The 288358-nt window shown below is 41.9% G+C and overlaps 1 protein-coding gene and 1 long non-coding RNA gene across 3 annotated transcripts; both read left to right on the top strand.

Annotated features, from left to right (window-relative positions):
- Nucleotides 1-98251: 98251 nt before the first annotated feature.
- On the top strand, nucleotides 98252-239665 carry NDST4 (N-deacetylase and N-sulfotransferase 4). Of its 2 annotated transcripts, XM_081208075.1 has the most exons (15): nucleotides 98252-98778; nucleotides 124682-124788; nucleotides 127285-128540; nucleotides 165713-165800; nucleotides 173520-173674; nucleotides 181757-181942; nucleotides 184645-184773; nucleotides 221379-221561; nucleotides 225158-225254; nucleotides 228519-228642; nucleotides 230346-230520; nucleotides 231453-231623; nucleotides 234286-234395; nucleotides 236414-236516; nucleotides 237978-239665. In XM_081208075.1, the coding sequence occupies exons 3-15, from the start codon at nucleotides 127530-127532 to the stop codon at nucleotides 238095-238097; spliced, it is 2652 nt and encodes an 883-aa protein (XP_081064201.1). In that variant the 5' UTR covers nucleotides 98252-98778; nucleotides 124682-124788; nucleotides 127285-127529; the 3' UTR covers nucleotides 238098-239665. The 2 variants fall into 2 exon arrangements, with proteins under 2 accessions (XP_081064201.1, XP_081064200.1); XM_081208074.1 differs by lacking the exon at nucleotides 124682-124788.
- On the top strand, nucleotides 128559-130266 carry LOC308594792. The gene is made up of 2 exons (XR_014011617.1): nucleotides 128559-128912; nucleotides 129045-130266. It is a non-coding gene; the product is annotated as an uncharacterized lncRNA (long non-coding RNA).
- Nucleotides 239666-288358: the final 48693 nt, after the last annotated feature.

The following is a 288358-nucleotide window of genomic DNA, read 5'->3' on the forward strand; positions in this document are numbered from 1 at the left end:
TAATTTAATTGTCTTTTGGACAAATCTCATAGTTATATCCCTAGCCCTGCTTTTTATCTGGTTAGTTAATTGGAAGAACACCCACTGAATTCAGTATGCTTGAACTTCAACATACCGGTAATTGGCATAAGTTGCATCCAGACATCACCTGCAACTTCCTGCCTATTGTGCACCATTTACATTTAACGCTTTCATTTAAAAATATGTATAATTTTAGGTGCTCTTTACTTGCCATGTGTAGCTCTTGGATATTTGGGGATCACAATCTGTTTCTGTTAATGATAATATTTTGCATTTGACAAGCACATTTGCAGAGTTCAGATACACTATTTCAGTAAACCTTACAACACTCCTGTATGGCAGGCCAATAATGTAGGTAGGAATTAGGCTGAGAGCACAGAGACCTTCCATAGGCCATAATGTTGAGTGGAACTGGAGATTTCTGTATGCACTGATTCTTACACCGCATTCCCTTACCCCACTGTGCTATATGTTTCACAGCAATTTATGTTACGGGGTTGCATGCTCCAGTTTCGCCTTATTAAGTGAAGGTGCTTGTAATCATTAACACAATATATTGTGCCACATTGAGGGCAACGTTCCAGCTGTACAAGATACAATGGTAAAACCTAGACTGGATTTTCAAGCATTCCTTTTCATCCCATTGCTCATGTGGTGTTCTTTCCTATCCTGTGTTTAGTGCAAATTGTGCATCGGAATGCATAGATGAGTTTTGCTTGACTGTAATCCTTCCAGCTTAAGCGTAACCTTGTTAAGCTCCTCTGACATTTCAGCAGCACCGGAACAGTGCAATTTTGTGCAAAATACATGCAATAGGAAATGAAGCACGCAGCTCAGATAAAGAAAAATACCATGAGACCCATTTAGAGGCTGCAGTTCTAGCCACCTAGAGGATTTCAACCCCAGACATTTTTGTTATCAGCAAGACCGAAGCAGGAAGCTTTTCGACCTCAGCATTCTCCCCATATTTATTTCCAGATGATGATCACAGATACTTTCAATAATTTTGGTGTCCCCAATGCAATTGGATACCGTTGACCTCAGTATAGTCAAGATGAATGCATCCCTGGAGATTTGGAAAACGAATTAGAACATGGTAGAAATTAAAAGTGCCTGACAGTGCAAGTCTAAGGGGTTTGTGTATGTAGGTGGAAAAGGGATACCTTTTTACCACCTTATCCAATGCCAAGGCTCTGTGTTTCCATGTCCTTTTTCAGCTTTAAATGCTCTTTTCTTACAAAAAGAAGGTGGGAGGGAAAGGCCGGAAAGATTTAGTAATGCTTGAGAGTGTGACTGATTGTGTGCCCTTATTTAGGGGGCATGGAGAACCCAGAAGGGACTTTGTATCCTTCAGATTCAAATTGTTTTCCTTTACTGGGCCTGTTGACATTGCAGCTCCACTGTTGATTGGGCTAGGGGCATCGGGGCAGCCAGCAGCAGTGCGGAAGGAACTTCCTCTCCGGTGTGGGAACTCTATCCCACTGAGGGTGTAGATCCACTTCCAATCTGCCCTATGTCCCCTGAAACACCATCCAAGAGATCAAAGCACTGCACTCGATTCCTTCCTCTGGGCCAGTTAAGCAACCTGTATAACATCAGCCAGTTTTTCATGACCTTTACGAAACTTCCCCATCTCTTACCTGCACAATGAGTGAAATCCTGTCTATAATTACCTATACTGTACTCGGCAAAGGAAGTTGTAGGAAGTCTTTTTCTAAGACAGGTGTCATCTTTCTGGGGAGCCTGAGAAGGCTGTCGAAATAATTAGCTAGAACTAATGTTCTTTTTCTTTCTTCTGCTGCATCTGGGCTTCTGGATTTTTCTGTGTGCTGATTTATACTGTGCATGTTCTGTCTTTCTGTCATCTTTAGTATCTTCACCACTCACATTTCCATCAGCTCTTCACCATCTTATGGTTCAAAACTACCCTTAGCCATTCCCCGCTGTCTTTCAAGCTCTTAATGGTTTTGGCTCCTCCACCCCTTTTTTTTGCAATTTCATACATTTCCTTCTCAGTTTCATCTATATGGATGTGTATGTTGAAGACTTCGTATTTTTGAGCAAGCAATATGAAATCGCTTTGGCACTGTTCAAGTTGCCAAAGGGATTTCAGAATCTTGGAATGATTTCAAAATGGAACTAAGGGCATCTACTCATTTCTACTTAGCACGCCCTTTGACGATTTTGGTAAAGGTGTCTTAAATGCTTTTTCACCACAAGGCAGGGTCTAATTATCCCATTGTCTTGTGTGATTAAAGTACAGATAAAATTCAATTGAAGGTTGCACTGTCCCCTACCCTTCATTAAGAAGATATATGTCAATACATGGGTTTTCTTCCCATAGTAATTATGGTATTTCAAGTGTATCTTCTAACGGATGGTCATCTTTATTTATAAATGTTTTATCAGGATCACTTCACTTTAACTACAGTCCTTTCCAGCTAAATGGACACACTAACTGCAGCAAAATGGTCTGTCATTGCTTTTACAGCTAGATTCCACTCTGCAAATTAAACTGGCAGGCTATAAGTGATAAAGTCAACATGGTGTCTGCATATACTTAGATAAGGGCAATGATCGTTTCTAGATGATATAGAGTTGTGATGTGCTTTCCTATTTACATGATGTACTTAAAAACTGCAAAGAATATTTGGTGCTTTAAAAAATCCTACCCAAAGAGCCAGTGTGGTGTAGTGGTTAGAGTGCTGGACTAGGACCTAGGAGTCAAGAGTTCAGATCCCCACTCAGCCATAAAGCTTACTGGGTGACCTGTGGGTCAGTCACTGCCTCTCATCTCATAGCCTAACTTATCTCCGATGGTTATTGCAAGGATAACAATGGAGAGGGGAAGAAATCAGGCTGGAAAGTGACAGGACCGTGAAGGCTGCACTATACGGTTAGGAAAATCCATGGCACTTATTTCCTTTGGTTGATGTTGGTCTGTTAACTTCATGAAAATTGAGAAGTTCTTGGATAGCGAAAATAAAAATTAAGAAGTAACTCTTCTTCCATTCCCCGTCCTATTCTGCATTACCACTAACAAAACAAAACAAAAAGCCCCTGTTAATTTTTTCCTGAAATCTGTTCTCACACTTTTCTTTTCTGTCATTTCAACATGTACACTGAATTTGTGACAGAGTCATCCAGCTGGTTGAGGTGATAAAAATAAGTTGCAATTTCAGAAATAATGTTACAAATATATATCATGTTCTGACAGATAAATTGAACCTATTTGAAGCAGCGGTCCATCAACTTTCCAAGGTGGAAAAGGCTGATGTATCTATTCTGGCCCTGGTGTTTCAATGACACTTGTCACCATTTAAAAGAGAGAAGGGGGGAAGCTGGCCATGTTAGCAGGGCTAGGGAAGAGGACAGCACTCCAGTGTGCAGTAGACTGGCTAACTGAAGCTCTAAAGACCACCAGCTCTGAAGGATACACTTCTGAAATTGTTGCTTAAGAAAAGCAGACATTATAATTGCATATTTTCACACGGCAGAATGAGATGTTTGAATGGCCTAGGTGTATTGCACTTTTCTTCCCTGTTTCCTTTCAAAAGAAGCTAAAATACAGAGGTCGGTCACATGCATAAAACAGTTTTCAAACCCACCATGATGCCATAGCATCAATGGTTTGGGTTGCATTCCCCCTCTCCACCTTTCCTGGTAAGATTAAAATACAAACTGCACTTAACTCCATTGAGAAGTCCCCCCCGCCCTTCATTTCTTTAAAGGAAAAGCAGACTTTAGTTGATTTTCAGTAGGGACAATCCTACTCTGTGTCCCACATGCTAGGGGGCCCACCATTAGTCGCGCCTCACCATAACGAATCAGGCAGTGATTGGCTGCTTAGCTGATTTGGAAAAAGGGCTGGATACCAGGGTTGATGGTTATTTGAACTCCCTCACTAAAAGTACCATTTTGAGACATGGTAACATGGCTTGGAATTCAGAGTGTTTCCTCCTTTGGTTGCATTTTAAAACCCAAGCAAACTACAGCTGAAAACTGCTTTGTTTGGGAGAAGCCAGCAGCAGAACAGGTCCCAGTCACCCTGGCTCAATCCAGGGCAGGAGAGAGTAGGGCAGGGCACTTTGCCTGTGGTTGTCCCATGAATGGGGGCTGCAAGTGTATGGACTTCCACCTGGAGGTCCAGGTACAAGGGTACTACTAACTGTTGCTTTAAAAAGTCTTTCAGAATAGTAGCATTATACCTTTGCAATCTTAAACAGAAGTCCAACTTTCAAGGAATAAACACAACCAGAGTGTGGACGTCAGGTGGGGGGAATGCTAGGGGAAGAGGAATAGTTTTAACAAGAGAGAATATTGTGAGGGAAAACTGTGACATACAAATATACTGAGAGACTAGTATATTGGCAATACCAAGAGAATACTGTAAAGTTCCTCATGTATATTGGAGGAAGAATGAATTCTTAGTATGGTTTGTTGGTGAAATGATACAAACCCAGAGAGCTATATAATCTATAATAAGATGGTACATCTCTTTTTATGATTCTGCTGACAGGTCTAAGAAACTCCTACTCTCCAACAGCCAGCAAAAAAAATAAAATAATTTTCCAATTCTGCTGTCCTTCCTCTCCCTGCTCCCAATTTTTTGTTTGTTTGTTATCACCTTACTTACCGGTAATTCTTCCTACTCTATTGCCCCTTTGCTGTCTATTGCTACTCTATTGCTGCTGACATATATTTTTTTTAAAAAAAGCTCACTAAGTGGTATCTGTACAGCTGCTAAAAAAATAAAGAGTAGACTGTATTTTCCTTTTCATCCAGAAATTACTTGCAAGTCATGAAGGCCCGATTAGTTCTTCAACAAGCTTGAATGGCAGCTTGAATTTTACACCCATGGTGTATCCTAGCAACAAGGCAACTGGCCTTTCAGAAATGGTAGCTTACTCCAGCAGGTATGATAGTTGAGAAAAATCTGAGGCAGCTTCTGACACTCTGAAGTCTGGCCATACTTTGCTTTTCATTACTGGCTAATGATATATCTGTCATAAAAAAAACCCCTAAGAGATTTGATGCTTTTTGGGCAGCTGAAAATTCTGGGGTTTTTTTCTGGAGCCTTCCTCACACCCCAGGAATATATTTTTTGTTATATTAATAACAAAGCTTCTGAAACCACTGTGTGGAGATTGTCCTTTGCTTAGAGCCTTTTACCCTTTCATAAGTGGGGTTTTCTCTCTCTTTTTCCCACACTTGTGAGACCAATCAGTCACATCCTGAATGGAACTTAATCCAGTATCTGACTTCAATCTGTCCTTGAGGAGTTCATCACATATTATGATACTGATAAGAGCATTATTCCTAACCTCTGAGGAAGAATGGACAATATGATGTTGTCTTGACCAAAAGATTAAATCTGGGGAGAAGTAGCACCCCAGGCCATGATTTTATGAGGTCTCAAAAGCTCTTAAGAAATTTTCCCAAGTTAGTACGTACTGGAATGAGAGCTAGGGGTGGGGGGAGAGAGAAAGAGAAAGAAATCAAGGTGCTACAAGAAGTATTACGGTGAAGAAATAGATTAGCTCTGGTCCTGAAGCAAACTTTTATTATGTCTGATAATTCAAAGAGTCTCTGTAGATTCAGCATGGTCCAGTGGGAAGAACAATAGTAAATGCTGGTTATATCTCTAGCTCATTTACACAATCTGTACAGCGAGAGTAACTTACTAACTAAACTCACAATGTAACACCTTACAGGTAAGTGAAAGTGAGTTCAATCAGGATTTCAAATGCATTTGCACATCAAATAGCATCATAAAAACAAAGAATATAGATACTACCCTTAGGTATTTATTAAAGCATTTCTAGGGCTGTATCCAGATTTAGCTGAGTCTCGAGCCATCAGGCTTATTCAGAGGGATCAGCTGAGTCAGGTTGAGACAGCCACAGGTGTTGGATGGGCCAGAGTGATCCAGGGCTGTCAGGGGACGGGAAATTATACAGGAAGGATAGGCAGGCATCAGGCAGGAAAACCCTGCACAAAGACCTACCTGACTGCTGGCTGTGTCTTCCCAAGAGTAGGTAGGAGCCCAACATGCCTGAGGCAGCACCCCATGAGACTGATGCCTCCACATAGCTGCTGTTGGGTGGAGGCATTGAACCTTTGCAAGCAGCTTTACTTTAGTGAAGCAGCACCCAAAAGAATCAGTGCTGCCTCCCAACAGTTGTTACGCCTATCAGTTGTTACAACCTATCAGAGCACACTGATTTGTCTGCATCAGTGTGCTCTGATAGGTTGTCTAACAGTGAGGGAATTTCTTGTTGATGTTTAGTTGAATATCTCTCTGCTCTCAAAAAAAGAGAAAATCCTTGTTTCTTTTTGCTCATGTTATGTACTTATAAATTTCTCTAGTTTCTTTAGTAAACTTTTGCCAGAATTCTGTCTTTGGACTCTTCTTCACATTATTCAAATGCCTCTGCTAGCAGTAACTGGAAGCTGGGCCCATTACTTTTAGAAATTCTGCATGATATATCAAGGAAGAGAGAGCAGAATGTGTGATAGGATCACAGGATTGGAGAATAGGGCAAACGGCCCCTTAATTCTTAGTCTGCTGGTAAATTTAAAGTATTAAATTGATATAGTGCATGGGGTTCCTAAATGGTGGTCCATGGACCAGCAGTGGTCTGTGAGCTGCATTCAGGTAGTCCACAGCCTGTCTTCAAAAATTCAGTTCTAAATCATACAGTACCTTTCACACACTTGCTGCAACAGACAGAAAAATCATAACGTGGTCTGCCAAGATCCTTGGCAATTTTCAAGTGGTCCTTGGGGAGAAAAGTTTGGAGGCCACAGATCTTGTATATTACACTGTTATAATCAACTGAAATAAACAGCAAGACAATGCAAACATATATATTTTTCCCGTGGTGGTTACTTTTCAGTGTTTATAGGGATGCAGACAAAAATAACACAATCCTGACAATATATGTTTCATAGTAAGATGAACTGATATCTTTTAAATTTAAGTTCAGCATGCAAGTGATTTCTACCTATTATGTATACAGCTAGCATGAAAGAAAGAAAAATTGAGCAAAAAGTCATACAAAAGAGACTCATAACAAAATAGCAAGTAAAAGAAAACAAAGGGAAGTCACAACACATTGTTGGAAAAGGTTCCAAATTCAATGTAGAGTTTGCCAGAGAGTTACTCAGTTGCCCAAGTACTCAAAGAGAGAAGAAGAATAGCTGTGGGAAGATAATTGCATGCTTACGGTTTAGTGACACCATTTGATTATCTGAGGTTCTCCCCCCATCCCAGACGGTTGCAATATAAGAACGAAAACACTTACCTAGTGTTCAAGTCTAAAGTGCTTTTCAAACATTACATGCTATATAGTTTAGAGTTTATGTAACAAAGATCTTATTGAGCTGGAAAATAGACAGAGACTTTTAGAATTTGTTCTTCAGTTATTTTCCAGTCCAGTAGCATAATCCTGTTTTGAGTCTGGAAGTCAGTTTTAAAAAGAAAAAAAAAGCAGTTGACTGTTCATGTGTTTCTATGAATATAATCTGACTGATGTGTTTGGTGAATTTTATGGAGGTCAGAAGAGAAGAAGAATGAATGACTTCCTTTGCTGCATGGGCACACTTTTCTATACATTTTAAATTATGTGTTTATGAGAAACTGAGTATTAGCTAAACCTTTCTTAATGGGGTCAATAAGTAATCATATGAAACAAGGATTTTACCATAGCTTATAGAAGAGATTTCTGGAATTGTATTGTATTCAAATATAAAAACCTTGAAGGTATGCAATGCTGTTATGTGCCCTTGATTAGGGCTTTGCACACACCCCTAATCTGCCCTGTGGCCCCAATCATGCCATTGGACCCTGGGCCAACCCAGGGATCACATGCTGCACATTGGATCTGATCCTAAATTATGAGCTAATTTTAATGTTGCTTTTTACACACACACACACACACACACACACACACACACACACAAACTTGATCTTAGCCAAAAGGCTGAGAAAATCTCCTAATGAAACATACCTAAAGGGGGAAGGAGAACATGGGTTGTTAGGAGAATCATAGTACTCGTCATGCTACTTCTGGTGTAGTTTGTCCACATTTAGTCTGCACTCTGCACTCAACTTTAATTTGTGGCTCATAGAAGCTGTCAGCGTGTAACTGTGGCCACACCCCAGAATGACTTTGACTGGCTGACTAAAGCAGAGGAGGGTAGTTGATGGGTCTCAAACCCTCAGCGAGTTAGGGACTTCCCCTGCATGTGAACATAGGCTCTGGCAGATTCAGAATACAAGAGCAATAGTGGTTCCAAGGAGATGGTTACTGCATGTACCGTAGAGGGAATTGAGGGGCAGATGGTGCTTGGGAAGGTAACCCATCTAGGAGAAGGAAAACACATATCCTAAGCCTTTGCTGCCTTGCAGCTACACTCATTCTTGAGAAAGGCTTCGGGAGTAAATCCTAAGTAAAAATCCATACCCACTGTTTTACAGGACATCTTCAGAAGAAGGAAAGGCTAAGGAATAAACCCTACACAAATCTGGAATGGAGTCCCTAAGACAGTTGGATAGCATCTTGTACACCTCCTTCTGGCAACTCCTGCAGCCAAGCTGGTGCCAAATGTATTGCTCTGTTTTCCTTTGGACCACATCAGTGAGGTCAAGATGGTGGGAGATGTCTTGTTGTAGGTCACTTCAGTGCTGCTAACACAGGAAAAACAATATAGGAGGCAGCAGTTATGAGTCACCACTCTCTGTGATTCTTCAGTGGTTTGAATTCAACCCCAGAAACATACTCCATTGTCTAATAATAATAATAATAATAATAATAATAATAATAATAATAATAATATTTTATTTATATCCCGCCCTCCTCAGCTGAAGCCGGGCTCAGAGCAGCTAACAACAGTAAAATGATACAACATTCTAAAATCAGTTCATTATAAAATCAGTTCAAATCAGATTAATAGCAACCATTGGGCTAGAGTTCAGTGAGGATTGCCAAAGGAGGGGGTCAGGCTGTGCCCTGGCCAAAGGCCTAGCGGAACAGCTCTGTCTTGCAGGCCCTGCGGAAAGATGTCAAGTCCCACAGGGCCCTAGTCTCTTGTGACAGAGCATTCCACCAGATTGGAGCCACAGCCGAAAAAGCCCTAGCTCTGGTTGAGGCCAGCCTAACCTCTCTGTGGCCTAGGACCTCCAAGATGTTTTTGTTTGAAGACCATAAGGTCCTCCATGGGACATACCAGGAGAGGCGGTACCGTAGGTGAGACAGATGGATGCTAACAAGATGGTGCCCTACAGGATCCTACATGATGCATCCTACAGTATCTATGCCTCTACTCAGCAGCTATTGTGTAGAAACACCAATCCTGCAGGGAGCTGCTTCATGGACAGGGCATCAGACAGAAAAGAGAATCAGGTGGTATCAAGCTCTGATCTTGTTACAGAAAGATGCAGTCTCAGCCTTTTCTTAGAGTTTTGTTGACCAATGCCTGCTTCTCCTTCCTCCCTGATCTGCAGTCTCCTGGTAGTCCCAGTGATCTGTGGTTGTCTCAACCTGCCATAGCTTGAATCCCTCCAAAAAGACCTGATTTGTTTTTGTTTTTTTAAGTAATATTTATTAAAGTTTCAAAAGGTACAAAAAACAAAACAGAAAAGCAAAGAAAAACACAAAAAATTCCACCTTTAAAATCTCATTTTCAATAACTTCTTTTCATGACTTCCCCACACCTCCCCTTCTTGTATTCCAAATCCAATTATTTGTTCAACAAGTTTTTATCCCCAATGTCTTAACCTTAATTTGTTAATGTGTTTATTTGTATTTGATTTTAATCCTTAATTCATTATTATATTTAGTTCAGTTTATAAATCAACTTTTAGTTTATATACCTTAATCATATATATATATATATAAACTTTTTCTAAGGTTGACCCTGTTTCCCTTCCACGAATTCCCCATACTTATAATGATAAACAACATGAAATTTAACACAGCATAAAAAAGATCAGGCCCCCTTTGGACTTCCAAACCCCACGCTTCTCTCCCCGGTTTCAGTCCCAAACCATAGTCCATTAGTCCATCTATTTACCCTGGTGACCTTACGTCCAAGGCTCTCAAATCTCTCTCAGCCTCTTTCAGCCGGCTTCTTTGAAAGTCCCTTATGATTGACACCCAAACTCGAAGGGGCACTCTCTCTATAATGTCCATGATCCTTCCAGCCAGGCCTACTTGTTTAAAGGTGGAGCTCAAGCTCTGTTTCTTAAATCCATAAATCCCAAAGATTCCAGCTTCCACCTTGGTCGAGCTTGAAGCCATCTTGACAGGCCTTCGGCTCTCGTTTACCTTCTGTGACATTTCGGCCGCCCCTCCTTTCTGCTCCTCCTGTTCAGCAAGTATCTTTTCCTCCTCTTCAGTCTTTGGTTTCTTTTCTTGTCCAGCTGCCTGTGTTTTGAACATCAAGTCCTTTTCCAGCTCAGAAGATATATTTACTGTTGACTTCGGTTTTGTAGGACTTGTAGACAAAACATGGCCTTGCTCATACATCTTTCGCAGCTTTCCCATGAGAAAGATGACCTCATCCAGATCTGCCAGAATTTTCTGACCTATTTCCATTCTTGTAGTGTCCGTGAATCCCCTCTAGAGGGATTCTGGTTACTTAGTATTCCTTTCACTTCCGATCCAAAAGTCAAATTTATTTGTATCAATCTTTCTTTAGTTTCAATACCTTGTAACGATATAACCGGCTAAACCAAAGCTTTCAGTTTTTTCCAACTTTGACAGCTAATTTGACAGCTGTCAAAATCTTCTATAAACCCTCAGCAGGCGCCTTTCACGGGTTACTCCCGGTCTCGAGAAGAGTGGCACTTAATCAAAGCAAATAAACTCTTGTCCTCCAGCACAATAACTTAGACTTTTAAATCCGTGGAATTAATAATTTTTATCCAATCAGGAAAAAAAACACAGCTCTTCTCGCAACCTTAGTTGGCAAATCCTTGCTTTAAACTGTTTACAATGGGGGGGGAGACGGACTTCCTCTTTGCACCTCCCCCGCTCGTGCCAAATCCACAAAAAAAATAATTTTAGTCCAATTTCCAAATTACTCACGGGTTGTTGTTCTGGTTTTGAGTCCAAATTTTTAAAAGGAAGAAGTCAGCGCTCTCCGACAAATGGCATGCGGCTTCACTCGGCAGGGGAAGCAGTAGACTCACAGCACCACGCCGCTCCCCGTCCCCCGTTCCGTAGCCTTTAAAAAGGCTCCTTCGCGGGTCGGGAGGGCGCTAACGGTGCCCGCCAAGTCACCATGTCCACGGGCATCCGCGCCCGTGGTTTTCAAGGGTCCCCGCGTCGCCGGCACGGCAAGACCCGGCCCCTGTCGAGCAGATTCCCTCCGGAGCTTGGAGGGAATCCGCCATTAGCCGATCGCGCTAACCCGGAAGTCCAAAAAGACCTGATTTGGCTTGGCCAACTCCAGTACACAGTCCTACCCTTTATATAGGGTGCGCCTTTTAAAAGAGGTCCCATGGAACATGTGTACTCTTAAAGGACTCACCCTGTATGTTATAGAAACAGCACAGAACCCAACCTTTCCAAATCCACCCAGTGTTTGTTCCAGATGTTCATTGTACACGGATGATCACACACAAGGCTTTGCTCATCAGAAGAATAAATCTATAGAAATATTCCTCAGTTGGAAAAGGCATAGGAAACAACACAAAGAAGGGTTTCACAGTAACAGGGGAACAACACAAATAGTGCTAATCTCTGGAGAAGACAGAAGACTCATGTTTAACTATTATAGCTGTGCTACTTCAAACACCTTCCTTGGACCTCCAGGTCATGATATTTTATCTGTATCATTCCTTCTTCCTTTTTTTTCTTTTTTAAACATGCACTATATGGGCTCATCCACACTTTCCCCTGGGAAAACCTGCACTTTAACATTGAACCGAAATAAATGGCAATCAGGTTTCCCACAAATTGCTGTTTGTTCCAATTTAGTGCTAAACTGTGGGTCTTCTGTGGTGGGGCAAAGGCAAAACTGCTCAGACCCATGCTTTCTAGGCACAGTACAAGCAAAAGTGTGTCCAAACCCTACATTAGCACCAGTAGCACCCAAACATATCTAGCTATATGGGTAGTTCTATGAGCACTGAATGATTTGCTATGGATTTATAGTATTTAAATCTTTTGGGGTTACATAATATGTAGGGCTAACATTAGGACTTGGCATATGAGATAATGCTTTGTTAAGGCTGTACATTAAGAGGAGTCAAAGGTGAACATTCTTGTGAGATTTTATTTTATTACCCATGGAAATGCACACTCACCTTTAAGAAAAAATCTGGGACACGAGGGCTAAACTGGTGCACCTTGAAAAGCAATCCTTGCTCTTCCTTTTCCTTGGATGCAAGAACAAACAGAAGGCCATTCCAAAAAAGCTGGCTTTTATTCACACTTACAATTTTGGGAACTTTTATTTCTTCCATAACACTTCAACACAATGGAAACTTTCCATACTGGAAGGGAAAATAATTGAGATGCCCTGAACAAAGCTTCAGAGCTAAGGATTTATGTGGCATGAGTCAGTGAGAATATTTATAGTAGGTGGAGAATGTAGTCTAATTTTAGTGATGATGGCTCAAAAAGTACAGCAAAGGGTGGAAAAGTTTGGAGCCATGCCTTTGTTAATGTCTTGCCTCATTGGGTTTTGTGCGCTAACATCTCAATGGAAACTTTATAAATGCCCTTTTATGTTTAACAGAACAGCATTCTTTAAAGTTATTGTTACCATCTTATCTTTGATTGAACATCCTACTCTTTTTCTTCTCCAAAGAAACAGTTTTGTCGCAATCACACGCATAAAAAATGTGAAGTTCAGTACATATAGGATATTCATTAAACTACAGGATTTCAAATTTCTTTGGATTAGCAAAGGCTGGGGAGGAAGGGATTCTTCAGATGAAACTAAATACCCCCCCCCCGGACATTTACATCTTATATGCAGTTTTGGTTTCCAGAACTTCTTTGTCAGTTGAACATTTCTTTACCTAGTTTTGACAATGCAACAAATGCTACAAAGATTTATAAACAGAATTGTTAATTACATGCAAAATGAGCACTCACACTTTACATTGTGAGTGCCCTTTGCAGGATCACGCACGGTGCGACAGTTCCCAGGGAACTTACTGGCAAACAGGGACTGGCCTGCTTCTCAGTGTTAATTTTTGGAGGTTCACGTTCAGCCTCAGTGGTCAAGCTTCATTGCTGGGAGGTGGGGCCAGCCCCATATATATAAGGAGGTGGAGCTGACAGTATCCAGGCAGTCAGCTCTGGAGATTCATCCTCCCTCCCCTCCCTTAGTTTAATGTTTTCTTGTTTGCAGGTTAACTTTTTCTTCCTGTTTAGTGGCCACTGCTACGGTCTATGGCTGGTTGCTGTTGAAGGACCGGGAAGAAATTTTCCTGCATTGGCAGGTTTTGTCTTCCGCACAGCAATTTGTTGCAACTTTGGCAGTTATGGCCTTGGGTGGAATCCTTTAGCCTTTTCTTCCCTATGGGTTGGGGTGTGAAGTGGTGACTCACCTCCCTGCAGTGGCAATTCCAGGGTCCCCTCTTAAAGGGGTGTTATATCCCTGCATGCAGGGATATGGGCTGGGCTGCCTGCTGCATTTACGTCTCACAGAGCACCCCCATATCCCATTTACCCTGATGTGCCCCAGTTCACCCGGCTGGGGGGCTGGGGGGATACATGCCCAAGGCCCTAAGCCAAGGTCTTCCTACATTCAGAAGTTTAATAAAGTTGTGGCCTAATTTTAATTTCATATAACGTTGTCAGAGTCTTTATTCCTTCCTTATGATACCTGGGAGCTGGGGCTGTCGCCACCTGGTCACGCAATGGTTGAATTTAAGGCTGAATTCCTGCTGAAGGAGCACATTGTACCCTGGATATAATCACACCAAGGCTCTGAGTTTAGGAAAATAAGAAAACTATGTTTATTACAAGAAATACATGCTTGGCAGGAAGGATCCTAGTTATATCTAACTATGGTGGAGATGCCTTGAGCCATGCTTGCTCTTGAAGGAGGAAGGAGGAACCCTAAGAGTATCAGAAAGGACAGTCTAGGGAACTTGACGTTTTCTCTCTGTCTACTCTTTCTCACATAGACATCAGTCTCTACTTCAAGCTGAGCTGACTCCCAACACTTCCAACAAAGAATACCTACAGTTTATTTCCAAATGCCAACATTATCCAATTCAAATTACTAAATACCCCCCTTATGCAACTCCTCATATCCCAGTATTACCAGAAGTAACAAACACTGGTGCAGGGGTAGTCAACATGGTACCCTCCAGATGTTGCTGACCATTCACCATGTTGGCTGAGGCTGATAGGACAGCATCTGGAGAGCAGCATGTTGGCTACCTTTGCACTGGTACCACCAAGACAGGACTTTGGAGTCGAAGTCTAGGCCCACTCAGTAGGAGTACTTTTTTAGCTCAGTAAGGAGAGCCTCTAAATGCAGGAAGGCTGGTATACTACATTTTGAAGTAAGTGAAATAGTGTGCATTACTATCTAAAGAGTGCACGCCCTTAAGACCATTAAGCCCAGAGTCTTAAAACATATAAGTGTTGTCTGGAGCTCATCCTGCTCTTAAGTAGGACCCTGGCAGAGACACATGCCCAACTGGCATGTTCCCTCCTTCCGAGTCAATCGTTCGGGAGCTTCAAAAGCTTTCTTCTGCCCGAACATCAAAGGGACAGATGCCAACAGACATCAGCACACTTAGGGATCTGCAGAGTCTTTGCAGCTTTTGTAACAGATCTCAGCTACTCAGCATTTTGGCTAATCTACTTTGTTTACATATAAACACACACAGAGCACTGCAACATGGCTCCCTCTCTCTCTAGCATCAGACAGCAAAGAAAAAAAGAACAAAGGACAATAGTCCCACAGTAACACAAACATCCTGTCTCTGTCACTTCCCACTTTGTGGATTCAAAACATATACCGTCATGTGATAGACAAAAATCCCATGACTGCAATCACAGAGCAGGAATTCTAACAAGTCTGCCAAGACTGATTATATGAAATGATCTCAGTTAGAGGAGTGAGCATGGCAGGTAATTTTGGCTATCAACATATACCTGTGCATTCAGTGCACACATACACAGCTGAAAAGGGTTCCCCGACCTTGACACAAATCAATGTGTTATCCACTCTTATTTCTGCTGATGCATGTTCTGTAAAGCAACACACACCCTGGCTCTAATTACTACGCAGATTTAAACCTTGGTAGCAGCACAACCATCATATACTTTCTGTAAGTGCAAATTCTTGCCGAAGCTAGGATAGCATAACTAATCAGGATAATGCTGTGGTCAACAAGCAGCTGAATGTCCCTCCCAGAGCATCTCCCATTGTGATGCAAATTGGCTGCTATACATTAGATTCTGGGTTTAAACAAACAAGAACTATTTTAGATTAGCATAGTGCACAGCTAAGGTGACGAGTCACACATTGATCACGAACTTGTGTACAGGGCTGCTGCTATTGCTTAAATGTCACAGTGTGAATTAGCTAACAGTCATTAACAAGCACGTTTTCTGCCTGTATGGAACAATTATATATGATACTATTAGCAGCATCAATTAAGGCAGATAAAGTAATAGTCTAATTGAATGCTTGAGGAGTTTAATGGTTTTTGCTTTCCCTGATAATGGATTGCACTCTATATTCATGGACTTTAAGCCAGGCAAAGGATCAATATTTCCTTCTGCTTAGAAAACCTTCTACCCTGGAGGATAACCAATATCTAATTTAGGAGTCTTTGTTGAGGCTTTCTTCACTTAATCAGGGAACAATACATCATGACATAGAAAAGTACTTTTTGGAGAAGCATAATTTTCTCATCATTGCCTCTTTTTTTGGTAGTGGGTGGAATTAAGTAACATTTTGTACTTGGGTTTTGCTAATGACTTAGGAAGCAATCCAGGAACTGTCCATTAAATTAACTGAGAAGTTGCATATGAGGTCCAATTTGTGCAAACTTTTATTGGGATGATACGCGGTTTCATCTCTGCTCTCCCCCCCCCCCAACATTGTACAGGCTCTATTTTGAGATACCAATTGAGCTAGACACATTTGTTCCTGCAATACCTTAAAAACTCAAAGATCACAAATGGGCAGAAGATAATAGCACCCTATATACCAAGCACTGAGAAACTGTGACTCTACAGATGTTTGACACAACAAATACCATGTGGGGACAATGGGAGTCAACATCTGGAGGGCCACAGGTTTTCCATCCATGCTGTATACTAATAACAAACTCACAAACATGCCAAAAGAAGAACAAGGCATGCAGGTCCCACTTGTAAAATAAAATTATAAATGTATAGTTTAAGGGGCAAATTAAAATATGTGAACTACGAAATATGTGACATATGTAGTGGATTTACATAGTCCACATTAACATAGACTCTATCTACAATTAAATCAATGCTGGAGGAAATGTGAAGCCACTACAGAATGTTTAAGTCAAAGTTACGTTGGTAGAAAAGGGAAGTAATCTTCCTTTTGCAATGCCGGGAAATGCACTGGTGCATCTTATCCATCATTATCATCATGTCACAGTACAAAGCACAGGAGGAAAGCTTCTGAATTGAAGGCATTTCAAATATACTTGGCAGGGGAAGCTTTGTGGAACATATATGCGAAAAATGAAAACTCAGGAATTTTATGTTCAATAGGTAACTTTGTTCTTCTGCAAGGCAGGATAGTTTTGAGGAAGGTGGTAGATGAGCTCAGCAGCAATCCAAACATTAATTCAAGCCTGGTAAAAACTTCTCCTAAGTTGCAGTGCCTCTCCTTTGCCAACTTGGGAAATAGTAGTTGAGGCTGAGCAGTGATAGCACCATATTAAAATATAGGAACATTGAATTCTGCTAAGAAAGTGCCACTTATAAAGCTAAAATTCACAACGCCAGCTCTATGCAGGACAATCACATGTGGAAGGGAGCATATAACACCCTCCTCTCCGGTCATGAGTTCAATTCTCCTATGTCCGTGCATGGCCCATATAGGTGTGGAAATGAAAACCTCAATGTGTAGATGTTTCACATGATCGTAAACTCTGCATGATGGGGCACTGCTGAGAGTACCATATGCCCAAGAGGTGTGCTTAGCTTGGCTTTTAGTTTTGTAGCTCCAGCTCTCTGGAATCAATTACCAGCTGAAAATAAACAGGTGCCTAGTGCGATGATGCTTTGGTGCCTAGTGAAGACATTCGTATTGCAAATGGGAGCTGAGATTTGTAGCAGCTATGAGAATTTTGGAACCAGCGGCTTGATACTAGTATTGAGGAACAGCTTAAAACATCTCATTGCCAGCTGGGTACTGATCATCATCGACCTACACAAATCATCAGCTGGGTACTGAAGTGGGTGCTGAGGAAGTATTTTACATTACATTCCTGATCATCTGGTTGTTTAAACCTCTGACAATAAGGACGTAAAGGACACTTGTTCTAAAACAAGTTGATGATCAGGACATAAAGGACCCTTATTCAGAAAGAATGTTGTTTCTCATTTACCAAAATGCATTTGCTTAAGGACAAGATTGAATTGGTATTTTGTCTGCATGTACTGGCAGTGCATTTTAATATCACCTGAGATTTCTGATTATACTTCCATTGCCTTGAATAGATGCCTCTCCAGCAGTTCTGAATAATCAGATCTATTGAGCAGAGTTCACCACAGTCTGTGTTACATACAGTTAAATCTTCAAGTTGGATCCTAAGAAGCAAGATCAGACTCTTCCCCAATAGCAAAGGAGACATAGTAAAAGGCTTCCAAAGCAACCAGATCTCCACCTTTTGGACTACAGAGGCAGTAAAATATCCCTCTAAATCATTTTTATTACTCTATTTTAGCTGTCTCCTTCTGACACATTGAGACTTTCCCCCGGAACTTCAATCTGAAGTTGTTAATGCAGGATAATTTGGCTGCAGGCATTGATATGGACAATTATACCATGATCTAACTTCTGCTTCTTCACGGCATAAGAGCAATAGACATAGGCACAGTGGTCAATTTTGAAGTCTGGGAACTTATCATGGCAGCCACTGTAGACTCCTCTCCAAGGAGAGTCCAAAACTACAGGCAGCAGGTTGGATCCATGTACAGTATACAAATATATACAATATGCAAATATATACAAATCAGTCAAACAATTCACCAAGCCAACCAAACCATTTGATGACCAATGCATACCATTCCAACATGCCACATCCCACATAATTCGGGGGGGGGGGGACTCACTGATGGAGGGTGGTACTGAGGACTCCCAGAATGCTGGTTTGGGGGGATTTTAACATCCATGCTGAGGTGCCTGGCTCTGGGATGGCTCAGAACTTTGTTGACCAACACATTTGGCAGGCCACACTGTGGACCTTGCTTTCTTGACTGGGCAGGAAGAGGGTGATCTGAAAGCAAGGGCTATTGTCATAGTCAAATCACTTCCTGTTGAGATTTAGGCTTTCAGGACCTTTCATCCTCTGTGGAAGCAGAGGACCTATTAGGATGATCTGCCCTCAGAAGCTGATGGGTCCAATGGCACTGGAGAATTTTCTAGCTGATATGACTTGCCCTGGCTGACCTCTGGAATATCCATGAGCACCCATGAGACCCTCTCCCGCTTTGTGTAGCCCATTTGGTTCCCTGGTATACTCCAGAGCTTAGGGTGATGAGAAAACAAACTGGGAGACACCTCGAATGTGAGTGGAGGAAAACCGCTGCTAGGTGACAGTTGTGGAAGAGCAGCAGTGATAGAATAACCCCTGCTTCCTTCCTCTCTCTCCCTCTGCTCTGCAGCACAGTGGAATTTGAAAATTTGCATTTGCTCAGAACCATGTAGTGTGTCTATTTCCAGCATGGCCTACTTTTAAAATGTTTCAATCTAAGACCTGATGTTTCATCCATAGTTTCATTTAAAGTCACACTGTGTTGTGCACCTTCAAACAGCATTCTTATACATGCATATTTCTCGCATTGTTTTTCTGCCCTCTGATTGTGAAATTCAAGAGAAATGTATTAGGGACACAGCCAACAACATTGGGTGTGTGTGTGTATTCTAGGCAAAATGGCCACTCAAGTCAGCTTATAGCTGGATTTCCCAATGTGGCACTATGGCAACGGTAGGACAAACCTGGAATACTAGTATCCGGACAAAAATCAGCAAAATGTCCAGACGTATGGCATATGTGTCATTCTTGCCGATGTTCCTTAAAAATAACTTTACCCACCCCACCCCCCACAAAAAAAACAACACCTCAATAACTTTTGTGTCTCACCGGTGGATGCCCAGGTGATTTTTTTTTTAGGGTTGCCTTTTTAACCATGGATGGTGCTGAAATGACTGGAAAGTGGCACGCGAGCATCTAGGGACACTTTGACCTTTCTCCAAAATGTCTCTAGATCCACATGGGCCCATAGGGAAGAAAGAGGGGTAAACAAGCTAGAGGCCACGAGCAACCCTCTCCCATCCAGAACTTTTTATTGCTCCTATCTGTGCTACAGGGAGCACTCTCTGAGAACTGCTTATGGCCAGATCTTCACAGGTGTTGGTCTCTGTGCAAGAACACATAATTGAGTGCAACTGTGGTGTGCGGTGGTGGCAGCCATAGCCCTTAGCTTGCCTAGTGCTGCATGCCTTTCCTGCTGCTCTCAGCGCAGCATTGCCTGTTGGCAGGTGTGTTGGGCAGTGGGCCAGGCCTCGTGGTGTAGAGTGGAGAACCTGAACGGGATTCTTTGCCCTGTGCAAGGGGTGCATGGAATTGCTAAAGAGCAGGTGAAGTCGCTGGAGGTGATCGAGGGTTAGTGAAAAAACCAAGCCTAAGGTGGATAGGATCAGGGACAGGGCTTAGCTTCCTCCCCAACCCCCACCCAAATATTTTATTCAAGTTGGCTCCCATGACTGTGGACTGTGGATATAACAGAATTACATCCATATTCTGATCAGTATTTGAATGTTTTTCTGATTGTGAGCATTACTGCTTTTCAACACTGGTCAACAATTTTAAACACCCTAAAAATCTTCGACTCCAATCTTTGACAGTAATGTATACTTTCCCTTCTCTTCCTGGAACAGGATGTTTCTTGAGTCTGATCGACTTTGCAAGACGGGTGGTGTTAACTATAGGTGTGCGGAAAGGAACTCTCAAAATTCTGCACCCTGTATTGTGAACAAGAGCTCTATCACATCTGGTATGACCCATAGAAGACAAACCTTTTAGAGGTGTGTCTATGACGGTTGCCACCAACCTTTTTAGGCTCATGGGCACCACACACACAACTAAGCACACGCCACAACCTACTTCATTGGGTACAATGGAATATTTCTTTCAAGCCTAATTTTAGCTGGAGGGAGGAAAACAAAGGGACACTGTGAGAACCAGAGAAGAGCTCAGTCTAAGGAATCTGTCATGAACTGTGTATTCTATATCTATCTATCTATCTATCTATCATAATCTATCATCTATCTATCTATCTATCATCTATCTATCTATCATCTATCTATCTATCTATCATCTATCTATCTATCTATCTATCTATCATCTATCTATCATCTATCTCTATCTCTCTCTCTATCTATCATCTATCTATCTTTCTATCTATTTTTCTATCTATCTATCTATCATCTATCTATCATCTATCTATCTATCTATCCACCTATGAGGTGAGCAAGTAAATCTACTGAGGACTGGGGGAAAGAGGGGAGGGATGTGTCCCTGAAATCTTAACCTTTGAGGCTTCAGGGCTAATGATACTAACCTAAACTCATTTATGTCAGGAAGTATGGCTTCTCAGATACAAGCAAGGAAGAGTCCTGGCTAGTAACCATCCAATTAGTCTATTATCTATGGCAAAGCATTCACTTAAGAGGCAGATAAATGGAGTTCAAGCTTGTTGGACTTAATTTCAGTAGAGTTGAAGGACAGTTGCTTGGAAGTTTGCCTGCAATAATGAAAAGCCTCACAATGTAGGAATATTTATATCTCATCTTTCTAGGAAGTTGTGTGTGGAGTATAGGTTTGGGGGTGGGAGGAAGCATTCTCAGAAGGCACTTTATAAAAACTGTGTTCTCCAAGGGAATCCTATCTACTAGAAATCCAGTGCTTCTTTACAAAGATTTTTGGCCACATGAGCAAATTTCAAATGCTGTTATTAACAGGCATGTGCCATGGTTTGTAATAAGAGTTTGCATTTGGAGGGGAATCAACTCTTTTGCCCAAAATGAGCAACTTGGGAACTACCCACAATTTGCCCCTAGGCTCAGCTCTTGATTATTCAAGAGCTTTTTACATGCAAATCCTTGTTGTTAGCAAATACTATGCTGGTATGGAAGGACAAGAAAGGAGATTCCAACTAAACATCAGGAAGAACTTTCTGACAGTAAGAGCTGTTCAACAGTGGAACAGACTTCCTCACCAGGTTGTGGACTCTCCTTCCTTGGAGGTTTTCGAGCAGAGTTTGGATGGCCATCTGTTACAGATGCCTTAGCTGAGATTCCTGCATTGCAGGGGGTTGGACTAGATGACCCTCTGAGCCCCTTCCAACTCTACAGTTCTATGATTTTATGACAGATTCCTGGAACAATAGTCGTGTTCTCAAAATCCTATTTTTCTGTACCCAAAAGAAAATCCACCCACTGATCTGGATTCCTTAAATAGAATAAAAAACAACAACATTTTTATGAAGTTGAAAATGCAAGAGTATGAAAGAGTACTTTATCATTTCTTCTCCTTAATTCACTGCTCTAGAAGATGCAGGAGGAACCTGTTTCAGCCCCAGCCTTGGCACCATGTGGGGAGGGGGTGAGTGGGCCTAGAGGCAAAAGGGAATGGAATGTAAATTTTACATTCATTGTCCTATCTGCTTTGTGCTGTGCGCTAGTTTCTGCACACACTCACACACCTCTCTCTATCCTCCATTCAGACAATCAAAAGGGATGGTCAGAGTTCAGGGGCATATTCCAGCCAGGCATAAAGGTAAAGGGACCCCTGACCGTTAGGTCCAGTCACGGACGACTCTGGGGTTGTGGTGCTCATCTCGCTTTATTGGCCAAGGGAGCCGGCCTACAGCTTCTGGGTCATGTGACCAAGCCGCTTCTGGCGAACCAGAGCAGTACACGGAAATGCCATTTACCTTCCTGCCAGAGCGCTACCTATCTATTTGCACTTTGATGTGCTTTTCGAACTGCTAGGTTGGCAGGAGCAGGGACCGAGCAATGGGAGCTCACCCCATCGCGGGGATTCGAACCGTCGACCTCCTGATCGGCAAGCCCACGTCCCACCATAGCCAAGCTCAAACACTCAAGGACAGTGTGAAACACTGTAAGTTATGGGGTATAACCTGAGGTCAGACAGTGAACCTTGGAAGGTAACATTTGGCCTCCTGGCTTGGGATTCTTCATTCCTGTTCTAGCTGATCTGGGCATGGCTCATGCTTCTTGGGCCCAGGGATTGACAGGATTTGTAAGTTTCCTAAACATTTAGGCTTTGATCCAGAGATCTCCTCTCATAAAACAAGTCTTTCCTACCTCCTTATTTATTTTATTTTTATTTCATTTCTTAAATTTCTATACCATGCTTCATCCTGCGTTCACAGGGTGCTTTATAATATAAATACACCAAAAATGCACACCACAGTAACAAACCAAAACAATATTGCAGTCCTGAGTCATTTAAGACTTTATAGGTCAAAACCAGTGCTTTGAATTGAGCTTGGAAACTAATCAGCAACCAGTATAATCGGGCCAGGATTAGTGTAATATACTCAAACTGTCCTGCCCTGTCTTCAGCAGAAGCCCCATGTATAACGTGCTGCAGTAATCTAACCTTGTGCAAAGTTTTGCAGAAGGGAGAATGCTTTACAAGGGTAGAAAATCACAAAATGCACCCTCCATTTTGGTTCAGCGCTTGTACACAGCCTCTTTCTCCCAAAGTCATTATGCTAAGCTGAAACTGAATATACATTGTTCAAGTTAATCAAAGTTCCAATGTCACAGTTTAGCATACTGTCCCTCCCACTAATCGGAGTCTTTACATTTAGCTAGGGTTGCCATAAATAGTGATTTTAAGCTTTGGAGCTGTTTCTGCTGCTTTTTCCATCACGTTGCCATACATCCGGGTTTTCCCTGGCATTTTGCCGATTCGGCAAAATTCCCCCCCAAGTCATTTTTACACCCGAAAACCAGGACATGTCAGGATTTTCCTGACATATGGCAAGCCTACATTTAGCCCTTCCAGTCCCTCCTTCCAAGGAACCTGAAATTGTTAAAGTCACTTCGTTAACAGAACAATAATCAGATAAGAGATTCATGCAGATACAGTGGAACCTCGGTTCCAGAACTCCTCCGGTGTCATACATTTTGGTTCTCAAACACTGAAAACCCGGAAGTAAATGCTTCTGTTTTTGAATGTTTCTCGAAACCCGAACATGCAATGAAGCTTCCGCTGAGTGCAAGAAGCTCTTGCAACCAATGGGAAGCCGTGCCTCAGTTTTCGAATGTTTCAGAAGCCAAACGGGCTCCTGGAACAGATTTTGCTCAAGAACTGAGGTATCACTGTAACTGGGGAAGGCTAAGACATGTTCACTTAGTTAAAGAAGGCAGCTTGATAATTTTGAAGAACTACTATGTTGCAGGCTATGAACTGCGTAACTTTCTCCCTGCTTTTTGTCACAGCCAAGAGATTTAATCAAATTGAATTCCCATTAGTTTTCTGTACTTTTACATTATTTATGTTAAGTATTGATATCCTACTTCACCGTTGAAGCATATGAGCTCTTTTGAAAAATATTACTTAAACATAAGACATTTTGCTGTCTGCTTACACCCAGCTATTTAGATAAATTGAAACATGCTTTGAATAACTAAGCCTGAACTCAGCTAACCAAGAACAACCAGGGAACAGACTCTCAGAAATAATGTTGAATGGTGGCCGGGAGAGGTGGGGTATAAACAGCTTTATCATCTCATTCCCTGAGTAATTATTCTTTTACACATTTGTGGTCGCTTTAGTTTTGCTGCAGGAGCAGTGTCTGCCTCGCTCAGTAAATAAACCCTATTAATGCTCTTAACACATTGGCACAGCTGTATAACAGTGTTTATATTCTGATAAATAGATTGTTGCACTTAATGACTGGGCTTTCTGCAGTACTTAGCAAACTACTGTAGGATTTTTGGCAGAAAGCAATTTGTGGGGAGAGTATTCCTTCTATGTATACAGCGAACTTTGGAACGGTGGTATACCCCATATTATATAATCTATGGAACTAATTAACAAAGCAGCTTGGATTTTAATGATAGGTTATTAAAACCAAGAGCAGCGTTGAAATGAAAAGCTCTCTAGAAAGACTCAAAGAAAATGGTACAAATTTGGCAGATGTTAGTGCTCTATCTGTAACAACAATCTTGTCCCATCCTGCTCCATCAGTTTCTTTCCCATCTCTTCTGTACCATTTAAACATGCTCCTAAATTGTTGCTTCTAGTGATATTTACTGCTGGTGAAATGGTCCCATTTTAAGGAAGTCCTAGAGGTAGAGGATTTCAGGAGCAGTTGTTTGGGCTTCTTGATTTGGTTTATCCAGCCAATAGAATTCTTTTTCTGGATTGTACCACTTCCAGTGGTAGCGGTGGTAACAAGTGTTTGTTTAAATGCTATGGCACAAAGACAATCCCTGTGTGTGGAAATCTAGCATATCATGGATCAAGTAACCAATTTCCATCCTGGCACATTCTTCTGCTGCAAGGTTGCATATGCCCTTCAAACTCACGTTTCCGGCATACAGGACCCAATGTAATACTGCACATAGGAAGCTGGCCTTTGAGTAGTGATACAGTGGTGCCCCGCAAGACGAATGCCTCGCAAGACGGAAAACTCACTAGACGAAAGAGTTTTCCGTTTTGGAGGTGCTTCGCAAAACGAATTTCCTATGGGCTTGCTTCACAAGACGACAATGTCTTGCGAGTTCCTGCGGGGGTTTTTTCCTTTCCCCCCCTTTTTCTAAACCGCTAAGCCGCTTATCAGCTGATCCGATCAGCAGATAAGCCGCTAAAAGCCGCTAATAGCGCTAATCTGCTAATCCGTCAATGGGCTTGCTTCGCAAGATGCAAAAACCGCTAGACGAAGAGAATCACAGAACGGATTCTTTTCCTCTTGCAAGGCACCACTGTATTTGGACTCCAATATCTGCACAGCCTTTGTCATGGAAGGCTTTGAGGACACAGCCACCAAGAAGCTAAACAATAACTTTCTGGTCTCTCCCCAGCAAGAAAGCAGCAGCCACATCTGACTTTACCTAGATATAACCAAGTCCATTTAGTGACCGTATAACTATGTAATGAGACTGTCCACAAAGCTCACTGGGTGAATTTGAGTCACTCGCAATCTCTCACCTTTAGCTGCCTCACAGGATTGTGGAAGCTGGAGGGGGAATGGGGACATCTATACATATTATTATCTGAGCTCTGTGGAAGACAGATGAAATATAAAAGTGATCAACAAATTAAAACTAGTAATTTAGTAATCATTTTAACACCCCAATGGCCAGTTGTTGTTTGCATACAAATATTGCCTGAGGAATCCTCCTATGGAGTCAACTGGTAGAGAAAGCAGTTTCAAATCACACAGCCAAGCAGAGTGGAAAAGACAAATGAGTTATTTCAGAGAATGTTTTAGTGTCTGTCTGTTGGTTTGTTTAGGATTTTTGTTTTGTGGTATTTTTTGTGGTACCATTGAAGCATATGATCCTCTCTCTTTTTACCGTTTTAATGTAACATGATGTATTTTGCTGTCTGCTTAAATTTAGCTAGAAAGAAATACAAATAACTAAGCTAGAACCCCTGTACCTGGGACTAAGCCCTCATTTAACTCAACAGGTCTTACTTCGGGGTCTAGGCTGATTGTAACAAACTTGGGATACAATCCTTAGCACTTCATTATAGGCAGATTTCTTGAGAATCCAGCTTCAGCCATCCAGCTAAAATTCACATTAACGTTAGGGAAGCACAAAATCATTCCAATTTTAAAATTTTGCAACAACTTATCTTTGGCTGAGAAGGGGGGCTGCGTATATTATTTTAAAAACTGAAAGCAATTTTGCATTGGGAGCTGAAATACATGTATAAACTGCCATATAATATTGTTTGTTGCTTTGTTGAGGGAAAAAAGGATATTTCAATTGCTGGGAGCTTAGGTCTATAAAATTAAAGCCAATATAGTAGCATTTGTGAATAGCAAAGGCAAAAGAATAAAATAAAATTGTACTTCCTCTAACTAGTTATGATTTCTCATTATACAAATGTGCCATGAAGAGTCATATTACTGCAGGGTTATTACACCCAATAACTATTGACCCCTGGGTCACAAATTAAAATCAACCATATCTACAACTCCATTTAAATTATAATACCTCTTGTTTTTTTTATGGAGGAAACTCATCAAGAAGATCATAATTGCAAATTGCTAGACACACACACACCAGACAGTAGTTGGGTTTATTTTAAATTAAAAGTAGCATTTCTTACACTCCACTTGCATAATATAAGTGTGATTACTAAAACACATTTTTAGAATACTATAATTTCAGTTCTTCCTCAATTTTACTGGGGCAGAAAAATAATTCCGTTAATTAAATTAATATTGTTGATGACAGATGTCTGTACCCCATGAAGTCCCCTAGCCTTGCATTCTGACCGTCCTTCCATCAGTCATCACTTCAACTATATGCCTCAACTGACACAGCAAGAAATGTGTTGATACAGACTTAACAATCTTATTTTGGTGTAAACATACAGAATTCCACATATACAGATATGTGATATACACTTTAACTTTAGCCACAGACAGGAAGTCCAAATATTGACTTCTGTGATTTCTGGCAAATGTAATTAGGCAGTAACTAGGACTGTGCAACCAATCTGGGTGAAGCCTAGATACCTAACTGAACTGGGCTTTGACTGGATTGGGTCACAGAATCATAGAATTGCAGAGTTGGAAGGGATCCCAAGGGTCATATAGTCCAACCCCTTGCAATACAGAATCTCAGCTAAAGCATATATGACAAATATCCAGCCTCTCTTTTAAAATCTCCAAGGAAGGAGAATCCACCACCACCTGAGGGTGTCTGTTCAACTGTCATGCAGCTCTTACCATCAGAAAGTTCTTCCTAATGTTAAGTCTGAATCTTGTTTCTTGTAACTTGAATCCATTGGTTCGAGTCCTACGCTCAGAGCAGGAGAAAACAAGCTTGATACATGTGACAGCCCTTTCATGTGACAGCCCTTTAGGTATTTAAACATGGCTATCATATCTCCTCTCAGTTTCCTCTTATCCAGGCTAAACATACCCAACTCCCTCAACTGTTCCTCATAAGGCTTGATTTTCAGACCCTTGATAATATTGGTTGCCCTCCTTTGCAAATGTTTCACCTTGTCAATATCCTTCTTAATTTGTGGCACCCAGAACTGGACACAGTATTCCAGGTGTGGTCTGACCAAGGCAGAATAGAGTGGTACTATTATTTGCCTTGATCTGGACACTATATTTCTGTTGATGCAATCTAGAATAGCATTAGTCCCCCCCCCATGCATCACGCCATTGACTCATGTTCAGTTTGTGGTCTACTAAGACCCCTAGATCCTTTCCCCACGTACTACTGACAAGCCAGGTGTCCTCCATCTTATATTTGAGCAGCTGGTTATTCCTGTCTAAATGCAGAACCTTACCTTTGTCTCCCCTGAAACTCAGTCTGTTAGTTTGGACCAAGTTCTCCAAATTGTTAAGGTCATCTTGAATCCAGATTCCTGTCTTCTGCTGCATTGGCTAAACCTCCCAGTTTGGTGTCATCTGCAGATTGAATGAACATCCCCCAGTTCCTTCATCCAAGTCATTTCTAAGACATTGAACGACAGCAGAACCAGGTCAGAACCCTATGGCACCCCACTTGTCACTTTTTTCCAGGATGATGAGGAACCGTTAGTGAGCAATCTTTGGGTTTAGTCAACCCACCTACAAATCCACGTAACAGTTACCTTGTCCAGTCCAGAATGATCTAAGGCTGTCAAAGGACATGGCAGTTGGGTGGCAGGAGACAGGAAAGACAGGCAGCCTCTGTACCCAGCTGTCAACTTACAGATTTGAAAATAAGGGACCAGCAGCCTTGAAAATAAAGGACCTGCAGCCAAAATAAGGGACCTGCAGCCTCACCTGTTCCAGGCACTCCAGTCTTCCTGTCCTCCTGCAGTCTGGTCAAACTCATGCTGGTAGCTTCGAGAACACTGTCCAACCAACTTTGTAACCAGAGGTTCAACTGAATAGAACCTGAATCACATGCACCACAAGGCCTATGCAGCCTCAACTTAAGATGGCTCCCCAGCCTGGCTTTGCACTGCAAAGTTTGCAGCAGCACGTGCAACAAAATGGCGTTCAGCATTCAAAAAACCCCTCAGCTTGCATTAAGTAGCCACACACACACAGCCTCCCCCCCTTCCACGAGATCTCCTTTCCTTTTCCCCCACCATGTGCCCCCCCCCCTCCAGACAGACCTTTTTGCCGGCAAGGGTGAGTGGGCCTTTGATGACGTATCCATCAAATTCCGATCCATGAACTCAGCACAGGTATGTTCAACTTCTTAGCCCCTTTGAGCCAAAGGCAGAAAGCCCAGCCAGCAGCCAAACGAAGCCACAAGGAAAACCACCATCACCTCTCCACTGGGAAGCACTGAGCAAAGGCGAGTCCCCAGGGAATGCAGCCGATTTGATCAGCACAAGGCATGCAAGCTCCACCCCCCAGTCGTTCTTAGACTTCTTATTGGGTGAGCAACACAGCCAAGCAACACCGTTGGAGCCTCCCTCCTCCCTGGCCAGCAGGGAGGGAGGAAGAGGAGCTGCTTCCTTTGAAATTTAAGGTACATCATTTAAGGAACATTTAAGGGACATCCATCAATAAGGGACAGCAGCGGGACAGGGCACTGAAATAAGGGACTGTCCCTTCAAATATGGGACACTTGACAGCTATGCTTGTGTAAGGTCTGTTTTGCCAATGCTTCCCAGTGGGGAATATGCTGGTGAAGCAGCACCCAGTAGGATTGAACTCTCTGCTAACCAGCTGCTCACGGGGGAATGCTGGCAAAGCAGATCTTGCAGAGGCTACTCATGATGTGGTGGCATATGAGGCACATAGATGGCATATGAGGAAGGAGTGAATCATTAAGTGAATCATCCAAGCTGTCCAGGGCAGTATCAATACCAGCACTGTGACTATGAAACAATACAAAGCTAAATTGCATATCTCCATCTCATTTTTCTCCTTATATCTGACTGCTCTAATTTTTTATGAACCTCTCACTTTCAGAGAGATATAGCGGTGGGAAAGTTTTCAACATCACAAACTCTGACATCAATAGCATGTATTTTACTTGTCATATCTTCAGTTTTCTTCTCATTCTGCAAAAAAGGACTTCTGCACCAAATGCAGTTTTTATGATGGAGCTTGGTGGTACAAGTCATACTTTGAATTTCCCCTTTGAAGAGGGAGATGGAGACAGCATCATGCTGCTCAGGTTCTTTCATTTTTACAGATTTCCTGTTCCTGTTCCCATTAAAGAGAGGGAGGAAGACCCTTCTATAGCAAATAATTCCACTGATTTATTTATTAAGTGCACCTTTTTCCAGCTGTAATGATCACAGGGAGTAATCATTACAAATATAGCTGGATTTGGTTTTCCAGTAGCCAATGGGAATAATAATAATAATAATAATAATAATAATAATAATAATAATAATAATAATATATTTATACCCCACCTATATGGCTGGGTTTCCCCCATTTACAGCATTGCCATGTGCATTTGTTGAAGCACAGCACATAAATGCATTCTGAGACTCTGAGCCATGCTGATTTGTTTCTAACCTCTGAGTCTATCCATAATTTTAATGTAAAGGCAACTCCCCATTTGCATGAGGGTTGCATTCTGGGTCATTGTACACATCAGCGTAAGCCCGCTCCACCCCCTTCCAGGGCTGAAAGTGGCATGTGCGTCTGCAGTTGCGAAGTCCTTGGTCACGTGTGAAATGCTTGTTCCCTGTATAATTTATATAAGCTGCTTAGAGGTTTAGATGATTAAATTCTACAGAAATTCTGATAAATCAATACAAATAAAAATCAATAACAGCAATGAAATAGTCCTTAACAAATAGTCAGGTGAAGAACCAGGTGTTCATATGCACTCTCACAGCCTTCCCAATTTGGAAAATGCTTAGGAATGGATCACATAAAGACAGGGAACAGTTGTATATATGCCATGCATTACCCCCCAAGATCAACAAGACATCATCAAGTCTCATTGCTCCCAAGGGGACTTGCTATATTGTATTCAAATCTTGTGATGGGAATGATCCCCATATGCTGCGAGCAGCTGGATGACCTGTTTTGAACATTCTAAAAGGCAAGATAGTTTACACTACAACAGAGGTAGTGCCACAGCCCTAGAACTGCCTTGGATCCACAGGAATATGTTTTCTGAAGTGGCCCCATGATCTGATCCAGGTCATGATCCTCCTGGATAGAATTGGGTGAGTCTGCTTTGGAATCCAAATCTGACAGATTCCTACCTCACCCCTATGACCACTGGCGGTGTGACAACCATGATGAAGAGGCTTGAAAAGTTTGCTTCTGCTGCTTCTCAGTGAACTGAGTATGTATATCTACTGCTCTGAGCAGAATATGTAATGCCACCATGGCCCAACCCTCATCCTCTGTGGTAATATTTAGCAGCTCTTAAGCTCATAGAGGACCTTATCTTGAAAGCATCTCTAGCTTGGTGATCGTGAACTGAGGACATGATGCTCACAAACTGAATATTCTACTAGGGCAGCCTTTCTCAACCTGTGGGTCCCCAGATGTTGTTGAACTACAACTCCCATCACCCCCTAGCTAGCAAGGCCAGAGCACAGGGATGACGGGAGTTGTAGTCCAAAAACATCTGGGGACCCACAGGTTGAGAACCACTGTACTAGGGGATAGAGAATTTGCATATCTTTGCAGTGATGTCCTGTTCTTTTAAGGTAGGATATACTGTATGGTGGAAGACAGGAGTGCCTGGCGTGCTCTGGTCCATGGGGTCACGAAGAGTCGGACATGACTAAACGACTAAACAACAACATACTGTATGCTAAGTATTTGGGAGTATCCAGTCCATGTTAAGTGGTCTTAACATCCCAAAGTTTCATTGCATGCTATGGTCAATCCTACCATTAGACAGAATGACATGTCAGATGCTGTGGCATCCCCCATGTTGAAGTAAGATTCAGCTTCTAGCTGGCTTTTGCACATACAATGGGAGAGGGTACAATCTTTCCTTTCCCTTAGGCAGCCAAGTTGGATCCCGGCTACTGATGGGCCATTGTATGCTTTTGTGTGCAAGAAAGTTCTGACAACCAGGTTTCCAACACAGCTACATTCAGCAGATCCCTTCAATTGAAGGCATACCTGTTTTGATTCACAAAGTTGACTGGACTAATTTGTTTCTGCTCTGAGATCTCCTCCTTGCACACATTTCCCAAGAATAATACATAACGGGCAATAAAAAGAGATGTGGTCTGCCTTACAGAAGAGTGTGATTGAGAGAGAGTTGTTTTTAGGGCATCTGAATTTTCTATTAGCACCTTAGCTGATGAAAATTGCCAGAATACACTCTTCCTTTTACTTGCAACAAGAGTGCCTTCAGCCTTGATTGCACCCTTAAAGTACACCATGGAGATATTTTGCTACATGCATAAAGGAACATGATGAAACAGCGTAAATCACAGACTCAGGGTGCTTATCCAAAAATCAGAGTGCTGGGGTGGCACCGGGAGACAGCATATCCTCAGCGAAAGTGTCACTAAAACAGAGTTATGAGTACAGTCGAGTAAAATGCTTGATAATTGCTTATAATTTTCAGTGTTTGGAAAACAATTTCCTGGCCAGATGATTTTTCATTGTGCTGGATGTTTCGCTCCCTGCCAAGTGCTGTACATTTCCTTTAGTTTATGATTCAAGGTGTTAATCATATTCAGTCTTTCAAGATGATTACCTGGTAACATTAACATACAAATGTACAGTGATTATCTCTGCTGTTCAGAATTCTTTGCATTCCACAGAAGAAAGGGGAAATAAAAGAAATAAATCAGTCTCCTTCCGTTGGCAAGGTGCCAGGCTAAAGGAACAGAAAATGAACTTCTCTTGAATTCTGATAGGAAGGAAAATTAAGTATTAATCAAAATGAAACTTCAGAAACTTTCTATCAAACTTGGTGGTGTTAACGTCTCAGCTCAGTGACTCAAAATGTGGGCTTAACTCAGGATAGGCCAAGTTACTCTGGCATGCTCAGTGCTTCTGTTTCCCTCAATAGATTTTGTTTTAAACTAAAGTATGGGATTTAAGAGCTATACTGAACAGGCAATGTGACATCCTTTTTTGGATTGGCTTTAGCTGACATAAGAGCACACTTGCTTTCACCTACTTTATTTTAGAAAATCTTTTATAGATGATCTTTCACTGTAAAATTGCAAGGCAGTTTACAATATAAAATCAATATAATCAAATAAATATATATTTAAGAGAAAGATAACAGAGATCTAGAAATTGCAGTGTAACTCTATTGAAAGCCAGTTCTCAAGAATGCACTTGCAAATAGGTATATTTCCACAAACCAGTGGAGCATGATCCCCATAGGTGCTGCCTGATCTCTAGGGGGAGTTCATTCCACAGCATGGGGAACACTGAGGAGAATCTGACAGTATACACACGTAGGGATGGGGGAGAAAGTGTTCATAAAAATGCATGTGTCTGTGAAAATAACATACAAAATACTTTAAACTGAGGGAAATTGCTTGCAAAATCGTGTTTACTAGGCAAAAGAGCATGCAAAAAATGTGTATCTTAGGAAAATACATGCTAAAATGCTGATAAATATTCATGAGAACTTTTTTTAGAAAAGTAGCCAGCCACCAACGGTTGCAGAAATGTGCCAAACCGAACTTAAGACTGGAAAAATAAGAAACTGAAATTGACAAATTCACCCATCCCTATTAACATAGCCAGCAGAAATTGGTCCAAAGAAAAGAGAGCTAGTGACTTCTCACTCTTAAGGTCAAATACTTGAACTGGTCCATTTCTATGAGTTGGCTTTTGAACTCTACTGGAGATTTGTTCTACCTGCTCCTTTTATGCCAGCATCTAACTCTTGCCAGTCCCGATGTCACTGTTATTAATCCTCCACTTGCTCCTCTGTCCCATACATTGTTTCCTCTTCTTCCACATCTAAACTGACGTTTCCACTACATACCTTGCCTATGTTTCTACTTCTTCTGTCTGGATTGATTATATGGTGACTGTTTTGGTGACGTCATTGGCTCTTCCCCGCAGAATAATGGACTCTGTAGGTGATTGTTATCACCTCACTCCTGTCCAAATCTCCCCCCTGATATCCAAACCACAAATATTTTCATGAACTGAAGGTTCCCTACAATTTCCCTGATGACAGAATTGCATTTGAAGAGTTTTATGAGAAAGGAGGAAAGGGACGCGGGTGGTGCTGTGGGTTAAACCACAGAGCCTAGGATTTGCTGATCAGAAGGTCGGCAGTTCGAATCCCCGCAACAGGGTGAGCTCCCATTGCTTGGTCCCTGCTCCTGCCAACCTAGCAGTTCGAAAGCACATCAAAGTACAAGTAGATAAATAGGTACCACTCTGGCAGGAAGGTAAACGGCGTTTCCATGCACTGCTCTGATTCGCCAGAAATGGCTTAGTAATGCTGGCCACATGACCCAGAAGCTGTACACCAGCTTCCTCGGCCAATAAAGCGAGATGAGCACCGCAACCCCAGAGCGGTCATGACTGGACCTAATGGTCAGGGGTCCCTTTATCTTTACCTGTGAGAAAGGAGAGAGAAAAGCAAGTATGGAAACTATAAACCTTAATTAGAAAATCGGAAAATCTACCTCAGTTTAGGGGGTTAAGAAGGCCCTCCCACACCATTGCATTAGAGAATTGTGGAGTTGTGCTGAATAGCTCCATTCCCACAAATAAGTCCATCCACACACATGTTGGTCAAGCATTTGACAGCTATGTGAGTGGCCCTATGAGTAAACCAATGTAAATGCATAGGCCTGGACCATTCAGGATTCTACCTTGCATGGAGAAACTATACATCTATGGTGGTAGGGTACCTTTAAAGGTAAAGGTAAAGGGACCCCTGACTATTAGATCCAGTCATGACTGACTCTGGGGTTGAGGCGCTCATCTCACTTTATTGGCCGAGGGAGCCAGTGTACAGCTTCCTGGTCATGTGGCCAGCATGACTAAGTCGCTTCTGGCAAATCAGAGCAGCACACGGAAACGCTGTTTACCTTTACATGGCACCAAATGTCCAACTATTGGAGAGTGTGGCAAGAGTGCGCCAGCAGCGGAAGCAATGCAAACCTGCAATCTCCTCACAGGTGCTATCAGTGTATGTCTATAGTAAAGTCTCAGTTCATTCCAGCTTTGTTTGATGTGCATCATAATATGATTATGATTGCTACCTTATGGATGCCTAAAAGAATCATTGTAATGGAAATCTCTTAAAAAACACATCTAGTTTTCAGATCCCATTTTAGAAACTGTGAGGAACAGCCCTGATCCTTCCTCAAGGTATTGCGACTTAGCAGAGACTGTTCTCTGTGGATTAAGCAAAGGAAGAATAAATACAAGAAACACATTGCAGTACTCACGCTTTACTCTGTTTCCCTTGTTAAATTTATAAATATCGACACTAGACAGAAACAAATAGCTCCTCTTATCAGGCAGAAACCAGGATCACCTAAATTAAAGCTTAGTATGTGTTATCCAAAAGTCTCCACTTCAAAGAACTTTTGATAGATATCATCAAAAGAAGCCAAACACAGAGCAGGTCTTGCAACTTGTTTATAAAGAAAATTTCATCCAAACTTCACTGCTCAAAATAAACATTTCTGTGGGGGTTTTTTGTCGCTGTTTAATTAGCCTTTGCTCCATTCTGGGAGAGGATGTATTTCAAAATATTTCATTCAGAATATAAGCTGTGTGCTGTGAGCTTGCATGATCTTTTCACCACATCGCCAAGCCAGTAGCAACCTATATGGAACAATTCTGAAGAATGGGGTTCTTGAAACCTACTGTATGCTTATTAGAGTTGGGGTCAAATGCCAAATTATTCGCCAACCTAATACAGTCATATCTTGGATCCCAAACACCTTGCAAGTCGAACGTTTTGGCCCCCGAATGTCGCAAACTATTCCAGTTTGCAAACTATTTTTGGAAGATGAATGTCTGGTGGGGCTTTCATAGCTTCTGATTGGCTGCAGGAGAGGCCGGAGGCCTGGGCAGGACATAGATGTCCTGACTGTGACAAAGGTGACCTATGTGCGTGCTTGCTTGCTTAACAGCTGTTGGGAACTTCAAGGTCCCTGCTTTCCCTTCTTATGGTCTTTGTACTGGACCTGGAAACTCCAATAGAGAGCATTCCATGTCAAGAAGGAGGGCAAGTGGGCACTCTATCAAATGACATGGATAAGGGCCTTTTCACTCGTGGTGCCCATTGTATGCCTCACTCTTTCCAGACCTGCTCTCTTTTGGCCTGTATTTTGGAGCTTTATAATTTAGGAAGACTTTGGAAGAACTGGTTGACAAGTCTTATCAGTTGCTGACGTATGAGAGGATTTTATTTGCTGCTATTCTGTGCTTCTGGTGCACCAGGGTTTACACCAGGATGCCAGAAGGGATACAATTTATGAGCTTTCTCCATTATCTGCACAGCAGGGGGTGTTCAGTCAACAGTGCAAAGACTGAGCTAAAGCGTTCCTTGCTGGTTACCTGCTTTCAGCAATAGGGGTCGCTGTTTGGTAGTTCCCAATTGGTTAGCTATCAGATTCTAGAGCTCCCTATTGGTGGCTCTTAGGTAATTCACAAAATACAGAGTCCATTCATAAAACACAGTGTTCATTCATAAAGCAGTAACATAAATCTCCATTGCTACATATTGGGTGTATATTTCAGCAGTTGAACGTGCAAGTTTATGGCCATGCTGTAGTGTAGTGCTTATGTAACTGTGAATAAAAGGTAGCTGGGCTCATTGTCTAGGGGTTTGGGGGGGAAGGTGACAAAACTGATTTCCAATAAGTGTCTCCCCCCTTTATTTCCATGACAAGTCAATGAGTCTGTACTCTGAATGGTGACACCAGGGACCTAGAAGGTGCAACCCCTGCACAGTCTCATCAGGGCTGACCTTGAGGCTGGCAGGAGGGCAGCAGAGTCTGGACTCGGACGCAGGCTCGGACTCCCCACCAGGTGTGCGTCTCCTGGGTGTCCAGACAAGGAATGCATTGGGAGGGGCTTCTCCCAAGCGGTGCAGGTGAAGGTGTCTGCAGAGGCGTGAATAATTGCCAGAAGCCCCCAGCTTGAGCTTGCAGACAAGCATGTAGGAGGATTTGGAAGAGTTGAAGGCAGCTCTTTCTGGACTCAAAATTTGTGGTCACTGATGGCAGTGACGTGTGTGGCGAGGTAGCCAATGCCCAGCTGCCACTGAGAGGGCCAGGAAGCGTGTCCAGAGCGCAGTGGCTAAGAAGGTTCTGATCCATCACCCGGGCATTACCTTCTGTGATGCGTCCCTTTACAGGCTTGATGGGGTTTATCTGTCTGTGATTGTGAATGATTTGTGGCTGACCGCCGTGTCAGCGGGGTTAAGGGATTGGTTACAGATGTGAGTGGTTGGCAGCGAGTGTGGGTGCTTTTGTGGCGGATAGGCACTGGTTCATGTGATAGGGATGGGAGAATGATCTCGCCATCCCTTTGTGAAAGGTATTCTGTTAAAGGAATCCAGGGACTCAACTTGGTTTGGTCAACCCAAGAGAGGGGGTTTTGCCCATGCCTGAGTCCAGGGGAGCATCTGGGGAGTGAATAGAGTCTGTTCCTGGGCTTTTCACCTACCTCAGGTGTTCACCCTTGGCTGACATATGCTGGAGCCCTGGGTCAGCGCTGCCTGCAAGGGTGCAGGGAGCTAGTCGAACCAGAGCTTATGCAACCACTCACTTTTCTGTAATCAATAAAGTTGTGGCCTAAATTCTGCCAAAAACCAAAACTAAAATTTGAGTCAAATGTGTGCTTATTTAGGGGGGAGGTCCCTGGGTCTGAACACACAAAAGGCATATATCTGTGAAAAATAACGTAAAATGTGTTGTATTAGGTGAATTTTTTTGCCAAAATGTGCATATTTTGCATAAAACATGTATATATTAAGAGATATTCACAATGAAATGCAAATGAATTTTCATACAGATTTTACAAAGGAAATTACTTATAGATGTAGAAATCTTATGGGAGCAAAACATTTGAGGAGCTTTATCATGTGTGAAATAACAGAGGTAGAGCAAACTCACCATACATTTAAAGTACATTTAACACACATTTAAAATGTATTACTTCCCCCAAGGAATCCTGGGAACTGAAGCTCTGTATGGGGAAAACTACAATTCCAAGGATTCTTTTAGAGAAGTCATGTGCTTTAAATTTGTATTAATTGTACTTTAAATATACAGCGTGTATCTGTTAATAGACACCCTGTCTGGGATTGCCAAGAATATTCTCAGGAAAAAGCAGCTTTAGGAAGAGAAGGCTTCCAAGCATCCTTCAGTAGAGATTTGTTTTACTCCTTAAATATTTATTTACGAGTCCTCTCCTTATTGGATCTTTTATTTCTTGCAATAACATCACTCCAAGTGTTATGGACCAAGTCTGCTCTTAAAACAAATTTATCTTATTAATGCAGATTGCAATGTGTCCTGTGAGCAATCTTAATAGCTTCCACGAGATTGAGCAATCATGTTCCTGCTAGTTACACACAGGTGCTGAGATGCATCAACTGGAAGATTCAGCAGGCTAAAGTTTAACAGCTTCATTGGGAAAAAGTTCAAACAGCTGGTGTCAGTTACGCCTAAGTTTGTCCGGCAAGGCAGCCTTTATGTGGGATATTCAAGGCACTGTAAGTGCAAGTTGGAACGAGCTTCTCAAATAAAGAAATAAATTGTTCTAGTCTTTGCAAGTATAAGAGTAATCAACCAGAACTACTGCAAGCCTGTGGCTATTATTTTGGACGATTTTAACACCCATTATGAGAGATGGTGTGTCACAAACCCTTCTGAACCAAACTCTCTCTGGCACACACACACACACACACACAGACAGAACAATATATACATTTTTTTCTATTCATCTATTTTATTCATTTCTACACCATGAAATACGGTATCTTCAAAATAACTTTAAGGCTGCTGCCAATAACCTCTTCATGATATCTCAAGATCTCATTTAAAATATTAAGCCCCCTATTGGGAAAGATCTGAACATTCTTCATTAGTATCATGGCTAATAGCAACTGAAGTTCTATCCTTTGTGAATGTATTCAACTTTTCTTTGAGTCAGTGGTCATCACCATCCATACCGTTGGCTCTTACCGGTCACACGTAGTTGTTAGACCAGACTTGTGTAGTAGCTCAATCCTACGCATGGTTACTCAGAACCACTGTGTTCAATGGGGCTTATTCTGGGGTAATTGTGCATAGGATGGCAGCCTTAGCTTGTCTTAAGATCAGGCAAATAGGTGCTATCCCATCATGGTTTCTCATCTTTAATATATCTCTGAGTTTTGAGGGATCGCTATGAGACAAGCCTCCAGATCACAAGCAAAACAAAACAAAAATGTTTTGTAAAATATCCCATTCAAAAAGAAGCTCTGTCATCTTCTATATATCTTTGTTGCTGCTGGCAGGCAGGCAGCTTTCTACTGTCAGAACAAAAAGAGGGTTTTCAAGCCTCTCTTCCCTTGAATGCACCTGCAGGAAGCCTATTCTATCATAGTTAAGATGTTCTGATAGGAAATCTGCAGGAGACAAAGTATTACATTTCCCCCTTTTTATGTTTCCATAACCACCTCTTTTTCATTCCCATGCCTTTTAAGGAAATGCTCCTGCTCTGCTTGGTTGTTTTTGTGTGTGTGTTTTTGTCATTTTGTCCATTATGAAACTTCAATGAAGATAATGGTGACAGAGCTGGCAGCAAAAAAATAGTCTTGCTATTGATAATAATCCTGGCAAGAGGGAGGTGCTGTGAGTGGGCAGTTCCTGAGTCTGAATAATTGGTCAATTGTCTATTATAATCCCCCTGAAGGAGCAGGTTTATGGTGCTCCTGGATCATCTCTGTTGCTAGAGGCCCAGGTAGCCTCAATTAATAGGATGGGGGGGGGCAAAGTAGAGGAGAAGGTAAGAGAGCCTTGGTCAGATTTCCTGCACTGTGTTTTAGGTCCACTGGGGAACCCAAATAATATTGGAGGTGTAGGGCTGTGAAAGGGGGTAGTAAACCTTTTATTCTATGCTTGGAATCACAGATCTCCCAGTGTCTACTGTGGCTCTCAGTATCAGGAAATCTGTCCCGCTCCCTGCCCCATTCATAGCATAGAGCTCCTGTAAGGGGAACAGAAAGGTCCCTATTAGAGGGACCTGCAGTTTATCATCTGCTTATGGTTATACTTATGGCAAAATTTCCTTTGCCTCTTTGTGAAGAGATCAACACTGAAATGATAGATCATTGTGCACATATACCTTGTGCAAGAGTCCAAACCACCTGTGTAGCCTTAGAATTTCCCACTTAAGTAAATAAACCACATGAATTGTAGATTGTAATTTTGTATCGACTTGGTGATTGTATCCTCTTCCACACCTTAAGACAAATTTTATGTATTTAACAACTCAATGTAATGCAAATCTAGAGCATGTCAATATGACTGAATAGCTTGCACATGATTTGATTATGCTTGCCAACGGGTTACATAAAATCCTTTAAGTGTTTAGTTTGCCAGTTTATCTAAGGCCTTCCATCATCAGTTGGGGAGATGCAAGGTCCAATTTCTCTTACGCTTCTCACAAGAAAATAAAGGCTTCAGGCAGTTTTGTTGTTTAAATACCACTTAAGCATTTAAGCAAACAAAGTGTGCACAAGATTGCAGCTGACAGTTTTAGAGTGGAATGCACTGAACACTGTGGAACTCTACATACATGTTCCTATTTTAATACCCTGGGTGCAAACTACTTTTGTACACTATGTAATTAGGAGGCATCAGCATGGCTGTAAGAGGCATCCAATACAGAAAGAAACCAGTTGCATATATCATACTTCCAATGTACGGCACCCCAGAACGGACCAAGTCCGTAACTAGAGGTACTACTGTATTTGGCTATATAAAGTGTTTTTTTCAAGGCTGAAGAAGAATCTTACATTTACTTCTAACACAGAGAACTGTTCAAAACAAACCTTCAGTAGCTGCAACCAGCTCAAGCAAATTTGTGTACCTGATATTGGACTATATTCTTCAGATGTGCCAGTGGAAGAATATCACTGTGTTTATTTTAGCAGCTAATCATATAACTAGCATAAGTTGTTTTGCAATTCTAAACACTATAATATTTGGGATTTAAATATCTATACTTGATTTTGTGGCAGCTAAAGTAACAAATATGTGTTTTTTGGTAGGAAGAGCAGAGGAAGGAAGTTAAAAAGCTACCTTACACTGATTCAGACCATTGGTTCATTGAGTTTAGTATTGACAACCCTAACTGGCAGAAGCTCTCCTGGGATTCTGATGGATGTCTGTTCCAGGTCTAAAAAGAAATATCCAAGAGAGATATTAGAGCATGTGCTATACCACTAAGCTCTTACCCTAGACTCTTTCCTTATCTCGTTTGTTCTTGTACCCTTGATCCAGTTCTTTTTCCAGGCATCCTGCCAAGGGGATAGTCACATTTTGAAGTGATGTTAAGCCATCCTAAATCTGTTGCCAAATGGCACCATACCGCACAAGGCTTCTTGTAGCTAATGGTTGCCTTGCACCTATAAACAGTAAGTTGTCCCATCTAGCTCTGGTACTGCACTAGTGGTGACAAGTAGTCAAAAGTCTTTCTTTTGTCCAGCTCTGCGGCTGAATTACGGGAAGTTGGAAATTGTCTGTGGTCTAGAGGGAGCCATTGTGCCTGAGTTTCATTTGTAGTTATTGACGGCAGGAGGTTTGCAAAATGTAATGAGATGGGCTTAGAGTGATGCTTTTGGCTGTAGGCTGAAGAACTCTGAGAAACAATAGGTTATGTGATGGTAGGAAAGGGGGCTCAATTTCAACATAGTGGTGAACATCATCATCAACAGCTGTGGAAAATAGGCCTAAATCGTTGCTTTAATGTGGGCTTTTATTTTGAACTTGAAAACATTTCCTTTTATTTTGAAAAGGAAGAATGCACATAATGATACAAGCAGATTGCCAGTTAAGGGGGAAATTGCTGATTGCAGTCCTCAGTGTATCACGGGTCATCTTGTGGGACAAATAGAGTAAAATGACCTAAGGAGCAGGGCTTCTCAGAGGTTCAGAGAGATCCAGGGTGCTTCCAGCTTTTTAAAAAATGGCAATTCACAAAGACAAGGAACAACTGATTTCTTCATATAATCAGCTGACTTGAGAGGACCCATTCCACTTCTAGAAAATGAGATCAATAGGATCCCACTTTTCAAAAGTTATAAAGTACTTGGCAATTGAAAAGTCACATTCTGATGAGAATAACAATCATAATTAGTAGCCGCATTTGTTAATCAAAGAGGGCCAGTTCTCATGCTGGGCTTTTTGCATGTTAAATTCACTGTAAAAGGACGTTGTTGTTGTTGTTGTTGTTTAGTCGTTTAGTTGTGTCCGACTCTTCGTGACCCCATGGACCAGAGCATGCCAGGCACTCCTGTCTTCCACTGCCTCCCGCAGTTTGGTCAAACTCATGCTGCTAGCTTCAAGAACACTGTCCAACCACCTTGTCCTCTGTCATCCCTTCTCCTTGTGCCCTCAATCTTTCCCAATATTAATGGGTCTTTCCCAGGGAGTCTTCTCTTCTCATGAGGTGGCCAAAGTATTGGAGCCTCAGCTTCACGATCTGTCCTTCCAGTGAGAACACAGGGCTGATTTCCTTAAGAATGGATACATTTGATCTTCTTGCAGTCCATGGGACTCTCAAGGACTATACACTGTCCATAACTCAGGTGTGGAGCATCTGCTTTGCATTCAGAAGCTCCCGAATTCAAGCTCTGGCATCTCCAGGTAGGGCTGGGAAATATCCCAGCTTGAAATCACCCAGTGAGTTTAGACAATACTGGGCTAGGAGGACCAGTGATTTGCCTCTGGGTAAGGCAGCTTCCTGGGATCTCCCTTTCTATATTGCCAGTTTTCCAGAATATCCCTAAAACATTAGTCTTGTGCGCCAAAGTAGGGGTGGCTAATGTGATGGCCTTCAGAGGTTGTTGTACCACAAGTGCCATTCACATCAGACAATATGGCCCAATGGTCAGGGATGATGGGAGTTGGAGTGCAGCAACATCTGAAGGGCACTACTTTGGCTATTCCTGCTCCAGTCACACAGTGAGCTTTAGAGCTGAGTGGGGATTTGACCTTTGTCCTATGTTCTAACCATTATACCATACCGGCTCCCATCTGACTGCCATAATGTCTAATAGTAGACAGGCGTTCACATTTATTTGCTCCAACATTCTCTGTGATCCCTGGTGCACCACTTGTGAGTGATCCAAGCCCCTTAATAATAATAATAATAATAATAATAATAATAATAATAATAATAATAATTAATTTTTATTTATACCCCACCCTCCCAATCCAGGGGCCGGGCTCAGGGCGGCTAACAAACAATAATAAAAACAAGTTGAATGAATACAACTTAAAAACGAGATTAAAATACAACATTGAAACATTGAAACATTAAAATGCAGCCTCATCACAGGAGGAGAAAGGGAAAAAGAAAGAGGGGGAGGGAATCAAATTGACTCCAAGCCAAAGGTCAGACGGAACAACTCTGTCTTACAGGCTCTGCGGAAAGAAATCAGATCCTGCAGGGCCCTGGTCTCATGAGACAGAGCACTCCACCAGGCCGGAGCCAGTGTCGAAAAAGCCCTGGCTCTGGTTGAGGCTAATCTAACTTCTTTAGGGTCTGGGACCTCTAGGGTGTTACTATTTATGGACCTTAAGGTCCTCCGTGGGGCATGCCGTAGTTGGAAGTAATGACCTGGCAGCTTAATGACTTGAGATTGCATCAACTTTGCAATTTCCACAGATTGTTAGAAATCACATTTTCCTTTAATTTTTTTTTTTTTTAAAAAATCTATCTGTTAGATGTGATTTCGCGGCTACACCTTTAAGAAAGAAGGCACAAAATGAGAAGGCATTCTTAAATCCCTGTTGTATACATAGCTTTTATTATAACAGTCAACCCAACAAGATGCCTGTGCGTGTGTGTCATTCCTTTGATGGCTCTGAGCTCAGCTACGTTATCCTCTCTTGATCCAAACAGAATATCAGCTCCCCTTTCCCTCCTTCTTCTGTAGCACGCACTTAGCCAAATCTATCCTCATGCTACCATAAATCTACTTCCACAGAAACAGCAGGGATTTGCACAGCCTCTGGATGCATTAATGTCCTCTCTGTGAGTGCTGTGAGCGCTCTCTCCCCACCCCCACCCTGCCACCGCCCCTAATGCTTGTGTTTGGACTCTAAATTAAACCTTTCATATGTCAGCGTCACCTACAAAATTGGAAAATCTGCAGAAGTTGTTGTGCTGTGACTTCTTTATTATCTCTGAGTAATGCAAATATACTTCAAGGGATGCAAGGCAGCCCAAAATAACTACTGTTCCTATTAGGAACTCCCCCACGAGCGCTGTTGTCATTTCTCCACCCCCAGTAGAATGAAATTAAATTGTTGGCTAAAGAACAGTCAGTCTGTTATTGCATTTTTGTAATAATCCTTTTTCATGTACTACATGTATAAGAACTCTGTCAGACCAGTAGGTCATTGTGTTGAGGTGGCTGATCATAAGTCTCTGTGTGGTGGAGGAGCAGAGATGTGCAGTTTTCCACCGCCACTAACACAACAGAACAGAACATACATTGAAGTGTGCTATGTGCTAAATAATACGTATGGAAATCTGATTTACACCATCTTTCTACTTTTATTTCTTTGCTTTTTTGGAGTGGTAAGAATGAACACCCATTGTCAGGGCATCATGGTTTCAGGGAGTAGATACCAGAATTAGCATCTGATGATGCAAAAATATGTCTTTAAAACAGGCATGGGGAACCTGTGGTCCTCCAGAAGTGGTCAGATTACAACTCCCATCAGCCCAATCCAGGACAGCCAGTGTTTAGAGATGATGTGATTTTGGAGTCTGATGACATATGGAAGGCTACAGGTTATCAATCCCTGTTATAATGTTTTGGGCCTTGGGGGAGGGGTTATTTGGGGCCCCATCTCAGCTGGCACTGCTAATCAGGCAGCCATGTGTACATGCTTCCATTTGGAGTACTGGCACTTAACTTCTGTTGTATGGGTGATGGATACGGGGAGCACTTGGTTGCTCCTTCATCACTGAGGACTGCTGTCACTTGGGTAAGTGCCTGGACTTAAGAATGTAAGTAGAGCCTTTTGGATCAGACCAATGACCCATCTAGTCTAGCAATTCTTTCTCACAGTGGCCAGCCAGTAGTCTGTAGGAAACTGAAACTACTGAATGTGGGGCTGTCCATTTGCCTCTGACAATAGGTAAAAGGAAGATAGGAAGACAAGAGAGCCCTCTTCAAAGGTGTGTGCCCTACTGAATCATGGGAACTTGGTCAGATATCCATCTGCCATAAGGTGGCATACAGTGGCAGGACTTCGTAGGCAGAAATCCAGAGCCCCACTATGCAAAATGAGCAAGGGCATAAGTGCACAAGTAGGCCTGGCTTATCACAATATGAAGTAATACCTAATACCATTCAAAGAGGAGGCCTCCATAAGACCATATAAGTCAAGAATCTGTAATTACCTAAGTGAACCAGTCTCTGCACAATACTGTCAAGCAAGGGGAGACACACACATAACAAGCTACTACATCCTGTTTTAGTAACATGCCTCCATTAAACACAACTGGCCAAACTAGTGGCAGTATGTGGACACATATTGCTAAACAGGGAACCCTCTTTGCACCTCCCTTTGTGGTCAGGAGCACCATGCAGAGAAAAAGTAAGCCCAAAGCACAGAGCTGCCTTACATGCACTGGAACTTTCTTCAAGCCTGTTATCAGAGTAATTCAGAATGTACTGAGCCTCCGATCTAGAGTCACTTTTTGTTCACCTTAAATTGACTTTTCATTTTCTCTTTTCTCCTCACTGCCATCCTAATTCTAGAGATTTAAGAAGTCATGCAGAGCTCAGTAATAGACTAGTGCTGGCCCTTTGGCTTGTACATTAAGGGAACAAATGAAGGAGTCCCTTTTATTATTTTTACTTTCTTAACCTCTCTCATCCTGCACAAGAGCAAAAACACTTGAATAATGCTAGAGAAGAAAATATGATGTGAAAACTTGCAAGCATCTCCAAAGGATAACATAGCAAAGTCAACAAGAGGCGCGGGTTTCATGCCATTATCATTCAAGTAAAGAAATGGGTGGTGTTCTCAAATGGGTACCCATAATTGTTTCTGTTCCAAAAGAAGCTATGTGATAAGGACAAATGGAAGACTTGTGCATCTGTGGAATAAGTCTGCTAGCAAAGAATTCATCCTGTTTCCTCAAAGGGGGAAAGTTCTAAAATAGGGTCTGGAAGAAAGAAGTTAAATCCACTCTTTGGAGAAGGAGCGTAGATCAGTGGCAACCCAACTGCCTTGCATGCAGAAGCTCCAGGTTCAGTTCCTGGTATCTCCAAGTAGGAAGACCACTGTCTAAAACCCTAGAGAACCACTGACAGACACAGTAGACAATACTGAGCTTGAAGGACCAATGTTCTGGCTCTGCATAAGGCAGTTTCCTATGTTCCTAGCCTTTACAAAAGAGATGCTTAGTCCATGATGTAACATTCTATTCCTTTATTGTTCTCTGGGGCTGAAATTCCATACGCACTTACTAGGAGATATGTTGGCTTTGATCAAACAGGCATTGGACTGGGTTATGGAATGCTGTGATCAGATTATGGTAGAAAAGATAGATGTGCCTAAATGAAATGAGAAAATTCAATCTCTTGGCACACCCACCCCCCAGTAGCCATGTAAAAACCGTAATTTAAGAGGCTGTCACAAAGGTCAGGCACTTGAGTCCATTTTGTCAGCCTGTAATTTGAGCACTGGGGCTATGTGAGCATTAGTTCAATGGCATTTGGAGTAATTTCTGGGTTAAAAAGAGAATCACAAATGTTTCGGATAGTACATATATGAAGCATAAGAGGTAACTATCCTAATATCCTATCTGTATCTATCTCTATCCCACTTCTAAAATTGTAGGGCATGAATGGAGGGTCCATGGGCCTTAAAATGTTATTGGATTCCAATTCCCACAATCCCTATTCAGCATAATCAGTGACAAGGCATTATGGAATTTATGCTATGGTTCTCTACCCCTGTTGGCCTCATGTATGGGCATCTTAGTTAAGTATATGAAGATAACCATAGATTGATGGGTGATTCTAGCACAGTCATGGATCATGGAAGTTGTTGCCCAACAATATCTGGAGGGCAACAGGTTCCTCATCCCACCTACTTTCATTCTTTGGCAATTCACTGAGTTTCAGGCAAGAAGGTTTGTTTTAAGCTAAGCAGCTCTCATAGCTCTGGTAGAACCGATATCAACATGGCAACAATAAAAAGAAAAGGATGAAGTGACTGAAACACCTACAGAAGATTATGAAATGCTAATCAGCTGTTTAAATTCGGTTGCCTTGGCTTCTTTTCCATGTGAAAATCCATAACAAAAAGTGGAATAGACCTGAAACTACATAGCAAGCTCCACCGCTATCAAAGTGGATTAATTAACCATTGAATCTTTTGGGAGTGTGTGTTGTTGTTGTTGTTGTTGTTTGGGGGGGTAATTATACTTGCTTTGGAGAACTTCCATATCTTTTCTTATTCCAGGGGTGAAGTGGGTCTTGTTGCAGGAATCTGCCTGCCTGCCATTCATTCCCCTATCAGGCACCTTACAAATGTGTATTGAGCTTTTACTCAGATTTTTGTGGGGGGTGGAGAAAAATAGAATGCTGACATCAAATAGAAAGTAGAAGGGCTAGTCCTAGAAACAATCAAAATGAAGTATGCAAGGTTTTAGTCTTTCCAAGGTGTTTAAAATACAGCATCAAGATTACAGTACAAAATTACTTACTGCAGAAAAGTTTCTCACTGGGGTCAGTTGAGGACCATAATGTTAATTTCCATTCATAGGTTCTTGTATTATGCAAATGTCTTCAATTCTCCCTGCATTTTGGATTAGTGGATGTTTGCTCAGAACACTGTGTGATGTGTCAGTTCTTTTGTATGAGATGTTAAATGCCAGAGACTTTTTTGTTTATTTATACCAGTTTGGAAGATCCTATTCATGTTTCATTACAATAGCAGCACTTCTCTTACATTCTTCTCTGTTTACTGTTTCCCCCCTCTTAGCTACCAACACTGTATTTGTTGCTGGCTCCATTGAAGTTGTACATTTTGCATACATCACAATTACATTTATCTGAAAACTCCAATAGCCCCAAACTGCCTTTCATTCAAAATGGGTTACCACACTTCTTAAATATGAATGATGTTGCTGTCTCAAGATGGTTCATCCGGAACTTAGCTGTATCAGAAACAGAGCAAAATCTCCCGAGTTTGGGAAATATTAAGTGTAGATTGTAATCAGCAGTGTTTGCTCTTTAGAGAAGTATAACAACTAGATTTGCCAGCAAATTTCAACTAAAGCATATCTACAAGGTGAACTTGGTGTGTGGGGGGGATTCAGTTTTTTAAAAAAAAAAAAAAAACAGCAGCAGCAGCAGCAAACAAACAAACCTGAAGGGTTTTTGAAGGACCCAAGGAGAATTTTAATAACATTTGTGAAATTCCCTAGGTGAAAATCATACATCTCTTAAGACAGGGATCAGAAACATCAGGCCAGGGGCCAAATGTGGCCCATAAGGCCTTCCATAGGCCACACCCTCTCTCCACAGGCCACACCCCTCACTGGTCCTACACTACCCCCTTTTCAAGTGCTTCTGTCTGGCAGCAATGTGTCCTTGGACAGTGATAGTTTGGCTCGCTTGGTTGGATGGGAGAATGGAGAGATTTGTGTGAATGTAAAAAACCCTGTCATTTCAGTGGGTGGAATATAGCCTACTCTACAATGGTAAGAACCACATCCATCGCTCTATCCCCTTTTGCCTCTGCTCCCCAACACCACCAGCATGTGACCCCTGGAAAGTTCCACACCCTGCCTTAGATGAACTGGCTGCGCTTTACTTTTGAGTAGACATGGGGGGGGGGCTGTACATATCAATTTACTGAAAAACAGAATATTGCTGTAAGTTTCTTTAAAGTTGTGTTGGGGTTTCAAGCAATGAAATGAAAGTAGTATATATAAGGCAGGCATGGAGCCATTTCCATAAGCAAAAATAGGAAGGAAAACCCAGTTATTAAGATTTCAGGATCTAGAACTGTATACACTCTTCCACTTCCACTAAAATATACCACCAGCTGCAAAATTTCACTACATTTGGCATGTGTTCTGGGGTACCCACTGTGAAACCATATGTCAAATGTTTGATCATAGCATCACACTTAAAGTTTAAACCTCTTCAGGAGGCCTGTGTTGATGCCTCACATGGTGCTAAGGAATCATTTCTAGCAATAATATTGATTTTTCAACTTGGATAGTGTGAAATCTCCTCTGAGAAATTTCGCTTGGTCTTCTCAGAACTATGTTGACTTCTGTCAACATTACATGGATGTTCTGGCCTGAGCAGGGAGACGGTTGGGTGGCCCACTCACCACTGACCTGAGGCCCTCAGAGGGTCAGCCAAAAGTAAATGTGGCCTTCAGGTCAAATATTTCTGTCTGCTAGTGGTTTTTATTTAAAACTAAATTCAGTATGTTCTTTAATGCTTCTTTAAACATGTTGTTTAAATTGTGGACAATGTGTCCTTCTACCATGGGACCTTTGGGTGAAGGGCAATTTTAAAAGTATTTTTAATTAATAATAAAACAACAGGCACACTTGTTCTAGCTTGCCAGCTGAAGGCTTTCTAGGTCTTCCCTGCATTCAGGAGTTAGCCATTTGGGTGTTCAGGAGAGAGCACTGCAGTACCCAGAAACTGGGACTTTCCCAAAGAAGCACATCTGGCCTCCTTGATCCTGGACCTCTAGCATGGTGTTAAAATATTTTGCTTTTCATGGGCTTTATGGATGAGGTTTTGTTTCTATCATTGTGTTTTGTCTCTCTGCTATTCCGTTGATGCTGCATTCTTCCTTCCCTGTGCCTTTTTGTGCTTTGTCCTGTTCTGGTCGCACAGAGGAACCTATCTGGTAATGCAGATCAGTTGTCACAGCACCACGGACAGCTCCTTGCAAGCAAGCTGCTCTAAGCTTGGAAATGACTGATTACTTTTGAACTTCTGTCTCCAGTACACTGTCCTAGAGAGGGATGTCTGAATGTGTGAAGAAACTAGCCTATTATACAAAATTAAAATAAACCTCCATTGCATTGTCCACGTTTCTGCCTCAATCTGAAAAAGGTTGCGCCCACACAGGGGAGCTTTGAGAACACCCTAGACCTCCCGCTTCCCCTTGTCCTACATACTACCTGCTGATTCTTCTCAAGTATTTTTGCTGCTACCTTTCTTCCTATGCAATCTTCTTCTGTTCTGTAAGTCACCATTTTCTCTTTCCTCCTCGGCGTTTTCTGATGCTTAGGAAAGGTAAATGGGCACCTCCAGCTCATTCCTGAACCCTGTCTTCATCAAGTCCACCTGGGTTTAACTGCAGCCAGTGGCTTGGCTTTAGAAACAAACTTTCTCACTGCCTCTTTCAAACTCACCACAGGTAATTTGCAAATGCTGGGCTTGCTTGAGAATTTCTGCCACTGAGATTTTCAGAGGGGGAAACACAATACTGCTTTATCAGTAATGCAGATAATATGACTTTACCATGGTTCTTGTGTGGCATCTTTCAAAATGAATGGCTTAATTAATGCAGCCGTCCTCCATGCCAAACACTGGCTACCTGTAGGGGGTGGGAGAAAGCACCATCATAATACATGGTAATGAGGGTTTGAGAGTTTGAGAATGCAGGGAGAATGGTGGCTTTTGATGTAGCATTTTCATCAAGCTTTGGCATATACCAGTCACAAGGTAAATGAAAGTTTTATTTAACATAAGGCAGGCATAGGCAAACTCGCCCCTCCAGTTGTTTTGGGACTACAACTCCCATCATCCATAGCTAACAGTGGTCAGGGATGATGGGAGTTGTAGTTCCAAAACATCTGGAGGGCCGAGTTTACCTATGCCTGATATAAAGTGTAATAGAGTTGCATATATAGGCTAACCTTCATTGTCTTACAAGGATAAGTCCTGAATCAAGATGCATATATCCAATATTTTTTCCCCAACTTCTAAGTTATACATGAGAAAATGCTTTCTGTTAAGAAAAAAAATACAGCATCAATTTCCTGGTGAGTATACTTTCAATGAAAGAAAGCAATGCATCTGCTATCTATGAGTAGTACAAGAAAGGCATAGAGACTCTGACATTTGCCTTTATGCAATCGCTGTACTGCTTGTCCTTATCGCTTTTTTTTTTTTCGAGTGTTTTGATATATACTTATTGTATGAAAATGCTCTATAAATTTTAAGTGCCTCTCCATAAGTGAAACACACACACAATCCATTCTTAGCCACTGCATTTTTCAGCCATTGATTCTTCATGCTGAGAACCTGACCTCCTGGTGTTTCCACATCCAAAGCACCTGTTAAGTGCACTTACTGCTATTTCTGTTTTTATGACGTTCAGAAACCTGACTTGCCTTCAATTTATGTTCAGGCCATCTGCAACGACTTTGTATCTTTCTATAGATTCGGGGTCAGGGCTCTTTTATACCCTTTACGGATGGTTCAAGTAGCCTATAATGATGTTGTTGCCCTGTCCTGGTTTTAAAAATTATCTCTTGTCCTAATTGCTATGTCTCTCTACAGCACTAAAAGTAAGAGACAATATGCTACTTCAAGCAGCATTGTATAGCCTGGTTGCAATGTAGGGTTGGCCATTAGGTGGGAAGAAAGGCATGGGTTGCATATCAGGAGTGCATGTCAATGCATTTGGAGCTATATTGATAGCTTTGTAATGCTATCTAATAATAAGGGTGGGAGGATAAATGGGGAGGTTTAGAAGAAGAATAAAAGAGCTCTTGGAAGGAGGAGAAGCAATAATTTGGTTGAAATATACCAGGAAGACACTGGCCATCCCAGGTTATGGCCTTGAGGAATATGAGGCTATCACCCTGATGAAGGTATTTAGATATGAGTCTGGTAAGTTGGAGACCTCCTGGATCTAAATACTGGGTAACAGTCAGTCACAGAAACAAGCATGTCCCAATAGGTTTTGACCAAATGGTTGCCCCTTCTTCTTCCTAAAGTACCTATATTTCTCTTGTAAGAACTCCCTTTTGAAACACCTACATCTGTCTACATATACAAAAGAAAGACTAGAAATGGGATCCTCTTCAACGAGGGTCTGGCTTGCGTGTGGGACCCGGGGGCACCTCCTACCTCATTGAGGCTGGGCGTTGCCCAGTCCTATCCTGGATAGCCCCACGATCGTGCCAGGCGTATTAGCCAATCACTTGGAATGGCATGATTGTGGGGGGTAGTATTTAAGCAGCAGCGCAACATGGCTCAGCCTCTTGCTTTGTGCTGCCAAACACCCGCCCACCCTTTCTTGGTTTCGGTGCTCTGGCCTTGCTTGGGACTTCGCTTGGTCACCTGTCTTATGTCAGGGGCCTGGTAGGAATTTTTCCACTTGGCAGATTGGCACTGGCCATTTTGGTTTACGCCTACCTCCCAGCAATCGTCACAACTTTGTGAGGTTTGGTGGTTAGGCATTGGCTTAGTGAAGTGTGTGGGAGGGGAGGTGTGGCCATCACCTGCCCCTCCATGAAAAAGGTATTCTGTTAAAGGAATCTGGGAGTCCTGGATCTCACCCAAAGTCTGCTTGAGGGGCTAGGGCCATGCCAGCACCACAGGAACCCCGGGGTGAGCTTCAGTCGATTTGCAGCAATGTAACTCCCTTGTTTGGTGTTTACCCTTTCAGACTTCCTGCTGGGAGGGCAGGAGTCAGCTATAGTCTTACCAATGCCTAAGCCAATACTGCTCACATTGTGTAATCAATAAAGTTGTGGCCTAAATTTTGCCCATCAACCTTTAAACTAAAATACGTGTCTGTGTGAATTTCTTTGGGGGGGGGGGTGACCTGGGGTCCTTGAAACGCAAAACAAATATGTAGGGTAGGAGGGAGAACAATTTGACTGCTTTTGAACTGAAATTGCAATATGGTAATTCATATCTATCTTTCTTTTCTGTGTATCTGTGAGATCCATCTACAATAGAGTACTGTCTGTGGAACTGTCCTAGATAACCTGTTGCTGTCAATCACATGCCCAGTATTTGGCTAGATAGACCATTGTGTTCTCATTGGAAAAGTTCTCTTATTTCTCAATTGGTCATTGCCCAGTGGTGGAGTCTCTGCTATGCATGCCGAAGATCCTTAGTTCAATCACTGACATCATCAAGTAGCACTGGGAATACTCTGTGCCTGAAACCATGGGAGCCACTACCGGTCCATGTAGACAATACTGTGGATGGACCAATGGCCTGACTCAGTATAATGCAGCTTCCTATGTCTAATGGGCTTGCTTCAATACACTGGCTTCATTGACCAAGGAAGCTATGAATGGTTTGGCTCAAAAACCAAAAGGATTTTCTTCTTTCTCTGTGCAGCACGATGCCAATTGCATTTGCTCTCCATTTCTCAAATCTAGAGTTAGGTAAAGGTAAAGGGACCCCTGACCATTAGGTCCAGTCGTGACCAACTCTGGGGTTGCAGCGCTCATCTATCTTTATTGGCCGAGGGAGCCGGCGTACAGCTTCCAGGTCAAGTGGCCAGCATGACTAAGCCGCTTCTGGTGAACCAAAGCAGTGCATGGAAATGCCGTTTACCTTCCCGCCGGAGCGGTACCTATTTATCTACTTGCACTTTGACGTGCTTTCGAACTGCTAGGTGGGCAGGAGCAGGGACTGAGCAACGGGAGCTCACCCCGCACGGGGATTCGAACCGCCAACCTTCTGATCAGCAAGTCCTAGGCTCTGTGGTTTAACCCACAGCGCCACCCGCGTCTCTTGCCAAATCTAGAGTTAGTGTATGATAAAAAAACCATGATTAGCTGTGGAGAATAACTCTGTCTGTGATTGCTACTCTTTGTGGCTGGCTGGATGATGTAGAGATTTCTGTTCCAGGAGAGTTTCCCGTGGGCATCTGGTTGGTCATTCTGAAAACAGAATCCTGGAGTAAATAAGCCTTTGGTTTCATCCAGCAGGGTTCTTCTAATGTTTTTAGCTTCTTGCCTCCTGGAGGTTTGCCAAAGCTCCCTTTTGAGAGTAGTCACCTCGAGCACCACACTGACTTTTAAAGTTAGTTCTCAAGCAGCGAGAATGCTGCAGAACTCAGAATACATTCTGCATTGTAAATAATGCATCACATAATGAGTTAGACAAGTTCAGTCTGGAGAATTATTTGTTAGGTATAAATTTAGCACAGAAAATACCGCATTGGCATTTAGCAAAATCAAGCTCATTTGTGTTAAAAGTGGGGTTACGTAACTGTACAAGACACCCAGTGTGCCTTTTGCAATGAAAGGGGAATGATGGTGGAAGCACTGCATGTCACAACCATTTCACATCAGTCAGGCAAGCCCCTGCCTACCCCAGCATTTAGAGCTGCAGCCTCTGTGTTCCACGTGACTCTCATCATTCATGCAAAAAGAATTCCCTGGGACTCCTGTTTAAACTTAGTTTTAAGTTTTTGTTAAAAAGACAGCCCTGAGATGGTTCAAGCTAGAGCTTCACACAAACGGCCTCTTAATATTCTTCACCTTACTCGTAGATGGAAAGATTTCACCTGATTTGTCCAGTTTCGTAGAGCAGGCTCCTCATGAGCAGTGGCAATGGCACATCTTGGGATTTAGTCACTATCACTTTCTCAGGGAGTGAGGATTTGGGGCAAGGGATTGAGAGAGCAGGCTGGGCATAACACTACCTAAAATCTCTTTCTTACTGGTCAACAATCACCACTTCTGGCCTCATTTGCATGAACTTACATACAGTATTTTTGCCCCAATACGCATCGCTTTACAGTTGCTTATATTGAACTGCATATGTTATTTTACTGCCCATTCACATAGTTCAGAAAAATCAGTATGGAAATAATAATAATAATATAAGTGCTTTTTTCAGGAGGGACGCAGGGGTACACATACCCCTAAACATTTTGTTAATATTTGTAATTTTGTCCATTTACTGTATTTATTTTCCCTAATTTGAACTATAAAATGGTGGTTTTCTTGAGTCAAAATGAGAGTACCCTTAAACATTTTTTTTGAAAAAGCACTGACTAATAATAATAATAATAATAATAATCATCATCATCATCATCATCATGTTATTATTTGTACTCCGCCCATCTGACTAGGTTGCCCCAGCTACTCTGGGCAGCTTCCAACAAAATTTAAAACCACAATAAAATAACAAACACTAAAACTTCCATTGCAACCACTTTTTTGTTCTTTCCATCCTGAACAATTTAGTCTTAGCAGCCAACTTGGCCACATCATGGCTCACCCTTCATTCCTGATAATTTATGAAAAAGCTTAAAAGCAGTACCAATTTTATGTCACCCCGTTTCTTCCATCCCTCCATTGTGAGAACTGTCCATTTATTCCTACTCTCCGGTTCCTGTTCTTTAACCAGCTACTGAATTAGAAGAGGACCTGACTTCTTATCCCATGACTGCTGAGCTTATTTAGCAGACTTTGGTGAGGACTTTCTCAAAAGCTGTTGGGGGGGGGGGCGGAAAGATTTTACTGTCAACATTCCAAGACCAACATTTCCCTTCAACAATCAGAGTGTCGGGGAACAGTGCCAAATAACTAATCAGATGTGGAAGAAAAGTTTCATCACCTTTTTTGGAGAGGTTTGGAAATAGGAAGTTTTTGGAACTTCCCAGAAGTAGCTGGAATTAGCTTCCCCTTGTCACCACATCCTTCATTGTTATCAGTAAATTGGAACTGTTCTGCTTTCACTAGAAGTTCCCCATTGTTTCTGTCAATTAGATGCAATATCCGGTTTCCTGTTAGTTTAAACCAGTGTTAAATTTTCTGACTTAAGCCTTTGGTCATACCACTCAACGCTCTTAGTCCCGGTGTATAACAAAATTCCAGGCTCTGAGCATCACCAAACTCAGTCTGAGTAGAAACCTTTTTCTGCTTCTGTTATGTACTGAGTTGAATAGGATCTAAAATGCAGCAGTCTGATTGGTCCTAGAACAATAGGACCCAGAATGCAGCAGTCTGATTGGTCCACAGGAGCCACCCAATCCAGCTCCAGGTGGAAGTGAATCTGCAACCTGATTGGCCTACAGGAGAATCCCAGAATTAGCCAATCACGTGGGGCCCATTGTGTAAATAATGTATATAAAGCAGAAATTCTGAGGGAACTTCCATTCCTCCTCACCACTATGAGCTCTGAGTATATTTCAGCTTCTTTAGCATTTCAGGTCTGGTTACTCAGTTGTAATGGGAAATATGCAAAGCACTAGAGGGGGGGGGGTTGGTTCAAACTTATTCCTAAGTTTCTGCATGTTGGGAGAAAACACCCTGGGGTGCCTGCAGCCCCCATTTCTCTGGACGTACTCTGGTGAGCGTAGTTCTGGAAAAGGCATCCCCTTCTTCTCCAGGGTGCTCCTAGTGACCCACACCAGCTAGTGTAAGCTTAACACAGCAAGAAGTTAGAGACATTGTAGTTCTAAACTACTAATTTATTTACAGAATATACAGACAAGCAATCATGGTGCTCTCCCTCAGTTCCGAGAGCAGAAGAATCCACAGCGTAAAAGCGAAAGTACAATTTCACAGTCTCATACAGGAAGAAAGATAAGCCTCTCTTCCCTTCTCACACTCCTCACAGACAGGCGTGTGAATCACACAAATCATACAATGCAGCTTCGGAGGCCTGGTTTGCCAACACTGCATCTTCTCCTCTCTGTGGGTTCTTAATCACTCGGATGCAAAGAAGCTGGTAGCAATCTCCTGAGCTCAAATGCGCACCTCAGGCTGAGAGCACTTAGGTTTGGGCATCTGGCAAGTCATAGCCAAATAAATATTTGGCAAGGTGGAAGGAGCAGAGCAATCAAACTCAATGGGTGGTTTTTCAGGTGTACCCAAGCCTGTCTTTAATATATGATGAAAGCTATCCCATGTCTGCTGAGTTCTTTCCTTGAAATGTCTCTTTTCCTAAGCAAATCTGGCTCCTGCCTCTGCTGTGAGATTGATGGTGAGTAAATGCTCGAGGCTGAATGTTTGACTAGATGAACTTTCACCATCTGTAGTGAAAGAATGGTACTAATCAAAGTGGAGAGTTTTCTTGATGCTCCCAAAATGCCCCAGCAAAGGAGCAGCTTAGACAGGATACTAAAGCTAAATGCATCACACATTTTTCATGAAGATGATGGTGATAGATAACCATTGTGGGGTGAGATTTTCACTCTAATTATGGCATGAGTGGAAAAAAGGAGCTAACGCTTTTCTTCCCTGCTACAACCCAAATGAAAATTGCTCCTCCACCCCATGGTGGTTAATAAGTCCTGGAAGGTAAGATTGCACAGGTGCCTCTAGGAGGTGACCTTCCAGTGCATTATGGTGGTGGCGGCTCATCAAAACTCAGCAATGAAAATGGGAAGGGGGGCGTTTAACAGCTGCTAGCAAGAAAAAAAAATGTTATGTCAAGTAAGCCATTTAGCTCCATCTAATTTGGCTCTCTGTATTCTGGTTTAAGGAAGCAATTGTGGGAGGAAAAGGGACCATGGATTCTATGTGTTTGTCATCACCTGGGCATCTTTCTTTATGTATCCTCTTCATCCCACCACTTCCTTTAAAATGGGACGTTTTCCTTTCATTCATTTTTTCAAACAAAACTAAGAAACATGAGTGCAGATTTCCTGTTATTCAAGTAATGAGGTGACTTCACAAATGCCAACCACAACTAGATGACTCAGGAGTAAGTGCAGGGAACTGTATGTGAAAGCGGTTTTCCAGAAATAATTTCTTGTAAGAACAGTGTAGTCAATCTTTCCTTTCTTTTTAAAAGTAAATTTGTAGAGGAGTAAATCAGATTATATACTTCTAAAACAGCCCACAGAACAATAGTTTTCAGCTTCCTCATTCAGTATTGCTCAGGTCAAAAATGCTGGGAGTTTGATGACTTCCTGCTATAATGGCACATAAGAAGTTCTTTCTCGTTCCCTCATATTCCCAACCAAGTGCTAATCCTTTTCTCTCTTGGTATATTCACAGAACGAGGACATAACATATTAATTCTATTGCACTCTTCTGACTTATACGGCTTCGGCGAGATTTCATTTTAATTGATTTTGTTGCCAATGTGTGAACTCTGATGCAAAAGGAAAGAAAGGAGGGTGGACTGTTGCATTGAGCAAGTGATATATGGTGCCTGCACTTCCATATGATATAACTACTCTCCAAAGCATCCGTCAGAAAAGGTCTACTTTACTTCATTAAACTAACAAATATAATCAATTCAAACATGATTTACAGGCTTTACAGTGGGAAGCAGACAGCCCTTAACTTTATTTTTAATGGATTTAAGATGTACATCATACAATATTAAGTCTCCTTAGCACGGTGTGTGAGAGCTAGTAATCAAAGTGAGAGTTCTTGTTAAATAATTCTAGCCTCAGCCCCAATTGGAGTTTCACATTACGGGCATTAATTTTAAAATGCATGCTTGCTTTTCCATTGCATGGAAGGACTGGTTAGTAATAATTGGAGGGGAATAAGATTAACCCTTGGGTAATCTCAGTGCTTGTGCTAGGCTATTTTGTGCCCTAAACAAGGCAAACTATTTGCGCACACACACACACACACACACACACACACACCAAAATCAGCTAATTACAAAATTCAAAAACAGATGTCTTGTAGAAATGATACAATTCTTCAAAATATAAAATATATAATCTTATCAGAATTCTGTACTATTGCCATGTGTCATCAGACATCCATTCATGCAGGCATAGTTGAATGACAAATGCATTGAAGTATTTCAAGTGAATCTCTACTTCACATTCTTCAGGATCCACAGTTGGACTCAAATCCCAATAAAGAGGTACCTCGGGTTAATACTTAATTTGTTCCAGAGGTCCATTCTTACCCTGAAACTGTTCTTAACCTGAAGCACCACTTTAGCTAATGGGGCCTCCCGCTGCTGCCGCACCGCCAGAGCACGATTTCTGTTCTCATCCTGAAGCAAAGTTCTTAACCCGAGATACTATTTCTCGGTTAGTGGAGTCTGTAACCTGAAGTGTATGTAACCTGAAGCGTATGTAACCTGAAGCATATGTAACCCGAGGTACCACTGTATTCCCAGAAAAGTACATTTCAGATCTCACTGAATTGCATCTGAATGTTTCTTAGCTTATACTACACACCTTATATTAATTCATTTCAGATATCCCTTCTTTCTGTTGGAATTCTCAAGACAGCAAACAGTATAACAAAAGCATGCAAATACATTAAGGCAGTGTGGTGCAGTGGTTACAGCATTGGACTATGATCTATAAAGCCAGGGACCTGCTTTGCTATGAAGTCTGCTGGGTGACCTTGGGCCAGTCATTGAACCTCAGCCTAAGCCGAGTTATTGTGAGGATGACCTGATGGCTGAGGAAAACAGTCTAAGCCACCTGGAGCTCCTTGAAAAAAATAACATGTCTTAAAAATGGCTAACAAATCGATAATTGCATTTTAAGTCAGACAAATTAAGCTCCCTCTCCCCGTCCAAAAAAAACCATTGAAAAAGAAAAGAATTGGATGCCTCCCCCCCAAAAGCATTCAGTGAGGGGTTAAGTAGGTTTCTCTCAGTCGACAGATTGTGCCACAACAGAAATGGTCCTGTCCCCTCTGCCTGCCCAAAAGAAGCTAGAGTTGAGGCAGATCTCAGTACTCAGGCAAGTTCATACACGAAGAGGCTGTTCTTGAGATACTGCGGTTCCAAACAATGAAGAGCTGTAAGCATCATTGTTGTTTCTATTTATGGTGTATGATTTAAAAACAAACAAACCAACACTTTAACTGAGCCCTGGAAAGAAAACTGATGGCAGTTTACCCATTGAGGAATGACCATGCATTTCTTACATTTCCAAAAGTTCACTGTTTTTAATAAGCAGAAACTGAACTACAAGGCTTTGCAAAGAAACTTTGAATGAGATGGTGATTTTTAAATAAGCTACGGGAGCTTCTCAAGCAATTCCCCCCAAAAAACAGCACACACATAGCTGTTTCCTTTTACTATTTCTGCCAGGGTCCTGCCATTTCTATTTCAGAGGGAGACAAGGCAGCAAATGACATCAATAGCTGGCAAAGCCTTTTGTACAGAGGTGCACCAGCTGCATCCTAGACAACCACTCTCAGGGCCCTGAAAGGGTGAAAGCATGAGTGTAGCAGGAAGTCGGCAGAAGCAGAGCTTTTTCCTGCCCCTCCAGAATGGCTTGATTGCTTCTCATCTGCTTTAATTTTTCCCTGATGACAAGCCGTGCTTGGGAGTAATAAGTGCGGCATGAACTAAATACATCACAATTGACTGCCTGCATAATAGCATTGGTGAAAAGGAATCAAATGGACTTAGGCTTCATCAACTTGCTGCTATTGATTCCCCCCACCTCCCTCTAAGAAAAGTGGATTTACAAGGGAGAAAAAGGATGAGGCTTTGCTTTCTATGACTTTTTATTTTTTAAACAATTCTTTAAGGTAGCAGTAGCATTTGGTTGTTTTTAGATTAAGTAAATAATAATGCAAGAGCCATCTGATGGCAGAGAATGGCAGGTAAGATATCACCATAGTCAATATATGCCCAGTTCAACCTCTTTGATGTTACAGGTGCCACATAATATGCAGACTTGTAAGTATAATGCAGAATTCCTCATGCAAAAGACTGGACTGGATGAATCCCAAACCAGAATTAAGATTGCCGGAAGAAATATCAACAACCTCAGATATGCAGATGACACAACCTTGATGGCAGAAAGTGAGGAGGAATTAAAGAACCTTTTAATGAGGGTCAAAGAGGAGAGCACAAAATATGGTCTGAAGCTCAACATCAAAACAACTAAGATCATGGCCACTGGGCCCATCACCTCCTGGCAAATAGAAGGGGAAGAAATGGAGACAGTGAGAGATTTTACTTTCTTGGGCTCCATGATCACTGCAGATGGTGACAGCAGCCACGAAATTAAAAGACGCCTGCTTCTTGGAAGAAAAGCAATGACAAACCTAGACAGCATCTTAAAAAGCAGAGACATCACCTTGCCAACAAAGGTCCGTATAGTTAAAGCTATGGTTTTCCCAGTAGTGATGTATGGAAGTGAGAGCTGGACCATAAAGAAGGCTGATCACCGAAGAATTGATGCTTTTGAATTATGGTGCTGGAGGAGACTCTTGAGAGTCTCATGGACTGCATGGAGATCTAACCTATCCATTCTTAAGGAAATCAGCCCTGAGTTGGAGGGAGGGAAAGATCCTGAAGCTGAGGCTCCAACACTTTCGCCACCTCATGAGAAGAGAAGACTCCCTGGAAAAGATCCTGATGTTGGGAAAGATTGAGGACACAAGGAGAATAGGGCGACAGAGGATGAGATGGTTGGACAGTGTTCTTGAAGCTACTAACATGAGTTTGACCAAACTGTGGGAGGCAGTGGAAGACAGGAGTGCTTGGAGTGCTCTGGTCCATGGGGTCATGAAGAGTTGGACACAACTAAATGACTAAACAACAAACAGCAAGAAATCAGTCTTTCACCATGGTATCCCCCATACTTTGGAACTCCCTGCCTGTTGGCATCAGGCTAGGGCTGCCATACGTGCAGATGTTCCTGGATATTACCAAGATTTCAAAGGCGGAATTGACATCTGCAGGGAATTTTTTGGTGTGTCCTGGTTTTTACTTTTTGAAACACGGCAACCCTACATCAGGCAGGTGTCTTCGCTGTACTCTTTTGGGTGCCTACTTAAAACATTTTTGTTTAGGCAAACCATAACACATGTAGACATTTTATGTGCTTTATTTCCTCATGAGCTCTGCAAAGAAATATAACAAAAGCAATGATTCACAGGTAAGATTTTATAACAATTCAAACAAACAAGAAATGTATAAAGCAGAGCTGTCACTAGGTATGAAATAATCTCAATTTTTACCTCCCGGTTATTGAGGGGGGAAACTCCAATGGAGCCATGAAAAGAGCCCTTTCTGTTCCTTGTATAGATGTTCTTTAGTTCAGAAGATAAAACAATTTGCTTATTTTGGCATAGTTTAGACTCTAGGGTTTAGAGTGCTGTCTGGCAGGGTTGGAAAGGACAAAATAGAACGAATATCTGTGTCCTGCAAGTAAATTGCAGGTGAGCACTGTTTAAAAGTTACTTGACAGTGTGGAATTGATGCTTCTCATTACCATCCATGGCTACTGCTTTTCAAATGTTTGTTTTTCATCCACTGTTTTCTACCAATGATATGTCGTCCTCCGAATGTAAAGGGCTCCTGCCAATCAACTATTCGTTTCAAGCTTATCACTTGGAATTAAACACCAGAATCTGCATAATTAGAAATAACCTCAACCTAGAAAATGGCATAATGACAGAGTCCTTGAAATCAATGAAGGTGAAAGCTGTATGTTATAACACATTCCTATAAGCTTACGATTGAACACTGATTAGGATTTTGTCTCAGCATTACAACTCAGTGATATTTATTTGTGGAAGTTTATTTTGAGCACAGTATGACCTTACATAAGGCAGTCAAAAATGAAGTACAAACACGACTTAATTTCTGTGGCCAGTTCAAGGTCTTATTGGTCATAAACGACAAGGGACCCAAATACCTGAAGGAACACCTCTCTTTGTACCAGCCTGTCCATGTCTTGAAATCTTTAGGGGAGAACCTAATCACTGTCCAGTTGCTAGAGGAGATACATTTTACTAGGGCCTTCACTGTGTTGGCACCCCCTTATGAAATGCCTTCCCCTCTGAAGTAAGGTTAGCACCAACCAGTTTTCTGCTTGTACACTTCCTTCTGGATACTCCTGCAGCCAAGCTGGTGCCAACTGTATGTCATGAACTGGCAGGACAATGGGGGGGGGAGAGAAAAGAAGGGAGAGAATCCTAGTGAAGGGTGTAGCTGGGGCACACCAGGGCAAGCTAGAGATGGGGAAGGAGAAGATGGCATAGGATGTACTCATTGGGTGACAGAGGAGGATGAAGGGATGGAGGTCAGTGCACAGGAACCAGAGCTACAGGACCCATCACCAGAGCCGGAGGGGTTCCTGTCACCACAAACATGGTAGGGAGAAGCAGGCAAGGCACTCTTGGAGGCAGAGGCAGACAAGGGCCCACAGCCCTGGTCCCTAGCTGCAATCAGCATGCAAAGTATAAAATGGCAGTAGGGCTGAGGTGCTGTGTCTGCTGAAGATCCCATTTTGACGGACCTCAGCTTGGATGGCCCAGGATCTTTGTGGGGCTTTGGACATATGGATTGACCCTGGACTGGGGACTTGACATACTGACTTGCTGCCAGGTAGGGCGGGAGTTCAGGACAATGTATTGGTCTGTTTTCCTTTGGACCACATCAGCGAGGCCAAGAGGGGTCAACCCAGGACCTCTATACATGCTACCCAGGCTGGCATGCAGAAGAGGTCACTTTGGTGCCTCTAATGCAGCAAAAACAACACAGGAAGCAGCAGTTATGAGTTACCAGTTCCTGGAGGCATATTAGGTGCTGTGATTCTCCAGCAAATTGAGTTCACCCCTGGAGGTGTATTCTATTGTGTCTTGAGACAGATGGATGCCAAGAAAAGTACCTTTTTAATTGAGGCCTTATTCAGGCAGACATCAAAATGCTAGGAAGCAAAATGGGAACCACCAAAAAGTAACACTTGGCATAACACTTGGCACCATATTATTATAAATGATACTTTCCCAAAAGTCTGACAGGAATGTCATCCCGGTTTCACAGTCCATTCATGATGTCAGCTGGGAATATATACAATCTGCACCTTGAGATATAGCAAGAGAGTCACATCAGTAAGTGGAAGATGGGCTGCCTGGGGTGCCCTGTTTTGTCCACTCCAATGGATGCTCTTGACTTTTTCTTGACATTTGTGATTAATTGTCAGGAGTTGCTTTCTTCTCAGTATCCTTCTCACTTAAATTGTTCGTACTCTGCTCTCCAGCTGCCACAACACATTTCTCTGAAAAATTGAAATATGTCTTTGTATTTCAGGTAAAACTTTAGATCAGACCTAACCTGTCACACACCAACTAACATTGGCTAATAATAGCAAAGCTCCTGTGAATAATGGAACTTTAGGGTGTATACAGAATCCAATCTCCCACACAGCACTCCCCCCCCCCCGCAACTGAAAACAATTCCATCTCTTTGCATCCTATGAGCCTGTTTTCCTAGTTATCTAACTGAACCTATTTCATCTGGCGTGTTCCCCAAATCCAATATGTCTATCCCTCTTTGAAGAAGCAACATTTAAAATGTAACAGCTGGTGATGGTTTTAAAGTTTTCATTTCCTACAAAATAATTATGCTGAAGGGTTACCTTCTACAAACCTTTTTTGAAAACACAGAAAATAGAATTTTGAAGTTGGTGCTTAATTCATTTGTGATATTTTTACAATGTTGTAAACTGCTTTGAGACATCGTTGAAGTACGAAGCAGTATATAACTGACAAGAATCATCACCTTCTGCTACTGAAATCAATGGAACTTAAAAGTGTGTAACTTTGGTTGTTTGTGCCAAGTTATTAATATTCTTGAAAATCTATGGAAATTTGTTTTAAAATGTTTTCTACATTTGTAGACTGAATGCATTTCATCATGAAAAATGTTGGCTACCTCTGACAAAATGATGGAACTGAAGAAAACTGAAACAAAAGTGAACTCTGTATACTTCAGAAACGATACCAAAATTAGTGGAAAGTCTTCCAGACAGATTGAATTTCTATTATCTTAAGCTGGTGTAAAAGTTTCTCAGTCAGCAGTATCTACCACCAAACATTAGTGATGCTCACATAAGAAGATAAGAACAGCTTGCTGGATCACACCAATGTCCCACTGAGTCCAGCATTCTGTTATCCACAGTACCCAAACCAATGCCGATTTGAAGCCCCAAAGCAGGACCTGAGTGAAACAGCACTCCCCTTCACAGTTTGATAACATCTGGCTCACAATACAAATTTAGCTAGCTTGCAGTATACAAATATATTTTGAGAAGACAAGCTACCCTTACCTGAAGATAATCTTCTGCTCACAAAAAATAAATAAATCAGAATATTATGAGTTCTAATACCCATTTTGCATTTGTATTGTCTGGGTTGCTCAGACTAGATTATTGGGAAGGCAATGGCTGTGTGCATTGGCTGGCTGGCACATGTTTGCTCATTGCTGAAATTACTGTAACAAAGAAGAATGAGGAAATGATTGTCAAAAAAGAAAATAGGATTGACACAGTGTGTTCACAGCAGTTTCAGAAACCACTTGAATTCTACTCCTTCCTTCCCTCCCCCCATGCCCCCAAGTGTAGGGGTGTTGCATCTGGTCCCAAAGAGGCATGAGCATCCAGAACATCAGCATGTTCAGTCTTTGTTGGCACATTTTTAATTGTCAGAGGCAGAGGTCTGTAGCTACATGCTTTGCATGTAGAAGGTATTGGGTTCAATACCCAGCATCCCCAGGTAGGGCTGGAAAACACCCCTATATGAAACGCTAAAAAAACCACCGCCAGTCAAAGTCAGCAGTACAAGGCCAGAAGGACAAATGGTCTGACTTTTTATAAGGCAGCTACCTATATTCCCATTTCTGACTCCCACACTTTGGTTTCAGTACAAAAGCCAGTTTCTATTTCCCTAATAAAGCTGTCAAAAATGCAGTTCCAATACAGATATTAAACTAAAAAATCCTAACTCTTGCACAAGACTTTCTTTAGAACACAACATATTCATATAAATACTGTACTCAACAACTTAGCTCCAGTCCAGGTCACTAACAAGCAAGTATTAGCTCCAGTCCTTGCTTCTCCAATCTATTATTTCACTTTAACCAATCAGCCTCACCAGCTGCTGAATATAATATTCTGGCAACCAATTAGATGCAGTGGCAAGGAACCAGTTTTTCAGATCCACAGCTGCTGCAAGAATCACTGTTTATCCAATCCACTGTGTTGCCAGGTAAGTACTCCAGCAGTGGTTACTAGCCTGTATCTAAGCAACAGCATCAGACTCCCTCAGGCAGTTTAGGATAGCAGGCCATTCATGCCCTGAGGCAAACTATAGACCTGAATGAATTTGTCCTCAACCCTTCCTTCTCAGAATTATCCTCTGAATTTTGATGTGAATATTCTCTGGGAGTGTGAATATTTGCTGAATATTTTATGTCTGGCATCTGCATCTGACATCTGAAGGTCTTGTCTCTGATAGAATCTGACAGTTGGCATGTAGGAGCAGCCGGTGCTTAAGAGGACCCGACATGTAGCCATTGGTATTGACAGCAACTCACATGTAGCTATCAGGATTTACTCACAAGCGTGATCAAGGTGAGCAGGGAGTAGTGGCCTTCCTTCAGGCTCTCACTTCATCATCTCTCACTTCCCCAAGGTCCAGCCTTGAGGACACTGGTGGGTTCTCCCAGGGCCCCAGAAGACCATCTTTCCCTACTGAAGAATAGAACTGGGAGCACTAGTCTCCAAATCTCCGGCAGGAGAATGAGTGAGTCGAGGGACCTAACTGCTCTCCTAGACGCTTGAAAGAAATTAGTTGATGCTGTTTAATGTTTCAAGCTTTTCTCTCGGCACTGCTGTATTTTATTCATGATTGGTTTTTAGTATTTTGCTTGATTGTGGCTTTATCTTAAAAGAAATATATTATGTTGGAGACTGTCCTGGGATCAGTCAAGAAATCTTATAGAAGTCTATATGATTATTCATGGAATGGAGAAAGCTGGTAGAAAGGTATTTTCCTCCTGCTACTCATATAATGCTAGATCTCAGAGTCATGCAGAAGAAGAGAAGATGAGTCCTGCTGGAGCAGGCCAGTGACCCATATAATCTAGCATCCTGTTCTCACAGTGGCCAACCTGATGTCTGTGGGAAAGTCCATAACTAGGACCTGAACACAACTGTACTCTACTTTTCTGCGGTTTCCAACAACTGATATTCAGAAGCAGCTAAACTATGGAATTCAGTTGATGCCCACCAACTTTAAACAGTTTTAGAAAGCTTAAAGTTCTCCTTCTATTCATGATAGCAACATACTACCTGCAGGAAGAGGGAAGTACTTGTTGTTGGGGAACAGCTACAGGAGAGGGCTACTGCACTCATTTCCTGCTCTGGGGTTTCCCCTAGACATCTGTCTGTGGAAACAGGATGCTTGCTTAAATAATCCTCCTTGCGTCCGGGCATTTCTTAATGTTCTCATGCACCATAGAGTTTGCACTTTAAGTTTCAACAGAGGACAAGGTTTTAAATGTGCTTTGTTGTGTTAGGAATTGACTGTCAGTAGTGTCCCCAAACAATATTACAGTAAATAATGTCAACTTGTTAACCTTAACCGTCGCAGGATGAATTGGATGTAGACTCTCTGATTCCGTAGCACATAAAAACATTAGTATAACATTAGAGTAATTTGCAGCCTTTTGGGGAGGCTATAATTCAAGAGAGTTTTCATGTAAATGAAGCAGGAGCTGCCAATACTTCAAAGAATATAGTAACATGTAAAATATGGCTGGCTTTTATAAGTACCTGTTGAGAATTTAAATGAGCAGCATCATAAAATGCTCGAATCTTCTTCTGTCAGGTTCTTCTACAAATTCTATAGCTAAAATCTCTTTTAAAGTCCTGATGAAATTAAATGTAATCGTTTCTAAGCAACTTCTCTTTCAGACTTGAGTTTAGATGAGGTAGCTGCAAGCATTGACTCTTTTTGCAGAGAAGCATTTTAATTTAGCATCATTTTGGCATGAGAAATTGGCAAGCGGAACTCCTGCTGAGGCAGTTGCTTTAATAGGTTTGGCTGAAACCCTGGGTTTTTATGCTCTTTAAGCGCATGTAATGGCTGGAAATCTCACCCTTTCTCAAGGGCTGACTGCCCAGACAGACAAACCTATCATTAAAAGGACCCACCCACGTGGACAGGCTTTTAGAATGGGAAGCTAAGATGGTCACCTATACTGTTCCAAGGAGCTGTAAGAGTGTGCTAGGAATCCAGTAGCACTGGATAATCAACATTGCATTGTCCATCAGCCTCCGCTGGTATGACCACCAGGTTGGCTACCCCTGATCTAGCAAGACTGGGCTCTAAGAATCTAGTAGCACTGGGATAATGCTGATACCAGATTGAATGTCTGCTATTTCATCCATCACTCCATCTTACAAAATGCAACCAGAGATAGCTTCACCACAAAGTAAACATATTTTTCTCTGTCCATCCCATCCCATCTCCCAAAGAGGGGTACCACTTTGCCATCTAGCCTTATAAAGAGTTCTTTGAAAATCAAAAGCTTGCACATTATATTGTATCATTTTTATTGGTGAAATAAAGCTATTGCCAAAAAGCAGATTTTGATCTTTTTTTCTTGTGGGACAACACTGCTCTTTGTATGATCTGGGCTAGAATCTCTCTCTCTTTTTTTTAAATCATATTTATTAAAATTTCCAATAATAACAGAATAGAAAAGATAGAAAAGATAAAGAAAAGAAAGAAATAAAAAGACCAACTTTAAACCCTTATTTTCATAACCTTCTTTCTGGGACTCCCTCCTCCCCCTCCCGACTGTATTCCCCTTTCCCTAAGTTAGTTCCACAAGCTCTCATTCCCAATTTAAACCTAATATGTTGTACCTATTAGCCAATTTAAATTACAATCTTAGCATCACTCTTCATCTTTAAAAAAAAAGAAAAAAAAATTTTCCCCAAGATCTACCCCATTTCCTTCCACGAATTCCCCCTTTTTTTCCCCAAAACATGTTAAATCAAAATACCAAAGTTATATAGAAAGATAAAAGATAAAAGATAGAAGAAGATTCAAAAAGTTGGTTACATAGCCTTTGGATTCTAAAATTCCCCCTCCCTTCCCCGGTTTGGATTCCCCATGTCCATCAGTCTGTATGTTGTCGGCCTGGAGGTCTCAAGTCCACAGCCAAATTTTTCTCAGTCCATCTTGCCGGTTTTCTTTAAATTTGCTTATTTTGATGATGTTTAACTTCAAAAATCCAGTCTGGTAGAGGCCTTTAATTTTCCTTGGTCCTTGTTGCTCCTCCCATTGTTCTTTCCGTGACGTAGTTGGTCCTTTGCTCTTTTGTTTCTTACTTTCTCAGGTTTCTTTCTTGTTCAGCTGCAAAACCATTCTTATTCCGAAATCTAGTATCTCTACAGAGGTTTGTTATTCAGGAACAAAAACTTACGTCCAGTTCCTTCCTTGCTTCTATAGAAAAATTCTATTGTATTGTGAACACCTCTGTAGACAAAATAATACTTCAGTTTTGCTGCTTTCCCAGGAGATAAGACCTGTGCACATCCCGGAGTAGTTTTCCACATACGCCACTTGTAATGTCCCGAAACCCCTCTAGGGGGGTTACAGTAACTTTGTGTCCTCTGATCCAAAAATCAAGTTGTTGTTTCTTTTTCCCCCCGACATTTTGTATCCATATTTATGTCCAATTGTAACAAAATTAACCAGCAAAATACTTGTAACAAAGTCCTCTTTATATTCTCAAGATTTGACAGCTACTTTGACAGCTGTCAAATTCTCCGTCTCTCTCCACCAGGTTCTCCGAATCGCCCCGGTTCCCGGGGGGGGGGTTGCCTTTTCCCTCTCGCCCTCGACTTTTCTCCTCCAGCACAATTCTTATAGTATCCCATCGTGGAATTGATAATTTTTGTCAGCAATAAACTTCTGAATCGATCTTGGTTTCCCAGTCCTTGTTTTAGCGTGTTTACAATCAGGGGGGGGGGACTGACTTCCTTTTTAGATCCCCCCCGCTCGTGCCGAATCCGAAAAAAAATTCCTTTTTTTTCTCCTTTTATACCCGGTTACCCAATTACTCACGGGTTGTTGTTAAATGTCCAAATTTCCAATGGAAGAAGCCAGCGCTCTCCGACGAATGGCATGCGGCTGCGCTCGGCAGGGGAAGCGATAGACTCACAGCACCACGCCGCTCCCCGCCACCCGATCCGTAGCCTTTAAAAAGGCTCCTTCACGAGTCGGGAGGGCGCTAATGGTACCAGCCAAGTCCCCATGTCCACGGGCTCCGTGCCCGTGGTTTTTAAGGGTCCCCGCGTCGCCGGCGCGGTAGGACCCAGCCCCTGCCGAGCAGACTCCCTCCGGAGCTCGGAGGGAGTCCGCCATTCGGCGATGGCGCTAACCCGGAAGTCCCTGATCTGGGCTAGAATCTCAAAGCTCCTAGATCAGTTTACTTGGCATATTGGTGGTGAGTCAAACACATATTTGAATCCTATTCACAATCTGAATTCAGATCCTAATCCTGCTCCCTTTAAACCTCTCCCAGAGTTTGCATGTGATTTGAACAGGGGGAATGAATGGATAGGGGCTCCACTCTGCCTTACGTAACATAATCCATGCCTGGCAGCTGTCAAACATGACTGACATTTGGGTAGAACATCTCAAGCTTTCCAGTAATTTTTTGAAAGGGTTTGACTCTTTATAGCATGCCTTGAGCAGTAACTTGCAGCTGTTGGCACACATGTTTTTTAGCACGTAAGAGAGAGAGAGAACTTCACACCTAAGGCTCTGCTCATCAATAGAATATAGCTGTGACAGCTGCCACTTAATGTAGGATGATAGCAGCAAACATAATTAGTGTCTTTTTTGTTTTTTTAAAAAAGCTTGTGGCATATCTGTTTCCTTCACAATTGTATTAATGACTTCAGGGGAACCTCTAGTGAGAGAGGTTGTCTTGAATTGAAGCAAGACTCAACAGGATTAGGGAAGGTTGAGGATTTCAATCTTTGTGAACTCTGATACGAGCTGACCTCATCTGCACCTCCCAGAGTAATGTGCCGATCAGAACTTGGTGATCGGCAAGGCTTTCTTGCTTCCTGAACATTCTAAAACAATGCTCAGCATGTAAAGGCATTAGAATGTATTTAAAGATGTGTTTCTTGTGGGAAAAAATGTTTTAAAATTATTTATTTAAATGTGAATCTTGGTGAAGATTTTGTTTCTTTTTAAATAGTAAGGTAATGGTTAAGGTACCCCTGTTAGGTCCAGTCGCAGACGACTCTGGGGTTGCGTGTTCATCTCGCTCTATAGGACGAGGGAGCTGGCGTTTGTCCGCAGAGTTTCCAGGTCATGTGGCCAGCATGACTAAGCCGCTTCTGGTGAACCAGAGCAGCACACAGAAATGCTGTTTACCTTCCCACTGGAGTGGTACTTATTTATCTACTTGCACTTTGACGTGCTTTCGAACTGCTAGGTGGGCAGGAGTTGGGACTGAACAATGGGAGCTCACCCCGCTGTGGGGATTTGAACCGCTGACCTACTGATCAGTAAGCCCTAGGCTCTGTGGTTTAGACCACAGTGATTACTGCAAAATGGGAATGGATTGATTTATGGGTAAACAGATGTGAAAGTGACACAGGCTGCAAATAAACTGACTTTGGACTTCCTCAAATGGGATAAAGACCCCATGAAGACATCCAAACTCTAAACATTTAATGTGTGTTTGTGGTGAGGTTGTTGCCTTGCAGTGAGAGCCCCCACCCCAGCCTATGCAAATTTGTTTTGCAGTCTGTCTAGTTCCTACGTAAGTACGCATGTTGGCATTGCATACAGTCAGGAATCCTGCAAATATCGAAGTTCCCAGTCACACAGACAAGCCAATGTGTCATTGAATACATGTCATATCATGCAAAGAGCCTCCTCAATTGCCACACAAAGACACATTCAGTATACACTGAATGAGCACCTGCATCCTTCTTTAATGACTCTCATATGAAATACATACTAGGCCAAAAGTTTTAGCAGCTGTAAATGGACAGAAGAGAAAGAAAACATCTCAGAACAGCTGTTTATAGATATATGTAATTTTAATTGATGGTGCTGCGAGAAGATGGTTAAAATAGAGAGCAATATTATTCTTAGTATTATGGTAATATTAAACCTAACGCGGGTGGCGCTGTGGGTAAAACCTCAGCGCCTAGGACTTGCCTATCACATGGTCAGCGGTTCGAATCCCTGTGGCGGAGTGAGCTCCCGTCGTTCGGTCCCAGTGCCTGCCAACCTAGCAGTTCGAAAGCACCTTCGGGTGCAAGTAGATAAATAGGGACCGCTTACCAGCGGGAAGGTAAACGGCCTTCCGTGTGCTGCGCTGGCTCGCCAGATGCAGCTTGTCACGCTGGCCACGTGACCCGGAAGTGTCTGCGGACAGCGCTGGCTCCCGGCCTATAGAGTGAGATGAGCGCACAACCCTAGAGTCTGGCAAGACTGGCCCGTACGGGCAGGGGTACCTTTACCTTTTAATATTAAACCTGATATGGCCCATCTAATACATCATCCCTTTTTGACTCAGGGGAAAGCACTGTTTCTGCAAGGTGATACCCACAACCTAAAAACTCAGTTGGAAAATGTGTCATTGATGGGAAGAAAGTGAGGCAGACCTTTTGTGTAAACAATCAGGGCAGTTCTCAGCTCATGGTTGAGAGTGGCTGGTGGAAGAACATTAATCAGACATCGCTTTGTGGAATCCTGCTTGCTTGCTTGATTCAGTTTTTGTGTGATTTTCTTTCTAGGACAGCACAAAAAAAAGGAAAGGCACATGGTCCAGATCCCCTTCCTTAATGTCTTTAAGATACTTAGAACTGGGTATCTGAAAGGGAACAAGAGGGAAGGAATTTGGTATTTTATATGGAACTGACTCCCTTGTGGAGGTTGTGGACTCTCCTTCCTTGGAGGTTTTTAAGCAGAGGCTGGATGGTCATCTGTCATGGATGCTTTAGCTAAGATTCCTGCATTGTAGGGGCTTGGACTAGATGACTCTTGGGACCCCTTCTAACTCTACAGTTCTATGATTCTATGTAACATGGTGCCCTGAACTAAGCCAAAGTTTGGTGCTCCCAAATGGATCTTCTCAATTTGCCTCCCCCCGACTCAGTGCCCTGTGCAGGGGAACTGGCACTGGCAACAAGGAAAAGATGGAGTGCAGTTTTCTCGGAATCAAATGCAATTGATATTCACAAAAGAAATAGGTTCTTTTCTACTAAATGCTTGTTTTTGTTTTTTTAATTGGTGGTGCTTTGCACTGTGTTGAGTTTCTTGTACAATTATAGTTAGGTGGTATATTGTCCTGGGCCAGGAGTCAGGTTCACCTGCTGAGCAGCAGCCAGAAGGAGAAGTGACTCCACCTGCTGCTGATCTTGCTCCTAATGAGAACCAGCAGGCTCCAGCTCTCTTAAAGCAGGGTTTCCAGCCTCAGTCTGTTGCTGGAAACAACATTTGTCATACCTGGCCAGACCTTGCTGCTTCTTGCTTCTCATGACCTTGGACCCTCGGCCTTCTTGACCCCCGGATCATCTGACTACGTGAACTGAAACTCCTTATCTTAGGACTAGACTGAATCTTGCATGTGGACTCTGCCAGCAGGCAAGAACCCCCCTGAGACTTGGCTGGTTGGCTGGCTTCTTATTCCACTGAGCTCTGCCATGGCTGGCAGCATAGGACTTTGACATATATGGAATGTCAAAATAAATAAGAGTAACCATAGCTTAAAAGTATAGTGAATCCTTTGCATTCAAAAGGTCCTTGATCCTGGCCATTTGAATATCCAGAAGGAAAGGGACATTCAGATGCAGTAAGCAGAAGGGACATCTGCTGAATAATTTTAAAAAAAAACAAACACAAAAAACAGTGCCAGTCAGATTACCAGGTAGGGGCAGGGGTGTACGAAGGGAGGGCGGGGGGTGCCCCGCCCCAGGTGCCACCCTCGGGGGAGGGGTGACAAGATGGCCTGCTGCCCCCCCCCAGCTGTAGAGCGGCTGAGGGCACACACGTGGCGTCCGTACGGGCTGCTGCTTGAGCCCTGTCTGTACGGGCGCCGCGCATGCACAGTCCGTATGGGCGCTTTTAAGTAGTGGGTGGACATAGCAGATGACACAGAGATTTCTCCAAGTAGTTCTTTATAAGTAAGCTGGAACTGAACTGAATGGCAAACAGCTCAGCCGGCCTGCTTTTATATGCAGTCGGCTGTCAACATTATAACAACTACAGCCCAGGGTTTCCTGCCTAAATTAACTTATGTGGACCTGAGTGAAAACTATATACACAATACCCCTGGTGGCCAGGGTGAGAACTTCAATAAATAACAGGCACCATGCATGTGCAGTCTGTACGCCGCCGCACTTCGCCCCACCCCTTGGCACCCCGCCCAGGGTGCCGGAGAGGCTTCCTCCATCACTGGATATGGGGCAATGTGGTGCCCTTCACATATTGTTGGGCTCCATTTCCCATCAGCCTCAGCTAGCATAGCCAATGATCAGAAGTGTTGGGATGAGGAGAGGTGTGGTCCAGCAACATCTGGAGGGTGTAACATTGACTATCTCTGAATTAGACAACACTGGGCTAAAATGACCAATGGCCTGACTCATTATAAAGTAGCTACATATCCTCAATGAATAATTGTAATCTCATTCCCTTCTCACCCATGTGGATGAATGTGGTACAAGAAGATTGTAGGGGAGGATTCTTTATGTTCTTCCTATTATTATATTTTTGTCAAATTAGAATGCAGAAGATGAATGCAGCTGCATCTTTTAGCCAAAGGAAGATGGAACTTTTTTGCATATTTTTGATATGTGATCTTAACAGCAGACAGCTTTTTTTCCTCTCTCTCTCTCTCTCTCTCTTTCTCCCTGTACAATAAATCCTTGTAATTCTACAGTACAGGAACCTGACAGTACAGAAAGTAATCTTTATGATTGCTACAAGTCTTTGAGCAGTATATATTGTAGATTACAACCATTGCCTATTACAGGCATAATCATTGCAGAGTGCTTAATTTGCTTCTGGACAGTGGGCAGCAGTAGACGGTATGGGAGAAATGCTAATACGAATCCCTTAAGTACCAGTTAGTTCTCAGCATTTCAAGCAAGATATAATATTTTCTCTGCTATGCATTAGGGATCTAAAAAAAAAAAAATAGGGCCAACTTATGGATCTTGTGACCCACCTTGTTAAATCTTTCCATCTAGCCTCTTAACAACCACAAAAGTTAAAATACTAGAACTTTTTTAAACAGAGGAGGTTTAAGGAATATATTAGACATTTAATGCCTTGCCATTGCAAGATGGCTCCCTAAAGGATATCTTCTACTACTTTCTTGCCGTACAATATTTTCCCACTTTTTATTTTGAATTTTCACTTCGTTGCCTCACTGTGTAATGATGTCTCATTTGCTTTCCCTGCTTAAATTATTCCATTGCCTGATTGACCTTAAGATTAAGTTATATATATATATATATATAAACCTTAATGGTTAATGTGATTCCCCCCCCCCCTTTCTTACCCGCAAGCCATTTCCCTCTTTAAATACCTGGTCATTCCTCACCATCTGCACCATTGCTATGCTTAGAGGTTTAGATATGCAGATGGCTCCTCTTTCTTGCTCTCCATTGGTGGTGACAAAAAATGACAGATACCTAAGTTATATGATGAATTGAAGACACAGGCAAAATAGCATTCATCACATGATTCAGCTGTAGCCATGTATCTATTTCTCATTGTAATTCATTTTTTTCTCTTGATAACTAAAAGTCCCTCCTGTTCTGTTGCCTTGTTTATTTACTTAAAATGTTTAATCAACCTCTTGGTAAAAGATACACTTCCAAAGTAGCAAACATATGCTACTTGAAGCATATGCATCAATAACTAAACAAATAAAGCAGCAATTAAAAAAATGAATGTCTAATACAATCAGAAGAAATGAGGCAATTAAACAGAAAGAGAAACATTCTGTAAATAAAATAAAATATGAAGGATCTTTTTTTTAAAGTCAGCAATGATAATGCAAAGCTTCCTTTTTAGAAGCTGAGAATGGCTCGTTCTGCTGCTCATTACACATTGGTGCCAGCCAGCGAGGCATTCTTTGCAGCCTATTTGAGCCAAAAGAGCCCAAAAACCCACATTTTGGTTGTGTACCTGGCTGGCAATGATTTGGGTTTGCTTGAAACGAAGGCTTTAAGCCTTCAGCCACCTGGGATTTTCAGTTAATCAAGCTCTATTGGTCGGATGTTAAAATCGTGTGGTCAGACATTCTACCATGCAAAGTTTGGTATTGTGAGGAGGACCCTAGGGCAATTAATAGAGCCCTCAAAAAAGTTAGCAGGAAAGGAAGGCTTGCTGCACATGAGCTGGTGGGTTGGTGGTTCACCATGCAGACATCATGTCCACTAGAGTTGGGGCCCATCTTACAAATGTTGGTAACATCATCTTTCTGTCTAACTTGCAGAGGGGCCCCCAAGAGGTGCATCTCAGTGGGTAAAGGGGTACTAAACAGGCTAGCTACTACCAAGAAAGTGTGGATAATCATGCAAAACCTGCTCCACCCCATTGCACCCTGTTATGCCCTGCCCCCCATTCCACCTTCATTCTGCCCTCTTCCAGGTCCCAAAGGACACGTGCTTCTGGAATTGCACATCAATTGGATGTGCCTAAAATGGTCATTGCCCATGTGTGGCTTTCTCAGAGTGGTTTAACAATGAATCCTCCTTTCCAGGGAACTCTGGGAATTGTAGCTCTGGGAGGGTTATAAGGCTCCCTAAACAACTTTCAGCACCCTTAACAAGCCATAGTTTCCAGGATTCTTTGGGGAAAGGCAGTGACTGTGTAAAGTGGCAGGACACTGCTTTAAATGAGGCTTTTGTCTCTGATTATTTGCAAGGTTGGAAAGCTATTTTTCCTGACGATCACAATTTGCTCTTAATTATTGTGTGCATAATTAAATATATGTGAGCTATGGACAAAATGCATCATCTCCCTATCAAGAAATTAAACTTCTAGAGATCATGGGGAAACAGCTCATCTTCTAGATGGAAGGCGTCTCCCCATGTTTCTGGTTACTTATTGTATCTCACCAACAAGAATGTTTGAAGTGTGATGATGTAGAAAGATACCCTTATTCTGCATGCTTATCAAAGGTTGCCAATGTGGTGCTCTCCACCTATACTCAGACATCAGCCTTGATTAGTGTGCAGGGATGACTGGAGTTGTTGTTTGTCTAACCACATCTGGAGGACACAGTGTTGGCTACCCCCACCCCAGAGAGAGGGGAATAATATGCATTGCTTATTATTACTAATTTGACAACAGTAGCAAATCACACCAACAATATTTTATCAAGGCATCTCTTCCCAAGGCTAAAAAAGGAACATGATATGGAGAGGGCGTTTGATCAGGGTGCCAGAAAATAAGGAAGGTTCCCAATAAATAGGAATTGGGGAGCATATGCAGGCAACCAAATGAAGTTTGTGTAGAAAAGGTTCTTGGTCTATCGTATACAATCATTAGGACAATAAAGTAACACCATTAGGTACATCATGTTTTGCTCCATGAATGGAAAGGGGGATACAAAGTGTATTAATATGATATGTATTTTTGTGTTTTTCTATTGTAAACTGCCCTGTGATCCTCAGAAGGGTGGTATAGAAATTTAATTTAATGATAAAAATAATAATAAATATCAAAGTAAATTGTATAGTTGTGACTTTCTTCATTGTACATGGTGATTTTTTTAAATCTCAAAACATTGATATTCTTGTGCCTTGATCAATAGGTTAGATTAGCAGATTACTGAACTTCACAAAACAAACGTTCCATAAAATGGCATGTTTTGTAATTTCTAATTAGTCTGAGTAATCATTTTTAATAGGGATGCAATCCCTGTATTTACTCTGATTCCATTTCTTTGGTGAAAACCTGTAAGTTAAAATGTGGCTGTTTATCCTCTGTACTCTGCTGGTGAGCAGTCTACAAAATTAATTTCCTTCACCTTTAATGAGACTCTGTTCTGTAGTTTTGTGTGCATTATTGTATGTATTAGTCATAGCTTCACTGAGGGGAAATGCAGCATCAAATTTATTGTCACAGCAATTTTCTTTAAAGTATATTAAAAGACGAATTGGCAGATTCTTAGTTCATTTGCAGTAGCCAATATTTTATGCAATATTGCCCTCTATGGGAGCACCAGATATTTTCTAGATCAGCAACAAACTTTTCTATCTATGATGTTTAGCTTTTTCCTAAGTTGCTGACTTTCTGTACCTGTATTTGTCAAATTGCTTTTAAAAAAATCTGGGTAGCAATGGTTCTTTTATTTTTATCCTATTTCTGTCAAATGTAGTTATTTCAGAGCTATCATATTACAATAGCAATGCATACAGTATTACTTAGCCATAAAACCCTTTGGGTTTCTTATGTATTCCCCCCCCCCCCCGAAATCAGAGCACTGACATTTCATAATAAAACACTGCATCTTACTAAGCTGCACAGGAAATGTAAACAGATCCCTGGTCCAAGGAGATCACAATCAGAAATATACAGTGGCAAAACAGTAGAAGAGAAAGAGGAACAGACAACTGTAGGGAGGGAAGAATGTGAACTATTGCCAGTACAGATAGGTAGCCGTGTGTATCTGAAGAAGTGTGCATGCACATGAAAGCTCATACCAAGAACTAACTTAGTTGGTCTTTAAGGTGCTACTGGAAGGAATTTTTTTATTTTGACTATTGCCAGTACGTGTGCTTAATGCAGTGGCTGTCAAGCTTTTGGAATATTTGGATTTTTAAAGAAGCGCTGTAGACACCATTCGCAACATAGCTGCTGGCATGATAAAAGACAAAATTGATGCCACGAATAATGACTTCCAGGTCTAAAAGAGGCAGACCCACAAAATGGCATGGGCATACCAAGCCCCATGTTTCAGCCACCCTAGTAACATGGGAAATGCACTTTTATCAGCTGCTGTTGTGTTAACACATAACACTTCTCTTCTGCTCAAAACAGATGAGAGGATGGGCATCACAATTTAGCATCCAATCAAATGTAGGCATGTTTCAGAGTGTGCGTTCAATGTAGGGGAGGCTGAGCCAGTGCAAAAAGGAATTGAGCAGGAATAACTTCTCATGGATTTTTAGGGGGATATTTACTGATACCTTTTACAGGCCCACTTGGGACGCGGGTGGCGCTGTGGTCTAAACCACAGAGCCTAGGGTTTGCCGATCAGAAGGTCAGCGGTTCGAATCCCCGCTCCTGTTGATCAGTTTCTGCTCCTGCCCACCTAGCAGTTCGAAAGCACATTAAGTGCAAGTAGATAAATAGGTACCGCTCCAGTGGGAAAATAAACGGCATTTCCGTGTGCTGCTCTGGTTCACCAGAAGCAGCTTAGTCATGCTGGCCACATGACCCAGAAGCCGTCTGTGGACAAACGCCAGCTCCCTCGGCCAGTAAAGTGAGATGAGCGCTGCAACCGCAGAGTCTTCCGCAACTGGACCTAATGGTTAGGGGTACCTTTACCTTTACCGGCCCGCAGGTTCAGGTAAGTGAGACCTAAGGATTAGATTAGTTTTCAGAAGGAAAATAAAGATTTTTAAAAACACTCTGCAAAGGTGGATTTAGCAGGGATCAGCAAACTTTTTCATCAAGGGGCTGGTCCACTGTCCCTCAGACGTTGTGGGGGGCCGGACTATATTTTGAAGGGGAGTGAATGAATTTCTATGCCCCACAAATAACCCAGAGATGCATTTTATATAAAATGACACATTCTACTCATGTAAAAACACGCTGATTCCCAGACCATCGGCGGGCCGGATTTAGAAGGCAATTGGGCCTTAGTTTGCCTACCTATGATAAGTGTTTCCTATATTGAAGTGAATGGAGATGCTGGGGTGTGGGTGGGTGGGTGGGTGGGTGCATCCATGCAAAAAAGCCTCTGCAGCACATGCCTCTGAACCAGATGAATGTAAGCAAAAAAACACATCCAATTTGTCATGTTAGTGCATTTTCCTTTTGGAATTCTCCCAATGCTATACTTAAGTTTAGCTGATATTTTGCAAAAATTACTTATTTTTCAAAGATTTTTGGAAAACCATGTGAATGAATACCAGAGTGACTTGAATATAATAGACTGAGTTGTGTGTATAATAGTTTGACATACATGAAAATATATTCAACAGGGCATACTATGATGAAAATAGGACAGTTATTCATATATAAATATCTCATTGTGAAAACTCAGGTATCCACTAGACACAGACTACTTTGTGAAGAAGTAGATATTTACCATGAGTGACCACTATGTGTGGTTTTAGTTTTGTTTTAAATGTTTTTGCTATTTTGGTGTTAGCTTAAAAAAATAAAATCTTTACTGTGTGTTGCTTTGAGACAGTTGTTTAGAAGGCAATTAATAAATCAATGATGACTATATTTTTAATATTAAAATGGAGAGAGATAATATTCTTCTTTTATCAAGCATTTTGATTATATTGATCAGGTGAATAATATTGTCTGAAATAATAACCAAAAAAGCAAAAAAGGAACATCCAGTGTTTTTTTGCACATTTATGAACCAGTATAATTTTTTAATGGTGCTTTCATTCTTTTTTACGTTAAGAATGCCCTGGGATTTCCCCCTCCCTGTGTCTTGTCCCCCACCCCCAAATCTCAACATAGATAGAGTTGGTCATTGTGCTCATTATGGTCCAGGGAAGAAATTAAGTCAGACCTTGGAATAAGTGGCTTATGTCACAGTTCCCAAAGAATGTGAGCATTCAAATGTTTCACACATTCAGGGCGATATGAATGGGAGGCTGTCACGATCTTGTCACGCAAGAATTCTCTGGCTTTGTTCTTGCACTGGGTGGAATTTGGTGGCATTAGTTGAAAGTAAGCATGCAGATGGTGATTGATGGTGCTCCATGAAGACACACATCAGTGCCGAGCCCTCTGCTGTTCTGACTGAATTCCAAAATGTTGCTTCTACGTGTGTGTCAGGCCAGTTGGATTTCGCTCTTGAAGAAACTTTCAAACTGAATTTCTTTATTCCCCCCTAAGACATTCACCATGCTAGGTGCATCACAGGCAACTTTGAACCATCTTTTCAAACTGAGCAGGGTTCTTCTGCTGCCTTTCCACTGAAAATCAAAATCAATTTGTTAATGTGAGAGAGAGAGAAGGAAAAGGTGAAGGAGGCAATGCTGCAATACCTCATCACAGAATAGTGGTATTTTACAGAAAGCTACCTGAAAGAACAGAAACCCTTTGCAGGAATCTTAGTGCAACATTAAGAGTTCCCATTTTGGCTGGAACATTAGTAAGAGGAACTCATAAATAAGATGCTTCTTTTTTAAAAAAACAGAAACAGAAAATAAATTATGTTGGGCTAACATAAAAGCTAGAAGCCCATAATTAGGCAGATTCAAGCTTTACAGTGATTTGAATTATTTTAGCAGTAGGATTATGTGCTTTTATTGTGGGGTGGGGATGCACCAAGGGTTTGGGGGTTTCAAATTATTTTAGCCACTGTTCTAAGAGCCGGTGTGGAAAGAAATGATCGATACAGTGCAATGGAAACTTGATATCTGGATTGCTGCAAAAGGGAAAGATAAATGCTTTTGTAGTTTCACCTTTGAAAAATGCCTTTTGTAGTTTCACCTTTTATTCTGCAGTGTCTTGGGGTATTGAAAGATCCACCTCCATGGATATGTTAAAGGAGTCTCCCTTTGGAACTGGTGTCTGTCTAATTAAGGCACTTTATAAGCCTTTCAGCATGTTTGAATAACAAGAGGAGAGTGGGGCGAATAGAAAGAATCACTTAAGCTCTTAAACCAAGAGCTCACAACGCAGAGCCCTCTGATTTCGAACCATCAAGGAGAAAGAAAACCCCCAGATTGGTATTTGCATGCCATGACTTGGGTTACAGAATGGCGCTGTCTGATGTGTGGATTGGTTTGCCAAAAGCTGCTTTTGATTTCTGTTTATTAGAATCTATGTGCCTTTAGGCAACTTGTGAGCCAAAGTAGGCTTTGACTCTTTAGATCGTTTGTTCTCTTGCGTGAGCTTTCGACTGTTGGCTCTTCAAAGGATACATCTGAAGCCTTGCCATACTGCTTTACCCACTTGTAGAACAATGTGCCACAGTGATATAAGCAATCTGTTTCTCTCTGTCCTTTCTTACAAAGCTCTTTTGACTGACACATGCAACTGATGAACATGTCAATGAATGATGTTATACTCTTTCATTTTGTTTCCACGCTCTATAATGCTATGAGATCAGCAGGATAGGAATGACAGTCACTTCCTATTTAACCCCAGCTTTTATTTGCAAAAGGCTTCATTCTCTACGCTGTTTTGCCACCTGGTCCTATGCATGATTATTTGGTCACATCAATTTCAAAAGTTGCCTCCAAGTAAGCTACTAACTAGGACTGTTTGTTGCTACTGTTGTGGTGGTTCATGTGGAGCCAAAGACCGCCCACCCCAAGATGCAGACCATATAGTCAAGGAAAATAAACACAATATATCATAAATCAAATCAGCAATATATGGCAGAAGAATTGCAACCCAGGGGGACAAAAATAAAGTAAAGCCTTTCTAAGTGAAAGGATTAGAGTGCTGTCACCAGCCCTGTACCTGACACACTTGAGAGTTAAAAACCTGAACAGGCAAGGAACATACTGAAACTGCTTGCCGTCAATTAGAGGAATTAAAGTGCTAATCCCCATTTCCCCCAAATGAACCTCCCTTCTCGCTGTGTTAAATGCATGTAGGAAAATCATGTAGGAAGTCAGAGGCAGATGGGGTGTTGGAAGGGGAGAACTGAGTATGCAATGGGCGTGCAAATTCTGGAGCTGTGCAAGAGGCAGGATCTAGCCCATAATGACTTTTCCAAAAGTAATATAGAGTCATGGAGTTGGAAGGGACCCTGAGAATGATCTAGTCCAACCCCCAGCAATGCAGGAATATGCAGCTGTCCCGTATGGGCATTGAACCTGCAATTCTTCGGCGATCAGCCTTCTTTATGGTCCAGCTCTCACTTCCATACATCAATACTGGGAAAACCATAGCTTTAACTATACGGACCTTTGTTTGCAAGGTGATGTCTCTGCTTTTTAAGATTCTGTCTAGGTTTGTCATTGCTTTTCTCCCCAAAAGCAGGCATCTTTTAATTTCGTGACTGCTGTCACCATCTGCAGTGATTACGGAGCCCAAGAATGTAAAATCTCTCATTGCCTCCATTTCTTCCCCTTCTATTTGCCAGGAGGTGACGGGACCAGTGGCCATGATCTTAGTTATTTTGATGTTGAGCTTTAGACCATATTTTGTGCTCTCCTCTTTGACCCTCATTAAAAGGTTCTTTAATTCCTCCTCAATTTCTGCATCAAGGTTGTGTCATCTGCATATCTGAAGTTGTTGATATTTTTCCCGGCAATCTTAATTCCGGTTTGGGATTCATCCAGCCCAGCCTTTCGCATGATGAATTCTGCATATAAGTTAAATAAACAAGGAGACAATATGCAGCCTTGTCGTTCTTCTTTCTCAATTTTGAACCAATCAGTTGTTCCATATCCAGTTCTAACTGTAGCTTCTTGTCCCACATAGAGATTTCTCAGGAGACAGATGAAGTGATCAGGCAATCCCATTTCTTTAAGAACTTGCCATAGTTTGCTGTGGTCGACACAGTCAAAGGCTTTTGCATAGTCAATGAAGCAGAAGTAGATGTCTTTCTGGAACTCTCTAGCTTTCTCCATAATCCAGCGCATGTTTGCAATTTGGTCTCTGGTTCCTCTGCCCCTTCTAAATACAGCTTGCACTTCTGAGAGTTCTCGGTCCACATATTGCTTAAGCCTGCCTTGTAGAATTTTGAGCATAACCTTGCTAGCGTGTGAAATGAGTGCAATTGTGCAGTAGTTGGCACATTCGTTGGCACTGCCCTTCTTTGGGATTGGGATGTAGACTGATATTCTCCAATCCTCTGGCCACTGCTGAGTCTTCCAAACTTGCTGGCATATTGAGTGTAGCACCTTAACAGCATCATCTTTTAAAATTTTAAATAGTTCAGCTGGAATATCATCACTTCCACTGGCCTTGTTATTAGCAGTGCTTTCTAAGGCCCATTTGACTTCACTCTCCAGGATGTCTGCCTCAAGGTCAGCAACCACACAGACCTTTACCCTTTACCTTTACCTCACATACCCTAACAGAAAATGAGAGATGGAGCATCTGTTTCCTACTGCCCAGTGCTTTTCTTCTAGAAAAAGGTGCCAGTACTCACCATGAAGTTGTTATAGTAACTGCCACATGTTTAACCAGAGTTTTTCTTCCAGAAAAAAGGGCTGGTACTGCGTTCCCTTAAGCCCCCCCCCCCCGAAAAAACCACTGCCTTTGCCTTTTATGAAAGGGTACCAAAATATCCAATATATTCATACTTATATATACAAGAGTAAAATGCCAACCTTCAGGAACTGCACTATATCCATCTGTATATTGAGGACGGCTTAGTATAGGCTGGGTTAGCTTGAGTCAATTTGCAGAACTTCATGCTCTCTCATAATAATGAATGACATTCATTAAAATGGGAGAAGGTAGTGGGGATTCTTGAGAGACATGCCTGAGGTAGCAGCTGAGTTCATGGGGGGGGGCATGGTGCCTTTCAACTCCTGTCTTTGCTGATTTCAGCCTGCTTATTTTCCTGCAGAAGCTTAAGCAGCCCAAGACTATCTGCATAGCTCTAACTCACTCATACCCTCCAACATTTCTCTAATGAAAATAGGGACATCCCAATCCAGAGTGATAATTGTACTATTTATACTCCACACATCTTACTGGGTTGCCCCAGCCACTCTGGGCAGCTTCCAACATATATAAAAACATTAAACCTTACAAAAACCTCCCTATACAGGGTTCCCTTCAGACGACTCAGGGGTTGGATAGCTCCATACCATCCAACAGTTTTCCAGTGAAAATAGGGACATTCTACCATACCCTCCAGCATCCTAAGGAAGAGTGGGACATTCCAGGATCAAATCAGAAACCAGGGTGGCTTCTCTAAATCAGGGATGTCCCTGGAAAATGGACGGTTGGAGGGTCTGCTAACTCCTGCTTTAGATCAGTGATGGCTAAGTTGTGGCCCTCCCAATTTTGCTCAGCTATAATTCTCACCATCATGGCCTGGCTTGGTGGGAGTTGGAGTCCAACAATATGTGCAGGGTTACAGGTTATCCCCCTCTGCCTTAGGCATTTTTAAATGGCACACAGAACCTCTTCTGGTATTACTAAGAAAAGGCTAAGTCACTGCATGAGGGATTCAGCAGGGATGAATGTGCTAGTTCTACTCCCCTTGTCACCATTCTTGTTATCTCCCATGTTTAGAGGGCAATATTGAAAAGTGGGGAGACCTTTGTACTCCTGGGGGCTCCCCATGTATCTTATAATCTTGATTTTCAGGGAGCTCCACAAGCAGAGGAGGACCCCCCCTTTAACCCAAAATCACCCTCCACCACCCATTGAAAATCTGATGCTTGTTTCATGGCGAGGCAGGTCTTGTATTTATTGTGTGTTGCATTCTCTAGTTCCTTTCACATACAACAAAGCAACACAAATAAGGATAGCATTTGCAGACTTCATGTTATTTCAAAAGTGGGACCAAAGTTCATACATGTGCAACTTTGTCAGCTATTGTGATCCCTGAAAAACCCTAGACACAGATTGAATGGAGGAGGGCTATGCAGATTCAAGTTGCATGAGCATTTGCGTGAGGACAAGAAGCAGAGGACAAGAACTGCAAGCATGGTTCTTCCTTGCATTCATTCTATGCATATTTGCTGGTAAAAGGGATTCTTGCTGAGATGTTCTGTACGACATCTGTACTTATGGAATGTTAAGGCCTTCGTTTTGATAGCAATGCCTTCAATCATTGAACCTCCCTTTCTAAAATATCAGTATGTCTCAACATGCAATTTAATCAATTACAGTGGTACCTCGTGTTACATACCATCCCCCTTATGAACACTTCAGGTTATGCACTCCGCTAACCCAGAAGTAGATGCCCTTTGCTGGGGAACTTTGCACTGGGATGCGAGCGGAAGTCGTGTTTTGGCGGCGCGCAAGCAATGGGAGACACCATTAGTGAAAGCATACCTCATGAGCGGTTTCCAGTTACGAACGGACCTCCAGAGCTAATTAAGTTTGTAACCAGAGGTACCACTGCATTACCATTTTGAAATCAGAAAGCCAATACCATAGAGCATGTTTATATCACAATCTGGAACATCATCCCTATACCTTCAGTTATTCTTAAATTATATTATGAGAACAAACTGGAGTAATCACATTCTTTAATATTACATGGCATGAAAGCCTTTTGTGGTTTCTAGGTCTCACTTCTTTTTAAAGCAAGGAGGATTTGTATTGACTTTAGTCAGAAGAAAATGCATCCCATGAAAGACTTTCATTGTAGATTTAAAAAAAAGAATGTAACTGAATCCTGAAAAATTAATGTAAATCGTAAAATATACAATGGCATTTTAACAGAAAAAGAGTAACAAAACTTACGCTGTTCAATGTCAAAGTGAGCTTTGTGGTTGAAGAGGTAGGTAGGGATGGATGGATCTGTCTATTTCAGAATGTTCATTCAGAAGTCCATTTTATCCTAGTTTTGCATCAGTGTGCAATTATTATTATTATTAAAAATGTACAAAAAAAAAACTGTAAACACATATTTTATCTCAATGTATGCAGTTCTTAAAATACACATTTTATCTTAAAACACACATTTTAATGCATTTTGGTACCTTTTGAGCTGAGAACTGTATGGCAAAATTCAGAGAATTGCAAAGTCCAAAGGATAAATGCATTCCAATCGATGAGTTAGTCTGGGAGGTGTGGTGTGAATTAAGTCAGTCATCTTAAAAATGCAGACCAAACCGAATTCTCTTCCATCCCTATTAATGATAAGATGTTTCAAAAGAATGGGTGTGAGAGAGAGCCACTTCAGTGCTAGATCAATGCAGCATTATGGACCCAATATATTGTCGTTGTCCCCATATAATCCAGGAGGAGGGGGGGGCATTTTCATAGAGTAGGAGCAGGGAACTTTTTTCAGCCCCAGGGCTGCATTTCCTCGTAAGGAACCTTCTGGGGTCTGAGTGCCACTGGCAGTTGAAGACAGAGGCAAAAGTGGAAGGAGGAATGTTAGTGACTCTTTGCACATTCAGTGAAGGCTCAACCATTGGGGGAAATGAAGCCCTGCCTCTTCAGCCTCAGTTGGCTGTCAACCAGCCTCCACTTGCTTGCCTGCCTTCCAACTGGTCCAAGGGTTGTCACTGCTTGTCAATCATCCCGCCCATCTGGCTGGGTTTCCCCAGTCACTCTGGGCGGCTTACAGCACATAGAAAATTGTAAAGCATCAGACATTTTAAAAAAATTGATACAGGGCTGACTTCAGATGTCTTTGGAAAGTTCGTTGTTTATTTCCTTGACATCTGAAGGGAGGGAGGGTGTTCCACAGGGTGGGTGCCACTGCTGAGAAGGCCCTCTGCCTGGTTTCCTGTAACCTTACTTCTCACAGTGAGGGAACCACCAGAAGGCCCTCAGAGCTGGACCTCAGTGTCTGGGCAGAATGATGGGGGTGGAGACGCTCCTTCAGGTATACTGGGTCAAGGCAGTTTAGGGCTTTAAAGATCAGCACCAACCCTTTGAATTGTGCTCAGAAACGTACTGGGAGCCAATGTAGGTCTTTCAGGACTGGTGTTATATGGCCTCAGCGGCCACTCCGACTCACCAGTCTAGCTGCTGCATTCTGGATTAGTTGTAGTTTCCAGGTCACCTTCAAAGATACCCCACATACAGGGCATTGCAGTAGTTCAAGCGGGAGATAACCAGAGCATGCACCACTCTGGCGAGACAGTCTGTGGGGAGGTAGGGTCTCAGCCTGCACATCAGATGGAGCTGGTAGACAGCTGCCCTGGACACAGAATTGGCCTGTGCCTCCATGGACAGTTGTGAGTCCAAAATGACTCCCAGGATGCGCATCTGGTCTTTCAGGGGCACAGTTACCCATTCAGGACCAGGGAGTCCCCCACACCTGCCTGGCCCCTGCCCCCCCCCAAACAGTACTTCTGTCTTGTTAGGATTCAACCTCAATCCGTTACCTGCCATCCATCCTCCAACCGCCTCCAGACACTCACAGTAACTATGCAATCTTTAGAAGACATCTGAAGGCAGCCCTCTTTAGTGTTTAATGTTTCATTATGTTTTTATATATGTTGGAAGTCACCCAGAGTGGCTGGGTAACCCAGTCAGATGGGCAGGGTATAAATATGATGATATAGGACATCCCTATTTTCATAGGAGAAATGCTGGATATATAACCCCACCCCACAAGAAACGTTGTATGCATATACCACGCCAATAATACAGTCAAACATTGGGTTTATAAGTAGTTTGGAATTGATGACATCCGTGCATGGATGGTGCTGAGAGGGCAACACTGTCCTTAGTGATGTACTGAATAAACATGTGCCATACAGTTTCAAAATCATCTTTCATCTTTGTGTTTTTGAGCACTCTAAGTTTCTTTGTTAGTTTCTCCTTAAGGGCTATATTAGGGATGCTGGTGGCGCTGTGGGTTAAACTACAGAGCCTAGGACTTGCCGATCAGAAGGTTGGCGGTTCGAATCCCCGCAACGGGGTGAGTTCCTGTTGCTAGGTCCCAGCTCCTGCCAATTAAGCAGTTCGAAAGCACATCAAAGTGCAAGTAGATAAATAGGTACCGTTCCGGCGGGAAGGTAAACAGCGTTTCCGTGCGCTGCTCTGGTTCGCCAGAAGCAGCTTAGTCCTGCTGGCCAAATAACCTGGAAGCTGTACGCCGGCTTCCTAGGCCAATAAAGCGAGATGAGCACCGCAACCCCAGAGTCGGCCATGACTGGACCTAATGGTTAGGGGTCCCTTTACCTTTACCTTTAAGGACCATGTTCCATATTCTATCCCACCATACCTTCTTAGAATCATAGAATCATAGAGTTGTAATAGACCACAAGGGCCATCGAGTCCAACCCCCTGCCAAGCAGGAAACACCATCAGAGCACTCCTGACATATGGTTGTCAAGCCTCTGCTTAAAGACCGCCAAAGAAGGAGACTCCACCACACTCCTTGGCAGCAAATTCCACTGTCAAACAGCTCTTACTGTCAGGAAGTTCTTCCTAATGTTTAGGTGGAATCTTCTTTCTTGTAGTTTGGATCCATTGCTCCATGTCCGCTTCTCTGGAGCAGCAGAAAACAACCTTTCTCCCTCCTCTATATGACATCCTTTTATATATTTGAACATGGCTATCATATCACCCCTTAACCTCCTCTTCTCCAGGCTAAACATGCCCAGCTCCCTTAGCCGTTCCTCATAAGGCATCGTTTCCAGACCTTTGACCATTTTGGTTGCCCTCCTCTGGACACGTTCCAGTTTGTCAGTGTCCTTCTTGAACTGTGGTGCCCAGAACTGGACACAGTACTCCAGGTGAGGTCTGACCAGAGCAGAATACAGTGGCACTATTACTTCCCTTGATCTAGATGCTATACTCCTGTTGATGCAGCCCAGAATTGCATTGGCTTTTTTAGCTGCTGCGTCACACTATTGGCTCATGTCAAGTTTGTGGTCAACCAAGACTCCTAGATCCAACTCTAGACCTCTAGAGTTGTTAGTGGCTGTTTTCCAATACTGAAGTTTTAGGATTAGAAGCATACCCATTTATTCATTTATTCATTTTATTCAGTTTTCATTTTTTTTCTTAAAGGAAGATGCCTTCCATATGCATTTGCACTGCATTCTACTCTTTCTGGGTGGTATCCAATGCTGACTTTCTGCTGAAGGAAGGAACACATCAGCAGAAATGGCAGGAAGGCAATTTAGGGTGATTGCCCTCACCCTGCCCTACCCCATCCCACACAATTATCCCCCCCCCCCCGAAAAGTCGGGAGTAGATTTGTGGAGTGGGAGTGCCGGGTACATTCCAAGGGGAGGAGAATGCCCCCAAATTGCCTCCCACTCCCATTTTGTTGATGGATTCCTTCCATCAGCAGACCCTTTTGAGTTCTGTTTAAGTGGTAGAATTGTTAGAATTAGTTCCATAATTGAAGCATGTGCAATTTCCTGCAGTTTCTCCCCTCTACATTACCAATATGAATCTGCAAATTGCTAGGACTCTGGGAAAAAAAGCAATTGCAACGTGTTTGCAGCGCTTTGTACCTATGATTGCATTCAGATTCTCCCCCCCCCACCCCTCTGCTATGTTTAACCAATGTGCACATGAGTGCCTGCATGCTAATAAAACCGCACAAAGAATAATATTGGACCAAATCACATCAAGATTGCTTTCGTTTATCAATGGGCCCATCTGCATCTGTGATGCAGAGTGGAGAGGGAAGGGTGCACATCAGCTAAAGTAACTGAAGGCTTTGGCAAAAAGCATGTGCAGAGTGGAGGATTTACACACCTCTTTTACTTTGCAAACAAGACCAGGTAATTTGAAACTTCAAAATCCAGGAAGAAATGAAGGAAGAGATCTAAGCCATCCTGCCTGTGTTTTTTGGGGGGTTTTTAGCATAAATTTAAAACCTGTCCATTTCTAAATGCCAGTTTTCATGACCCCTTGGCATGTAGATTCTAGACAAAATTCTTTAGCTGAGGGGCTGGATCCTGGTCTGCCATACTTCCTCCAGGCCACATTTGGGTGGTAGGGGTTTTGGGGTGGGTTGTATGCCAGTAGTGTGCAGGATAAGAGCCAGCTGTAAGTGAGTCACCCCTTTCTCCCTCCCTCTGTCTCTCCACCATTTCTCTCTCTTTCTGCGGCCCTTTCTTTCTTTCTTTCTTTCTTTCTTTCTTTCTTTCTTTCTTCATTCACCTACTCCACTCCCTCTCCCCAACCTCTTTCTCTCCCTTTGCTACCACTTCTTCTCCTGTTTCCTCTCCCTCTTTCCTACCTCCATGAAATTTATCTGAGAGGCACATGGAACTCATAGAGACTTGTTTTTAAAGATAACTCTGGAAACCTATAGTACCAAGTGCATATATACGTGTGTGTGTGTGTGTGTGTGTGTGTGTGTGTGTGTGTGAATGCCCTTGGTACTATAGGTTTCTCATATATATGCATGTGTGTGTGTGTGTGTGTGTGTGTGTGTGTGTGTGTGTGTATGAATGAGAGAGAGAAACACATTCACATCTGCTGTTCCTCCTGGAAGACGATAATAAAAATGTCAACAGAAATGTTGTGCATTTGACAGTAATAAAGTGCAGGACCTATAGTTCCCCAAACATTCCTGTAGCAGAGGCAGGCAATAAAATGAAGAACTTTACCACAATTCAGGCAAAATAGGTTTTGTGAAAATAGTGGCTGGCATTTCTGGACATTCTCAGGAAAGAATCTATAGAATACAAAATGGTTAATTAAAAGATGGATTGTTGTCTGATGCAGGTAACTGACCAGCAGTCTCAGGGTTCTATCTATAACTTTCCCATTAATGGGAACAAAAACCATTAATGACAAGCGAATTGACAATCTATAGTGCTTATAGATTACAACCTAGCTAACTGGAAGAGTCTGCCATGCGATATGTATAGGATATCTGAGATGTAAACAGTGCTTTCCCAACCTGGTGCCCTCCAAATGCTTCAGAGTACTTCTATAAGTCCAGCCAAGTTGGTGGAAGGTGCCATAAACACATACAGTGGTACCTCGGGTTAAGAACGTAATTCGTTCTGGAGGTCCGTTCTTAACCTGAAACAGTTCTTAAGCTGAGGCACAACTTTAGCTAATGGGGCCTCCCACTGCTGCTGTGCCACCACCACACGATTTCTGTTCTCATCCTGAAGCAAAGTTCTTAACCCAAGGTACTATTTCTGGGTTAGTGGAGTCTGTAACCTGAAGCATCTGTAATCTGAAGCATCTGTAACCTGAGGTACCACTGTATGTTGCTTTCGTCTTGGAGCTAGAACTTTCATTTCTTCTTCTTATCCTTCTCCTTCTCCTTCTCCTTCTTCTTCACCCTTAATTGCTTTTTTCTCTTTCCCTTAAACTGATTTTATCCGCTGCCTCTTTTTTTGCCCTGTATATTCTGAAAAGGAAAACACAGAAGTGAATAATGTGTGTTGATGACTGCGTTTTTTTCATCTCTTGTTACAAAGTTAGTTTTATCTTGTTGGCCATATTTCAGCATATCAGTACAAATATTTTACATACACACAAAAAAAAGTGAGAGGGAAGAAAACTGCTATAGGAGACACAGCTGTTGAAAAGGACTGGCTTCCTTCTACTTGCTTCCTTTCTTTCGATCCATATCTGCACTTTTTCTCCTGATGTAACATGAATGCTAGAAACGTACTGTTAAAACAAAAAAGTACAGATTGTCAGGTTACTTTATTTGGATGCGTTCATGCCTCCACTTGCACAGATCATTTTCAAATATTCTAACCATACACGGAGGCAGGGCCATTACTCCATGGTCGAGCATCTTCTCTGCCTGCAGAAGAACACAGATTCAATCTTGGTGTCACCAAGAAGGTCTGGGAGAGATGGCCTCAACAGCTGCTGCCAGCCAACACAGGCAATACTGAGGTAAATGGACCAAAAATGATCTGATTCAAGGGGATCATAGCAACCGGATCTGGGATAGTCTGATAACAGCAGGCAACCTTAGGAGTAGGAAAATAAGAAAGCACCCTTAAGGTAGAGTCAATAAAGTGTTAGGGCAAAAAACTGAAACTACACATATTCTTCATCCTGGCCTTTGAAACTCAATATATATTTGTTTTAGGGCCCACTGTATTCATCTTATTGCAAATTGTTTTAACTGATTTAATTGTCGTTTAGTCGTTTAGTCATGTCCGACTCTTCGTGACGCCATGGACCAGAGCACGCCAGGCACTCCTGTCTTCCACTGCCTCCCGCAGTTTGGTCCCCTTCATGGATCACTGCCTTGTCATGGCGAAGGGACTTGAATAACTCAGAGAAGCTATGAGCTATGCCGTGCAGGGCCACCCAAGATGGACAGGTCATAGTGGAGAGTTTTGACCAAACGTCATCCACCTGGAGCAGGAACCGGCAAGCCACTCCAGTATACCTGCCAAGAAAACTCCATGGACAAAGAAAACTGATTTAATATCATAGTTTTATATTATTTTGTAACCCATCGAGAGACCATATGTTGAAGAGCAGGTAAGAAATCCCATGTTTAGTGGCAACTTAAACTGGTGGAATATGCACAGCTTGCGGATCTAACATATAGAATAAGAGAACAAGAACATATGTTAAAAGAAGATTGGAAAATGTTTATTAAATATATGGGGGGAATTTTGTTCACTTGAAAACGTTGGCTGCATTAAGATAAATTCAACAGTGTAAATAAGTTTTGATGGATATCATAATGGAATACTGAATGGTTTATGTCAGGGAACTGACATCGGAGCCAGAGGCGGAGGCGAGGCTCTCAAACGATGCTGGAGAAGGGCCCAGCAGGGGGAGAGGCGGCTCACCAGCTGGGGAAGGAAATCAGCGTAACACCAGTGATAAAGGGGGGCAGATGGGGGAATCGGCGAGGGGGCTCCAGGACTCCTCGCTGGAGATCAGCGAGGAGAGCACGGGTCCTCCGCTACCCACGCCCTCCCTGCGCAGAAGACTTCTGCGCAGGGAGAGTAGGAGGAGACTTGGAGTCAAACAACTTTTATGCTGGAAAAGGTTTAAGAAACGCCTACTGACGGATTCTGCCAGCGACTGAACAGCCACGAAGTGTAGGGCTGTCCAGACAGAAAAGGTTTAACAAGGCAAACTAGCCAGGAGTGGCACCAACTTGCGCACGAGTAACCCCTACAGTTATTACAGGTTTAGTTTATGTAAAATATTCAGGGATTTATGATATGCAAAATGAACCATGGAAAGAAAAGAAGGGATGTCATTGATATTTTAAGGTTGTTTAAATGAGTATTCTAAATTGTAAAACATATATATATGAAGTCCCATGCCTAGTAGTAATTAATAATAATAATAATAGCTCAAGTTTGGATCTGAAAGATTTGAAAGGAATACACAGTTTGGATGCCTTTTCTGATGGCAGATTCTCTAAAGATAGGATGCTTTGCTTTCCCATTCAAGATACTTGTAAGGTACAGGAAAATATGAGGTAGTACATATATTATTAGACAAGCTGTTTTATGCTGGATTCTTCCAGTATAGCAGGCTATTCTGCTAAGGAACAAAGCTTTGGTACAGACTAAGCGTATTGATTTTAGCCTCTAAATTAAAACAAATTTCGGAGGACAAGCTTAACCACTTGGCCGAAGTCCCTCAGTAGGAGCATCTGTGCTGTTGCATTCTATTGATGTTCCATTACATGGTGTGTGTCTTGCTACGCATGGCAGAAAGGCAAGAGGAGGATGCCAGGTCTTGGAAACTACCTTTCCACACAAAATTTTAAAATGTTTATACGCTTAAAGGTTTGCAATATGTTTGATTTCAGTAGGAGGGATTAAAGTTGAGAGAGAAGAAAGCTTCAAACACATCCCAAAGTCTTGATTTCACTTGAATACATTTTGCACTGTAAAAAGGCTGCTTATATTTAAAGTATTTGTTGTGATTATCATCTATTTCTCTCTCTCTCTCTCTCTCTCTCTCTCTCACACACACACATACACACACACAGAGAGAGAGCGCACAACTATTTGTGTTTAGAAGGCCCATTTTAATAACTTTAGAGTCGCAATTCACACATCAGTATTCATCTCCTTGCTCTAAAGAGCTCAATGTGACAGGCCTGCTTCCTCTCCTATTTTATCTTCACAACAAACCCATGAGGTAGGCTAGGGTGGTTAGAGTGAGGGACAGTGACTGGCCATAGGACTTGTAAAAGTTCATAAGATTCTCTTTGAGTAACATACATTGATGGATGCTTTGTTTCCACCCTAAACATTCCATTAGAAGGAATACCACAGCCTATTCTTATTGCATCAGAACTGGACCTATGTTGCTTCAGGATTTTGGTTTCTGTGAGATTCATATTTGATACTGAGTTTTAATCTGTAAATTTGCTAGAGATGCCTTAGAAATCTGGGGAGGGAGAACCAGTTTTCCAGCGATCTAGGGCTGATGGGAGCTATATGGAGAAGAAATACAATTTTGTTTTCATTTTAATGAGAAACTACCGAATTCAGGGTTTTGAACCAATACTTGAACCAAAACACAATTTGCAGTTTTCAGAATCTTGCAGTGCAAGTCTTCAGTGCACATAAATGCATTATATTACTGAAAAGTGTGCTTAAAATGTATATTTTAGTGACAGTAACAAAATATGGATTAGATTGGGGAAATTGCTTGCAAAAAAATGTATGTGCTATAGAGCAGCATTAAAAAAATGTATTAAGGTAAAGGCATTTTGAGGTGTTTTTAACTTGTTCTTTTCATATAAGGCCTCCAGCAACATTGTTCTCTAGGTGTCTCACAAACATAACATGATAAAACACAACTGAAATATCATAAAAGAACAATGCAGTCTAAAAACTGCCAGCAGAGAGAAGAGTAAACCAACAGAACTAATCAGTAAAACCACATACTTCAAAAAGTCCTGGGAGAATTTTTCTTCAAAAAGAAGGCACTAGACTTCTTGGGGGTGGGGTGCTTTCTGAAACTGGGGTGTCACCATCAAGAAGTCACTGTCCCTGGAAGCTTCACTTTAGTTGGTGGGGACAGCCAGAAAAACGGTATCTGAAGCCCAACTCAGAGCTTAGGTAGACATATGCAGGAGAAGGTAATACTTCAGATATCCCGCTTTCAAGCTCTTAAAGTATTTTACCTGGCACTGTGTTTGGATGATCAAGTCTTAGCTGAATAAGCTAAGATATGACTGAGCTTCAGATAGCCACATGCAGTTGCTCCATGACTTCTGGAAGAAGCCAGGAAGCCTGTTGCGTCAAAACCAAGAAAATATGCTTAATGGCTTAAAAGACAACCCAGGAAATAAAATTATGGAGTGAAGCAGCTGCATTTGGAGCAGGGGGTTCATTCAGCTCTCACTTATTAAGCAATATTTGACTGAATGCAGTACAGATCAGGCAAGCCTCCTTAGGAAAAGCATACAAGCCGGGTGCCACAACTGAGAAGGTCCTCTCCCCACTCATCTCCGACAGTGGGGTCAGAGACTCCAAGGATGTTCTCAACACACAGGGAGGCTGATGTGCTCCTGTTGTAATGACTGCATCTGTCACTTGCCAACATAAGGGCAATAAGCCATCCCTAGCCCAACAAGGATTTCCCCGAGATACAACCCTATGCACCTAAGGAAGTTATTCTTGGAAGAAAAGCTCTTCCAGAAAAAGCGCATCACTGAGCCAGCTAACAACTGCTGATTTCATTCATTCCTGCACCTGTGATTCAGATCCCCTTTGATAACAATGACAGGTTGCTTTGCTTTCTTTCTTGCTCGCTTGCTTTCTAAATAAAAGGACAATGCTATGCAGTTGGGAATGAGGAATGCATTGGATGCTCCACTTTGATCACTTTGAAAATGCTGTCATTGTTCACACATTTTTTGGCAGGTCTTTTCATGTCTCCATGATCACCAGAAGGATGGGGAGAGGGACCCGTAAGGAAAATGCAATAAACAACTGATAAGATATTGCACTAGAGGTTAGAGATTACCTTAGATATAGGGTAATACCGAGGATAATTGCTATATATTTTTAGGATGATTGGCACAGAGGCATCTGTTCTTCAGCCACACAGTTTAAAACAAAGCTGCTGCTGTGCTCTGAAGTGCAATGTTCTGTTCAAAAGGCACAGTTTGTGTGGAGTTCAGCTAATATCCACCTGTATGAGATAGGCGGTGAGCAAATGACACAGCAGCCCAAGGGTGATTATTGTTACTAGTCATGTATATAGTACTTCTGAGCACTCTGCTGTATTTCCCACAATGCTTCTGTTGTCATGGGAACTGAAGCTGAAAGATGGAGGCCTGGTGTTGGCTGTTTAGGACTGGAAGGAATTTGAACCCAAGTTTTCCATATCCAATTTTATTATTTTTATCTCCATGTGTGTTGTCTCCTGTTCCTGGTGACCTTTAAATTATTAACTGTGAGAGTGTGTGGTTGTTTACATGTTTGTAAGACATTTTTAACTTTAAAAAAATTTCATTTTTTATAGTATTGTTTTATTATTTTTCTGCTCCTTTGAGAGGGAATGCAGGATATAAATTTAATAAATACCAACAGACACAAGTGATGGCAGGAATTATTTCTGATGCTGCATATTTGAGACACTACCTTGTTTTACTTTCTGTGACTGGAATTTGTATGCTGGAATTAGTTTGCTGCTTTTATTGTTCTGTGACTATTACATTTTCATATTTCATATATTTGTTTGTTTGTTTGCTTGCTTGCTTATAAGAGTATTTACAAACTGCCAACTCATAGGGGGGGAAGTATCACGGCAGTGTACAATAAAATCGTTGGAACATCATAAAATATAAAAAATCCAATATAAAATCCAAAAATGCTGAACCAGGACTGAATCAAATTAGTTCCCTAACAATGGATGATCAAACAAAAAACAAAAAAATGGTTTGGTATTATTTGTAAGCTGCCAGATAACACTGTTATTGAGTAGCATTTTATTGTTGTTGGGGGGGGGAATGATTTGTACTTTTGACTGAAACAGTAAAATAGGAGGATATTTGAGAAACAAAAACTGTTAATGTATAGCACATACAAAATCTACCTACCTACCTACCTACCTACCTACCTATCCATGATAGATGATAGATAGAAAGATAGGTAGATGATAGATATAGATAGATAGATGATAGATAGATAGATAGATAGATAGATAGATGATAGATAGATAGATAGATAGATAGATAGATAGATAGATAGATAGATAGATAGACAGACAGACTTATACTAAAATTTGGCACGGAATTCAGCATCTTTAAAATTTGGTCCTTTTAAAAAAACAAAAAAAACCAAAACCCTAAAGTTTCTAATCCTTAGGATTCAGAAGATGGACCTGAAAGTGTTTGGGAAGCATCTGGTGAATCTCTATAGCTAAGGAAGGGGCAGTTGATCTAGATCATCAGTGGTCCAGGTGTGGAATTTCTTGGTCCAATAGAGTTTTGCTCTTGCTCATCACAGCAAAAGCCTTTCCCTTTTTTTACTGAGAAGCAAATCCCACTGATTTCAATGGGACTTGCCCTCTAGTAAGCAAGCACAATGGGCACCAGAATGATTAGTTCAAAAAAAAAAATTAAATGTAATGTACATTTAATTTATCAGAATCAAGGAAATTGGGGTTTCGCAAATCAAAACTTGACTCCCCCCCCCCGCCAGTACAGAAAATACATGGAAAAGGAGGTTCGTGCCCACCCCTTGTTTTTAAACCTACAACCCTTGTGACATTTCTGGGTTAAAGTGGTCCTAATACCGTTATGAATTCTGTGCTGGAAGGGTGAGACCTTGTCTGTCTTACGATTCTCCTCTCCTCCTTCCACACCCCTGAATCCTTCATGTCTGTCTTTTTGATGGTCGGGAAATCACTCTTCAAACTTTTTTTTCCTCCCCCCCCCCCCAATTTCTCTGTGATTTTATTTTCACAGCTTTGGCTGCAGGTGTCAAAAAGCAGCCAGTGGCATTTCCACTCCTGGATTTAATTTGGCCAGGTTTATAAAGGAGGTGGCCCAACTGTACAATGACAGATTATGCAAATCCTCCAGGAGCAGCTAATCAATCACTAGGGTGTGAGCGGAATGCAGTTGATCTCTGAATTAGCTTCTGCTGGAATGTGTTTGTGTGTAACCCCACACTGTCTGAATGACATCACAACAGCTTCTAGTCCTTGAAAACCTTGAGGATGATTAGCTGAAGGAATTGGCTGCTTCTGCCAATCATAATCCTCCAAAGCCGCCTTTATAGTTCTGTAGACATGAGCGGAGAGGGAGGGAGAAAGAGAAGAGCACAGCTAGGAAAGAGGCAGAGTAGCAGCAGCAGCAGCAGCAGCAGCAGCTGGTATTCGGGTGATTAAGTAGTTCTCATTGCCTCTTTGCTGTTCGGTGACTGCTCCCTGGTGTAATTCCTATGTCCGAAAAGGAAGCGGCATTTTAACGGTGTGCTGAACAGAGGTTTGAATCATTCCAGCTGGCTGCTTATTCCGAAAAGGAGTGTGTGTGTATAAATAAAATGTGACTGTTCCAAAGGAATCCAGCGGACAGGGAGCAGAGCAGAAGGAGTCTTCCCGGGATACTATTCAAGCAGTGGGTATGATATTTGCAAGAAAAAGGACAACTCCTGCCTTGCCGGGAACTGGATGAAGACGTCTCAACACCAGACTCTCCGTTCCCCTCATGGACCGTTACTTGAAAATAAATTATCTTTGGGTAAGTTGCACCATACTTTGCACAGAGCATGGCTTCAGATGAGTTTTGTGTGTATTTACTTGTAAACATATGGTGTGCATGTGTACATATGGAATAACTGTATGTATATACGCCAAAAAACACCCACTATTCACAAAATCTAACGTGGGGAAACTGGGGAGCAGAACCAAACAAACCCAAATGCTTTTCAGCTGAAGTATTCCGATCCACTAGGCATAACTGTGGTGATTGCTGATGGATGTCTGTCTCGAGGTTAGAAGGGTAGAATAAGTTAGCAGCAAATTAGAAAACGGTGGGAAGTGGGATGGGAGGAACGAGAATCTTAGTCTGGACTTGCACTTCATGCTCTTTGCCCCACACTTTTTGACAGAAGAGACTATTAAAAGCCTGGCAAGGAAGGCAGATCAAAAGGTTCTGATTATCTGGGATGATCCTTAAACTGAACCATTTAAAGCTCTTCCCTTGATAACTAATCTGTGAGGAAGGCAGCCCAGGCAAATTTGTTCTGTTCCACTGATTTTGTAGTTGAACAACATCTGTCCGGGACATTTAAGAGAGACTGATTGTTCTGCGTTTGCGACTACCAATTGCTTAAGTATGGGAGAAAACGGGGGCTGGGGGCGGGAGTGCAATGAGACTGGAAGAGAAAGTGCCTTCTGCTCTAGAGTTACAGCAAGAAAAACAGGGCATCCTAGCTGCTTTATCTTCTGGCTCCCAGTCACACTGCTGCCAGGAAGAAGTACTCAAAACAGAGCCATTCCTAGAAGTGATTCATACTCTTCACATAAGCCAGAAGTGAAAGCAGCTACAGCCACTTGTGTTATATGTTTCCCATACAACTTGCTTCTATGCCCCTTAATATACACTGCCTTAGAAGTGTAGAGTCCAAGCAAAGTAATATTTTATTCCTGGATCCTGCTGCTCATGCAGTCTGCGCCTGTGCATGTTTACTTAGAAGTAAATGTTGAATGGCGCTTGTTCCCAGGTAAGTGGACACAGGACTGCAGCCTTAGAACTTTCCTCTTTCAAAGACTACTTAGGAAGAAATTAATTCACAGCAGAAGATCCTGGACTCTCCAAAAGCTATATACAGAGAAAACTTTTGAATCAGGAAGACTTGTATTCAAGTCATCTGTTCAGGGCAGTGTGTAAAGCTGCCCAGGACCAATGTGTTACTTGAAAGCAGTTTCACTGACGTTAATGGAGCTCTGGTAGAGTAAAGGGGCTGATATAAGCCAAAGTCTCATGGAAGACAAGGGAAAAGTTTTGCTTGCGAATTTTCTAAATGTTGTCAGAGAAACTGTCTATTTCACAAGCTGAGCTCTCTGCAGAAATGTTAAAGTTATCCGTCACTCTTTAAGCTTAGGGCTTCTTTGATTATCAGCACATGTGTAATGTCTTGTAGTCTCCAGAAAGGCAAATGTTCACAGTTCAGTGCCAACCTGGCACAGGGTGAGGGCTTTCTATAATGCTACTGAATAGTTCTCATCTGTCCCATCAGTTTGACAGAATAAAACAAAGCCTGTGAATTAGTTTTAAATATAAATAGCAATGGCTGAGTCACAGACCACTTGCTTGTCATTAACTTTGATTTCCCTCTCTACATATTTGTATATAGAGAGGGAAATCAGAGTTAATGGCAAGCAAGTGGTCCGTATATAAGCTTTTTAAAAGCCCACAATTTCAACTCTGGCAACTTTCATCAGAACTTCATGGGTCTATAAACCCTGTGATAACTGCTGGATGGTTTGACAATGGCAAGGCATCATTGTCATAATTGTCTCAGTGATCAAACTTATCATCATTCTCAGTGATCATGCCTTACTGCAGAAACGGGGCATTTCCTCCAGTTGCTAACCTTCAAAGTTGACCATACTCAGTGGCGTAGCGTGGGTTGTCAGCACCCGGGGCAAGGCAAGTAATTTGCGCCCCCTAACCCGTGGATTTGCGCCCCCTAACCCGTGGATTTGCGCCCCTAACCCTAACCCCCAGATGTTGCGCCCGGTGCGGCCGGCCCCCCTGCACCCCCCACGCTACGCCACTGACCATACTAGATTTGTTACTCACAAGCAAAGCTGCTGTGAAATCTAGAAAGAAATGAAAAATAGTGTACTGCACAGAACAAATTTGTTTCATAGGTTTAACACACCTACAAACACAAATTGCATATAATGTACATACCACACTTTTTAAAAAAGAAAGAAACTGCATGAAATAATCCTGCATTTTGAATATATATAGACAGGCTGAAAGTTTGGGCAACAGCACAAAGCACACTTATCTGAGAATATGTCTCCTTTAACTCAGTGGGATTTACTTCCAAGTAGACATGCCTAGAATTGCTTTGTGCATGGAATGATTAGGAAAGTGTTCTTGGAAATATAGGCTTCCTTTGGCTGACATCCAATATTCCTAAAATAATTTTCCTTTCCAGGTCAATTATAACTTAACTTCTCAAAAGTTGTCTGACAGGATGAGAAATTCAACTCAGCAAATGTTTCCAACATTACAGAGATGTCAAATCTAATGATAGCTTTCGGATTTGTCTTCTTCCTGGAATTATATTTTGAAATAGAGTTAAAAATTCAAGCAAAAACACTTAGAGGAACACATATTAAAATAAAATGAGGTCAATGAAGGAATAAATAAGTCCCCTGGTTGCAATCCTTAACATATCATGCTCCTGGGATAGCTACAGGGCAAGAGCATACCCTACAGTGCCATCCTAAACCATCTACTCAGAATTAAATTCTGCTAAATTCAGTGGGGCTTATTCCAGTGTTAGTGGGGTTAGGATTGCAGCCTAAGAAACAGAGAATTGCAAAGGCTTAGTGAGCATGTTCTTTCTGACCCAATGTGAACATTTTCTAACAGCAAGTATTTACCATACCTGGTAGGTAAATTATTGACAGAGTTAAGTCAGAATCTCAGTTCCACCTGTGATTCAAGTGGTTCTCAGCAATTTGATGCTTCACTTCTCAATCCCACTTCCACAAACTGGGAGGAGGAGAACTTTTGTCCCCCGATTTGCATGAAAATCTAGTGATCTGGTGATTACTTAAATTAGTCTACAACAGTATGAATTGTCATTTAATAACCTTTTCTAAAGCAATAGATTCAAGGACTGGAATACAAACATATTTACTAGGGATATAATATTTGAATACCTAACATTTGGTGGGCTGCTTCACATATTATCATTTTCCTACATGGAAATAATCTCTTATGTAGGGAAATGCAAGCTGACTGCAATATAGGAAGTATGTCATGAATAATTTTTTATGCTGCCAGTACAGGGATTAGGTGGCTAATGCTGCTAGACTTTATACACACACACACACACACACACACACACACACACACCTATATTTGCGTAGGTATCGGTAGGTAAGTAGATGGATGGATGGATAACAGAGCCCTGGGCTCCTGCTGGGTAACACAGCAGAGAGCTGAACTCCTGGGTAGCTCATTGATGCCTGGGCCATCATCTCTGATTTCCAAGTTCTGCAGAACCTCAGCTAAGAAAATGAGAATGTTAGTATCTGGATGTGAGCCAGACTAGGCAGGTATGGCTGTTGAGAAGAATGTTTTCTGGGTTGAATTTCATTAAAACATTATGTAAAAGCACACTATTGTACCTTAGCTTTGTCTCGGAAAAGTTTCCATTTCATATTGGCAAGCGTTCCTTTTCTCCTAATGAGAAGCTAGTGTAGCTGTACTTAATAATAATTTTAAATTCCTCCTCCTATACGGTACATTGTGAAAGACATGCAGAAGAGTGTTATATCCATTTTTAAAAAAGGAAGCGCAAATGTCCTTTAATATCATTTTATAAGTGAATGGAGTTTAACCTATAAAAATGAGTGGTGTAAAAAAAGGAATATCATGCATATTAACCCAAAATCTGAGCAATTGTTAAAATACATGACTGCAGGCGATGTGTGTTAAATTGTGCCTTAGTTTGGCAAAACATTAATCTAGCACGTAAAGGGTGGTATTCAACTTAGTTTTACTCAGAGAAGACCTATTGAAATGAACAACCATAACTCAGTGATTCATTCATTTCAGTAAGTCTGCTCTGAGTAACACTGAGTTGAATGCCACCCAATGCGTAAAGTTAGTCTTCCTTGGGAGTTTGCTAAGAGCATAGATGTTTACCTGTGGGCATATCCATGCAGGATCATCCTGTTCCTTCGCTTGTTTGGTCTGATGTGGTTATGTGCTGGCAATTGTTCTCTCACATTTCAGTTCACCTGCATTCTCACTTGCTTGTCTTTGGCAAGGTGGTACCTCTCAGCCACACCTGACCCATCCTCTATCCATTATATACATGTTTATTATCTGTAACATGGACTTGATCATACTGACCTACCTTACAGAATGGCTCCAAATATTTCTGGAGCATATAAAGAAAGTCCTAGTGAAATGGCCATTGTTTACGCTGGGCACAGTGTGTATAAAGGGCCTGTTTGCGTGTTCAGACCCAGAGACCTCCCCCCTAAAGAAACACACATTTGACTCAAATTTTAGTTTTGATTTTTGGCAGAATTTAGGCCACAACTTTATTGATTACAGAAAGTGAGTGGTTGCATAGGCTATGGTTCAACTAGCTCCCTGCGCCCTTGCAGGCAGCGCTGACCCAGAGCTCTATCATAGGTCAGCCAAGGGTGAACACCTGAGGTAGGCGGAAAGCCCAGGAACAGACTATGTCCACTCCCCAGATGCTCCCCTGGACTCAGGCACAGGCACAACCCCCTCTCGGGGGTTGACCAAACCAAGTTGAGTCCCTGGATTCCTTTAACAGAATACCCTTCACATAGGGATGGCGAGACCGTTCCCATCCCTATCACCTGAACGAGTGCCTATCTGCAACCTTACAAGTTGTGATGATTTGCTACACGGCAGGTGAAACCCAAATAGCAACAGCCAATCAGCCAACTGGGGAAATTCCTGCCGTGCCCCTGTCCCAACGACAGACGACACATGACGGCATAGCAAGGTCAATCGCAAAATACCCTAAATATAGGAAGAGGTGGGCAGGTGTTCCGATGCACAAGCTGAAAGAGGAAGCTCTGGGTCACGTGCGTAGGCATATATGTTTCCTGCTTGGCAGGGGGTTGGACTCAATGGCCCTTGTGGTCTATTCCAACTCTATGATTCTATTCTATATAGGTCCGTCAATCCATTTAGACTGCACCCCATTGGCCAAATTAAACCCAGCAACGAGGGACCTACCAATCGGGTGTTGCGGCTGTCAAATATACCCACCCACAACCAGGAGGTCAGTTGCAGGTCTCACTATGTTGCAAGACTGCACAGGATCCTCTGTTTGCAGAGATGCAGTACTTGTGCAGTGTGCACTGAAGTGTAGGTGGGTTCCCACAAAGCAAGATGCAGTGACAACAGCAAGAACCTTTATTGAACTCGGCAACAGGGGCAAAGCAACTGTTTATATGCATTTCTGAAGGCCTGGGCCACTCCCACTATCAATGGGATTTGCTGTCTAAATTCCCACGCTGCGAATCATAACTCAGAGTTTAAGGGCCAATGGCAATGGCCCAAATCCTGAAATGTTCTGTGATTGGATATCATGTCTCGAATCAGAACACAGAGGCTCAGAATCCAGAGTCCAGACTCAAGTTCAGGCAAACACAGACCACTGTATACATAACATGCACAGACTCACGCACACATCCCAAAGGATCCTAGTGAGTGGGTGCTGGACCACTCAATAACATGAACGGAACAAGCCCTCACCACAAAATTGCCTCTCCTCCCCATTCCCAAGGAGCGTATGGCAACAATGCAGTTTTACAGGAGTCAGGAAAGGGATGTAGGGCTGCCTGATTTCTGTCTCATGTGACATAAGATATTGAATCAAAGCTTCTCCTCTCTGCCTAACTAGTCTCATTCTCGGTTCTGTTTCATGCTCACAATGGTGTGTGCTTGAATATTGGGTCATGCATAAAGCAGTATCTTAGAAAAGGAGGTACCATATTGCATTGGGCTTTGTGCAAATATCCCTCCATGTGGAACATGCTGTCTGCAGTGACGCTAACGTTCCCTTAATGTGGTATTTGTATTTGCTGTGATTCTTTAGGGCCAATGACCAGAGCCCCATTTGACAGAATGAGCATAAGGACCTTCAAAAACTGCACAGATGGCATACCACATTTTGAAGTATTCACATTTCAATTTAAATAGGTGGGGATCAAGCCATCCAGGGTAGATTCACATTATGCATTTAAAGCATATTCAACATTTAAAGCCCATAACTTCCACAAAGGATCTTGGGTATGGTTGTTTTCCCTTCACAAAACAGCCATTTCCAGCAACCTTGACAAACGACAGTTCCCAGCATTCTTTGGGTAAAGTCATGTGCTTTTAATGTGTGTTGAACATCCTCTTAATGTACAGTGTGGATCTGCCCTTAGCCCAGTGTCTAAAACTACCTACCTGCACCACTGAACATTTTAGAAGGCTTGGCAGGTTTTCCCATGAGTGCATCAAAAAGCAAAAAAATAACTTTTTCTTTTCCTGATCATATTTTGCCATCTCCTCGACCCCATCTCAATATGACTAACGGTGAGTGGTGGTTACATCTACAGTTTTCTTGTCTTGTTAAAAATGGTCCCAAAGTGTTCCTGACTATTAATATTATATGACGCCAAATTCGTCTGAATAGCCTGAGGGCCATCTTCAGGGTGTTCCACCTGAGGCTGCTTCCCATTCTGCCTTTCTTGCAGCACATCATTAGAGATGGCTCAGATCCAGAGATTTTTGAGACCAACCTGCTTCTTCTCCACTTCCTGAGAAAAAGGCTGGATGTAGAAAGCCGAACCTAAGTTGGGAAGTGAAAGGGTACAGAAAGACACAATGGGAAAATATGGTAGGTCAACAAGCATTCCAAGTTCAGGAAATAGTAGATGGTCATGAAAACACACCCTTCTCTGAACTGTAAATCTGGAGAAGATGGTTTTTTACCCATCTTTTTAAGGGGAGCTGATGTACAGGTTGTTTTCAGAAGAGGTATTGGCTGCTCTGGGAGTCTTCTTTCTGTCAACCTTCCTTATGAATGCACAAGTATACATAACATAATATGTGAATTAGACACGTGTGGATTCTGTCTGTAGCATTTTTTCAAGCTCCCATGATCACAGAAATCTTTGTCTGTGGTTGTTGCTGTAGTAGATAGGTAGCCGTGTTGGTCTGCCATAGTCAAAATAAAAAAATTCCTTCCAGTAGCACCTTAAAGACCAACTAAGTTAGTTCTTGGTATGAGCTTTCGTGTGCATGCACACTTCTTCAGATACACCAGATGTGGTTGTTGCTGTTGTTGTTTAGTCGTTTAGTCGTGTCCGACTCTTCATGACCCCATGGGCCAGAGCACGCCAGGCACTTCTGTCCTCCACTGCCTCCCGCAGTTTGGTCAAACTCATGCTGGTAGCTTCAAGAACACCATCCAACCATCTCGTCCTCTGTCGTCCCCTTCTCCTTGTGCCCTCCATCTTTCCCAACATCAGGGTCTTTTCCAGGGAGTCTTCTCTTCTCATGAGGTGGCCAAAGTACTGGAGCCTCAGCTTCAGGATCTGTCCTTCCAGTGAGCACTCAGGGCTAATTTCCTTAAGAATGGATGTGTTTGATCTTCTTGCAGTCCATGGGACTCTCAAGAGTCTCCTCCAGCACCATAATTCAAAAGCATCAATTCTTCGGCGATCAGCCTTCTTTATGGTTGTCAGTGGTACACCAGCTATATCATAGAATCATAGAATCATAGAGTTGGAAGAGACCACAAGGGCCATCGAGTCCAACCCCCTGCCAAGCAGGAAACACCATCAGAGCACTCCTGACATATGGTTGTCAAGCCTCTGCTTAAAGACCTCCAAAGTAGGAGACTCCACCACACTCCTTGGCAGCAAATTCCACTGTCGAACAGCTCTTACTGTCAGGAAGTTCTTCCTAATGTTTAGGTGGAATCTTCTTTCTTGTAGTTTGGATCCATTGCTCCGTGTTCGCTTCTCTGGAGCAGCAGAAAACAACCTTTCTCCCTCCTCTATGTGACATCCTTTTATATATTTGAACATGGCTATCATATCACCCCTTAACCTCCTCTTCTCCAGGCTAAACATGCCCAGCTCCCTTAGCCGTTCCTCATAAGCCATCGTTTCCAGGCCTTTGACCATTTTGGTTGCCCTCCTCTGGACACGTTCCAGTTTGTCAGTGTCCTTCTTGAATTGTGGTGCCCAGAACTGGACACAGTACTCCAGGTGTGGTCTGACCAGAGCAGAATACAGTGGCACTATTACTTCCCTTGATCTAGATGCTATACTCCTATTGATGCAGCCCAGAATTGCATTGGCTTTTTTAGCTGCCGCGTCACACTGTTGGCTCATGTCAAGTTTGTGGTCAACCAAGACTCCTAGATCCTTTTCACATGTACTGCTCTCAAGCCAGGTGTCACCCATCTTGTATTTGTGCCTCTCATTTTTTTTTGCCCAAGTGCAATACTTTACATTTCTCCCTGTTAAAATTCATTTTGTTTGTTTTTGCCCAGTTCTCTAATCTGTCAAGGTCGTTTTGAAGTGTGATCCTGTCCTCTGGGGTGTTAGCCACCCCTCCCAGTTTGGTGTCATCTGCAAATTTGATCAGGATGCCCTTGAGTCCATCATCCAAGTCGTTGATAAAGATGTTAAATAAGACCGGGCCCAAGACAGAACTCTGTGGCACCCCACTAGTCACTCTTCTCCAGGATGAAGAGGAACCATTGATGAGCACCCTTTGGGTTCGGTCAGTCAGCCAGTTACAAATCCACTGAGTGGTAGCAGAGTCAAGACCGCATTTTACCAGCTTCTTTACAAGAATATCATGGGGCACCTTGTCAAATGCCTTACTGAAATCAAGGTAGGCTATATCCACTGAGTTCCCTTCATCTACCAGGCTTGTAATTCTGTCAAAAAATGAGATCAAGTTAGTCTGACATGGCTTATTTTTCAGAAATCCATGCTGACTATTGGTGATCACAGCATTCCTTTCTAGGTGCTCACAGACTGTTTGCTTAATGATCTGCTCCAGAATCTTCCCTGCTATTGATGTCAGACTGACTGGGCGGTAATTATTTGGGTTCTCTCTTTTCCCCTTTTTGAAAATAGGGACAACATTTGCCCTCCTCCAGTCTGCCGGGACTTCACCTGTTCTCCAGGAATTCTCAAAGATGACTGTCAGTGGTTCTGAGATCACATCTGCCAGTTCTTTTAATACTCTTGGATGCAGTTCATCTGGCCCTGGAGACTTGAATACATCTAAACTAGCCAAATATTCTTGTACTGTCTCCTTAGTTATTCTGGGCTGTGTTTCCTTTGCTGAATCATTTGCTCCAAATTCTTCAGGTCGGGCATTGTTTTCTTTATCGGAGAAGACTGAGGCAAAGAAGGCATTGAGGAGTTCAGCCCTTTCTGTGTCCCCTGTTTGCATTTCACCATCTTCTCCTCTGAGTGACCCCACTGTTTCTTTGTTCTTCCTTTTGCTACGAACATACCCATAAAAGCCTTTTTTGTTGCTTTTAACCTCTCTAGCAAGCCTGAGTTCATTCTGTGCTTTAGCTTTTCTGACTTTGTGTCTACACGTGCTGGCTATTTGTTTGAATTCCTCTTTGGTGGTTTCCCCCCTTTTCCATTTTTTGTACACATCCTTTTTTAATCTTAATTCAGTTAAAAGTTCTTTAGATAGCCACCCTGGCTTCTTTAGGCACCTTCCATGTTTCTGTCTCATTGGTATTGCCTGACGTTGTGCATTTACTATCTCCCTCTTAACAAACTCCCAGCCATCATGAACTCCCTTTCCTTTTAGTATTGCTGTCCATGGGATCTCACCCAGCACTTCCCTAAGTTTTATGAAGTCGGCTTTCTTAAAGTCAAGAAATAGAGTCCTAGTATGCTTGGCTGCTCCTTTCCGCTGTATAGTAAACTTCAGAAGAGCATGATCACTCGCGCCTAATGATCCTTCCACTTCTACCCCACTAACCAGGTCATCAACATTGGTTAGGACCAGATCTAAAATGGCTGTTCCTCTTGTTGCTTCTCCCACTTTCTGGACAATGAAGTTGTCTGCAAGGCCAGTGAGGAATCTGTTTGACCTTATGCTCTTGGCTGAGTTTGACGTCCAACAAATATCCGGGTAATTGAAGTCCCCCATTACTACTATCTCCCTTCCTTTTGCATGCTTGGCCATCTGTTCCAGGAAGGCATCATCTATGTCCTCCGTTTGGCTTGGGGGTCTATAGTAAACTCCCACAATGAGGTCTCTGTTATTCTTCTCTCCCTTAATTTTGACCCAAATGCTCTCACTTTGGCTTTGAGGTTCTAAATCTTGGATCTCTTCACAGGTATACACATCCCTGACATATAACGCCACTCCTCCTCCTTTCTTGTCTGGTCTGTTTCTCTGAAATAGATTGTATCCCCCCATTATTACATTCCAATCGTGGGACTTATCCCACCAGGTTTCAGTGATGCCTATTATGTCATATTTAGTTTGCTGTACCAAGAGCTCAAGCTCATCTTGTTTATTTCCCATGCTTTGCGCATTAGTGTACAGACATTGAAGTCCATTAATCATTCCCCCGTGTCTCTTATTTAAGGATTTTTTCCTCCCACCACTAGGTCCGCGTGCTGTTTGCTCCATTTGGTCTATGACATTTGGATGATCATCTTCATCAATTGATAGACTCCTACCTTCAGGAGCACTGTCTCCCTCCCCCACATTAGTCAGTTTAAAGCCCTCCTGATGAGGTTTCTGAGATTTTTGGCAAAAACATTCCTCCCAACCGTTGTGAGGTGCAGCCCATCACTTGCCAGAAGTCCATCTTCAAGAAACTGCAGTCCGTGATCTAAGAATCCAAACCGTTCCTGTTTACACCATTTGCGAAGCCAGCTGTTCACTTCCACTATTTTCCCCTCTCTCCCTGGGCCACGTCGTTCAACTGGGAGGACAGACGAGATGACAATTTGTGCATTTAGTTGCTTCAATTTCCTGCCGAGAGCCTCGTAGTCTCTTTTGATCTTCTGGAGGCTATTGCTTGCAGTGTCATTGGTTCCCACATGAACCAAGAGGAAGGGGTATTTGTCAGTGGGTTTTATGATTCCTTGCAGTCGTTCAGTTACATCTTGGATCTTAGCCCCGGGGAGACAGCACACTTCCCGAGACATCTTGTCAGGCCCACAGATCACTGCTTCTGTTCCCCTCAGTAGGGAATCCCCTATCACCACTACACGCCTCCTCTTGGGTTTGGTTGGGGTTCTTCCATGAGCTGTCCGTTCCAAGGTCGCCTGCACATTCCCTGAGGACTGACTTTGCTGCTCGTCTTCATATACCTGATCGACTGTAATGAGGGAGAGATCCTCAAATGGAGTCTGCTCTTCGTCTTCCATGCTAGGGGAGAGGACCTCAAAGCGATTGTGTATTTCTAAACAATCAGAGTGAACCCTGGGCCTCCTACTTCTTTGAGTCACGTTTCTCCATATATCTGGCTCCTGTGTTGATGAACTAGCCTCCTTCTCAGGGGAGTCCCCTGTCTCCTCCTTGGTGGGGACGGTGTGCTCTGTTGCTTCCAAGAAGAGCTCCAGCTCTCTAATTCTTTGGAGCGTAGCTACACGTTCCTCCAGTTGCTGGACTTTGTCTTTTAAAAGGGCAATCAACATGCAATTGCTGCAGGTGAAGCTGCCTGCAACCTTTGGCAAGATGGCAAACATTGCGCAGGAATATTGTGCAGCAATATTCATGTGTATATTCCAGTTCATGTAGAATAAGGGTGGGGAACATTTTTTACTCAGGATTTCTGACAGGGCTCTCTCCCAGCCCTTCCTGGAGATGCTAAGGGTTGAACTTGGGACGTTCTGCATGCACAGCAGATGCTTTACCATTGAGCTACAACCCTTTCCATAGGCTGTCCCTTTGCTTCTTCACATTTTCAGTGGTGCCATCAGGGCTAAACATTCGGACAGGCGTCCAGGGCCCCACTTAGCAGAACAAGCAGGAAAGTTCATAATGCAGAAGATTGTGCAGCAATAAAACTGATAGTGTGTTTGCAAAGCTAAGCAGGGTCTAGTAAGGTTGGGGGACTGTGTGTTGAGATTCCTGCATTGCAGGGGTTTGGACTAGATGACCGTTGGGGTTCCTTCCAACTCTATGATTCTTTTATTCTAAGTTTTAATATAGGATCGTCTGTACCATATTTGTGTTGCTAGTGATGTTTAGGAATGCAGTTTTAACCTGATGAACACTGACAGTTTGGCAGATGTTAGCTGCACTAAGATGAAGATGCAACATGTAAGCATTACTGGGCTCTGCTCTGCTCACAAATTCCAGCCCCCATTCCTTGTGAGATAATAGCTGGAATAGTGGGAAGGCTACTCTGACAATGTGGTGTACTTTTACCTTTGAATCTTGGGGCATTCAGGGCTGCTCAATAGGAAACAAGCGGGGGGAAGGATGTGCAATATGCATGCTTTGTTTGCATGCAGTTTAGTGTTCATAATACAGATTGACCTGTGTGTTGCGGCTAGGGAAATCGGTCTAAAGTGCAAAGCGACAAGTGAAGTGTTGTTTTTGCAGTTTTCACAAATCCTGATAGACAAGGAGATGGAGAACAAAGCATCAGCTCTTGAATGCCACAGAATGTGTGAAGGAGAACATTTGGCATCCTTTAATAACACCCAAGAGTGTGCTGGGAAATGCAGCAGCCCAACACAATGTTGATGCACTCAGAATGCCTCTATCATTCAAGGAGTTGGAAATGTAATAGGGTGTGGTATGTGCACAAACATTGACAGCAGGAGTGTGCAGTAACCAGAAGCCTAATAGCCCATGGCCCAAAGCACAGGTTAGCAAGTGGGGATGAGGCATCCTGACTTGCATTGGCAAGATGTATCTTGTCCTGGAGGGGTAATTTAGCCATATGTCTGAGCCTCTTCTCAGCCAGTTCTCTGCAGCAAGCATTTCTTTTTAGCCCCTGGGGGACAAATACACATTCTGCTTAGTTAATTAAAAGGCAGAATCCCGCATGCGAGAAACACATAGAACCCTAAAGTTGGAGAAAGGCATGCAGGGCAGGACATCTCTTCCAACTCAGGAAACCCATATGCCAAACATGTGGCTATCTTCCCTCCACCCCTCTGCTTGATGCACCTCCTAATGTTCAACTGAAATTGACCTTCCTATAATTTGCGCCCTGTTGGTGTTTAGAGTTAACATGCAGCTTGGAAGCTTAACTGAATCCCAGTTGGAGGAGCACATTTTATCCGTGGATATAATCGCAATGAGATTCTGGATTTGGAAAATAAGAAAGAAAAATGTGTTCAGGAAAATACATAGTTAATAGGAAAGATATTAGTTCTGTCTAACTAAGTGGGAGATACAAAGAGCTATGATCCAAGGTGAGGATGAAGAGGAAGCAGGAAATGAGGTCAGCAGCACTGATGGTGTCACTGAAGGAAGGTCAATAAGTCTGCACAACTAGGACAGTCTAGGAAGGTTAGATGTTTCTCTCTCTGTACCCTTCTCATAAAGGTATGTCAGCCTACAGCCTGACTTGCACCCCAACACTTCAATTGCACACTTGGGGGCAGTTGTTTTCCACATCTTCGCTGCCCTCCAGTGAACCTGTTCCAATGTACCAATCCAGAAGTGGTTCACCCAGTAAGGTGGAGCTGCAGTTCTATCTTCCCAGCAGCAGTGTTGCTGTTGTTTATGGGGAGAGATTAAGGGAAGGACCAGTCATCAGCGAGGTCAGGGCTGTGCAGGTGCACCAGTGCGAATGCTGGATTGGCTCCACTGGTGCATCTCCACCATCTTGAACTTGCTTCTGGTTTGCCCCTCCTACTGCTGAGAAGCCAGCATTGTGGCCTCACCCCTGCTGCTGTCTACATCCTTAAAATGTGATGTCTGAAACTGTACACAGTACTCTAGATGTGGAGTACTCTAGATGTGGAGTACTGTGAGGAATAGTGAGGAATAAAGCAGCATTATTACTTTGTGCAAGTTGGAAACCAGGCTAGAGTTAAATGGATAAGTAAATAAACAGGCTAATGTGCCCTGCTTGATTTCTGATATAGATATTGTTGTTCTGTAGTTGTGAACAATTCCCCACCTCCCACCCATTTTTTGATTGCCTGGTTTTAAAATTAGCAACCGGATGCACAAAACCCCCATTCATTTTAGTGAAACAAACTCTTCTGCAAGCTAGCTGGAGAGGAATAAAACAAAGGCTGAATTGTGCATCCAGGTGCTGATGTCCACTAACATCACATTGCTCTTAATCCATTGATTGACATAACTGCTTTGTGGGGGAGACTGGGGGGGGGGAGGATGAAGAACTCCACATATGGAGAAGTTGTTTGGAAAAGCACAAATATCCAGAAAATGTCTCTTTGGATCCTAGCCTGTGTATATTGAAGTAAAGTTGCCAAATTTCTGCAGATTCCCTCTTTCCTGCTACGTTTCCCCCATATAAGTTACAGAGCAAGAACTGTAAGAGGTGGGTGTTTTAGGCTTTGCTGTCTGTTGAGCCTGGCAAATCTTAAATTCAGTGCTCTACATTTCCACATCAGTTTGCATTAAAAAAAAACATGAAAACTCACCAGCATTTTAGTGTGAATTTATCGCAATATGCACATTTTTGCAGACTAATTTCCTCTCTTATAATGCATTATTTTACGTTCTTTCCATCAGTATATACATGTTGATGCACAATTCACCCTAGTATATTCATGTTTGTACACTTGGTTGCAGAACTGCATTGCAAAATTTGGAGAAGTGCAAATTTTGAAGAATGGCTGGGTTTTGGTTCCTGTTTTGTTTTAGAACATGCAAATTTGGTCAGTTTTCCTTTAAATGCAAGCAAAATCCTTTTCCCCCCTCCATCCCTAGTGTAAATTCACATAAAACAGCAACGGGAAACCTGTGACCCTCTAGATTTGTTGGACTTCAGCTCCCACAATCCCAGCAGGTATATAATTAGAGGTGTCTACCATGGTGTGCACTACAACTCCCATCATGCTAGGAGTAAGGACTGATTGGAGTCTAACAACATCTGAAGGGCCACCCTGACATGAAAAGTCTATGTCACCTCAAAGCATCTGCTGATGGGATGGTGGTGGCTGCAGATTTTTGGCAGTGTGGTGCCAGTGGGGTCTTCAGTGGAGTCTCCCTCCCTACAATGGAGTAGGGTTGCCGCTTGCAGAATATCCCTGGATCCATCACTATCATTGGTGATCCAAGTGGTCCCTGTAGTGTAGAGTGCCTTTAAAAAGGCCACAATCAGCATGAGGGTAATCTAGTTTTAATTATCTGTGTTCAGAAAACCTTCTGGTTAGAGTACTGCAATGTATTATATGTGGGCCTGTCCAGAAACATCTGTCAGTACAGAATTCTGCAAACAGATTGCTAATGAGGACCAGCAGTTCAGACTTACAGCAGCAGTTCTGGCATGACTGCACTGGCTTCTAATACATTTGGGGCACAATTCAAAGTGCTGGATTTGACTTACAAGCCCATACCTTCTGGAACATTTCTCTCTGCATAAACCTGTCTGGACCCTTAGGAAATCATTGGTGGCCATCCTCCAGCAAAAGTACAGTGAGTGGCTATAAGACAGAGGACTCCTTAATAGTGGGCCCCCAATTATGGAGCATTCTCTTCAGGGATGCTGCCTTTCATAAACATGGTCCTCTTTTCAGCACCAGTCCTTGACTGCCAAGCATTTGGTTGGTGATGTTTTCTCATCTGCTGGGTTGTTTTTAATGGTGGGTCATACATCATGCATTTATGTGAGAAGCTGGATGTTTTAACTTTTTAGATATTTATGTATCACTGCCTTTGAATTGTCACTTTGAGTATTACTGTAAGTTTACTTTGGTCATGTTGATGTAAACCTCCTTGGGTTTGAGGCAATAAATAAATAAAGGGATTTTTTTTTCTTTTAAGGTGGAAAAAGAACAGTGCATTTATTGTACCTGCCTCGTTTCCAACACATAGCGCCACAAAAGAATTCTTCATATAACGAGTCATTGCTTGACCTAAGCTATGTTGAAAGGATTGCATAGAAATGTAATTGCAAGAGCAATCATAGCTAGAAAAGGGCAACAGGTACTGGATGTGCCACTTCTACAGCACACAGAAGTTGGTGGTACATGGTGTATTCATATCCCTTCTTTAAAGATTCTCACATTTTGTAACATTGCTCTTGCCCATGTCTTGAGCATGTAAAAACCACCAAAGTAATATAAAAATGTACACATTAAAATAAATAAATACATAAATAAATAGGGAATTTTTCATACAGCTCTCTCTACAAACCATTGAAGTGGAAGTACATTAGTTTATCTGGTTTCAGACCTACTGAAATCAGTGGGGACTGATGACCCAGGTTTGTTTCGAAGTGCAAGAGCTCATTCAATCATTTAATAAGACTTTAGAATTCCTATTATGTAGCAATTTCTTACACCACCATGCTTATAAAGTGGTTCTCATAAAACAATACGTGGAAAATAATATTGTACTGGAATTCAAAATGTTTTGTAAAATCCCACCCCCAAAAAAATTCTTGTGGAGGACTCTAGTATCCCACTCGGTTATTTTTTTCTAGAGAAACCAACATGGATTTTCATGCATGTAATCTTTCTCTATATGCTGATTTCCATGGGATTTACTCAAAAAAGGGCGTATGACAGAACCAGACTTTGCTTTTTTAAAAATGGGGTTGTTGCTCCATGAACAAATTGGTCAGTTTGAAAGACAAAGAAATAATAGTCTCGGCTATCTAACACAAGAGCAGAACCCAATCCAGGCCCACTGACTCTTTCTATATTCACTATCAGTGTGTTGTTGTTGTATTAATTAAAAAGAAATCCTTTTAATTTATTTTGTGTTTGTATTCAAGCAACCATTGCAAGATGCTTCAAATAGTGTCAGCATTCCGGGGGGGGGGGGGGAGGAATGCCGCAGCAGCTTTAACCCTGGAAACACAACACAGCTGAACTGTTTGTAGAAGTTCGGGAAACTTTATGCTGTAAAGGGAAATGCAATCTCTTTGCTACCATAAATGTTTAGTGGTTTGTGGAGTTTTGCATTCATGTTGCATTGGTGATATTTTTAGTGCATTATAGACTTTTATATCCCTGCTGCCCCAACCATTTTACAGACCACTGTAGTCATATACATAGACAGCATGTAATGGAACACTGTAAGATTCTAGTGCACCACAAAAGTGCCAGGCAGTAGAATTCAAGCGCTGATTCACACATGCGCTGAGAGCTGGAACACCTTGGTAATCATTGGCAAATCTCTTCTAAAGGAATGGCAAATTTAACCTGAGCTAGTCTTTTGAGTGCCAAAGCACATCAATGAACTTCAGTTGCTTTCCCCAACATTGTCATGAGTTTTATCTACATTCAGAAAGGCAAACAAGTCCTGAATGTGCACACAGAAAATGATGCACACTCCAAATCCGTTACTTCAAAGGCACTAGGATTTTGTTACATTGCCAGTTCCCATTTTGTTTAGCCAAGTGAAATCAACTAAAGAAATGTAAAAATGCATGTAATCTAAAAGGGTGGTATTCTGCTCAGTTTTACTTAGAACAAACCCATTAAAATTCATGACCACGATTTTGGCTTAGTTGAATATCAGACAAAATGCCTTCGTATTACAACCCAGGATTTAGGGAAGTTTTCACTTATTCTTTCCACATCTATATAACTCTCAGCATTTATCTCTTGTCCTGGGTCTGCAGAACAGGAGGAAAATACACTCCAGGCCAAGGGACCAAGAGTCACTGGGAAGTTGTACCTGCTGCCTCCCAGAAAGATCACCATGGCAAGGAGATCAGTATGGACCCATCTATCATCATGAACTCATTGACAGGCTCTCTTTTTAAGTGCAGTCCACACCAGGAAGCTTAAAAACACAAGACGGTGCAATACAAAACCAGAAAGTGAAATAAGGCACATTACAAAGGTTATTTTTAAAAATCTATCGACCAGAGAAGGAGCAGCTGAAGGAGCCCAGTTTCCCCCTCTCTGCCAGAAAGAACACCCTGTGTTAATGCTTGCTTTTCTCTCCCCTATCATTCCTTTTTTCCCCTTTTGTGTCATGAGATCACATCCACCACATACATTTAAAAGACATTGAAAACATATAGCTTTTCCCCAAAGATTCTTGGAGACTGTTGTTTCCTATTACAGAACTACAGTCAACAAGCTACAGTTCCTAAGATGCTTTCAATGTGTTTTTATTGTGCTTTAAATATATGGTGTGGGAAGGTTAGTCTGAGCTTGTAGTGAGTGACGTGGCCTTTTATCTCTTTACAATGCTTAGAACATTTTAAATGCAATTTGTGGTGGTGGTTATTTATCCTGTGTATCACAGTGCTTAATACCATGTGACTTCAGATTTACCACCTCTTCCCTGTGATACAGGAGGATCAGCTGTGGAGTGCATGGTATTAAGCTACGCACACAGCAAAAGTTAATTTATACCTCATTAATGAGGTATGATTTCTGAGAGTTTAAGTAGAAGTAGTCCTGCAAACCTGCACTTTAAGAGTAATCCACAATGGTGAAACAAGACATGTGTCTCTTGAATCTGATTTTTCTTTTTCTAAAGCAACTATAAATCAAAACACCGGAGTGTTGTAGAGAGGAGAGAAAAATGTATGGAAAAACATTTATCTTCCTATCTCACATCCTGATTTTCTAATCAGGCTGATATAGCCAAACTGGCTACAAAGGACTAGACAACAGTGGTCTAGTAATACTATTAATTGTTCCATGTGCAGCTTAACCTTAAGTGCATATCTTCTCTATCACTATTATTCTACATTCCTTGGTGAAACATTCTATTAGGACATATTACTGCTGGATGTTATGTGTGTGGTCCAAAACTTTGCGGGGTTCCTATGTGCACAGCGCAACTTCTTGCAATCTGAGATGGCGCTCTTTCTTTTCCATGATGTGGGGATTCCTGTCACATACCCCAAATAGTCCACAACTCTTAGGAGATAAAAGGACAGCTTCTGGTAATACAGAGCTCTGTTTGCACACCGGATCCCCTGCATGTGGGTTGAGAAGTACACATTCCCAATTCATATGCAAACCAAAACACAGCGGTCTTTGAAACGAATTTTGCAATGCAGTTCTCCAGCCAAATAATGTGTTCAAAAAATGTGCATATAAATATACTAAAGCCTTTTCGGCTTTGGCCCCAGCCTGGTGGAACACTCTATCACAGGAGACCAGGGCCCTGCGGGACTTGACATCCTTCCACAGGGCCTGCAAGACGGAGCTCTTCCGCCTGGCCGTTGGTCCGGGCCCAGTTTGACCCCCCTCTATGGGAACCTGTAAGTTACCCCTTTGGCCCTCTTATCGGCTCATGTGGGACCAACATGGATAGCTGGCCCTGATGAATACTTGAGGTTCCCGACCCCTATGGTTGTAATTCGTGGGCAGTCATTTAATTTTATCCTGATTCTAATTTTATGCTGTAATTTAATCAATTGCTTGATTGTGTTTTAATGTATTTGATATTTTATGTTAGCTGCCCTGAGCCTGGTCTTGGCCGGGGAGGGCGGGGTATAAATAAAAATTTACTTACATACAAATATGTGCTAGAGAAAATAACATACAAATGCATTACAATAGGGAAAATTGCTTTGCAGAAATGTCTTTATACGCAAATTGCATTAAAAAATGTAAGAATTAAAAATTGCATTAAAATGCAGATGCAGTTTCATTAGGATTGTTTTTTAATGTGGAAATGTGGAATTGAAAAATGAGAAACTGAGAGAAACCAAATGTATGAATTCCTTAATGTGTGTGTATGTGGGTATCTATTTCCCACTGCACTTATTGTTGGCTCTAATCCCATGCTCTTTGTAAACCCTGGCATGTGCAAAGAGCTTGCAGGGGAAAGGAGATTTATATCATATCCCAGCAGAGGATATGTGGCATCATATGCTATCTAGTCCCAGGAGACCTGGCTACAGAGAGGTGGTTAACTGCGTTCTTGAGTACTGTATGATACAAATGCAACAGATAAGGATAAGTAAAGAAATGAGGAGTGGGAGACAAATAAAATAAAAGAGTTATCTATCACATCGATAATATTTTTCCTGTTTTGCTTTTAGTTTACCATCGCTGTTCAGTCACCAGCTGTGCGCCATAAAACCCACTGAGTATGTGTGCATATTAATGCTGCTGTTTGAGCCTCCGCATTTGCATCGCCTGGCTCTTTTTATTTTTAACAGAGCTACCTTAATGTTGCATTAATGCAGGTCTCCTGGCTGAAAGAGGAAAGCAAATCATACCTCAGAAACTTGATTGTGTTGCTGGCAGCAGTACAAAAACAGCTGTAAATGTAATATATATGGACTTCACCGAAAAGCATTTGATAGTGTCTCACTAAAAAAAAAGTTACTTGCAAAATTCAATTAAATCAAATTGGCTCAGAGCAATGACTTGACACATGGTCCAAAATGTAGCCAAAACCCATTTTCAAATCCCAATGATACGCTTTAATGTATTGAGTTGTAGTATCTTGGAAACTATCTAGGCGCTGGCCACAGTTTTGTTTCAGTATTCAGTCTGTATATTACGTAGGAGAAGAGAAGTGGTTCGGAACAGAATCATTAGATTTGCAAATTCTGGAAACATGAGCATGGGCATAAAAGGGAATCGTGGGACTGGGTCCTTTTTATAATGAAAGACCCAGAGATGAAAGAATTGTGCTCTGTGCCAGATGCTGCCCATCAGCCATCAATCTCTGGCACCAAACCTTCAACAGGTTTACTGTCACAAACTACAAAACACACCCAAATACACACTTCAAATACAGTTTAGTCAATGCGAGAGCCACATGGACCCATAGCCAACCCTCTGGGAATAGCTGCTATACATGGTGGCATTCAACTAACTTTATGTTAGAGTAGACCCATTAGGCTGGATTCAACTAACTTGTTGCATGCATGGAACAAGCTTTTCTCATGCAATGGGATTGTCCTGCCTCTCCTCCACCTGCACCCTGTGCTCCCAAAATTAGCTCTGGAGAGTTGGAGGAACCTGCAGAAGAAATATAGGGGAGCAATCCTGGTGTGCAAGCAGACCTCATTCTGCACATGCATATCCCAGCTAACGCTACACTGAAATCCACCTACTGAAATGAATAGACATGGCTAAGTTAGGTCTATTAATTTAATGTTTCTACTCTGAGTGAAACTTTGTTGAAGACCAGCTATTACCTCTGACAAAGAGATGTAGCCTGCAGCCTTGCACTTTGCTGCCTCTCAAGAATAATTGCTATAAATGCTCATAATCGGTACAACGGTCCTTATATAAGGAAACATTCACAATGGTCAAAAAAATAACAGGAAACGGAATCTATCTCCCCAATGGTCCTCATTTGTGCATCCTTCTGTCTTCGACGGCTCAACTGCATCCTCAGCCCAGCTTGAGAAGATAAGCATTGAGAATCTGAGACAGGGAAGACTGAGCTGCCTCCCGAAGACAAAGTCCAGCAACTGGAGGAACGTGTAGCTACGCTCCAAAGAATTAGAGAGCTGGAGCTCTTCTTGGAAGCAACAGAGAACACCGTCTCCACCAAGGAGGAGACAGGGGACACACCTGAGAAGGAGGCTAGTTCACCAACACAGGTGCCAGATATATGGAGAAACATGACTCAAAGAAGTAGGAGGCCCGGGGTTCGCTCTGATTGTTTAGAAATACACAATCACTTTGAAGTCCTCTCCCCTAGCATGGAAGACGAAGAACAGACTCCATTTGAGGATCTCTCACTCATTACAGTCGATCAGGTATATGAAGACGAGCAGCAAAGTCAGTCCTCAGGGAATGTGCAGGAGACCTTGGAATGGACAGCTCACGGAAGAACCCCGACCAAACCTAAGAGGAGGCGTGTAGTGGTGATAGGGGATTCCCTACTGAGGGGAACAGAAGCAGTGATCTGTGGGCCTGACAAGATGTCTCGGGAGGTGTGCTGTCTCCCTGGGGCTAAGATCCAAGATATAACTGAACGACTGCAAGGAATCATAAAACCCACTGACAAATACCCCTTCCTCTTGGTTCATGTGGGAACCAATGACACTGCAAGCAATAGCCTCCAGAAGATCAAAAGAGACTACGAGGCTCTGGGCAGGAAATTGAAGCAATTAAATGCACAAATTGTCATCTCATCTGTCCTCCCAGTTGAACGACGTGGCCCAGGGAGAGAGGGAAAAATAGTGGAAGTGAACAGCTGGCTTCGCAAATGGTGTAAACAGGAACGATTTGGATTCTTAGATCACGGACTGCAGTTTCTTGAAGACTGACTTCTGGCAAGTGATGGGCTGCACCTCACAACAGTTGGGAGGAATGTTTTTGCCAAAAATCTCAGAAACCTCATCAGGAGGGCTTTAAACTGACTAATGTGGGGGAGGGAGATAGTGCTCCTGAAGGTAGGAGTCTATCAATTGATGAAGATGATCACCTAAATGTCATAGACCAAATGGAGCAAACAGCACGCAGACCTAGTGGTGGGAGGAAAAAATCCTTAAATAAGAGACACGGGGGAATGATTAATGGACTTCAATGTCTGTACACTAATGCGCAAAGCATGGGAAATAAACAAGATGAGCTTGAGCTCTTGGTACAGCAAACTAAATATGACATAATAGGCATCACTGAAACCTGGTGGGATAAGTCCCACGATTGGAATGTAATAATGGAGGGATACAATCTATTTCAGAGAAATAGACCAGACAAGAAAGGAGGAGGAGTGGCGTTATATGTCAGGGATGTGTATACCTGTGAAGAGATCCAAGATTTAGAACCTCAAAGCCAAAGTGAGAGCATTTGGGTCAAAATTAAGGGAGAGAAGAATAACAGAGACCTCATTGTGGGAGTTTACTATAGATCCCCAAGCCAAACGGAGGACATAGATGATGCCTTCCTGGAACAGATGGCCAAGCATGCAAAAGGAAGGGAGATAGTAGTAATGGGGGACCTCAATTACCCGGATATTTGTTGGTTGTCAAACTCAACCAAGAGCATAAGGTCAAACATATTCCTTACTGGCCTTGCAGACAACTTCATTGTCCAGAAAGTGGGAGAAGCAACAAGAGGAACAGCCATTTTAGATCTGGTCCTAACCAGTGTTGATGACCTGGTTAGTGGGGTAGAAGTGGAAGGATCATTAGGCGCGAGTGATCATGCACTTCTGAAGTTTACTATACAGCAGAAAGGAGCAGCCAAGCATACTAGGACTCAATTTCTTGACTTTAAGAAAGCCGACTTCATAAAACTTAGGGAAGTGCTGGGTGAGATCCCATGGACAGTAATACTAAAAGGAAAGGGAGTTCATGATGGCTGGGAGTTTGTTAAGAGGGAGACAGTAAAAGCACAACTTCAGGCAATACCAATGAGACAGAAACATGGAAGGTGCCTAAAGAAGCCAGGGTGGCTATCTAAAGAACTTTTAACTGAGTTAAGATTAAAAAAGGATGTGTACAAAAAATTGAAAAGGGGGAAACCACCAAAGAGGAATTCAAACAAATAGCCAGCACATGTAGACACAAAGTCAGAAAAGCTAAAGCACAGAATGAACTCTGTATTCTGCTCTGGTCAGACCTCACCTGGAGTACTGTGTCCAGTTCTGGGCACCACAGTTCAAGAAGGACACTGACAAACTGGAACGGGTCCAGAGGAGGGCAACCAAAATGGTCAAAGGCCTGGAAACTATGCCTTATGAGGAATGGCTAAGGGAGCTGGGCATGTTTAGCCTGGAGAAGAGGAGGTTAAGGGGTGATATGATAGCCATGTTCAAATATATAAAAGGATGTCATATAGAGGAGGGAGAAAGGTTGTTTTCTGCTGCTCCAGAGAAGCGGACACGGAGCAGTGGATCCAAACTACAAGAAAGAAGATTCCACCTAAACATTAGGAAGAACTTCCTGACAGTAAGAGCTGTTCGACAGTGGAATTTGCTGCCAGGGAGTGTGGTGGAGTCTCCTTCTTTGGAGGTCTTTAAGCAGAGGCTTGACAACCATATGTCAGGAGTGCTGATGGTGTCTCCTGCTTGGCAGGGTGTTGGACTCGATGGCCCTTGTGGTCTATTCCAACTCTATGATTCTATGATTCTATGAAGGCAATGTGTGGCACAGGCATGCATGGAGGAATCCATAACTGCTCATTAACAGCAGAGAAAAATTTCAGCCGCAAAGCTCTCTCTGCATGTATTCCATGCAGTGGCCTCTGGCTAGTTCAACCACATGTCTAGCATCAGCCCTATATAAAGAGAAAGTATATGCAGTGTTGATATACTGTCCTGAACAAAAGTCCATGGGATATGATGAATGCTTCATCAAGGAAGTAGAGATTAGGGTCAATCTAAAGTTGCAGGGTCTTAGGTATCTCTAAGCAGACAACTGGCTCCAGCAAGGTCTGGGGTTAAACTTCAGCCTTTTATCTCTCCCAAGTTCTGTCCACTCACCTCTTTTGAAGCCTTAAAGGGATAGTCCTCTGACCTAGAGCCCAGAACTCCACCAGCAATGAATCAGCTCCTACTCTGCACACTCAACAGGCACTGAGGAGCATGAGACCCATGTTGTTAAGGGAGCCAGTTTCATCAAGGGATGTCATCTCTGGGGTTCAATGTTCAATGAGGTCAAGGGACTTCATACAATATCAAGATGAGAACGTAAGAAGAACACTGCTGGACCTTCTCACCCAGCACCCAGCTTTCAGAGTGACCTATGGGAAGCCCATGAGCGGAGCCCAAGTGCAACTGCATTCTCCCCACCCACAATTCCCAAAAACAGATACTCAGAGGAAAACTGCCCAGTAGTTCTTTTCAGAAATAGCATTCGAACAGTTCCACTCTTCCGCCCATTAAATCTGAGAAGTGAGTGAACAGTGGTTGCTTTGCATTTGGCTCTTGAGATACCATCAAAGTTTTAAGAAGGACAGGAAGTTTATAAATAGTGTCTAGATCACATTGCTTACTGAAAACTGCTGAAGTAAATTCCCATCTTGAAGGAATTGCTCCTTTCATTGTAGAGTTGAAATTGACTAGGGGTTTTGATTTTGAAGCCCATTGTAAGTTCTGCTATTAAAGCGAAGGAGCTTCTTCTGATTTGTTATGTAACTGGTGGAAGGAAGAGACTGTCTGTTTCACTGCTGTCCGTCACAATCTTTGCACAAAATTATCCCATCTTAAACAATAATATTAGACATTATTTTATTTCTACTATAGTGGCTTGAAAAAGCAGTGGTGAAACTGATAGACAAGAAACCCCTTCACTGTAAAGATGGAAAATATGTACAGTAATTGTCATTTCCTTTAAATATACACAAATATAAACACAGCTGGCCTTTGAAATTAGCATTTTTCTGAATTTCGTAATACAGTTCTCCAAACAGAAATGTGTATGTTGTGCAATCAAGAGCGAAGAAAAGGCGGAGGGGGGGGGGCCTTCTATCTTCCATATTGTTCATAACTCCAAGGAATATTATGTTTGCAGTCACCAAGTTGCCATTGTTTTCAATATCACCCTGCTATAGCCATACTAATTTACAGATCATAGATACAACCCCACCAAAGTTAAGTGCTTTTAAATCCCATTAAATCTAATGAGAGATTTTAAGCCTAGCCTTAACACTTTCATTGATGTGAACAGAACTGAAATGTTCTTAATTTTGACTAGTTTGTGCCTTCATATTTCCAAAATTAGAAAACAGAAGGAGAGCATTTAAAAATAAACCTGCATCTGTCAAGATGTTTCCTCATGATTGGGATTTTGTTAGCTATATTATCAATAATTTAATCCAAAACAGATTTTCTTTTTCACCAAATATTATTTTCATAGCTTAGAATTCTGGTGCCCAACTCACCTTAAGAGAAAGAAAGACAAAAAGAGAGAAAACACCAGCCTTCTAATTTCACCTGTCCTACTGGTCCAAAGTAAGAAATATTGTAAGTATTAATATGACAGCAGTATATTATCTATGAGAATTTACATTATATTGTTTTAGCAGTAAAGTCTCCAATACACTTTTAAACCTGAGGTTGATTGCGAAGCCCTTTGTTTTGTAAGCTGTCTCGGTAGTAAAAGAGGTGATAGCAATTCTTGTATGAGGAAAAATGGGAACATATTGCCCTCTAGTGTTGAAAAATATATAACTGGAATGAAAACAAATGAGATTTCATCTAAGAATGCTCTACTTTCCCCCCTCCCCCCCTTTCTGGTAGCAAAAATTCAAAAGGTTTTTTTGTTTTGTTCTTGCTTGCTGTAAGGACCACTTATTGATTTGTTTAGGGACAGTGAATAACCCTAATGAGATTGTAAAGCCCAAGATGTGTGTGTGATATTTGATGTACTCCAAAAGTGAAGTTGCAGTGATTTATCAGTGTCACCAGAGCTTCAAAACTGCAATGAACTCTTGTGGAGAATTTCACATGATCTGCTGTATCTGTCTAGAGCCTTATCGCTTTGCAGGAAGCATCTGAAACATTAAAGTTAAGCAAGAAATCTATAAACATTGGCTTAATCATGATTATGATCTCAGTAATTAAGCAGCAATTGAACTGTTACTAGCTGTAGTAATATCAGTAGTAGAAATGATAGGAGCAGTAAACTGGTTATATGTATTATAACATTTTAGTAGGCTTTTGTTGTTGTTGGGGGGACTTTCCAGTTATACATTCTAATATTCTAGTTATACATTTTTATATATTGTCTCTGCTTTTGAAGCCTTATCTAGAAAACATATTAATCCTTGAAACTCCACCTGTAGTATGGGAGCAGTAATCAATAGCATTCTAATGCTGATCAAGGTTAAGAGTGTAAAGCGTTTTGCATACTATAAGTATTATATAAATATCCATTTTAACAACATTAATTTCTCGTTTCTATATTTACTCAATTGTCATGTTTGGGGCCTGCCAAATCGATCATATACATGTATACTTAAAAGTAAGACCCACTGACTTCCATGAACTTACAATCCTATGCACGCCTACTCAGAAGATATTAAATACAGCAAGCTTACTCCCAGGTAAGTACAGTTAGGTCTGCAGCCTTGTTTCCAAGTACATGTGTGTAAGATTGAAGCTTAACCTATAAAAACATTGCAGTTATAATTGCCACGAGTCAGACCTCTCCAAATGGAGGGTGGGGTGTGCTGGCTTTCCACGGAGAGGACTGAAAGTCATCATTTATGATTGAGAAGAAGCAGCAACAAGGTGGCCCAACTGGTGTATCACAGCATCTAAGACCAAGCTTCTGACATTTGGTAACAATCTACAAAGCACTGGCTATGACTACACTTCATTGAAGTTCAACAGAAAATTACTATGGGTAGTCAGTCGGCAGCGCATGAAACTCTTAATCTCTGGGTGCGGGTTCAAGCCCCACGTTGGGCAAAAGTTTCCTGCATTGCAGGTGGTTGGACTAGATTACCCTGGTGGCCCATTCCAATTCTACAATTCTGTTATTTTATTTACCCAGAGCCAGGGCTGGCTCTACTACAACATTAGGATGACATTTGCCACGTGCTTCCCAAGCTAGCCTACTGTCCTCATGTGCAGTGGCAGAAGCTGCCCTATGGCCAGTCTTAAAATAAAGTTCAGCTACAAGGCCAGCTACATGGGAGGGAGGGTGATATCTTGTCCTTTGCCTCAGGTAGCAATTTGTCTTGGGCCAGCCCTGCATGGCACATGCTTGGCAGTTCAGAATATTGAAGAGAACAGGCTCTGCTGTACATGCGGTTTAATTATCTTGGAGCATGTCATTAAAAGGGACCAGAGACTTCTGTGCAAGGAACAAGTATTCCCCCCCCCCCCCAGCATTTTATCAGGGCTGCTCCACCTACTGATCAGGGCTGCTCTCACCTACTGAGACATGAATTGTGAAGGCCAAGCTATAAACCAGTCTCCATTCTCCCCGTCACCTGGACTCTTAAAAAATTTATATGGGTTCCAAGAAACATAAACATTCCACCCCACCACTCCAAAACAGATACAGGGTTGTTGTTGTCTAGAATCTTAAAATCTTATTCCAAGAGGCTTGCTATAATGTAAATGACCCTTCTGAGAGCAAGACCAAAAAATCCCAAAGATTTCACTTGCTGAATGTTTGGTTAAGATTTACCTTAACCTAAAATACCTCTTTGCCATCATTCTACTGTCCTTGCAATTAACCTTTAAAGTCAAGTTCTCTTAACCTTAATTCTGCTTTTATGTAACACAATTCATGTTGACTCTAATTACTATAGCATTTTATATATATATATATAATAAATTATAAATATTTTACCACACCTAAATGACACCATGAAGGCATCCCACTGTCGTCATCTATGGTGGAATCAATAGAACTTTTTTTAAAAGGTGACTAGCTTATTTAATTAACACATTTTAATTGCTGTATGGATTTTTCTTAACCTACTCTAATTTCTCACTTTGTTGCAGATAATGTTAATTGTCTTCTCCATTGATTATTGGCAACTGGCGCTTTCAGAGAAGACGGCTTCCAGTATAGATTTCCAACTCTTTGGACTTCCAGCTCTCAGAGTTTCATAGTTTTGAACACCCCCCTTATAAATGCATTGCAATGGTCACATGAACGTTTGGAGAGTGGTACTGACACCATCACTTGGTCTGTTTATAATGGCACTTTAGAAGGAAGAAGCCAATTGTGTTTTTTTAGTAACTAAATGAACAAACCTAAAGTGCTGCAAAAAAACATGAATCTTATTGTGAAGCTTCGTAGAAGTTTTCGAACATTGGTCGTTCTCTTAGCCACTTTCTGCTTAGTGAGCATAGTCATTTCTGCTTATTACTTGTATACAGGTCACAAGCAGGAAATAGCCCTCATTGATACCACAGGAGGGGCGGAGTGTGAGGATCTTAAACTCTTGCCATACAGGTCAATGGAGCTTAAAACGGTGAAGCCCATCGATCCATCTAGGACTGACCCGACTGTGCTGCTCTTTGTGGAGAGCCAGTACTCTCAGCTCGGCCAAGACATCATAGCCATTCTGGAGTCAAGTCGGTTTCAGTTTCAGATGGTGATTGCATCAGGAAAAGGGGACCTTCCTCCACTGGCAGACAATGGCAAAGGGAAATACATCCTTGTAATCTATGAAAATATTTTGAAGTACACCTCCATGGATTCATGGAATAGAGAACTCCTGGAAAAATACTGTGTGGAATACAGTGTTAGCATAATTGGTTTTCATAAAGCCAATGAGAACAGCTTGTTGAGCACTAAACTCAAAGGATTTCCATTACATCTCTACAATAATGCCGCTCTGCAAAACTGCTTAGTAAACCCCCAGTCTCCTCTGCTTCACATTACCAAAGCCCCAAGGGTTGAGAAAGGCCCATTACCTGGTGAAGACTGGACCATTTTCCAATATAATCACTCCACTTATCAACCAGTGCTTTTAACAGAATTTCAAGCTTCCAAACCATTCCCAGTATCACTGCCTAAGGCTTCTCTCTATGCCACAGTGATTCAGGACCTGGGACTTCATGATGGGATTCAAAGAGTTCTTTTTGGAAACAATTTGAACTTTTGGCTGCACAAACTCATTTTTATAGATGCCATCTCCTTCCTGTCAGGGAAGAGGCTTACATTGTCCTTGGATAGATACATTCTTGTCGACATCGATGACATCTTTGTTGGAAAGGAAGGGACAAGGATGAATGTTAAAGATGTGAAGGTAAGACAAGAGTGAATGGTGAAATCTCTTCTCAGCAATACATTTCTGACACATAAAGCATCAGAAGGCTAGTAATACCTCTCAACAGCGTTTTGTCCTGCAGTTTGCAAACACCCACCAATCTTTTCACTCAGGGGTGGAGAAGCTGGGACAATCATCCCTGACTTTGCTGGCCGAGGCTGATGGGAACTGGCACCCAACAACATTTGTAGGGCTACAGTTTTGCCATCCCTGCTATAGGTGTTTAAAGGATGGAGGTTAGGCATTTTATTTATTGATTCATTGCCTATTGTATATCTATCCATTCTCCAAACTTCTCAAAAGAACATATGAGTCCTGCTTCCAATCTGATCTTCACAACTGCCTTGTGAGGTGGGCAGTGGCGTAGCGTGGGGGGTGCAGGGGGGCCGGCCGCACCGGGCGCAACATCTGGGGGTTAGGGTTAGGGGGCACAAATTACTTGCCTTGCCCCAGGTGCTGACAACCCACGCTATGCCACTGGAGGTGGGTGAGGAAGAAGGATCTGATTAGCCCAAGGCCATCTGAGCTTCACAGATGAATGGGAAGCCAGGTCCCCTCAGTCCCTGTCTGACACTCTGTCTCCGATACACCACACTGGTTTTTGTTTGTATTTAGGCTTAAAATGTCTGGATTTATTTGTTTCCAGTTAGAGGACTTGTCTCTAACATTTCTGCTAGGGTAAATTTTGAGGTGGGAAGCTAATAAAACATTCTGTCAGAACTACCTGTCCTCTACACCTTAGCAATGATCATAAGGCTAGTGGACCAATGCTTTTGCTAGTAAGAACAGCATCAGAAGGGTGGCAAACCCAAAAATAGTGAATAAACATCTTGGTCATCCAAGGGAGCTCATTGAACTCTGGATTTAGTAGGCCTCAGTGCACCCATGGGCCACTATGTGAAACAATTAAGTGTCTTTGTACTAATAAAGTTTGCATCTTGCTAAGACACTCTTGTTGACTTGAAAGGAAATGTTCTTGGAAGTTACATCCAGAGGAATCCTCAGGGAAGAGACTGGGCAAGCCTTACATACAATTTTGAGATTAAAAATAAATTAGCAGGACTAGCGATATACCTAATTAAATCCTCCCTGGGAATTGTCTAAATGTATCTAAATATCGAATTAATCATCATTATGGGAGCCAATACTACAACCATTTCTCCATTTCGGTACAGAGAGATTTTCATTTATGGGTGATTGTTCACCTTGTAAATGCTGTTTTTCTTTCTGTCTCTCTCTCTCTAAGATATATACAAATATATATACACATACATAAGCACCCTCTTTGAGCTTCTTTTCCTCACCTGTTGTCCTGGCCACAATTCCAAAGAAATCAAATCATCAAGATAGGGCATTGCTCATTGCTCATCAAACGTTTACCATTTGATTTCTTTGTTATTCAGGCCAGGACAACAAGTGGCAAAAAGAAACCTGAAACTCCAGCTGTTCCCTAATGAATCAAACAAAGGCTCATATAAGGTTCCATAATGAGATACTTTGAACAACAGCCATGTTGCATCACTTAAATCGAACAATCTGCTTTCTGAATAAATTCTTTGTTGACTTCTGTATATATGGATTTGCAAACCTCTCTCTTTGTTTTGGCAGAGTTTTTTTGCTTCTCCACCCCATGCATAGTGTCTCAATAACCTTGATGTTAGGAGCTGCAGAAATAAATAAGAGGCATAACCAGATGCCCAGCCAAGTCCAGAGACTGTTCTTTGTTTTCATTGGGGCGTGCATTTAGTAGTGCATTCCTCATTCTCAACCCCAGCAGCAGGATCTTGTCCAAGATTTTTCATATTGAGCTTCTTTTTCCTGATGAAAAAAAAATCAGACAGAATCATATAGAAACTGGGCATCAAAACGACAGTTTTCTCCAGCATAAGCTATCCATTAAACAAGATATGCCGAGGCTCCTGTCTGGTCATATCTGCTTTCTGGGGTTTGATGATTAGAGACTTAATAGGGCCTTTTTGATAGCACCTTAACTACAAAACTCACTTAACATACTGGCTTGGCACCATCTTTGCTATCTTTCATGCCCCAGGCAAAGTCCATCCCATTCTTTCAAATGGTATTAGAAGATCTCAAATGCTTTTTAGTAATAGGTCATTCATTCATTCATTTATTCAGTTACTAGTTGCTGTTTCATGTGTGGGTCCCCCCCCCCCGTGTTATTTTCAGAAGCTGCCTTAATGCCACACCTAGTGAACAACAGAATAAGCATACATACATACATACATACATACATACATACATACATACATGTGTGTTTGGGATTGTTCTATTTTTACAGAACTAGAATATTTGCAGTGGAAATCAAGTCCATCAGATTATGGTGGCTTTCCTGGTTATATGCAATATTGTATCACACTTCTCACTTCTGTTACCATAACAGCAGACTTGCAGCCTCAATGTACTTGGAAGAAAGTGCCATTTGTTGCAGTCAGATTTCTGTAATTAATTGCACTTGGGATCCAATCTTATAAACTATCCCTCCACATTAGAGTTCCAAGAATTGGGGGCAAAGTAGATGTGATGAGGGCAGCCATCCACATGCCTGCCTCATTCATTTATTTATTTGCATGTATTTATTATTTTTATAGCCACCTATCAATAGATATTCTTCATGTGGCTTTAAACAAAACAACATAAGAATGCAAGGAAGAATAAGAGAAATCAACAATAAATAATAAAAGACAACAACAACGAGACAACATAAAACAATTTATAAGCAAAACTTAAAACAATTAAAACCCTGGATGAATTAAAAGGTGCTGAAATGATCAGAGAGGAAAAAACCAGGTGAACCTCTCTGGGAAGGTGACTCTGTTCCTGGCATGACTGCTCCTGCGCAGGCTAATATTTGGGGTATTTCTTTATTTTAAAAAAACCAAGTGAGAGAATATGAAGCTATATAACTCAGACATTACAGCCAACTGTGTGTTCAAAAATGCTTTCTGCCGTAAAAAACCCCCCAACCTTATTTCTGCAGTGATTCTGGGCTATAAAACTTCTGGTCTCTGTAGGTTTCTCCAACACAAGAAATGGGCAGCTCACAGAAAGATTTCTCTAGACATTTTGCAAAATCAGGAGATATTTTCATTTTACTGAAACTTGTAGCAGAATTGCATTTTGAAAAACTATATGTCTTCCAGAAAATCGAGCAGGTACTTAAATGTTGTTATATTTTTAGGTGAACACTTTGTGTGGCTTAAATGTGTAATTTAAATACATTGTTCATTAGACAGTAAAATTACCAATTGCGCTTGGTGAAGATTATCTGAAAGTTGCTTATGGTTTAACCAAAATGGATGTGGTATGGACATTAGACTTGAGCTAAGGTTATGGTTTGCCAAGAAATAAATGCCTATGAGATATGACCAGTAGCCTATGTTAGGGTTTGACCAGGAAGTGGTGGGGTGGGGAGTGCATTTGAGGTTTGGATGCAAAAAGTGGTTGTTGAACCCTATCTCCCACACCTATTGTATCCTAATCCTTCTTCCAAGGAGCTCAGCATAGAATAGAAGTTTCTATCTATTTTATCCTCATGAAAACTCTATGGGAAAGGCTATGCTGAAATATTGTGCTGGGTTAAAAGTGAGCATCATGGATGAGTTGGAAATTGAACACAAATCCTTCCAACTCCTATTCTAACACCTTAACCACTGCACTGCAGACTCGCTAATAAACACAATGAGAGCTCAAAATAGTATTAACACTACAGATAATCACTGATTTTAGGAACCAAAATTCTTCCATATGGCTGTATGGAAGGCAAAAGTCCTGGAGAAAAGCACTGAAGGAACAGCATTCTAATCTTTTAGAGTTCTTTGAGAGGAACAAAAAGCTCATGGATAGGAGTGGTGAAGTAGGCGCTGTCTCCTTGCAATCTCAAAAAGCTTGTGATGCAGGGTAAGAGGATGGATTATCTAATGGATCAGTCATGGCTGAAGGAAAGGAAGCAGAGAGAATGAATGGATGGACCGATCTCACAAAGTAGGTGTGTAAAATGTGGGCTCCCCAAATTATTTGTAACGGGACTGGTGCTTTTAAACTTGTTTCATAGAGGTGAGCAGGGTGGTGTCCCACTGACAACAACAAATTGTTCAGGGATTGTGAAAAGCTCCGAAAGGATCTCTCTGAACTGGATGAAGGGTATTAAAATGGCAAATGGGGTTCAATGGTAAGAGTTGCGCTGTTCAAGTAAAGTTCCTTGGTTTCCTGTTTGCTTCATTCACAAAGTTTGCAGCAGGAAAACATGACAGCTATCAGAATTTTCTCTGCACTCAGTGGATGCATGAATGGAGTAGCCAGAGGCACAGCCTTAATCCATTTTGCTACCTGTGATCAATACCTTCCTATTGATAAAAGATGTTTGCTGTCAGAAGGGAGGATACCTGCATAATACAACAGCTTGAGATTAATCAGTAGCCTGCATTTAGCTTTTAGCAGAAGCTTCTGATTTTTAGTGTTTTATTTTATTTGCTTTCAAATAAGATTGGTTTCTCTAGGCATTTGTTAATGAGTCATTTACAGGCCATAGAATTTTAGAGTCCATTAGTATCCAAGCCAAGTTCTTTCCTAATGAACATTATACAGTACTGAAAAAAACAAAATCTCATTGATTGGTTTACAGTAAGGGGAAACTACTGAGACTTAGAAAACTATCTATCAAGATGTGCAGAACTGAAAATCAGTTTGCATGACCTTCCCCAATGAGTTTAAGCAACCTACTCGGCAAGAGAAGGAAAAGGTCAGGAGGAGACAAGGAGAATGGATTAAATCTAAAGCATATAGAGCTGTGGTTTATGTTTTTCTGGCTGCCTAATGCTCTTTTTTAAAGACTGTTATTTTCTGCTGTGCTAAAACACTAATACCTGATTTAAATGTTCAGGAAGGGTCCATGATACAATCCTCACAGGGCTATTCCATCTCAGGATACTTGGAAAGAGGGCTGCTCATCTGAATGGGTCTCCATGATAAAATATCCCTGTGCATGAAAAGAAAAATGAAGACAACAAAATTCTAGCACAACAGCCTTCCTGACCTTTTGGTACACTGGTTCCCCCCCCCCATGGCATTAGTTCCAAGCCCCACCAAAAACCCTAACTTGGGGTGGAAGCAAGTTCCTTATCAAAGGTAATAGCACCCCACCACTGAGTTAAAAGTTAGACCTGGCTAGCTGCTGAGTAATACACTGGTACCTCAGGTTACAGATGCTTCAGGTTACAGACTCCGCTAACCCAGAAATAATGCCTCAGGTTAAGAACAGTTTCAGGTTAAGAACGGACCTCCAGAACGAATTAAGTTCTTAACCCGAGGTTCCACTGTACAGCATTGGATTTTTGCTTTCCATTATGCTGTCTATTGCCCATCACTTCCCTATTTAAAAAAACAATTCTGGTTTGGTTATGTTGCATTTGCAACATACTGTTCACCAGCTTCACATTCCAAGGACAGAACTGTCTGAATATTTCACAGTGTACTCAGCAGTGACTTTCACAAACTTCCCATTCGAGATGCAAATATTCAAGAAAAGGAAATTGCTAACAGGCTGTGCAAACATGATGCTCCAGGTTGACAAAATGTGTGTGGAAGAGGGAGTTGTTTCTTGATTGATCTGTTTGCTTTACACCCAGACCTCAATAAAATTTTCAGGGTGGTTTGCAAAATTTCAAAGCACATGAAACTAATTTAAAGTACAACTTAAAAAACACATAGCAATACAAACAGTAAAATCATTAGAAGCAACAAAACAACAACAACAACAGTAACCATGCTTATTCTCACACTTAATCAACACTGAATGTGAACAACTTCACAGTCCTTACTATTTTCAGTATCCCTATCCTCTCCTTTTAATGGGCAATTCAGTTCAGTTACAGGGGGAGGAATACACTGGGACTATTGTTTGTTCTGTGCTCAGGTATATGTACCAAGATGGAAAAATGCACCCCAGATGTATAGTTTCTTATTTGTTCTGAACAGCTAGAAATACATTAAATGCCTGGTGCAATTATAAAACATTTCTTGGTAGAAGGGCACTTGTTTTCCTATATGATATTAGGTGTTAAAAAGTGATAGTGCATGGCATGGTTTAGCAGCCTTCTCTGTGCATTTATTCCATTTCTCTCTGGGCCTCATGACCCTCAAACATTCCCTTTGGTTCACATGTTCTAAGCATTAACCTTCATCCCTTACTTCTCAAATGATATAAAATGCCATTAGTCTTTGACACTTCCTTGGATTTTTGAAGGCCTCTATTTTTTACCCTCACCTGGTCTTTGTGCATTAAAAAGCACTTTGAACTCTGAAAGAGGCTCTCATTTCAGTGCCATAAAGACACAAATACATATAAGAGTCACACAGATCTTTTGATCATAGGGAATGAAATAGCACCATAACATCAGGGGACTATATTCTACATGTGTTCGGGAGAAGGCGTTAGGTGCGATAAAACTAATTATAGTGCTTCCATTTGGTACATTCTCTGATCCTTCTGAAAGAATCACTGATGTTATTACATACAAAGGACAGAAAAGAAAATGTGGGCTGCCCCCCATCACAAATCCTTCCCCATCTGTGGCCAAACTTTTAGATATAGTTGGCATAAAATGTGTGTATAAAATCAAAAGTCTGTAAGTGAGTATCCCTATGTTGATAGTATAAATTACATTAGCTGCATTTCTTCTTTCTTGGCATTTATTGCAGAGTGTTGGTTGCCCAAGAGCATTAAAGACTTAACAAACATGCCTTCAACCTGGATATGATGCAAGTGCAAGGGGAGGGGAGTAGGATGAAAGGAAGGGGAGCATTGGGATAAACAAGGTCGTGGATGCACCCTGCTTCACACATTCAACATTACACACACTAGGAGTCTGGTGTTCCTCTCTCCATCCATTTTCATTGCATCCAGTTTGAATGCCAACTTAAGGGTACTTTAAAAGATGCACAAAGAAGGTGTTCGAGTCCAATAAAACTGTCAAAGGCAAGCCCACGATTCTCAGGGGTTCTGCTCACCTGTGGGATGAAGAACTGTAGCTTGTTTGACTTCATTGGTTAGTTAAATTTCCTCATTAAAAATGAGAGAGATTCCCACAAAAGATGCCACATTACAAATGACAGACCATGCTGTGATTTCTGGTCTTTAATTACCATCATAGCCTTATCCAGGCGTTATTGTAAAATGCCACATGCAAGGAGGAACACAGGGTCAAGCATATTAACTCTATCCCCTTGTGCCCATTCCCCTCACCTTCCAGGAATTTGAGGCTGACTGTCTGAATCAGGTGTGGGTAACCCTCCATTCATTGCTGAACTACAACTCTCAGCACCCTCAGCAACCATGTTCAAAAAGCTGAAATAATGGGAGATGTAGCTCAGCAGCGCATGTTTGCAATTTGGTCTCTGGTTCCTCTGCCTCTTCTAAATCCAGCTTGCACTTCTGGGAGTTCTCGGTCCACATACTGCTTGAGCCTACCTTGTAGAATTTTAAGCATAACCTTGCTAGCGTGTGAAATGAGTGCAATTGTGCGGTAGTTGGAGCATTCTTTGGCACTGCCCTTCTTTGGAATTGGGATGTAGACTGATCTTCTCCAATCCTCCGGCCACTGCTGAGTTTTCCAAACTTGCTGGCATATTGAGTGTAGCACCTTAACAGCCTCATCTTTTAAAATTTTAAATAGTTCAGCTGGAATACCATCACTTTCACTGGCCTTGTTATTTGCAGTGCTTTCTAAGGCCCATTTGACTTCACTCTTTAGAATGTCTGGCTGAAGGTCAGCAACCACACTACCTGGGGTGTACGAGCCATCCATATCTTTCTGGTATAATTCCTCTGTGGAAGACAGAAGTGCCTGGCATGCTCTGGTCCATGGGATCACGAAGAGTCGGACACGACTAAATGACTAAACAACAACAACAAGCTCAGCAGCATCTAGAGTGCCAAAGGGTCCTCACAACAGGCGTGAAGCAATGAAGCCTTCTGTACTCAGAGGCTTTTGTGTGATCAAGAACCCTGGAAAATCTGGGCTCTATATCATGTGGGAAGCCTACACATGTAGAAGCAAGATCCCAACATCTGACAGCCATTGTCAGTTCCAGGTTTTGTAAGGCCCTTGGGCAAGACATCCTCCAAGGGCCTCCCTCTCTTAGTGAGTCAACCTCTTCATCACCATCTTCAGCAGATGCTCTTCTTCTTCATCATCATTGCTACCACCAGGCCAATGATCAAGCAGGCAGTGGCATCTACTACTCCTTATCATCACCATTATCAGGGCCACAGTGAAAGGCTGGTGGACAAACAAGTTGCAGTGGGCAAGAGGTGGAGTTGGTCTATGGAGGTCTTGATAGTGGGGCCTACTGTTGGAAAGTACCTGATTATGTCAACCCTTGGTGCCAATCTTGCACCCTTGAACATGCAGAGAGCTTGGGGAACAGGGAATAGAGATAGCACATTTTTCACATGTCCCATTCCACCCAATGTGTGTAATTTCCAGTATATAATAGGATTGTGCACACCTTAATAGGATTGTGCATGCCATTCCCCATCCTCCTCACTGGTGCTAATGCAATCTGCGTTTGGGGTAGACTTTTGACCTGTCTTTGTCCCTAACCACATGTGATATCAAGCTGTCATCCTCCTTCAAGAAAACTGGCCTTCAATGAACCTGGCTCAGTAACAAACATTGGAACTGCTGCAGGAATCCTATCAGGAAAGGAATTTCTAGTTTGGACTGAGAGGATTATATGAACTTCTAAATTAATGAACAGTTGCATGTACATTTCCAGGAAGAGGAATTAAATCAATTAGTCCTTTTCGCACAGAGAACCAAAGTAATTCCCTCCAATTAGAGCTCGTCAGCTTCTCAATTCTTTGTTGAACAATGTGAAATATTTAGGAGAGTGTGGCAAAATTAAGCAGTTTATTAATAGTTTGTTCACTTGTTTTGGTTTTGTTTATTGCCTTACTATTTCAGGAAGCTAGACAGGAGGTAGCTAAGCAACTCACTTTTTTTGGTTAAAGTAGAAGTATGCCTTTGAAGACCACATGAACATAAGAAGAGCCTGCTGGATCAGGCCAATGGCCCATCTAGTCCAGCATCCTGTTGTCACAGTGGCCAGACAGATGCCTGTGGGGAACATGCAGACTGGACATGAACACATAGTTGGAATATATGCACCAAATGACGGGAAATCGGAATTTTATAAGAGACTGCATGAGACAATGCTGGATCATATTGACTACACCAACATCATTTTGATGGGAGATATGAATGGGGTAGTCTCTACCTACATGGATAAGTCACAAAACCAAAACCTGAACAAGGATGGCAGACTTCCAAAGACCTTCTTTGAACTTACAGACAATATGGATTTGATTGACATTTGGAGGACAAAGAACCCTCTAGGCATGGAGGGAACTTTCTTCTCTGAGGCCCATCTATCATGGACAAGAATCGACCAAATCTGGATATCAAGAGGACTGGCACCTAAGACAAAAAAAATAGAGACCTGTCCTAAAACTTGCTCCGACCATAATGCTTTGAAAATGGACTTGAGACTTACACCAGCTGGATCCTTCAGATGGAGAATGAATGACTACTTGTTTAGAGACCAGGAGATTGTGAAGAAGGCCCAAAAAACGCTGAAAGACTATTTTGAAATAAATTTGAATACTTCGGTGGAAAAGAAGACAATCTGGGATGCGAGTAAAGCCGTTATGAGAGGGTTCCTGATACAACAGAACACTATCAAAAAGAAGCTCTGGAATGGTAAAAAGGACAAGATTCTGGAAAGAATAAGAGAGGGAGAAAGAAAATTGAGATTAAATCCAAAATCAAAAGAGGTCTTAAGAGAAATAAAATTTTATCAAGCACAATATACAAAATTGATAAACCAAGAAATCGAATGGAAAATTAAACAGATGAAACAAAGATCATTTGAATCGGCGAATAAATGTGGGAAGCTGCTGGCATGGCAGCTGAAGAAGAGACAAAAATTGAACTTTGTCACCAATCTGGAGGTTGAAGGAGAATGTATTCAGAAACCAGAATAAATTAGAAAGTGCTTCCAGAGATACTTTAAAAAGCTGTACACCCAAGGACCACAAGCTGAGATTGAAATAAATAACTTCTTAAAAAGTCATGGCCTGCAAAAGCTAACACAAGATAAACAAATAACCCTGAACTGTAGAATAACACAACAGGAAATTGAAAGAGCCATTCAGAATTTGCAAATAGGCAAATCCCCGGGCCCAGATGGGCTTACCTCCAAATATTACAAGACTCTGATGGAATATTTGACACAGCCATTAATGGAGGTATGCAACCAGATCATGGAAGGGAAGGGGGCACCAGAATCGTGGAAAGAAGCATTCATCACTCTGATACCAAAATTGGAATCTGAAAAGACTCAACTCAGAAATTATCGTCCCATCTCACTCCTAAACGTGGATTACAAAATCTTTGCTGATATTTTAGCAAACAGACTGAAAAAAGTTTTGAATGAAGTAATTCATAAGGATCAAGCAGGCTTTCTCCCTGGTAGGCATTTGTCTGATAATACTAGGAATATTATTGATGTTTTGGAGCTACTTCAGACAAATATGAATACAAAAGCAGTCTTGATTTTTATAGATGCGGAGAAGGCCTTCGACAATATATCCTGGAAATTTATGAAGAAAAATTTGGAAGGGATGGGAGTGGGAAGGGCGTTTCAAAATAGTATTGAAGCAATCTATTCAGAACAAAAGGCTAAATTGATAGTAAACAGTGTGGTGACGGAGGAGTTTAAAATTGAAAAAGGGACACGACAGGGGTGCCCCCTATCACCCTTGTTATTTATTTCTGTCCTGGAGGTTTTACTGAACTTGATTAGGAGGGATCAGCTGGTGGAGGGAATACAGGTCGGAGAAAAGCAATACAAACTTAAGGCCTTTGCAGACGATTTGGTTTTGACACTACAGGAGCCAGAAACCAGTACAAAAAGAGCCCTTGAACTAATTTCTGAGTTTGGTCGGGTGGCGGGATTCAAGTTGAACAAACAAAAAACTAAGGTTCTGGCAAAAAACTTGACATCCGCAGAAATAGATGGGTTTCAGAAGGAAACAGAATTAAATGTGGTTACAAAAGTGAAATACCTGGGGGTTAACTTGACTGGGAGAAATTTGAATTTATTTAAGGATAATTATGAAAAATGCTGGTCAGAAATTAAAAAGGACTTGGAAACTTGGTCAAGATTGAAACTTACCTTGTCGGGAAGAATTGCTGCAGTAAAGATGAATGTATTGCCAAGAATGTTGTTCTTGTTTCAAACCCTTCAGATCGTGGACAGAGTGGAATGTTTTGGAAAGTGGCAGAGGGATATTGCGAAATTTGTCTGGCAGGGCAAAAAGCCCCGAATAAAATTTAAGATATTAACAGATGCAAAGGAAAGAGGGGGGTTTGCCCTGCCGGACTTAAGATTGTATTATGAAGCTGCATCTCTCTGCTGGATGAAAGACTGGTTTCTGTTGGAAAACACTGATGTCCTAGATCTAGAAGGGCACAGTAATGTGTATGGGTGGCATGCATATCTGTGGTACGACAAGGCAAAGTCTCATAAATTGTTTAAAAATCATATTGTCAGGAAAGCCTTACTTATTGTCTGGACTAAATACAAGGACTTACTTGAAAGCAAGACCCCGAGGTGGTTATCACCGACGGAGGCCAAGGCCATAAAACTACGTAATATGGGGAGTGGCTGGTTGAGATATTGTGATATAATTGAGAGAGATGGTGATACTTGGAGGTTGCAGAGTTTTGAAAAATTGAAAGGAAAGGTGCGAGACTGGTTTCATTATGCCCAAATTTTAGAGATCTTTAAAAAGGACAAAAAAATTGGTTTCCAGGTGGAGAAATCAAAATTAGAGACAGAACTACTTGAACCTAAGACGAAAGTGCTTTCAAGAATGTATAACTTGTTGCTTAAATGGAATACCCAAGATGAGATAGTTAAATCAGCAATGATAAAATGGGCACAAGACATTGGGTACAACATCATGTCTGAAGACTGGGAAAGGTTGTGGACCACCGGTATGAAATTTACGGCATGTAGTGCCTTAAAGGAAAACATTATGAAAATGGTATACAGGTGGTACATGACCCCAGTCAAACTTGCAAAGATATATCATTTGTCTGATAATAAATGTTGGAAATGCAAGGAGGCTGAAGGAACTTTTTTTCACCTCTGGTGGACATGCCCGAGGGTGAAGGCTTTTTGGGAAATGATTTATAATGAGTTGAAAAAGGTGTTTAAATACACCTTTTGCAAGAAACCAGAGGCCTTCCTCCTGGGCATTGTGGGCCAGAGAGTGTTAAAAAAAGATAGAACTTTCTTCTTATATGCAACCACAGCAGCAAGGATTCTTATAGCTAAATATTGGAAGGCACAGGAACTACCTACGCTGGAAGAATGGCATTCGCAGCTGATTGACTATATGGAATTAGCCGAAATGACAGGCAGAATCCGAGATCTGGGAGAAGATGCAGTGGAAGAGGACTGGAAAAAATTTAAGGACTATTTACAAAAACATTATAAGTTATATGAATGTTGAGAGTTTGCTAAGTGCTTTGGAAAAACACGCTTCAGTATTGAAATTGGTAAATGATAGAAACTAAGTTTTAAGATTTTGAAACGTTTAAATTATGGATTATATAACTAAATGAAAACACAAAAACAACTGAAATAAGGTATTAATTTGCTGTTTATTTTTTATTGTAAAGAAAGCAGGGGATGGAGGACGTGGGGAAGTCTGGTTGATTATGAAAATGGATTTGAAAAAGTGAATTTCTTTTTTCTCTCTATAATTTCTTTTCTTTTCTGTAAAACCGCTTTTGTTGTGTTACTGATGTTGTATTTTTACCCTGGAAAAAAGCAAATAAAAAAACTATTATTAAAAAAAAAACTATTTCAGGAAGCTAGACAGGAGGTAGCTAAGCAACTCACTTTTTTTGGTTAAAGTAGAAGTATGCCTTTGAAGACCACATGAACATAAGAAGAGCCTGCTGGATCAGGCCAATGGCCCATCTAGTCCAGCATCCTGTTGTCACAGTGGCCAGACAGATGCCTGTGGGGAACATGCAGACTGGACATGAACACATAATATGCCTTGTTAATTGGTTAAACCACTAGCAGAAAGCAATGGATAAAGTCAATTTCACCATCGGGTGGTATTCAACTAAGTTTTACTCAGAGTAGACCCACCGAAGTAAATGAACATGGCTAAGCTAGGGCCATTAATTTCAATAGGTCTACTCAGTGTGTGTTTTCTGGGGGGGGGGCGGGCGCAGCGGTACACATACCCCTAAACATTTTGTGAATCTTTGTCCATTTACTGTATTTATTTTCCCCTATTTGAACTATAGAATGAGAGTACCCCTAAACATTTTTTTAAGAAAAAAAGCACTGGGACTGAGTCTACTCTGATTAGGACATTGAGTCTGATTAGGACACCTCTATATCTGTATGATATTCTGCATAGTTTTTCCTCCCTACACAAATTATAAAACAATTTTAATGTCTTAAAAGTTGCTTATGTCCCTTTCAAATAATAATTACAAATATAGGTTGCATATTCTTTTCATTTCCATCAAGATGGTCTCTACTTTGTCCCACAAGTCATTCTGAACCTTAAAATGCTTCTATTTCACGTAAACACTAAATTTAATTGTCTTTAATTAGTGAGAAGCATTTGCCAAATCTTAAGCTCAACATAAACAGTGGATTTGCTGTTAGATTTTCTTCTAACACTATGTTGTTGTTTTGTTGCACTTTTGTAGACCTGTGTTGTTGTAAACATCCATGGCACCTGTTTCGTAAATGATTCACAGCACTATGAATGCTTCAAGCTGAAAATTTTCAGGGCATGCTCTGCTCAACTTTTAACATAATTTCAGCTTTTGAAGCTCGCCGTGTTCATATGGACAGGCTTCAAGACCATCTAATGCATTTAAGTAAGGAGACTTGATGGATTCTATCTTTGCTAATTCTAATACGAACTGGCCTTGTTTACATCTTCTGGATTAATGTGTGGATTGGTATTTAGTCTGGCACTGACTTTGGCACTTCCCATTTGTTCTAATGAAGTTCTCATCTCAAAACCTTAGCAAGTTACTTTTTTAAAAAAAGTATTTTGAGAGCAAGTACACTTATTATTTTGAAAGAAAATGGGAGTGGAACCACTGCAATGAATGATTCGGGGAGGCAATCTGAACCTTCCCATGCCACCGCTCTGCTCACTTCTGCCAGCTCAACCATCCTCCTGCTAAATAAAAAAATTCCTTCCAGTAGCACCTTAAAGACCAACTAAGTTAGTTCTTGGTATGAGCTTTCGTGTGCATGCACACTTCTTCAGATACCTCGTGCATGCACACAAAAGCTCATACCAAGAACTAACTTAGTTGGTCTTTAAGGTGCTACTGGAAGGAATTTTTTTATTTTGACTATGGCAGACCAACACGGCTACCATCCTCCTGCTGGCCACCAAACATGTGGGCAAACAGGGTGATATCTCCACCAGCAGAGCCCAGCAGAATTCCAGAAATGTGGTGTTTTGTGGGCATTGCTGAGCTTGCCTGGGTTCCACTCGATCCCAAACCACTCTCACAACTGGCACTGGCCAACATTGAGCTTAATTCTTAACATTATTCCTGAATCTGCTCTGAGTCTTACTGTGGCTATTACTTAAAGGCACACTGTGCAATAGTGGGCTGGCTCCCCACTCTAATCTCCTGTCCTCTGCAGGCAGATCATTAGTGCACTGTCTATTCCCTCCCCTTCTCCCATTCAGTTGCTGCCTAGATAAGAACTAGGCTGTGCAGCCTCACCCCCACCCCTCCATCTGATCCTGGTCCTGCTGAGGTCTGCTTCACTAGTGTGCTCCCTGCAGGGAATGAACTAGCAAACCAGATAATTGCAACAAAAGTACAGTGGGGCTGTTTGAAAGCCCTTTTTGAAACAGTTCCATGCTGCTCTTTGCAGACGCTGCATCTTGCCTTTCTTTCTAACCCCACACCCAACATCTTTCAACAGCTCCAGATCACTCTAGGTGGATTGACCTGACCTAGGTGATTGGATATTATCCCTACTGAATCCAGTCAACGTCTGGATTTGCCAAAATTGCCTAACTTGGTTCAGGATGTGGACTGTAATGCAGGGGTGCCATCTTGTGTGTGCCCACCATCGCAATGCAGACAGACAGGCGTGTGTGTGTGACATCACAAGTCTGTGTTGTGGTGGCCGGTGTCAACTCCTCTTCCTCCTGCTGGCACACTGTCTTTTATACCTCATCTTTGGCAGAGGGTTTTGTTTTGGGTTTTTGGTCTCTAGAGGTCCATCACAAAACTGATTGATTGATATTAGAATTGCTTGACTTCCATAATGAATGGATGCACCAACCTGACCCATTTTCTTGTATGTTGCCCAATGAATATTTATTGATGGGTAGCAATATAAACTTTATTATTATAACTAGCAATAACAACAATGATAACTTTCAAGCCCATAACAGGCTGGAATTGTTGCATGTTATCCAGGTTCCTTTCAATAGGCCTCTGCAATGAAGCAGATGAATCACTTTTTTTCATTTTTAAAAAAGCATGGAACATCTCAAAGTCAACTGCTGTCATGTTTCATGGAACTCTACATAAACCTGTGTTTTAAACAATAATGCACATTAATCAACAGGAAAAGGGGAAAACAACTACTACCCATTGTTTCCTGCATCAGAAAACAACACATTAAGTTGTGAATCAGTGCCATGGCAGAAAGGATAGCTAATCCAAACTTAAAGAGCAGTCATAATTATTGTCTTAAAAGCACTCAGTGCTGCAATAAACACTTCGCGAAGAATGTCAGTTGTAATGCACTTCCGCTAGCAACAATATTACTTATGTTTCTTTAAATAGGTCTTTGTCTTCTAAATGCATGGAGAAGAAATAGCTCTGAGGCCAACAGCACCACTTAGTATCATTATACAAGAAATTTCCAAGCAACCCAGTTCAGACAGGAGCATTATTAATTCATTGGAGTGTATGCCTAATAGACAGATGGAGAGAGAGAGGAGAATGGTGGCTGTAGAGCAAAACTCCTTACACTTTACTGCCTGGGCATTCTTGTACAGAATCAGCAGCAGTCAGTTTTGAAACATCAACAGATATTTGGCATCATCCACGTGCTGCTCCAACAATAGCAGTGGGTAAATCTGCCAATTTCTCAGATTTTTCCACTGTTCCATTCTCCATATTTCCATATTTCCATATCAGTTTGCTCTTGTTTAAAAAGCCCTCATGAAAGTTCTTCATTTTAATGCAAATTTATTCCAATAGATAAATTTTTGCAAAACATTTTTGAATGTTATTTGCACCAATAAATGCATATTTACACTCACTATGCCCTAGTCTATGCATTTTTGTATGCATCACTTCACATTGCAAAATTCAGAAAAGTGCGAATTGCTTCAGAAAGTTCAAATTAGAATTGCTTTTCAATGCAAAGTGGGTTGAATTTCTCCCCCAACCCTATTCAATGGGTGCATTGTTTTAAGAAAGGAATTCTTATGACCTTTTGGGCTCTTCCTCACACCTTGTACAACCCATTCCCGTGCCTGTTTACTGAGAAGCTAATCTCATTTAGCTCCCAGAGTTTAGTGCCAAGGGTTGGAAAGGAGGAAGCAAAGTCTTAGAAGTCAGAAGCAGAAAGGATGCAAGGGAACTCAGGCCATTTTCAGGTTGCAACTCCCTGCAAAAACAGCAAAAAAAAAAAAATGCTGAAGGGAGGGGGCATGTCTTCAAGGTTTCCACTACATGCCAATGAGCCAAGATAGCATGAATTTTAAGACCTAATTAAAGGCAGCAGACCAACTCAGCAATGTAAGTGACTACAATGGAAACAAGAGAGGCAGAATGATGGGTGAGACCTGGAAAAGGAAATCAAAATCCAGAGTAGGAAGCACTTGGTAAAGGCACAAAGAAGTCTTTTTCAGGTAATGCACAGAATATCCCTTCCCTTCCTGCAGTACACTGAGGAAAGGAAAGATGGTACTTAAATGGAACTAGATAGAGAGAATCATGTTCCCAGTGGCAAACAATTTAAGAAGGGATTTTTCAAACTTCTGCCTGTGTGTTAGCTGTGAAGTAAGCCTATTTCTCCATCGTGTGTGTGTGTGTGTGTGTGTGTGTGTGTGTTTATTAAATTTGTTAGTCACTTTATCTTGCCCAAAACAATCCAGAGTGGCTTACATATTTATTTATTTGTATTTCTGTGCTACCCTTTCCCCCAAAGAGGCACAGAGAGGTTAAAAATGGAGGTGACAGAACAAAATGATTAAAAATAAAATAAACATTTCAAAACGTCTAAAAAGTAGAGATGTTAAAAGTATAAAATGATAGATGCCCCTGTACAAAACACAAAGTACTCCCTGGGTTGACTCCTGCAAGCACTGCTTGGTCTGGGCAATGGTTAATTCAAGAAAGGCTATGTAACTTGAACAGTAAAACTTCTAGAGCCAATCTTCCTTTAACTCCCAGATCAGGAGTCAAACAAGCACAGCTGTTAAGGTGCTTTGCTCTTGCATGTCTCTTGAACACCAGCAGCTTTCTATCCTGCACGGCGAGCTGATTTTTGAAGCTGAAGCAGTATGATGTGGCACAGGGAGCTGCTCAAATAAAAAGGTGGGGGAGGTCAGTGATCCCATTCAGTGTGCACAAGCACTGAGGCTGGCCTAAAGCAGCTTTTGGCTCCCAACCTCTTCCTCTTAAAACAGAGCTCTATTTCACATCTTAAAGGACCACAAGTTCCCTGCCATGGGAAGAATGTGGTGAAGCGGCTAGTATGCTTATACTTTCATTTCCTGCATCTTTCAGAGTCTTCTCAAAACGTTTTCAGTTTTCTACCACCAGGAGAATTTCTTTAATTTGTTTATTTCCCTTTCCATCAATGTATTATGCATCAGCCCAATCCATTTATTTATTGCCCTACACAGGCTGCTAGCAACACATGCAGCCAGCAGATTAAATTCTTGCTCTTTTTTTTTTTATTGCCGTGCCATTCTCGATTCAGTAGCTTGACGCCAATATCAGTTTTAGCTTAGCCTTCGCTTCCTGTTTGTTGGCCTTATATCTTATTCATGGATTTAATAGCTCTGTTATCTGCATGTCCTTTGTGCAGATGCAATTCCAGTGCCACCGTAGCAAACATTTGAATTATTGTGTCTCAGCAATTGATCTGTCCCGGTATAGTGAGAGAGCCTTTTTACCATGGGAAACTATGTTATATAGAAAGCTAACGTAATCACTATATAAATTTTAACACACCTTCAACCAGTTTGTGGTATGTGTGCATTGGACTCAGGAACCAAAGGAAACCTGTCTTAAATCTAATAAGGACTGGTGAGTGGATTATTTTGTGATGGAGGACAAATTACGGTACATCTTTAAGGCTAATGTTAGGACAAATGTGTGCTTTGAACTGGATGGGGTGGTGTGAGGTGGTGTGAGGCAGGCTGTAAATGTTTAAGCACCCTTCTCTTCCTCACCAGTTCTCTGCTCTTTTCCCACCTCATGAGGCATTCCCTTTGGCTAAACTGACTGGGTGTTGTGGGAGTTGTAATTCAACAACCTCTTGGAGACCCAAGGTTGAAAAGCACTATTCTATATAAAGGAGAATCCTGATTGACCCAGATTTCCTCTACTGTGAAGAAACCCAGTGTGTCTACACATAGCTGCCAAATTTGGAGCTTTCTGCAGGCATGTCCAGCAGTTGTAGGGAGCAGGTCAAAGTGTGGGGGAAGCTGCAGGGACTCCATGACTATCTCACACGTGCTTTCAACCTGTGAGGTGATGTGGAATTGTGTGGAATCCTCCCTTGCTTTTGAGCAAGAGAGACAGAAACAGGGATGAACCTCAAAGTGGGGGACAATGAACTGAAGGAGAGTCTAAAATGCTGAGGATATTGAAAAAGAAGACACACGTATACCTCTTTCGTTGTGATGGGCACAACGTGCAAATATTAAGCTTGGCAGTTTCAATAATGCTAAGTTCTCACATTAATCTTTATGTACTGTGACTTTTTGATTTGATTTTCACACACCAAACTTTTCTTCTGAAAATACCTTCATACAGCAAAACATGTCTGAGAGAACTTGAGATCTCAGCTGGTCTTTATGATGTCATAAGTAACAGATTTCATTCAGGCAATGGTAGCATACCCACTCAGATTTTTTTTCCCCCTCTGTGGAGAAAGATGAAGGACTCTTTTGATTGTAGAATGTTAGGAGAGACAGCAAAATGGTATAAAAAATATACTTCAAAAATGAGTAATACTAGTCAAGGAATACTTTTGAGCGGATAAGCCAATGAAAGAAATGCCTGTTTTTTAAAAAAAAATTACATTTAACATCCCCAAGAATCAGAAGCATAATTAGTGCATACGCTATTCAAGCATAACATTAATATCCATATCATCCACCAGAACATTCTAGAATTTCTGTTGAAAGAACATTTCCCCCTACTTTGAGGTTGTTGTTATTTTTTCCTACAGTGGCATATTGAATAGATATAAATTCTCTGGGTTATGTATTCCAGAATTTATCACTTAGCAGTTTGGCATGACATGATAACAATTCTTCAGCACTTGCAGTTGGGAACAGCTCAAAGAAAATGAGATTCACTTCAGTTCTTTCTATGTCAAGAGGAAACTTACTGTATATTTGCCTCAGCACCATGCACTTTGTGCAAAATAAGATTCACGTGAAGGGTTTTCAGCTTCAGCTATGAAAAATTATTCTCAAAGACAAAACTAGGATGGAATCACATGACAAATTTTCCTTCCTGAAAAATATTGTTTGAGTTTTCCTCTGGAACATCACATTTGGGTTCTGCTCTTGCGAATAGTCCAACCTGTGTTCAGATAGGTGGACTAGCAATGTTCAGAATTTCAGGAGTCAGACATAGGTTAAGCTGCAACCAGTATAAGTGTTGAATTTGATCTTTCATTCACATCCATTAGTTTTTTACACTTCCCTGAATGCTGGGATGCAGTTTCAGCATCTCAAAAAACAGATCTCAGTTATGTATACATTTAAATACAGTCAAACCTCAGTTCCCATTTTGGAATATTTTGGCTCCCGAAAGCTGAAACTCAGAAGTAAGTGTTCCAGTTTTCAAACGTTTTTCGGAAGCCAAACATCTGACGTGGCTTCTGATTGAGTGCAGGAAGCTCCTGCAACCAATTAGAAGCCGCACCTCGGTTGTCGAACATTTCGGAAGCTGAATGGACTTCTGGAATGGATTACATTCGACAAATGAGGTTTGACTGTGCATATTTTGAGAGAAAACCCACAGTCTGGTAGTCTACTAAGTTTCACTCAGAGTAGAACCACTGAAATGAATGAAAATGGCTAAGTTAGGTCCATTAATTTCAGTGGCAGAATTGCAATTCTCTGAGTTCCCTGGGAGGAGGCACTGATTGTTAAACCACTCTGGGAACTGTAGCTCTGAAAGGAGAAGAGGGATCTCCTAACAGGGAGACGTGGGTGGCACTGTTGGTTAAACCACAGAGCCTAGGATTTGCTGATCAGAAGGTCGGCGGTTCGAATCCCCGCAACGGGGTCAGCTCCCGTTGCTCGGTCCCTGCTCCTGCCAACCTAGCAGTTCGACAGCACATCAAAGTGCAAATAGATAAATAGGTACTGCTCTGGCGGGAAGGTAAATGGTGTTTCCGTGCGCTGCTCTGATTCGCCAGAAGCGGCTTAGTCATGTTGGCCACATGACCCGGAAGCTGTACGCCGGCTCCCTCAGCCAATAAAGCGAGATGAGAGCTGCAACCCCAGAGTCGGTCACAACTGGACCTAATGGTCAGGGGTCCCTTTACCTTTAACAGCTCCCAATATCATTAACAAACTACATTTCTTAGGATTCTCTAGGGGAAGCAATCGCTGTTTGAAGAGATATGATACAACTTCATCTATAATGCAGATGGGGCCCAAGTTGGGAACTTCCAACAAACAGCTCACATGCTAAACAACTACGCCAAAGTATGCACTGTCGTAGCACTTATCAGATTTGAAATCTGGTTACTCAACTCTCACAAAAATCCTTTACAAAACTGAGGCTGAGATTAGCTGCAACTCTGAGCCAAATTTTGCAAAGATATGGCATTTACTACCCCATCAAGCACCCCCACCTCCATTGCTCCCACGCAGCATAATCTGCCAGCCACAGAATTAAAAAGTAGTATTTTGATGGCATTATATAACTCCACTAAAAACCATTCGTCAGTGAGTCAAATTGGTACTAATATGCTTCCTTTATAATGTCTTTGGCTATAACCTAAATGCCTGTGTCTATTTTAACATTCTGGATTTATGAATGCAATGGAAATTCATACCACTTTTACAAAACATTTAGAATGCCACACTGAAAATATTTAAGCAAGAATAAAATATACCTGTAACATGTTACCTTCCCTGCTAACTTCACCCCAACCCCATATCTCTCCCACTGATTTTGCTCTCCCAGCAAGTCTCTCCCAATATCACTGCAAATTAACTAGGTTGTGCAGTATCAGATTGATGATAAATTTAACTCCTATTCTCTCTCCCCAACCCCTTTTGTAAAAATAGTAATCCAACCATAGTGTGAGTTCTGGAATATTACAGATGCTTGCCATGTGTTTGCTGCGCGATTCATCCTGAGCTCCAAGAGCGCTATAAACGCACCACTGTAGTACTGTAAAGTGTAATTTCACTGTATTTGTTATTAGGGGAGGGAATAAGGTTTCCCTTTTGTTTTCATCATTATTTCTGCTGTAACTGGAAACATGCTGCTACTACATTATCCGGAAATAAAAGCAACCCAGAGGTGCCGTAAATAATTCTGGGAGGCCACTGTAGATTGGATATCCATTAACAGTTGGCAGAGGTTTCTTCTGAAAGCTGAGAAGTAGCTTGGGTACACAAAGAAGGGGAAGCATGTAAATCCTGGGACTAATGAAACCCACCATGATATCTTTATGTGGTGCAGAAGCATGTTTCTGATTAAACGCATGGTCAAAATTAAAGTGTTCAGGAACTCAGACCACACCAAATTTCATAAAATCATACACAGACTTTACTAAAACAAAACTCTACAAGAGAGGGGGAAAAACTCCAAATAATTACACAGATTAAAATAGCTCAGAAGGTAAGAAAACAAACCCTAACTTATCCAGCTAATTAACATAAACACTTACACTTAAATATCATTAGGCTGAGCAATGGAACAAGATGCTGTCAAAAGCCCAAATAGATGCTGACCTTGGTTTGGCTGGCTGGCTGCCAAGAGCTCCCACCAATCCAGGTTTTATGGGAACTTAGACCATGGGCGTTCACCTCTTCCACACTATTACCTTGGGACACTGGCCTTGAAGTCTTAACGACAGACAGCTGTATGTAAGCTCACTATTTCTGAGGTTCTAACCCATTCCCATAAACCAGTATTAAAGGGGTGATATCAGCCACTGGCCCAGAGGTTCCTCACCCCTGGCCTATCCAATTGCAGCCTGACTCCCTTAATGTAGGTGTGGAGAACCTGTAGTCCAGAAGTTGTTGGACTTCAACTCCCTAGTGGTCAGGGATGATGGGAGTTGTCATCCAAAAACATGGACCCCTTGGGAATGAAGTAAGGGATGCAAATTGAATAAGCAAACCAACAACACCAGGAGAGCCCATCATAGTCTTCCTAGATTAAAAGAGAAGTGCAACGCAGGATCTAACTGGACATGTTTATCCCCTGGTCTGCAAAACTATATTTGCAGGCATCAGGTAATTTCCTTCCTTTGCTTGCTTTACCTTACATTAAAACAGGGATGTAGGTGGCGCTGTGGTCTAAACCATGGAGCCTCTTGGGCTTGCCGAACAAAAGGTCAGCAGTTCGAATCTGCACAATGGAGTGAGTTCCCATTGCTCTGTCCCAGCTTCTGCCAACCTAGCAGTTTGAAAGCACACCAGCACAAGTAGACAAATAGGTACCACTCTGGTGGGAAGGTACACAGCGTTTCCATGCATTCTGGCTTTTGTTTCCACACACACACCTCACTGGTCCTGCTTGGTACCTTGAATGTTTTTGCCTGGCCTGATTGTGTGCTTGAACTCTGATAATGTCTCTTTGTTGTCTGGATGGGACAGAGAAGGAGACATAGGGACCAACTTTATGGGGCTAAGGACAACTCAGCTCCCACAAGTATGCAGGTATGGGGCTGAGTCTCCCAATCTTTGGGGGGGGCTGGGCCCCACCAGACCTCCTCGCATTGGGGGAGGGACCTGCCAGGCCTCCCCGTGTTGGCAGATGGCCATGTGGCCTCTTCCCAATTTGGCATGGCATCTATTGATGCCAATGAGAGTTCATGTCAGGCGCTGTAGGGGATGGAAGCAATTTTCATAGAAACCGCAGCAAAGGGGAAAGCATTATTAATTCCCCTTACTCCTCTGCAGGAACCCCAATCCTAACTGGTCTCTCCAATGGCTATTTGCAGGTTTAATTAGATTGTTACAATCCTAAAGTACATTTGTAACATCGTGTTTAGTTTTGCTCTTGGATCAGCCATTGGTCCCTGATGCAATACAAGCTCACAAACAGCATCAGGCAGCTGGTGATTTTCTGCAGAAAGTAGAATAGGAGCATGTTCAAGATTGGGGTCATGCATTGTCACTTGTTTGGCCCTTGCTCCCAAATGACCATGCATAGACTTGCAGCATATGACTCAGTTTAATACCAGTAAAATGGGCATGGTAGTCTCTTTTCATGTCTTGTGTAAAAATAGAAATACAGTAAATGGCCATAGCTCTTTCACAGTGCAGTGCTAGCAATGTCTCATCATTGCAGATTATTATCTCAGGTACTTATACTTTGGCTTGCAATGTCTTCTCAGTACATGTCTTCTCAGAAATAAGTTCCATTGTGTTCAGTGGATATTACTCTCAGGTAAGTGGGTGCAGGATTGCAGCTTGCAGAGCATAATCAAATCAAGCAATGCTTGAAGATCTTAGCAAGGTTGATATTGTACCAGAGATTCTACTAAACACATGTGGCAATTTCAAGTTTATCCATTCAGACCTTATCTTGATGGGACTGCCTCCATTTTGTCCTTGTAGAGAGTTGCTGCCCTTGTCTCTGTATTTAGAAACTGCTGAGTGTATCACTTAAAACTATCTAAGTGGCCCAAAGCTTTGGTAGTTATGGAAAGTCTTTTGGCTGATTCAGGGATTTTTCTGATGCCACTTACAGCTCTTGCCGGTTACATTAGACTTCATCATGTATTATGCCACAGTAAGGAAATAAGTCTGGAAAATGCATCCTTCACTGAAAAAGAATGTGTAAGGGGTGAAAAGCACTTAGCCTAGTCATAGGAAAAAGAATATTCTGCGGTTTAGCAACTCCTTGGAGACAGATTGCAATTTCTGCCATTTATCTGGATACCTTTTCTTTTTTTTTACCTTGCATCAAACAACTGGGATTTATTTGCAGTATCACTGTGTCTCACATTAAAAACAAAACAAAACTCTAGATGTGATTCAATAGATTGTGAATAGGCTGTAACAACAGACTGTGGTACTGATTTTTTTTTAAATAAAAAAACTGGGCTTTTTTAATAAAAAAAATCAATATTATTCTCTGCTCAGGCTACACCAATGCTTTATTTATGTAATTAGCTGAGGGCACATTTGCTGTGGGAAAAATTACAGTGAAAGCAGCTTCATTATTTTTTTTAAAAAAAGCCTGCCTTTAGTAATTCATCTAGGATCAAAGTAATATCCCATGTTGATGTCTTACTTTCGCATCTCTTTTGTCCTCCTCTCTTATTTGAGCAACTTCTCTATATGTGGTTTGAATTTGGCCTTCATCTTTATGCTTTTGTCTTGTATTGCACTTATAACCTGCCATTCCATCCTGAGGTGTTGTGCATAGTGTTTGTTCCCCACCCCCAGACACACACACACAAAGAGAGAGAGAGAGAGAGAGAGAGAGAGAGAGAGAGAGAGAGAGAGTCTGTCCTCACAGTAATACTGTGGGACAGGTTGTGCTGAAATTCCCACAATGCCACCAAGCGAGTTTTATGGCTAAAATGGAGACCTGAACTCCCGATCTGAACTCCAAGATCTAATTGAACACTCTGACCACTAGGCCACATAGTTATTCTTTAGCCTTGTGTTCTTGATAGAGGAAACATTAAGGCGCAACAGTAGCCTGTGCTTACATTGCTGTATGTGCAAGATTTTCCCTCTCTAACATAGCAGAAAGAGGAGTGGTGGCAGTAGGTCACTGCTGGGGATGAGGAAGGTTCCTAAATTGCAAACTAGATGTCTGTTCTGTTCTCAGAGGACTTCTTAGCATGGGATGAACGTATTATGGAAACATCAACACAACTGCAAGGGCCCCAGCGACGGGGCAGAGCTTTAAAAAGATGTGCAAAAAGAATTTAGGATTTTTAGGAAGACTAGTCCCAGTAGTGATGTATGGAAGTGAGAGCTGGACCATAAAGAAGGCTGATCGCCGAAGAATTGATGCTTTTGAATTATAGTGCTGGAGGAGACTCTTGAGAGTCCCATGGACTGCAAGAAGATCAAACCTATCCATTCTGAAGGAAACCAGCCCTGAGTGCTCACTGGAAGGACAGATCCTGAAGCTGAGGCTCCAATACTTTGGTCACCTCATGAGAAGAGAAGACTCCCTGGAAAAGACCCTGATGTTGGGAAAGATGGAGGGCACAAGGAGAAGGGGACGACAGAGGACTAGATGCTTGGACAGTGTTCTCGAAGCTACCAACATGAGTTTGACCAAACTGCGGGAGGCAGTGGAAGACAGGAGTGCCTGGCGTGCTCTGGTCCATGGGGTCACGAAGAGTCGGACACGACTAAACGACTAAACAACTAAACAACAAGAACAGGAAGACTAGTACTGCAGGGCATGGAGTCTCCTTTAGCAACACTGATTTGTCATGGTCACCTTTATGTGTTTTGTGCATACAGCTGCATGCTCATCCCTTCTAGTGTTTAGTGGTTGTTGAGGTTAGGTGAACAAAATATTTCAGTAGCATGTTCATTTTCAGAGGCCCTGGAAGATGGATTCACCATTAGGGCCCTTGGAAGGAAAGCAAGCCCCATAAGAAGGCATGAAGAAGCTGGGGAAACCTCTCAGGCAACAACACCACAGGATGTTTGCTGTCATTTTATTTTAGGCTTTGCATTGCCCTCTGCTGAAAGTAGCATACGCCATCTTGATACAACCTGGTACTTAGCATGCGGTGTTACTATGATCTATCTGGGTAGAGAACTCTGGTCTGCTTCGGTCCTGTGTCTATTCCATCCCCTCTTGCCTTGCGTCTTTTCCAGCACCTCACAAAGTCCTAAAGCCAACTCTGTTCTGAGAAAATGTTTGGCAGTTATGTAAATAATTCGTGCTGCTTTTTTTTTTTTTAAGGAAGCTGTTCAAAATTGGACATCATTATTGTGAAAATGTGATGCATTCTTCACAGTCAGTGGGTTGTATCCAACAAAGGAATCTCATTAGCGCAAGGACTTCTGTCTGTGTAATGGGATTTCTTTGTCTCTCCCTGTCCTGCTACAAATTAATGGTTCTTTTTGGATCCATTTTTAGCTGGTTCTTTAGGAGAAAGAAACACAAGTAGACCCAGAGAGTTGCAAGTCAGTAAAACACTTTTATTGTACACATCTAAATCACAGTCCCTAACACACACACATTCTCAATCATACTCACCAATTCTACACCAATAGCTGATCAGGCTATGGCAAGAGAACAGGTTGCAGTACGGGGAATCTCACACACTTTTCCACTTTATATACTTTCAACCAGACATTCCAGCCATCAGTTCCTCATCCAAGATGTTTATCACGTAGTTCCTCACATCCTCATTAGTCAATCTTGATCAACACCCATCCTTTGTTATCGGCCTGTTTGTATGTCAAGTCTCATGAGCTCAGCACATCTTCCTCCACTTGCCAACCTTATCAGTCCCACAAGTCTTAAGAAGGCTCCATTTTAGAGTGGTGTTCTTCAGCCTAAAAACAGGCCTATACTCATTCCTCCATTCATACCATAAATCTCTAATGAATATGATTGTTATACTCATTACATTCCCACCTAATACACCCTGAATCTGCTTCAGAGGATTGGAGCGAAACCCCAGAACAGATTTAGGGGACATGTTGGCAGAGGAAGAGGAAGTGTCATGGTGCATGTGGAAGCCCTTCCACGAACAGTGACTTTGTTGGATAAAGGTAAAGGGACCCCTGACCATTAGGTCCAGTCATGACCAACTCTGGGGTTGCGGCGCTCATCTCGCTTTATTGGCCAAGGGAGCCGGCGTACAGCTTCCGGGTCATGTGGCCAGCATGACTAAGCCACTTCTGGCGAACCAGAGCAGAGCACGGAAACACTGTTTAACTTCCCGCTGGAGTGGTACCTATTTATCTACTTGCACTTTGATGTGCTTTCGAACTGCTAGGTTGGCAGGAGCAGGGAACGAGCAACAGGAGCTCACCCCATCATGGGGATTCGAACTGCTGACCTTCTGATCAGCAAGCCCAAGAGGCTCTGTGGTTTAACCCACAGCGCCACCCGCATCCCACAACTTTGACTTTGTTGGATACTACCTGGTAATTTTGCAACATTGTAACTATCTGGCAAAAGACAAAGGAAAGGAAGACCTCCTATATTTGTTTAATTTGTACCGTGGACTTAACAGTGGTGGAAAGAACAGACCTAGAGTCTAGTACTTAAAGGTTTTGAGAATCCTGTTAGGTGAATCTAGTCCACAGGAAGCACAACCTCTCATGACAATTGCAGGAAAATTGGAGATTTGAAGATGTCTTCACTCTTCTAGTCACTTCCCCTCTGTCTCTCATAACATATAGTGCAATAGAAATGAGGTGCTAAAAACACATATATCACTACTGGTCATGTACCTCCCACTGTGGCTGGTTCGTAAGCAGTAAATTTTGAGCATAGAATTAAGATTACTGAGTTTAAGATAAATGTTTGAGATAAATGCAACGGAGGGTGAAGGGATTAAAAACAAACAAACCAAGGTTACCCAAATAAATAATTTACAGGAATAATAAAGAATTGAGAGGAAAGGTCCGATTATATTTTAGTGGAACTGAAAACAAGTCTAGCGGGCCCAGTAAATGGCCCAAATAATTTTCTTTCTTTCTTTTTAGCTTTCAAAAGTTAGATGTATAAAACATTAACTCATTTTCATCATTTTGATTTATTTTCAGATGTGGAAAACTAAGCAGATGGCAAACTAGGAAAAGCAGTGGGTTGTGTATTGTTAGAAAATGATTCCCCCCCCCCCCTCTGACAATCTCATTTATATTTAGCCCACAAGTGGTTGTAATTCCTCCCAAAATAATGTTTTAATTATAAATAATGAATATTTCATAATGATTTAAATCAGTGTTTCCCCAGCTTTGGATTCCTGGAGCACAATGCTGCTGTTGCTGTTGTTTTCTGGAATAAAACTGGTTCCGTAGTTATAATTATTTCAATTAAAAAGATACACATATTTGCTCAGTTGGCTCTCAAAACAATTGGCAAGTATCATATTTGCAGCTGCAGGGCAGCCCAATTAGTACTGCAGTCTGGGTCCACTTTTGCCCAGGGGGTTCCCACCGTGCTTTCTGGGGTAAAGGGTATAGCTGAGCCAAAATTTCCTAGACGATGAATTTCTGAGAAAAATTGTGACATTTTCCTTCTTTTACCTCTGACCCTGCTTAAAAAGGAAGGTTACTTTGCTGAATATTCTCCAAAACTTCACCATGCTTTTTGTGGCAGCTATCCTCCCACTGCCCTTCCCCTGGAAAGACTTTAAGTTATGGAGGATTCAAAATGGCATTCGAGCTGCCAACCCACTTGCTGTTACTACTTGGCCCTTAGGAAAAAAGAAGGGAGTTGTAATTCTACTACTGCTAATGGTGAGGGTCCACCCCTCTGAAAACTTATTGGATAATTTCTTCTCTCCCTGAAGAAACTGGGTGCAGTTTCTCCAACTAGAAATGTTTTGAGAGAACATTTTCACCTGGCTTTCCTTTGGGATTAAAACACATTCTTACTTTCTCCTTCAGAAGGCAAAGAGGGGAATTCAATGTTCTACAGCACCTCAAAAAAGTAACATGTATAAAACAGTAAATATATATATTATTTTATTTTTTTATTCACCCCAAATACAGTGGTACCTCAGGTTACATATGCTTCAGGTTACATACACTTCAGGTTACAGAGTCCGCTAACCCAGAAATAGTGCTTCAGGTTAAGAACTTTGCTTCAGGATGAGAACAGAAATCGTGCTCCGGCAGCACGGCAGCAGCAGGAGGCCCCATTAGCTAAAGTGGTGCTTCAGGTTAAGAACAGTTTCAGGTTAAGAACGGACCTCTAGAATGAATTAAGTACTTAACCTGAGGTACCACTGTATATTAATGTCCAGTTGGGAAGTCCCTATCTTAGAGCAGTTCCTCCTGCCGGTCCAGCTCTCCATTCATCATGGTGCTATCCAGCACTAAAAGAAAGGAGGTGGTGGCTGCTAAGATAGTGGAGTTTATACAATTGGGCATAATATTAAATTTTATTTTCCCTTAATAAATTTGCATGCCACTTTTCAAGGACGCATCTTCTCAAAATGCTTTACAAACCACGTGCCAAGCATACAGTAAATTATAATTTTATTGAGATGGCTCCAAAGGGCTTAGTTAAAATGGCACAGTGAGCATTAGATATAAAGAACTTTAGAACCCACAATAGTCATTATCTAATGCATTGTGCCCACAGGAAAGGCAGGATGCAAAGAGAAATATCCACACAAGGCATGACATTCAGAGCTTGTATCCTGGCCATTAAATGCTGGGTTTTAATTGTACCTCTTTCCTTTCACTGATGCTTTTATTTCTCTCCTTGAAAAGTTATTATTATTTTAATATTAACATTTCAAATTTTTTTTCTGCTGAAGGGTATAACTGATTTCAAGGTTTTCTTTTCATGGTTTGATGAAGCCTCAATTAAGATAAGCTTACTAGGCTATGTCACCATTGATACAACTAGCTATAGCTATTAAATCCCCAGCACCGCATTACAAGGCTTATTTTTACCTACCTTCAGCTTCCTAGTGTGGATTTCTGTTGTCATCTCTCCAAAGTGAAGTTATCCAACCCTGTATAAAAGGGTTTCGATAATGGATGGGTTGTGAGACTTCTAACCGCACAATCGAAAGTGTTTCACTACTTCTCGAGGACACTGCAATGCCATTGACATGATTGAGCAGCAAGATTTGAGACCTAGCAGTATATTCTTCCAGATACACTGTAGTAACTGCTATTACTGCCCATAAGTGATGCCAAGTCCCAAGTAGGAAGAAAATAGTGCGCTAGAGTCTCAGGCCTGAGGTATGCCCTTTTCTTCCATTCATTTCAGCCATGTGAAATAGATGGTTATGTATTTCTGGATGAACCAGCAGTTTTTCTGTGTCCCAGAATTCCAATCTTCAATCATCCTGATTCTCCTTTACTAACCCAGAGTCTCTAGTTTGCTTAAAAGAAATAACCCTGTTACTGAAAATGAAGGAATATTACTGGGATCAGTGGGAGGGGCCAGACAATACTCCATTCCAGATATAGAATATCATTGCATCACTGTTTATAGTGACCATACTGGACGAAATAATGAAAACATATTTTGAGTTACCTGTAGGAGTTTGCGCCCCAAAAGGTAGTTTATTCTTCCCAGCCTCCATAAGTAATATTTAACTCTGGGTGTCTACAATTCTTAATTAGGAAAGGCTCCTGCCTCATATATCACACTTGTTTTCCTAGAAAAGTGGCAAACTTTTTCTCTTGGTCATTCATTTTTAAGATATTATCAGCAGCTTTATGCAAACAACTAAATAGGGTGTTGCAGTAGTAGCAATACCGATGGTCAATAACTCATGAGTAATTGGTGTATTTGTTTCCATGCTACACCATTCATCTCGCTCAGCAGAAATTGGTAACCTATAGAGGCATGGCTGCAGGCAGGTACCCTGAATTATGGGTAATTAGATTCCAGACAGTTTTCGGATTCTCAGAGGTACAAAAGAGCAGCACAAGGGGTTTTATTGGTACCAGTACTACTACTTATAATGTGAAGAGCTGGGAGAAAATGTGATTTTGTTTTTTACTACTCTTCCAGTCTGTACATCATCTATTAATATTAAGTAAGAGGTCAATTAAGTACTGCTCTCTACTGAATAAAGACAGTTTTAGAAATATGACCATGTTAGGAAATGCATCTACAGTACAGCTAACATGGGAAAGAGCTGATAAAACTTCTTTTTATTTGTGCCACTCTACAGTTTTCAGACAGCATGAAGAATACCATGATAGTCCAAAAATCTGAAGTTGTGGATTCTGACACATATTTTAATTATATATTGGAGGGGGGGGGTTAAAATGTCTTAAAGTAACTACCAAACTACTAAAGTGTACACCCTGTTCCCTAGAGCTGTTGTAGCATCTTACAAAAAATATTTAGACAATCTGTTCAATAAAAGAAAACATGTAGTCACGAAACAATATAAATATAATTAGAACTAGTACATGTAAAGCTCAGTTTTTGAAAGTGTTCAAGCATCCAAGAACACAGACAAGGGCTTCCTGTAAAGGAAAGTCTTGCTCTTGATTAGCTTCAGTGGCGTAGCGTGGGGGGTGCAGGGGGGGCCGGCCACACCGGGCGCAACATCTGGGGGTTAGGGTTAGGGGGCGCAAATCCACGAGTTAGGGGGCGCAAATCCACGGGTTAGGGGCGCAAATTACTTGCCTTGCCCCGGGTGCTGATAACCCACGCTACGCCACTGATTAGCTTCACAAATTGTAAGAGTGAACAAGCCAGGTCCTCAGGTCTTGCATCTGGGCTTCGCATAGGCTGACCACTGTGAGAATAGGATCATAGAATCATAGAATTGGAGAGTTGGAAGAGACCTGGGGATCATCTAGTCCAACCCCCTGCAAGGCAGTAATATGCAGCTGTCCCATATGGGGATTGAACCTGAAACCTTGGCGTTATCAGCACCATGTTCTAACCAACTGAGGATGCTGGACTAGACCAACCATTGGCCTGATCCAGCAGGCTCTTTATGTGTTATTCTTTTTTGCTGTTATTTACTTATTTAGACGGTTTATACCCTGCATTTCAATTGTGTTGCTCTCAAGGTGTCAGGAGAGGGGTAGCAAGCTCTCTGCAGCTGCTCTTTCACTGTCCAGTGGATGGGACCAGGTTAATCTCTCCTCTTTGCCATCATCTTCCAGAGGCTCCCTGGAGTGTGGAGTGGAAAGAACCCCGAGTGTGCATCCCTTTGTTTTCAGCCCAAGGGCACCAGCCTCTTATTTGAGTCTACCACATGCACCCTCTCAGTTGAGCTCAATAGCATCGATCTCATGGGATGTGTGGCCAGTGGCGTAGGAAAGGGGGGATGGAGGGAGTGCACCGCCCCCGGCACCGTCTCTGGCAGGGTGACAAGAGGGCACCCCATGGGGTGGCAAAGGCCACCGCCTCCCCAAGGCATACCATCCCCACCCACATCTGCTCTTGCTCTAACCACCACCGCCTCAGAGTCATTGCTGCTGTCTCGGGCGGAATGGGGTGGGGTGTGGGTGGCACGTGTGGATGGAGAGAGGGAAAGAGAGAGTGACTTGCCCAGCTCTCCCTCTCTTGCACACCCAACGCCTGACTCTTCTAATGGAGCAGGGCAAAGGGCTGGGCACGTGAGGCAGAGGGAGAGAGCAGAGCCCCGCAGATGTTTGCGGTGCCATCAGCAAACCACCCGTACGAGTGGATGATCCCGCTGCTTAACGGATGGCACGCACATGCGCTGTATGTAGTGGTGCCATGCATACACCATACGGTCGGTTTGCCCCGCCCCAGGTATCGTTCATGCTTCGTTCACCCCTGTGCCAGCTGCCAATCACTGCCTTGAGTTTCATGATGGAAGAAAGGTGTAATATAAATGTACAGTGGTACCTCGGGTTAAGAACTTAATTCGTTCTGGAGGTCCGTTCTTAACCTGAAACTGTTCTTAACCTGAGGCACCACTTTAGCTAATGGGGCCTCCCACTGCTGCCATCGCTAAATTTCTGTTCTCATCCTGAAGCAAAGTTCTTAACCTGAGGTACTATTTCTGGGTTAGCGGAGTCTGTAAAATGAAGCGTCTGTAATCTGAAGCATCTGTAACCCGAGGTACCACTGTACTCTATCATTCAGTTTCCCCCCTTTTTGAGAGCTGTATTGTAGAACAGATTTTAAGGTTGTAATTGTAACTGAGCCATTAAACCCGGCTGCCCAGCTACACACACAGAAAGAGAGGCATGTGCAGACTAGCTCTAGTCTCCATGGCATTTCCATATCTCTCTGCATATCCTTACAACATAGACAAAATAAGTATTCAATTAGTCACATCCATGCATGTGATACTAAAATGACTCAGGTTATTGATTAGACTTGCCTCCCTTTTCTGATAAGAAATGTGAGATTAGGTGGGGGGGGGGGTTACTCAATTAATCCGGCATCTGTCTTCTCCACCTTTATAAACTATTCCTCATGCAAACAAGGGATCTGGCTTCAAGAGAGGTATTGATCGAGGCAGACCTTTTGGGTTAGAAGCAAAGCCTCTTTAATTACTTTGGCTGACTTTTGTTTTTTACAACATCTCGGGACCCATAGCTCCCACATTTTAGTGTTGTTATCACTTAGCTTATATTTAGAGCTTTCCTGTGCCAGAGGAATCATTGCCGACCCAGTCTGGTTTTGCCTTTTCTTGGCGCAGAAGTAAGGCAGAGAGAAAAAGGCTATTCCTCTGGTTTCTCTAAGGATTTGATAACCTCTTCACTCTCCTTAGCTAGAGGTGTTTTGACCTTTAATTAAAAGGCAAATTTGTTGTCTTCCATTCAGAAGACAGCAAATAATGATCTCATTAAAATGAGGTTAGTGTTTCAGGCCTTAGAGCAATAAGAGCTGAAGTCTCATTAGTAGCTAACAATCCAGAACACAGCACATAAATAAAGCTAATATGGCAGAGCAAAAAGCCTTGGTGCATTAAATTTGAGCAGAATCAAATGTTTACAGTCAATGATGTCTGGGGCATGAAGTTTTAATGTACTTAATAAAGGAAAGCAAATTGCTTCCTATTAGCCATGAAATGTTCCCGGAGAACTAGCGCCCACCCCTCCAAAAAAAGTTTATTATGCAAATGAAGGAGATAGTTGTAATTAACAAGGACATTTTGGGAAAATATCACTCCTGCCTTAATAAATGTGACAATTATGAAGAATAAAGACAAGGCAACTCAAACCTACAAAATGTAATTACACGGATGAATCTAAAATGCTGCTGAGTGGAGTCAAGATATAAATAAATAAAGAGACTTATCCTATGGACACTGAGGAGAGATTCATACTCCTACGAACAAAGGAGAAAAGCAATTAATATAATGAAACCAACAATTCCACAAAGATTCTGAGCAACTGAAGTGCTTCATTTGGTGCTTTTGTTGAATACAAACTGCTAAACTAGGCATTCTGATGTGAGCCTTTCTGAATGCAAAGATTCCTGATTATACTTTCCTTGAGAAGCAATATTTATTTCGCCAGATTTGAAAGACTCTGTTCTTAAAAAAAAAATATACAAAAAATCCTGAAACTATGTTGAGTTTCAATGAGAGGGAAATGGCTAAACTCATGGATGGGTGGAGGAGGGGGCAGAAGTGTCTAAAAACAAATATGATTTCATATTTGAAGTCTACGAGAAGCATAATTTTTATTATACTTCTCAGTCCATTCCCACTTACTTCAGGCTGGCTGCCAGCTTTGAACCTCAGCATTTTAAAACTCTATGGCAGTAAGAGAAGGGGGTTGTAGAGAACGGGAAACAGAAAAAGTGTATTTTCCCTTTTCTTTCCTCCTGAATCATCTCTGGGGTGTTTTGATATTACAGCATACATCCTTCCCAACCTAATTTACCTGCTCGTGAAATATGCCTTCTCAGCTTGTTAGGCGTTTGAGCAAACCAATTCCATCTTCCCTACTATTGTTCTTTCTAAAAATTAACACTCATTGCAACATCTCAATATTTGCAGATTCTTGTCAGGCTCTTAAGGTGGATGGTGGCTGCTTGTTAAAACTTTTTTTTTATTTTAGTTTATAAACTTGCATACTTTTACTTACCTAGGGACTCCACTTAAGTATGTAGACATGCCTCCCTTATGGGTATGTGTGCGTGTTTTGCTTCTAAACCACCCCAGCCTTGCTGTTAGAAGTAATGACACCACCAAACTTTAAATATTATAGCAGCACTGAGTATGCCTCTGGGATGTTGCTGCCATATGCTTCCTATCATACCAGTTTTAATCTGATTGTTTTCCCTGAATGCTGGCTACTGACTTCCAATACTTTTCTTTAAGAACAGATAAATAATGTATTAAGCACATATTACATCTAATTTAGAATAGATGGGGGGCAAAGTGAAGGGAGAGTTTAATACTAATATTTGCTGTTCAATGTGGTTTATTTATTTTATGCAGAGGACAATGTAAGCATTCGCATCCACTAATTACATTCAGTTTTAGAATGCAAATTCAGTAAGCACGTGCAAAAAAAAAAAATAATAACCACATTGATTCAATTTAAATGTATACATTTTGCTCCTCCTATGGTTCAATAGACTGACAAGCAACTAATTTAGAAACAGTGGTTAACCTATGTAAAATATACCGGTAATTGAATGGGATTCATAGAATCATAGAGCTGGAAGGGATCTGAGGATGATCTAGTCCAACCGCCTGCAATGCAGGAAAATGCAGTTGTCCCAAATGGGGCTCAATCCCACAACCAGTGTTTCTCAAACTTAGGTCTCTCTGTTCTTGGACTACAATTCCCATCATCCCTGACCACTGGGCCTGCTAGCTAAGGATGATGGGAGTTGTAGTCCAAAATCAGCCAGAGACCCAAGTTTGAGAAACACTGACCTAGAGCATTATCAGCACCATGCTTTAACCAACTGAGCTATCCAAACTGACCAACTCTAATAAATCTAGTGACTGCTTACATCTCAGAGTACCTAAAACAGGGGTTGCCAACATTTTTAGGGCACATGAAGATTTTTGAGTGAGTGCTGTGGGTGCCACTTTCCTTTGGACACTGCAGCAGAGTTGATCTGAGCCTTGAAAAGTAGATAGAACTGAAAGAGAAAGTGAGGAAGACCGTCATATTTCCAACTTCCTCCTTCAGGTGTATGTACTTCAAGGGAAGAAAAGGTAACCGGCCCAACATGGCCTCATGGCAGTAAGGGTGGGAGTAATTGGTTCAGAGATTTGTGCATCTCAGGAGAAGACATCAAGGACACCATTGCATCCATAGGTGCCGTGTTGGCAATCCATGAACTATAAGATTAAAACATTAATAGCAAATTGACAACCTAAATCCAGTCCATCAGATAATTTTGAGGAAGGTCCCTTTGCACAAATGACTACTTCATTGAATAGGAGTGTTGGAGTGTTGCAGACACAGGGAGAAGTGTTGAAGGCACAGGGAAACAAATCAGTTAATGTGCATTGGCAGAAGTTAACCCAGCTCCCTCTCTGGTGCATACAGCAAGTGCAAATGCAATTTGAAACACAGATGGAGAAAACACAGACCTCAATTCAAACAGTGAACCAGATCCAGATGTTCTGTCATCACCACATCACTAGGAGTTTCTGTGGTCACTGAACTTAGCCTGTGACCCTAAGCACACTTACTAGGGAGTAATTCCCGTTGACTAAAGTGGGATTTGCTTCTGGATAAACATGCAGGTGATTGCAATGCAAATTTATAAAATCTGATGATAAATTGTATGATAAATGATAAACTGTAATGTTAGTTTTCCTTAACATAAGTCTTACACCTGTTTCTAGGTTAGATTAGAGATGGGAAGTGGAATTCACTGATATATGATCATATTTGCAAGGATTCTAAATGCTATAGCCTAAGAAACATCAGTTTTAAAAAAGAGGCTTTTTTTCCCTAAATGCGTGCTATTTCTTATTTGTTTCAGGCCTTACTAGAGACTCAAACTTTACTACGCACTCAGGTTGCAAATTTTACCTTCAACCTTGGATTTTCAGGAAAGTTTTACCACACAGGTAAGAAGGAATCATTTAGTTTCAGGTTAAGCAGATGACATACATTGAAACATATTTGTCTTGGCATGCTCAGTAGCTGGTAACAGAATACTGAAATTATATTTCATTTTTAAAAAATAACGTTGTGAGAATTTCCCTCTCTAAATGTAATTTAACATTAGTTATGATATTGGATTTTTGAATGATTCATCCTTTAAAAAATATCAGTGAAGAAATTGCCCTTCATCATCAGGAAAAATGATTCACCAATATATATGTTTGCGTGCTGAGGTCCCCAAACACCCCTACCCCAATAACTCACACAACACACACATTTTTGTTTAAGGTTTTTGGCATAATTTTGGCCACAACTTTATTAACATACAAATTGTGAGTGGTTGCTTAGGCATTGGTTATGACTAGCTGTCCCCCCCGCCTTGGGGGACAGCACTGACTCCCGGACTCCGGCGAGAGTCAGTGTGGAGGAACAAGATCAGGGACAACTGGAGCTGCGACACAGACCCTCAGCTACTCCCCGCATGCTCCCAGGAGCTTACGCAGCCCGCACCCTGCACCAAGGGTTTGGACGAGGGGGATGGTAAGCCCCTGAATTCCTTTAACGGAATTCCCGTGCAGCAGCAGCATTGGAGGGGCAGGCACAGCCAATCCATACCCCTCCACCAACCAATTTAACCAATGCCTAACCACCAACCTTACAAGTTGTGACGATTTGCTACGCAGTAGGCAAAAACCAATTGGCACACACTAATCAGCCAAAAGGAAAAATTCCTACCAGGCCCCCGCACCAATGCGGACGACCCCATGACAGGCATAGCAAGGTCAAAACACAAGCCCAATCAAGGGAGGGCGGGCGGGTGATCCGGTGTCCACAGCGAAAGAGAAAGGAACATGCTGTGAACCTTGTTTAAATAACCTCTGATCCCACCCCCTAAATTGGCAACATCAAATTTACCCCAGTAACACCAACCACCAATCTGAACCAAGCCCCTTGAATCTATCCTGCCTGGAAACCGTGGGGTGTTTTGTTTGGCCCCAACCGCAACACGTGCTCTCCTTTAATGAGAACACGCTTTGCTGACTAAAGAACTTTGATCTTCTGGATCTGGGTTGGCATCAGCAGTCAGCATGTTGGGGTACCTACCAAGAGTCCCTGCCCCAGGAATGGGGGCACTGACAAGAGTCCCCTGGAACTGCTCCCTCCCTTCTTCATCGCAATGTGCTTGTTCACCTCGTCTCCCTCTGGTCCAAACAATGGTATTAGTGAGAGTTTAAAAGCAGTAGGTGCCAGTGCCCACTTCCTTGCTGGCTGTCTGCCTGGCAAGGAAGCCAGTGATAGCAATGATTAGGGGCAGTAACTGCAGCTGGTGAAATTGTTAGTGAGGATGTGGTCCTAGTGAGGCAGTGAAGCCCATGGAGTTTCTTGCCCAAAGTTCCTCCAAAGCCTAGAGCTGGCACTGTCAGGAATGGCTCTTCTGAATTGGTGAGCGGATTTCTAAAACATACTAAAGTAAATGGCATATACAGTCTCTCTCTCTCTCTCTCTCTCTCTCTCTCTCTCTCTCTCTCTCTGTGTGTGTGTGTGTGTGTGTGAATATGAAAGCACTGTGGATCATTCTCCTAAACAGATAATCTCAGTTGAAGGATTAAAAAAGAAGTAGACATAACTGCCAGGTATTTATGCCAACGCAAGGCAAGGCAAAGTTAGTGCCATCTTTGGCTTTCTTATCCTGTCAAGCAGAATAAGAGACAGAAAGTTGTAAAACCAAGTTCTCTGTCCACTTTTGACAGGAGTCGCATTTGTGTGGTGCACATTCCGCCTTTGCTTCACACGGCTACGAACTGAGGTGACCAAAATACGTCTGCTGCCTAAGTGAGGAGCCACTGTGGGGTTTATTTATTTTTTAAAGTGCACTGCCCTACCCAAGGGAGAAAAGATTTGGATTAAGGGGAATTTAAATTAAATGAAAAGAGGATTACTTCACCTTTCCAGTTCTAAGTAATTAATTGATTCTGCCCACCCGCCCGCTGATTCTGCAGATTAGCGTTACCTGCTTCCAGACTTCTTCTTGCATTTCCTATCTGCCCTCATTCGCTTATTTCAAGGCTCTTACATGTTTAAACTTTACTTTCCCAATGTCATCCTCCTTTCTATATTTCTGCGTGAAGATACAGCTTTAAGGGTAAGCAGAGTTTTAGGGCAGTAAAATGCTCAGTGTTTTCCCCTTGAGTCTGGTACTGCCTTGATCCAGGCTCCAACATTTTTCTTAGAAAACTGTTAAAACGGCAGAAATAAAGATACAAAAGGTATTGACCATGATCACACAAATGTGTGTATGGACATTTATTTTATTTTTAATTTATTACATTTCTATCTGGTGTACGTGGTTCTCCCTCACCCCATTTGATCCTCACAATAGCCCTGTGAGGTTACATTTTGGCCATTTCTACCACATGATACAGTGATGACCATCAGCTTAGATACCTTTAAAAGGGATTTGACCAATTAATAAAGATGGCTGCCAATGGCAGCTAGTTTAGTCTAAACGTATTGCCTCCAGTACCAGAAGCAGCCTACAGTTGCAATCAACCCCCATTGCAAATCAGGTTTATTATCAAAAATTTACAGACTTTCAGCTGTTTTGCAATGAGCAAATCAAACAAAAGCAGTTGAAAGAGCTTAACACAGCGGATGCTTCAAGTGGTTCCCCCAAATTCAGCTGAAATTGCAACTTAAACTGGCTTCACCAGTCTCACTATTATTCAACCCCTTCATGACAAGCATCTTTAGCACATAGTAGAGAAGCCTTTTTCTGCTATGACCTGCTGCAAACGACAGTTTACGTAAAACACTGGCCCTGCAGAATGCTACACAGAAATGGTTTAGCTACATTGATGGTGCCATGTCTATACTGGCCTTACTCTATGTGCAAATAATTTTGCAGCCACGGGCAAGATTCAAAAAGCATACTGATGTCTACGGGGTGAATGCATATTGACAAAATCCTCTGGGGATTCAGGGTAGCCTATTTTCTGCAGTTTGGGATTATCTTGTGGATGAGCTCTCACTGCAAGATATTTTGTGTATGTGGCAGCCGAGTAAAGGTTTCGTTCTGAAGAGAACAACTTATGAGAGAGCAGGTTGACACGCCACCTGAGAGAATATATGAAAGTAGCCAGTGGCAAATAATAAAACAAAGATTATTATCCAAGCTGTGAAAGCAATATGGGCTGCCCAGGGATTTGTACTTTTGCAGGTCTCCTTGTCAAGACTTCTGGCAGGTCGTCTTGTCTAGACTCTGCAAGGACATGTAATTGCTACTGTAGTGATGTCAGCTCTAGCGCTGGGGATCCCCAGGGACAGTTGCTGCTGCTTTTCTTATTCTTATTTAAATTTGTATACTGCCCTTCATCCTCTCACCAGCCAAGGTGATGATGGGAGCTGTAGTCCAGAAACATCTGGAAAACCGATTCCTATCATCCCTGACAACTAGCTGTCCCAGCTATTGGGACTTCAAGATACGAAAGCTTGGAGTTCAGTGGCACAGCATACTAAATACATACCAAATAACTAATAAATCTCCGGGCAGAAAGAAAAGCAACTATGGAAGTCATCCAGAGCATATGTCCAGTGCCAGTTCAGCTCTCTACCTGTTCCTCATCTACCTTTCTCTAAAATACAATTTTTTCACATGCAAAGCTTGTTGACATCATCTTCAGCAAGCGGAAGGAGGTGGCTGAAGGCAGACATGTTCTCTTTTCTAAAATGTCTATCTCTCCCAGAACAGTCCCTGGTCAGTTCCTCAACTGTTGTTAAGGCCAGCTATAGAGAGCCACCAGCTAATTTCCCTAACAAAGAGAAGGTACTGGGCAATTTTTCCAGGGCTATTAATAAGACTCCAAGACTCTTATCAGGTATGTGTCAGGCAACCTACACCGACAGAGAACCTATTCAGGGAAATCTTAGATCAAAACTCATTGAGTTGGAAGGGATTCTGAGAGGCCGTCCAACCCAACTCCCAGTCCCATAACAATACGCAATAGAATAGGTTTTCTCCACTGGTGACTGTGCATTAGCAGAAAGCACTTATGGTTGCGCAACACAGAGCACCTGTTTTTTACTGTCTCCTCTATCCACCAAAGTCTCTGTGCCCCCTAAAAATTTGTTCCTGGAGCACTATGCAATATCACAAGGGGAGAAGCTGCAGGTAAGGGGAACTGGCAAAAAAAAAATATGCCTTGCCTTGCATGAGCGGAAGCACTTTCTGCTGGCTCAAACCAAGTGAAGAAGAGTAAAGTTCAATTTGAGCCATGCTCACAGACTCACATCACTTAATCCTGGAAGGCGCTGGCCCCCCCACCCCCCCAAGTGCTGGGCTCTTCCCTGTAACAGGATGAGCAATAAAATACTCCCTTTAAGGATAGCTAAAGTTCCTCACTGCTGCATGAAAATAAGCAGCCCTGGAGTAATACTCAGGTTAAAGGGGTTCCTTCCAGGTCAAAGGGCATGATTTCCTGTGAAACCTGAACAAGCTGTAAGAAATTGAAGATGTCTAAGACTACTGACCATCCATTAGAAGTGTCTGAGTCATCTCATAAATTGTTGCAGAATAGATAAACGCTTTGCAATCATCACTCTTGGATTAAAGTAATATCCTTCCTACAAGAAGGAATATAAGTTCTTCCCATCATTTATATCAGCATGAAACATTTCAAATGCCAGTGTACTTGGAGGGGTTGGTGAAGGAAGAGGTCACTTTACCAACCTCTCTAAGTACATCCACATTTGAAATGTTTCATGCCAATATAAACCCTGGAAAGACCTTGTATTTCCAGTGCTGTTCACTTTCCTAATGAGAAAGATTTTACCCCTACTGTTGCTCATTCTGACTTATTTTCTTTTTGTTCCCCCTGTCTGTCTTGGATGCCTTTTGGGAATTCACTGATAAAATTTGTATCACATACCGACTGTTAATGCTTTCTATTTCCCACTTGACTCAAACATTATCAATATTGAATTTGTGACTATTCCAAGACTGAGATGGTATGCATGTGCCTACAACTATGTATTCCCCAGCAGTTTAAAAGGCTCACTCAAAGACCATGAAGCAACTCAAGGAGTTGAGGCACGTCAGTGCCTTCCATTAAGAGACCTGCTGTAGTGCGTATGCCAGGCGTCCTAGATCCAAAGCATATCCCACTTTAAAAGTTAGCATTGTGTTTTGTCACTTCAGCTTAGAGGCAGCATGTCAAAGTATTCTCCATGCAAACATACACTTTATTGACTCATTATAAATAAAACATGGAGAGGTATTCTTTAATTACCGTAAATGTGGCTTGTTTACCCAAGGAGGCTTTTAATGTAAGATGCTCAACATGTTTTATTAGCACATTGAAACTGCTATGCCTTATTGACTTCTTCCTTAATGCACAATTCGCTTCTCCATCCCTAAAGTCAAGTTGACAGGGTTCCAGAAAGGAAGACAGAATTGTGAATCTGTCAGAAGGGTTATAATACTATCACAGTTATAAGAGCTCCACATAGCTATTGCACGCTACTTTCCAATTCTGTATTTAGGGATACATAAGCATACCACCCCCAACAACAAAACATGCTCAGTCAGGGTCTTGCAGGAAGTGCTTTCCACCTCCTTTGTGCACCCCAAAGCCCTTGGGGAAGGGGCAGCTGGAAGTGATGTCCTTAGGAATGAGGCCAGCAGGTTGTGAGCAGGAGGTCCTGCTTTCATTGATCTTGCTTATGTCCATTTGAAAATGAGTGCTTGCTCTTGTGAGTGCTCCTGTTTGAAAGCTCACAACATCCCATGCCAGCCAGCATTGTCAAGATGTCCTGCTTGTGAACTTCTTAGAGGCATTTTGTTAGCCACTGTGGGAAGTAGGATGCTAGACTAGATTGCCCTTTGGTCTGATCCAGCCGTGCACTTACATTCCCAGTTTCAGAACTGAACACAGACGTGGAGGACCACAGGCTTTTAGTACAATAAGAGAAACACATGCTGCCAGCACTACTGAACCTAGATAACAATATTTATGCCAGCATTGCAGTTTAAAAAGGAATTGCTTGGGTGATAAACCTGGGAAAGAAGCAGCTTTAATAGAGTTTAATTGTTGCTTCTGCACTGATGCATATCACCACTACTCAAAGAAACCATCACTCTCCAAGCGTCATGCCTTATCCATGAAAAATGTGAACTTTTGAACATTTTCTCTTGGTAGTCTAGCCCTTAAAAGAGAAGAGACAGTATTCATCATAGTTGACATTTATAAAAACATTTCTATCCCACCTTTCTGTTGCAGCTAAAATACCTTGAGTCGGCTTATATCATAGTTTAATCAATAAACACAACAAAAAGACAAGGAAAGATGCATGAACAGGAAGCCTAACTGACATACTAGAATAACAATGGGACAGTAGCCATAGAAAAATCCAGCATCAGCCAGCAATAACAACATCAGTAAGCATTTGTATAGTGCTTTCAGGTGTTCAAGGGCTACATAGGTATTGTTAGAATTCCATCATGTGGAAGACAACAATCCCATGACTGGTATTACCTAGTTGTAATCCTTAAAGCAGCCCCAAAATCATTAATTAAGTTAGTGTTATTATCTCCCATATTGCAGATGGGGAGACTGATGACTTTCCTGCCACTTTTCCTCGGGAAAAGCCACTCTTTACCACTGAATTGGAGCAAACATCAAATGGGTTTTCCACGGAATGATATTTGTTCTAGTTCAGTAGTAAAGAGTGGGTTTTTGAGGGGGAAACTGCTCAAATCTGTGCGCAGAAAGCATGGGACAAGCATGGGGCAAGCTTGGATCCTTGCTTTCTAGGCACAGGACAAGCAAAGTCTGGAAGAGCCCTGAGGGAGTGTAGCTTGCTGAAGGCAACCCTGTGCGTTCAAAGCAGATGGAAGATTTGAACTAGAGACTTTCTGATTTCTAGCCTCTGTGTGCCCATTGGGACTGGTGTAGCAGAAAGCATAGAGGCCAGCAGTAGGCAGAACCAGAGCCAATGGCAGGCAGAGCCACCTCCTGATTGGCAGTAAAACAACAGCAGGTGGATGCTGTCTGAGGGCAGACTCCAGTTGGTGAAACAGTGCCCCATTCACCTAATGAACTGACCTCCACTGCTGTATGCTAGGGGGAGAAATCTTCAGGGTGGAGAGGAAATGGATTACATCCTAGGCTGTGCAACAAAGAAATCCCTTCATGCATTTCCACCAGCCGTAGTTATGATAATGGCAGGATGTCCAGCTGATCTAACTGGATTTTGCATTGATTATGACAGCTCAGTCTTGAGCTATGCTGGTAGACTGTAACAATGCAAATCTTCAGGTTCTTACATCCATGTCCAGTGTAAACAGCATATTGGTGCTTTTTTAAAAAATTAGCTGTTCTGAGTTCAATACACTTGGGATAATGATGTACTTGTGGCATATGGATGTGCAACATCAGCATACTAGCACTACATACCTATGGGCCACGGATCCATACTGTGTTAATGTTTCCAGACACCCAGCTAATATGTGATGCTCAGTGCATGGAATCCTCCACAGGTAACCATTCTTCTTTGATGTTGCCTTTTATAAACATGATATGGAAGTTTATTAAAAATGAAGTTACATAAACTCCAGTATCAACCATCGTCAACCTGGAAAAAGTTGTTCATGTCCACACCAGAAGATAATATTATTCATTTTGTAGGAACCATTGAGGAAGATGAAGGTGATGATCTCTTGTTGAGTTCTGTGGATGAGTTCTGGTGGTTTCCTCACATGTGGAGCCACATGCAACCTCATCTCTTCCACAACGAGTCATCCCTGGTAGAACAGATGATCCTCAACAAGGAATTTGCACTAGTGAGTAACCTCTAGTTTTTACAATATCTTTAAGAGCAGGTCCACATTGCTTATTTTACAGATATCATCCTTGAAGTAATGATAAGATCCATGATTTTAGTAGGTCTAAATCAGGGGTCCTCAAACTTTTTAGACAGGGGGCCACTTCACTGTCCCTCAGACACTGTTGGGGGCCAGACTATAGTTTGAAAAAAATATGAACAAATTGCTATGCACACTGCACATTTTTGTAGTGCACAAAAAACAGGAAAAATACAATACTTAAAAAGCCGCACCAAAGTTGGAAAACTTTACCCTTGCCCCGTGGTAGCCAGATTTAGGGGCATTACTCTCCCTCCAGACTAGAGGTCTTCCATTCAGTTCCCAGATATGTGAGGTGGGCATACATTTGGTAAGAAGCCCGTTGCCAGTAGCTTTGCCTGCTGAAACATCTGGGAGAGGCTCCCAGTGCCAGCAGACAGAACCATGGTAGTTTGAAAGCTGCCCTGTGAGGCAGCTTCCTATGGCTCAGCACCTGTTTTCCCAGCTGGGCGCCTCATTCTGCACAGGTGCCACCCACCTGGATTTTAAGGAGTGCCCTTCCAGAGGGTCGCAGGACAGGTTGAAGGCCAAGGTGGCAGGGAGCAGCGTCCTCTTGTGCGGAAAGTCCTCCTCCTCAGTGGCGCCTGTCCTCAGTGAGGGAGAAGTACCGCCGTGGGTTGAGGGCTCAACACAGACACCCATGCCCCGTGGAAGAGGTCCAGGCTGAGCAGGCTGCTGGGTGTCACCCACAGGGTCTCACTGTCCTCGCCTCCCCACAGGGTGACGTGGCCCCGCTCCGCCTTCACCAGCCACTCCCCGCCGTGTGTCCACGTAGATACCGATGGCAGCAGCAGCTCCCAGCTCTGGTCCCGGCTCTCCCCACCGCCACCACCGCTGCCCCTCAGCTCAGTCATGGCCAAGCGGGTACAAGCGCCCGGCAGCCCTTGCAGGGCCAGCTAGGCCTCCAGCACCAGCAGCCCCGAGCCTAGGAGCGTCTCCCCATGCCGTACCAGGACACTGGAGCCCGAGGCGGCCGCAAGTCACAGAGTTCGCCCTGCCCCTGCCGCCACTATCAACACCCAGCCTAGCAACGGCGGCCTCCTCATGGGCCAGACCCACACGTGCCTCCCTGCCGCCAGGGTCAGCTGCCTCAGGAAGGCCCGGCCCAGCCACAGCTCTGGCCCCAAGGCCGCCTCAGCCTCCAGCAGTGCAGCGCACAGCAGCAGTAGCTGCTCCTCAGACCCCGCCAGGTGGACAGCCAGCACCAGAGGGCCTCCCACTGCGGCCGCCATCGCTGCCATGGCCTACTGCCCATCAGCCAGGGCCACCAGCAGCCACATGGCCACGGGCAGGTCCTGCAGACAGGGTCTACCAAGCTGCGCAGCACCACCACCACCATAGAGAGACATGGAAAGGCCCTCACAGCAGTGGGGAGAAAGCCTGGGAGGACCAGAGAGAGAGAGGCACAGGAAGGATCACCCCTTCAAGGGCACTTCCGGACCGACTTTGGAAAATGCCCAGTGCGAAAGCAGACATGCAGATAACTAGAGATACGAGTGGGTAGAGTGGAACCACTGGCAGGGGTGGGCTCATGGGGGCGGGGCGGGTTTACGGCCCTAATGGGCTGAATCTGGCCCGTGGGCCATAGTTTGAGGACCCCCGGTCTAAATCATCTGTTTTTATACTGTTCTTATGCTGCATTTCCCCCTACATTTTATTCACCATAAGCAGCTTTGATCATTTCCTTTTTTAAAGTGGGATATAAACAATTTAAATATTTGAAATAAATAACAATAAGCACTCATGCCTTCCCCATAAGCATCCAGAGAATCTTGACTTGGTGGTGATGCTGAAAAAAATCATTTTTACCCACCCCCACCTACCTACCACCACTTCATTCCAAAACAACTATTCCATGTTAACAGACATGCTTTGACATGGAGACTCATGCCTCACTGCATTGGCTGAGGAAGGTCCATAGTTCAGTATAGCAGTTGCTTTATGTAGGGTGGTCCTGAGTTCATGATAGGGCTGGGGGAAACTCCTGTCTAAAACCTTTGAGAGCAGCTGTGAGTTAATGCAAATGATTCTGAGCTGGATGGACCAATGGTCTGGCTTCTTATAAGGCAGTCCCTACATGATGGAACGTGGAACATTTAAATCTTTCCAGTCCTTCTGTTCCAAATACACAAATCCCAATATATTGGCTTATTTTGTACCTGAGACACCAGATAACAAGCTGCTGAGGCAAAATCCCAACTAGGAAAGAGTTTCATGTCCTCCCCAAGAGCAGAGCCAGTGTGGTGTAGTGGTTAAGAGCGTTAGATTCGTAATCTGGTGAACCGGGTTTGCGTCTCTGCTCCTCCACATGCAGCTGCTGGGTGACCTTGGGCTAGTCACACTTCTCTGAAGTCTCTCAGCCCCACTCACCTCACAGAGTGTTTGTTGTGGGGGAGGAAGGGAAAGGAGAATGTTAGCCGCTTTGAGACTCCTTCGGGTAGTGATAAAGCGGGATATCAAATCCAAACTCTCAGAATCAGAAATAGTATCTATCATTTTCAGAGTGTAGTCTTTATTCTGAAGCATTATGTAATTATTCAGCCCATCAGTAAGATTTCAATAAAATGGTAACTGTTCTTACGTTTCCCTAAATATTGAAACGGATGTCAATTTGTTAGGACGGGGGAAGCTGAATTGCATGCTTCTATAAGCCTTCTATAAATGCACAATTTCTAAGAAAAGTTGTCAATATGTGATGTTGCTATTTATACCAAAACTACCATCCAAGCTGGATGAAGGGAAGATGTTTCTGGCACATACAGTGTAATCATAAGTGGCCCACTTGTTTGGGGTGGGTGGGTGATAAAATTCAGCATAGAAGCAAAATAATATTTACACTTACATCACTGTCAGAAGCTTTTTCAGCCTTAGTTACAGCCTCTCTTTTCTGCCGAGTGTTGCCTTCTCAATAACCTCAGCCACCGTCAAAACCAGAAGGGAGGCGAGTGTTAGAAGGCAATAATGGAAGGAAATGAACTGTCTACATCAATCAAAATATATTCATGCAACTCTACCTGGATTTGCAGATGCCTTTTTGAGACAACATGCTGATATTACATACACATAAACATTTTTATAGTGTTTTTCACATCAGCATAGTTCTCAGTCTCCTTACCTTAACATTGGGAAACTGGCCATGCCACACAAAGGAAAGGCTGTAGCTTTGCTGTGCATCCCTTTTTAGCACTAAAAGGTAAAGGGACCCCTGACCATTAGGTCCAGTCGTGACCGACTCTGGGGTTGTGGCGCTCATCTCGCTTTATTGGCCGAGGGAGCCGGCGTAAAGCTTCCAGGTCATGTGGCCAGCATGACTAAGCCAATTCTGGCGAACCAGAGCAGCGCACAAAAACGCCGTTTACCTTCCCGCCAGAGTGGTACCTATTTATCTACTTGCACTTTGACGTGCTTTCAAACTGCTAGGTTGGCAGGAGATGGACTGAGCAATGGGAGCTCACCCCGTCACGGGGATTCGAACCGACCTTCTGATCAGCAAGTCCTAGGCTCCGTGATTTAACCCACAGCGCGACCTGCCTCCCTTTTTAGCACTAGGCTACTGCTAAATTTGATCCAGCTGCAGTGCAGAGCAATGTATCCTATATGCTAATAGTAAACGTAGACACTGCTATCAACAAGAAGGATATATCAGGAGGCTCAGAGGACCTTCACACACACACACATTTTTTGGGAGGGAATTAAAGCCCGATAAGGCCCCAAATCTCACTTCCACCCTTAGATAACACGAGCCATACCACATGCTCTCATTGTGGTTCTTGGCTCCCTTTTCCAAAATGCACCTTAAGCTCTTTCTTGCAGTCAGGCATAAGACAATGCAGCTCCATGAATATCTATCAGAGCTCCCTACCTCATCCCTATTGATTTCAGTGGATTGTGGCCAGAATATTCACAAGCCACACAATCATTAAAGCTGTAGTCCTCAATTGCACACAGCAGGATAAACATGTAATACTTTGAAATACTGAAAAGGGTTGTTGATAGGTTCAAAATGGAATATTTTTTTTTTTGAAACTTTACAAAAATAAAATAATGAATTAAGCTGACATAGTAAAAAAAAAAATCTCCTAGGGGAAGTCTCAGCCTGCCTGAACAATACTATAAAAAACACATTCCAGTGCTAAAAGTAGATAAGAGCTTATGCAAATCTTTTAATTCAGCAAGGTGACAGCTTAGAAAATGCTGAGAGCCAACATATCACCTCTCTGCTTTTGACAAAACTGAAAGCAATTCAGCAGGGATCACTTCTTCATCTAGCCTTGCTATGCCAACAGAGGACAAAACAATTTTCTTTCTCAGACTATTAGAAACATTGGCTCTTCTATGTTAAAACAGACAGGTGTCTGTTTCAGGGCCACAAATACATGGGACGTTCGGGGCAGCTTCCTCTCTGGGGTATTTCAATTCAGGCCACCCCCAGACATTACAGCTGTAGGTTTTTTAAAGTCCCTATCTTTTTACTTGAGGCAAGTATGCAGGCAGTAAAATCCAATTGGGTTTTATTATGATATGTCGAGAACACTTCTGTTCAAGAAGCAGGTTCTTTTATAATTTTTCAGCTAGTGTTCAGCGCTCAATTTACCCAAGCAGCTGCTGAAGCTCAAGCTGTCCAAGGCTTCTTTTTGGATGCACTTTCTCCGGGTTACAGATCCTCCAAACTAGACAGGATATCAAATATGTGATTGACTTTAATGTGTCAGGGGTGTTGTCATCATTGTTCTAAATCACACCCAACAAATTTAGTTGCCAATAAGTCAACAGGCATATTACTATTCTTATAGTACTGTGACAGGAGCGGGTGGTGCTATGGTCTAAACCACTGAGCCTCTTGGGCTTGCTGATCAGAAAGTCAGTGGTTCGAATCCGCACGATGGTGTGAGCTCCCATTGCTCCAGCTTCTGCCAACCTAGCAGTTCAAAAGCACACTAGTGCAAGTAAATAAATTGGTATCGCTGTGGCGGCAAGGTAAACAGCGTTTTCGTGCGCTCTGGTTTCTGTCACAGTCTTCCGTTGCACCAGAAGCAGTATAGGCATGCTGACCACATGACCCAGAAAGCTGTCTATGGACAAACGCCGGCTCCCTTAGCCTGAAAGAGAGATGAGCGCTGCACCCCATAGTCACCTTTGACTGGACTTAACAGTCCAGGGGTCTTTTACCTTTACCTTATTCTTATATTTACCATTGTCTCTGATTTGGCCTTGCTCCATAGAAAGTAACATCTCTATACATTACTAAGAAGTTACATGAATCATAGAATTGTAGAGTCCACCTTCCTTCAGTGCAAGAACCTTTTGCCTTATCCTGAGCGTAAGAGTCTCATGATCTACCAACTGAGCTATCCCAACTCATCCATTGTTCTCTGTCATCATCTTGATTCAAAAAGCATTTGGTAAAGCCTTTGATGCAAGGAATGTGCCTAGCAGAACTGCAAGTTTGAAAGGTGCTCATTTAAGCGTTCAAACTAATGTACTGAAGTGCAAAGAGTACTGAAGTGAAACAACCAGTACCATTTTACTTTTAGTAAGAATATCCGCATGTAATAGGGAATCCCTTTATATTTTCTACAGATGCCAAGTCTAAAGCCAGAAGTGTTAAGAGTAAATAATTCACTTTGCAAGGGCACATATTGCACTTCTAGAACTTGTGAAAACAGGAGGTGACTAATTTTGGCATTTTGACAGAAGCAATGAAATGTACAGTATCAGAATTTATTGATGCTTGAATGGATCACTCAACCTTATGTAAACATTCCAATATTTTATAGTGATCAAGCATCAAAGATCCCTTGTTCACTTTACATTTTCAGTATGGAATATAGCCTTGTTTTTGTTTTGTTTTTTCAGAAAAGGCCACCGATTTATTACATATTAAATTTCATCTCCAGCAACTAAGAAGAGAAGGATATTAAATTTCCTTTCAATAACATGTTAGCTTCTGTCCACTTTCTTTGATTTTATCCTTCTCACTTATCAATCTAATATAGACATAGAGCTGTTTTGTTTGTTCAGTCAGTTTTGGGGAACATTTCCCTACTCTTGTAAATTTCCTCCAGTGTGTCTTAACACTGAAAAAACCTAACAGCTACTTTAGTTGACATTTCCAAGGGTGAAAATAATTAACACCTTTGCGGCTTGACAAGGGCCCTACTGATTTTTTTGCATTTTTATTGGCATTTCAAATGAAGAAAGGAACAGTCCAGTAAATCATGTTGTCTGCTTGGCCAAATAACAGGGTGCAACAATTATTTGATCATAGGATATGGTTATACACGTTGTTGTTTTTTAAACACAGAACAGTAATTCTGGAACGGAACACTAAAGTCAATTGGATGCCAATTAGAGCATGGGGTGTTCAGTTGGGCAAGGCAGTTAAGCCTTAAGCCCCATGCAGATGCAATTTGATAAATGAATTCTAAAGAAGCAAGTTGGACTCGGACATGATGCACCTGCCTCTGGCAAAATAGCTTGCCTTAAATTAGACATGACAATCTTGCTGCCTCGGGGCAAGCCCTGAAACAAGGTGCAGGTTATCAAACCCTGGTAGGTGCTGATGAAGCTATTCCCCAAGGCTGGACCCTTTTTCACATCAGAACCCTGGGGGTTTAAAAAATTATTTTTAACAAGGGGATGTGAGTCAGCAGTGAAGTTGTGAGCTCAAGAGCAGGAGCCCAGGATAAGGATCAAGAAAAGGTGAAGGAGAGGGAAAGTCATAGAAGAAAAATCCTCTACAGCGCATTGAGCTAGTTCTTGAAAGGAGCAAAAGACGAAGCTTTCAAGTTACACCAAATTCTTCCCTGGTGTTTTCAGAACAATTTGCATTGTGAGATTCATGGCTGCATAGGTCACTTTGATACCGTACATTTAACATGCTCTTATAGCAATTTTCAGTCATGTTTTTACCCTGAATAATGATGCATCAGATGTTCAGGTTGGGCTTCAATTACCCAAAACTGTCTTAGAAAAGAGAAAGACTTTTCTCCCGGTCCTTGGCCAGGGAGCAAATAACCTGCTGGCTTTCATGCCCAGAAGGGTGAAGAATGCTTCTTTCTCATGCCATCATTGATTCCCTTGCCTTCAGTTGGTTAGCTAATCAGGCGATCCTCTAAAAAGTTATTTTTCTTTTCTTTTTCTTTTTTATAAATCATTTTTATTAGTTTTCCAATAAGAACATCCAATTAACAAAATCATCAAATCAGCCCAGATTGGAAGATTGGAATGAAGTCAAGAAAATCTGCGCTGGCAAATTGACAGTTGAAAATATATGTATACACAACTAAAACTATACCCAATGGATGAAAGGACATATGATCTCTGACATGACTGAGAATCGCACAGCCAGGGAGGGGGAACTTTAAAGCGTTAAGATCAGAATGTGGAAAATATGAGAACAACAAGAAGAAGGCAGAAATGAAAATATTGGCGATATACTTCAGAGGTCCAGAGTATGGGAAGCCCCAAAAATTAATAATTTGGATTGTAATTTGGCTGTTTTTTATTTTATTATATTATTTTTAATTGGATTATGATAAAAAGTTATTTTTCAATAAATATAGCCTTCTTTACCACCTGAGGCTTTTTTCTGGGTGTGGGGGCAAGCTGTAGATATTGTACTAGCAAAACTGGAGAGTGGCTTGCAAAGCACCATTGGTGAGTCATTTGATGTGACACCTGGTTCTGCTTCCTGGCTAGAGGGGCTTACAACAAAGTCTGTCAAGCAGTTGTGGATGCCCTGGTTGACCCTTCTGCCTCTGCTCAGTCCTCCTGCTATAGAACCTTCCTTATATTTGGAAACACACCGACTAGCAAATGATTGGAAAGTGATAGACAAAAATAAGTAGGGTAAGAGACAGGTGATATTTCTCCCCAAAGTGGTGCAGTTTGGAATGAATGCTTACACATCATTGACCACTGCTTCTTCTAATGATAAACTTGTTGACATTTTATAGTATTGTCCTACAAGGAGTAGTGTTCTCTGTTTTTCGTCTCCAGGAACATGGTATTCCAACTGACATGGGCTATGCAGTGGCTCCACACCATTCTGGCGTCTACCCTGTTCATATTCAGCTTTATGAAGCCTGGAAGAAAGTCTGGGGTATTAAAGTCACCAGCACTGAAGAGTACCCTCATCTGAAACCTGCACGGTACAGGCGGGGCTTCATCCACAATGGCATCATGGTACATTGCATTTCCATTACTTCATAATCGTATCTTGGTAAAAATGACTGAAGCAATGCTATTATTCACATTGCTTGGAGTTTTAAAAGTGGTCTTTAAAAACCACCAGTGACAGAGAACTTTAAGAAGCTGCCACACTTGAATTGTACATTTCGCAATCCCAGCTGGTGGTTCAGTTCCCTTCTGTGCTTTCACTAGAAACTGGGAGGGCACTTGAAAAGAATATCCAACCTACAAATTTCTTTAATTAATAAGTGCAAAAAAATAAAATCCTTCAGTTTGCATGAATCGCTTTACAGAGGTTTGACTATAGGCAAAATTACTGGTTTATTTTGCATAAAATTTTAAATGCCTTTGGATCATGCTTTGGAAAGAAAGGGAACATTCAGACAGGGAGCATGATTATACCTCAGAGCTATTCCTCTGACTGCCCTTCTGTATAGGATAACAACATACTTTATCCATGTTGTCAACAAACTCAGATGGGCTGCATATTTCTCCTGCCAGTGTGCTGTGACAGGGTTCAAGCAACAGTCACCATTGCATAAAAGTGAAGCAATTCCCAGCCAAGGTACAGAGAGGACAGCTGCTTAAATTTTCCACTGAATGTCATGGCATGAGGTCAAAGCCGTTGGTCCTAGGTCATGTTTACCTAGATTAACTTGGCCCATCACTGAGGAAAAAAGGCTCTGGCTAGCTGGCAGCTGTACTAACCAAACTAGCAAGAAGAACAGATTGGAGAAAGGGGGGGGGGGGCAAAGATTAACATTATCTCCAAATGAAATGTCATGGAACTTTTAGGCAGATGGAAATCAGAAACACTTATTACATGCCATCAGTACTATACCAGTAGGAAATATGGCTCAATATGTTTAATTAAGGGTAGTTTCTTTCTGGATGTCACTATGAAACAGGTGAATTGATTACCAACAAGTATTTTGAGCCCTTTATTGATTGAGCCTTTATTGGTTTCTGAAATGGAGAAAGTTGAGCCACAGAAACAAACACACTATTGCAGTTCCCATAATGCTTCTGTGGTTGAAAGTTTTGACTTAAAGAAGTGGTTTCAAACCTTTCAGCAGAAGTAAAGAGGATTACCTTTTCATGAAAAACCATTTATATCTACACTATCTGTGCTGTTTGCGGAAGCAGTTATGGCCAGAGGTTTATTTGTGTTGAAAAAGAACTACATACATTGGAAGATGGAAATACAAATTGCAGTTCCCATAATGCTTCTGTGGTTGAAAGTTTTGACTTAAAGAAGTCCATTGGAAGATGGAAATACAAACTTGTGAGGATGCTCAGGGCATCTACGTACTCTATGGTGTCACTAACACTATATACTAACACTATGTCACTAACACCAGGGTGATTCAGACCATGCTGTAATGTACGTACTCTGAATATCAGCAAGGGGATGATGACAATATGTGGTAGTGATCACTAGCTTAGATGGCTTTGAAAGGGGATTTGGGCAAATGCATGGTTACTAACCATGTTAGCTATATGGAGACACCAAGATCAGAAGCAATGTGCCACTGAATCCTAGCTGCTTAGGGCCAACAATGGAAGGTTATTGCCTTCACCTCCATAGGCATCTGGCTTGACAATGTAGGAAAATAGAATGGACTAAATGGACCATTGGTCTAATCCAGCTGGGCTCTACAGTACTTACTTACTTACTTAGGTAAAGGGACCTCTGACCGACTCTGGGGTTGCACGCTCATCTCGCTCTATAGGCCGAGGGAGCAGACGCTTGTCCGCAGACAGCTTCCAGGTCATGTGGCCAGCATGACTAAGCCGCTTCTGGCGAACCAGAGCAGCACACGGAAACACTGTTTAGCTTCCCGCCGGAGTGGTACCTATTTATCTACTTGCACTTTGACGTGCTTTCAAACTGCTAGGTTGGCAGGAGCAGGGACCGAGCAACGGGAGCTCACCCCGCCGCGGGGATTCGAACCGCCGACCTTCTGATCAGCAAGCCCTAGGCTCTGTGGTTTAACCCACAGCACCATCTGCGTCCTACTTACTTACTTACTTACTTATTTGTTTCATAATATTTATATGCCACTTAATGGTTAAGAAAAACAACGATCCCCAAAGCCTTCTTTCCACACAAGCCCTGTACAGGTGTTAGTTGTATGAAGAGAAGAAGCATGGTGAAAGGGGTTGCAAGTTCCACACAACTACTCACCACATTTGCCCCTTTGTGTAAGTAACTAAGAGAGTTATAGGGTTTGTTTGTTTGCTTGTTTAATATACATATATGTGTTGTAGCAGGTTCCATATTAGGTGTTTCTACCTGCACAATAGACAAAGTGGAAGATATCCTCTAAGACTGCACTTTATATAAGTATTTATAGTAAAAAAATAATTAAATGAAAAATTATATACAGTTTCTGTTTAGTCCATGGCACCGTTTTAGTTAATCAAAAGCTTTTACATCTATTAAACTAACTGATTTAGTCAAATTAGTATTAGATCCCATGAAATTTTGTGCTTAAAGATTAGGCCCAGGATTGAAGTGAATTAATTAGGGAGAGTTTTTAATGCAATTAATACCTCCTTCCCCTCAGCTGGATCTGGCCCTTTCTTAGATCAGAAAAAATAAATCTATGACATAGTAGCAGAACTTCAATTATCAGGGGATCTAGGACATGGAGAAAACACACACATATAGATCTTTTTGTCTTTATTTTCAGGTGCTCCCTCGACAGACGTGTGGACTTTTCACCCACACAATTTTCTACAAAGAATACCCTGGAGGGCCTCAAGAACTAGACAAAAGTATACGAGGAGGTGAACTGTTTCTTACCATCCTTCTCAACCCCGTATGTACTTCCTTTTGTTGTTATACAATTATAGTATAACTGATGTGGTGGTGGTGGTTTTCATTCCAAAGCACAAATAAAATCAGTTTGGTCTGAGACTAATATGAGCTTCATTATATGGAACAGCTGCATCCAGTACAATCACTGTGTCATATTAGATTTTTGAATGGTGCTATATATAAAAGATCTCAATATATGGTTGTGATTATGATATTGTAGTATTTAAATGCCACTTATTCAAAACACTTCACATGCAACATTTTGTCATAATAATCTAATTCCATTTCAGTATTATGACCCCCTTTTTACAGATACAAGGTGGGGTGGAAGAACTGAGCTAAGTCTGGCTTCCCTAATATCCTCTAGTGAGTTCATAGCACAGCATTCAAACCAAGGAATTCATGGTTTGTCTTAGGGTGTGTCTACGTAGAAGTTTTGAATTCACTAGGATTGACTTCCCGGTATGTATGCATAGGATTGCATCCTCAGTATCTATGCTACACTAATATTTCATTTGGATATGTGCCTAGTCCTGAATTTATTTCATTTAAACTCCTTCTATTAACACAGCAGACACATTACAATATATTCTGCAACATTGTGTCTCCATTTCCAGTGATATTATGTCCATAAAAAATCCAAATTTGAGTATGTGTTTTTTCTGCCCTGTAGAAGTGCCCACTCTTTCTTCCTAGACTGAATAAAGTCCAGGTATTTAGAATTTTGTATTGTAGGAAATACACCCAAGCAGAAAGGTTAACAGGAACTAAAAGACTTGGAGAGACCTGAACATAATGGAAGTATGTTGCAGGAACCATCGACATAAAGTAACAGAATAAATCTGTATATTTCTCCATTATGGGTAGCAAAGCAAAACATAAACCAGTGTTTCCCAACAGGGGAGCCCAGGATATTCCAAGGGGGCCACAGGTGAAAATTGTGTAAATAAAGGGCACAATATGAGGCTAGGGGCCCACAGAGAGAAGTGAAAAGTGAAGGAGGGGGGATCATTTTTTAAAATAAAAAAATCCTGATTAGCTGGCTAACCACTTGGCCAATCACAAGTAGGTAAGGGGGTGACCCACCAGGGCCTAGTGCATTTCCGGCGGTAGAGGGCAATCACTGAGGCTCCCATTTTGACCAGTATAGCCCATGATCCAGAACCCCCAGGTCAGGTAAGTGCAGTGGGGGGGTGGCAATGGGTAGGGCTGGGCGAGCCAGAGCTGCTTGTTGCTGCTGCCCAGTGGCAGCCTGGGTCTGACTCTGCAAGGTGCAGGGTGAAATCCACCCCAGTGCCTAGCCAAGTGGGGTTGTCTGGTGCTGCTGACTTGCATCTCGTAAATAACAAAGTGTCTACTCAGAAGAAAGCCGCACTGAGTTCAGTGGGCCTTACTTCCAGGTAATGGTCTGTGGGGCTATGGTGTTTTATCTAGGCAGCCAGGGCTCCTCTGGATGACAAGACCTTTTTGCACCAGGTCAGTGAGGACCATCTGCTTTTTAAAATTCTCCTATATATACAGAACTCCCCGTGAGCCTTTTGGACTTCATCTGTAGGTTTCCCGGTCAAATAAGTGCTGTTTACTTTTTATAATACATGGAAGATATATATGTTTACTTTTTATAATACGTGGAAGAGCCAGCGTGGTGTAGTGGTTAAGAGCGGTGGACTCATAATCTGGGGAACCGGGTTCACATTCCTGCTCCTTCACATGCAGCTACTGGGCTAGTCACACTTCTCTGAGGTCTCTCAGCCTCACTCACCTCACAGAGTGTTTGTTGTGGGGGAGGAAGAAAAGGAGATTGTTAGCCACTTTGAGACTCCTTAAAGGGAGTGAAAGGCGGGATATCAAGTCCAAACTAAAAGATGGATCTCCCTCGGGAGGTTCTGGACTCTCCTTCCTTGGAGGCTTCTAAGGAGAGGTTAGATGGCCATCTTACATGGATGCTTTAGATGAGTTTTCTACATTGCAGGGGGTTGCACTAGAAAGATGACCCTTGGGGTCTTTTCCAGCTCCATGATTCTGTTTTCCTGTTTCAGAAATATTTCATTCTGTTCCTATCATTTTATGCAGTTGTATTTTGTATAAATTATAAAAATTATAAATAAAACATGTTCTATTTCAAAGAAAATATTTAAATAGCTACCTTCCTACAGGTAAGACAGGGGAGGGTACATAAGTATAGCCAGGATTTTTGTTACGGAGCAGGCTTTTGTTTGGGGGGGGGCAGAAACTCAAATATGTATTGATTTGTATTGATTTTTACTTATGGGAGTCAGCTGCCCCCCTTGGCTACACCCATGGGGGGGGCATAGGAAGGAAACAAGGTTGAAAGGGAGCCACAGTTGGAAAAAGGTTGGGAAACACTGACATAAACAAATCTAATGTATTGGAGCCTGGTTTCAGGTTATCATGTTATATAGGAGAATAGCATTCCTGCTATGAGCAGGGATGAATTTGTTTCACCACCACCCCTTACCTGAAGGAGAGTCTAAAATGAATTTCCACAAGGGGAAGGGGTAAGGTCACCTGACACAAGGTGACCAATCACAGGAAAGCGAACCTGGCCCATTTAGGGCTGCTTTGATTCCTCTCGTCCTCTCTTTTACTTATGTTCAGAGGTAGGTTGAGCAAGGATAGATAGAAAACAGCAAGAGCTATAGGCAACATCAAGCCAATAATTTTCCCAGATTTCCCCCTCAGCAGCTACCCTCACATTAATATATTATTCACACAGCTTCTCTCACAAGGAGCACAATAAGTTAATAAAGGCTCACTTCAGAATAGCCTTGAGACAAGTGCCAATTAAGAGATAATTAACTTGAGTTAAAAGGTTGCATGATTGTCCCACCAACAATTTACCAAACAAGCTTAATATGAATAGCTGCAAGCTTGTTTGTTTGTTTGCAAATTCCTTCAAAATCCCACTAAAAAAAAGCCGTTCTTGGCAACATGTCGCCATGTGCAAAATGCCACTCCCTTTATATACTTCCTGGTACAGAATTTTTTCAAACTTTGTAATACAGCACTTTAAAAAAATATATGATCTCCATGACTTCTTTATTCAGTTTTTATTTTCTAACCCGTGTACACTTTTGATTGCCTCGGGTGGTTCTTCTGGATGAGCCCCTTTCAAACTGGTAAGGCACACCATTAGCTGGAACAAAAGGCTTAAAGCAGATGAACCTTTAATTAACTCTTTAAGCAATGAACATTGGCGATACATTACCACCACCAACCTTCTAACAGCTCTTTGTTGTTGTTGTTTAGTCATTTAGTCGTGTCCGACTCTTTGTGACCCCATGGACCAGAGCACGCCAGGCACTCCTGTCTTCCACTGCCTCCCGCAGTTTGGTCAAACTCATGTTGGTAGTTTCGAGAACACTTTCCTACCATCTCGTCCTCTGTCGTCCCCTTCTCCTTGTGCCCTCAATCTTTCCCAACATCAGGGTCTTTTCCAGGGAGTCTTCTCTTCTCATGAGGTGGCCAAAGTATTGGAGTCTCAGCTTCAGGATCTGTCCTTCCAGTGAACACTCAGGGCTGATTTCCTTAAGAATGGATAGGTTTAATCTTCTTGCAGTCCATGGGACTCTCAAGAGTCTCCTCCAGCACCATAATTCAAAAGCATCAATTCTTTGACGATCAGCCTTCTTTATGGTCCAGCTCTCACTTCCATACATCACTACTGGGAAGACCATAGCTTTAACTATACGGACCTTTGTTGGCAAGGTGATGTCTTTGCTTTTTAAGATGCTGTTTACAATTTGAGGGCTTTATTAGGGTGGTTGTAGACAGCCCTATGTTTGAAAAGCTGCACAGTTAAAGTTACCGTATTTTTCGCCCTACAGGATGCAAGGTCCCATAAGGCGCACCTAGGTTTTTTTGGGGGGGGAATAAAGGGGGGAATTATTCCCCCCCCCCAGGCACAGGGCTGGGGCAGGGGAAGCCCGAGTTTCCCCTGACCCCAGCCCCCAGAACAGGCAACTCTCCGCAAGCAGCAGGAGCCCAGCGCCGGGCTCCCGTGCCTTGCGGAGAGGTGCGCAAAGTCTGCTTCGGCATGCAGGCAACTCTCCGCAAGCAGTAGGAGCCCGGCGCAGGGCTCCCACACCTTGCGGAGAGGTGCACGAAGCCTGGAGAGCGAGAGGGGTCGGTGCGCACCGACCCCTCTCGCTCTCCAGGCTTCAGTGAAAGCCTGCATTTGCCCCATAGGATTCACACACATTTCCCCTTCATTTTTGGAGGGGAAAAAGTGTGTCCTATGGGGCGAAAAATATGGTAGGTTTAAAGATAAAAGGGCCACAGGAAGGGAGATCAGGGATCTCGAAGTTGCCCATCAACAGTTATCACCTGGACCACACTGAGGAAGCACACAGGTCCAGGTGTTAATTGTTGTGATGCATTTTCTATTTTTTGGTGATCCATAGGCAGCTACCCTAAGCTTTACTCCCTGACCCAGTGATCTAAAGGCCTTTTTCTGCAGTTGGTTCTCTGTAGGAGATAGATTACCTCATGCTGGTCACAAGCTTGCCTCTTCTTTCAATCTTCACTATTTTTGCAAGCTGTATGTTCTTCTGCATGACATAAATATCGTATGTTTCTTAATTTTCACTGCTTAGTTGATTTGTTCTTTGAAAGTACAGTCAACTTACTCTGAAAGTATATGAATATGGTAACCACACCTCCATGTTTATATGTTATCACAGTCGCTCATTCCTTTGTACTTAGAATGTATCATGTTATTTTATGACAACTGACTTACAAAGAAATGCCCTATTTATCAAAAATATAGGGCACTGAGCAGTAGTGATATTATAATTCTTGTTTGCCAATTTATCAATTTATCATCTGATCCTGAGGCTTGTCAATGAACTTGCTATTTCTTCACTCCATTTACATGCCTTCTTAACATACCATCATTTATCAGTCAAGCTGAGTCAGTAATTCACTTTCACCATCCACCAGATCTTTGGAGTTTCAAGGTTCCATTCATCCTAGCACAGTTAGGACCTGATATTTGTGATACCTTAAAATAATGTGCAGACATCCAAATCCCACTTGCACAAATGGGACTTACACTTTCTCTTCCTGTGCACCCAAAACCTTGGGAAACCTCTTGAATAGACTGGGAGGTTGTGGAGCTGCAATGAGGTGGACAGAAAAGATTATTCCATTGTGTCCATTGGCATAACATCGGATCTCACCCATCCTAGCCCCATTAAATGTCCCACTAATTTAAGACCTCCAACAAGAGTTGCCCATGCCCATGTTACTTGATTTAAAGGTTATGAATAAACTGAGCTCTTGATGAGTATTTTTTCTAGGCCCAGACTTTTTAAACTTCTTGTGCTAGCTGTTTCTGTTCTTCACACAGTTACATAAGTAGATGTATTTCTGTCCTGCTCTTTTTCTGGACTGTTTCCAGTGCACTTAGGGAGTTGGTCTTATGTCCCTCAAAATATCCCAATTTCCAGTTGTCCAGAATAATTTTATTTTAAAGTGCAAGAAATTCTATTGTGATAGACAAAATTTTAGCTTTAAAAAAGTAGGTCATCATTTAAGTATGTGTTGTGGAGTCTAGTTTTAGACACCTATATATTAAAATGATGGTGTCTGGACTTCAGGAATAAAGCATGGTTTGACTTCAAAGAGATTTAGAGTAGATTCAGATATTCGGAGCACTTTTATTGAATATATGTTAAGTATAAGGGTACCTATACCTCAGTGTAAAGAGAACTGCTCTTTCTGAACTCTGCTTTTATTATTTAGAAGACATTTCTGTCTCCAAACTTGCTTATCACTGTCTCTACACTATGATTAGAAAATGTTCATTCCTAGACCAAGCCTTTGCTTCACTCTAATCCTTTCCAATGTACCTTCACTTCCTGCTTAAGCTTCTTATGATTTCCCCTGAACTACAGCTTGCTGAAGTTTCTGAAGTTCTGAATTCTGAAACTAGATTTCTGACTTATTTGATGTAATAGCACGCTGAAGCCCTTGATTGATTCACCATTTCAAGCATGCCATCACAAAAATTTTCAAACAGCTTGCTCTTAAAATGGCAAGTTTCTTTTTCTTTTTGCTAATACCCTGCATTTCCTCCAAGGAGCTTACAACAAGAGTTTCTCGTCTAGGCACTGGCCAAGGTGCTGAAGCTTGCATCCTATGCTTTCAGACCATCTCTACAGTCTCACCATGTTTCTACTTGAGAAAGCTTTCACAAAGGGGAAGAGAGACTGTGGCCCACTTGAATCCCCAAAGGAAATTGCTGGCATTGAGTAAAACTTTGCAGAGCAGTGTTCACAGCAGCACGCCATAATATATCTTGAGTAAATTTACCCAAGAGGAGGCCTTGAAGAAGTCAAAGCATTTTAACATGAAATCTAGTAGACAATGATCCCTGTGATGCCTGTTTTCTTAACTGTTCTGTCCTGTTGATTGGAACGTTCATGTTCTGCATGAAATGTCATACTTTCCAGCCATTCTCCACAAAATCATCTCTAGCCCATCTGCCCCATTCTTTAGGGGTCTTTTTATGGTCTTCAATTTGAAAAGACTAGTCATTAACATTGCACTGTTCCAAATAACAGTCTTTGTGTGAACAAGGAACTTTTTATGACATTACTTTTGACGCCATCTTTTAAAACAGGAAATGTGGTATCTTATGAATGTTGCTGGACTCTCATGAGGCATAGCCAACAAAGGGCCAGAGTTTGTGATGGTTGTTGTATACACAAAAAAAGTGGAGGTTACCATGTTGACTACAGCTGCTTTTGAGACACTTTGATATTTTATTATGTTTTTATATGTGCTGGAAGCAGCCCAGAGTGGCTGGGGAAACCCAGCCAGATATGTGGGGTGTAAATAACCTCTAACCCTGTACAGCAGATTTAGGAGGCACGTGGGGGCATGCAGTGAGAGGAGAAGGGGAGGGACGTTCTTTGTGCAGCCAAGAGTGCTTGCGCTAACTAGTGGCTAGAGAGTTGGATACTGCCCTAAGACTTTAACAAGTGCTAAAATACAATTAGGGTTGGAGCTTTTTGTACATCAGGCAAAGGAATTCCAAAGGGCGGGTTATTGCAATATCATGAATAAGCAACAGGACAGCCAGGAGGGCATGATCTGTAAAACCTAACCTCAATTTGCAGGTAGATTTGAGCTATTAATTGAGGTATGTTGGAATCATTAATGCTGGGTAATTGACAAAATGAATTCTTAGCAACACACCTTGTACTGCACATCTCTCTCCTAAAACCAGGGTGTATTTTCCCTGAGAGCCCTCACCGACTCATCAACATAACCTCCTGCCATTATTGTATTTTCTAACTGTACACACTCTGCGAGGGAAATAAAAAATAAATTCAGCTGAGTGGGTTAGACAGCCAAAGCAGCCAAGGAAATTAGATTTAATATCCTGATTAGGACAAAATAGCTGAGTATTTGGCTGCAGGTTTATAATTTAAGATTGAATTGCAGTGTCAGCAGCATTTACCATTCAATTGGAGAGGGATGTATATGCTAGTATATCTTCCCAGCAGTCTAGAAGGCATTCAGCTTGGAGGACAGCAGTATGGTCATTGTATCATTAACATTTCACTGAGAGAGATATTGAATAATGCTATAGTTATCCAGAGGAATAACAATAGGTAATGTATTCAATAAATAATAGTGCATTAAGGGGAGGGGGGAGAAGCAGGGAAATCTAGAGTTGCATGTACAGATGATAGCATGCATTATTCCTGAAGGACAGCATTTATGTAGATAATTTAACTGTCTGAATTACACTTGGCATGAATAGAGACCCACAGAGCAATATATCATGAGACATTGTCAAAGCTAAATTCCATTATCTGTCACTGGAGGATAGCATGTTCCGCAGTTACGAAAGTATTGATCCAATAGATTTCTTTACAAAGCGCACGCAAATGCAACAGGTCACTGGGCAATTATCTTCAGGCTAAGACGCTGACTGAGCTTGGGACGGCACCCAGTGGAGTTTTAAAAGTTGTGGTTCTGTTCAATGAACAGGCATACCTTTTGCATTCGCTCTGCGGCATGCGCTGGAAAATTACTGGGTTGGGTGATTTAGAATACAGGTTTTCAAAGCCTCAAGTAATGTCTTGATTTATAGTTGTGTCTTAAGAAAATTTTGAAGAATCAGCAGGGCAAAGTATAAAGGGGGACCAAGTGAATTATCTCGACTTCCAAAACGGCTATTACAACCAGTTAAACTCTGCATGACATCTCCCAAATGGAGTGTAAATAAAAATGCTGCCTACGTGAAAATAACTCTTGGTTTCAAATTCCATTATCTAATAGAAATTTTGTATTTCACTGGATTTCCCAGGTCTGTTCTCTCTGTTGCCCCCAGTTTGGTTAAGCCTTTGGCAATTTAGCCCATTTAGGCCAACTCTGATTCATAAGTCTGTTCAAGTAGCAGTTCTGGCTGAAAAAATGGTAAATACAAAATGTCTGTTTACCATATGGTATTTTGCTATTGTATGTGCAGAAACAGTTGGTCAACTGACTGAAATGCTTCTCTAACCCAGTCTGGTTGTTTTAATATTATATCTTGTGCAAATTCAAAATTATGTTTCCCAACAGTGGCTTTGAGATGGCCGAGCAATTTTTATGCTGAACCAGAATTTTTAAAACCTTATTATGCAGTATAATGAGAAATAAAATCATTAACATTTGTATAACCATCACTTTTTGAAATACCAGATAAGTACCAGAGTTTTATGTATTCACAGACAAATGCAGCAATATTGTTCAAGTTCCTGGCACTGATCTCTTACATGTGGAATCGAATGCCTTGGATGTTTGTGTTTTTTTAAAAAAAAAAACAGCAGCTTCAGGCTGTTTGCATTAAGGCCTTATCAAAATGCAGAACAGCAGCAAACTGCAAGGTTTAATCAGATTATTATGATAGGTATTATTTTCCTAACAACAAGCAATTATATCATTATTATGACACATGAAACATCTCTGTCACCCAAATACTGCACCAGATGGAATTTTGCATCTAACACATATTTAAAAAGAGGAGACTTAACAGCAAGTAAGAACCTTAACAAAATCTGTACACCATGTATAAATAAATGTATTTGGGGGGAAAGAACAGCTAGCACATTTACCTAATTGTAACATTAAATCTACAGCCTTATAGCTGATCTTCAAAGCTCAATTAGTTTAAAACTTGTTGGTTAAACCCTGGTTGCTGACCTACATGTAGTGTCTCCCTTCCAGAAGACAAAACCAAGGCAATAACAGGTACAAACAAACAGGACAACATTCTGGGATTTAAAATTGGCCACACTGCCCCCAAATAGTGACACAAATGACTGGAACAGACATTTTGCAATGTCCATCATATTGGCATCTGTCTCATCAGTTCTCTCCAAACTTTAGCAAAGTTACATTTCAGCAAACTTATCTAACAAAGGCTACTTGGCCACACACACATATCATTTTGCCCAGGGCTGCTTAGTGAGCAACACTTCTGTTTCCCTTTCCTCACCAACCCTAGAAACTATTTCAGTTTCAATTTTGGCACTTTCCTTCCAGTGCTTTCCCCCCCTAGAAAAATAGATTCCAGTACTTACCATGTTAGGGACGCGGGTGGCGCTGTGGGTTAAACCACAGAGCCTAGGACTTGCCAATCAGAAGGCCAGTGGTTCGAATCCCCACGATGGGGTGCGCTTCTGTTGCTCTGTCCCAGCTCCTGCCAACCTAGCAGTTTGAAAGCATGTCAAAGTGTGAGTAGATAAATAGGTACCGCTCTGGCGGGAAGGTAAATGGCGTTTCCGTGCGCTGCTCTGGTTCACCAGAAGTGGCTTAGTCATGCTGGCCACATGACCTGGAAGCTGTACGCCGGCTCCCTCGGCCAGTAAAGCAAGATGAGCGCTGCAACCCCAGAGTCGGTCATGACTGGATCTAATGGTCAGGGGTCCCTTTACCTTTACTCATCATGTTACAACTTGTTACAGTAAGTGCTACACTTTTTAACAACAAAAAAGAGGTGCCGGTACTAAGTACCCTTGAGTATCCTCTGAAAAAAAGGACTGTTTCCTTCCCCCTTGTCTTAACAGTACATGAAGATATTCTGGAAACAATTCAGTCAAGGGTGCCATCAGGCAGCAGGACTTGGGGGCTGACGTCCCAGATATTACTCAGGAGGAGGGACCTGACAAGTAGGAAGTTTGGCTTTCTGTATTTTGAAGTTAGTGAACTGCTGCACATTATTTTCTAAAGAGTTGGATCTCTAGGAGACCATTAAGTCCTGACGAAGCCTAAAACTACCCAACTGGAGCACTGAATCCAGCTGTTTCAGGAGGAAGGATGTCTAAATGTACTATAAACTTTTAGTACAATATGCAAAGTTGTCATTTTTTCTAAGACTTTGTCTGTGAGGCCACAAGGACAGTATGTTAAGGAAAAAATTGTTAAGAATAACACTAACACAGATGTGATAGCGTCAATTGCTGCAGCTTTAGAGACACATCAGAGGTGATGATCATATCCATTTTCATGTATTAATTATCCCAATGTTTTCTGTGTATTCCACTTCCCATATATTCTGTCATCTGTCCTCCTTAGTATTTTAATTTCCTGCCATTTTCGTTTCAGGCGTAAAATCACTACATCTCTTTCCCCTTCCTTTATATCCCCCTTATCTGTTCTCTTGCAAGCTTGAACATTATTGTGGCTCATAGCTTTCGGAGCAGGAACATCAATTTTCACCACCCAGTGCAATTTCAGGGCTACTCACGGCATCAGAAACATCCCAGTTGGAATAAAGTACTGCTTTAGTATGCATTGGAATATACAACTTTTGTAACAATAACCACACAAGAATTTATTCCCATGTTGTTTTGAATATTTAACTTTGGTATCATTCAGGATTAGCCTGTCTCGGAGACTTAACAACCCTTTATTATTTGCCCATTCTCAGTATGACAATACAACAGTTGCATGACCTTGAAATGCGGAGCAAAAAGAAACAGATTGATATAATTAACATTCTCTTTGAAGACTGCATTAAAAAGTCAAAATATTCATTTTGTGAATAAACATTTGCTTTGTAAAGATATCCAGTCGGGATTATGGGACTAATGATGATGTTTGATAATAATATTTGTTGGTAATAGAATTCAATTTACAACTTCTGTCTTTTTCATTTATCATGAAGTAATTCTAGACAGATATAAATGATAGATAGATGATAGATATAGATAGATGATAGATAGATAGATAGATAGATAGATGATAGATAGATAGATGATAGATAGATAGATAGATAGATGATAGATAGATAGATAGATAGATACGTATATAACTTATTCTACTAGCTGCATGCATGTAGAGTAGCCTTCCCCAACCTGGTGCCCTCTATGTGTGTGTGTTTTTAATAAAAGAGATAAAATTCCCATCAATCTTAGCCAGCACACCCAGTTTGGCAGGAGTTGATGGATGTAGCTGTCTGAAACATCGGGAGGGTACCAGGTTCAGGAAGGCTGATGCATGCCCATTCATAAAATTGTGAAAGTACCAGTCCTCTATTTGGAAGGGGAGTTAATCCTGCCTCACTATGCGCTGAATTGTTGATTGACCCTGCTGGCATTATGTGTCCTGGATATAAGCCATCTATATTGAAAACAATGTATTTAGGATTGAGATGTGACGCTTGACATCTTCTATGCAGTTATGAGCAAGTCGATTCCTCATTTCCCTCCCACTCAAAAAAAAAATTGCTCAACTTTTAAAAACAATTCCCCAAAATGATTTTCTATGTTGGTAATTCATTACAATAAAGATTCAAATACAATAAAATAGAACCATTTTGATGACAACTAAACTAGAGCCTATAAATCATCCTTTTTATGCACCAGATATTTACTTGACATAATAACTGTTAGCAGGCAAACTACTTAATTCAGTCATGCTGACAGTTAAGACATTTACTTCAGGATTTTTTTCCTAGTGTTTAAGTGTTGCAATTTTACCAGCTATTAAAACTAACAAAATTCAGAGTTTGATTCAAAACCATTCCAAAGAAATACAAAAGCCTATTTCTATAAAAATTAGAAGGAAGTTGCCAAGACTTTTGCCCCAAATATTCCAAGTTTCGTGCATCAAAGATGAAAGAAAAAGAGCAACACTTGGTCTTAATAGGAATTATGCATGGGCCACTTGACACAGAATTGCAGACTAATAGTTCCACAGAGACTATACAAGGACAATTTTGATATATATATATTTTCGGTACACCAAATGAATTGCCCTGCACTCCTTGACCGGTACTCTTCATTCAGTCAAGCAAAGAAGTGTTCTGGCATATTTAAAGCATCCCCTGAGATGGGGCTATATATCACATGTGCTCAGTGTCCACAAGGTCTCACACTATCTGTTTTCCAGTTCATCTCCTTTACTCCCTTGCTCCACAGACTATAAAGAACTGGCTCATAAATGTTTAACAGAGAAGATAAGCTAATAAATACACCTCTAAATATTATCTCCTTTGCAACTAAGACAGGAGGGTTATTTGTCTAAAATAATCCTTTAAGCCCATCAAGGCTAGCTTCTTAATAAACCAGAAAAATTAATCAGAGGAAGTATTTTATACCATATAGCTGCCAAAAAGCTAAGTGACTCCATTCCTTTTTAGAAACACACACACACACACACACACACACACACACACACACATTTCACATACATACACAATATTTGCAGCCTGCAGTTATTATGATCAATCTGTGGCTAATTTTAAATTTTGTGTACACTTAATCTAAACCCATGTAAGATATATGCAAAACTGCAGTTACTAATTTACTCATGTAGCATTTAATCCAACTATTTTCAATACTCTTCCTGCCTCTCCCCTCCAGTACAATATTATGCATGCCTACTCAGATGTCCTAGGCTGCTTTTATATGGCAGTTTATAATGCTTCTGTTAATATTGTACATATGGAAGCAATAGGATGAATAAAACTCTTATTGAAATACAAATTGTCCAGTCCAGAAATATGGTTCCAAAGTTTACTAAAAGGACTGGTCTGGAAACAGACACTCTAAACCTGGCACCCCCAAACCCGGCCCTCCAGATGTTTTGGGACTACAATTCCCATCATCCCTGACCACTGGTCCTGTTAGCTAGGGATGGTGGGAGTTGTAGTCCCAAAACATCTGGAGGTCCAAGTTTGGGGATGCCTGCTCTAAACAACAATTTTACATACAAATATTTGCATAATATCATGTGTCTGTCCAAGTACTGGTACAGCCTTTTAAAAATGTGAAATTACTTTGTCCAGAGCTGAAAACAGCTTCAGAGACCAACTCACACAAAATGGAAATTTGCAACTGAATACCTTTCTCGTGTGATCTAAAGTTAAACACCGCATGATGGAGTAGCAGAGATACATTCTACATTAATTATCAACTCCTTCCTACAGTGGAAGTTTCCATCCTATGCATTTAACAGTACACACTAGTCATTTTCCATTTAAATGTACAATTAAGCAATTATACTTAACAGTTTATTCTACTTCCCCAATATTTCTCTCACTGTCAATTTCCACATTTAAGTTGAGCTTTCACACATGGTAAAAGCCACTTCCAGAAATCTTGGGGAATACAATGGAAGTGTAGCAACTCATTTCCATGTTAATTGCTTCCAGAATAAACTAACCCAGAAAAATTGTGAGAGTAAAGTGACAAAAGTTGGGATGGTATACCAACATGTAGTTCTTTCCTGCCATTTTCAAGGGTGAATCCTGTATGGAAAGGGTGGGGGAATAGCAGTGTTGTCCAATGCTGTTCACTGTTGTGTTTCCCCACATTCATTCCTGTGAATGAAATTTGGCATGGCATGCCGGTATATCAGTCAAAAAGCAACCATTCCATAATGCAACAGCTACTGCAGTGTGAAAGGAGCATTAGGAAACAAAACAGAAGCCCTAGCATTAAAATCAGGAAAAGTAACACAAAACTTACCCCGTCAGAATACACCCCTGCTGTGTTCAACAGGACATATTCTCTATAAAGTGTACATAGGATTTATTTTACAGTATGACCCAACCCTCTTTGAGTGTTTAGGAAAAGGGGTCTAATTTATGTTATTATTTTTTGAAAAAAATACATTTATAGGAAAGATTTGTGTATGATTGCTAGTCTGAGGCTAGCTGAATTAATGATCCAAGTGTAAGGCAGTCTCAGTATGGTCACTTACCATAATGGAAATGTTATAAAAATCATATATCAGCTTTTGGTACAAAGACTGCTGAACATGTGAAGGCAATTGCCAGACATGCAAGAACAGCTATGAAAAATAAAAGTCTTGCACATATTTACTAAGTACTTCAGAATTTTGGAGCTCTGTATATATATAGCACAGCAAATTGTTCAGCATAGAATGAGAGTAAGAGAATGCCAGGTCTGAGCAGGTCTTCAGCAGCTTCATCCAGTGTTACTCTGCTGTATGAGTCAGCTTGGCAGTATGAGATATTTGCCATATTATTATTATTGCCAGATATTTGCCTGGTCATTATAAGATCACCTGTTTTTCATTGCTCCATCTCTTGCAAACTAAATGGGTCTCCACCTCAACAAAGCCAATACTGTAAAACTTATTAAATAATAATTTTTAAAAATTGAGAGTTTCTAGGTCAAGCCACCATGGATATTAAGACTTAGAACCAATTAAAAATCTTCTGAAGTGTGACTTAATTTTCAGCACACACTGGGGAGCATCTTGGCTTATTTAAGTTAATGGAACTTTGTCATTGACTTCAGCCAAACCAATTTATTTTCCATACTCCATTGTGAAATTGTTTCATTGCTTTGATTTTTGGCCCAAACATCTTTAAAACAAAAACGAAACTGGTGTATTATCTGCAAGAATTGCTGTTTTACTTTTGCACAAGTTGTTTAAGGATAGGGGGCAAAAGTAAGAGTGACTGACTAGAAGCCACATAATACAGAAAGGTTAGAACAAAATCAATACAAAGAGCTTATTATAATAATGCTGGGAGAAGTGTGATATCTCAAAGCTAATACAGGCTAATTCTTTGTAGTTGCTATGGGACATTTTTAATTTTCAGGGCCACTTTAAGACATTTACATTATAAAAACCTCCCAGTAACTAAGAGGTTATTGTTCATTTAGAATCGTTACATCTAGAGTATGCAATTCCCACATGTACTGTACCTAGATTGGCCTTTTTCCTAGTTCCTTCTCATCATTCGTATAGAAGAGAATATAACTGCAGAATATTTAAAATGAGAAGGGTTAATAAATGATTTCCACAGGAGATATGTTCTCTTCCCACTCTGGAAGGCTGGGCATTAATAAAAATGTTTCTGTTTAATTTGCTTTGTTTCTCTGAGCCTAGCTGTGGAAAGGAGGCAGAAACATAACCTCGGGCACTTTTTTTTTTTAAATAAAACAAAAGATTTTGAAATGCACTTTAGAATAAAAATTGCACATAAACTGGTGGCATATGCTCAAAGCCTGGTGGGAAGTACAATCGTACCAGGAAATCAGGAGAGAACTGCAGACCCTTGAAGTGCCCCTGTTTTCCAGGGACAGTCTCAGATTTACAGATGTCATCCTGGTTTCTGATTTGATTCTGGAATGTCCTGCTTTCCCTTAGGATGTCCCTATTTTCATCAGATAGATATTGGAGGGTATGGTAGGTTGTCCCTGTATTCGTTGTAGAGTATGGAGTTATCTGAAGGCATCCCAGTATAGGGAAGTTTTTGTAATGTTTTATGTTTTTATATATGTTGGAAGCCCTGCAGAGTAGTTGGTGCAATCCAGTCAGATGATTGGGATATAAATAGTAAAATTATTATTATGGAATAGGACATCCCTATCCCTAGGGTATGGAACTGAAGCCCGTGTTGCAGAGCCAATTCATTGTCTTCTTTCAAGGAAGACAATAAGGATTAAACAATTTCCTTAACTGAAGATGTTCGGTCATTACATAGTACAACAGAAGCAAGGAAGGAAGGAGAAACAGAAACTAAACTCACAACTCAAAAAGGGTCATAGGAGTTTCTGCAGCCATTCAGAAGGGCCTTATGAGGACAGATTTCCTTGTCTGAGGTTGAACCTGTCTTCTGAGGGGAAGATTGGAAACATTTTACAGAATCCTGGGACATCAGTTCGGAGGGACTACTTTTGGGGGCGGGAGCTTAATTTTTCTCCAGAAGGTCATGTGTATTCACCCTTTTAAAAGCCGCGATGACTGCTACTTTAATTTACCCATCCAAGGTGCCAATCGTGTCCTCAAGCAATGGCAGGAGGGAATTAATGATTATATATGGAGTGTTAAGTGGCTTAAAATTTCAAAAATAATAAGGCATAGAAAGGAGGAGGCTTAAACATCCTTGACACATGCTGCTATTATGACACTGGGGTTTTTCAATGACAGTTGCAGCTTCATCTACCTTATCATCTTTGCAAATTCCTTTTCATAACATTTGCCTCTGAGGAAAACTAGTCCTGTGCCGTAGTTGAGGGCACTTCATCAGAATTAGTCCCAAGTAACTTAGGAGATGAAAGAAATAGTAATAAATAGCTGTGTGTCAGCTACAGGGTTGCAAAGGAAGTGAAAAAAAATCTGTTACCTCCAGCAGTCTCCATAAGATCATTTATTAAACTGTCAGAAGGAAAAACTAAAAGGCTGTATATGGAAAGAAGAAAGCTGACTAAAAAAAATTTCTGATTAACAAAAATGGAGCCATAATGGACAAGAGCAAAATTGCCACTGAATGTTTTCAGCGTTCAGCTTTAATTGGAAGATGGGCGGCTGAAGTATGCACTATCCTAGAAAACACTGAGAAGGAATTATTTCCTGAACCAACAGAGAAGGCTCAAATTAACTCAGTTGTTTGCTTGAAGCTGGGCACCAAATGGCTAAATTAATCATCATTCCTAGACTCTACATAACATAAAACAGGCAGCTTTTCATAAAACTGCAAGAGCTGCAACCTGACAGCAACAAAGTTATGAAAAAGAATGACTTGTCTTTTTTTTAATTTCCAGTTTCTACCAACCTGCATCTTGCTTCTTCTCTAGTATGTTTCTTTTTTAAAACATTAGTTAGAAAATCTTACACTTTGTTTATACAAGTCCTGATGTTTTGTATATAGATTTGCAGAAGAAACATATTTATGGGTGTGGCTATGAATTAATAGGTGTGGCTACAACCCCCCACCCCAGTCTAAATCCCATGTAAGGTAAACACATGGAGGGGGAGCGCGATCCCACCCCAATGGTTTTGTACCCCCGGCCCCACCCCTGATACTGTAGCCTTGCAACAGTATGATTGTGCAAGGCTACCAACTGCAGGTAGTGTTTATGTACAGGTTTATGTACATATGCTGCACTTTGTAGACTTTCTGCTGATTATGTCAATGTCTGAAGGTGGACCAGCAGTGCGAAATCATATCTGGGGCAAGTCCAGCCATTGTGCTTCCTCATTGCATTTAGCCCAGAAAGGGGAGAAATGCTTGCGTCGGACTTGTATGTACCGTATTTTTTGCTCCATAAGATGTACCAGACCATAAGACGCACCTAGTTTTTGGAAGAGGAAAACAAGAAAAAAAATAGTCTGAATCCCAGAAGCCAGGACAGCAAGAGGGATCCCCTGCCCAGGAGAGGCTGCACACGGCTAAGGCGCCCCCAAGAGCCACGCTCCCTTTAAAGAGCGCGTGGAGCGTGTGTGCGGCTCTTGGGGGCTTTTCCCTGAGGAGGGAGAAGGGCAGCAAGAGCCACACACACGACTCTTTAAAGGGAGCACTGTGAAGAGCCTCCTGCCTGCATTCGCTCCATAAGCCGCACACACATTTCCCCTTACTTTTTAGGAGGGGGAAAGTGCGTCTTATACAGCGAAAAATACGGTATGTAATATCTCTCTCAAAGCTTTTCAAAATGTTCTTCTTTTGCTATGGGGTGAAATGGTGATAAAATCTGGATTTTAAAAACTGATAAGACTGAGGAGGGACAGATAAAATTGCTTCATGGGGTAGACTTAGTCAACAAGCCATCTGTGCCTTGAGAGTTCTGAAGGAGGACATGTAGCCCAAAGTCTTCAATAGTGTGATGAGAGCAGCTGCACTTTCTGTTTCCTTCTTTCCTCAGAGCTCTTAAATATACAGAAGCCCTGTCTAATATGAAACAGAACATATATCACAGCACAACACAACTTGTTGGCCGGAAGAGCAAATTTGCAATATAAACTGTTGTGTATTGAGGTTGCATGCTATGTATGCTATTTCCTTTATCAGCAACTTCGTATACACTCCAACATTCCCTGTTTACGGGAATGGTCGCATTTTATGGGACTTCTTCCTGGAAATCAACACCCCTATTTTGGCTCTTTTAGAGATGCTTTTTGAGAAATGTTATCAGTGTTAGTTGCTGGTGCCATTTTTCAAGGTTCAGATCTCCAGGGTCACTAGATGCTAAATCTCTGGGTAGGAGAGTAATGAATGCTTCTGGTCTTTGGAACAAATGCATATAAATGCATGCACATAAACACCAAGGCACCATGTTGTGCATGACTGGTCATCTTGCATACTGCTGCTGCTGCTGCTGCAGTATATTTTAACTGCTATAACACATTGCCATGCTTGGATGTAGCATTGCTTCTGAATACCAGGAGCTGGAACCCATGGGTGGGGTGGAGGAAGTGTTCATGTGCACGGATCCTGCTTGTGAGTTTTGTGTATGCATCTCATTAGCCACTCTGAGAACAGGATGCTCCATTAGATGGGCAATTGGCCTAATCCTGTAGGCTGTTCTTGTTTTCTGCCAATTGTTTTAACTATTTATTCAATAAGTAAAATTAATGCATTTCTATACCTCCTTTCATGGGACGCAGGTGGCGCTGTGGGTTAAACCACAGAGCCTAGGGCTTGCAGATCAGAAGGTTGGCAGTTCGAATACCCGCGACAGGGTGAGCTCCCATTGCTCAGTCCCAGCTCCTGCCAACCTAGCAGTTCGAAAGCACGTCTGGCAGGAAGGTAAACGGCGTTTCCGTGCGCTGCTCTGGTTCTCCAGAAGGGGCTTAGTCATGCTGGCCACATGACCCAGAAGCTGTACTTCTGGCTCCCTCAGCCAATAAAGCGAGATGAGCGCCGCAACCCCAGAGTCAGTCACGACCCTTTACCTTTACCTCCTTTCAAGAATTCTTTCCTAGGTGATTGATATAAAATACAATACACAGCATTTAAAAGCATCTCAATAACCCTTTTTTAAAAAAAAGCTTTTATAATGCACCTTTAACAAAAAGAAGAAGGCTCAGTGCAGGACCAATTTTGCAGCAACATAAATGAATACACCAGATGGGAGGCAGAGTACAGCAATATGAACTAAAGGTCAGGGAGGAAACTAGATTTTATTTCGCCCAGGTCAAAGACCCAGTTTGGCACCCCCTCTTCCAAGCACGTTTGCTTACACACACAAACACAGGCTGGGAGGCTTCACTCAGGGCAAAAAGCCTGGCTAGCACCCCGTCCCCCAAGCTAAGGCACTGTAATGGTCTTGGGGGTGATCTTTATCATGAGAGTTGGGGGGCTACAAACACATTCCTATTTTCACCTCTTGGGGACAAGGATGCCATTAGCCAAGCAGTAGCCTTTCTCTGGTAAACAGATCAATACATGTACCACCAAATGGCAAACAGAATTCTCCCTTGGTACTGCCATTACTAATTTCCTTTCTTCATGTTTGGTGAATTCCCAGAGCCACGCACAGTTCTGTTGTTGATGTAAGTTCTTGATTGGCATGCTCTCTTGTTCTTATGCAAAAAATCATAAGCGTAAAGATATTGCACAGCTTCAGCCAACATGCGCAGGCACTTATTTATCATCCGTTCCTTTGGGGTTTGAGATTTAATATTGCTTGACATATAGATGTCATGTTTGGACTCCTTCAAAGGAAGGAAAGATCAGTTTGTTGCCAGCAAAGTAGATGCAGAACGCAAGATTTCAATGATGACTTTTAAAAGGAACAGAAAAAACAACAACCCCATCCTTCAGTCTTTGGGGAAATTACTTCATTCTCTTTACAGTGGTACCTCGGGTTAAGTACTTAATTCGTTCTGGAGGTCTGTTCTTAACCTGAAACTGTTCTTAACCTGAAGCACCACTTTAGCTAATTGGGCCTCCTGCTGCCGCTGCACCGCCGGAGCACAATTTCTGTTCTTATCCTGAAGCAAAGTTCTTAACCCGAGGTAATATTTCTGGGTTAGTGGAGTCTGTAACCTGAAGTGTATGTAACCTGAAGCATATGTAACCCGAGGTACCACTGTATAGCAAATTTAATCAACAGTTAAAATCTGGGGTGTGTTGGATGCTATTTCATAGGAGGCAAGAGTAGGGATCCATTTCAGCTGATTCAGAGGCTGGGTATACAGTTTTGGTATGTATGGCGAATGGATGTAAACCAGAGTTCATATGTGGCTCCACTGGGCTAGTAGTTGCCATCTTTTTCTGTTCTGTTCTATTTCGCCCTCATTGGAAATAGACCTCTCAAAATGTGGGGATCTGTCATTTGTTTTACATTTGAAGCAACTTTTAGCATGCTCACTGGTGAATTTCTCATACCAACATAATACCACCACGTGATTGTGCTTCCAGATTAAGCTTGTACAGTTATAGTCATTGTTAATACCACACCAGCTTGAAGTCTTGGAAGAAATGCTTGATGTTACATGACCATGATATGACCATGATAGATTCTGAACGAATGAAAGCATCAGTGTTGATTGGGAAAGTGTAACTGGCACCCTGCGGAGATGCCATTTCAAAGCGGGGGGGGAGAGAGCAAAATTCAGAGTCAGCTTCAAGAACCTGAATTGGAGAAATTCAATATATATATTTGCAACCAAAAAATGCCAGTGCATGTTAAAAAGCATTTGCTGTGATTACATTTTTAAGTCTCATGTGAATCATAGCAATATTAGCCCCCACTCTGCCCAGTCATTTCCCATTTAGTTGTTCATAACAATCAGGGGAATAGTATGGGGGTACCAAGGGGGCTGTGGCCCTGGACACACAGTTTTTGCATTGGTGCAAACCAGGCACCCCCACACAAGCAACCCCAGTGCAGCGTGGCCTGGTGCTCCTCCCCACCAGCTAAGGGCTGCATCAATCGGCTGGTCTTCCCCCTGCATGGGTGGGCAGGCAGCTCAGGACAGCCCCACTTTGCTCCATTGGCATCAGCGGCAAGGGCTGGGCTGGTATCCCCTGTCCATCACGCACACCCACCCCGTGTACCAGCAACTGACGCTATGCCACTAATAACAATAACCAACATGTAAAACCAATGAACCAAAGAGAAAGGTGGGTGCTCATGTGGAATAATCACATGAAATGAACAATAAACATTAGCAACAAAATAATTTAAGTTCAACACGAGGATCTTTTGATAATAAATTCAAAAGAAAAATCAGGAGTGAATGAAATGGATACAATTATAAAATTATATCCTGTTTCATTAAGGCCATGCCAACGGCATAAAGCATTGTAATGATTGTATAAGCAGTATATCTGATCGATAGAGGGCGTTGTTCCATGCTCTTCATTCTTAATAAGATTCTGTAACTTCTTGTTTTTGTGTTGAGAAAGTTACTGAAAAGTTTAAGATGCTGAACTCCTGTGCAGCTTCGATAACTTGCAAGCCTTTAGTAATGTGTGGTTCTATGAGCAAGTGTTGCAATATTACAGAGGAATAATATTGCAGTTTTAGCCTATTTCCCAGAGTAGATATAAGTTCTGCTATGCCCTCCGATTCTCATATTTCCGTATGTTTATATGATTGATAACATCTTCTACATTCTGTGCATGTGCTGTATTTTTTAAAGTATTGTTAACTCCTCATAGGTCTCGGTAATAAGGCATGTTATATAAGTATAAGCCCCTCACAACAAGACTGATCTACTGAATTTCTACCCAGGGCTAGAACAGTGGAATTTACAAGTCTGAGATGTATTGACAAACCTACATGGGAAATTAAAATGCCATTGCTTGGATCAGAACTGCAGCCAGAGCAATATTTCTTGCTCTCCCACAGAGCCTGCTGCACCAAAAGCTGGTAATTCAGCTCCAAAAGTAATGCATGCTCTCTAGGAACTTTGCTTGTTATTAATTTCTCTGAAAAATTGAATTTATGTTTTTCATTCGAGACAGCAAATAATTGCATTATATTTACAAACCTGAAAAACGCCAGCATGTGTTTTATCAGTTCTCAAGGAAAGTTACAGTCTGAGCCTGAGAACTCACCTGTATGTATAAAGCCAACACTTTCATCAGCCACATACCAAGAAGGAGAACTGATTTGAACCTAAGCTACAGAAACAGGTCCAATGGATGAATTAGCTGAATGCGGCTAGTAAAGGCGAGAGCCTATCAAACAAGGCTGAGCTACCTAAGAACTCTGTAGAGGCTGGCCTGTACAATGTATAAAGGTAAAGGGACCCCTGATCATTAGGTCCAGTCGCAGACGATTCTGGGGTTGCGGCGCTCATCTCGCTTTATTGGCCGAGGGAGCCGGCATACAGCCTCCGGGTCATGTGGCCAGCATGACTAAGCTGCTTCTAGCGTACCAGAGCAGCACACGGAAACGCCATTTACCTTCCTACTGGGAAGGTATCTACTTTCACTTTGACGTGCTTTCAAACTGCTAAGTTGGCAGGAGCAGGAACCAAGCAATGGGAGTTCACCCCATCACGGGGATTTGAACCACCGACCTTCTGATTGGCAAGCCCTAGGCTCTGTGGTTTAGACCACAGCGCCACCCACGTCCCGAACAATGTATACATGGCAACAAAGGAATGGCAGGAACTTGGAGGGCCATACTCCATTGCCCCTGAACATACTATCCTAACAACAAATCTATGGACACTCTAAAGAGGCAAACTTTTAAAAGTTGTGATTAATGTATGAAGTTAGTGGCCACCTATCAGGGATGATGTAGTAGTAGATTTCCTGCATTGACTGGGAGTTGAACTAAGTGATCTTCGAAATCCCTTTCTACTCTATGATTCTGTGAACTTAATGATAAGGACTTTAAATATATATACTGTATCTATTTTAGAAAGTTCTTCAGATTTCTCTGTCTTGGCAGGGTTGGAACACAGGAAGTTGCCTTATACTGAGGCTGTGTGACTTCCGGTCGGTGCCAGCGCTTAATGGCGGTCCTACCTCCGAGCTCCGGAGAAGGACTGCTTCGCAAGTTCGGGTCTTACCCGCTACGGCAAGCGGGGGACCCCTAAAATCCCAGGCGCTGAAGCCTGAGAACAAGGAGACTCGGTGGGCACCTTCGCGCCCCCCGGTACCGTGAAAGAGCCTTTTTAAAGGCTACGGATCGACATCGGGAGTGAGCGCGGTGCTGAGAGTCGCTACCCAGCCTGCGAAGTGAAGCCGCGTCGCCATAAGCGGAGAGCGCCGATTCCTTCCTGAAAAGAAATTCGGACTGATTCCCCGTGAGTAAGAACTGAAAAATAACTGGGACTTTTCTTAATTTTAAAAATTGGGCTAAAAACGGGGGAGATTTAAACAAAGGAAGTCTGCCTCCCCCCGACCGCATGAAAGTGAAAGCAACGGAGCTCTAAACCTGCATCCGTTTAAATTCGTCCTTTGATCAGCTAAACCGGACATTTAAACCTTTGATCTCCCCTCTAGCAAGCAGGGCAGAGGGGAGGCGAATTTGACCATTAACTGCATGACTTATTTGAAGGAAAAAACCTCTGCTATCTCATCTACTTGAAAGTCTGAAACGGTCTGCCTTCTTAGTACATTGAGCTGACTTTTCCCTGTGAAGTGACATCTTGATACAAAGTTTCCACAGTGCCTGACTTTTGTACATTTTAAGAAGAAACAGTATAAACAGTATACTGGGCAACTGTGGCAATTGGAAGCTATAAGACTTTAGTAACATTGATTTTGACTGGGTTAATCTCCTTTCTTTCCACATCCTGGATGGTCTCCTTTGTTCATGTATTTTGAAATTTCCTTCTATGGCCATTTTGATTTGCTCCCTCTAGAGGATAAAGTGAAGTCCAGCACGGCCTAAGACAGGGGAATTTTCCAAGGGAGAATAAATCCCGTGGGAATTGACCTTGACATGAGTGGGCCACAAGAAGAGATAACTACAAGAGCCAAGACCAAGCAACAACAACAGCAACAGCTGCAGCTGCAACAAGCAAAGAGAAGAGGTTCGATCTTAGGCGTAACAGCCGGACTAGCTGGAACAACAGGACAGGACAAAGGAGCAGCCGTTTCTATGGAAGCTGTGACAGAAGCTTTGCTTAAGATAAACCAGACTCTGGAGTCTTTGACAAAACAGACTTCAGAGAACACACAAAAATTAACAGAAATATCAACAAGATTAAACCAGAATACAGAATCTATAAATAAATTGGTCGAGGAAAATGCCACTACGCGTCAAATTGCCGAAGAGGCCAAAGCCACAGCTGGAGAGACGCAGGAGAAATTAGAGCCACTTGCCAAGAAGGTCTATGAGCATGATGCAACCTTGGCCTTGTGGGAGTTACAGAGGAAAGAGAGAAACTTAAAATTAAGACTGATTCCGGAGAATGAAAGTGACAACCTTGTGGAATATTTGACACGGGAGTTTGCGGATTGCTGGGACCTGGAGGAAGACGATTTCAAAATCACAACTGCCTTTAGACTCGGCAAAAAGCAAGATAGAAAGACACCAAGAGATTGTTTGATCACACTCAGATCTAAGGAGGAAAGAGATAAAATTTTAGGACTACACTTTGGAAAAGCCCTCCAAATTGGAAATTCAGCAGTACAGATCTTTAAAGACATACCAAAATATATCTTGGACTTAAGAAACTTCTACAAGGATTTGGTGCTTTTGTTAAAGAAAAATCAGATCCGCTTCAGGTGGGAATTCCCACAAGGACTGTCATTCGACTACAAGGCAAAGAAAGTGAAAATAAAGACAATTCAAGATAAAGACAAATTTCTGGCAAGATATCAGGAGGACCTACAGAAGGGGACTGTGGACGTACTTGCAGAACAGAGGAGAGCACTGGATATCCTGAATCTCTCGTTTGGACAAAAACCACCACCGTCAGAAGAAGAGCAACAACTTGGAGCTGTTGGAGGAGCCTTAAGAAAATAACAAGATGGCTCTGCAATTCCTTAGTTGGAATTGTAATGGACTGAATGGGCCTTTGAAGAGAAGACAAGTATTTCATATTTTGAACAGAGAACAATTGGATTTGATATGTTTACAAGAAACTCACATAACTAGAGCCCACAGGAGATTACTCACAAATAAAAGGTTAGGACAAGAATTTGTCTCATCAGACAAAGTTAAGAAGAGGGGAGTGGTAATATATGTGAAGGAGAAATGGGCTCCAAAAATGATATTTAAAGATGATCAAGGGAGATATCTGGCTGTGGAGATACAAGTACAAGGAGAAAAACTCTTAGTTGTTGGAATTTATGCACCAAATGAAGGCAAATCTGACTTCTTTAAGGGACTTCATGAAACTTTGACGGACTATCTGGATTATAATATGATAATCATGGGAGACATGAATGGCGTGGTCTCCACTAATATGGACAAGGCACAAAGACTAACAGTCACTAAAGAAGGGAGACTCCCCAAGACTTTTTTCGAAATGACAGAAAATATGGACTTGATAGACATTTGGAGAACAAGGAACCCTCTGGAGAGAGAGGGAACCTTCTTCTCCCAAGCAATGATGACCTGGACCAGAATTGACCAAATCTGGGTTACTAGTGGATTGGCTCCAAAGATTAAGAAAGTGGAAATCTGCCCAAAAACTTGCTCCGACCATAACGCCGTGAAGATGGAGATGAAACTCACAATAACCGGTCAATTTAGATGGAGAATGAATGACACCCTCTTTCGAGATAAGGAGATTCTCACGAAGGCCCAAAAGACTTTAAAAGACTATTTTGAAATAAATTTGAGGACTGACGTGGAGAAAAGAGTGATCTGGGACGCAAGTAAAGCTGTTATGAGAGGATTTTTGATTCAACAAAATTCAATAAAGAGGAAAAAACAAAATGAGAAAAAAGAGAAGATCTTGGAAATGATAAAGGAAGGAGAGAGGAAACTAAGAACAAAACCAAAGTCTCAGGACATTTTAAGAGAGATTAAGTTATATCAAACTCAATATATGGAATTGATGAACCAAGAGATTGAATGGAAGATAAAGCAAATGAAACAAAAGACTTTTGAATCAGCAAATAAATGCGGTAAACTTTTGGCATGGCAATTGAAGAAAAGGCAGAAACTAAATACAGTTACAAGCCTAGAGGTTGATGGAAAGAGTATATCTAAACCTAATGAAATTAGAAATTGCTTTCTAAGTTATTTCAAAAAACTTTACACCCAAGGCCCGCAAAATGAAGAAGATATAGACAAATTCCTTGGAAGATATGGATTACAAAATATCTCTCAGCAAAGTAAGATGGACTTGAACCAGAGAATCTCAGAACAAGAGATAGAGGCTGCCATTCAGAATATGCAATTGGGCAAATCTCTGGGACCAGATGGACTGACTTCTAGATACTACAAATTGTTGAAGGAATGGTTGATTCAACCATTAAGAGAAGTTTGTAATGAGATCCTTGAAGGAAAAAGGGCACCTGAATCGTGGAAAGAGGCATATATCTCACTCATACCAAAGTCAGAGACTGAAAAGACCCAACTCAAGAACTACCGCCCGATATCACTCCTTAATGTGGATTACAAAATTTTTGCAGACATTTTGGCAAAAAGATTTAAAAGAGTTTTGATGGAGAAGATTCATAAAGACCAAGCAGGCTTTCTCCCTAAAAGACACCTAGCGGACAATGTAAGGAATGTAATAGACATTTTGGAAAAGCTGGAGGTGAATATAAACACTAAAGCAGTATTGATCTTTGTGGACGCGGAGAAAGCCTTTGATAATATCTCTTGGAGTTTTATGAGGAAGAATCTTCATGGGATGGGGGTAGGCCAGGGTTTTGAGAATGGTATGGCTGCAATATATTCCGAACAAAAAGCTAAGCTGATTGTAAATAATGTTGTGACTGAGGAACTTAAGATAGAAAAAGGAACTCGGCAGGGGTGCCCAATTTCCCCATTACTTTTCATTTCGGTTCTGGAGGTGTTGCTGAATATGATAAGAAATGACCAGCAGGTCAAAGGTGTGCAGGTCGGAGCTAAACACTACAAGTTAAGAGCGTATGCAGATGACCTAGTATTGACTTTGCAAGAGCCAAACACTAGTACGAAAAGGGTTTTAGAAATAATTCAACAATTTGGCCAGGTGGCTGGATTTAAGTTGAATAAGCAAAAAACTAAAGTCTTAGGGAAAAACCTAACAGACATGGAAAAGGAGAAATTTCAGGAGGAAACAGGTTTGACAGTGGTTAAGAAAGTCAAATACCTAGGGGTTTATTTAACACCTAAGAATATTAATTTGTATAAGGACAATTATGAAAAATGTTGGTCAGAGATTAAAAAAGATCTAGAAATATGGTCAAATCTGAAACTGTCAATGTTAGGCCGAATTGCAGTAATTAAAATGAATGTATTGCCTAGAATGTTATTTTTGTTTCAGACCTTGCAGATTCTTGATAAGATGGAATGTTTTAAGAGGTGGCACAAAGACATTTCGAAATTTGTCTGGCAGGGCAAAAAGCCCCGAATTAAATTCAAAATACTGACTGACGCTAAAGAAAGAGGGGGTTTTGCCCTGCCGGACCTAAAATTGTACTATGAGGCAGCAGCGTTTTGCTGGCTGAAAGAATGGATGCTCCTCGAGAATACAGACATCTTGGATCTGGAAGGCTTCAATAATGCTTTTGGTTGGCATGCATATCTTTGGTATGACAAGGTTAACAGTACCTTTAAAAATCACATTGTTAGAAAAGCATTATTTAATGTCTGGATAAGATACAAAGACTTATTGGAAAATAAAACCCCTAGATGGGTGTCACCAGTGGAGGCTAAAGCAGTGAAGAAACTCAATATGGAGGTCGGATGGCCGAAGTATTGGGAAATTTTAGAACAGGATGGAGACAAGGTTAAACTACAAAGTCAGGAGAAATTGAAGCACAAAGTAGAAAATTGGTTTCAATATCGCCAAATAATGGAAATTTTTAAACAGGATAGGAAAATCGGTTTCCAAGTGGAGAAATCAAAACTAGAGACCGAATTGCTAGAATCCAATACTAAGAATTTATCTAGAATGTATAACTTGCTGTTGAAATGGAACACACAGGATGAAACAGTTAAATCTGCTATGATTAAGTGGGCGCAGGATGTTGGACACAACATTATGTCAGATGACTGGGAATGGTTATGGAACACCGGTATCAAATTTACGGCATGTAATGCCTTAAAGGAAAACATTATGAAAATGGTATACAGGTGGTACATGACCCCAGTCAAGCTGGCAAAAATCTATCATTTGCCCGATAATAAATGTTGGAAATGTAAAGAGACTGAAGGTACTTTTTACCACCTTTGGTGGACATGCCCGAAGATAAAGGCCTTCTGGGAAATGATCTATAATGAAATGAAAAAGGTACTTAAATGTACATTTTCTAAAAAACCAGAGGCCTTTCTCTTGGGCATTGTCGGCCAATTGGTGACAAAGAAAGATAGAAATTTCTTTATGTATGCCACAACAGCAGCAAGAATACTCATCGCAAAGTATTGGAAGACACAAGATTTACCTACTCTGGAAGAATGGCAGATGAAAGTGATGGACTATATGACACTGGCTGAGATGACAGGCAGAATCCGTGACCAACGTAAAGAGATGGTGGAAGAAGAATGGAAAAAATTTAAGAGCTATCTTAAGGACTACTATAAACTCAACGAATGTTAAAATGTTGTGGTTGCTAGAAGTAACAGGGTACAGGGATACAAGGTTAGATAATAAAGGAGGACTAAGATGACAGAGATTAGAAAGTAACAACTGGGAGTTGCTAGTTCAAATATGGACACTGGGATGCAGAGAGGGGGGGTATGGGGAAGTCCAAGAAAAGAGGTTTATGAAAATATCTTTGAAAGTATTTTGTATGTTTGTTTTGTTTTGTGTTTGTTTGTTCTTTTTAAAAAATGCTGTAAAACCAATAAAAATTTATTAAAAAAAAAAAATATATACTGAGGCTGTGTGCACATGTAGCCTTCAAAATGTGCAGGGGTCATTTTTCACTGTGTACTTTTCTACATAGCGGTTTGCAGTTGTATACGCCTTTATGCTGTAACTCCATCTAACACAGCAGCGACTGTGTTGTCTGTACACACAGGGGGGACAGGGATGACTTGGGGATGACATTGCGTGTACAGCATCCTGGGAAGATGCCTGCATCTAGCACTGACTGTACTTTATTACTCATTGTGTACATGCCCTGAGTCAGACCACTGGTCTAGCTGGCCCAGTATTGTCTACACGGACTGGCAGCAGCTCCACAGGGTTCCAGGAAGTATTCTCTCCGAGTTCTATCTGGAGAGCCCAAGGACTGAACCTGGGACATTTTTTCGTCAGATACTCTACCCCTGAGCTGTGCCCCCCCCCCACATGGGAAGGAGGCATATCTGTCTTTTCTTTGATTGCTGGAAGCTCCTAGGTTATTTCCAGAGAAAGCAAGAGAGATGTTAGGTAGCTACAACTCTGTTAAACATTTAGTGCATGATTGCTGATTTCTCAAAATCTGAAAATTAAGGCTGAAATCCTAAAAGTAATTACTTATATGATTCTGCTACTCAACTTTACTGAACTACCGCAGAAGGAGATGGAATGGGTAGCAAAGGCACTGCCACGTTTGTTGAGATTCTATGATGTCATAACTGGCCATATTATTAAATACAGTGCTTATTTTCTAAAGAAAATTTTTAGGGGTACTCTCATTTCGACTCAAGAAAATCACCATTTTATAGTTCAAATCGGGGAAAATAAATACAGTAAATAGACAAAAGTACAAAGATTCACAAAATGTTTAGGGGTATGTGTCCCCCTGCGTTCCCCCAGAAAAAAGCACTGATTAAATGTTTATTAATTTCCTATGAAACCAATTGTGAGTCCTATCTATCATTCCCCCCTCTATATTCAAACCAGATCATGGTTACTTTGTTATATCTTATTCTTCAACTTTCATCTCACTTCTTTCTTTGAGGCAAACATTCCCTTTTTTCTAATGCACCTAAACAAACTGGACTGTCTCTGCACGGTCCCCAATGCTTTCATCAGTGGAGTTTGCAACAGGAAATACCAACGCTAACCCTTTAATAATCATGAAACCACTAGCTGAGAGGGAACTGGGAATGTGGTGGGTGGCGTTCAGAGGACAGAAGTTAGAGAGAGAGAAAGAAAAATGTCTCCTTCAGGAGAACGAACTATAACCAATTTGACAGAAGTATGTTTCTCCCCTGAGTGACATCTGGCATTCATACCCCCAGATAACTCCTTGCTTTCATGTATCTCCATGCTTGATGCATCAAAGAGTAGAGGACAAAAACAGATAAAGGAAATGACACAAAACATTACAGCATGAAAAGGGCCTATTGGTTACAGTTTATGTAACAGGTGCAGGAAAGGAACAAATGATGTGCTCAAAGAAGAAAAAGAGCAAGTAGTATAGCTATCCCTCGGAAATAAAATTGAAATTGCAGGTATCATTTTTGTTCTCAGACTTCCAAAAATGAAGGCAAAAACTATCAGGAAAACAGTAGAGATAGTGAGTTTAACATGTTTGGATGAAATAAAGAAAACATATTTCAGAGTGCAACTCCATAGCCAATTGAAGCACATGATCCTGATCCGTAAATGAAATGGCCTTTTCATGTTCTTGTTTCTCAGTAGGAGCTATTGAATACCAAGGTGACCCTGTGGACATAGCCCAAAACTTAGATTCTGTTTCTCAAGGAACATGTGACAGTAAGACAGAACTTAGAATATAAGTCCACACTATCCATGTCGTCTTACACTTCCTCAATGTTGTTCCAGCTTGGATTCTTATTCCTGGTCACATTTTAAGTGTGACAATGAGATGTAACCAAGCCTTAAGATGAGACACCATCAGATTGCAAACTTAAATTCTATATCCTGGTCACATTCAAATTTGATACTTGACATTTGTAGAGCACTTCTTAGTGTTCAGAGCTTCTCAAAGGTAAACCCTGCCCCAGCCTCTAGGAGAAAAGAGAAATTATCCCTGCAATCTATAGCATATCTACTCAGAAGTAAGTCCTACTGAATTAAATAGTGCTTACTCACTAGTAGTGAGGTTAGGGTAGCAGCCTAAAACTTGCAGGGTTTCTTAAAAATAACTTAATTTGAGCAGAGGGTGCTCACATGTTAAGCTTTCCAGTACCCCCCACCCACCCAAAAACAAATACTTTCTTCATCCTTATAACATTGTTGAGCTGGAAGAAGCAGAGTTCAAAATTCCAGGGCCTATCCTGGTAGTCTCTAACTCAGTAAGCTATGCTATAGCCTCAAGTCACTGCACCACTTATTTCAGAAATTAAGTTTTGGAATCAACTGCTCATTAGATCTTGCCATGTGACGTTTCCTGCTAAATGAGCACTGCTTTAGGATCAGCATAATGGCTGAGAGAGCCCTCAGAATGCGGCCAAGTGCTGTCTGAAGGCATTTCACCTAGAATTAATAGCACTGCGTTTAGCATGTATTGCCTTTTTAATGAATCAGGTCTGTGCTGGAAGGGAAAGAAAAATGGTTTGTCAAGCGATTGCTGGTTGAAATACAGCAAGAGCCTTCTGTTCTCTGTTTGAACAGCTGCCCTCTTAAAGATGCCTTAATGAAGTCACTGTCCAGGCTTTTTATTCGGGAAGATTGGTCTTTACAAGCTCATCTGTCTTAAGTCAAAACAGTTCCTATTTGTTAATAAGTCACTAACCAAATATTATGAATGAGACTCCGGGAAGCTAGTAAATAGCCAGATGTAGGATGCAATTTTTGTTGCATTATGTCAGCTAAAGGATTTTTTTGAAAAAGCAACCCAAATGGCAAATGGTATTTCCTCAGTTTATTTTTTTCTAAATGACAACTAGCAACTTAACTGTGCTAAATAGCAGATTAAATGTACAGGTGAGCTTCAAGTGCAGTCCTATAAACATCAAATAACTCACTGGTTTCTAAGGCAGGGTGCTCCAACTTTTCATACCAAATGGGCCACAATAGTACGTTGACATGGAACCCATGGGCCGCTCACTGTCTTGTTAGGTAGGAGGGGGGAGTGAGGCCAGAATTTGTCCCCCCACCACCAGACCTCCCACCTCCTTCCCAAAGCTGGGAAAGCCCTAACTAGGATTTAGGAAGGAGGTGGGAGGACTCTAAGACCCAGTCAGAGCCCTCCTGCCTCCTTCCCAAAGGCCAGCACCTTGCTTACCTGCTTTGGCAAGGTGAGGGCTGTGGGGGAGCGGCATCAAATGTTGCTGAGGGCCACCAAAAAAATCTAAAGCTGATTGCATAGTCCAGCATTCTTCTCCAATTGCATCCAGTGATTTTGCACCAGCTGCCTGTGCCTCACTCAGCCGATGCAGAAAATATACAGTGAGCTCACCACATTTTGCTGATAGGAGACTCGGAGTGAGACAAAAACAGCCTGAATGACCTTCTGTGAAATAAAGTGGATACAGCGCTAACACAGCTATGGATGGGTCATGAGGGACACTTCCTCCTAAGTTCCATCCATCTTCACCTTATGGATGTACTAAAAGCTTTATAAATATTTTAGCAAACTAATGGACATGTTTTTAAACACTGTGAACCCACAGTTAAAGAAGTGGCACATTGGCAGAAGCTGCAGGGGCGAAAATGGAAAAGCAAATGGCTCCTTATCTTGCAGTTATTCTAGAAAGCGGAAGAGGAGGGTGTGAATGCAGATCTCTAGGTCTCAGCAGGCTTTCAAGGCTTTCCCTTCAGCTCCATGCCTGAAAAACACTTACAGCAGAAATATTCATTTCTGAGTTACATGGCACTGCCAGTCCAGTGGTGTAGTGATAAACTTGGAAGTACAGGAGCTCATTATGATTGCCCCATAACCATGTCCACTAGGAATGTCCAGAAATGCAGACAGTTCTAGGTGTGTGGGTGGGTGGGTGTGTGCTATGACATACAGTGGTACCTCAAGTTACAAATGCCTCAGGTTACAAATGCTTCAGGTTACAAACTCCAATAACCTGGAAGAGTTACCTTGAGTTGAGAACTTTGCTGCAGGATGAGAACAGAATTGTTTGCCAGCCGCGCATCGGCAGCAAGAGGCCCCATCAGCGAAAGCACACCTCTTGTTAAGAACAGTTTCAGGTTAAGAATGGACCTCCGGAATGAATTAAGTTCATAACTAGAGGTACCACTGTACACACACATATAAAAAAGTCATAGTGCATAACATGTTGGCAATACTATGCATAGTTTCCTGGGACTAAGTAGTGCTTTCTTCTGACTGCATAGGTTCAAGTCCCAGAACTGTACTCAGCTACATTTCCTCCATTATCCACAAGTAAGTACGTGCATCTTTATAGATTGCAGGAATTAACTTGTGGGATTGCATGAATCCGTGCAGGATAGGTCTATAAGTCATGATAACTAAGTGAAACCCCCATTTTTAGAAGCAGGACACGTCTATTCTAGATAGTGAGGTCAGGTGAGAGGCTATTTGTAAACATCTGGCTGTTGCTGGAGTCTTGTTCTGATCTACCTGGGATATTCTTACATAATGCCTAGCTATGCCCATAAATATAAATTAGTGTGCACATATGGAGACAAATGTGAAGGCAAGATTAAAAGAAGCAACTAAGAGTCATAGAAGCCTTTCTGAACTTCAGGCCCACCTTATGGTGGCTTGCCTGGATGTCAACAAACCCTGCACTCCCTTTCCCATCATGTATTTATTCATTACTTATATCCCACTACTACTCCAGAAATTTAAGATGGTGTGCATGGTTCCTCCTTCCCCCCTCCCCTTCTTATTGTCACAACAATCTTGTGAAGCAGGTTGGGCTGAGAGTTGAAGATCGTCTCAACAAAAGTATAATGCCCAGCTTATAAATTAATGGTGCCACTCTATTTTGCTGTCAGATTTTATCTGGAGTATGTTTAGTCCTGGGAACCATAATTTTAAAAGTATAGCGACAGCTTGGAATGTGTGCAGAATAGGCTGATAAAGCTGGTGAGAAGGACCAAGAGACCAAGTCCTATGAAGAAGTCCAGTTGAAGGACCTGGGTGTGTTTAACCTGAAGAAGAGACAAGAGACAATGTGACAGCCCTCCTCAGATGGGATTCTGCCATTTCTGAACTCTCCACACTAGCCATCCCTGCCACCATCCTCTTCAACCCTGCCCTAAGTCGGCTGCTCCATTAGTGAGCAGTTATTTGCATTGGAAAGTTGGCTGTGATGTCCACATTGGCCCCAAGACAAAGAGAAATTTGTCATTGATTACAAAAGCCCAGTAAATGTAGAATCCGGGCTGCTCTTTTGTTTTCCACATTGAGATGCCATTAGCAGACTACAGCAAAATGCCACTCCAGGGAATATATTACTGAGAGATCACTATATTTCTCAGATGCTAAGGGGGGGAAATGCTTCCGCCACGGTTTTTTTCCTCATAATGCTGTCAGAAGCGTACCATAATGACTACAAAACATACTGTTTAGCATGTCTTTCCCTAATTGCAGTGGTAGAATTAGTTAATTTACATTGCCTCCAACAAAATGCATATTTCTTGTTAACCCGGGAGTGAATCCACTGGAAACAAAAGCGAAGTATGATAATTGCTTACTGCTTTTCTTATCTCTTGATAACTGTATAATTAACTCATTTTCCATGTACATCCTAATTTTAGTTAATCCAGTGTATACAAGTTTGTGAATAACAAAGATAGGCTGAATCTACAGAAAGCTAGATAGAAAGCATCTATTGATAAAGCACTGACTTTGCACTCATGACAGTTAATTTTAAATCTCTGTATGAATTGTCCTTTATGCTGTTCATATTTGAAAGTGGTGTCACTTTGCAAAAAGCCATAATCAGGCAAAAGAGAAAATGAAATAAGTTTGTATAAAAGATAAGCTGAAGAGAAATAATATTTTCTTCAGATCAAATGTCCAACACATCAGTGCCATGAGGCATACGGAGCTGGAAAACCAGCTAAATAGGACTGTGAAATTGTAAACAAACGAAGAATCTATCTGTTCAGCTACATGCAACATTAGCAACATGATTAGCAATCATGGGGTGTGGGTGGGTGGGTGAATCTGAAAGCAGCAGACATGGGTCCATCTGATTGTTATCAAGATTTCTGTGTTTAAACTTTATTTCCCCAGCCAGAATCTCCATGAGATCCAACTACATCATGCACATAAAATTCCCAAGTGACTATTTTCAGGGTCTCTCCCCACCTGTTTATAGCCCTTGATAACAATGCAACATAGTCAATAAGAAGATATCAAGACAAATTAAGAGAAATGGTTCATACCTTCACTCTGCCATAAAGTGGTAAAAAAACAAAAAAAGCTTTTGGTCACAGCAGGAATGCAATCTCCCCTATGGTTAAAGCACAGTTACACTGGCCTAAGCCCTGATGCAGGTGGTGCTGTGGGTTAAACCACAGAGCCTAGGGCTTGCCGAACAGAAGGTCAGTGGTTCAAATCCCCGTGACGGGGTGAGCTCTCATTGCTTGGTCCCAGCTCCTGCCCACCTAGCAGTTTGAAAGCACGTCAAAGTGCAAGTAGATAGGTATCGCTCCGGGGGGGAGGTAAACGGCGTTTCCGTGCGCTGCTCTGGTTCGCCAGAAGCAACTTAGTCATGCTGGGCACATGTACGCCGGCTCCTTCGGCCAATAAAGCAAGATGATCGCCACAACCCCAGAGTTGTCCGCAGCTGGACCTAATGGTCAGGGGTCCCTTTACCCTTTACCTTTAAGCCCTGAATAGAAAAGGAAGCATTCATACCATTGTGGAACTATTGTTGTTGTTAGTACAATTTATTATCTGCCTTTCACCCTAAGATCCTAGGGCTGGTTACAACAATTACAACACAACATTGTTGGAGCCAATCCACACGGGAAAAGGGAATGATTGTAGACATATTGTTCTTTCAAGACTGTAAGCAAATTATATGAGTCTCTAGTACCTAACAACATTCATCACACCTTGAAAAAAGGGAAGTGCATTAGATCTGGTGCAGATGCTGCTACAACTGTGATTACCCATCGCATCCCATTATCTGTGGATTTAAGAGTCGAAGCTTTGAGAGCCTCTGAAAACTACTAAACCTTGTGATGCAACAGCAAAAGAAGGTGGAAAACTATTGTGAAATCCAAGGCATATTCTGCTGTACACAGAGATGCTGTAAAAACTGCTATTGTCCTTCCTTTAGAACAAAAACAACAGCAAAAGTTCATGCAGGATATACATTTGCTGAAAAGCATCCTTGCAGAGTGACAGAAGGGAATGGATGTTAAAACAACAAAAATGTTTTAACTTCAGGTTGGGAACATAGTTGCTGCCACCTAGCAATGTCCTCCTGCTACTACAACAAACAAGTATTTCGTCTGTTCATCTTTCAGATCAGTATCTTCATGACTCATTTGTCTAACTACGGGAATGACCGCTTGGGTTTGTACACGTTTGTCAATCTGGCCAGCTTTGTTCAGAGCTGGACAAACCTGAAGCTGCAGACCCTGCGTCCCATTCAGCTGGCTCACAAGTATTTTGAGCTCTTCCCTGAGCAAAAAGACCCACTCTGGCAGGTAAGGAGACCCAGCTGACTGAACAGCAGGAGCCCAGCATTCATTCACAATATTGTTTTAGGGAAGACTGCCTGCAGGGGGAGAGGGGAGAACTATAAATGCAACGTCTACTAATTAAGACATTTAAATCTGTTTTTAAATGGCCTTTCAAAATCATTTAATTCCCCTTTCAAAGTCAGCAGTTTGGCCTAGGAATACATTAGCTAGAAGATAAGGTACTGTCTGTCACATTACCTTCATTAGCACCTGCCTAGAGCTAGGCTGTAAAATAACAGCTATTACACTGACTGTTGTTTATAAGAGTGTTTGTGTGCTCTTCATATCATGCCTTCCCCTTTATTTGCTTGATGCATTGCATTAACTTGTTTTGATGAACAGCCAGCTAGATGACTACAGACAGAGCAAGCAGACAAGCCATGTTATAACATGGAATCCTTGCAACTCCAATTACCGCAAGCAACCTGGAGGAATGGTAGCATTCGGGATTCATTTATTTGACTATTTTGAAGAAAATGTATACAAGTACCTAACTAAGGAGGGGGTCTATAGCCTCTTGTGCCATAGGAAAAATGCACTCCTGGTCAAAATGCGCCAACTCTAGCCTCGCTGAGGCTGCATAGATGCCATATATTGAAAGCACATTTAAAACAGATTACTTTTCCCCAAATAATCCTTGGAACTGTCATTGTTAACACTGATAGGAATTGTAGGTCCATGAAGGGTAAGCTACAGTTTCCAAGACTTGCTCTTTATATATATGGCATAAGTACAGCCTAGGTCCTTGTGTAGTTTGGAAGAGAGTAGGACACTTGGGCAGATGAAAGTTTCCCCAAATACTGAAATATCTACCATTTCATTATTCCTTGTCTAAAGAAAGCTGCAGTTATTAGAACCGGACTAAATATTTTCACATTTCAATTCTTCCACCAAAAACAGCAATTTAGGGATAAGTAGTAATGGAAATATTTTCCCCAAATCCTTCAATTTTAATTAAATTATTGCTCTCTTTCAAACTTGTTCCGTGCCATGGATTCCTGTGTCTGCTGCTGTATTGGTGCCATTCCCCACCCCCTTCTTCTTCTTCTTCTTCCTGGATTAGTCACATGAGCTATCCCAGCCAATATTACATAGTGAACAACATGACATCACAGTTCTATATAGCCAATACTTGACGATGTCAGTGAAGGCAAAGTACATTGAGAGTAAGGGCTAGGTTTGTTAGATTATTAGACGTGGGTGATCCTAGCAATTGGGGGATCATGTAGCTGGTTGGGTTGACACAGCCAATCAATTTGGCTACTGAAGGCAAATAAATCAGTTGACAAAGACAGCAAGAAAGAAAATCTAAATGATCAGGCGAACAATTTCAGAAGCATTTCTTTAAAAACAGGGAGTACCTTTCAACTTCATTGTAAGAGGGGATGTCTTTCAAACTGCTGAAAATGAATACAATAAATATTTTTGTCTCAGGCCTACTAATTATACTATCAAATGTCTCTTGCTTCTTCATGCAATGGATATTACATATTTTTACAGTATAAGTAACTTATAATTTGGTCTCTTTTTCATGGCTTTTTAGATCCACCTCATGACTCTTCATTGTGCATTTTCAAATACACTAATGTCCCCTGGACTTTTCTGAAAGATGCCATACTCTGCCTTTTTAATCACTTATTTGCCTCATATATTTCAAATCACTCTTCCCAAGCTCAGGGTGACTACAATTTAATTAAAAACATGTAAATTGTGTGATGCAACACTTTGAAACAGTGGCGGACTAGGTGACCTTCCAGGGTTGCAGGTGCACCTATTTTATTATATTGTCATCTACATCAGGTGGCTTCAAAAAATGTGAAAGCAAAATTCGTGTCTGCCATATCATTCAGTCAACTGTAAAAGACGTACATCAAGAACTGAAGTCAGTAATTTGGTAGGTGCCATTACACATTGAGCACATGCGTGTATATTATTATAGTAATTTTTTTACATTTGATACCTGCCCTTCATTAGCAAGTCCCAGGATAGGTTACAACAATTTAATATTCAGTCCTAAGAACAATTACAGCAAATGACAGTCCCAGTAAAAGGGTGTTTCATGTGTACCATCCTAACTTTTGTTCCTGGGAACTTTAATAAAAGGATCTTAGTGGGGCCGGGCTGAGAAACAGCTCCTTATAACCTTGAAAGACAAATTTCACTACAATTTTCATTGCTGAAAGAAAGGATTACCCATTTGCTTTAAGCCATGATGCCTGTGGACTGCAATAAAGCTGTATGATCAATACCATCTGAATATCTAGCCCACTGTATTTAGCACACCAGGATCCCCTACAAAGGCAATTCCAGCTTGATAATTCTTTTGAAGAGCCTCCTTTCACTTTCTTCTCACATTTTATTTCTCATTAACGCATGGTAGAAGGATAAATGGCTAAATAACCTCGATCTGCGATCTTTCGCTTTTTTTGTGTCGCCCTGAGAATGTTCAATGTTGCCAAAACACTTTATCTTGGAAACTTAATTGCCACCTGAGTTTGAAGTGGATAAATTTAACTTTAAGTAACATTCCATTGATTTGCTTCTTTTAAAAGAAGAAATAAAACCAAGCAAACTGTAAATTTTGGATAATCAAATATCAGAACTGGCAACATCCATTATTAAATATTGATGTAGCACATAAAGTGCAAACATTACCTTGCGATGCACATATTCCAAAGAGCCTTGGGAGGTAAGATGCAAATAGCCCTATTTTACATCTGGGGAACTCCAGTTGACTATTTAGTAGGGTGATATGCAATGGTTATGTTCCCCAGCCTGTGCACGCTGACTATGCACAGCAGCAACTAACGCTGGTGTATATGTGCAGAAAAGAAATCACAGAAAGGTCTCATCGGTACATTGGTGTGAAGGCATTATGCTAGATAGTCTGTTGCCACAAGGCAGTTCTTTTATGCCGCATTGTTCTGAGAAGGTCAGCAAATTCACTGGAGCTAGACAAATGCAATACAAATTGGGATTTGAACTTATAGACCAGAAATTAATGCCAAGTGCTCCAATTTAAACTGAGTTGTTCAACTGTGGTTTGTCAGGCAAACTACAGGGTGGTGTTTTCACACGATAATTGCACACATCAAACCACGTATTTTAAGTGTAGGTTTTTCTTCATGTGTGAAATTTTATTCTGCATCTTATTTTGGAAAGCTTATTAATGAGACAAATATACACACCTACAAACGGCGGGGGGAAATAGCATTTTGTTGTGTAAAAAAACAACAACCACAAAGAGAAAAAAACCTAACAAATAATTTGTCAGAATAAATAATTTAAAATATAGGCTAGCTTTGGGCACTAGATTCAAGTGACAGTTTGTTACAGCATCTAACATTAATTTCAGCCTTCTCATTAATAGTAATTTGGATACATTCTCTTGCACCTGGGCTTCAAGATCAGGTCTCTGGTCTACCAGGGAGCGGCAGGATTCTTCTTGCATTCCATCGCAGGAAGCGAGGAGCATTCACTACATAGGACATTTCAGTAGGACAGAATTCAGAATATTTGATTTTTTTCCAGGAATTAATCCACTCCTTTTTTTCAATCAGAATCCATGTGATGACAGACGACATCGGGATATCTGGTCTAGGGATAAAACGTGTGACCATCTACCAAAATTTCTCGTGATCGGACCTCAAAAAACAGGTAATTGAATGCTGCAGTGGTATCATTAAACAAGATTCAAAAGTAAAGCAAGATTCGACATTTTGTCCAGGATGTGGTGATTGAGAGAGCTGCTTACGTTGATAAAAGCCATTAACTGCACTCAGAGAGCTTTCCTGTGGACCCTAACATTTTCAATGCTTGACCAAGTGTTGAGCATGGAAAGATATTGATTGCTGGAGTAGAATTCTCCTGCTGAACACTGAATCTTTATCAAAGTAGGGATGGACATTACATTACATTACTGTACTGTATGCCGGACTTGGGCTCACAGTCCTACTACCTGACCAGTGGTGCTGTTTTGCAGTCAAGTAGTCCAATACCAGGTAATCATGTGGCCCCAGACACACTATTGACCATATAGTTAGCAACCCACACAATGTCATCCTAAAATAGTGACATGATTTGGTCTTACACTTTTCTCTGGTAGTTATTTTTCATTCATAAATTTAGAAACCACTATTCAAGCTCAGCAAACTTCCTGGGTTGTTCTTTCTCTTCCAGGTGTTTTTAGTTTAAGAACTTACAGCCTTCTCCATTTTTGTGACTTTGCAATATTCGTGGAGATAAGGAGAAGGAATAATCTCCACCATAAAAGTCATTCCTGCTGTTCCCTTTATAACCACTTCTTGTCTCACCTCTGTGCAATTGTCTGATGTCTCTTGATTTAAAGAGACAAAACTGATGAATTGGGAGATGAGATACAAACTAGGTCAGAAAAGAGAGAAACTCCCAATTTTCTTAGCAATCTCCTGAGTAAATCTATTGTGGTCTAAAGGCTGAAACACAATTGCTGAGCTGCTTCTATTTCAGTGACAGAGAAGCGAAGGAGGAGATACTACACCAAAGATCCATTGTTTAGCCAATCCCATAGTCCAGCATGCCTTAACAAAAGGACCCCATGACAAATAGTATTTTTTACATATCCACCTCAGGGTTCCATAGGCAAACTTGAAAGTGTGATAAGGGAATAAGAGAGACATGTATTTGAAAACAAGTACTGTATACCATATAGCACAGAGGTATAGTAATCAGAGAACCTGGACTGGCTGCAGGTTCCTTTCAAATAATAATAATAATAATACAGTGGTACCTCAGGTTAAGTACTTAATTCGTTCTGGAGGTCCATACTAAACCTGAAACTGTTCTTAACCTGAAGCACCACTTTAGCTTATGGGGCTTCCTGCTGCTGCTGCGCCGCCAGAGCACAATTTCGGTTCTCATCCAGAAGCAAAGTTCTTAACCCGAGGTAATATTTCTCGGTTAGCGGAGTCTGTAACCTGAAGCGTATGTAACCTGAAGTGTATGTAACCCGAGGTACCACTGTAATAATAATAATAATAATTTATTTATACCCTGCCCATCTGGCTGGGTTTCCCCAGCCACTCTGGGTGGCTTCCAACAGAATTTGAAGCACAATAGAACATCCAACATTAAAAACTTCCCTAAACAGGGCTGCCTTCAGATGTCTTCTAAAAGTCAGATAGTTGTTTATTTGCTTGACATCTGATGGGAGGGCATTCCACAGGGCAGGCACCACTACCAAGAAGGCCATCTGCTTGGTTCACTTGGTTGCAAACTCAGGTTTGTTGCAACTTATTGTATAGAAAGTCCCTACCATGTTTTAAATATCCATGCAGTGCTATGGATCTGCATCTAGAGATTTCAGGATTATTATTTTTATTATTATTTATTGAATTTATATAACGCCCTATATCCGCAGGTTTCAGGGAGGTTCACAGGATAAAATCAGAACAAAAACCATAAAGTACATAATCAAAATAAAAACAACAACAAACCAATAACCCCCCCCCCAAAAACCCCACATTTTAAAAGGGCATAAGATGTCAATCAAATCAACCAAAGGTCTGGTTAAAGAGGAACATTTTTGCTTGGCGCCTAAAGGTGTATAATGAAGGTGCCAGATGGACCTCCCTGGGGAGAGCATTCCACAAATTGATAACTTAGAAGTTAATGTTTCATCAACAGTGCAAAGTTAGCTGGCGATGAGCAACTGTTGGATTATCACTCTTTATAAGAAACCATCATCAGCTCTGAGCCACTGCAGCTTTCCTCCCACAGAACTTCGTATTACATTCTTAAAGAAACCCCAGGAGTTCCTATCACGTAACCTAGTTTGGCAGCTATAGAGGAGGCAGTGGAAAAGGCAGCTTTTAAAATAATCTAAAACTAATTGCCTAAAACAGTTTTGTTTTTGTTTCTTTGGTGATGAGGGGAATCTGCTACTGTAGGAAAGTTTGAAATCAGACATTATTTCATCTTCTGTGGCCAAGCCATGAAATCTCTTAATTGGTTTCAGTTCTAGAAGACCAGTTTTGCTTGGTTGGATTTGGGCATAGGAGACTTAACAGCACAATCCTACTCATGTTTTCTCAGAAATCCCACTGTATTCAATGGGCTTCAATGGTATTCAATGAGTGTTTAGGATTGCAGACTTATACTTCAGTTCTAACTGCATTTATTGGGAGTAGGTTAAACCAGTTTTGATTATTTTAGCCCAATATTTCATTTCATTTTTTATACTTTAGATGCCACAACATAATTATAACATAATATGGCTGGACCTCTAAGGTTCAGATCCATCTCCAACCCCAAAGTACCTGAATAGTACTTTCAGCCTCACAGGACTGTGCGAATGAAAAGAAAAATGGATTTGTGGATACCTACCACGTGCTCTTGAGAGAAAAGTAGCAGAGAAAGTTAACTTTTATAACAACAACAACAACAACAACAACAACAACAACAACAACAATAATAATTTATTATTTATACCCCACCCATCTGGCTGGGCTTCCCCAGCCACTCTGGGCGGCTTCCAAAAAAGTATTAAAATACTGTAAGTGAGTTTGCTTTGATAGCTACTATTTTAGACAAAGGATTGAGCCACCTAATATTTCAGATGGACAGGAACATGTCAAACCAGAAGGATATCTAAAAATGAAATGAACATAAAGTAGATCATTATCGTATTGAAAAGATTTCTCAGATCCAGGATAAATTTTACTTTTAAACATATATACATACTTCCCACTGTAGTCAGTAGAGGCCTCGTTAACTCACCAGAGAGAAGGATTTAAGTAAAAAGCAATTAAAATAAACCTTTGCCAGGGTTGATATATAAAATACATATTTTTAACATACTTTTCCATTACTGAGATGCTTTACATCTTTTACCCTTCCCTACACTATCATATAATCCTGCCTTCTGTGTTTTTCCCCCTGTAGGAACAACAGCGCTTTATTTATTTCTCCTTATGCATCCTTCCATCATTAGTAATCTCCCTAGTCCAAAAACCTTTGAAGAGGTTCAGTTCTTTAATGGCAACAACTATCACAAGGGAATTGACTGGTAAGTGGAAGAAAAACAAAACAAAGTAAATGTCCATTGTTAGCATATGCCAAACCACAGAGGAGCAATTATAGAAGTATCTGTGACATCTACATAATTTCCAGATAAGTTTTTGGTGCATAGTGCTTTGAGAATGAATAAGAAATCAGTTTGTACTGATGTGATGCTTGCCAAAATGTTGCACTTTTTTCATCTCGTCTGACTTTACAGTATCAATATTTACATTCCTCATAAACAAACACAGTTGAGGAAAGAGTTAGATTTTCATTTTTATTCTGTTTATGTCCCTTTTAATTTGTTTTTAATTGCCTGTTCTCGATGTTGTATAAATTATTATCAGCAGCAATGAAAAATTCAAGTTCAGTGTGGGGAATGATGTGGAAAGGAAAGGAAAAGTAGAAGTATCATTTTGCGTGACGAGTTCCCACTCCCCACCAAGGATAAATAAAGACACCGGACACCAGAATTAAGGTTAAATGGGCGAATTAGGCCACAACTTTATTGAATTCAGGAATGAGAGGCATTGGCTTAGGCATTGGTCCTATCGACTATCCGGCTCCAGCCCATTTGCTGAAGACCGGGAAGGGTTAACACCATAGAGGGGGAGTCTCCTGCTGAGGCACGTCAACTAGGAGCTCCCCCGGGTCACTGCTCGGGGGCGTGCCTTAGGCCCACACCTCCATAGGCTTCAGACAGGGCCACGCCCCCCGGAGTCCTTTATCGGACCACCCTTTGCTCTCTGGGGGGAGGTGATGGCGTTCCTCCCCCCCCCCCACATCCTCTTAATCCCTTCTTACCAATGCCTAACCACCAATGCCGAGACGAGTTGCTAAGAGGTAGGCGAAAAACCAAATGGCCACAAATCGCCAATTGGGAAAAATTCCTACCATGCCCCTTGCGGTGACAGACCAAAGTCCATAGCAAAGTCAGAAGCCTACCTAAAGGGAGGGAGGGTGGGAAAACGTGGGGGCTAGCTGGCAAAAGAGGGCGAGCCCCGGCTGCGCCAGCCCTAAATAGGGCAGGCCACACACCCCAGCCACCTGATTGGCTGGCTGGGCAGACGACGCAGCTGGTATTCCCCGGCTCTCGCGGGGGCTGAAACCAGCCCCCGCTCACATGGGGTGGGCATGAAGCCTGCAACCCCACCTCCTGGCCAGGTCTGGAAGTGGCTTTGCTATTATTTTAACTGATGGGGCATCTATTTGTTCATTAGTTTCCCCAATGTATACAGTGGTGCCTCGCAAGACAAAATTAATTCGTTCCGCGAGTTTTTTCGTCTAGTGAATTTTTCGTCTTGCAAAGCACGGTGTCGGAAAAGTTTTGGAAAAGCTTCAAAAATCACCAAAAACCTCAAAAAAGGCTACCACATCGCGTTCTATGAGTTGCTCCTCGAAGTCAAGTCGCAACTGTATTAACGGTGTTAAGAAAAAGGAAACAAACTTGCAAGACGTTTTCGTCTTGCGAAGCAAGCCCATAGGGAAATTCGTCTTGCAAAGCAGCTCAAAAACCACAAAACCCTTTCGTCTAGTGAGTTTTTCGTCTTGCGAGGCATTCGTCTTGCGGGGCACCACTGTATCTTTGACCGTGCTGCTTAGGCTTCCAAGTGTTGTAATGTTTACTTTGAAGTGAGAGGAAATAACTGGTTTAATGTATTTTCCCATCCCCATCAGCATTGCTGACATTGGTTTTTTACTTGCTTGCAGGTATATGAATTTTTTTCCTACTCCTTCTAACCTCACCACTGATATCGTGTTTGAGAAAAGTGCCAACTATTTCCATTCAGAAGATGCTCCCAGGCGTGCATTCTCCTTGATCCCCAAGGCAAAAATCATCACCATTCTCATTGATCCATCAGACCGGGCATATTCCTGGTATCAGGTATGGAGCTTGTACTTGAATAAGTGATCTAACAGTAGTGATAAGTCTAGTTCATATACACTACTTGTGGCATCATGGGAGTCATATCTTTGTGTCTTACCAAAGGACCTGGTTCCTTCTCTGTTAGCACTGCCCCCATTTCACCTTATCAGAGATGGTTGGGCAGAAGAAGCCATGAGCAAGTAGTTCTAGCACTACAGTCGTACCTTGGTTTTCGAACAGAATGCGTTCCAGAAGTCCATTTGACTTCTGAAACGTTTGGAAACCAAGGCACAGCTTCTGATTGGCTGCAGGAGCATCCTGCAGCCAATCGGAAGCCACAGAACCCGCACCAGATGTTCAGCTTCCGAGGCAAAGTTCACAAACCAGAACACCTACTTCCGGGTATGCGATGTTGAAGTTCTAAGTTGTTTGTGAACTAAGCTGTTCAAAAACCAAGGTACAACTGTACTGCAGTCAAGTACAAATCAGATGTCAAACACCTAGACACAGTGTTAGATACCCACACTGGCAAGTGAATCTTTTTCACCTATGTTCCACTGCATCAGTGACCTTTGGTTCCAGTGAGCCAGGTATTTCAGAATGGTTGGTGGGGAGGTGTTTTTTCGGGGGGGGGGTTGCTATTATGCTATGCATTTTTATTTTGTGTTTTTATGTTGTAAACCTCCCTGTGATATTTGGATTAAGGGCAGAATATAAATTTAATCAATATTAATAATAATATAAATAAAAGGTTTTCACCAGCCCACACCAGTCAAAAGGAGAGCAGTGGCGTTTTGTATTGACTGTAGTTTCCAAACCATCTTCAGGGGCATTCCAATGTAGAACTCACTACAGTGAATGACAGTAGCTAGATTGGGGAGAAAAGATTGGGAAATATCAGGCATTCCACCTGACTTGTGGTTAATTAACATTCAGTTTTCTTCAACTAGCACCAGCGTTCTCATGAGGACTCAGCTGCCCTAAAATTCAATTTCTATGAAGTGATTACTTCTGATGACTGGGCACCCAGTGACCTGAAGGCTCTACAGAAAAGATGTTTGACCCCTGGCTGGTATGCTATCCACATAGAAAGGTGGCTAACACACTTCCCCACTTCACAGGTAACTTTCCCTCTCTGCCAATTATTTCCCTGTGATAAATGATAATCATAACTTGGTAACATGTTTAATATTGTCGCATGCTTAATAATGAATTGCAATATTGTAGCTTGTTTAATAATGGATTGATAAACCTCAAGCATTCATCTTGTGGCTCATCTTAAAAGACAAAGCACTTCAGCATACACATTCATACACAAGTTCAGTTTTTAAAGAGCTGAAAAACCCATTGGTATCTTAAAACTGGGGGTTCTGCTGAGGAATTTTGAGATATTTTCCCTAGAAGGTTGCTAAAAATGAAGTACAGTGGTACCTCGGGTTAAGTACTTAATTCGTTCCAGAGGTCTGTTCTTAACCTGAAACTGTTCTTAACCTGAAGCACCATTTTAGCTAATGGGGCCTCCCACTGCCGCCACGCTGCCGGAGCCCGATTTCTGTTCTTATCCTGAAGCAAAGTTCTTAACCTGAAGCAATATTTCTGGGTTAGTGGAGTGTGTAACCTGAAGCGTATGTAACCTGAAGCGTATGTAACCCGAGGTACCACTGTAAATATGTTGCTGCTGCCTAAAGTTTATTAAAAATAAATAAATTCCTCTAGCCCTGCTTTTTAATAATAATTATTTGTGTGTGAACTTGACCTTAGGAGAAGCAGGAGAGAGCCTACAGGTTTTCTTGAACCCCAGCTCCCATCAGCCCCAGCCTGTATAGCCAATGGTTGGGGGATTATGTGTGTTGCTATTCAATAACATCTAGAAGACCACACATTCTCCTTCTCTGCCTTGAGGGTGTTGCAAATGTGCCATGGAAGGGCAAGAAACCCCTAAATTCAGCCACAGCACGGAATTCCAGCAAATCCAGTGCTGAGAAGACATCACTTTTGCTCTGTATCCCAGGACTGATAGAATTGTAGGGCTCCTCTTTCCCTCCTGCCATGACACTTTGCTTTACTGCTTTAGCCTGACAATGTAAAAGGATCTACCAGGGATGTGGGCAAGGATATGCATTCACGCAGAATCCTCCATTCTCTCCAGGCATGCCAGCTGCTCTAGAATCTTCACACTCTTAGTGCAAATTCTAATGCGTTTTTTAAAGCATGTCTGGGTAAATGCACTTAGAAAACGTCCCAGAAAAAAGCCAGCTCTCCCGCTCATGAGGTTCCTTAGTGAGTTCAATCAAACAGTTTAAAAAACTCATCAGACCTCCATGCTAGTCGTGCAAAGATCTAAAGAGCAACTGGCTTGCCCAGGGACACAGGAGGGCCGGGATGGCATGCATGTGTTCATATGTTCAGGCAAATGCCTGAACGTGGCTTTTATCTGTGCCAGAGAACACTGGAAAATTGAAAGAGGGAGGTCTGTGATGTTTGTGTGCATGCAGAGCAGCAGTAGGCTTGAAAGGGCCAGAGGTGCCTACCTCTCTGAGCCCATGATGAGGCATGAGAACACAATTTGCATCTCAAGCCAAACACAGCCCACACACTGTTACCAGTGGCCCACTAGGAGTTTGATTGACCTCCTCTTGTTGTAGTAAGACTGCAGCCCTGCCAACCATTGCCAGGAATGTAACACATATGCCAGCTCTGATTTTATCAGAGTGACTGCAGATCCTTCAGTCTGCTTCCTTTCTTCTAAAATGAGCCTCTTTCTCAGCTTGCCCGGTTGGAGTTACAAAGGCTAGTAACCGTAAGCACTTAGCAACTGTGCTAAAGTGCAGTTGTGGGGCACTCATAATTAATAATGTGCACTCAGAATTTCAATAATTTAAAATAAGCTCAGTCAAAAATGATATCCAGCAAGGAAACTTTAAAAGCTGTGTGCAGCTTCTTGCAACCATAGCAGCATGTTATATTTGTCATCTATATTCATAGGAGTCTATTATTATTATTATTATTATTATTATCATCATCATCATCATCATCATCATCACCAGCAGTTCCAAGGGCTGGTTAGAAGAACTTAAAATTCAGAATTAAAAACAGTTTAAATGTTGGAGTACTTGTAGGTAAAGGTAAAGGGACCCCTGACAATTAGGTCCAGTCATGACCGACTGTGGGGTTGCGGCGCTCATCTCGCTTTATTGGCCAAGGGAGCCGGCGTACAGCTTCCGGGTCATGTGGCCAGCATGACTGAGCTGCTTCTGGTGAACCAGAGCAGCACATGGAAATGCTGTTTACCTTCTCGCCGGAGCGGTACCTATTTATCTACTTACACTTTGACATGCTTTCGAACTGCTAGTTTGGCAGGAGCAGGGACCGAGCAACCAGTACCAGGTTGAAAAATTTGGAGGAGCCTGCCCCATGCATTGAATATTACTCCTATAGATCCATTGAGGTCTACAGCTTCATGCATGTAGGCACCAAACTGAATGTGAGGTGGAGATAGGACCAGTGAGTGTACTGACAACATTTCTTTGTGTGTTCACTTTTCAGTATATACCTTTGGGGATGGTGGGGGAAGCATTCACACAGTTCTGTGGTCATCTGGCAAGTTTATTTTGCAAATATGTTGCCTTTACAGTTTGTAAATGCATTTGTAGTGTTGTATCATAGAAAACAAGATCCAATCACATACTCATCTTTTGTCTAGGTATCTTGTAATTCAAGCAACACTAACTCACACTTCATCTGAGATGTTTATTTAAACAAACAATTTATCTACCCATACAGTTGCTAATAATTGATGGACAGCAGCTAAGAAGTGACCCAGCAACCGTAATGGATGAAGTTCAAAAGTTTTTGGGAGTTTCTCCTCATTATAATTATTCAGAAGCCCTAACGTAAGTCCCCTTTACTTCCTTTTTTAAACCCTTTGGTTGTCATCCTCTGCATCTGAATTTTGCACAGGTAATTATTGTATGGTTGTTAGGTGAAAGTTTACACAAGAATAAAGATCTTCACCCATTGCACTATTGGGTAACAGACTGGAAATGCTCAGCATTCTGAAGTCACATTATCTTCTCAGGAGGTTCTCATGTTTTCATGTTCAGTGGGCTCAGGATGCATACAGATGTACATAAAAATAAAGGCCAATCTGGGTTTTATAGTATGCATCTTTGCTAACCCAAAGATTGCATGATTCTTTTTGTAAGGTAACCAAGTTATTTTCCTTTTTAAGTCATTTGGAACCTTTTTCATCTTCGATGTACTGCCCACGGATGGAGACTTGTTTGCTGTAACTTCTGGAAACTCTTGGGAATAAAATATTCACTTATTTGCAAAGCTAACTATCTGTGATTTATTCTCTCCTAAGTATTTTAAAGGTTTGTTTAAAAGATGGTTGAATGCAGATGTAAATCTAACCAAGTTTTAATGTGCTTGGTTTCCTTACAAAAAGGATCATGCTATCTTTGGGTGAGCAAAGATGCAGACTATAAAATATCATTTTAGAGAGATTCAGCCCACTTGTAGTGAGCCATTGCCACATGGCTATTTGCTTGTTCCACAAAACAGAAAGAGAAAGACTGGGAGGGAGAAAACAAAAGGCTGTAGGGAGCCTACTAAGCTCCACCTCATTGGCAACCTGAGCTCTGGTTAACCCTTTCATGCACACAAGTGTGAATCAGTAACTATATTACAACAGTGGATTCTGCCCACTCTCCGCAATACCAGTGGTTATAAAATCAATGCAAGCTTCTGCAGTTTCATTGCTTAGGGCTCATCCAGAGTTGGCAGCAAAGCACACATTTCTTCTGGGCTTTTTTTGACAGCTGCCTGTCCTGATTTTCCTCAGCTCCACCTTATTATTTTTCCTGTAATCAGTTATTTTTGGTGTCCTAACATGAGTAGGTGTATAATTTGTAGAATACCACTCCCCCAACCTCCCCACTTCCCCACTCCTCTTTATGGTCAGTTGAGGTGCCTTGGTACCACACCCCTTTTTTAAAAGGGCACCATTGCACCAAATCATCTGCCTGCCTTTGTTTTACTTGATTAAAGAAATGGAAAGAGTAAAAAGGAAAAAGAGAGTAGTTATAGAGAATGAGGAAGAGGAAAGTAATTTGGGGTTAGATTTTAAAAGGAGAAACTTTTTAAAAGCTTGTCAAATTAGCACTGTTTCTTGATAAAGTTATATACATTTCCTGGAAAGCATATATATTGTTTGGAGCATAAGTTCTACAGCTTTATTTCTTTCCTTGTGCATAGGCAGTGACATTGCTTCTCCTCTTGGGAAATTACTGGAAGCTAGCAAAAGTACTTTGCTATGCAAAAAGGAGATTGGGAAATTGTAGATAGAAATGAATCTCCTCTCAACATATCCTTTTTAAATCAATGATTTATTTAATTTTAATTGATACCTCAACTAAAATACAATTTAGGGGCTGAGGAATAGAAGTAACAGACCGAGCTGGGAGGGAAAATACCTCTCTATATCTGAAATGTGTTTTTATATGTGGGTATATTCAGGTTCATTGCTATTATCGGAAGAAGCCCAAGGCAAAGAAAAAAAAAATACATTTGGCAGCTAATTACTGTTATATTCCAACCAATTATTCTGCGGCCTTCCAAACATCTACTAAATAGTGAAAACGTTGCAAACTTTCCCAGCATTTTACATATGCTGCCACAGTATATTCAAAATTAATATATTTGCTTCCTTCATTAGTATGATTTTTTTTATAAAAAATATACAGTTCCTCCATCCTTGATTTTTAAGTTTGACATTTCAAATTCTTGCCCAGATTTCTTTTGCATTGGATAGGTGAAAATGACTGCCAGAGATGACTGCCATTGAGTGTTGAGAAGCTTTGGTTTTCTCCCATGTACATCTTCCATTAATTTAGGCAAACTTTTGTAGGTTTGACCCTCAGAAAGGGTTTTGGTGTCAACTACTGGAAGGAGGAAAGACAAAATGCCTGGGGAAAAGTAAAGGCCGAAAATACCCACCAATGGATCAAGAGGTACCATTTTCTTCATATATCTAAACTTTACAGCTATACTAACATTAGGTACCATTTTAATGTCTCAATGAAGAAAAAAGGGGGGTTCACTACTAGGAGCAGTACCACATCCAGGTTCAGTTGGAGGTTTGCAAGATGCCACCAAGGAGTTCCCCTTTTCTGAGTGGGTCTTCCTTCTGTTGCTGCTGCCTATTGGCTTGCCCTTTTTGTCCAGGACCAATCCACTTGACCTACCAGAGGGAGGGGGGAAAGCAAGCAGAGGTTGCTGCTTCTCCTGTCATTACTCATGTGCTCAGAGAGCACATGCCAAACATTTAGCAGCAGCAGTGAGAAGCAGTAAGACCAGAAGATCTGAGGGGATGACAATGGGCAACTTGTAGAGGCAGGAATCTCAGCAGGGCCTTGACACTGCTAACCCTCGTTGCTGGTCCTGATTGGAAACTGAATTGTGCCTTTATTGTGCAGGGCTAATGGCAGTGATTCCTGTTGAAAGCTTATTATCAGAAATATAATATACTAGTGGGGAGTGCCTAGTGCTGCCCTGGATATTTTTTGTAAAAAACAAACAAACCATATTGTGGTTTTAAAATGGATAGTGTAATTTATGGGTTTGAACCCTCACGCTAAAAAAATTGTGAAGACACAGCAAAGTCTCATTTTGGTCTGCCATCTTGATTCAAAATGGTGCTTGGCATTCAAAGACTCTCACCCCCAACTTAGGAACCCTTGTGCCAAGTTTTTTTTGGGGGGGGCAAATTCACACCACAGTCACGTTTGGATCTGCCATATTGAATCAAAATAGTGCCCAACATCCAAGCATTGATGTCTGTCATCCCCTCTTCAGGAACCCTCATGCCAAGTTTTTGGACGCTATATCGAGAGGCGGCCAAACCGATGCCAAACCTAGGTGAAATCATGCCAAAGTAAAGTTTTGATTCAAAATGCTACCCAGTGTCCAAGCAGTAATGAAGTCTGCCACCCCACCCAAGGAACACTCTAGCAAAGTTCAGTGATCAAACATTACATCTGACTTCATGTGACTTTGCTCACAAAAGCAGGCACATCCGTTTTTTTGTTTAATTGTTATTGATTTATCATAATCATATGTGCAAACTAACACATAGCCCTACATAAAATAGCAGAAGCATACACAGAGCATATTCAGTATAAAAAATAAATTACAAGATGGAGTTACATATAGCCAAGATTTTAAGATGACTCTATATAGCCCAGCAGGCACATCCATCACATGAGAAAAGCAAGACTGCCATGAATAATATATATGAGTTATGCATGTGTTTTGATTTGTAGAACAGAGAAACAAGTTTATTAAGGGGTTGGCTGAGATCCCCCTATAGCTTTCAAGTGGCCTGAGAAAAGGGTTTTATAAGAATTATTGTTTTAGGTAAATCCTATGCAGAGGACTCAGTCTGACAGTTGCTTTCTTTTCCTCATTGTCAGTCTAGGGCATTCCTTTCAAACTACTACAGAGATCACAATGTGGAACTATCCAAACTGCTGCACAGACTGGGACAACCTTTGCCATCGTGGCTAAGACAAGAACTTCAGAAAGTGAGATAGCAAAGAGACACCAAAGCGCCGATGCCCTGCTTTTTTCACTCTCCCACTCTTCACGTTCCCGGTTCACATCCGATTATTAGTGAAGGATCTCATGAATAATTCTTTCTCAAGAGCAAATTTTTAAAAGGCCACACACACACAACCAGAAAAGAGCAAAATTGTTAAATATGCACAGGCTGACAGTTATTAGTAGCCGTTTTTAGTCAGCTTCTGGGGAAAGATTCTGAGCTATGAGGCATTGTTCTTTATCCAGTCTGGGGCTCAGACTTATTCTGTTTACCAGACAGTCACAGAAACTGTATGTATGATCGATAGTCTTCATCCTATATGACAAATTACAGTCTGTCAAGACACAAGCAAAGGATGGAAACATCTCTCGGTGGATTGCGAGGTTTGTAATTTCCTTGACAACTGCAATTTTAGTCAGCTTCTATATCCCTCCCTCCTTTGTTATTTTGGGGCTCATCTTGCAGCTAGCCCCCCCCCCCCGGTAAAATGAAGGCAGTTACATTCTGCAAGGGTCGGCATTCCTGTAGGTATGCTTGCTTGTTCTGTGCTGCTTGTTTTATTCCTTCTTCTTAATAATACAGAACACTCTTCAGTCAGAATATATATATATATATATATATATATATATATATATATATATATGCCAGCAGAAGCTCAAGTCTGTTGTTGTAGCATGTTTCTTAAGGAGACGTTGCTGCTTACGAAGTTACAGCTGCTATGTGGTGTTGATTATTCCACATGGTGGCCACCAGCTTGTGTATAGCATCTCGCCATCAGGTTGGCACTTTTGAGTGGTTGTAGCAATAATAAGTGTCTCACCTATGTGCTGTGCCACTTCACACAAGAAACTGGTCATGTGGCAATGACTGCCTCATTGAGTCAGTAGTGCCGTTAGGTGATTTTAGACTCAAGACATAACAGTCTTACAAGGCCTCCCCTCTTTAGATGGCGCTGTCTTTCTTAATTTTCAAATACAGTAAGACAACGGCATTGCTGTGTTTGGGGGCCTTCTGCATGTTCTGGGCTTCTTCCCTAAAGTCCTATCTTCCTAGTTCCAGTATGTGGAGTCACTTCAAGCAACCTCCATATGGTGACTTTCCCCATGAATCGCCTCCTACCACTGGTGGAGGAAGAGGGGTGCAGGGGGAGCGCAGTGCCTCTGGCAGTGCGATCCCGGTGGGGTGCCATCATGGCTGCTCCCCACCCGCGCTAGGTGCCATGCCCCCAGGATGCACACCACGCCCCTGCAGGTGGCACGTCATGCCGCTAGGATATGCTCCAGCCCCATCCCCACCTGCTCTCCACCCTCCGGTGGAGCATGAAGCTCCACCACTGCCTCCTACATTACCAAACAAAATGCTGATTTTCTGTGACTGTCACAAGAATTTTTCGGCAAGTACCCAGATAAAACTACAATGGGAGCTTTCATGCTGAGTAGCAACCATGCTTCGAAATCAGTTTTAAGTGTATCGCTGAGGGCTTTACATAAAGTATGTCACACATCAGGTAAGGGGTAGCATCACAAAGTTGTGTTAAAGAAAGAACTGTGTTGATTAACAGGACGAAGTGGATCATGGAGTATTAAAAATGATTTGCAACAGTGACTTTTTAATGGTGCCTTAAGGCTGAAAGCCTATACTCTCTTTCCTAGGAGCAAGACCCATTGAACTCAGTGAAATTTCTAAATAGATGTGTATAGGAAGGTGCTGTGTGATTTTTAACAAAGCATACGACAAATTGCTTGTGTGACCCACACCATTTCTGTTGTCCTGTTTTGATTAGACATGAAACCACTTCCTGGTATCATAGGCCTAGTCTCATGGAGTGTACTGCTTCAAAATTTCAAAACAAAACAAACACAAAAACAAAGAGCACCCACATAGAAAACTAGCGTGTCAGGGGTGACTAGGCTAGAACAACCCTTCTTGACATCTAGGTTTCCATGTGCAGGGATTTATTTAGTATGGAGGATATGGTGTGCTTTGAAGAGGTGAAATATACAAGCATCATTGTTGATCCAAGTTCTCACAATGCTTGAATTATGAAATGAAATAAAGTATGTATCTTGGGGGAAGGAGCTAATTAACTCTACAAGACACATCTCCTGACAATTTAGACATAAAGTTGACTCATAAGTTGCATGCATTTAATTTATGCAATTGCAGCTTTCTGTGGTTGGTCGCCGGCCAGCTGACATCACACAGATTAAATGCACCGCAAGGCGGAGAGATTTAAAAGCTCTTTCTGTGCTGGGAACACCTGTCTCAGGCATGCCTTCCAGGCTTGTGTGGGCTGTTGTGTGAGAGCTTAAGAGCTCTTTCCACAACAGGTTGGATCTAAGCAGTACACTTATTCTCCGAAACAGGTTTGCTAAGGAGCACATTTGTGTTGGAGAAACAACTGATCTTGTGGGGTGTAATCACTCAGTTATGCTTTTGGCATCACTGAACATTGGTTCTGAGTAGAAGGAGCTGAGACTTCCTCCCGTTGACTTGGTGTCAACAGAAAAGAGTCCGCCCCATATTCATAGTTTCTCTAGCCTAACAATATCCATACAATAAAATTTTCCTTCCTTGTTAAGATTCCCCAAAGGCTCTAATTTGGTATCACAGTGTCTTGCAAGCTTTCTTAATATTAACATTATTTTTTCTTACAATCTCTCACCACTTTAGTACATGCAAGCAACCTCGCAGCTGTTTTAAAAGTGCTTGTAGAGGAGTTTTGTCTTAAGGCATATCTATGCCATAGATAGCTTTAAAAGGGGGGGCGAAGGCGAATTCGTGGAGTTTCCAGAGTAGCGATGCCGTCAACGGGGGTGGTAATAAATGCTTCATTTAAAGAAAACATGTTTTCTTTTTCTCTGCATCCAGTGTCTCTTTCCTATGCATTTTATAAAGTGTGGACTCAAGGACTGGATGCTCCCCAACACTGCTGCATCTACAGCAACGAATAAAGATTCACAAGCGACACAAACTCTTACATCTGCCATGTTGCAAGAACTGGATTTATATAAATATATATAGAAAACATAATTGCTCCCCACACACACACACACAAACACACTGGAAAATAATTCCAATATGTACTTTGATGTTTAATGCCTTGAAAATGGATTGTTTTCTACCGAACTGTTGCAAATCCCATTTGCCTGGATATATACTTGATGCTGGAACTAAAGGGGACAAAACTTTCAATCACCCTGGAATATTTTTTAGGTTTCTTTGTTTGTTTAGGGGGATATACCATGTGCATACACCTTATTTTTTTCTTCCTCACACTTCTACAGAATAAACATTTCTGCTGCGATACTCTGTAGATGGTCTCCTGTTGTTTCCCTTTGGATTCCTAGAAGGGCTCCTCTTATTTTCTTATGATGCCTCCAAGTGGTTGGATGCCTAGGATCATCATGTGGCCTACTGTACAAAGGATATAGCTCTATGTGGAAGGCTATCCTGTTCAAATCCATTAAGGAGCAGGGACTGCAGGTAGCACCTAAGCAGCAGACGGAGTAGGCACAAAGATCACCAGGTCATAGTCTTCCCCACAATGGTGAGATGGATTGTATTTCTGTTTAAATTGTGGTATGTCATTTAAAATCTGCACCTATTCATATAAATTAGCTTATGCAATTTTTATGCAAATCAGTGTCCTATTTTGTCCTTTTCATTTTGCTGAACCGTATCCTCTTTTTTTATGAGTCCACAAGCAACCGTCCTACCACCTGGTCCCTAAGCCCTGAAGATTAAACAGCTCAAGACGTAAAGGTTTCCACTCCATCAAGAGTTTTATTCCTCCTCCGCCAGCCTCCAGTTGCCTTGGCGCTTGTCCTGAAGCTGCGCAGATGAATGTTTAGCAATAGTGCTGTGTCTTAAGGGCTTCTCCAAATGATTGGCTCGAAGGATATCTTTTATCACATTTTTGGCCTTTGGGGGAATAATCCTGCAACACCTGATTCAAAGACAGTAGCCTCACATCAAGTTCAGAAGAAATGGATGGGACACAGTGCTGTTTCTTGGCAGAGGACAGAGGTAGCTGTGCTGCTGTTTTTGACCTCTTCTTCTTTTCCTTTTATTGATGTTGTGCATCCCAGCACCTATGAGGAGGGGCACTTAGCCCATAAGTGGGGAAATCATGCATTGGAGTCACAATTGACTAGTCACAAACCAATATCCAATATCTGGAAAAGCCCCATTTCAGTTCCCTGCCGAGTGGGTAGATCTGGACACTGCAGGAAATGCGGAAAGGCATTTCCCTCCTTCCTGTGTTCCTAGTTTCATGCCTGGTGTCGCACAAGGTGTGAGCTTGCATCAGCACACTGTACAATTTGCTCACACCATTGGCTGCTGGTGGCTGTGCCAGGAAATATAAAGTACGGTGATGTCACATCACACATTGTACACATATCTTTCCCCCCTGCAAGCGGAAAAGCAGTTGGTAGTGGAGATTTTAGGTGTGTGGGGTGGGGAGAGCCACCAGAGGTGAGAAAGAGTTAAGAAGTACTTTTCCCTACCCATTTCCACATCCACACTGGTCTTCCTACTGCAGATCGCAATCTCTACAGCTGCATTTTATTAAAAGCATGGTAAGTTTTGTATGTGGGAGGGACGCAGGTGGCACTGTGGTCTAAACCACTGAGCCTCTTGGGCTTGCCGATAAGAAGGTCAGCGTTTCGAATCCCTGCAACGGGGTGAACTCCTGTTGCTTGGTCCCTGCTCCTGCCAACCTAGCAGTTCGAAAGTACATCAAAGTGCAAGTAGATCAATAGGTACCGCTCCGACGGGAGGGTAAACGGCGTTTCCGTGCGCAGCTCTGGTTTGCCACATGACCTGGAAGCTGTACGCTGGCTCCCTTGGCCAGTAAAGCAAGATGAGCGTCGCAACCCCGGAGTCGTCTGCGACTGGACCCAACGGTCAGGGGTCCCTTTACCTTTACCTTTAAATTTTGCATGTAAGTGAACAAATGGAGTAGTTCACCCCTAGCCTTTGTATCCTGAGAAAGTCACCTCTTGGTGGCTTGCTTCCAAAATTAAGGTCGGAACATGGTGCCCACCTGGAAACTGTATAACACTTCATCATGGATATGGCCAGCCATATCTAAGAGATCTCTCTGGTGCTTGGAAAGCCCCATCTGAAATATTCAGAATATTTATAACTTTATTTATGTGAAAGAATACTTTCTCCAGCCTGCGGCCTGTACCTAGTGCAGGCAAGTCAGGATATCTGCTAGTTCTTGTCTGCATTGATCCTAGCCTGGCAGTAAATATTTTCAGTGTTGAAATGGGGTGGATTCTCATAACCAACAGTCTTGGAATGGTGCTGCCAATCCTCTTAAAGTCTTCCCACTGACAATTGTGCAGGCATTAAAGGGAAATGACTGGAGGCCAAATAGCTATAGGGTCAACAAATGCTGTGGCCCCCAGTATTATCACTCATCCTCTCTGCCTCATCAGTATAGGAATATGTTTAGTTACTTTCTTTACAATTATTTCTCTCTCTTTCTCTTTGCCCCCCCTCTGCTTGAGCTTGTGGAAATGTTAAAAGGACACTAAGTGAGTGTGCAGCCATGAAATAGTCACTCTTTGTATTCCTGTGACCTTTTCTGTTCTTACATAAAAGGCTCTACAACAGCATAAAGGATTATTACTATTATTAGCTATTCTAAATGCAATGTTGACCATTTGCACTTCAACCTGCTCTTTTGCTTGAGGCTGGTTGCTGCCACATCATTTGGGGAAATGAAATCAGTTGTGCCTACAGCTGGTTTTTTATTTTTTACTACGTACTTAACACCAAAGCAGTGAAGCACTTTCGAATGGAAACAATCTAGATTATTCCAGTAAGCTCTTTAACCATTTCTTCTGCACAGTTATTGTAGTACAAAAGGAGGGGGAGGGCTGGCTTTGGTAATAATAATTATTGCCTTGAATTAAAAAACAAAACCCCGGTGTTTCAGATTAGCCCACCAAAGAAAGAGATAAACATACATGCCTGGTTCATTCAAAATGCAAACCCAAACCACGGCTAAGCATGGACAAACCAGGATGAGGGTACTCCAAGGAAAAATATAAGGCCCTTCCACTTCTCTCCCATGCTACCTCCCATGGTTTGGCTTAGCAATGCATCCAAACCCATGTTCATGTTTTGTCTTGTTCCAGACAAACTCTGCACTGTAGCCAAGGTTTGTTCATGACTTAGCGCTTGTGTTTTTCCAGGGGGAGCTGAGTATGTTTAGCCTGGAAAAGAGGAGACTGAGAGGAGTTATGATAGCCATCTTCAAATGTCTCAAGGGCTGCCACAGAGAAGACAGAGCAAGCTTGTTTTCTTATGCTCCAGAGGGTAGGACCAAACCAAGGGCTTCAAGTCACAAGAAAGGAGATTCTGACTAAACATCAGGAAGAACTTTCTGACAGTAAGAGACGTTCAACAGTGGAACTGTCTTCCTTGGGAGGTTATGGACTCTCCTTCCTTGGAGGTTTTTAAGCAGAATTGGATGGCCATCTGCCATGGATGCTCTAGCTGAGATTGCTGTATTGCAGGGCATTGGGCTAGATGACCCTTCCAGTCCCTTCTAACTCTACAATTCTATGATTCTAAGATAAGACCTCTATGTATTTATTGGAGCAAATATGTAGCTCTGAATGAGGGTAACCGCGGGAGATGGAAAATTAGGCCCACAGCAAGTTTGATTCCAGAATAATAATGAAGTTTATCACATTTGTTATCATTGTCACAGCTAATAATTAGCAACTAATAACTTAACAACTAATAATAATGTAAAAACCCCACCAAAAGAGTGCTTTGAAAAATAATACACACAACAATACTTCGATGACACATAATATGTAAATAAAGTTTATTTTTTTCTCCAACTATATTTGCTTGAAGCAGTTTGTTGTCATACTTCTGGAATATTAAGTATTTGCTAACTTTAAAACTCATAAATATAAAAGGTTCTTTTAAATAATTATAGAAAGAAGGGTGGGGTATGCTGTGATATAGTCCTATAATTCAGAGGTGCAGAAACCTTTTGGCCCATATTTGGTGATATTGAGGATATCCTATGAGGATATTAAGATTAGTAGGAGTAGCCTAGCAACTTCTGTCTCTTCTGATATGTCAGCGCCAGTAAACATTGATTTTGTGGAGAGGAGTCATTAGGCTGTTGCTAAAGTTGTGTTTGCTAGCACCCTCCAGCATTTTCGAAAAAGTCAACTGGGTTATTTGACATTAACACTCAACAAATATTGAGGGTTCCCCCCCCCGCAAAAAAATATTAATTTTAATAAAATTAAAGTTAAAAGGCCCAAATTCCCAGCACTTTCCCTTCACAACTAGTTGGGGACCCTTCCTCAAGGCCTCTATTCATATCTCTGTCATTTTCTTGCCCTTCTGTCTACTTCTGTATATATTACTTGGGAGCATGTTGATGCCTTACTTTGGGAAAGGGCGTAAGGGACAAGAGAATGTTCCCTTCCAGACACAAATTGTAGGCTTGTTTATGAACTGGTGATCCCCAGCAAGAAATGATTTTCTTTAGCCAGAGGGCCTACAGAGTCTCTCCTGTGTCAAAAAGAACATGTCACCTGTTACTTTTCCCCTTGGTATTAATAGAAGGAATTTGTACCATGTGAATTTGACATAATTTAGTGTGAACTTGACAGATGTGCATTCATCTTTAATTACAAAGTGGATTGAATTTCTCCCCCGTCCTTACCCTATGGCAATGCTTTTTTGCCCCTTGGCTGTGGGGAGACTGTCAGGAAAGGCAGGAGAGCAACACAGGTATGGCGTGAGCCCCATTTCCAGACAGGCCTAGCTTAAAGGATGCAACTCAAAATGGGGCCAGCCTTCCTATCTGTCCACATTTAGAGCTGCCCCATTTTGGAATCTTCCTTCATCCCTGGTCCTTGCCCCGTGGAATGAAAATCTAAGAAAGCCTTCCGAGACCATCCAACATGTTAGGATATGAAATTTCCTTCCATCTAGCCAATCCTCTTCTTCAACCATCCAATTATCAAATGGATTGTAAACAGACATTTGGTACTTTGAAGGCTCGTGTTGCAGGATTTCAAAATGTCATAAAGAAGGAATGCATTTCAATCACTGAAATGACACCCAAATGCCAAAATGGAATGCTTCCCATGTCCATTTCAGATTCATTAAAGAGATGCCAGCCTTTGTGCAGCTCAGCTGATGCGCCAATGCCTCAGGCTGCCCCTCTTATCGTAGGACTCCTCCAGATGTCCTTTTCATTGTGCATTCATGTTTATTTGTGCTCATTATGGTATGGGAGTGGTTATACGCAATCCCCCTTTCAGTACTGTTTGCCCCTACGAAAGGTTTGTGAGGGGTGTACTGCTTTATTTCCAGTCAGTGGACGTCCTGCAGCTACCTGCTGAAACCATGTAACTTTTCATACCACAGATGTTTCAGGGTTGTTGCCTTTCGTCCCACTGATGTTTGGAAAGATTGAGGGTACAAGGAGAAGGGGACGACAGAGGACGAGATGGTTGGACAGTGTTCTCGAAGCTACCAACATGAGTTTGACCAAGCTGCGGGAGGCAGTGGAAGACAGGGGTGCCTAGCGTGCTCTGGTCCATGGGGTCACAAAGAGTCAGACACGACTCAACGACTAAACAACAACAACAACAAAGCACAAGACTGCCCCTCCAGAGAGCAGTTACACTGGGGAGGCTTCACAGAACAACTAATAAAACACAATGCTGTGTAGATGGTCCAGTATAAACCCACCGCTAACACACTCTTATTGCAGCAATGACAATAACACTTGAGGAAGAAGAAAAAATCCCCAGTCTTTAGAAGCCCACTACCATACATCCTTTTTAAAATAATGAATTTGTGTCATTCTCCATTAATCAAAAATGTAAAAACATAGAATTGTAGAGTTGAAAGGCTCATCAAGTCCAACTCCCTTCAATGCTAATTTGTCTCCTCACAGGAGTGATGGGTAGCTGGCATGGGGTACCTGTTGGGCATGAAGAAGTGCCTCGTGTACTGCTGAATACAACATAAAACTCTGTTTCTGCCCCAGCAGTTTTGCTACCAAAAAAAGAAGAAGCTGCATCTGGAACACTGCAGGAACTTCAAGAGCACCTTCTTACTTAGCACTAGGATGCTGGGAAGGTTCCTCAGCCTGGGGAATGAGATCTCTCTGTCCAACCAATGACTATCTCTGGGTAGGTGACTGGAGAGAGCCCACTCAGCCCTTGTAGCTATGACAAGAAAGATCCAGCTATTCCTTCTCTAAAGAAGGGGGAGCCAACATGCCATCCTCTAGATGTTGCTAGTCTACATCTCCCATAATCCCTGACCACTGGTCATGCTGATGGGAGTTGTAGTCCCATAACATCTGGAAGGTGCTATATTGGCTACACCTATTGCAGAAGGACAGTACTCAATTAATATGTGCAGGCAGTGATAACAATAGGCTTTCTGAACAAACAACTTCTCAACACAGAGCGTTCAGAGGGATTGCAAATCAAAAAGGAAAGCTTTTAGGATTAATTTAGGTGTAAACTACAAAATGAAAAAAGCAATCACCATGGTGATCAAAGAAAAGGTTATTCAACGGGTTGAGGGTCTACTATTTTAGAAGGACTTTGAAGGGGATGGATATACTTGGGGACCTTGTCAATGATCACTTTAGGACTATGTGCAGGTAAACCTTAGCAGCTGGATCACATCAAAGACCAAAAACACAGAGCATCTATTTACATATCTGGTTCCTTATCCAGCTACGGATGCATACACACAATCCTGTGGATCCAGGTGTGACCCCAGCTGGATTTTTGCAATTATGTGGTCCCTTCTTGTAGATAACAAGCAACAAAATGGCTCTCAGCAGGGCATGAAGAGACCAAGCATGAGGGATATTTATTGGACCGCGGGGAATAGCAGAATAAAATATAGAATATCCCTGTACTACAACGACTTTGAACTGCTTTGCTTTGCTTTTCATTCCCTTTTGTTTCTGATCACCGTGTAAACTGCCCTTACCCAGCAGGTATAGAAGAGCACAAAGTGGGCTGGGCTGGACTATCACAATTATCTGCTAGTCTTATTTGTTCCTAACACTAATACAATTTTTCTCCTCAGACCTGGGGAACATCTGTAATTACACTTTTAAAAACCAAAACCCGCTCCAAATGGATGTATAACATGGATGTTGGGGGGGTGTTCCCCCACAAAGGATTACTTTATTTAGGACATATCTCACGGGAATCTTATCTCACCTTCAAGCAATGCCAGTGGAATTGCTTTTGTCAGATTTTCCTATATTAGAACACATATAACCCCCCCCCAAAAAAAATCACCCACCAAGATCCCCAAGGCTCAGACTTTTACAGGTTAAAAAAAGATCCAGCAGAAGCAAAATTCTCCTGTGTGTCAACCTTAATTTCACCATCTTAGCTGTGCTGCCTGCATTTTTAATTAAGTGCAAGACAAGTGGAGAAAATGGTAAGCGAGAAACAAGGAGGAAAAGGATTATTATAATCCAATTGAGACATAATTAAATGCAGATATCAAAGACTCATTGCATAGAACCTGCCTGAGACTTGGGAGTAGATGTTTGTGTTCAGTTCTCTCCTGTAGCCTCTTCATAATTCAGGGTGTTGTGTTGGGGTTGGGGTTTTTTCTGTTTGTAATAACAAAGAAGGGGAAATGGCTGCTGATCGGATAGTAAATCAGTCAAAATAAATCAAAAGCAGCAGAAAATCTATAAACCTACAGTACAGCATAATCTCTCTCTGGTGACTTGCTTCACTCCTTCGATGCTAGTTTCTCTCTCTGAGTTCAGGGAAGAAATGTAGCTCAGTGGTAGTAAAGTGCATGCTTGGCATGTAAACAGGCCCAGGTCCAATTCCAGATGTTTCCAGGTGGGGCTGAGAGAGAGCCCTGCCTGAAACCCTGGAGAGCCACGGCCAGTCAGTGTTGACAGTACTGAGCTCAATAGCCCTCTGCTCTGACTCAGGAGATGGCCGCTTCCCATTCTCCATCCCCCACCCCAAAACAAACAATAATAATAATAATGATTTGTTGGGCAGCTTCCAACAAAGTATTAAAATACAGTGGTCTGTTAAACATTAAAAGCTTCCCTAAACAGGGCTGCCTTCAGATGTCTTCTAAAAGTCTGGTAGTTGTTCTTCTCTTTGACATCTGGTGGGAGGGCGTTCCACGGGGCAGGTGCTACTACCAAGAAGGCCCTCTGCCTGGTTCCCTGTAACTTGGCTTCTCGCACTGAGGGAACCGCCAGAAGGCCCTTGATGCTGGACCTCAGTGTCTGGGCAGAACAAACAAAAAAACCCAAAGGAAAGGGGTATCCCATTGAAGGGATCCAAGAAGAGGTGCTTCTATCCGGATGCCCAGGCTGGGGCTAAGGCCATCTCACTCCTCAAGGCAGCACTCACTTGGGGGTGCTCCTATTGGATGTATGTCATAGGTCCTCCTCACTTCAGGGGTGATCCCCGTGGAAATACTTCCAGCAGGAGGGCTTGTTCTTAATGGTTATACCCAATGCCTATGCCAAACCTATTACATCTGCAATCAATAAAAGATGTGGTCTTATTTAACCCAAAATTTGTATATCGTGTCGTGACTGGTTCTTTTATTAAGTCAGGGGCATTGGGGATTGTGGTGTTTGAAGTATTTCCACGGGGAAGTATTTGTTGGAAGTATTTCCACAGGGATCACCCCTGAAGTGAGGAGGACCTATGACATACATCCAATAGGAGCACCCCCAAGTGAGTGCTGCCTTGAGGAGTGAGATGGCCTTAGCCCCATGCAAGTTATACTTCCATTCTTTATAAGAAAGTTTCTATGGAGTTCGAAGCTTTGCGTACATCTTCACTGACTGATTTAGTGAAAAGGATTCCCTTGGCTATTTTGATCTTCTGAATCTGGCCTATAATACAATTTGATAAATGAAGACTTCTTCAATGGGATTTTGATCAGTAGAAAGTACAACAAATACAGCAATAAAATGTTTCCTGAAGATTGGAATCACAGTTTGCTCCAGCAAATGTTTTTTTGTGCTGCATTTTTAGTGTTTGCTCTAATCTGATTCGGGACTTTTAGGAAGGCATGAAATAATGAGAATCACATATTGGCTTCTGTAAAAGATAAAACACTCCAAAATGCTGCTTGAAGCTCCATAAAAAAGGGTATTTCAACAGGGTAACATAGCATTGCCAGTTCCTGCTGAGATCAAATCATCCTGATGGAACAATACATAGTTATTTTATGTTCAGATAGAATTGCCAAATGATCTATCTTTTTAAAAATAAAAAGTGCTTAACAAATTGCAGAAGCATAGGGAGATGCTTTATTTAAATGCTTGTGATAAATTCCCTAAAGGCAGGGGTTGGCGCCAAATGTGGTCTTCTAAGCCTCTCTAGCTGGTGCTTAAGATACTCCCCAGGTCACAGCCTTGCTCCTAGGTCACACATTCTCTGAAATAAAAAATAAAACTGTAACTTTGAATTCAGAACAATCATATATTCAAGACCATTAAATGCAAAACAGAATAACCATGTTTACAAAGCCTGCATGTAAGAACCATCAGGAATGGAGCCAGTGTTGCCTCCTTTGCAGAGGAATCCTACCACCAGGTGCTGCCCTGTCTTGCATTCCCACTCAGTGAACCTCTGGTGGTGGTGGGGAACACAAGAGGGTTTCCTAAGATGATCTCAACCTACAGGCAGGTTCACGCGGGAGCAAGGGGGTCTTTCAGATATCCTAGCCCTCAGGCATTTCTTTGCAATTCTGTCATCTAACAAATAAAGGACACAAACCAGAGGTTTGTTTCCCCCAGTCCTCTAGATCCCTCAAACACTGAGTGAAAGACAGACCCACCATCATCTTTTGCACGGTTCTCTGTTACCTTATAGTTTGTCTATAATGGAAAGAGGAAGGCTAATTGAAAGGGAAGGGCTATTTGTTGGGATGTTTGGGGGGGGAGCAGTATAAACACCGACCATTTGGAAACACTGGCCTGCAAGTACTCCAATTGGAGACCAGCCTTTTCCAAAGGTGTCGTGGACTTTGAAGACACTCGAACTCAGGACGAAAGGGAGAAACGTGCTAAGAGGAAGGCACGTTTGTCAAACCCTCACTGTTATCACCTCCTGTCCAAAAGCCTATGTCCCCACTGTGGAAGGACGTGTGGATTCAGAATTGGCCTCCACCGTCACTTACGGACTCACTGTTCAGACTGTGTCCACGGAAGACAATCTTACTCAGCTACGAGTGATCGCCGAAGAAGAAGAAGAAGAAGAAGAAGAAGAAGAAGAAGAAGAAGAAGAAGAAGAAGAAGTTGGGCATGTTTGTGAGAAAGATACCTGACATGAATATGAAGGAGCAATCAACAGTGATTCATCCAGACTTCATCAAATTCATCATTAAGCAAAATCTCCAACTACGTGCACAGGCATTAACAGTAATAGCCTGGCTTTCCACACCGGCTAATGACATTTTGATAGACTGCCTTCCTGCAGTTAGGGAGCTATCCTCAGCTTGGACTGCATAATTTACATTGCCAACAAAGGATTGCCTCACAGTTATTTAAACACCCAGGCCCTTGTCTTGCCAGGCGGTGATTAATTGGAATCCTGCCCACACGGACTCGGTGCCTGTTGATAGAGCAGGTTGTCGAGGGCAGGTGACACAGCACATCGCTCACTGTCACTGCCTAATAGCCTGGTTATTTATGCTGATTCATCCCCTTCTCCAAAACGGAGACCATATGGCATGACTGCAAGGGGGTTGGGGGGGGGATAAAAGCTTTGAAGCCATTAAGAGTGCCAAAATAATGTGGATGGGGAAAAAATGGCAAACACTTCAACAAAGGTGAAGGACATCGCTGTTACTGATTGAACATTACGCTTTGGAGACAGAAGTGTGTGGCAGTAATAGGGAGCAGATAGTTACCTGAGCAACAGAAAATACTACTGCGTTACTCCCCACTCCCCCAAGTGTTTAGTAGTTCCAAGGGAAGCATGACCTGTGTTTCCTTGTTTGGGAGGAAAAGAGGGCACACTTTGGATACTGTTAATTTTTTGTTTACATAACAGAAGAAGACCCCTGCTGGATCATGCCAAGGGCCTATCTAGCACAGCATCCTCTTCTCACAGCGCCAACCAGATGTCTATGGGATGCCCGCAAGTAGGACCTGAGTCCAGCAGCATTTTCCTCACTTATGATTCCCCAGAACTGGCATCCATTTAGAGGCATATAGCTTCTGACTGTGAAGGTAGATCGTAGTTATTATGGCTGGCAGCCACTGATAGACTTATCCTCTATGATCTTATTCTCTTTGAAAGCCATCTAAGTTGGTGGCATTTGCTTATTTACAAATTCACAGAGTAGGCATGGAGGCAAATAGTCTGCGCTCCCACCAGGCAGCAGTTCTGCTACCGCACACCAGGTTCCCCAGATACAAAGAGCTTGTAGTCCAAAGAGCTTGTAGCCTGTTAATTAGCCTCTTGCAACTCTACGCTTTGTTAACATTTGCCTATGTCTTTTCAATAAAAGATGAAACTATGTGGTTGCATAACAAGTCTATATTGAAAAGGTATCTCACTAGGCAAAATTCTTGAACATCATTAAAGTCAGCAAAGGCTTGGTAATGGACCTAAAGGACCTCAGTTAAAACCATGTGAGCTGCATATTGACTGCAGCGAAAAACCCTAGGTGAAATGGCTGAACCACTTGACAGCACTAGAAATTGCCCTGCTTTCTCATCCAGATTGCATGAAACGTCTGAGAATGTCTGGAAATATGTGGTTCCACTAGGAAACATATCAGAATCTTAGGGAGTTCCAGCAGGGGTGGAGGAAGTGGGGTGCAGTGGGTGCGTCTGACCCAGGTGTCACCACTGAGGGGGGTGACAAAATGCCGGGTGGCACTCACCATGGCGCCTGCAGCACGCCCAAGCCATGGGTCTCTTCTGGGAGAGTCGTGGTGGCTTGGGCGTGCACAGGCTCCACGCTGCCCAAATGGTCTGCCCACTGCCTTCCCCCCCCCCCAGCTGTAGGGCGGCTGAGTGGGAGGAGGCAGGCAGACTCCGGAGGCCCTGCGATGCGCCCCGCCCCTATGGGTGGCTCGCCCTGCCCCTATGGGCAGCTTGCCCCACCCCTGGGCATGCCGCCCCAGGCACCCAAACGGCTTCCTCCGCTGCTGAGTTTCCAGTCATTTGTGACCATCAACAGAGACTTCCAGTCTTGTGCATCATACAGTAGCTAAACAACATGGCTAAAGAATCTGGAACTTTCTGGAGTGCATCAGTTTCTTTTTAGGGACAGGCAAATCGGTCTCCTTTCAGTGCTGTAGTCCAAAACAGCTGGATGGCACCAGGTTGGCAAAGTTAATGCCAGTCTTAAAAAGAGCATATACTGTTGGTGGCAAAGATGAAAATAGATATAAAAGGAGTATTCCCTAGATGCCAAGATCAAGATATGGAGCAAGTATTCTTTGATAAGAGAACCCCAGCAGAGATTTAAAATCACAAAATATGCAACAAAGGAAAAGTGTGGAAATATAGGCTGAAAGACCTTTAAAAGATTTACTTCTAAGTTCCTTTCAAAGTTCACCTCTTTCTGTAGCATTGAAAAATGACTATACAACTGGTAAGTTAAAAAATTGTTTACTTACAAATCTCCAAAGGTCAGAGTCAGGTGTTTTTTTAATAGAGCAGCCAGAAAACACATTCAATAAAACCTGGTTTAGTTCCTGAAGTACTGGTACAGGACCTAAATAATGGCTTGTAAAAGCCATATGGTCTGAGCTTAGAGCAACCAGCTGAGATCACATGTTGAGCTTCTCAGGTAGACTGAGAGAAAACAATAGGTCTGATTACCTTGTTCCTCCCAAGGTGAGCTAAGCCTGGCAGGACAACTTACTCTATGCTCTTAACCCCTTCATGCATTAATTAGACTTAAACATGTTGGTTATATGAGGCTGTTTATCCCACATATTCAGGGACGCGGGTGGCACTGTGGGTTAAACCACACAGCCTAGGACTTGCTGATCAGAAGGTCGGAGGTTCGAATCCCCATGACAGGGTGAGCTCCCGTTGCTTGGTCCCTGCTCCTGCCAACCTAGCAGTTCAAAAGCATGTCAAAGTGCAAGTAAATAAATAGGTACTGCTCCGGCAGGAAGGTAAATGGCGTTTCTGTGCGCTGCTCTGGTTCGCCAGAGGCGGCTTAGTCATGCTGGCCACATGACCCGGAAGCTGTACGCCAGCTCCCTCGGCCAGTAAAGCGAGATGAGCGCCGCAACCCCAGAGTCCATCACGACTGGACCTAATGGTCAGGGGTCCCTTTACCTTTACCTTTACCTTTATCCCACATATTCATGAAAGGATTTTCCCCCAAAATGAAGAAAAAAACAGGAATAGACTGCTTTTATTTGCCAAGCCATAGTTAGTGCAAGACTCTGTTTGTAACACCTCTTTGCAAATATGCGTGTTAGGATAAAAAAGAAAGAAGTGAAGTGATTTCGCACAGTCTTAAAATAAAGTTAAACTGGTAGACAAGCTGTGTTAATCACACCAGAGCTCATTTCATTGCTGGTGCCCTCTTTGAAACTCTTTTCAGTCGCACCGTCCAATACTGACAAGGCGTGAAGTGAAGTTGCTTCCTATATGCTGCTCTTTCGTCACAACTGATCTAATATTATCTTTGATTAGACACCTCCTTGTGACCATGATTAACCTCTTCCAAGCTAAAGCTTTCTCTCTTCAGGTGCAATGCTGATATAATTGAGGCACACAGGGATGGAATTTGATACCTCCCCATTACAAATCTGCTGCTCCCCTACTTCCCTCAGCAAAGCCTGTGAATATGCGAAAGAGAGAGGGCTCAGGGGAAAGGCTGCTGGGCTTTTGCTTCACAAGAGCAAGGCTTCAGATCACAAATGACCTGAAGTCTCTCCAGAGCTGGGATCTAGTTTGAAGCAGGCTCCCTGTGTGAGCTTCCTAACAACTCGGCTGGCTGTTTCATACCTCTGGCACTGCCTTGAGCATTGTTTTAACTAAGGAAAGGTGCCATACAAATAAAATTATGTATGTATATATGTAATAACAGCAGTAGCAACAACTAACACAGAAACTCCCAAAAGGTTTATCAGAAGGGTGTTAGAAACTCATCTGCAACAATTTGCACATCATTAGGATGCATGGTTTCGACTTCCTGGCATTTATTTTGAGAATGCAAGCAAGGAAATATAACACTGAAAACAACACACAGTCTTCAGAAAGTAAAATGTATGTAGATAAAGGTAAAGGGACCCTTGAGCATTAGGTCCAGGCATGGCCGACTTTGGGGTTGCGGTGCTCATCTCGCTTTATTGGCTGGGGGAGCCAGCGTACAGCTTCCGGGTCATATGGCCAGCATGACTAAGCTGCTTCTGGAGAACCAGAGCAGTGCACAGAAACACTGTTTACCTTCCCGCCGGAGCGGTACCTATTTATCTACTTTCACTTTGACGTGCTTTCAAACTGCTAGGTTAGCAGGAACAGGGACCGAGCAATGGGAGCTCACCCTGTCGCGGGGATTCGAACCGCCGACCTTCTGATCGACAAGTCCTAGGCTCTGTGGTTTAACCCACAGCGCCACCTGCGTCCCTGTATATAGATAATATACAATAAACAAACAAACAAACAAATTGTTATATATAAATTGGACATATAATGACTCCATATAATGCAGTGACTTCTTGCAGTTACAGGGTGGGGGGGCCACAATGTGCAGGACTTCCTCTTTGAAGTCCTCTTCCTCTTCAATATGCCATCCATTGGGGGGGGGATATTGTATATTGTCCTTCATACAGATCTATCCCAGGGCATTTGCAATGAGTTATGATGAAATGCAATTACAAAATTAACATACCACCCAAAAAATCAGTTAAAACAAAAGCACCTTCCAAGGTCACAGTTCCAAAACCCAGTGCTATTTTTCTAGAAAAAGAGGTGCCCGAACTCACCATAAACACCTTCCTTGCTTTCTTAGAATGGCAGTGGTACCCACCTGAGAGGAGCTGGAGCTGAGTTTCAGTGAGTTTCAGCTGGAAAAAAAGCCCTGCCCATTCACAATGCAGAATGGATGGCTCAGTTACAGTCCTGAAAATAGAGCTTCCTTCCCTATTGGATCAGAAAAGTTAATTCAAGGTGTGTGTGTCCCCCCACCCCCCCCAAAAAAAAAATCTTCACCAGGCACTGAAGAACATCAGTTTAGGCACCAGACAAACTTCCCTGCAGAGGAAATCCCATAGTTTGCATGGATATTGGATAGCTCTTCATACATAAGGAGCACCTCATGAGTTCTTTTGTTGTGTAGGGGGAGGCAGAGGTCATTAGCACCATAATAGCTTAGATGCGTAGGTATTTTTCCAGCCAGGCTAGTGATGTGTTTCTGCCACATACTTTCCATGTCAAAACAGCCTCTCTCGGATCACCTATGTCTTGTACAGAGTCACGCTCTAAAATAGCTAAAAGTACTTCTGAAATCCCACGCCATAAAACCATGGAGAGAAAGGAAGCATGATTCAGTGTTCTTAAGCCAAAGAATACTTGCAGATTGCACTTTTTCAAGTTGTTGTTATGGATGCTCATAAATTGAAGGCTGCAGGTAAAAATAGACACTTGTTTCAGCCCCAAGACTCTCTTCAGTTGAGAAAGCAAACTGAAGTCTAAGGGCATGGCTCCAGGGGCCTTGAATGGCACCACACAGATAGACTGTACTTTCTCAGTTGATTAATGTAACTCACCGTCACTAATAAAACAGCAGCAGCAACAATACTGGAAGATAACAGCGTGGGAATCTCAGATCAGATCAAAGGAACATTATGAATTCATCCAGCTCATAAGAAGCCCAGTCGATTTTTTTTTGCGGTGAAATAGCCTTTTCTTTCAGCTATTGAGAGCACCTGTGCCATAAAACAAGGAAGCTCTGTTGAGGCCCACCTGTCTCCACCTGAACCTTAATTTACTGATATGCAAAGTGTAATCAAGTTATAAGAATAACATATACATGGTCATTTCACTGAATTGTGTCATTGGCTTCTCTTCCATCTTACCATGTGCTGAATTCAATGCCATTTTGTTTCTGATGACTGCTTCCTGAGCTGGCGCAGAGAGAGGGATCTCCCACGTTCTCATTACTTTGACATCCCAGAAGCTCTCTTAGGCTGCAGAAATGTCCGTGTCTGAATCCTGGCAATGACAATCATTGGGGGGAAACCATTATGAATCATATGAATAACTTGAAAAGTGTGTTTAAATGATTAGTAAAGCAACAGTCTTTGCCGATGATGGAAGCTTCAATGCCAGGGGTGGGCATTAAACCCCATAAAAATTCAGCAGCATAGTCTTAGTATCAGTAGATTGATACTGCAGTACTGTAGTTTTGAAGCTGAAATTCCTGCAATTCTGGAAGTGCATCCTAATGTCTCTCTAGGCATGAGTTCTTGGGATAAAGAGGGTAGAATGCTGTGCCCAACAGAAGGCAAACCAATAATTCCTGGAGTTAAATGGCACGATCACTCTTCAGAGGCAAGCAGAGAAGTGATTTTGTCTGACGTTTGTTACTTGGTGTTATCATAGGCAGCAGTTAGGGAGCATGACAACAGCAGGCTTCCAAAGTGGGCTTGACTGAGAAGACCATGTAGAATCATTACTTGCCATTTGCTAGCTAATTAACCAAGGAAGCAATGTATGCATGCAAGCCAGAAAAATACGTGCTCTTGAACAATTTTGAAGTGGAAGTGTTTGGTTATTTTAAAAATAAATAAATGGCATGGACACTACGAGTTCTGTGCCGCTAAAAAAAAAGCAACGCCCAAATGTTTACATATTTGGGTGGTTCAGAAAGGGAAATCAATTTCTTGTTGAAGGTCTCAAATGCAGTATGATCTTATAGTCTCAGACTACCCAGAGCGTGATGTTACATAGAGACAGAAGTGTAATTTACAAGAACGTATCAAGCTATCAATCTGGACAGATGTGAATTGATATACTTAAATAAGTGTTTCTTATTGATCTACAAAGTTTCTGTACCTTTTGAGCTGGCATCAACAGTGTATGCTATGCATGGATCCAGAGCAATGCATACCTGGAGAAAGCAAAGCAAAGCGCTTTGTATTTTTTAAAAAATATTGATTGCCTAGATAAAAGGTCATTTTGGAAGATTTATTTCAAGGTTTTCTCCTTTCACCACATTCCACCAAGGCAACTTATATATATAGGAGTGATATTTTTGGGGGAAGAAAAGTGGGGGATAAGCAGGCCGACGTAATATAGAAGAATAAATATCAGAGTGGATATGTTGAGATACATACATATATATATATATATACCGGTATATATATGAATGATTTCTTGGTTTTCAAAGGTATGTGCAATGTTTATTTTAATTAAATTTGTCTACCACCCTTCATCTGACGATCACAGGGGGGTTCACAACACACATATACAAAATGAAAATGCAAAATACACAATAATAACAATTTTAAAAAAACTGTTCCCCCTCCTGCAAACACAAAGGCTTTTTCACGGGTCTGCTCCACAAAAAGAAATAACAATGTCAGCTCAACACTGGAGCACCGAGCTGAACTTTGTGGGTACAGGTGTCAGAAGGAAACATGGACAAATTCTGATTTTGGCTGTTCAAATTGCCTATGAAAGAGGAAGTTGAATTATAGCAATGAACTGCAGCTATTCCGCTCAGTTCTTAGTTGACAGGGGCCCAGGCTCAATTTGTATTTGTTGTATAACTAGCTTTATGTGATAAATATAAGATCATAATAATAAGAATAATAAATTTTATGTATATCCCACCCTCCCCAGCTGAAGCCAGGCTCAGGGCGGCTAACAACAATAAAATAATACAACATTCTAAAATCATTTCATTAAAATTAATTCAACTCAAATTGATGGCAACCATTAGGCTAAAGTTCTGTGAATCATCCTGCTTTCAAAAATTACAGTTACAGATAGGTAGCCATGTTGGTCTGCCATAGTCAAAATAAAAAAATTCCTTCCAGTAGCACCTTAAAGACCAACTAAGTTAGTTCTTGGTATGAGCTTTCATGTGAAGAAGTGTGCATGCACACGAAAGCTCATACCAAGAACTAACTAAGTTGGTCTTTAAGGTGCTACTGGAAGGAATTTTTTTATTTCAAAAATTACAGATATTTCTGGCAGCTGAAATGGCAGCTATGCTACTGTTCACATGGGCATATGAAGTTGCCTTATACCAAATCAGACCATTGGTCAATCTAGCTCAGTACTGTCTCTGAACTGACTGGTGGCTGTTTCTGGCTTGAGACTATGCAAGCCTTGTTAGCAGAGTAGCTAGATTGCAGCCAGGAAACCAAACCATGTGCAATACAGACTCTTTTCTTGAAATTATAACAATGTCCAAACACTTGGCAAAATATTCAAATGTTCCTACTTGCAGAATATATAGCTAAAGAAAAACATATGCAAAGTATTTACATTCACATGCTTATCCAAGTATGGGTTTATTTTGTCTTAATTGAAGATTGTTTGAATGTTTAAGGAAGAAGCTGCAAACACGCTGGTCAAAATGTTTTCCTCTCTAAGCCTCATCTTCCTTCCACCATTCAACTAACTGCAGTGAGTAAGCTAAGTTTACTGAGGGAAGAAAACATCTGAGGAGCTGTCACAGACTGTACCGCTGGACTTTTGGCCCCACTGTTTACAACGGTTGTCAATATTTCAATGCGGAACATATGTACCTAACTCAATATGCATTTCCTACATCTGAACAGGCAATGGTCCATCAAACCTTATGCCACAATACATCTGTTAGTCTTTAACGTGTCACGTTGTTCTTCTAGGGAAGCTTTGGTTCCTGGTGAGCTCCAAGAGCCCAACTAGACATTTTAGAAAACATTTTGTTGCAGATTTCAAAAAAGTGCCACCATCAGGTAAAGGGAAGACGAAGCCACCAGGAAATAACTTATATACAAGCACAATTATTTCTCTCTTTTTTTTCCTCCACCAGAGAATAACAGTACAAAGAACATAGTCAATTTATAGCTTCCTCACTGAAAGCATGCAGCACTTTTTTTTAGCACAGCGGTGAATATTTTGCTTTATTTGTGCAGCCTTCTCTGTACCTTGACTTATGGCAGATCATTAACTGCATGGCTGACGAAAACTTCCATGAAGAACCTTGAGCTCCTTCCTTCTGTTTAGCTGCAAGAAGAGAGAGATGGCCTGAATAATGCATCGCCCTGTGCCTGCAGAAAAGCAAACACAAAGAGCAACATGAAGCTTTACAGACCATGTTTGATTACAATGTTCTCCTCCTCCTACCACCAGTTCCCTCCCTGGCATTTCTGAGTCTTTGTGCTCCCAAACTACAACAGGAGGAGACGAAGCTGGCAAAGCAGGAACAAGTGTTAACGCAGTGGGAGGGAGGTAAGGGAGAAAACACTGAGAGTTTGCCTACATTTTGGCTTGGCTTGGGCCATAGGCTGTGTACAGCTTTCTGCTGAATACAGGGATTCCTCAAAGAAACCACTAAGAGCACAGTCTTAACCCTGCACCCATATGTTGATGGCTGTCCTTGCTAGCCCGCACTTGCTTCTCTGCTAGACTTTGTTAGCAGAGCGGAGGATGGCTGGTGGATACAGATCCTGCCACAGCAGACATCCCAGGTATTCCTGAGCTGACAGAAAGCTTCAGCTGCTGGTTCTTCTGCAGCGTTCATAAGCAGGAAACTCTGAAACAGGGGGCTTGGGGAGCAGGGTGTCAGTAACTTAGGATCCCCCGGATCTAGTCTGCTTGGCTAGAAACATATTGTTTCATAGATTCATAGAATTGTAGGGTTGCGAGGATCCCAAGGGTCATGTAGTCCAAGCCCCAGGAATGTGAGAATCACAGCTAAAGAATCCCTAATTCATCTAAGTCCATATTATCAGTACTTCTCCAGGATTTCCGGTAGCAGAAATTGGTCCACCCCTTAATAATTCTCTTTGCCCTTTTCCAACAACCAGAACTGTGCACATTATTCCACGTGTGATAGACTATCCTTGGAGGTTTTCAAGCAGAGGCTGTATGTCCACCTGTCATATATGATCTAGAACTCAGCTACACAGCTGCAAATACAGTGGTGCCCCGCAAGACAAATGCCTCGCAAGACAAAAAATGCGCAAGATGAAAGAGTTTTCCGGTTTTTGAGTCGTTCCGCAAGACGAATTTCCCTATGGGCTTGCTTCACAAGACAAAACGTCTTGTGAGTTCTTGCGAGTTTGTTTCCTTTTTCTTAAAGCCGCTAAGTCATTAATAGCCACTAAGCCGCTAATAGCCGCTAAGCCGCTAATAGCCGTGCTTCGCAAGACGGAAAAACTGCAAGACGAAGAGACTCGCGGAATGGATTAATTTCGTCTTGCGAGGCACCACTGTAAAACGTTTTCAGTGTGTTTTAAGTGCAATATACAATGTGTCACTAGATGGCGATGGTGAGCCTTATGGAAAATTATGTATTTTTTAAAATGCTTTTTTTTAAAAGCATTTTTCAGAACGGGTTTTATATGTGTGTAGGTTCCACCCTAGTTGAGATTCCTGCATTATAGGGGGTTGGACTGGAAGACCCTAAGAGTCCCTTCCAACTCTGCAAAATGATAATTATATTATTTGTATGGTGTTAAGATATTCCTTTTCAACTGGATATGATGTCTGTGCATTTTTAAATCCTTGACTAAGACTGCAATCCCAACCCCACTTACTTGGGAATTCAATAGGACTTCTGAGCAGACAGAAGCTTTGCTGAAAGTCCATATGCATTTATTTACATACGCACTGCAGTGTGGAGATTTAGACAAAATAGTGAATTACTGCTCAGTTTTCCTTGCAGTTTTTGATAGTGGTAGATTAAATCTTCCTTCATATATACATGCCAACACACTTAATTCCTATCACACTCTGGGGTGCTAATGCTGTTCTACAATTTAGCACTTCTTGTCAACATGGTATGTCTCCAGGAGTTTTGCTATTTAAAAAAAAAATCAGCAGTGTTATTTTGATCTCTTGCACATACATACATTAGTCCATTTATTTCCCTTTAAATAATTTTAGTATCTCACTGGAGAGGGGGGAGGGACCCCTCAAGCCTCCTCTATAAATTATTTAGCAATCCTCACAGAAATAAATTAAACCCACAGGGTGAACATTCTTGGGTGAATTTTGCTGCATTGTACAGACATGAAATAATAATGCTTAGCGTTTAAGTACATTTACATCTTCAAAGCATAATGCAAATATTCACTATTAAGCCTTCCCACAGCCTTCTGTATAAGTGTCTATATATGTGTTTGTGTGTTTAGAAAAAGGAAAGGAAAATCTGAGAAATGGTGCTGTTTTCTAAACCAGAGGAAAGAAACTCAGACTCCAAAATACACAGACAGAAGCCCTATATGCACTACCCCTCTCCTCTGCATTCATGAATTTGCAAAGAGAAGCAGGATTGTGCCCACTAGGCATGCCTTCCCACATGCCCATGGGCTGTGTTCCCAGCAGCCATGCATTGAGCATTAGTGAGAAAGGTGCCTCTTCATGTACAGCTGAATGTACACAGATTTCCTGCTGGGGAATGGGAGCCCTGGGACACTCAGGATTCTTGACCAGGAGGAAGTATACCTGCATGTACAGGTGTATGAGAGCAAGCCTCTTTCTCACTACAAGTAATATGTGGCTGCTGGGAGGCATGCTGAATAGGCAAGCTTGCCTAATGCCAAGGGGCAGGTGGTGCCACACTATAACATTGATTTCTTGCAAGTTCAGAATGGGTATTATTTAACACCTATTAACAGGGCCCGTTCAGCATTCTGGTTTGAAGACCAAGTCAGTCCTGCATATGTTGAGTTCTTAATCTCTCATTGTACTCTAAAATAGGACCGGGCTTTTCTGGCTCTTGAACCTTGCTCCAGATTGCCTCTAGACTGGAACCAGTCCTGAAATCTGCAAAGTGAAGCAGAACAACATAATATATCAGCAGCTTGAGTATATTGCAACCCCTGCCAGCTTACTAGCAGGTAGAGATTCCACTTTCTCTCCCCCCGCCCTCTTTCTTTGTCTTCGATTTTACAGATCCGTAGTAAATCAACAATACAACACATAAATGAAATGTTCAAAAAATTAGCATGAGAGAAAGTGACAGAGTCTTTCTTACTTCTGTTTAACAGTTAAGATGTTATGTCTCCCACCCGCTGCCTTGAACTGTATCACACCATGATGATCTGTGTTTCCACAGGATAGCACCCTGCGTTAGCTTTCTCTGTTTAGAAATGTAATTAAGTCATACAAAGATGCTTTCGCTTCCGTTCCTTGTCCTTTAGCCTTTCTTTACTTGTATTGAAAGTTTCTCTAGGGACTGTATGCTCCAGGTTTGTTACTACCACAACTCTCTGAAAGCAGACGGTTTCCATTGTACATTTATACTGTATTTTATGCTGTTTTTTGTTGCATCAATTAAGTGTTTTAAATTTGTTGTTAGCTGCCCTGAGCCCAGTTTTCTGAACCGGAAAGGGTGGGGTATTAAAAAAAATATTATTATTATTATTTATTTCTATGAGTCTGCAAATAAAAAAAAAAGATTAGCAAGTCTTTCTATGTCAAAATCCTCACTGTCCCCCTCACCAATGACTATGTGCTCATTTGGGATGTTTTCTTATCATTTGTGATGTTGTAGCACTTATTAAACACTGAACCCAACATGCTTCTTCCACTTCCACTTCCACCACATGTGGAAGTAAGTGCCAAGTAGTTCACTGCCTTTCCCACAATGAACGCTACTCTTTTTAAAAACGAGACTCAGTTTCTGGGGATTCGGGTGCCACCAGGAGAAAATGTTCTGAGTTTTCCTTTATTTTGGTCCCTATTGAACTGAGAGATTAGCACCAGTCACAACAGATTAATATTTTAGCTATTATTTTGGCCTGGCAATCTGATACTGAACATTGGAAGAAGAGCATGAAAAATCAGTGCTTTTTTCTCATCTCAAATCTTGATATGTTTGGTCCACTCTGTCAGTAATGGCTTTCTTGTAAAATGCATTGAATTTTCTGAAAGCTTCAGTAACCACAGAATATCAAAATTTCAAACAATGGGTTGTTTTCAATGTTAATCCTACTCAGAGTAGACCTGTTGAAATTAATGGGCATGACTAACTTAGAGTCATTAATTTCAATGAGTACAGTTTATTCAATTTCCCTGACATTTCTGTTAATTTCCGCATTGTATTTGAGCTTTCACTCAATGTAAAGGCCACTTCTGGAAATATAGTGGAATGTAGCACGAGTTTAATGGTCATTTGTCTGTTATTTGCAAATGGATTTCTTTTGACCATTTTGCTATGCTCTTTTTGTTCTTGCCAAACAGAGATCCTTATTCAAAAGATACAAGAAACATCAGCAGGTAAAAGCATTTATCTGGATGGGGCTGCTAAACAATAGAGAAGCTGGACAATTTGTTGTTGTTGTTTCAATCTACTCAAGCTGCTCAGAAGAAGAAGAATACAGTACATATCATTTTACTTTAACTACACTGGGTTGTAACTAGCTATCGTTGCATTCACACAACAGTTTATTCCATTTCCCCATCCTTTCCCCAGCTGTTAATTTGCACATCATATTTGAGCTTTAAAAGCCACTTCCAGAAATATAGCAGAATATAGCGCAAGTTTAGTGCTCATTTCCATGTCATTTGCTTCCAGGGGGAAGAAATCCATTTGCAAATAACAGACAAATGACCATTAAACTCGTGCTACATTCCACTATATTTCCAGAAGTGGCCTTTACATTGAGTGAAAGCTCAAATACAATGCGGAAATTAACAGAAATGTCAGGGAAATTGAATAAACTGTACTCATTGAAATTAATGACTCTAAGTTAGTCATGCCCATTAATTTCAACAGGTCTACTCTGAGTAGGATTAACATTGAAAACAACCCATTGTTTGAAACTTTGATATTCTGTGGTTACTGAAGCTTTCAGAAAATTCAATGCATTTTACAAGAAAGCCATTACTGACAGAGTGGACCAAACATATCAAGATTTGAGATGAGAAAAAAGCACTGATTTTTCATGCTCTTCTTCCAATGTTCAGTATCAGATTGCCAGGCCAAAATAATAGCTAAAATATTAATCTGTTGTGACTGGTGCTAATCCAGCTCAGGAAGACAAAAAGATGTTCGTCTGAATAAACATGGGCTTGTCCTGAACTCAAATAACTTACTTACATGATGGCTGAAAAGATGAAATTTATGTCACTGTGAAACGACTAACCCAGCTGCCGAAGACAACATTACTGCCTCTGTTTTATTTCTCTTCAGACTGTTTCAGAAGAGGCTTGATGAATCGTAGGGTAGTGCAAAATGATGAAGTTGTACCTACTGGATTTGATAAATCAGGTCTTTGGGGAAGGCAACACTATTAAGGAAATGTGTGTTGAAACACAAAGTGCCACAAGAGAGCCTCAGACTGTGAATAACTTTCAGTGCCAAAGTCAACTATCTTGCTCAATATTTGGCACTGCAATTTAATTTTCAAACAAGGAGCCTGATAATCTTTATTAAGTTAGCGTCCCTAAAGCCATCCAATATTACACGTTGACTACTATGTCATTGGCAACAGTACCTGGAGATACCAAAGACAATTCACTGTAGTAGATAGGTTTCTATAAGATAAAAAGCAACTGAGGCAGTGAAGTTTGCTACTAAACATGAACTTTTGCAGAGGTTCAGTCTTTGGGCTACAAGGAACATCACGTTTTTGATTCTAATAGGATGCATATAACCAAAACAACAAAGTAACCACAGGAGGGTGACTGTTTCCCCGCATTCAAAGCTGGCTCTGCCATTAGGCAGACTGATGCAGCTGCCTCAGGTTGCAAAAGCCCAAAGGTGGCAGCCTTGCAGGCACCCTGCCACCTCCACAGAAGCAGCACTGATATTTCAGCCGAAATCAGGTCCGAAATTGTGCAAGATCTAGCAGAGTATGCAATTAAGTAAGTCCTTAAGTTGTCAGCTCAGGGTGAGGTCAAGCTGACCTGTTGGGTGGATGCGGATTGGGCTAATCTTCAGGATCGCAAGTCCATATCCGGCCTAATGGTGAAGTTTGGGAACTCAGTAGTTGGGTGGAGGTCCAGAAAGCAAAGTCTTATAGCGCTTTCATCCACTGAAGCTGAGTTCAGTGCTCTTTCTGAAGTGTGCAGAGAGTTGGAGTACTATGCTTGTTTGGTCCAGGAACTCTGTGGATCGAATTGTCTGCCAGTCACGGTTTTCGAGGACAACCAACCGTGCCTGAAATTGGCCGAGATGAGGCAATTCAAGGCTAGGACCAAACACCTAGACATTTGCTTTCAGAATGTGTGTCGGAGTGTGTTTGAGCAAGGAGAAAGATGTGCGAAAGCTTGGACGGTGTAATTTATTGCTTGTAAATAAAGCTTCTAGATTAGAAGACTCTGTCTCTGGACTATTTCACTCCCTTTCCTCCCACAAGACAGCAACGCCACTGCATCTCTGCTACTTCTGCCTCAGGTGAAGTTTTTCCCCAGAAGATTGCACTGAGATAAAGCAGTGTCTTTGGCACAGGGAAGCGCACTGGACAGGCAGAAGTCCAATAGCATCCATGAAAGATGGCCACCCACCTTCTGCTTATAAGCTTCCAAGGAAGAATAGTTCATCACCTTCCAAGGTAGTCTAACCCACTGTCAAAGAAACTACCACCAGAAAATTATTCCCAATGTTTAGACAGGATCTCCTTTCTTGTAACTTGAATCCATTGGTTCTGGTCCTAGGCTCCATAGCAGGAGAAAACGTGCTTGCTTTATTAATGTAATCTTAAACAGATCTTCCACGTGACAGTCCTTTAGGTATTTGAAGATGGCTATCATATCTCCTCTCAGTTTCCTCTCCACCAGGCTAAACACACCTAATTCCCTCATAATAATGTGAACTTGGTTTCTGATGGATGTGCAGGATGTAAACTTAACACAAGGAGGTATGATCAGAAACATCCACTACATCAGAAACGAATAGACAACGAGGCCTTTAGGGGCTCTAGCTTGCCATGAGTTGGAGGGCAAAAAATGTAGTATTTTGAAAATGGAAATTCATTGTTCAAATTACATCTTCAAGCCGCAGCAGATCCCACAACACATTTTATTTATTGATTCCAGCTATTTATATACACCACTTAATCATCCAAGTTTATAAGCAGGGTATATAAAAATTTCAAAAAAGCATATAATGGATAAAAACAACTAAAATTAGTCCTAAAGACAGAAGCATACTTCCCCTATATGATGGATTCTCTAGACTTAAGTCAGCACGATAGCCTTCGGCTGAAACTCCCACACTCTGTCTTATACTCTAGCAGTGTCTTAAATAAATTGTCTATGACTATTTACTTTCTGCAAAAAAAGTAAAGGAAATAACAGTAAAGAAAAAGGGGTATGTAAATACAAAATGAAATTCACCAGTACAACCCAAGCAAAAAAATAAACATCAGTGCTTCTTTGTGTAATTTGTATTGCAATATATATCAAAGTGCATGTTGTGGAGCACTGAGCCAAACAAAGGCCACTGATGTGTGCATTGGCTCTGCCTGTTGTTGTTGTTGTTTAGTTCAGTCATACTTACTTCCTAATATTCTTTTTTCTAGTCACTTAGAAAAACCAGCTGGACATAAAGAAATTTTTTCTCCATATATTGGCTTCACAGTATTTCATTCTGTGTTGTGCCATCTAGTGGCTAATCATGTTCATTACCTCCACTTTGATTTCCCGCACCCCTAAAAAGAGTATCAAGGATCTTAAAACAGTAAAATCAGGCATAGCTAAGCTGAGACCAGCTTCACAAAATACTTCGGGAGCCCTTCCATGCCACTATTTGGGACATGCCTTAGGAGTAGCATCATCTTGTTGACTTTGAATTATAGGGCTGCCATACGTCTGGGTTTTCCTGGTCACATCCGGTAATCAGAATTGGCGTCTGGGCGGATTTTTGTGGAATCGGCAAAATGTCTGTGAAACCCAGACATATGGCAAGTAGGGTGTTTTGGTTTTTTGGTTTTTTAAATGCTTTAAAAATCAAAGAAACACCCCCCGCTGCCCCCACCCCCGCCCAAAGCTCAACAACTTTGTCTGGATTTTCACTTTTGGCAATATGGCAACCCTAGAATTCAAGACACATACATACCTGGAGTCTAGTTCTCACAAGGTAGGTGCTCCTGATCAAGAAACAGAGCAGAGCAGGACGCTCCCTGGGGAACAACTGTATTGTTTCTAACAAGGCTATCATTAACATGGAAGACAGGATTGGGAAGCAAAAGGCGGTGCTTAAAATCTCTCTTAAAGCCACAGGCTTTACATGGAACCTGTAGCCCATCAAAGCTCCTTGTAGCATGCACCTGATACTCATTAAAAATCATACTTTTAAGCCCTCCATAAGAACTAGGAAAAACTTTTCCATCACAAGATTTCCCCAGAAACCAGGCACATGGCAATGGAACAATGCAGGGGAAAATGACCTGGGAATGCCCTAGGACCTAGAATTCAGACATTTGTTAATCGTGGTTTCCATGAGCTGAAGTGGCTGATTTAGATATGGATTCGCTAGTACTTTTAATACACAAAGGGCTTTGCCGATTTGCTCATTCTCACAACACTGCAACACAGCTTGCGAGCATTACTGGTCAGCAGGTGGCAAACAGAGTCTGAAAGACTCCATATATCACCTATAGCTTTCATCGGGCGCCAGTTTAAACTATGCCATAAATGTGTTTGCTGCATATTTACCAGCAAGCACTGTAAGTGCGCAGGAGACTGGGACATAGGGTGGACACCAGGGAACTCCTTATTTATTCGAGCATTTATTTATTGAAATATTTAAATCCCATCCTCCATCTGTAGGGTAGGTTACAACCATGAGTACAAACCATCCAATATTAAAATCAGGTAAAAGCTTCCAGTGAAGAAGCTGAGGAAAGAACAGAAGAAGAGCTCTGCTGGATCAGGCCAAAGTCCCATCTAATCCAGCATCCTGTTTTCACAGTGGTCAGGCAGACGTCTACAGGAAACTGGCGAGCAGGACCTGAAAACAAAGGTACTCTTCCCAAGTTGTGGTTGGGAAGTAGTAAAGTAGTATCCAGAGACATAGAGACTCCAACAGTAGATGTAGAACACAGCCCATTGCGGGAAGTAGCCATGGATGGTCCAGGAACTTGCCTAATTCTTCATTAAAGCCATCCAAGGTGGTAACCATCACTGCCTCTTGTGGCATCCATTTTCCATAGTTTAACTATGCAGCATGTGAAGAAGTACCTTCTTTCATCTGTCCTGAATCATCCAACGTTCAGCTTCTTTAGCTGTCCCCAAGTTCTGGTGTTATGGGGCAGAAAAACATTTTTTCTACCCTGGCACAGGTCTACTGTTTTAACATCTTCTTCTTTGGCGATCACTCACTCATAGCTGAGTAAGAGTGCCTTCCATAAACATGGATTTAACAGTGAGTCCATGACTGTGGAGGCCAATTCTGAATCCACACATCCTTCCACAGTGGGGACATAGGCTTTCAGATGGGAGTTGATCACAGTGATGGTTCGCCAAATGTGCCCTCCTCTTAGCATGTTTCTCCCTTTCATCCTGAGTTTGAGTGTCTTCAAAGCCCATGACACCTTTAGTAAAGGCTGTTCTCCAATTGGAATGCTCGCAGGCCAGTGTTTCCCAGTTGTTGGTGTTTATACAGTGGTACCTCTGGTTGCGAACGGGATCCATTCCGGTGGCCCATTCGTAACATGAAAAGAGCGCAACCTGAAGTGCCATATCTGCGCAGGTCCGCGGTGCGATTTGGCACTTGTGCGCATGCGCGAAGCATGATTTAGCGCTTCTGTGCATTCAGCAAAACCCAGAAGTAACCCTTTCTGGTACTTCCAGGTCGCCACAGGACGTAACCTGAAAGAACATAACATGAAGCAAACATAACATGAGGTATGACTGTACTACATTCTTCTTAGATTTGCCTTGTGACAGTCTTTAAACCTCTTTTGTTGACCACCAGCATTACGCTTTCCATTTTAAAGTTCAGAACAGCTCTTGCTTCACACCATGACACAGGAATCACTAATATATATCCAATACCTGCTGATAAATACCCACAGAAAATGCAAAATTGCATCAACAATCCTTCTTCCATAAGCACCTTTAATGTATATGTGCGTCAAATAAAACGCAGTGTGTAAACTGTGAACCAGCCCTAAGAATCCATTTGAACCCAGGGGCTTTCTATTTATTATAAATATGGACTCTGCATGAAATAAATGAGCCTCAGGTTAAACCTGTCATTTCACAAAAGGTTCCACAGAGAAAGGAGAAGTGGTTAAATACACAGGGTTAAATATTCAACAGTGGGAAAGCACAATCACATCTTCTCAATCTGTCGTGGGTTGTTGTGCGCATTTACATTGCTGAGAATGAAAGCTGGGACGGGGGTGGGGGGAGAATGGGATTAGAATTAGTATCATCTTGAAGTTCAAATTTGGGTTGGCTGTCAGGAAACAATCGTCTGAAAAAGCATAGTGATAGCTGCCCTTCTTGTCAGCGACAAGCTGCAGTGAAATCTCCTCCCTGCTTATCCGCCTTATGACAATGACCAGGCAGAAATTCAAGAGGGACTCTCAGAACAAAGTCCAGCTTTGTGGCACATGTCAAAAGGCCTGCATTAGCGTTCTGATCCTGGTGGCTCACTACATAAAAGGCAAAGTCTCCACAAGCCGTACAGTGGCTGCAATTTGAGACAAGCTGGCCTATTATGATGCCACCCCACCCCCTCAGTTCCTTGCCTCTTTGAATTATGACTTTCTGCATTTATTTCCTCTATGGCAAAAACGGAGGAATCTGAGGGGAAATACCATCTGCTTTCCTGTTGCAGGAATCCTTTCACATTTCAGCAACGTCCTAGGCAAGGCCAAAATTTGGCGTCCTCCACCCTGCCTCTCACCTTCCATTCTGTTCAATTTACTACATCATAGTTGCAATCAGTGGCGTAGCGTGGGTTGTCAGCACCCGGGGCAAGGCAAGTAATTTGCGCCCCCTAACCCATGGATTTGCACCCCCTAACCCATGGATTTGCGCCCCCTAACCCTAACCCCCAGATGTTGCGCCCGGTGCACCTGGGCCCCCCCTGCACCCTCCACGCTACGCCACTGGTTGCAATGCCCTACAGCACCCCCCCCAAAAAAAAACTCAGCGCCCAGTGCAGCAGAACTGGTTACACTGCCTTAAACCGGTCTCTGCCTGTTGGGGGCCTACAAAACTACTGGATTGGTGCTTTTCATTTTTTACATATATTAAAAAACTCTCTTCCCTTTATAGAGGGAAATTGACAGAGTTTCATATTATCTAGCGTTCTGTTCCAAGAAACGATGGTATTGTGGGCTGACATCTGGAAATTCAGAACAAGCTGTATCACAACAGCCTGAGCATTGTAGATGGTAAGCTCAAGGCTGCGTTGCTGCAATGTGCTCTATGTAGAGCTGGCCTCAGGGCTGGACCAGAAACTCCAGATGCTACAGAATGCAGCAGCCAGACTGCCGACAAAATGGGGCGGAATTGTTAAAACATCTGGCTGCCCATCTATTACCCAGCCAGGTTAAAGTTCCCTGTATTAATTTACAAGACTTGAACAACTTAGCTCCAGGGTATCTTGGGGACAACCTGTGCTCTTATATCCCAGCTTGATCGCTGAGAGCATCTGTAGAAACATCACTGATTCTCCCCTGAGTTGGAGAGGTTCATTGTACAAACACAAAACCAAGCCTATCGTGTCACTGGACTTCTAATAAGAGATTCTGCCGGTGTCTTCCGCATTAAAGTTTAAACGTTTGCTGAAAACTTCTTTATGCCGGCAGGCTTTTTCAGGCAATTAAGAAAAAACTTTTTTTCTGTTTTTTTGAGATAGTTAGCTGGTGCTCTGTAATTTTAATTTTTTATGTGGTTTTTATTGTTCCTATATAGCAATTGTTAAACCACTTCGGTATCTGATACTTGAGATTGTGGTGCAAAGCATTTTTGGAAGTAAATAAACAGTGTTTGTTTCCTCCTTGCTATCCTCCCTTCAAATGCTTTTCCTGTTTCGCTGGAAGCCAAAGCATAAGGATTTCTGATTTTGGGGGTAGGAATGATGTGCCACAGGACAAACTCCCACCAATATTAGTTGGCCTTGCTATGAAGTAGTCACTGTTTCCAACTTTTTGGTATCTGTGTCATTGAAAATTACGGGGGAAGGAGTTATTGATGTACAGAATCAACATTTTGGGTATGTTCCCAAGAATACCTGAATCTACCAAGTGAACATTATGGATATCTACTGAGTATATATCCTGAATGGGCAAATCTGTCAATTTCAATTTCTCTCATTTTCCCAATCTTAAGGTCAGTTCTCCACGTTTCCACACCAGTTCGCAATAAATAATTAATTATTAAATTATGAAAATTTATCAGAATTATTATTATTTATTTCATTTCTACACCGCTTTATATTTTTAAGAAAAATCACAAAGTGGTTTACAGTATATTAAAACATCAATAAAACAATCCAGAATCAAACATTTCTGAAGAAAGTCAAATGTAAAGTATACAGTCAAAGCAACAAAATTAACAGAAAACTAAAATATTATCTTACAGATTTATTTTTTTTAAAAAAACCCACTACAAAGGAGGTCAACTACAGAAATTTAGTGAGAATATCTCTGAGTACACCCATGCTTGTGTGCAAATTTGTCGAATATGCATATTTCTGCAAAGCAACTTCCCCTAACATAATGCATTTCACTGAAATACTGTAATGCATATTATTTTCACTGACATATACTTTTCAGTGGGCACTTCACCAAGTATATGCATTATCGTCACCAATTACTTGACAGGAAACAGCATTGCAAACGTTGGAGAAGCATGAATTTCAAAGGCTGGACACGTTTCAGTCCATGTATTGTTTCGGTCAGTGGCGTTGCAATGGGGGTGTGGGCGGGGGGCGGTTCACCCCGGGTGCCATGTCTGGGGGTGACAAGAAGGCACCCCGCGGGGGCTCGCCCCGCCGCAGTGGCGAGAGCAGCCATTGCACCACCGCAGCCGCATGTGGAAGATCTTCCGTTTGCGGCTGCAGCCGTGAGCAGAGGATCCCGGAGCTGGCGGCAAACCACTATGTACAGCACATGTACGGCATCACTACGTACGGCGCACCATACGCAGCGATCCTGCACATGCACCCTATGTAGCAACACCCGCCCTGGGTGTCACGACGCCTTCGTTCGCCCCTGGTTTCAGAAAGTGTGGATTAGGCAGGTTTTTTTCTTGAAATGCAAAGTCTAATCAGATTTCTCTCCCATCCCTTCTATGAATTAACTGCAACATCCCTTCCAAGCTGTTCCTCTGTCTCCACTTAGACAAGGAGAAATTCTGCTGCAGGCCTGGGTTAGAAACCCTCCATTGCTGGTTGTGAAGGACAGTTCGAGCTTCAGGCCCCCCAAAATGTCCACCACTGCGTGTCCTGTTCCTCCTACACTAGCATGCTGCCCTTGTGTGCAGTGGAAGATACTTTCCTTTCACCACCATTGAAGAAGCCCATCTGATTGGCTTCTGTTTGTGTCTTGTGGCATGCCCTCCAACATTTCTCTGACGAAATTAGGGACATCCCATTCCATAATGATAATTTTACTATTTATACCTCCACACATCTTACTGGATTGCTCCAGCCACTCTGGGCAGCTTCCAACACATATAAAAACATAATTAAACATTAAACATTCCCTATACAGGATTGCCTTCAGATGGCTTGGGTGTCGGATAACTCCATACCCTCCAAAATTTCTCCAGCGAAAATGTGGACATCCTAAGGAGAAATGGGACATTCTGGGATCAAATCAGAAACCGGGATGGCGTCTCTAAATCAGGAATGTCTCTGGAAAATAGGAACAAGGAGGGTCTGCTGTGGGAGGGCACCATCGTGTCCCTTGCCTCAGGCAGCAAAATGTATTGAGCCAGCCCGGGTCAACAGACAACAGCAAACCAACCTAAGCCTTTAATATGTGGCTTACAAGCATGTTAGTACTTCTCTCTCTCTCTCTCTCTCTCTCTCTCTCTCTCTCTCTCTCCTTCCCACAACCCATGTCATTGGTATTAACTTGTGACTTTGAGAAAGGATTTCTATTTCTAGCCTAGTTTGCAGCTTGCTCTTACTATGTGATATGTTTTAAAGGTAAAAAAAAGGAAGGAAGGAAGGAAGGAAGGAAGGAAGGAAGGAAGGAAGGAAGGAAGGAAGGAAGGAAGGAAGGAAGGTCTATTTCCTTCTAAAACAGATCTCTTTATGATTGCATTGAATTGAAGGATGTGAGGGGAACAAACTTCTGCCTAGATCAGCTCATACTTAAAGACAGACCTCATTAGGTAGAAATACACTTTAACAGATTTCTGTAGTTGCACTTCTCTGGCCTTTAATATGATTTGGAGGTGTTCTTAGCTGCATTGAACAAAATATTAATAACAATTTATCTAAACTGCAAAGCTGTTAATAAAATCTGTTTGCTAACAATACGAAAGCACCGGGGCTGATTTCTCACCAGTAATGAAAAGAAAATGCAATTCATTACAAAACTATATAGTTCTTTGGTACTTCACAGCAAGAAAATAAATACTGTATTTAGGGATGACCCACTTTCTCCCATTCTACCTGTTATAAACCACCCTGGGATAAATATGGAGGGAGGCATATTAATGCAATAAACAAGCAACTATCTATTAAATGGGAAACATTTAAATATCCAGTGAACAGTTGCCATTACAATTCACAGGTGAGAATTGTGAAAATAATTTGTGGTGGCAAATCAACTGCAGCTCTTCCCATCTTAAATAGTAGCACTATTAACTGATGAAGCAAAAATTACAACAGGAAAAACCAACGATCAAACATGGAGCTATTTGTCCTGGTTCTCAGGCTAACCTAAAATAGTGTCTTCCCCAGGATCATCTATCTGAGACACTGCAACCCTCAGGTGAGGCCTTATAGCTGGTGCCACTGAGGGTTGCAGGCTGGTATTTTCAGTAGTCATTCCCCATTTGTGGAATGCTCTCCCTCATAATGTGCATCTATCTCCATCATGACTGGCTTTTAGGATAAAGTTTAAAACATTCCTGTTTGCCCAGGCATTTGATGTCTGAAAGGCACTGTTCTGGGCAACCCTGAAATCACTCGCATAATTTTTAAACTGTTTGTAACTGTTTATTTATTACATTTAGATATATCCACCTTTCCTCCAAAGGAGCTCAATGTGGTGCATGCGGTTCTCCCTCTCTCCTCATTGTTATCCAAGGTTGGTTAGGCTGAGAGATGGTGACTGGTCGAAGGCCATGCAGGGAACTTCATGGCAGGTAAAGTCCAGCCAAAGACGACTATGGGGTGCAGCACTCATCTCACTTTCAGACCGAGGGTGCCGAAGTTTGTCCACAGATGGCTTTCCAGGTCATGTGACCAGCATGACTAAACACTTCTGGCACAAGAGAACACAGTGATGAGTGCCAGAATGTATGGAAACCACCACAGCAGTACCTATTTATCTACTTGCACTGGCATGCTTTCGAACTGCTAGGTTGGCAGGAGCTGGGACAAAGCAACGGGAGCTCACCCAGTCATGGGGATTCGAACTGCCAACCTTCCAAACAGCAGGCCCGAAGAGGCTTAGTGGTTTAGATCACAGTGCCGTCAACCCTGGTCTCCCAGGTCTTAGTCCAACGCTCTATCAACTACACCACAGGGGCTCTGTTTTCTAGAATGCTATGTTTTACACTGGTGATATGTTTGCCACACTGTGGCAAAGTCGGGGGTGGGGGTGGGGAGATATATATAGATTTCAAAACTTATATTTCCCTTTTTTCCTTACTGAGTCCTTACTGAGTCAGATTCCAGTCAAGAAGTCTGCTTTCATATCAGAGCTGTGCTATATTCCTAATTATCTCGAAACATGCTGAAACCTCGGCGTGCCTAATGTTTGGCTTCTGCAAGCATATGTTCCTCATTGCTATTTTTGTGAGAGAAAGCATCAAGGTATTAAAAGCGCTGGCAGGCAACTTGCGGTAACACTTACAGATGGAAACCTTCAGCTAAGCAAGTACAAAATGTCTGTAGGTGGAAGAATGCTCACCTCCTGCCAACTGTTGTCATAGCCAGCCCAATAAACTTGTGCATTAGTATTCAGAGGTTAAGGCTGTGTACACACACCCATTTACTCTGCAACCAGCACGCTCCCAGTACTGGTTTGTAAAGCCATGTACGCATGGTGTTAGCCACAATCCATATCTATCCCATAGGTTCTTGAGAAATACTGTGTCAGGAAAGCATGAGCAATATGAAGACATCCAGACCCGCTCTCTCCCCCCACTGGTGTGGACAGACAGCAGGTGACTTGGAAATGCACAAATGCATTCTGATATGTTGCAGTGGGGAGCCTCACTGTGTTTTAAGCCAGTCATGTATAACACAGCCTCAGCACGGATGAAAGCAACTCGCTTGCCTACAGCTGTGTTGCGAATTCTTGCCTGCAACTTCCCACTGGGCTGAGAAGCAGAGACTTCTAGCAAGCAGTTGATGATCAATGCGTCTAACAGCATGATCCTATCCATGTTTACTCAGATGTAAGTCCCGCTGTGTTTAATGGGGCTGACTTCCAGGTAAATGTGCACAGGATTGCAGCCTAAAAGTTATCAGCAACAATTAACAGAAACCGGATAACCCTAACAGAACAAGTGCATCTCTTTGTCCCTGTCTCATTGCTGATAGGAAGCAAATTTAAAACAACAACACACAAATCTATCTCATAACCATGCAGAACATCAGCACTTCAGTCAATTTTTGATATTTGCTCCCATTCTAAATTGTGATCCTTCCTGCCTGAAGCTTGTACTCTTATTAACTGGACTGTGTATTCCCTGTCTTTGTAGCATTTAGAAAAAGGAATACATTTGCCTCCAGCCTGAGTTTACTAAGGGTTCTATACTGTCAATGAATAATAGCTAACGTTACAGCCTTAGATATCTTGTTTTCCCCAACAAGGCATCTTCTGTGTGAGATGAAATCTATCTGATGACTTTTTTTGTTTCAGAGGATGCCATTAATCCAAGGTAAATGGGCTTCGCTTGGCAGCCTCTTTGGTTTATCTCCAGGATGTGAAAGTATACCTTGTAAATGGTGACATTACTAAAAACATCCAACTGTTGGGAACATTTTTGCATCTTCTCTTCTGTATTTCCGTCTTGTGACTGCCGACAGATCTGCTTCCTTAAATGTTACGATCTGCTTTCCTCCAGCCCTGCCATCTCCTTATCGCAGATACTGTTCCCCTTGGCTGCCTTTTAAATGGAAACAGGATGGAAATGGCTACTAAGATTCAAATGGAAAAGTGAAATGAATTATCATTAAAGGCTGATTCTAAAATACAGACACACGACAAGCATTATAGCCAAGAAAAGAGAAAAAAAGGATATGCTGACATGCATAATCTGAATGCAAATATCGAATAGCTAAAGCTCACTGGCATCTTTAACATAAGTGTGATGGGAATAGTATAGGAATGCATAATGAAACTTCAGTACTTCTCACACACACCTGCTGTGAATTTTTTATTGCCTGAAGTTAATTACATTCGGTTCTTATTCAGTGCAGAGATGTAGCCCTCAATCAACAGTAAACCTAATGTGAAGACCCAATTGATCAACTTCTTTGCCACTGGCAAGTATAAAGTAATTTATCACCTAATTCACTGCTTTTTTTCTGATGCTGTTGTTAACTATGCAGTCCCTGGACACTGGCATCAATCCTTCTCAAATTTTAATCAGCTTGAATTCTAATTGGCATTAATTTTGTAGTAATTAAATAGTCATAGGGACGCAGGTGGCACTGTGGTTAAACCACAGAACCTAGGACTTGCCGGTCAGAAGGTTGGCGGTTCGAATCCCCGCAATGGGGTGAGCTCCTGTTGCTCGCTCCCTGCTCCTGCCAACCTAGCAGTTCGAAAGCATGTCAAAGTGCAAGTAGATAAATAGGTACTGCTCTGGCGGGAAGGTAAACGGCGTTTCCGTGCACTGCTCTGGTTCGCCAGAAGCGGCTTAGTCATGCTGGCCACATGACCCAGAAGCTGTACACCGGCTCCCTCAGCCAATAAAGTGAAATGAGCGCCGCAACCCCAGAGTCGGTCACAACTGGACCTAATGGTCAGGGGTCCCTTTACCTTAATTAAATAGTCACCACTTACCTCAGGGGTAGGGAACCTGTGGCTGCCCAAGTATTGCTGAACTCTCACATCCCCGGCCAACATGGCCAAGAGTCAGGATTGATGGGAGCTGTAGTCCAGCCAGGGGTGTCAACTTGAACAAAATATTGGAGGGGCAAGTAAGTCCCGTCTCACACAATCAATCACATGATGGGGTGCACACACCCCATTTGAATGGCAGTGCCCATCAACTTTGAGGGGGACCCAGCCCCCTCAAATATTTTATTGTGGGGGAGATGAAGACCCCATGGCCCCTAGGAGTTGACTCCAGCTGTGTCTGCAGGACCACAAGTTTTCCTCATTGCTGACTTACCAGATACTAGGCTGTGCAAAAGCAGCACAACATGAAAAATAAAGCCATTTGCCACACAAGCAAAAGAGCCCTTGTTCTTCCCTGTGGATATTGTATGTATGCATGGGCATAAGAGTTCAATAGTGCCAAGTGGCCTGCCATCCGCACGCCCAGTGGAAGCATGAAATGGACTCTGTGCGCATACAGCGGTGTTTCCATAGGCTTCTCCATGCAATTGGGAACCCTTCTAATTGCAAATCACTTTAATCTCATCCCATCAAATATGGAAGGGGTTGGGGAACTCTGCAATAAAAAGTGATAAAGGGGAATCTATCCTTGAGGAACTCTACAAGGAGGAAGCTATGAGCTTTGACTATTCTTCAGACTAAGAAAGATGTGAACTTTAAAAGGAGGAGTGACTGTGTAATGGTAATTGTGCTAACAAACTGCGCTCATTTAATACCTTTGCAAGGAAACAGTCAAACCATCCTTCACCTTAATTTGATCTCGTCCTTGTTCTAAATCCATTTTGGCTGAAATGTAATAGCAATGCATTTGTTTATATAACTGCAGCAATTGCAAAGGAGTTTGATGTGTGCTTTCTTCTTTTCTCTCTGAGCAGCAAAAAGTTTGGGATTAAAAGGTAACTCTTTACCAGAGGGGGACATACTGTTAGGGACTCACAACCATGTGGGGAGCCAGTCATATGTAGCATGAAAACATGGTTCAAGAATTTTACCACTTCCCCTGTTTCCCATATTTCTGATAGAAGTGATAATGTGATGGCATTTACCCCAAGTCTTTTTTGTTTCAGCACCCCATCTTTGGAATGCTCTCCCCAAGCTCTTTGCCTGGTGCCTTGTTTGATTAATTTTAGCTGCAGGGCTAACAGAGTTCAGTATGGATTAGTCCCTTGTAGGTGTACAATGGACATTGGCCTTATTTATTAAAGGTGTACAGTGGTACTTTGATTTAAGACCGTAACCCATTCCAGAAGTCCCGTCTTAAAACAAAGCGGACTTAAAACAAGGCATGCTTTCCCATAGAAAGTAATTGAAAATGGATAGATCCGTTCTAGACAATGCAAAACACCCCCTAAAACAGCAATTTAACACAAATTTTACTGTCTAACGAGACCATTGATCCATAAAATGAAGGCAATAATCAATGTACTGTATTATAAAATAAATAAGACCATATTGTAGATGGAAAAAAATAACATTTCCCCCCCTTACATGCACTGATGATAGTCATTGTTTGGATGGGGGGCTTTAATCATTTCTGCAGTCACACAATCAACCAGTAGCTGAACTGGGTTCCACACAGTCACAAAAACAAGTCACAAAAACGAAGCCACAAACCACAGTCACAGGTCAGTCCCATAAAACAAAGTCACAGCTAAAAAACTGAAAAAGCCACACAAACCAAAACGCAAAAAAAGCAAAAACAAAACCTCCAAATATTACCTCTGTGTTGTGTGGGTTCTCAGGACTCAACAGCTGGCAGTCTCAACAGGAAGCCTCTGATTAGCAGCAAGGGACTCAATTAACAAACGAAACACACTCAGCAGGAACCAGCCGATGAAAAGCGACCCCTAAAACAGCAGCCGGGCCCGACTTATATCAAAAAATGACTCAACCCAGAGCACTCATTTCCAGGTTGCAATTGGACTAAGTCCAAGATGGACTTATAATAGACTGGACTTTAGTCAAGGTACCATTGTACATATATATTTTACGGTTATTTGTTTAAATTATGTGTTTCAAAACTGTTGTTGTTTGTTGTCTTAGATCACAGGTGGAGAACCCATGGCTCTCCAGATGTTGTTGGCATCATGGGCCTGGGGCTTAAAGGAATCAGAGTCCAACAACATTTAGAGGGCCACTGCTTTACCATCGCTTTCTTAGAAGGTGCCTGTAAGCTGCCTTGACTGCTAAAAAAAACCCCTCTTAGCTGCTACTTGTCAAGAGAGGCAAACACTTTCAGACTTTGATCAAGTGTATGGATGTGTGGCATCTGCAAGTATCCCACAGGCTTGAGATAAAGAAGTTTAAAATCTGAGTGTAAAGACTCTGACTCCCTCTGATCAGTTGCTGGAATATTACCATTTGGATGAGATCATATATACTTACTGCACACCACATGCCAATGTTAAAAGTCCTTGAAATGTATTTGAATGAGCACCTACCCTCCAACATTTCTCTGATGAAAGTAGGGGTGTCCTATTCCATTATTATTATTATTATTATTATTATTATTATTATTATTATTATTATTATTATTATTATTATTATTCCACCCATCTGACTGGGTTGCCCCAGGCACTCTGGACAGCTTCCAACAGATACAAGAACTCAATAAAACATCAAACATTTTTTTAAAAAGCTTCCCTACACAGGGCTGCCTTCAGATGTCTTCTAAAGGTTGCACAGTTACTTATCTCCTTGGCTTGGGGGAGTCGCCTAGCTCTATGCCCTCCAACATTTACCTGATGAAAATAGAGATGTCCTAAGGAAAAGCGGGACATTCCAGGATCAAATCAGAAACCAGGATGGTACAAAAAGTGAATAAAGAGTGGGCTATCTTTAAGGTATATATCAAAATTTATGTGGAAAAAGTAGAATTTCTGGCAGATATTGAGTGAATCCAGAAAATGATTAAAGTGAAAGGAGAGTAAAGTTAAAATAGAAGAAGAGATTAAAGAAGTAATGAAATGTGTTTAAGCTAGTTGGAAAAATAAAGTAGTGTAACAAGAACGTAGCGTAACAAGTACAAGAAGCCAAGTCACTTGGTCGGTGTACATGTGGGGTAGGTGTGTAGGTATGTTGATATGTACAGTATAGGTAGGTATTATATACAGTAATGTAGGTATGTTTTATGTTATGAATATAAGGTAGTGTGTTATGTACGTGTATTGTGTAATTGTGCAAATGTATTTGTATGTGTTTTATATGTTGATAAAATTTACATAATAATAATAATAATAATAATAATAATAATAAATAAATAAAAAGAAAGAAAGAGAGAGAGAGAGAGAGAGAGAGAGAGAGAGAGAGAGAGAGAAACCAGGAAGGCTCCTGCAAATCTGGGACTGTCCCTGGAAAGTAGGAACACTTGGGGGATCTGTGAGCAGTGGATTAATATTAATTGGGTTATTTCCCACACCAGTTTCTGCCTTTTGTCCTTATGAATGTATGTTGTTATTGCTTCTGCAGTTAATTCCTCATTGGCTGAAAAGTACACAACCTGCACCTTCACTGGCAGTACTGTTCTCCATACACTATACTGCAGAAGAAAACCTTTTCTGACTTACGGGCCAGATTCCAACCACCTCCACCATCTGCAGGTCATTTTGACACGTGGGCAGATGGCTCAAGGGCTTTTCTCAGGAGGATGGAGGACATGTGTGCTATGTCCTGTTGGTATAACCGGGGGGGGGAGGGGAGATGTCCCTATTTTCATCTGAGGAATGCTGGAGGCTATGGGATTGCAGGTGGGGAAAATACATACATTGTCTACCGCACACAGAATTGTCTCCCTCACAGAGACAATATTTCCAGAGTTCCCTGGAAAAAAGTGAAATGACTGTTAAAACACTCTGGAAATTAGTTATTTGAGGGGAATAGGGTTTCCTAAAAGCTAGCAGCACCCTGAATAAACTAGTTCCCAGGCTTCTTTTGGGGGAGCCATGGTGGCTTAAGTTGCTTTGCTACTGCTTTAAATAGATAGTGCAGATGGGGCTAGAGTGAAAATTTGGGGAAACTGCATCAAAACACAGTATTTCAGAAGAGACTAGTGGGTTGTGGGTAATTTTGGGAACAGGTGGATTGTGGGTAATTTTAAAGAACAGTTGTGACAATGCACTGAACCAGAGTAAAGGACAATATCTGCATATCCTTATCTTAGTTTTCTGCTAAAAACTACTCCCACCCTGGCTGCTATTTGGCTCCTGAGATGCTGCTTGCAGTTAGATGCTCTTCACAGTTGGACATAATCCAAAGAAAACTGAATTATTTCCACCACTAGATGTCACCAAAGGCTAATAAATATTTTAAAAGATGAACATAATGACAATATATCATTTGAAACAAGGAAAAAAGTGCCTTGGTTTCATTACATTATAACCAGTGCTTTTTTTCTGGGGGGACGCAGGGGGACGCATACCCCTAAACATTTTGTACATCTTTGTACTTTTGTTCATTTACTGTATTTATTTTTCCCAATTTGAACTATAAAATGGTGATTTTCTTGAGCCAAAATGAGAGTACCCCTAAACATATTTTTTTAGAAAGAAAGGCATTGATAATAACGCTCTTGGAAAGTAAGTCCATATATTTAATAATTATGGATTGTATCAGATTAAATCATACTCAGAGTAAACCATGAGCATCACAGACTTAAGTTAATTGATTTTTATGTATCAAATCAAATCAATTTTTATTGCGGTCAAAGACCAGACAGCAAAGTTAACAACAGCAACATATATAGCCCACACTGTAAAATAACTCATTTGTTTCTGTCTGGGGACCACCACAAAGAAGGCCTTACCACATAGTGCCATCCTATGGACTTCTGAAGTTGGCAGAATTACTAGCAAGTCTTCCCCTGCTTATCTTAACTTCCCAGCTGGCCTGAATGGGAGGAAAGTTCTTTTGGCTATTTGTGACCTGGGTCATTTGGGGCTTTAGATGTCAAAGTCAAGATCTTGAACTGGACACAGAAGCAAATTGGGTACCAGTGTAATTCTTCCAAGACTGATATAGGATATGGGGAGTAATTCTCAGATCATTGCAGTGCTATTTTTACAGAACAAGAGGTGCCGGAACTCACCATGAACACCTATCTTGTTCTCTTATAATGGTAATGGCGCCTACCTGAGAGGTGCCTGAACTGAATTCCAGCTGAAAAAAAGCCCTGCCTCATGTTAACTCAAGAATTGCACTCCGAAACCCTGTACAAAATGGCAAGAGAGCATGAGGTGTTTTATCTTCGATATGTTCTCCAGAGCCAGTCCAACCCCACACATTCTGGATAACCCCCCAGCTGAGGACTGGGAAGGATAAATGCCCAATGCCTGAGCCAAGGTTTCCCCAACTTAATAAAGCTGCGGCCAATTTTAATCCCATAGCACATTGTCTTGAGTCATTACTCCACTCGGGGGTTGCCTGGGGTTGGGGGGACTCCGCCTGTCCATGCAATGACCCCAGATCTTTTAGGAAAAGTAAAATCTGTAATAAATATGAAACAGTGTGAGGAGATAATAATACTGGAGGATAAGTATCAAATTGCTTTTGTGGTAGAGATAATTCTGTCCATTTCAGGTTTCACTGTGGTGGTTAATAAGATTACTGGGGGTTTTTTCAGGTTGAATCTGTGGGCAGGACTATCTGGTGCGGGCAATCCAGACTTCTGTAATGGAGATAAAGTTTAATTATAATATACTACGTGGGCAAATGCAGGCCAGCATGAAACCAAAAACTGAATAACAATAACCCCAAGGAAGAACTATTTCCAGTTGAACTAGAATCAGTGTTTGCACTGCATTGTGAGCCCAATGTATCTTAAACCACATCGGAAACAGTGGATTCATTCTGATGTAAGCATAAGTCATAAAATGCACTATATATGCTCATGAAGGGAGTGGGCAGGGGGTGCACTGACAGTTGGAAGGCAACGCCCGGAGAGCAGGAGGAGAAATGCATATGGAGCAAACAAGATATGCAGGCTTGGCTGATAAGCGAAAGGAGTGCACTGGCAAAATGCTTTAGAAACACCCAAAGAGGCAATAAGGCAAATCGAGGAATATGATATGGTGGGGTGGGGTGAGGGGCTGCAGGAGTATAAATATTGCTGGCTTATGTGTATTGGGGGCCGCCAGCCTTTGGAAACAATTCTGCTGGTTGCCTCTGCGCAGATCACAATAAACTCTTTTCTCCGAAGGAACTGAATCCCTGGTGCTTCTTTGTCACCTCTAAGTCCTGGGTAAGGGAGCAAATGGATCCCAAGTAAATAAGGCTTCACTCAGATATTAGAAAATATCTCTACGTGGAGCATTCTGAGTAGAGCTGAGCCAAAACTTCCCAGAAAACATTTTTCAGAGACAAATCCTGAAATTTTCTTTTCTCTCCCTTCTAGAAAAAGCAGGTACTTGTGCACTTTTCTTTTCCTTTGGGTGGCCACCATTTTCCCTCCACAGAACCCTGCAATGATGCTAGGTCCTGGGGCATTGTGGAGGAAGCAAGATGGTGGCCAGTGGCCAGGCTGCAGACACAGAAATATCAGAGGAGAGGAGCTGTGCTGGGGCCCATCCCTGAGAAATATAAGAATTCTGCCTCCCCCAAGAAGAAATTTGGTGAAATGGCCCCCCATTTCTTTGACCACAAATGAGAATTTCAAGAGGGAACATGCACACAGCCCTAATTCTGCATCATGAAGCTGCATGGAAGAGGTAATGTAAGGCTTGGTTTTACCTGCCTCTTGCAGGTTGTGACCCATATTGGTGTGCTGAATGAAAAATACTCTCGCTTAAATAAATCACCACCAGGAAATAACAACTGTAACTCAGAGCATTGTGGTGTTAATTCCTCTATGCACCTGCACACTTAGACGATGACCCAGCTGGAAGTAAATATTTCCAAACATTTAACATAATCCTCCGGGATTGGATCCAACTTACCGGTAAGTCATGCTTAGAGGAGACCTGCCAAAATCATTAGGACTGAAATTAGCCTTCAATGGATCCACAATAAACATGTCTAAGTCTGGATCAAAGCCATTGTTTATAAGCATAAGGAGATTTCTATTTTGTTCTTTTTTTGGAGGGGAAACATTGCTTAAAGTGTCCAAATTATTTTGCACATACGGGAAGCACCCTTTGCCTGACAGTTGATAAAAATGGTTTCATTTGCCTGTGGCATTTTCATTAATGGCTGCTTTATCAGTCTGCCAGTACTTTACCTGCTAAAACCAATAATGAATGTTTATTTGAGAGGATCTGGCCAGAGTTTTCCTACTGTTATCTCGGTTAAACAATGTTTTGCTTATTGCGGGCTCCTTGAAATTCACAAGATCCTTTTCCTATGTGAATGCTAGAAGGAAACAGAAATGAATGCACAGGCTGAAACAAAAACTCCATATTCTGAAAACTATGGTGTATTGAATCTCACTCTCAACCCTGTGGTGGTCTCAGCTGAGACTGAACCAGGCCTTCAACCTTATGGTCCCTGGAAGGATAGAATATTTTGGATCTCCCTCTCTGAAGGCAAAGAGATGCCCACCTTCAAAGAGGGAGACCTCACCCCTGACATCAGAGCTCTGGGATCAAAAGGGGTTATAAAGTGATGAGGGTAGATTGGTCGACGTCTATAGACCCAAACATGCCAGTTTCCTAACATCCCTTTAAAATGGGGGAAAGTATATATCAGGCCTGTGTCTGACATATGTATTTGCACTCCCAACATGGAGCAAGAAGGGGGGCTCACTCAGTGACAGAGCAGCGGCTTTGGATGTAGAAGGTCCCGTGTTCAATCGCCAGGTAGGGCTAGAAGAGACTCCTGTCTGAAACCCTTGAGCACTGCTGCCAGTCATTGCAGACAGTACTGAACTGCATGGACCAATGGTCTGACTAAATATATGGCAGCTTCCTATGTTCCTAAGAAGACTGGGAAGGAGCAGAAGAACATTGCTCCAATTTCAGTTTTGTCCTGCTGCTGCAAGCCTGGCAGTGAGTAGGATCAGGCGGGCTATTCCTCCTGCTGCCCCTTGGGATGGCAGCCCAAAGAAGCTGGACAGAGCTAACAAAGTTGTTCAAAACCAGCCCCACATGAAAGCTATGAATTAACACTGAAAATAGCAGCCTCAAGGAGCGCAATGGAAGGATGCTTCTCCTTCTCCCCAAGTGTAGGATGTTATGGTGCTGCAATGGGCTTGTGGCTAAAATCTGACTTGTGTGGTGTGTGTTCCCTGTACTATCCTCTCTGCTATTATGTCTTAAGTGAGCTGTCTTATTAACCACATGCTGTGTAAGCAAGCATTTCTTTGTGTCCTTCGAGCCTTCTTCCCTTTTTGTGCCCATCAAAAGGTGCCTCCTTTCCTCTATTATGCAACAAAGAAAATGGAGACGCAGCTCAGCTTTCACTGTGCCCTTTATAAACACCTCAATGAGGTCACTCTGCATCTCTTTTCCAGGCTTAATAATCCTGGTCTTTGTAAGCTCTTGAACATAAGCTACAGTTTCTGCTTCTATTGTCCATTGTCTGAGCATCTTAAGGGTCCACACAAAAGGCAAAGGGGAGAAGAGAAAAGTATGTGTGCAATTCATATTTATTTTTGAGACCTATATTATTTGATTGTTTAAATGTTGACTGGCACTGGCACACCAGCTGGGAGGTGTTACTGAACCTCACTTATACCTGGCAGTAGTATGCAATACATATGGGATGAATCAAAAGAATATACTCTGGCTGTACTCCAAAAAGCTACGTTGCATGCCCCCACAATGTTGAGCCTACACAGTGAAAATTTAATTTTTTTGTCTTTAACCAGCAGATTGTCACCTCATGTAGGTGCCTTCAAATCGACCCTTCCAGAAAGTGATTTGCATTGCAGGGCAGGGAGCCAAATGCCCAGCAAACATGAAAATGACCTTAAGCACACTGAACTAATGCAGTCTCTCTTGGCTAATGTGTATTGTACCTATTCTTGTAATCAGCCATTCAATGTTTAACATGCATGCCTTGTTTAAGACAATATGTGTGATGTGTTCACCTTCCCATCTACAGAGGGAAAATACAGGAGGCAAAATCTACAATGGTGGTTCCCAATTGGTGGTCTGCGGACCCCCAAGGGATCCATGGCACCATTCCCATAACAAAAACTACCACAGAGATATCAAAATTTTCAAAACTAGGGGCTCCATGGCTTGGCTTTTGAAAAACAGGAGGTCTGCAGTACTTAGCTAATTGGGAACCACTGCTCTACAACATGCATAGGATTTTCATATGATGAAAAGTGCATTCATTTCGGTGTTACGACATAGTTATAACACTCCCATAGTTTGGGAGATCATAGAGCCTGTTATCATTGAGAAACAAATTATAGGCAATGACTTGCATATTAAGAGACTGCAGAGCACACTCTTATCTTCAATGGTATTTAATATAAAGAGGCTGGGAGCAGTTATTAGGAGTGTCGGAACAAGGTGTCCACATTATGCCAGTGATGCTCAGCTCTACTTATGGATAACATCTTAATCCAGAGACGCTGTGAGTAATTGGACAATTGCCTGCCCTGGATTGCACTCCCCAAGAAGGAACATGTTTGCAATCCAATCCTGACACGTTTAGTTATGTAAAGGTAAAGGGACCCCTGACTGTTAGGTCCAGTCACGGACGACTCTGGGGTTGCGCACTCATCTTGCTCTATAGGCCAAGGGAGCCAGCGTTTGTCCACAAACAGCTTCCAGATCATGTGGCCAGTATGACTAAACTGCTTCTGGCGAACCAGAGCAGCACATGGAAACGCCATTTACCTTACCGCCAGAGCGGTACTTGCACTTTTGACGTGCTTTCAAACTGCTAGGTGGGCAAGAGCTGGGACCG

The sequence above is a fragment of the Podarcis bocagei genome (genome assembly GCF_964188305.1).
Source record: "Podarcis bocagei genome assembly, chromosome: 9".
Classification (NCBI taxonomy): Eukaryota; Metazoa; Chordata; class Lepidosauria; order Squamata; family Lacertidae; genus Podarcis; species Podarcis bocagei.

Bases quoted from the DNA above. Each gene is read 5' to 3' on its own strand.
- NDST4 (XM_081208075.1), top strand. From the start codon at position 127,530: ATGAACAAACCTAAAGTGCTGCAAAAAAACATGAATCTTATTGTGAAG. The intron at 184,774-221,378 runs GTATGTACTTCC...TTCATCTTTCAG, and splicing joins TTACCATCCTTCTCAACCCC to ATCAGTATCTTCATGACTCA. The intron at 231,624-234,285 runs GTAACTTTCCCT...CTACCCATACAG, and splicing joins CACACTTCCCCACTTCACAG to TTGCTAATAATTGATGGACA.